The 268,443-nt window shown below is 36.3% G+C and overlaps 6 protein-coding genes and 2 long non-coding RNA genes across 15 annotated transcripts; 4 read left to right on the top strand and 4 right to left on the bottom strand.

Annotated features, from left to right (window-relative positions):
- Positions 1–8,115: 8,115 nt before the first annotated feature.
- Positions 8,116–178,618, bottom strand: LOC126757930 (uncharacterized). Its single transcript, XR_007666801.1, has 3 exons — positions 177,529–178,618; positions 34,444–34,517; positions 8,116–8,532 (listed from the first exon to the last, which is right to left on the bottom strand). It is a non-coding gene; the product is annotated as an uncharacterized LOC126757930 (long non-coding RNA).
- Positions 17,009–180,903, top strand: LOC126757910 (voltage-gated potassium channel subunit beta-2). Of its 2 annotated transcripts, XM_050471835.1 has the most exons (10): positions 17,009–17,990; positions 27,593–27,690; positions 27,976–28,359; positions 28,707–28,927; positions 171,919–171,989; positions 172,802–173,120; positions 179,605–179,732; positions 179,803–180,149; positions 180,231–180,449; positions 180,517–180,903. In XM_050471835.1, the coding sequence occupies exons 1-10, from the start codon at positions 17,822–17,824 to the stop codon at positions 180,616–180,618; spliced, it is 2,058 nt and encodes a 685-aa protein (XP_050327792.1). In that variant the 5' UTR covers positions 17,009–17,821; the 3' UTR covers positions 180,619–180,903. The 2 variants fall into 2 exon arrangements, with proteins under 2 accessions (XP_050327792.1, XP_050327793.1); XM_050471836.1 differs by lacking the exons at positions 17,009–17,990; positions 27,593–27,690; positions 27,976–28,359; positions 28,707–28,927 and adding exons at positions 63,523–63,741; positions 160,294–161,048; positions 163,395–164,743.
- LOC126757932 (uncharacterized) lies at positions 51,750–53,015 on the bottom strand. The gene is made up of 2 exons (XR_007666803.1): positions 52,054–53,015; positions 51,750–51,989 (listed from the first exon to the last, which is right to left on the bottom strand). It is a non-coding gene; the product is annotated as an uncharacterized LOC126757932 (long non-coding RNA).
- On the top strand, positions 180,834–190,986 carry LOC126757919 (transcription factor kayak-like). Its single transcript, XM_050471846.1, has one exon. The coding sequence runs from the start codon at positions 180,838–180,840 to the stop codon at positions 182,092–182,094; it is 1,257 nt and encodes a 418-aa protein (XP_050327803.1). The 5' UTR covers positions 180,834–180,837; the 3' UTR covers positions 182,095–190,986.
- LOC126757923 (uncharacterized) lies at positions 189,304–194,737 on the bottom strand. Of its 2 annotated transcripts, XM_050471851.1 has the most exons (5): positions 194,691–194,737; positions 194,560–194,634; positions 193,988–194,461; positions 189,480–189,550; positions 189,304–189,415 (listed from the first exon to the last, which is right to left on the bottom strand). In XM_050471851.1, exons 1-4 carry the CDS (start codon positions 194,694–194,696, stop codon positions 189,545–189,547), a joined length of 561 nt encoding a protein of 186 aa, XP_050327808.1. In that variant the 5' UTR covers positions 194,697–194,737; the 3' UTR covers positions 189,304–189,415; positions 189,480–189,544. The 2 variants fall into 2 exon arrangements, with proteins under 2 accessions (XP_050327808.1, XP_050327807.1); XM_050471850.1 differs by lacking the exons at positions 189,304–189,415; positions 189,480–189,550 and having other exon boundaries at positions 193,570–194,461.
- A 751-nt stretch (positions 194,738–195,488) lies between these two features.
- On the top strand, positions 195,489–201,204 carry LOC126757914 (RNA-binding protein RO60). 6 transcript variants are annotated; one of them, XR_007666796.1, is made up of 8 exons: positions 195,489–195,756; positions 195,823–196,062; positions 196,170–197,003; positions 197,064–197,196; positions 197,264–197,451; positions 197,519–197,697; positions 197,873–198,142; positions 198,555–201,204. XR_007666796.1 is itself a non-coding variant. In XM_050471841.1 (7 exons), exons 2-7 carry the CDS (start codon positions 195,859–195,861, stop codon positions 198,012–198,014), a joined length of 1,680 nt encoding a protein of 559 aa, XP_050327798.1. In that variant the 5' UTR covers positions 195,489–195,756; positions 195,820–195,858; the 3' UTR covers positions 198,015–201,204. The 6 variants fall into 6 exon arrangements, 2 of the variants coding, with proteins under 2 accessions (XP_050327798.1, XP_050327797.1); XR_007666797.1 differs by having other exon boundaries at positions 198,592–201,204; XR_007666795.1 differs by having other exon boundaries at positions 198,650–201,204.
- Positions 201,205–202,617: 1,413 nt separating this feature from the next.
- Positions 202,618–203,855, top strand: LOC126757922 (uncharacterized). Its single transcript, XM_050471849.1, has 3 exons — positions 202,618–202,866; positions 202,932–203,088; positions 203,156–203,855. Exons 1-3 carry the CDS (start codon positions 202,737–202,739, stop codon positions 203,670–203,672), a joined length of 804 nt encoding a protein of 267 aa, XP_050327806.1. The 5' UTR covers positions 202,618–202,736; the 3' UTR covers positions 203,673–203,855.
- A 2,120-nt stretch (positions 203,856–205,975) lies between these two features.
- On the bottom strand, positions 205,976–226,523 carry LOC126757917 (dynein regulatory complex subunit 4). Its single transcript, XM_050471843.1, has 5 exons — positions 226,225–226,523; positions 216,858–216,900; positions 209,360–209,524; positions 208,967–209,270; positions 205,976–207,118 (listed from the first exon to the last, which is right to left on the bottom strand). The coding sequence occupies exons 1-5, from the start codon at positions 226,225–226,227 to the stop codon at positions 206,200–206,202; spliced, it is 1,434 nt and encodes a 477-aa protein (XP_050327800.1). The 5' UTR covers positions 226,228–226,523; the 3' UTR covers positions 205,976–206,199.
- Between the last annotated feature and the right edge of the window lie 41,920 nt (positions 226,524–268,443).

Consider the following 268,443-nt stretch of genomic DNA (forward strand, 5'->3'; position numbering starts at 1 on the left):
ATATACCTTAAAGGGTTACATGGGTTTATGGGATTAAAAAAATCGAAATTTTTTATTGTCTTATTAAATTCTACAACAACTCTAGAATATTGTCCTAAATTTTCAAATTGATCACAGTAATAGTTTCGGAGATACAGCATTGAGAACTTGTGCGCTTGAGGCTAGTTAGGTTAAGTGCGCCGTCTTTAAAGGCGTTTTTCTCGAAACTGTGTTTTCGAAGTTGGTTGGCAAGATTTCTCGAGAACTACTCAACCCAACTTTGTGAAATTTTGCAAAAAAAAATTGTTGTAAGGTCTGTTTTCACTCGAGGAAACATACTTTATTCTTTAAACTGAAATTATTAAAGAGGAAACCTCAGTTCAACTTAAAATCGAAAAAAATCCTCATTTCCAATTAAAAATGTCCACCCCAAAATCTCAATTTTTTTTAAATCAGTCGCTATATCTGATACCTTTTTTTTGAAAATTTAACTATTATTGTTGATAAGAACTTTACATTTATAATATTTGTTTTATGAGAAAGCTTATTAAAAATTAAGCAAAAACTATCATAACCTCAAAATTTCTTAACTTCGCAGCTACGAAATAAGTTAGATGTTAATTAATATATGTGGCAAAGATAACCTAAGTTTAATTTTAGAGCGCATTAAAGGCTCTGAAAGTTGGATGGGAAACATTAAAGAACTTTTTAATTACGGCAAAGTCGGGCCTCATTTACCTATTTCTCGTAAATATAATTGAAATATAAGCTGCATGAAAAAATAGCTTTCAGTAACATTCATTCGCTTTTACCCATATATGAATTAACTATTATTTTCACAATTTGGTTAATGTTTTGGTTATGGAGCGTGTCCAGGCTGTGATAGCACAAACAACATGTTGTTTAAACACGTTGCCCATGATTTTGCACTCTAGGTAGACTAATTATTGTTTTTGTTTATTCATCGTAACTTGCAAATAAGTGTAGTTCTCCTAATTTTAATTTCCTGGAAGATGAGAAAACACGTACCAAGTGCTCATTGTGGGAGAAACAAGATCGTAGCTGGCATTTGTGCACCGACATGCAAATAATCGAAAGTACTTGAGAGTAAATAAAGTCAAAAGTAGGTCAATTGGTTTTAAACTACCAATGCCTATGTATATGTGTATGTGTGTGTGAGCCAAAAATAACTTATGTATTTAAACTGCAAACACATTAACGGCGTTATGCGTCAGTTGGTTTGAAGAGAGAGCGCCTGTATGAGTGAATTTATGCAGCAAATAAAATGCAATTTCATGCATATTAACTACACTCAAGGAGACTTAAGCTCAATTATTTCGATCTAATAATTTTCATTCAAGTTTTCATTCATTTGCTGGTGAAACTCAGTAAGAGAAGTCAGAGTATGAATATGTAGTGCATTCAGAAGTATTTGTATCGGTTTTAATGTGTAATAAAATATTGAGAGAAAAGCTTAAACTTTAATTTTTGTCGAAGTCAAGATTTGCTTTTTCTGGTTATCGTGTTTTTTAAAGATTAGTCGGATAGCTACGTACCGGATACTATATGTGACCTGGTCTACGAAAAGGGAGCTAACGTGCGAAAACTAGTTTTCTGGGAAACAGCTGTTACAAATAAACAACTCGTTTTTTCAGTTCGAATCAACTAAAAAGTGAAAATTGATTTTTTGACACCTAAGCCCCCTTTCCGTAGACCAGGTCACATATAAGTAATATTACCTTTACTAATATTTGCATAGGCTTTTGGTTTTATTTTTAAGGGTAGTATAACCAAGCTTTTGAGAAGTAAAGTCCTTTCTCGACGAACAAAACCCAAACTCTACAGGTTACTAATCATTCCCGTCCTGCTGTAGCAGCAATCTGTCCGGTTTGTCCGGAAAGTAATAGAACTGATTTTCTTGCGCCGCGACTGTACTTCGGAACGTGCCCGTACCAACTGGATTCGGTAGAGGGCGTTCCTAGTTAATGAACATGCGCCTAAAGAGTCAGAATAAACGCTTTCGTGCAAGCCGAAAATGCAGCTCACTGACGACCAGAAATTGCGGCGGGTGGAAGTGTGCCAAAAAAATTTGAACATGTGTGAAAGTTACCTTAAATTTTTTAATAACGTAATCACAGGCAACGAGTCATGGATCTTTGAGTATAATCCCGAGTCAAAGAGGCATTCTTCCGAGTGGCACACGCCGGCGTCTCCTAGCCAAAAAAAAGGGAAGATTGAGGAAATCCAAACTGAAAAGATATTCATTGTCTTTTTTGACATCATCCTGGAAAAACCGTGAACGCCAAGTTTTACGTGGAAGTCCTCAAGAGAGTCCAACGAAAGGTCAATCAGGTCCGACAAGACATCACAGCCGATTGGAAGTTGCACCACGGCAATGCCCCGGCTCACACCGCCTTTCTTGTGAACAGCTACCTAACCAAGGCCGGCATCCCAGATGTGGCCCAATCGGATTTTTTTGTTTCTTTGAATGAAAAGGCCGATGAAAGGCAATCATCTTGAGACGACAGAGGAGATCCAAGCAGCATTCATCTTGGTACTCAAGGCTATTCCGGAGAATGCCTTCCGTGACGCCTTTAATGCTTGGAAATCGCGCTGGCAGCGCTGCATAGACTCAGAAGGTGTCTAGTTTGAAAGTTTTTAAGTTGTTAAGTTTAAGTTAAGAATTATAACGATTGGCTTAATACATTTTTTTTTAATCGACTCAGTCCTATTAATTTCCGGACAAACCCCGTATATGGTGCAGAAGCATGGATGATGGCAACATCTGTTGAGTCGACGTTACGAATTTTCAGGAGAAAGGTCCTGGGGAAGATAGTCTATGGAACGATGAATTATATGAGATATACGACGACATTGACATAGCTCGGCGAATTAAAAGACAACGTCTAAGCTGACTGGGACATGTTTTCCGAATGGACGGAAACACTCCAGCTCTGAAAGTATTCGACGCAGTAACCGCCGGGAGAAGCAGAGGAAAAGAAAGACCTCCTAAAATATAGCAGACAGCGCTGAGAGTGTACTAGAAAACAGAGGAGACGCGATTCGGCGCCTTTCGCAGCAACTCGAACTAACGTATGGAACGACTTGGAGCAAGCCGAGATCTTAAATTGAAAGCATACAAAGTACAGTTTGCACAAGAACTGAAGCCGCTCGATCTTCTCAAGCGACATCGCTTCACTTTATGAGCTCTGGAAAAGTGCCAAGAAGAATGTTCTTTCGAATTGTAATAAAGATTTCCCCATAAATTTGAAATTTCTGTGTTTTTTCTTTAAAAAAAAATTAGGGAACTTCGAAATGGATCACCCTTTATATACATATATATGTATATACTTAATTATCTTATCATAAATATTATTTTGATTCAAAGCACTTTGCTGCCTTATGCTAGGTTTATCCTAACCAACTTTAAAAGCAATCCTTTCATTTGGTACTACTTTGAATGTTGAATGCATCATTCCAGGGTCATTTGCCATATTTCCACTTCTATTGACTTTTCTTAAAAGCTTCAATCCAACTGCAAGTTGTTGTTGTTTACGTAGTAAGTAAACGAATTAAAAACCAATGTCGACTGGATTTCAAGCATCTCGCAAAAAAGTCCAAGCCACTGCAAAGGTGACCGTTATAAATGCGAGTGGTTGTTTAAGTGTCGCTTTATGTGGCACAAATACAATTATTCATGCAACTTGCAAATGTATAAAACTAATGAAGGGGTGAAGGTGAAATCCGCAGCTTGCAAAGGGATTTTGTGATTAATGAAAACGACTGCATTTCAAAGAAATATCCGAAGGACAAAAGTGCTTACTATTAACTTTTGAAAACAGTTTCAAAGTGTATTAAATTACAACCGCAACTATGGTGCATAATAAAGTGCATTCTAGTTTGTTAGTTTCAAAATAATTGTAAGGGGATCGGGATTGAAATGAAGGTAAATAGTTGTGTATACTAGAATACTAGGGTCCCACCGATGCCTGTGACACCACTGTGATCAAATTGAAAGGTGAATTCTGTCCATTTCATCTCCTTCAAAGTAATCCCTTCCCGCTGCAGTACACTTATGCCAACAAATTTTCCAGTCATCACAGCACTTGGAAAAATCCTCCGTCATGATGGCCATCAGAGCCTTCTTCGATTCAACTTTTATATGCGCAATAGAGACAACACGGTGTCCTCGGTGTGGTCATTGGTCTTCGGTGTGGAATTTGCTGAATAGCCAGAAGTTACACGAAGGTAAATAACGCGAATGCAGTGGTTGCGGCACGATATTAATTGAAAGTGTGGTGAAATGATCACGAATGACCAATGCAGTATGAGATGCTGCATTATCGCACTTCTTAGCTTAATAAATTCAGACATAGTAAAAATCGAAGAAATCACTTACATATGTATTTTGACGTGAAGTTTAGCATAGATGTCATTAACAATACTACCAACCAAAGTATAAATTAAAAATTCAATTTGAGCACAGTATTAGTAGGAAGCGTTAACTTAATTTCCATTCAGGAATGAAATAAACAAATAATACAAAATGGCCACGTCTACGAGAAATACATAATAATTATTTACTTTTTCTGAATATGAAAAGACAGAGGAACGACTTTCTATATATGTTTAACCACTCTACTTCACATGGCTGAAAGTGTCGGTTCCAAAATCTTGATATTGCAAAGATATTTGAAACTAGAGACAGTAAGCCTTGCTGAGACCGAAGGTTCATTAGGCCTCTCATTATTTAAATTAATCCAGCAGAAATTGCGATTGCATAAATTCTGATAGTTGACTAAGCCTATATATGTTTCAACTATCCAGTAATACGGAACATAAGAAAACAGCGGAATTCCAACCTATTCCCTTGTTTACTCATAGTGAAGCTGAGGTTGCTTTCCCATAAATAATTCCACCACGACACAAGTCTTATCATGAAGAAACGTCGTGCTATTCTCGACATTGAGATCTCTTTGCTGTACAAACTTCTGCGGAGGGGTTTCCGGTCTAGTGGTCTTTCAGCTTGAAACCAGAATAGGTGGACAGTATTTTGAATTACACTCTTTTATCATCAAAAAAGCAATCTAGGTATCTTCAGGATTTTGAAAGTGATTCCTAGCCCGAGATTAGTGATCCATTAGCTAAAATAAAAGCCACCAGAAAACTGTGACTAATTTAGCAAGGTTTATAGAAAGCAGTTTTTACGATCTCTACAGGAGTTTGGAAAATTTAATCATTAAACTTCTTAGAGGGCGGGGTCACGGCCACTTTTTCCATAATTTTTTTCACCCAAAGGTTACAGTTTTATATCTTAATAACAAAGCACTAATGCTATGGCACTTAATCGGTTTTCGGTTAATGGCGTTTTGTGGACGTGGCAGTGGACCGATTACGCCCATCTACGCACTCGTAATTTTATTTGCACTAAGGAAACCTCGCACCGAGTTTCATCAAGATATCTTAATTTTTACTTAAGTCACAACGTGCACGGACGGACGGACAGACAGTCACCCGGATTTCAACTTTTCTTGTCATCATGATCATTTGCATATTTATATAACCTTATATCTATCTCGCTTAGTTTTAGGTGATACGTACAACCTTTAGGTGAAAAAAACTATTATACTCTGTAGCAACACGTTGCAATGGTATAAATATTAGTGATTTAACTAGGGGTATTATTGACCCGCTGTTATTTATTCTTGACATAACGATTTCTTATTACCAAAACATTAAGTCTTTAAATACATACTATACCTCTCACGGCTTATATCAATTTAAGGGGTTACATAGGTTTACGGGTTACAAAAAATCGAATTTTTTTAATGTGTTATTAAATTCTACAACACTTCTAGAATATTATCCTAAATAAATCCTTGAGAACTTGTCTACAACACCTCTAGAATATTATTCTATATTTGCCCTGAGAACTTGTGCGCTCGAGGGTAGCTAGGCTAAGTACGCCGTCTTTAAACGCGCTTTTCTCGAAACCGTGTTTTTGAAGTCAGTTGGCAACATTTCTCGAGAGCTACTCCACCGATCTTCATAAAATTTTACACAGGTCTTTGAGATACAATTCTTAAAACCTTGGGGGAAGGACTTTTTTCCGACTACAACTATTTGAGAAAAAATGTCGCGAAATTATTAATGTAATTTTCATTTTTTGTAAAAAGGTCTGTCAAAAATCCAATATTCAGTTTTTGTTCTCCTTCGACCAAGTTTTTTAGTTGAGGTTGTAACATATATTTTATTTTAGATGAAGACGCGTGCGCATCTTTTTTCCGAGGGGTCAACGGAAATGGAGTCGCAATGGCCCAGTTTAAAATATTTTTCCCCAAAATTCCAATTTTTTTTTGTTAATAGTGTATGTTTGTAACAATAAAACATTAAATTTTGTATATAAGAAAATAATTGTTGTAAAAAGGCTGCTTTTTATCCAAAGAAACCCATGCAACCCCTTTAAGGGGTTATATACCTTCTTTGTCGAAGAAAAAAAGGAAAGTTTGGATTTTTTTGTAGGTGTGTAGCAATTATTTTATTACACGAAGGTTTTTATTTTTTGATAGTAAGCTTTATTAATTAATAGCGGGATTCTGTAATCAGTCTCTAGTCTCTATTTGAGACATTTTGAGGTAATATCTCAATTTGTGACTAGTTACTATTCACTAAACAGTCTCTAGCGTTAGTCTCAAAATATTGACTCAAACTTGAGACCTGGTAATTAGCAGGTCACAAAACCAAAAAGAACTCTTATCTGCCATTTTGAATTACTGAATAGAGATCATCACAGATATTAATCGATTGTAGTTATTTTCTATTTTGTAAGCAACTCAAACACGAAAAGGTTAAAAATAAATCAATTTTACATAAATTTCGTAAATATTATGAAACAAAGTCAACGTATATTTTTACTTTTATTGATAATTATGTTTTTTGACTATTTTATAGAAAATTTAATATTTGTTATCGACATATTTATTTTCATTCAAGTTTAAAAACATCTCTGAATAATGAATTGTAATAGATTTTGTGACTGTCACTTACAGAATAGCAAAATCGTCTCAAGTCTCAAAAATTGTCTCTAACTCAAAATCTCAAATTTAGAGACTTGAGACAGTATCACAGTACAGAATCGCACGGTAACAATGTTTGTGCGAAATTTCGTGGAAAAATATCAAATAGTTTTTAAGGGGTGGCTGTTTCTCTTAGAGGCCTTTTTTTGGCAGAGCCCTGCGGTGACAATTCCCCAGGTCGAACAAGTCAACTTAAACCATAAAAGTAAACAAATTTCATTAGTTTGGTGTAATTCCTTGTGCTTGAACGATCGTTTTTATGATTTTTTTTCTTTTTGTGCACCCGGGAACGTTTTATGCAAAAAATTAACTTTTTGGTCACTAGAAATTTCACTAAAAAATTCATTTCGGCGAAAGAAAAGTTTGTACGTAAAAAGTCGATCGTTCGAGCACAGAAAAATTTCATTACGAACATTTAAAAAAAATTTGAAGAAAATCGGTTCAGTAGTTTTCCGTCAATTCATGTCACCGCAAAGTCGTTTTTCAAAAAACACCATTTCGAGATATTCGCGTTTAAAGTTTCAACGCTGGCCGCTCGGGTTTGGGGCCGCGACGAAGCGCGCGGTTAGAAGTGCTGTAACTTTTTTTTCTACTGCTCGAATCTTTATGAAAATTTGAGAAAATGTTCTCAAGGAGTTGTTCTTTAAGATAAAGCAATAAAAAAATTTCGATTTTTTGAAATTAAAAAAGGTATATAACCCCTTAAGCTCAATTAAATCACGCTGGCTCTCAAACTGTTGTTTTTGGAATTCCACTTTTCACACATACTTCACTGGGAATAGTTAAAATAGCGCAATGATAGCACGGAAGAATGGAAACCACAACAGCCTAACGGTATGTAGTGCTATTTATTACCACACACATTATTCCTGTCCTTGCTTACATTCTATTAATTTAACTACCAACAACAACAACAACAGGATTATGTGCTGAAATGGGCAACAATAAAGCGCTGCAGTCTGTCGCAATAGATTCCAACTGGCGCTCTTTATACGTTCTTTTGCTGCCATTTGTAAGTAATATGTAAATATAATAATTCTGTCAACGAACTTACCATACTGTGAGTTATGAATAAATTGCTCAATGAAAAGGTTAACAACTCCTTAACACACCTATTTCAGAGTATTTCGCGAGGTAACCTCTTGCACATACTTTTTACCGCGACGACACGAACGCATTTTATTTGATTCCTAAAAAACCGAGTGAAAAATGTCACAATTACTTTAATTTCACTTAATTACAAATTAATACTACCACTAACACTTGAATTTGCTCCAAAATTCAAAATTATACTAATATGTTTTAAGATTTTCACGATTTTCACGGATTTTAACCGACGCGGTGGAGAAATATTTTCAGAACTGCTTGAAACAGAAAAGTGGCGACGGAAAGTTTCCAATGCACAGAGCTGTATTGATTGTCAGTTTGTTTGACGTAGCATATTCAGTGAAGTGCCAAGATATTTATTTTTATAAATCTGAAATGACAGAAAATTTTAATTTGCAAATATTTTATATATTTAGATATGCAGATATGATTAAATGAATTATGATGAATTATTTCAATATCAAATAGGTAAAATTGCGTTTAAATATGTCCTTTTTCGACAAGAGTTACCTATTTAGGTAGTGATTTATTGTTGTAGTTACCAATGTTACCAGCAATTTTATTGTGTTACAAAATAACAAATCTTGAGACATGTCCCTAAAACAATTTTATAAGGGTTAGGCCTTTAAAGTGTGTAAGAGTCCAAAGAAACACGATCGAACCAGAAAATTTCTGCAAGGACAATAAGTAATGATTTTACTTTAGCGCCATCTAGTGAAACAAGATTGTTGAAGCTTTAACCCTTTGCTCATAATGATATACTTGTACATACATATATTTCGATATGAAGCCAAATAAAACCAAAAATAAATTTGTCGATTTAATTTGGTTTAGGCACCTTTTACAAGAATATTTTTTTAATTATTCTCGCAACTTTCCCCACAATTTATACTATAATTAACATATTGCTAGTCTTACCTAGCAAGCCTGTTATCGATTTAATTACCCAAGTAAGTGACTTAACAAGTTAGATACCCAACAGTGAGAGTCAGAGAATTCTGTTACAGTTTTTATGAGTTCCTTAAGTGCCAATTCGCAATTCTTACCGAAAAGCTATTGGTTAAGTAACCGTTTAATTAACTAACAGCGCTTTAGATATTCTGATGCTTTGGTGCCACTAGCGGAGATTGTTTTAAGGTTGGCTTGCTTTCACTGGGCATACACATATAACGAAAAGTGTTAATTTGATCGTGGTGTCGCTTGGTGAGGTAATTCTACAGAATCGTTAATAAAAGTTTTTCTCTCATACGTGTATAAAGAACTAAATATTTTTTTAGAATTTTTTATTGCTAAAAACATACATACAAACAACAAACATAACAAAAAAATTCTGAAATTTTTTAAAACATTAACTCAGAACTTGGACGAAAGAAAAAATTGAAAATTGGATTTTTGGCAGACATTTTTAGAATTTCACAAGATTTTTTTTTTAAACAGTTGTTATCGAAAAAAAAATCCTTCTTCCAAGTCTTTAAGAATTGTAGCTCAAAGACATGCGTAAAATTTCATGAAGATCGGTTTAGTAGTTCTCGAGAAATCTTGCCAACTGACTTCAAAAAGACAGTTTCGAGAAAAACGCGTTTAAAAGCGACGCACTTAGTCTAGCTAGCCTGGAGCGCACAAGTTCGCAATGTTGTATCTCCGAAACTACTACTCAGACAATATTCTAGAAGTGTTGTAGAGTTTAATAAGACATTAAAAAAAATGATTTTTCGAAACCCGTAAACCCGTGGCCTGATGGACGGCACTACCGAAGGCTCTATCTCTTTGAACTTTACTCGGATTGATTAGAAATTTTACAACAATATTTTAAACATATTGTAATACAACAAAAAATTAAATTTCAAACATAAGTACATAAATTTTCACAGCTTTAAGCTTAGACTAAATCCGCCGAGTTAGGAGATATATTTGTATACATATGTATATAAGATAAGATATAATGGGTTGTCAAAATAGTCTTGCGGTATTTTTATTGAATTTTTTTTTATTGAAATTGAAATGAATTTTTGATGACTCATGCCCAGCTCTTGACCGATGCTACGGCTGCTACTATGCCGGTCTCTTTCGACCAACTCAGCGATTTTATCGCAATTTTCGACGACAGGCCTTCCGGAGCGTGGCTCATCTTCGACCACCTCTACACCAGAACGAAAACGTTGAAACCATCGTTGTGCGGTGGAAATGGAAACTGTATCGGGTCCATAAGCTGCACAAATTTTATTGGCGGCTTGAGATGCATTTTTGCCTTTATCGTAGTAGTACTGTAAAATATGCCGTATTTTCTCTTTATTTTGCTCCATGTTTGCGACGCTATAACTCACGAACGACTTAAAAGAAACGACAATCAATCAAACACGTGTTAGCGCGTGAAATGAGCTTTCCAAAAAGGTATAGCATGACTCGATGCGACGAATAAAACTAGAACTACGCGCTTTCAGCGTCAACTAGCGAAAATACCGCAAGACTTTTTTGACAACCTAATATAAGAGCAAAAATTATCGATTTATTAAATGTTTAGACTAGAATGCTTTTTTTTAAATAAAAGGTGTTATTTTAAATGGCCTACATTATGTGTTTTGGGTTCGTAAATTTTAAATTTTTTTATTAGAAGCAAAAATGATTGCAACAAACATTTAAGAGCATGACATTGACATACGTATAAATATATACAGATATTAAGCGATTTTTAAAAATATTATTTTCCAAAATTTTCTGCGATCAATCAGCAGATAATGACAAAATAAAGCAATTTTGTTGTAGAAATCGTATGCTACAGGTACGATAAATATAATATGTAGGCTTTTTAATTTTATGAAATATTTCGTGTGTTAAAAAATAACGGAAATTTTTGTTTTTCATTGTCGCCTTAAAAATAGTCACCACTGGTCGAAACACTTCTAAAATTTTGCAGCGATTTTCATCTATCTTGTAAAACGGTGGCTTTATAAGGTTGTCTCTGTTTTTGGAAACAGCAAAAAGTCACACGTTGTCATTTCTGGCGAATATGGAGACTGTGGTATCGTTACGGTGCTGTTTTTGGCCGAGAATTACGAACAAATCTCTAAGCTCATAAAAACACTTTTCACCTTAGTGGCTGCTACAGACAAAATTCAAATTTTATCACACTTCAGCAGCATGTACATATGTATGTATATCAACACAACAAAAAAGAAATGTTGGCTACCTGGTTCTTCGAACCCTAAAAATTTTAAATTTTAATTCGCTTTGTTTTCTGAACACTATTAGAAGTGTTGGCTATAGTTCTGCCGACAGTTCATTGTTCGGCGTTCTACTTTCTGTGACTGCAATCGGAACCTGATGCATTTCTAGATTCTGAAGGGCGAATAAAGCACTTGGATTATTATTGAAAAACATTTTTTTTTTTGATTTCTACTCCATATTCTTCTAGTGTTTTTTTTGGTGTTACCCTTTTATGTGGAATATTTGAATACACCAAAAATGTGCATATCTTACATAAATTATTATTGTACAATATTATATGTCATTTCGTTTGCATTTTTTAGGAACAATTAGTAAATACCCCAGGCTAGTTTTTAAATTATGTCTTAGTTTTCAATTTCAATATTGTTTCGAGAATAAAATCCAAACTCGAAGGGCTAAATTCGGGTGCAACAGAACATTTTATACTTATGCAACTTGCAAGAATCAAAGCCAGGAAAATATACCAGAATCTATGCAATTTTTTATACATATGTATACAGATACTATAAATAACTCATTCACTGATCGACAAATTCGGTATAAGAATTTTTAGAAAAACAAAAATCATAACTAAGTATATACATACATACATACGTGCTCACCCTTACCTTTTATTGATTGGAGATCTTGAATTTCTTTTAATTAAATATACGTTGGATACTTCAAACGCTATGATCGAACAATAACAACAATTAAAATCATCAATATTGATAGATTTCTCACTAAACTTAGATTTTTTACTATATACTTTATTTAGTGCGTTCATAACGAGCAGTCGGGAATCTTCGCGAAAAAGCACATTTTTCACATGAACATGCGGCACATGTTTGCCAAAGCAACATATTGCGCCCTGCTTTGCTATATTGCATTTGCACACTTTCACTTCAATTAACACACACTTATCACTTTACGTTCACAAATTTAAATAACTATTAAATAATACTCAAAAAATTAAAATAAATAATTTATTACTTTTTCACAAACTTTAATCGCGATCAGGTACCGACGCGCACTTACAGGCCGACAAACGACTACCAAACAGAGAATGTTAACGAACATGAATGAAATTGTATTAACATTCGGTCATTTAGTTGTACTTCTTTTCTGCAGAGCTGCTCCATTACTTCGTGATGACGAAACAACAACACCATTTGTATGCCCAAATAATTAACATTCCTACACAGGTGTGCAAGCTGTAACGAAATTACAGTGGATCACTCGGCGGGTTTGCAGTAACATAAAACAAACAAATTACATATATTGCTTTCTTGTTTGCTTGGGATTATAACAGTGATTCCAAATAGTTTGTTAACATCAATGCTAATAAAGAATTGCTACAGATTTAATAGTTTTGTTCAGCTATGCCATATTACACAATTTTAAATTCCATTTGAATTTTCCAGTGCACAAAACAAATAAATATTTTATGACCACAAATTTGGCAAATGCTTCTATTTTTCAAATTCATATCCATAGAACATTTTCCGTATATGCAATTTTTTAGAAAGAAGATCAACCCTCTCTACTACGCATTATCACAAGAATTAGCTTGATGTTATTTCTAGTGAGGAGAGACCGACTATAAGCGAGCTTAAGGCCTGTATAGCAGCTCTGATTTCGGAGTGGATGCATACCTCTGTAAAAGAAACAGCACTTCGGTGAAGCTCATCTGCTGCTACCTTGCTGGCTGCCACTTCTGCTTTAAAGATACTACAGTAGTCTGGTTGATTAAGAGCTCCCGACTGTAGACTACCCCTTTCATCTGCCGTTTGGCTTCGCCCATCCATGAAAAAGCTCGCTACACCTCTTCTCCAGTGACTCAACCCTACGCACATATCATATATTTTGAATATCCACTTTTCAACAGAAATATTAATGAGTGCTTGATTCCTTTCCATATAATATTCGTCTAGTTAATTTATCAAAGTATATCAGACACTAATTGAAGTAATTTCCACACCAAGTGCAAACTCTTTGCTATAGATAGTTGTAGAAATGGTATTAAAGAGAAATAAAAGCGCCAAATTCCAACCAATTAAAAGTTCAATTCATGCAACAATGTTTCTCATTTGTAGTAAAGCTATCTCACTAAATATTTACTAGTCAGGTAGTAGCTAAAGCAGATAAAAATATATTTATTGTTCATAGAAAATTGTAATTTTTACAACCTGGCATGTGAAGTCTTACTCAGAAAATGCTTTGGCAGCTATATTTCTAAACTAATTTTTATGTCACACAATTCTGCATATCGAAAATCGATGCCAAATTATTACTTATGCACATTTCTGCTACCGGCCCAGCGCTCACATGTGTGATTGTAGACATCGCATTGTGAAACAGAAATATTTATTGATTTTACTCTAACATATTATGTGAGAACGGTAAAAATTTATTTGTTATTCATACTTATTTACAAATTCTAAAAGCCCCAACCACACACACAGCCCTGTCATAAGCTATTAACCTGTCACTGTCGTTTGAGTCTAAATTTGTAAATCGCTTGCGAAAGACACAAAAGGAAAGCAAATCCACATGTATGAATACTGTAACTAACATTGGCCGTATACATTTAACGGGAAAACGTGCATATATTTTTGTGTCATAAAAGTTATTATTTTTCGAATACATATATGTATGTGGGTAAGTTTGTGTATTAACCTGCCGCTAAATGAACTTGTATGTCTGCTTGTGTCATTTAGGTGTGTAAACATTTCAAAGCAGCGATTTGCGGGTGCAGCTAACTGTATATATATTTATACAGTTTTATTACATTTTATTTTTGTGTCCATAGCAGTGGCTACTGAGTGGTTGTTTCAACGATTTGCAAATGCTTTTTACACACATGTATGTATATCGTGTGCTCGGGCGTATACGCAACTTAAATGTTTGTGCTTTTATACTACGTGGAAATTGCTTGCTTTACTTTTCCACATTACTTAGCTCAAATGGTTATGGTTTTTGTGTAAAGATTGTTTATGGTATCGTGGCATACCTTTCTTAGTATCACCTTATTAGCTGTATTCGTGAGTTCTTCTACGAACAAGCCACGCCAAACCATTTTGACAGCTGCTGTCACAGATCTAACCTTGTTATTGTGCATTTCCGTATGTGAATATGACAAGAGCATATAGGAAATTGTTTTTGAGGGTATATATGTAGACAGTAGTGTACATTTAAAAGGGTTGTTGCTTGGTCCTGGACACCAACGTAGAAATAAAGAAGAGGTATACATATGTATAGGACCAGTAATGCTTTATAAGGCGTAGTAACAGTAGGCATCAGCTATATGCTATAGTGATCGAATATCGCCGATTCCGAATAATGAGTAACTTCTTGGGGAGAAATGAACGTGAGCAAAATTTCAGACCGATATCTCAAGAACTGAGAACTAGTTCGCGTATACACAGACAGACCGACAGGCAGACATACTGGAAGCCCTTTTACAAAGCCACATTAAGTGGACTTCTTAGTCCCTTACTTTTCTTTTGTAGTTAAATGAAGAACTGCTTTCTGGATATTCACTAAGCTGCTGTATGAAAAGACTACGAAAAGGCATGACTGCAAGACTATCATGTTATCGGTACCTACTTTTCATTATCTGTCTTCGATTCATCAAGCATTAGACAGAGAGAACAAGACAAAGTATATGAGCTATTGAATGAAACAGAAAGACAGATCAGTAATTAAAATACCGCTTAAGCGAAGTATTCCGTTTGTGTCGAATATTCGAGGTCTGAGTTAGAGCGGGCAGGAGGACAATTTATAGAAATTGTAAACACTTGGGACTGAGGTGTGGGGGTGGACACATCGATGGAAAAAACCGTGACAATGCTGCTTAAGGACAGATTGTTGCCGGTTCGTCCACCGATTATCCGGGTGAACGGGGTCAACATCAGGTATATAACGCGCTTACATACTTGGGGCTGACCATGAGTGAAAGAATGTGTTTAACTCCACATTTCACATGTGAAGAAGAATGCAGGCAACCACAGGCAAAGTACGACGCATTTTGCGGAAGGATTGGGGTCTCGGACGTCGAGCTATTCGCACCATATACCGTGGCTTGTATGTGGCATATGCCACTTATGGTGCTCTATGGTGGGAGGCAACCACGACAGTCTTGGGATGGCCAAAATTCTTCTCCATTCAACGTTATTTGATGCTTGCAAGTTTGCCTATATGTCGCACGGTCTCAACGGATGGTGGTTTTAGGTGTACACACTCTTGACTTGATTGTCATACAGCGTGCTGTTGCATTCAGGTTAAGAAGGGGCTTAATTGTGTCCGTGCGGAATGACTGGATTTCCGATGATGATGTGGGATGGGAGCGATATCTAGGGAGCAAGAGGCATCTAGATGATAGGGTCAAATGCAGGTCAGTGGCTTACGAGTACATCCGGGACATTAGATTTGTTGTGGCTAACTCAGACTTCAGATTCTGTCTGAGTCTGGGTTTTCGGCATACGTGGCATGACCTCTGAATGCATTTTTCGACCTATTTGATAGGTTGAGGTGTTTTTGTGTGGTGCGCGTCGAAGACCGGCTATATGTAATTGCAAAATACCCGATGTACTCCGACGTTAGAGATCTGGGTGGTATGTGGATTAGCTGGACTGATGGAGGTTTAGATGTTAGCGGTGTAATCTCCACTCATTGAAATGCCGAATAATTAGGGCCGTTTGCGCGTGAATTTTTCAAGCGGCGAAAGCGTTTAACTGGGAATTAGGGTTAGCTTCTTGTGTGAATGGTGTGTGCGTGTAATGTGCGTATGGAGTCCAACCCCTGGTCCCCACTCCAGAGCAGTGTGAAAGGTCAACTGGTACTAGTTTCGGCTACGAGGTCCGATCGGGGACTTAATTCTCGTACCACGGAGAGCAGGAGCCCTTGGAGTTCGCTCCAACCTGCTCATGCGGACTGACCCTTCGGGGACTATCGTGGTGGTTGTGTTTAAAGCGCGAATGCAGGAAGAACTGACACTATGTCAGTTGAATGTGGGGTTGTCGAACCCAAAGTATGGCAGAGGTTTTAGATGGGCCGCGGACCCAACTAAGGTGGTTGGTGTGTCCATTTTACACTACCAATTGGTATTGCCTAGCATTTTCAGGGCGCTTATGAACTCATTGATTTGATCCGTTGTGCTCTTGAGCGCCGTTCGGCAAGGCTGTCGTCAGCATACCGCATACCGGACGTTAAATAGAATATTGTGTGTTATTGCTTTTAGCTATGGATTTCTTGATAGCAGAGAGCAGTGGTCAAAGATAGGTAAGCGAGGAAAATGGCAAATCGATAACTTATATTGTAAAAACGCATTAGGTAGTAAGCACCTCTCTGGGAAAAAACTTGCACCGATTCACGGATAAATGTAAAATGCGGCGGATCGCATGCTTGGCGCTGGAATCTGTATACGACGTGCTAAGACATATCAGAAATTATAAGTTTTCCTCATTAAATCACAGAAATTGCACACTGTGCTTATATGAATATATGTTTATGCATTTGTTTTCTCACTACTCATTTATTTACGTGTGCATATACATATGTACAAACATCTAACGGTTGATAAAAATAGCGTGGCAAGAATACTCGGCATAGCTAATCAAACAGGTCAGCAAGTGACACATGTGCAGTCAAACACAGCACCGCGGCCAACACACATTGCCGCGGAATGCCGGCACATTCGCCAGCGCTAATCTAGCGAAAAAGCGTCACGACTGCCGAATCGGCGGTGGCTTGAACGTTTCGTTAAACGGTGTGCCAAAGCGGCTGCTAGCCAACCAAGCACATAACTAGACACACTGAGTGGGTCAAAAAGCCAGTATGTGACCGAGTGTTGCCCCACTATCTCACAGTGACAGTGGCGAATGCGCGTCGCCGTAGCGTGTTTTAGCCGCTTTATTTCGTTGCTGAGTCCGTGTGTGTGTCTGTGTGTCGGTTGGAAGCACGCGTTGCGCCAACTCGACAGCTGAGCGGTGACTCGGCGAGGGCAACACAAGAGCCGGCTGTGCTAACGGCTCATTATAGTTGCAATTGCATGTAACGGTGTTTATAATTACAGTTATTGCAGACAGTGGAATGCGAGAACAGAAGACGGACAGCGTTGTTGGTCACTTTGTTTGATTTCCTGCCGCGTAAAGGCTGCGTGCTGCCAGCAAACTATATATCGCTTTTATGCTGGCGTTTTGAATAACGGTTAAATATTGATGAAACAAAATGTGCATACAAAATGGTGCCGATAAAAATAAATATTTCGAGTGCGTGTTGGAGAGTGTGACATGCAAAATGCTTGTAAAAATATGAAAAAAAATATTTTTTTTCAACTCTCACATAGTGTTTCTAAAAATGAAAGTTTAATGTGACCACGAGCCTATTTTCACCAGTGTGTGTGTGTTTGATATTTCATATTTTTTGAAAATCTAAAAAATTGTACGTGCAACATGGTGCCACCACCGAACTTATCCAAGTATTTAATGAATGTGCGCTCGTCTCAACGTAAATTTCCGCAAGGCCCGCCGCAATCACCACCAAACCCGCAACAACAACAACAGCAACATAAATACCAAAAACCACAATCGGCGCAGAAACAACAACGCAATATATATGATTGTAAGTAAGCGCGGTCGATATGAGAACGCCTTAGGGAATTTATTAAGAAGTTGGTCTAATAAATTAGTCACAGCATAGGAGCGATAGAATGACCTTTCCGATATCATTTATTCTTCATTTATGGCATTATCTATTCTTCATTATTGAGCAATATTTCAAAAATTATGATAGCTTGGATGTTGATTTTTTGAGGGTAATCCGCTTAAATGATAAAGCGCATTTTCACCTTGGTAGGTTTGTTAATCGCCAAAATTGCCTTCATTAGGGTTCTAAGAATCCACATGCGATGGTCAAAAAACAAACGTATCCTGAACGTGTCACTGTTTGGTGTAGATGTTGTGCTGAAAGCTTAATTGGGCGAAACTGTTTTGAAAAAGAGGCCGGTCAAGCAGTGATTTGATTGGATGATTCTGATTTGGCCAATATATGCATAGTTATAGTATATAGCTATTCCGCCAATGAAACTACCAATTTATTGAAGGAAACTTTTCGTGAGCTCACTATCTCGCGTCATGGATCTGTGGTTTGGCGCCACTGCTGTAAAAAGTGTTCGAAAATGGGGCCAGTAGGCTTGAAATAATTTTCAAAACATATAATATTATTAAATTCTTGGCCATAACATTAAATTATATGCTTTTTATTTCATGTTGAAAACCATATGTCTAATATACACACTATATGCACAAAAAAATCTAAATTTGATTGATTTTGGTGTTAGTTACTGTTAATGCCCATCGAACTATATTAAAGACTTTAAAGTCTAATCGAAATTTGCGAAATCGCAAAATAGATACAGAATAAAAAGTCCGACAGATATGGTAAAGAAAACGCGTTTTAACTCAATACTCAAAACAAAGCGTTTTGAATTTTTTTTTGCATAAAATTAAATTAATAAAATTTAAAGTTCTTGATCTTGCACAAATATAGACAAAAGGGTACATTTCGCAAAAAAAAAAAAATGTTTAAGAAGCAAGCAACTTTTGCTGGGTGAAACGCTTGAAATATACTTGGTAGCCTTATAGAGAGAGATGTCAAGATTTATGGAGATTACACGCGTTCTGTGGAGTAGGGCAATTCTGTATATTGAAATCTAAACTTGGTAAGATATAATCTCATTCACTGAAGTTTTTTAAAATAGCTGGTTCAGCATGGCGTTGTGTTCATAAACAAGAGGACGTGAAAGCGATTTGTGGAAAGCAGAAGTCCACTTTTGAAAGTTCCTTTACATATGTATAATTGTGAGCTCATCCAAGAGAGAATGTTATATTAACTATTAAGAAACTTTGTATAGACGGCGGTTAAAAATTGCATATGGACGCTGATTTACCGCTAAAGAGCGTTGTTCAAAAAAACAGAAATTTCTTAGTAAGAGCTATCCTTCCTTCACTTTTTTAATATTTTCGTCAGTTAAAGAGAGCGACGGTCGTCCAGAACGAGACATGTCTTCAACAAGGCTTTCAAGGCTTTGCACCACTCGTAGGCTTGTGTGTTTGATAAAACTGAATCACCGTAAGCCTTTTCCTTCGCAATGATTTCGCTCAAGAAATTTGGTTAGAAAGAAAAATTAGAGATAAATGCTTTCTTCGATATTTTTATCCATCGCATCGCACAACTGAGTTGTATCGTAACAAACTGGTTGACAGACAGCTCATATTTGGCATATTAATTAAGGACAGTCCTACCAACTAAGCAAAATACATTTTTTTGAAATATCATTTACCCGGGAATTTAAATTACAATTTCCGGGTACTATTTTGTCACAATGTATGTACATGACAGTCTCTCTTCATTCAGTTGAATACATCGGAGAAAACAGCTGAGTGCTTTGAGTCGCTTGCCATTACCTTAAATAGTTTGCTACCAAAATCTTGTGCTCAATTTTCTATTAACTAATAGTGATTTCCGATACAATATTGCTTTTTAAACACTTTTTCAGATGTCTGGAAACACTTCTCATAACATTACGTCAGTATCTAATTTTCAATGATTAGTTCTCAACATGAGTACTTATACTTATAAATATACTAGCTTGTCAAATATCTCCCTTCCGCTTTTTTGCCTTTTGAATTTCGCGGCTATGTAAATTAGTAAAAATGATTTTTTTTACTTTCACAGCGATGTTACTCGCTTTATTCTTTATTGCTTAATGAATTCTAGCATTCCACTTCAACCTGACCTGACTTGCTTGTTTTGCTCCACGGAGAAACGGTTCTTTTTTGTTCTTTCGAGCTGCAGATCTTGGCGGGAAAACAGAGCTATGCGGGAGTTGTTGTTTATTGGTATGCTAGCCAGTCAGCGAACGCCACGCACATACCGCACATATTGAGAATTGAATGCAAGAATAGGTTGAGCTCAGATTATGGCATTAACCTTTGTGTCATTGTGTGATTTTATTAACCCTCGTGTTTGACAACAGGTGTATCTTAACTTGTATAAAGCGCTTCAGAGCTCGTATCTGGCAATACTATACATCTTTGAAAGGTCTTGACATAACTTACAAAACGACGCTATGCATGGTTAGCTTGGATATTGCGTTCAACAGTTATATGTAGACGTGTAAACATGGAGTTCACTAACGCCGAAATTCGCGAAATTTTAAAGTTTTCCTTCGTTAAATGCAAATCCGCTAGAGAAACGCTCCGTGAGATGAATGTTGTTTTGGGGGATGGTACTCTATCATTTCGAACTGCGTTGGAATGGTTTCGACGATTCAGAGCGAGTGAAAACGACACCATGGATAAGCCAGCCGGCGGAAGACCTGTGACGACGAATACCGATCAAATCATGGAAAACATCGAGTAAGACCGGCATGTGGCATCTCGTGACATCGCCCAGAAGATAGGAGTTAGTCACAAAACTATTTTAAACCATCTGCAGAAGGCTGGATACAGAAAAAAGCTTGATGTTTGGGTGCCTCATGATTTGACGCAAAAAAACCTTCTGGACCAAATCAACGCCTGCGATATGCTGCTGAAACGGAACGAACTCGACCCATTTTTGAAGCGTATGGTGACTGGCGACGATAAAAGGATCACATATGATAATATCAAACGAAAACGGTCGTGGTCGAAGGCCGGTGAATCGTCCCAAACAGTGGCCAAACCGGCATTGACGGCCAGGAAGGTTTTTCTGTGTGTTTGGTGGGATTGGAAGGGAATCATCCACTATGAGTTGCTCCCATATGACCAGACGCTTAATTCTATCATCTACTGCGAACAACTGGACCAGAAGCGTCCAGAATTGGCCAACAGGAAGGGTGTAGTGTTCCACCAGGACAACGAAAGACCATACACTTCGTTGGTGACTCGTCAGAAGCTACGGGAGCCCGGACATAGCGCCAAGTGATTACCACCTGCTCCTGTCTATAGCGAACGCCCTGGTGTGAAGTTAAACTCAAAAGAGGATTGTGAAAAGTGGCTGTCCGAGTTTTTCGCAAATATGGAGGGGGCTTCTACGAGAGGGATATTATGAAGTTGCCGTCTAGATGGAAACAGATTATCGAACGAAACGGCGCTTATTTGAACTAAATCCGATCACTGTAACATTTTCTATAAAGCATTGAATAAAGAGCAAAAAGCGGAAAGGAGATATTTGCCAACTTTATATTACAATTTTATGAGGCTCACACATTAATGCAGCCATTTTGACTAATGTGTATTATACGGCGCAAGTTTTGATTTCACTGCTTTTATTTTGTAATTGTGATAGTAATCCCTATTTAGGAATAAAACGGTCAGTAATAAATACAAGTATAAATGTAATATTTGTAGTGCCCATATGATCAGGTTTCAATGATTATCCATTAATTACGCAATTATTACATATATACTTTACTCATTTATTGTTAAGCTTATGAAAGCCTTAGGTTGCGTAGGTTGCAACTCATTGCAGTCACGTTCGATCGGCCACAAGAATGACATGCTTGCTCGCAAAATATAGGCGATATCTAGTGCTTACATACATATGTAAATATATATGTATGCACTTTTATGAATATCAAAACACATAAAATCAATTGCTATCCCATAGCGGCCAAACCAAACGCAATTAATTGTGCCGTCTCTGGGGTAACAGGAAATAATAGTGTGTGTGTGTGTGTACGTGTGCATAGTTTTTGCTTTTTGTACAGGCATATTTTATGAATGTCCAACTCTTGACATTTATTTCATATTTATTTGATTTAATTTTTAATCAGACGCTAATTGATTCTATCACCAAAGCAAAATTAATTATTTAGAGCGTATAGCGGTCAAAATGCAAATGCAGCATAATTTCCGTGTCAGCTCATGAGTGGATGTATTACACATGTATCTATATATACATAATAAAGATAGATATGATGTATTTGGGAATAAAATATTTGCACCTTTTTGAACTTCTCCTTTTAATATATTGAAACTAGTATTCATATGATTATTGTCATTAATATAAATTTGATCCCTTAGATTGCCAAATGGAATAATTTACGTTTTCATTTAAAGATGATTTATTTAATTCATAATGGTGAGGCTATAAATTGCTGATGCATCGTATATATAATATGTATATAGTCGAAAAAGTATTTTCGTATTTTGTCAATAGATGTCATTGCAGTCGTATATCTCCAGTGCTACCAATCACATTGTGTCATACTATATAGTCTTGGAAAGGCTTAAACAAATTTAAGCTACATTTAACAAACAAAAATTAAATTCGGGGAAGGTGACAAAAGTTGCAGCTGTTCAAAAATGAGTGAAAATAATGAAGAAATTCGCTATATTTTGAAATTTTTGTATAAAAAAGGCAAGAATGCCATGCAATTCACCAATGAAATTTGTGAAGCTAACGGAGACAATGCTGTATCAGTTCGTGTAGCACAACACTGGGTCGCTCGCTTCCGCTCTAAACATTTTGAAATTTCGATTTATACTGATGAAAGTTTTACACTAATGGAATCGACCAAAATGGTAAATATTTGTTTATTTACTTATTAGTATCAATATAAAAAAAATAAGTTGAAGTTTGATTAGAAATACGAAAGGACTTTTTCGACTACCGAATATATTGAGTTTGCCACGAAAGTCGTTACATCCAAAGCATCGGCGACCCTATGAAATATGTATATAAATTGGCAGCATGGTGAGCTGAGTTGATTTAGCCATATCTGTCAGTCTGTTTGTCTTTGTATGAACTAGTTACCCAGTTTTTAAACCATCGATTTGAAAATTTACGCACAACTTTTTCTCACAAGGTAGATGCTCATTTATCGTAACCGCCGAAGTCGAACAAGTATATCATATAGCTGCCATAAAAACTGAAGGATCAAACACATGTCCTTCATGACAAAGTCTCTTCACGAAATTTTGCATAGGTTATTATCCAAGGTAACACAATAATCTTCGAAAAAATTATTCAGATCGGAAAACTATAGCATATAGCGGCCATATTAAACTGACCAATCAAAATTAAGATAAAGATGGTAAATATCTTTTAATGCTCTTTTGTGCCCAAAAAATGCGAGCTGAAGTTGAATGGGTTTTCTTGTTTATATAAATTGAGGGGGGAGCACCTCCACCCGCCCATTTTTGTTTTTTGCTTAAATCTCTTTAAAAATAATCTAAGAATACGTCCCCAAAGGCTTAGATGGGAATTTGAAATATTTTCGAAGCTAGAAGGAAAATAGTGACCGAGCGTCTAGCAGATATATGAGCGATTAGGCAGAAAGAGAAAACTTTGACGGGCGATTTCTCGGTTTTCATTTTTGCGATTTTTCTTAATTGGCGGGCAGGATAGAAAGAAAACTAAACGACGTATGGAATTGGGGCAAAATTTATTATCTTTGGCATTCTATTTAAAGTAAAAAAAACTAAGAAAAGTCAAATTTGAACATATTTTTAAACAACATAAAGTAAACTTGTTTTGGTCAAAAACCACTTTTTTCAATTTTTAAAAAATTTGTAAAACTTTATAATTTTTTTTGGAATTTTTTTAGTTTAACTAGAGAATAAATTATTAAAAAATATGAATCTCTTTGAATTTTTTTTTCCGATAGAAATTGCGACCTGCATCCTGCCCGCCGTCCGACGAATGCACATGCGAGATGCATCAGGCAATTGCTTCCCAAAAGCAGAATATCAAAGATTTCGTATGCAAAAAATTTGTGAATGATGTTTAAGTATATAACTATAAACCCAAGAAATTTCGCTTTAATCACTTATTTCTTTCCGTCCCAAAAAATTCCTCAAAAAATGGATTTTTTGAAGCCTCTAAATTTGTAAAACCAAATTTATATGTATTTTATAAAAATTATGCCCACTTAGGCATTGTAATGTATCACTAATCTGATCCCACTCTGGATAAAATAAAATTAAGGGCCATTCCCATAAATACTTCAAGAAAAGGGCCCGCACTGAGGCTAGAGTCGAGAAAAATCTCTTAGCACTCTAACATACCCGTTATGTTTCTTGAGTTAGAAAGCTTTCATGACGCTTATATGTATTTTGCATATGTATATAGCTTATTCGTTTTCGTTGGAATAAAACATAATCACATCCTTGGTTTCTCAACATACCAGCACCAGTGCTTTAAAAGATGAAAATAAAATATTTGCATTCAAAATTAAAGAAAATTATTTTTACATTTGTGATGGATGACTTCAAAAGTTCCAAAAAATATTCGGCATTCGAATTCAGCTGTTTTAAAAGAGCGCCGTGTGAAGTCGAAGAAATTACATTTTTGTGTTGCTCAAACGCCACTGAATCTCAGAGGCTTAAAATCTTGGTAATTGGAAAAACAAAAATCCGAGCTACCTTAAAAGACTTTCAGTGTCTCAGCGAGTACAAAAGCTTAAAGTCCGCCTGGTTGAAGTCGGCTATATTCAAAGAACTGTTTCCCGAATCATTCGTTCTACAGGGACAGGTAATTTTGGATTTTGCCAAAACTTTTCAAAAAATTTGGTGTTTTTAAGGTGAAGTCATTTTTTTAAAGAGAAAAAATTGCCAATTAAAGGTCTTTTCTTAATTGTCAACGCTCTTTTACTTCCATATGAATCTGAACTGGCAGCAGAATATGGGAAAATCTTCGTAATGCCACCAAACGTGACTGCCCTCATTCAACCGATAGATCAAAATGCAATAAAAATAATGAAGGTGCATTAAGCTGTCTACCTAATGCTAGATACTCGTAATGCGAATGACGATATTGAATAAGAAAGACTTGAACTTTAAACAAATCGGTAGAGTGAGCTACTCATGAAGCTGTCGATAAAATGATTTAAATGTATTTGTGACCGTTAAGGGAGAAACAGAAATAACAAAAAAAAAATAACTGTTTATTAAGCGACAGCTTTCCCAAACTTACATTTTCTACCATATCTCTTCAGTACAAATTAATAAGTATATGAAACAGAAATAAAATGTCAATCTAAATGTGTAAAAATATATTACACAGTACAACAGCTAATCTGGGGGGTGGGAAATTCCAAGTCAGGGTGATGGTACTAGGTCAGTATAGTAAAACCCTCAAAGGGTTTGGCGTTCGTATGTGTCAGTTTTTTTTTATGACCTTTAAAATTTTTTCCTTATCTTGATGATTTTTCGCTTAGTTGTAACATTTTTTTTTTAATGCTTTGCGGTCTTCAAAGCGGCTACATAAAATAATGGGTTGTCAAAAAAGTTTTGCGGTATTTTTATTGAATTTTTTTTTATTGAAATTGAAATGAATTTTTGATGACTCATGCCCAACTCTTGACCGATGCTACGGCTGCTATTATGCCGGTCTCTTTCGACCAATTCAGCGATTTTATCGCAATTTTCGACGACAGGCCTTCCGGAGCGTGGCGCATCTTCGATCACCTCTACACCAGAACGAATACGTTGAAACCATCGTTGTGCGGTGGAAATGGAAACTGTATCGAGTCCATAAATTGCACAAATTTTATTGGCGGCTTGAGATGATTTTTGCCTTTATCGTAGTAGTACTGTAAAATATGCCGTATTTTCTTTTTATTTTGCTCCATGTTTGCGACGCTATAACTCACGAACGACTTAAAAGAAACGACAATCAATCAAACCCGTGTTAGCGCGTGAAATGAGCTTTCCAAAAAGGATAGCATGACCCGATGCGACGAATAAAACTAGAACTACGCGCTTTCAGCGCCAACCAGCGAAAATACCGCACGACTTTTTTGACAACCAAATATATGTGCTTTTTGTGCGATTGGGACACACGATTTTCCGGTGACCAATACGCTTGCCACGGATGGAAACTCAGAGAGCACAGCAGGTTACAAACGGCCAATATTATTCGTTAGCCTCTAGTGCCGAAGGAGAAGATATTGTTGCCTCCACTGCATATTAAACTTGGAATTGTTAAGAATTTTATAAAAAAAAACAAATACGCCGTTGTAAACTAAGCGAAAAAAGATCAAGATAAGGAAAAAATTTAAAAGGTCATAAAAAAACTGACACATACGAACGCCAAACCCTTTGAGGGTTTTACTATACTGACCTAGTACCATCACCCTGACTTGGAATTTCTCACCCCCCAGACAATAATCCCAAAAATGTTCCACAGTGTTACTTATACCTTCTGGGTATTCGAAAACGTGAACATTTCGCAAACGGCCTTGGTTTTAATTAGGTCATGTTTGCGAGCGTACGTTGTACTTACTTTCAAGAGGAGAGTTATGTCTGGCCTCAAGACATAATGACCGATATTTTATAGAATTATCGCTTGCACCATATAAAAAATTTTTACTGAATACATGTAGATTTCACTAAGGCAATCTCAGTTTAGTCATTTTAAAATCTACAAGTTTTATTTAAAGTTCAATTTACTGTACAAAATATGAGTGAATAATAAACGTGCTCTCTTTTCACATACTACAATATATAGAAGATGATATGTAAGTCGAAAACGATTGTGGAATTTTCAATAAGGATGAAACCAAGCTTTTCCCACTTTCGATTTACTTTTGCTTTTAAATATAAATTTTTTCGCGAAATAAAATGTAATCCATTCCGCACACGACATTAACAAGGGGTGGTATATGTAAACATATACAAATACACAAACATACATATACATATATGTATGTACATATTATTAATTTCGCCTATTAGCTTAAATATTCAAAGGTAGAACCTTTTAATACAAATATTTAATTATTTCGAATTTTTATTTTTTTTTTTAATAAATTTTATAGCCTAGATTATATTTCAGCGATAAATTTAGCATTCATTAATAGCTTGTATGTTGATAATTTTGTTAAATTAACATAAAATGCTAAAATTTTATTTTTTGAGAAAAAAAAATCATTAATAAACCTTTTGGTCGCACGATAAAATCTGTTTAATAATTAAAATTTTTTTATAAATCGACAACCCAGCTTTAACTATTTTGATGAACTTTTTTTAAAGTAAATTTTAGAGTAAAACGCATGCCGGACTTTCCAATCCTTTGTCTTGAAAGCATTTGCATGAACATTTTAGATAAAAGCAATTCGTTTTTTGCGTTTCCATTACTTGAATGATGTTTGCGAAAAGCAAGAAGTAAAAAATGCAATCTAGAAATTCGTTTAGTTAAATTTGATCGATACAAACTTGATTGTAATTGAATTGCAGACAGCAAAACATCGCAAACGGACGAGGAGAAGCAACGCGACCGACAGCGCAGCGAGCGAGAAGCGAAGAAAGAGGAGCAGGACGCCATCAATTACAAGGTGAGTAAAGCCTGCACACACAAACATATAAACATACACACACACATACACAAACAAACAGGCTCAGGCTCAGCACGTAAGACACAAAACCAAAATGAAAGAAAATATGTAAAAAGACACAGCGTCTGTCGCAATTTCCTTTTATTTTAAGTTTTTAATGAATGATTTATTTTCACCTGCAGCCAGAAAGACACAAGCCACACAAATCACAAATGCACTCACTCACTTACTAACCGATAGCTAAGAATTTACGAGTCTCCCTTCTCACTTGCCTGTGTTTTGCAGCGCGACAAGGAGGCACGTGAGGCGCGTTTACTCGATCTGGAAATACGCCGACAACAGAAGCGTGAGGAGCATAAGCAGCAGCATCAGTTGCACCAACAACAACAACAGCAGCAGCAGCAGTCAGAGTCCGGCACGAGCGAGAAGAGTCCACCCACAACATCGGGTCAGTCGCAACAACAACAGCAGCAGCAACAGCAACAGCAACAACAACAGCAACAGCACGTGACTGGCGCTGGCAGCAGCAGCAGCGGCCCGACCACAGCGCCCCGCATACAAACGCCACCAGATCGTTCGTGTCCGCCAGCGTTTCGCAGTCGATCCATCGAGCGCGAGCTACACTACGAGCGCAAAAGGTATTCGGCACCGGAAACAGCCGAAATCAAGGTAAGCAGACGTGCAGGGAAATGTGTGCGAGTATGTGTGTGTTGGTATGTGAACGTGATTGCAATTTCCGTTTGTTCAGCGCCCAATTTGGACAGCTCATTAAAGCGTCAACTGCGGTTTGCTTTGTTTTTGTTTTTTTTCCTTTGCGTGCGGCTTCCATCACGCCTCATCACAGTCGTTTATATTTTAATTCGTTTCGACAGCGCAGAAGATTGACTTCTCAGTTTAATTTCTTTTCCCTTCATCGTGTGTCCGTTGCCTTCGTTACTGCCACATCTTCATTAAGCCTATTTCCAGCTTTTGAAATATTTTTCTTATTATCCGTTTTGCACATGAATTTCTTGCAGGAGGGTGTAAGCACGACACCATCACCGCAGGCTATAACTGGACCGCCGCCAGCCACACATCATTCGGTGGTGGCGGGCCCTCCGGCAACAGCAGCAGCTGCTACAGCTGCTATAATACCCATATTACCGCTTGGAGTTGCCACCTTGCGTGATGACTCCACGGAATCCGAGCAATCCGTGACGTGTACGCAGGCCCAGCCAGATGCGTATCATCGCATTATGTAAGTGAAAAAAGAAATATTTTAAGTTAACTTTATTTACTATATATGTATGTATATCACTGCAAAGAATTTCAAGTGAATTTAATGCGGAAATTAAAAAAATTTATTATTTTAGCGGAAGTGGATAAAGACTGAAAAATATGCACGCGACCACAATGTAGAAAAATTATCATGTGAATATAATTGAAATAAATATGAAATTGTTAGTTCTTCTTAGAAGCATAATTCTCTTCATATGCTTGTACAATTTCCTTAACTATGCGACATTGACATTATGTACTGATTGTAGGCAGCCTCCAAAATTTTCATACCAGTTTTGTTTTTGTTTGTCCTTTGCTTCAAAATAGGCCTCAATGTTGATGATCGCCTCTTCACTGGACGAAAGTTTCTTCCTAGGGAGCATTTCCTTCTCTGCCCATTTACCGACGAGGGAGCTATGGGTGGGAAGAAGCTGTTGGAGTAGAGGGGCAGTCAGCTTCTTTACGGATGGGTCAAAAATGGAGGGATGTACTCTCGGGAGCTCCCTATCAACTCTAGTTTCAAACTTCCCGACTATTGCAGAGTCTTCCAAGCCGAGGTTGCAGCCATCAAGGTAGCAGTAGATTTGCTACTCCGGAGTGCGGCCTCTTTAGAGAAGTGACCATTCTCTCAGATAGTAGAGTGGCGATACTAGTCTTGAACTCATTGACAATGCGTTCAAGGCTGGTCGAGGAATGCCTAAAGCATCGAGTGTCTTTGCAGGAAATTGTAAAGCTGATGAGCTAGTAAGGAAAGACACCTTGGAATCGCTATCGATAGTATGAGAGAGGGTACGCAGTCGCAAAAGCTTTTTGAGAATCTAATGATCTCTTTGCCATTAGTAAGGTTAGCCTCTCCCTAGTTGAGGGTATTCGAGAGGAAAGGGAAGAAAACACTAACAAAAAAAGTAAGGAAGTGCTAGGTTTGGGTGTAATGAATATTTTAACTGACGCCACTTGCATGAATCACCAGGTGTTGGCAAAACTTTGTGTTAAATATGGAAAGTATCGAGTAACGTCTTGATTTCAACCATTTAAGCCAAAAGGATGCACTGTTATTAGAAAGAGACTCTTGAAATTGTTTTAAGATTTTCCAGATCGAAAATATTTAATAATAACGGCTCTATCAGTAAAATCGACGTGGTGTTAAACATTTTCTCACGACGGCCGGGTCTACAACTCCAAGGACTTTCAACTCCGTAGAATTCTGCCGCTAAAACAACAACAACGTGACGTTAAAAAGAAACACTCAAGTGGGTAAAAAGGAGTTCTGTTTTTTTCACCAGATATTTTTATGCTATTTGTGATTTGAACAAAATGTCGGTCAAATGGCGAACGCAGATCCATTTGTATATATCCACCCGTTTATGTCAATCTTTAATTACGCGGTGCAGCATTTCAGCTGGAATATCGGCTATAGTGTGCCCAATGTTGTCTTCAACTTCCTCGATCGTTGCTAGTTTACTGGTGTGAATCTGTGATTTAACATGTCCCCAGTAAAAATAATCTAAAGGCGTTTAATCACACGATCTTGGCGGCCATTTAGCTGATCCACGTTTCGAAATTAACGAGTCGTCCAACTTTGTGTGCAATGTGTCCATGTTTAGAAGTGAAACATGGGGCGACGCACCGTTTTGTTGGAATTTGAGATTGTCTGTGTCGCTTTCATTAAAGTCCGAGGAAAAAAGTTGATCAACAAGGTGTTATAACGCTCGCTATTGATGGTAACATTACTTCTTGCCACATTTCGAAAGACATAAGTCCGATGATGCCGCCATACCACAATCCGCACCAAACGGAAAAGTAGATAATTTGTCGATGAGCGTTTTTCATTGTTTTTCCGAATATTTAAATTTGCGAAATAATTTTAGAATTGCACTCACCACACTTTAATACACCACCTCAAAACTCACCACACTTGAATTCCCCACACATAAGTGAAGCAAGTAGAACTGACCACATACTAACTTACGATATAACCGATTATATTTTAGCCACTATAACGTAATAAAAGCAAATTCGTTTTTTTTTCCTGAAGAAAAACTGTCAAATAATAAATAATAATAATAATATTTTATTTTATCTCTCTATTATTAGATTACCGACTTAACTTTTGTATTTATAACTCACCATACTTTAGCTCACCACATTAAAACTCACCAGGCCGATGGTAGTCGATTCCACTTAATCAAATATTTTTTCTGAAAAATGTGAATTTGAGTAATCTTTTGGACAATTTAGTCCAATCATTATAGTAAGTTCACCTCGGAATCCGATAGGTATACCCTACCATATGTTGGTTTTGAGACAACTTTAGGGTGTCAATATACAAATATTTATAGACCTATAAATGGGTATATCGAATTCCGAGATTCTTACCTAATTTAGGCTTAAATGACTGGACTAATTTCCAAGCGTTGTACCAAAGTGAAACATAGCGTCCTGAAATGACCAACCTTACTGAACACACTGGCATAATTTTAAACAAAACTGTAAACAAACATGACAGCCCTGAGCTGTCAAAATCCCGTCATACCTATTGGTAGTCCCTGTACATACTTCATATGGTCTCTGAGATTTTTTTGTGTGTTACAAATATCGTAGTGAATTTATTATACTTTATGTCCTGGACAAAGTAGACCTAATGCTGTGTTGTCAAATGTGGAGACCATCTACCTTCAACTTGCTACTATTAGCAAAAAACAATAAGACTTAGCACATAATTTTAAAATCCTTGATTTATTCTTCTAAATCTACGTGTCATCATCAACATCAAGTACCATTTCAAACCTATAACAACATACAAAAATAAGTCCTTATGCCTGCATAGAAATGTAAGTATATAATTTTCCGAAACAAATACGTTCCACTCGTGCTTATTTGAGGTCAAAAAGGGAAGCATTTTGCAATTATCTGCTCACTGCTGCGTGAAGTGGCCACCAGTGGCCAACATTGCAGAACTAATGAAATAATCGATTCTTGATTTCGTGCAACACGCACCAACACACACGCACACGCGCACCAACAGCAGTGGCAGCAACATATCGATTTTGTGAATGAGTGTGTGTGTGTGCGTGCGGAAATTTCTATTTAATTTTTTATTTTTACCATTTCTCGCAATTATATGTTGGATTGGAGGGAAACTGGCGCTGTTTGGCCAAAACGAGTGGCAATGCGCAAAGTAGCAACAACTTACATGCATTTGTGTATGTGCGCCCGCATGCCCCAACGGCGAGTAGCAATGTGGCAAATGTAAATTGTATTGCATTTTAAATGCAATCAGGTTGCCAGAACGCCCTGTAGGGCGGGTCGACTTACGTGCGGACTGACGCTTGCTCGACTGCACGCGGCACCGTTGAGTGATTTTGGTGGCAGGGTTTGCTGGTATGACGCTACGCTTGCCTGCTTGGTTAGCCCTTTCGCTGTTACTGTAGTTCTTCTCGTTCATTTTGTTGTTGCTTTTGTGATTCCCTTCGTTACCCACACAAGCGCAGATAGGAATGAGCGCAACTTACAGGCGAAGCAAAAAAACACTTGAGCATTCGGGCTTTCACACATACAGACTCACACTTGCGAGAATATTTGTAAGCACACATATATACCTACATACATACATGCCCACAAACATACATTCACACATCCATACATATACATATGTATATGTGTTCGTATGAAAGCTATGCATTTGTTTGGTTTTCGCTTGAAGGCGCTTTCCCCCAACCGAGTGGTTTCCGCGTCGGAGTCTTATGTAAGTGCCAGTTACAAATGGCAAGTCGTTGGGCGGAAAGCGAAAAGCGTAAAGCGAAATAAGAATTGCATGTGCTCGTGCACTTTGCTGCCTCTCGCACTCGCTTAACTCAGTTTATTATTGTTGGCATATTTGCTTTTTACAGCTATGCCATTAATATACTGGCTGCCGGGTTGCTGGTTTGTGTGAAGGACAATGTCAAGAGCTCACACCTCGAACTCATTACAGAATTTGATTTAACGGTATATGCGGATTTTTGTTTTTCGATTCTGCTATGATTTTTATATTCTCGGTGACTTTGAGGAGAATAATATTATTGTCAATATTCAATTAGGGCACGAATGAGTTAACCTATACACACACACACATGCATTTTTATTAGTTTACAGTGACTTTTTACGAACAGGTCCTTGCAAAATTTAACTTTTCTGTTAAAAATTGTTGGTGAATTGTAAACTTGTTTATCGGTTAATTAAGAAAAACAAACAAGCATCAATCGTAAGCTCTCCCAAATGATTAATCAGTTGTCGCCCGCTGTATATTTCATACTTCAAAGCAAGCTAGAACTTTAACTGCGACTTCATCGAAGCTATAACCTATAACCTTCTTGCAGCATTAAAGGGCATAAATGGTCTTGACTTTAATTTTTATCGATCAGTTTGTATGACAGTTATATGCTATGGTAATCTCATCTGCACAATTTTTCCAAAAATTATAGCCTTGGACAGTAAACCGTGTCAAATTTCATGAAGATATCTCGTAAAATGAAAAGTTCATACAAGCACTTAATTCTGATCGTACAGTTTATATGGTAGCTACATGCTACATTGGCAGAGTTGCCCAGAAGTAAGAACTCCTTCTTAAGTTTCGGTTACTCTTTATAATCAACTTAAACCGTGCCTAAACCATTTAACATTTATAGTTAACAGTGGGTCTAGAAATTTAATAATGAATATATAGTTATCTAAAAATCCTTCAATAATTACATTGCCCACTAAAATTCAGGATTTTTAATTCATCATACTTGAATTCACCACACTTCAATTCACCATACTTGAATTCAACACACTTGAATTCATATATTTTATATGGGATTTTGAACTTTTGCAATGAAGTTTTTATATCCAAAGCAAATTAGTATAAAACTTGCAAAAACGTATGATATTCTAGTACAACATTTTTCGCTCCAAAAAAAAAGTTCTAAAAGTTTTTTTCACATGCTCTTGAAAAATGTATGCTGTAAAATTTTTGCATGCAATATACTGTAACACCTTCAGACTGCTTCCGACCATATACAAAGCAAGACTACGAATCCGATTATACTGAATTTTTACATGAGCTATGTATGATAATGTACTACTCGTAGACAGCTTTACTTTCGGTAAATTTTATGAGGATACCAATACCCTCCCAAAAATTTTGCACTCTTTTTCCTTTTTCACTTTATGCGATGATGAAGGAATTACACGCCGAAATTTAAAACTTGCTTTTACGAGCAATGACATAGGCTTTTAAAACAACTAACTAGATATAGTAAGAAAACATTGATATGTAAAAAGAAAATAGCACAGATAAAGGTAAAATAGAAGACCGTAATTATCAATGAGTCTATAAATTTAATAAACTAATATAGTTTGCTTAAAATCTCTCCATTATTAGACCGTTAACTAAAATTCGATATTTGTAATTTAACATACTAGAATTCACCACTTAAAAACTAACCACACATAAATAAAACAAGTAAAACTTACCACATAGTAATTCATCGTATACCCGATTCCAAGATACCTGGTTCCACGTAAACAAAGCGAACTCGTACTTTTTCCTGAAAATAATCGAGAAAAATAGTGTTAAAATATTTAATTTTTGCTTTCTAGCATTAGATTACTGACTTAAATTTTGTATTTATAATTCACCATACCTTAACTCACAGCATCGAAACTCACCACACCTGAATTAAACATGTATAGAATTCCACACACTTTTTTACCTTACAATAGGGCAAAAAAGAACCCGGAAATTGTAAATAATATCCCTAGGAAAAGGATATTTCAGAAAAATATATTTTGCTAAGTTTGTAGAACTGTCCTTAATTACTACCGACCCAACTTTTGTATTTATAATTCACCAAACTGAAGTGAGTATCAAAACTCACCACATCTAAATTTAACATGTATAGCTTACCTCATACTACAAATGTAATCATATACCCATTTCCACGGTAGCCACTTTTACTTCGTACTTTTTTTCTGAAAAATAGCTGTCAACTCTGCTCTAATCGACAAAAATAGTTTTGTAATATTTCATGTGGTCTCAACAACTATAATCACCATACAACACAATTTGAAAATATATAGGCGATATAATCAACTTAGCAGCTCCAATTTCAATGAATGAAGAAAAATTAAAAGTATTTAGAGAAAGGCTCGGTCAATCGTCGATTGCTTGGCGAAGTTAAAACTTATTATAACAGTTATTCAACTAAAATTTAACAAAAATAATTACTAGATTTTAACCAATATATTTATTAGTATAATTTTCGAACTTCATCGAACTTATATTCTTGGTGCTTATCGTTGCTTTTTGCTTATCCCGTTGGTGCCATTTTAGAGACTTAATTTGAGAATAAATTATTTTTTATTATTGAAAACCAATTCTCAATACAGAAAGCAGACCCAAAAAAATTGAGTATTTCTATGTTTTCATTTCATTTAAAACTTAACCAGATATTGCAAAGTTTGTTTTCTTATGCAAACAAGTGTTTTTCACAACAACAAATAACTTTGAATGCAAAAGTGTGGAAGCGTTGTTGTAAAAGGTTAATGGTTCGCATGTTGGGGCCAAACCTTATCAACTTTTACCTTGCTTTCATCGCTTTCACTGCCCTATGCATACCTGTTTTCCTTTTTTCGCACTGACAACAATAACAACACAGTAGTCTGAGACATAAATGAAAAACAACAAAGCTGCGGTAAACAAAAGCATTTGCAGTGTCACAAACTACGTCACAGCTCAGCAGCATAACGGTGGAATGCAATTTCAAGCACAAGCACGAACACATTTCAACATATACATACACTTGAATTGCAAACAGACGTAGCATACAGTTGTGCGCTGTCAACGAGTTTCGCTTTGTTTTCATTCACTTTTGCGGCTGCTGTCATTAAGCGCACACTACAAGTGCCCGCAACGCAAGCTATTCATAATAGAAATGAATGGAGTATGAAAAAATGCAAATGAAAAAGGGAAAAATATTTATAAAATGAATGAAAAGTTAAAGACAACGTAAAAAGTGTTGTCGATGCACAAAATAAAATCACAAAAATCAGTCTCACATCGAAGCATAAATTGCTGAAAGCTGACAGGTTTTAGTATTGTCAATTGCAACTCAATTGTCGCACATATTCGCATTGCACTCTTTCTCATATTGCTTTCTTGAGAAATTCTTGTGCTTGTTGACGCATAAACCGTTTGCCTGTTAATGCGGCTGTCAAGTTGCAACCTGCTGTGAAGTGGCTCGTTATCTGCACTGCCTGAGCTTTTTATGCGTCGCTGCTGCGCAAGCTGCGGTTTCGAAGTCTCTCACGTGCCTGTAGATTGGCGCTGTTCGACTTTCTCTCAGCACTGCGTATTAGCATCATTCAGAGAGAAATACGCGTAGAGAGCAGAATGCGGAGTACTGGCTAGTAGTAGTGAGAGTTTAAGAGATGAGGGAAAGGAGCAGGGAAACTTTGTATAAAAGCTTCAAGGAAGCTTTTAAAGAACCCTCTGTGGAACTGGTTATCAAATATTATCGAAATGTTTTAAGGATGACTGTTTTTTTTTAATTTAGAAAAAAAAAAATTACAGCAATAAATTTAAGATTTTATTTGGTTTATAAGACCAAATAATGACGAACTATACAATTTCATTTTACGTCTGGAGGGTGACTACAATTGATAAACACGTAAATATTTCCTTTTGATTTTTTCGTCATATTTCACGCCTTTAAAATTTTTTTCAAATTATTCAAATAAATAAATGAATATACATATATGTTTTTTGTTATACTAGAAGGAAGCCTTGAAAGCCGGAGTATGGAACTCTATTCCGCGTTAATTGGTATTTTATGTCTAGCGCATGTTTGCGATCAAAAAAACCGTTGGCTGGAACGCACACAGCCTCTATTTGCCATCATTTTAGATAAAGCACTATGGATTTTATTTGCTTTACATGTCGTATTTTCCAAGTGCTCATTGAATTTGAGTCTTGAGTTCACTATTACACCAAGGTACTTTAACTATGACTGTGAAGTAAACTCACATTCTCCTTTGGTGAGCGCTATCTTTTCTTCATTTTTCCTGGAGCTTATTAGCAAGACTTCTGTTTTCTGCTCATCCGGTAAGAAACCATCTACGCAAACTATTTATGCAGTGTTTATCCACGACTACCACTATGAGGTCGTTCACATTTTTTTATTGATGTATTCTTAGCACTCTCCATAAAAGCGAATCTAAAACCAATTTTTGCGTTACTCCGCAGGAGATAGTGCAGCTCTTAGTGTCCTCGTCTGTGTCGAATTACAACCTCCTATTTTGAAAATAGATCTTTATAATATTTATCAGATAATGAGGAGCGCGTATTTCGTATAGAGCTTTTACTATTTGTTCCCACTTTTCGGAGTTGAGTGCATTATTCAATAACTCTTCCTCTCCAATGTACAAAGCAAAAAGTAATTAATATAACGGAAGAAAAATATACGCCAATAAATCCTTTACAGAATGCCACCTTATGATCAAAAATTGTTCAAATCCAATCAAAACAGTTCAAGTCCATAGGTACCGGTTATTAGATCCCCCCAGCATCTATAATTGACCTTAGACCGAAAATATCGGTCACTGTATGAGATATACAATTGAAATTCAGAGATAATTATTTTCTGATAATAGCTACCTACTCGGAGGATGGAGTCATGTGTAGAAGTTCACGTAAGTGAGGAAAGTTCTCTGATCGCCATTCACTTGGGAGTGGCCAAAACGATTCTTTTACACATGGCTCAAGCAGCTCACTACTTCCGGTCTTTGACCAAGTATCCTCTGGGTAGCCTAAGAACATCCGTTCGAAGGCGAGCTAAAGTGAGAAGGCGAAACATTCCCTACAAGGGTTGTGCGCTGGGTTTGGGACCCGCCACGTAAAAAACACCCCCAGTGAAGAGCTACAACCAGCCTCGGATGAGAGACCCCCCTTTTGATGACGACCATGGCAAACGAAATAAGGACTACGAATTGAGGGCATGCACCTGGAATGTCCGGTCCCTTAATTGGGAAGGTGCCGCTGCCCAGCTGGTTGATGTCCTCGTAAAGACAAAGGCTGACATCACCGCCGTCCAAGAAATGCGATGGACGGGACAAGGACAGAGACGAGTAGGTCCTTGTGACATTTACTACAGTGGCCATATAAAGGAGCGCAAGTTTGGTGTAGGATTCGTGGTGGGAGAGAGACTCCGTCGCCGAGTACTATCATTCACTGCGGGGAATGAACGTCTAGCCACAATCCGCATCAAAGCGGGGTTCTTCAACATATCGCTGATTTGCGCCCACGCCCCGACGGAAGAGAAGGATGATGTGACCAAAGATGCCTTCTATGAGCGCTTGGAGCGCGCTTAGTATTGCCCCCGCCACGATGTCAGAATCGTGCTTGGCGACTTTAACGCCAGGGTGGGCAAAGAAGGTATATTTGGCACTACGGTCGGTAAATTCAGCCTCCACGACGAAACATCCCCAAATGGGTTGAGGCTGATTGACTTCGCCGGGGCCCGAAATATGGTTATCTGTAGCACTAGATTCCAGCATAAGAAGATTCATCAAGCTACCTGGCTGTCTCCGGATCGAAAAACTACCAACCAGATCGATCATGCTGTGATAGACGGAAGACACGTCTCCAGTGTTTTAGATGTGCGTGCGCTCCGAGGTCCTAACATCGACTCGGACCACTATCTTGTTGCAGCTAAGATTCGCACCCGCCTCTGTGCAGCAAAAAACGCGCGCCACCAAACACAAGGAAGGTTCGACGTCGAGAAGCTGCAATCACAACAGACAGCCGAACGATTTTCTACTCGGCTTGCACTCCTGCTCTCTGAGAGCACTCGTCAACAACTCGGTATAAGGGAACTGTGGGACGGCAAAACTCCTTACTACAGCTGCAACCGGTAACCATTGGTTTTCAGCTGGTTGGCTGCCGTGTCGCAGCGAGAAAACAGGCTGCCTACCTCGCAACGTTACGATCGACCACTACACGTGCGGGATGGGATAGATACCGAGAGTTGAAGAGGGAAGCGAGACGCATTTGTAGACAGAAGAAGCCCACTGAAATGCGGGAGTACGAAAGAGCTTGATAAGCTGGCCGACAGGGGTAATGCTCGAAAATTCTACGAAAAAATGCGGCGGCTTACGGAAGGTTTCAAGACCGGAGCGTATTCCTGTAGAACCCCCAAAGGTGATCTAGTCACTGATGCCCAGAGCATACTTAAATTATGGAGGGAACACTTCTCCAGCCTGCTGAATGGCAGTGAACGCACAACACCACGAGAAGGAGAACCCGATTCCCCAATCGATCGCAGACGTTTTGGACCATGAAGAAGTTCGATTGATTGGCAATTGCCCGCCTGAAGAACAACAAAGCGGTGGCCGACGGATTGCCCCCTACACGGCGGCGAAGAACTGATAAGGTGCATGCATCAGCTTTTTGTAAAATATCTGCACGATTGGAATTTAATATCATATAGCTATGTCATTAGCCAAACTCTATAAGGTTCTATCGAGCGTATTGTGTCAGATATTTCCAACAGTTCAAAAATTGGACCTTATCAGTATGGATAATAATCAACACGCCCATATTCACCTCCCTTACAAAGACCCGTGTTGAAAATCACTAAAACCTCTTCGTTAATCGACTAACGAAAAACGTCAGAAACAGTAAATTTTACGGAAGAAGTGGCAGAAGGAAGCTGCACCCAGGTTTTTTTTTTAATTGAAAATGGGCGTGGCGTCGCTCACTTATGGACCCAAAACCATATCTCAGGAACTACTAGACCGATTTCAATGAAACTCGGTATATAATATTTTCTTAACACCCTGATGACATGTACGAAATATGGGTGAAATCGGTTTACAACCACGCCTTCTTCCAATATAACGCTATTTTGAATTCCATCTGATGCCTTCTCTGTATAATACATTAGGAAATGAAAATACAATTCAATACTCAAAGTACACAAATTGATGTAATCTAGTTAATTTTACAGCAAAATAAGAAAATATCGAAAATGGGTTGAATATGTAAATGACATTCGGGTGATAATGAATATCGGTAAATATTTGAGTTATCAGCGTGTTTTATCATAACGAGATACTTTGTGTATAAAATAGATAAATTTGAGGAAAACTTGACCTAGCCCCCATATAACTATTAGCAGGATTTTCGAACATTAGGCTGGCTTTACTTCATATGATTGATGTTTGTAATTTAAAAAATGAAGCCCAGGGAACATTTTTAAGTATGTGACTTGATAATAGTTGATAAATAAAATCGGATCGGTACTACCGCAAATCCCTTATACTAACAAGTATATATAAAATTGCTTGGATTTCGATCCTCCGGTTTACATTTTATACCTTGAGGTATTTCCGTGGCTTTAGTTCTTGCAATTTGGAAGAGTATAAAAATTTGTTGGAACTGAACCAAAATTAAAGAAACGCCCATTTATCAAAAATGCTTAAGTTTGACTTTTCACCAAAAATATCGGTTAATCATTGTCTTGTCTTGTATTGAAATTCGAATATTATTTTTCCTGATGATAATATGCCTTTGTCTTCGGGTGAATGTTACCCTTTGCCCTCAAATGTCTAATATAGAGATTTTTAAACTTCTGAAAATCATAGAGCATCTTTTTCTGCTAATAATATAGTATGTCGTAATGCCACAAATGGATAAAATCGAATCAATGTTCCTCTAAGCCTCACATAGTATCTAATATACAACTTTCTAACTACTGGTTAGCTTTATACTCAATATATTGGTCATAGTGTGACTTGTCTTCATGAAATTGCATGGACACACATTCTGGAGTAATGCTGACACTATTGAATACATATTTGTTTGAAAATTTTACTTACGAAGTATTTATTCACGTGTTATTTAGAAAAACTTCGGATATAAATTGTAATGATAGTTTCTAGAGATACGTATGCACCACACAATACAAGAATTCTTTTTCAAATTAGGAAACATTTTTTAAATTTCTTTTAAGGAGCCATCAATGGAAAAGATATAACTATTTTTTTACACATAAAAAAATATAGAAAATGATTACATATTTTTTATTTACTTAATTTATTTTAAATATTTTTTTAAATGCAATCCTGAAAAATATATAAAAAGCTTAAGATGATTTTATTAAGCAAAATGCGATTATCCGCGCTCAGCAAAGTAGCTAAACCCAAAGCTGAGGATTACCAAACTTACAGTTCTACAGCTGTTTAACAGAAAGCTTTTTTTAACATAAAAACTAACATAACAGAAATTTTATTGCTGAGGGCTTCCTGCCATAACTGCAACTGACAAATGTAAAATGTTGAAAGCGGATAAGCGGATAAGCAATTGGAAAGCAAAGGGATAGCCTAAAAGACATCAACAGATAGCAAAAGCTTGAATGGAAAACAAATGGAGGGATTGTAGCAAGGACTAAACAATTATGACAACAAAGAAAAAAGATTTATAAACAGAAGTGTCGATCAGATTCTTATTAAATAATTCCAGTTCAGTTGCTGCACAACACACTTACATGTGCTGCCTTGAAAGTGCGCTACTTTTGTTTGAAAGCATTCAAGCTTGTCAATTCAATAAAAACAAATGAAGAGGATGCGCCAACGAATGTCAATTCAATGCGAAAACAAATAATAAAAATGCGAATGTGAAAACGAAAGCAAATTGCAATGAAAGCCAAACAAAAGTGCATGCACACAGACGCATGAGTAAACGAGTTTCATGTGATTGTGGGAGTGTGTGTGTGTGTGCTTGTGATGATTGCTCAATGTGTGCGTGTTGACGCTTTCGCAGCGTTTTCGTGTGTCTGACATTTGATAGTAACTTATGGTGTCTGTTGGCGGCTGACAGCACAACGCTTTACAACTACCAACCACACACACATGCACACAAATGCTCGTGAGTGTCTTGTACGCCTACACAGTTGTCGAGTTGTAGTATGTAGGACACACAGGCGCGTAGTAGGCAAAATGCACGTGTCCTTTTCAACTTTCGCCTTTACATTTTCGCTTTCTGCTTTCACTATTTTCCATTTCGCTGGCTGCACATCGAGCGCTTGGCGTTGATTTAGTTGCGTCGCCGCCATTTTCGGACGCATTTCGTTGGCGTGTAGACGCGCTGACAATTGCCGTTATTCAAATAGTGATAATATGTGGCTGTTTTGTGATAAATTTAACTTGAAGCAGACTCTGGCATTAGAGGTGGACAGCAAGTGAAGCAAAAACAAAAATAGTAAAGTTGAAAAAAATTAAAAAATTTTGAAAAAATAATAAATTTCGGTTCAAAGTGTATGCAAACAACAAAAATTTGGCAAAAAGAACCATTGTCACAGCATCAACGCTCGGCCGAAATTCAGAACTAAGAAAACTAAGCGTTTGTTTTGCATTTCGCTCTTCACGCTAATGACTTTATTGGATTTTCTTGCACCGCCTGCAGCTATAGCACACACACACAGCGGCTAGCTGTGCTGGGCCTTAAATGCAAGTTCAGCGCTCTTTAGCTTTATGCAACGCTTCGCAGCCAAAGGAAGATCTGCAGCGCAAACAACTTTCGGCGAATTTTTCTCGAAAAAATATTGAAGGTAATTTTTTTTTACTATTTCAGCAGTTCAGTCAGTTCAGCAGAGCATGTGCTCTCTGCGCGTTTGCAATTACATTTGCCATAATTTATATTTAAAAACCGCAAATTAAAAATTAAAAATGTATTACCTTCAAGTATGTGGTTCAAGTGCTGCTGCTGCGGCGGAGACGCTTTGTGCATCTCGTTTGCCAAAGTGACACAATGCTGGTGAAATACAATGCGGCGGCAGCGCTTTGTTGCCAGTTTCGCTTGTCAGTGGCTTTTGCGTTCAAGCAGCTTGCTATATATGTGTGTGTGTTTGTGTGCCTGTTGGCTTAAAGAGCCTGATTAACGAGCCGCTATGACAGCTTTGTGTATGTGCATGCCTAGAACTTGGCTTGGAATCTAGGCAAGTAAGAAATTTAATTCCAAAATAATTTAAATAAATAATTTTGAAGGAATTTTTGAATTTCCACGAAACTGATTTAGTCTGTGTATACTTCTAGGTGATCTCTGCTTAATTTTTAATTAGTTAGTTGGAAAGGGTGAAACAATATACAATATCATATTTTTCAGACAGTATTAACAGAAACATGATTAGTAGACTTAACGCAGATTTTATAGAAAAAAAGCTTTCGGCATACATTGAGCCAAAAAAGCACCAGAAAATTTTAATTAAATTCCCAGGGTAAATAATATTTAAAAAAAAAATTATTTGGGTAAGTTTATAGGACTGTCCTTAATTACTATGCCAAATATGAGCGCGATCTGTCAACCAGTTGGTTTAAAGCAGCTGCTTAAGTCAGTACACCTCAATAGTTCGCGGCGATTTTTACAATGGATGAAAATATAGAAGAAAGAATCTGTCTCAAATTTTGTATTAATAACCAAATTTCGTATGCGGAATCGTTACGAATGGTGGAAAAGGCTTATGGTGATTAAGTTTTATCAAAAACGGAAGCCTTGAAGTGGTACAAAGCCTGCAAAGCGGTTGAGAGATCGTTGAGAGCTCGATATCTCTCGCGAGTCCGTTCGAATGATTTTGGTGGATGTTTTGGGTATGAAAGGCGTTCTTGCTCGACTCGTTTTGATAAAGCTGATTTGTTTTTTCAAAAATAGTACAACTCTTACCGAATTTAAAGGCAAAAACGCAATGAATACCATTGATCAAACACCGAGGACTTGAAAAATCGTTGGTTGCTTGTATAGAAATTTATTTAATTTGAGGAGATATATAATAAATAAATTTGGCATGAGTTATTGGCCAAGTCAACGGTGTAATCTCTGATGCAATTGTTCAGTTTGGATTACTCTAGCTAGCATTTGCAAGGTTTCTGAGCTCATCTTAGCAAAATATTGACAAATCACATTTTCAGTTTTAGATCGCTTTATTTGACTTTTCAGTAGACTTTACCTGCAAAAGGCTCTTAATACGGAACCAATCAGGATTGTGTATAGATCATTGTAACAGTTTACTGTTTTTGGAAGAAAACCTCTATCTCCATAGCTTTGAAACATATAAATTTTCATTCTCTTGTTAATGTTGAAGTCTCTTTCAAAATATTTTTCATTATGAGTCAGCAATTTTTGAAAGTTTTAATTTCCCATGACGTGTTGTTATCGTCAAAGGACTTTTGATCAATTTGGATTTATATCTCAACATTCCAGATTCGATCAATTTCAGCGAATAACAAGAATAATAGAAGATGATATGAAAAAAAGCAAACTTGACGTTTTCTTGACGTCTCAAAGGCGTTCGATAGAGTATGGTACCATGGCTTACTTCATAAATTAAGATTTCCACAGTCTCTAACTAACAATCATATACAACGCCACAGTCAATAAAAACAGGTGTACCCCAAGCAAGTGTCTTGGGAGCACTCTTATACATTATGTTTACCAGCGACATGGCTAAGCCGCCAAACAGCAGAACCGCCACATTTGCAGATGATACCTTTACAACCGGCAAAAATGAAGCTGAGTTGTCGAACAGAATGCAATCTTCTATCAATCAAGTTGGATAATGAACGCATAAGTGGTACACTACTTTAAACGAGTTGAAGTCTACCCATATAAACTACACTTACATGAGTACATATACAGTAGCGAACAGTGAAATCCGGATAACTAAAAAATCATATATTTTCCTTATTATTTTAGTGGAATGTTTAAATTTTTTATTTTAAAACAATAATATATATTTAATACGTTAGTATTAAGCGTAAAAAAGGTCAGTGTAGTGGATTGCACTTATAATTTTTTTTTATTTATTTTAGATATTGTATAAATTTGGTAACTAGCAATATAAACAGTGATAATTTTTTTTTATTTACATTAGAGAAATGATTTTACAGTTTTAGTTAAAGGAAATATTAATCTATACAAAAGCACTCTTTTTAGTATTTTGTCAAACCTCCTTTGCTTTTTATAACGGCTTTTATACGCTCGGGCATTGAATTTATGAGGTTTTTTATTGTTACTGCTCCAATACCGTTATACCACGCTTCTTCGAGAATTCCATTCAGCTCTGCTAAATTCTTTGGTCTCTTCTGTGCTACGTGAGCCTTCATTATAAACCAAAGGTTCTCAATGGCATTGAGATCCGGAATGTTACCTGGCCCACAAAGTCGAGACCCTGATTTTTGATAAATAATTCTTCACCTTAAAGAAAGAAAAAAGGATAAGTATAAAATTTGTAATTAAAATTATAGCAATAAACTCCAGTTGTACAAAAAAAATGGATACTTACTATTTTGGCACAATGACAGGGCGCAAAGTCATCCTGAAAAATAAGGACATCCGCTCGTGAAAAGGGATTTTTCATTGAAGGTATTAAATTGGTTTCAAGTATCTCCTGATACTTATTCCTATTGGCGGTTCCTTCTATTAGGGCTAGTTGCCCAAGACCATAGTAGGAAAAGCAACCCTAGACCATTCGGCTGCCTCCCTGCTTAACAGGTTTTGAACACATTCGTCCTTGAACCGCTCACCAGTTCTCCTTCCCACGTAGGACATACCGTCGCTGCAAAAAATTTCACTAATCAAGTTGAGTCCAATTTCGATGTTCTTTTGCCCATCGTAAACGGGTTTGATGCATTTTTGAGGTTAAAAGTGGTTTTTTTGGCGGCCCAACGAGCGTTCAAATCAACCTCTTGAAGCCTTCGACGAACAGTTCTTGCGCTAACTTCCATACCGACATCTTCAAATAACTCCACTTTAATGTCCTCAGCAGTTTTGAAGTGATCCCTCAAGCTGATAGAACGTATCACCCGATCTTCCCTAGAACTTGTCTTCTTCTTTGCTCCAGAGCCAGTTTTTCTCTTAAGAGACCTGGTTTTATCGACATTTTTTAGAAATTCTCCGATGGAAGACTTGCTGAAGCCAACTCTCTTTCACTAATTTCCCGAATGGTCAGATTTTCTTTTCGGAAAATCAAAATAATGGTTTGTCAAAAAAGTCTTGCGGTATTTTTATTGATTTTTTTTTTTATTGAAATTTAAATGAATTTTTGATGACTCATGCCCAGCTCTTGATCGATGCTACAGCTGCTACTATGCCGGTCTCTTTCGACCAATTCAGCGATTATATCGCAATTTTCGACGACAGGCTCTCCGGAGCGTGGCGCATCTTCGACCAAACTAAGCTTTGAAGCTAATGAAAAATAAAACTAAAAGTTGTTATAAAACGTGTACAGAGCACTACTTTAAGTGAAAGAATAATCCTTTCCGCGAATAATACCTTTGGCGAAATAAATTGGTATGACGATGGCTGCAAAGCTGAAGTGGAAGGAGCATGTACAAAAGAAAGTTGTAGAGCTTCTTCTTATATTACAGCTTCATGTAGTTTGAGCAAAATAGGCAACAGTGAGATTGAGCAATATTACGAGGCCTCATGTGCGCTTTTGCCAGGTTTTTGTATCATTATGATTTCAGATACCTTCCATGACAATGGGACGTATCTGAGATTCAAACAAGCGTTTATTATCGATTTTAGCTTTGTTAATGCTTTTTGCGTTAGATTTTTTAGTACATCGGCAGTCACCAAGTCGAGGCCAGGAGCCGTTTTTGATTTGAATCTAGTTTTTGTATTTTTCATTTCTCAATTTGTTGCTAGTTGGCCCAGAATCCGTTTGGCTTTCTGGCTTATCGAAAATATTTGTTTCCTAATATTGTTTACAGCTTTCCAGAGGGAATAATTACAGTACTCACAGGATGTCAAAATGCATCGTAAAATCATAAAATCATAGATATTTACAAATTTTTAAGAAATTGTTGTTGGATTACATACAAAAATTAATATTTTTGTCGATCATAACTTTGAAATACTCCCAATCTGTATGTCTATTAGAAAGATCATGCCGATTTCTTTTAAATGGCCATTTAGGATTAGATACACTGGCGAGTGGTTCGAATTTCAGTCCAATTCATTTTCCATAGTAATGAAGGCATTGGCGGATAAAAAAGTCGATCAGGTCAGATAATTTTCTTGTGTCGGTAGGCCAGTAAGTGGGTCTGCCAGTAGGTATGAAGTCGTATCCAGTGGTCATAGCTGCTTTAAGGATCTTTCCCCCTTTCGGTGACGTAATCTTGATCCCCATTGTGAGTGTTTCGCGTTAAAGGTGTTACCCATGATGAGTTCGCCATGGTGTTTTAGATTAAGTTCTGTGTACAAATCCTGTTTGATATTGTGTCTAGGTTGGCTATATATTGCAGTAATAATTATTTGTCCGAAGCAAGAATCAACCGATTTAGTTGTAGTTTGGAATTCTGGGTCACATATATCATTATCTTCGTAGCGGTAACGATACTACTGCAGAGTTTTTCAAATGAAAAAAAAAGACAACGGCTTCCACAGCAGTTTGCTGTCCAAAACTACCCAAAGGTACTTGCTGTGGTCCTTGAGAGAGAGTTGTGTTTTATTTAACGAGGAAACATCCATAGAAGAATTTTGTGCTTTCTTGTGAACAGAAGCAGATTCGCTTTCTCCGGGTTCAACCCCAGATCTGCTTGCAATGTACAACTCTGAGCTATATTTAGAGTGGTGCTCATAATACTGTTAATGGTCCGTAGACACCTACTGGTTATTAAGGTGGCAATGACGTCCACATATGCCACTATCTTAGGGGATTTGCCGTGCAAGCTCTTAGCAGTTTATTCACCACTAATGTCCACAGAAGCGGAGATTGCACTCCAGACTTCTTTGGTAATTTTAGCGTCGTTCCAGTCTGTTCTTATCCATCTAGAGAACAAAAGAGTTCTGATCCAGCATTGTATAGCAGGATCAACACATATTGACTAGATACTATTCAGAATAGATTCCGCTGAGATGTTGTTGAACGCTTCGGGAATAGCCAAAAATGCTTCAAGAGCGTATTCCTTATATTCCAGAGTATGTGCTATAGTAGTTCGATCTGAAAAATTTTCTCGAAGATTATCTTGGAAAATAATGTATGCCAAATTTCGTACAGACAGACAGATAGGCAAGGCTAAATCGACTCTGATAGTTATGCTGATCGTTTATATGCATATGTGTATGCTTTATAGGGTCTCCGACTTTTCTTTTGGGCTGTTACAAACATCGGGATAAACTTAGTATACCCTCTACGTGGTACCAAAAAATGTTTTTTCATGTTCTACCATTTTGAACTAAAGTTCGCTCAGATCCATCATATTCAATAGTCCAGAGTAGTGGTCGGTTCCAGTTGTAAGATAAAGTTGTTGTTGATGACCAATAATTCTTTGGGCTTGTTGTGGAAACCTCAATTTTTGGTATTTTATATGGGTACATACATATGTATGTATATAGTTCGGATTAAGCTGAACATTTACTTTACTTTTGACATAAATATAAGTATATATATTCTCATTAGACGATTAAAATCAAAACTTAAAAGCAAGCCACGGCTGAATAATCGACTAAACTTACTCCCAATGAAAATACTAACTAGTTATTGCACTAAACGTCCTAGAATTGCATCAGTTCGCACATACTTGAACTCTCCACTTGGTTAGGCATGACATCGAAGGCGGGGTTTTTCGTTTAAATTCAATCATATTCGTAAATGTGATATCATTTACATGCAAATACAAGTATAGTGGTGCAGACGTGTATGTCTACTCACTCGTGGATGTCAACGATGTTTTATTATCGATACTCGAAACGTTTACGCTCCAATAAGTTTGCGCATAATACTTTTCTTGTTCCGCTGCTGCTAGACAAACACACACTTGTTGGCGTTGCGAGCGCACAGATCACAAACTCAATCAATTAAAAATTCATTGTATGTAAATACACGATGTTACGTATACGCCAGCGTGTGCCAAACGCAGATGACTACCACACTTACATGTACTGTACTTGTAGCTGCTTATGGGTTAGTGTGTGCAGCGTAGCAGTCAACCGACCGTGAAGTTAAGTGCCAAGAGCGAGTGAAAATGAAAAGCACGCGCCCGCGATCCGTCTCACCTATACAAGCAGGGAAACGCGGCAGACTGTCTATGTCGGCGCGAGCCGCTTTCGCTGCGCTTGCTGTCACTTACAGTGCCGTTGGAGGTTGGTTGCAGAAATTGCTGTGGAAATACCACAGAATTTTTATTTATTTGCATGCTGGAATCAATTTTAGCAATAACCTTTACCATGAAGCGGCAATCATTATCGTGTAACTGCACATTTGAATGCACACGCACACATGAAGAAATGTGTTGTTGCACAAAAAGTTACACTCACTTACCAATATATTGTTATCATGTGTATCGAGTGTGAATAACGAGCAATAGCTAACGAAAATAAACGAAATATACGCGAAATAAGCGCAAAAAGCGCAACGGAAGTTCAAGACCTCCGTACCGAGTAGCAATATCCGATTGCAAGTGTGTGCAAGGCGTTGGCCTCGTGTGTGTGACTTGAACTTTTTGGCAAAGTGCCTTTGAAATGTTTGCGCAATAACATCCATTTTGGTTGGAATTAGTTCTTCAGTAACTATTGAGCCTTATTGCTTGGCGCTTTAAAGTGAATTCGGTATAATTGTTGTTGTTTAGTTTATTTGCTGCTTTGGTATATCATCTGATATCTCTTCAAGCTATAACTGTAGCCAAATCATTGCTGGCTCTTTAAGGAAACTAAAAGCAACAAATTATACTCCCAAATACCCAACTGGATAAGACTTTGTTGATATTATAACATACATTTTTTTGATTTTTTTTTTAAATCTGTGTCATCTCCCTCAAAATAGTCGCTCTTGGTGCCAACGATTTTTCCAAAACCCGAAGTGTTGAGTCAACACGATTTCCCCGGAGCGGTAGTTTGAGTTTGCTGAATAGCCGGAAGTCACTTGGAGCTAAATCAGGCGAACACGGTAGTAATGGCACGATATTAGTGGAAAATTTGGCGAAAAACTCACGAAGAATCTATGCAGTATGTAACTGTGCATTTTCGTTGTGCAAAAACCAAGAGTTGTCGGTCCATAATTTCGACCTCTTTTTACGAACAGCTTCGCACAAACGGCGCATACTTAATACTCAAATAATATTTCTTGTTGTTAGTTTGGCCGGCGGGAAGGAATTCAGAGCGCAGCACACATCGATAATGAAATGAAACTGTCAACATAAACTTGATTTTTGGCCTGCTTTGACGTGGTGGTTTCGGTTCGGCCCACCTTTGCCACGATATTCGGCCGATTGATCGTCTGTTTCCGAGTCGTGTGCATAGATTCAAGACTCATCGCCAGTAATAATACGTTTCACGACATCCTAGCAGTCGGAAAGCTTTGTTCCACACACATTAACGCGACGTTGTTTTTCGAAAAAATTTAGTGATTTTGGAACCTTTTACTTCTTCTAGGCCAAAATGATCTCTCAAAAAGGTTTTCAGTGATCTTTCCGATATTCCAACGATGTCAGTAAGATCTCTGACTGTTAATTGTCGATTCTTAAGATTCTTATCTTCAGTTGATGTCGATAACCATCCAGGACGTGGTTCGTCGTCAACGCGTTCTTCACCCTATTTGAATAATTTGTGCCAATCAAAATCAAAAATACTTGTTCGCGACAAACAATTATCATCGAAATCATTTTCCAACAATCTGAACGTTTTGGCACCAGAAATTTGATTCCGCACACAAAATTTATTGGAACTTCTTTGTTGAATAATTTCACCCATCGTAAAAATAACTAAATGTTTTTGCCTATAATGTTATACGCTTACTAAAGGCTAATTATTATTTTGATGTGACATTTGTCACAGATATCACTGACAGTCATACAAACCTAGAAAAATATATTTCGTCGAAATTTAAATAATAAAGTCTTATTATATTTTGTCCACAGTTTATATCGTATTTCTACATTCATAAACGACAGCGTGGCGAGATGCATCGATTTACCCATGTCTGTCTCTCCATACGTCACCTTTGTTTATACGGGAACTAGTTCGTCATTTTTGGATATATTAATTTGAAATTATGCACACGTTCTTTGATTTCCAAAAAGCTGTACATTTGTCGAAACCGCCCATATCGGACTTCTATAGCGCAGAATTGCCATGAAGATTGATTGATCAAAATTAAGATCTGATTACGAAAACTTTTTTTGCTAAGGAATATTTATGAAATTTGACATAGCTTATTACTCAAAACAAGGTTATAATCGCCGAAATTTCTATTGGATTTGATATGCCCAATATAGAATACAGTTGCTGTACAAACTGAGCGATATCTAGTATTTTTATGGAACACGGTTTTATTTGAAAATACATCAGAACGAAATTTAACACAGATTTATGCTTAGAGTAACGGTACAATTTCCAAAGAAATTTTGTAGATCGAGCCACTATAGCATTCAAGCTGTCATACACAACGACCGTTCGAAATCCAGTTCTTATTTATTATATTATAGCTTCCGCTCACCTTTACTCTTGTTTCGTCTCATGTTATTAGTCTGGAAATCAGACTCTAATAATATTCACAACCCCATGTGTATATAGAGTATAGTTTATATAGAATAGTTTCAATCTGACTAGTGTTTGTCTTAGAAAAAAGTGAGTGAAGTCAATACATTTGAACCAACGACGCTTAAATTTCTTTAACCCGGCTAAAAAATATGTTTCTGGAGTTCTGCAGGGTAGTTATCCACAGCGGCAATTACCTCATATTCGACTGACTGTTGACTTTTTCAAGTTCAGAAACAAAAACAGAAAAATTAAAAAAAATTACTTTTTTTATTTATTAAAATTTTTTTCTAGTAGGGACGATAACAATTCACGTACTTTTTAAGAATAAATTGGGTTTTTGTGTTTCAGATGATTCAAACATGAGAAATCGTGTCCGCCAGTGAAAAAACGCCTCTCATGCACCGGGCCGGTTCTCTGACAGATGTCATCAAAAAATTCCGAAAAATTCTGTTTTTACACTCCACGATATATCTCATATGTGAAAAAAGTTCTATTGTAGAAAAAAAATTTCTATGAAAAAAAATGTCAAAAAAAAGCCAGATTACGCTACTGACCCCTTAATCATTCTTCTTTAAAGGCAAAGCACAAAAAAGTTCTATAATGCTAGGATATTGTCAAAAGGTGTCACTTCATCAGCGATGTAGGTATCACGGGCATCATAAAGTATATGAAATATTTTCTTATCAACAAATAAATTGCACAAATTCGCCGAGATAAATCATCTTCCAATTGTGCTTGCAGCGCCACCACTTTTCTAATTAACACAAAAATTCGGGCAACAGCTGTTGAAAATGAGGGCGGCAGTGACAGCATAGCTAGGCGTCTGCTTGAATGAATGCCAAATGCAGGGCAGTGCCGCACGCCGCGTCCCGCTCTCGCTCAACGCCTCGCAATGCCTGCTGTAAGCGCGGCTGTGCGCAGTTTGGCAGCGGCATTGCTTGCATTCCCGAATTTTACAGTTACGTAGTAGGCCGTGGGCGGGCTTTGTACCGCCTTTGTTGCCTTACCCAATAACCTTCGCTTGTCGCCCGCACTTTTGCTGCCTACAAACTATTTTGCAACACGACTGTGGCGTCAACCGCGACTGAGGATAGTTTTTTCAGCCACAGTTTGTAGTTCGTACCTCACATTTCCTTCATCGCTTTGTTTGCAACACCGTTACATTATGTTGCGTCTGTATGCGCGTGTGAAGTGAACACGGCGCGCTTGTTAACGAACTAAAACATAATTTCACCATTAAAAGAAGCGGAGCAGCGAAAAATGTTGCCACGGCAGCTTGTGGCTATAATGCCTTGTGCCTGTGTGCCTGTGTGCGTGTGTGTTCACTCATTTTTTTGCTAGCTTCATCTAACGCGCTCGGGTAAGCAACGCCGAACAAGGTTCTAACAAGTCTGCCAGCACAGATATCGCCAGTTGTGTTGCTTTGTTGTTGCAGCATGACACGGTGTGCGTCAACTTTTGTCTATTGCAGTTTTACGCAATAAAGAAATGCGGAAACTATGTCTCACAACCGCCGCTGGACATGCTCGAGAAGCAAAAGCAAAGCACATGTGAAGGCGCAGAAGCGCTGCAAAGCAAAATGCAATGCAAAACAAATTAAAAGCTATCAAGCAAAATCACAAACGACAATAAAACTGGGCGACAGCGCGTGTGATTTTCCGCAGCTGGCAACACAGTAACAATCACACGTCTGCAGAAATGCACCAGGATGTGGCTTACGAATGCGCTTGTCCACGTCAGCCATTGTTAGCATACTTCCAGGCGCAAATATATTCGTTTAGTTGTGTTCAGTTTGGGTTTTAGTAATATTTAGCGGCTAATTGTCTATTTGCGTGACAGTTCACTCTTTTTTTTTATTTTTACTATTCTATAACAATCATTTTAATTTATCTAAAATTTTTAATATAATGCCGAGGGAGACAAACAGGTAGCTGAGAGTGTTCATATTAAAATTATTAACACAATCAGTCATATTCTACTAATTAAAATCAAAAAATATGTGTTAAATTACGACGGATTGAAGTTTTTTATTTTTCACGGCCATATCAACCAAGTGTCTTCACTTTATGTGGTTAGGCCAGTATGGAGACCTCAGAAGAGGCCTTACTACGAAAATTTAGTCAGGAAGGAAAGAAAAAGAAATCGAATTTCAGTTATTTAAACTTTATTAAATATGTATATATTTGAGAGTATAAAAACATTCTAATAGTCACATTTTGATGCAATATGGGTTAATATTTGGAACTACTCTCTGCGAGAGCTTCTCTACTAGAAGAAAAGTTGAAGCTATTATATCCTTCACAAATTCAAAATATTGCTCACAAGAACTTGATTTTGATCGGTCAGTTGCATGCCAAATTTCATGAAGATATCTCAGCAAATTAAAAAGTTTTTTATATTGCGATTGTTCAGTTTGAGTGACAGCTATACGCTATATCGTTCCGATCTAAACAATTTCTTCAAGAATAATGCACCGCAAATGTCGTGAAGAAATTTCCTCAAATGAAACAGTTTTACACAGTTTTACAGTTTACAGTTAGATGTAGCGTTATGTATGTACATATGTATATAAATAATGACGAGACATAAAGCCATTAAACGAAAACGTATTTTGCTAAGAGGATTGAACAATGGGCACTTCTAAGCGAAAAATTTTGAAAAGGTGGTCGTGGCCCCGCCCTAAGTGGTCTAATGTACATATCTCCTAACGCACTTTAACTACAACCAACAATCAAATTCGCTGACGACAGCACCCCGTCACTGTAAGGATGGATGAAATTGGAAGATATCCCCGCCTACTCCCCACATAACGGTACTGTCAAAACCATTAAAAATGTGATAAACTAATGAATAAATATGCCAAAGACATACAATTTTACACCCAAGACGGTATAAGAAGGCTTGGGTAAGAATTGAACAATGGGCGTGGCACCATCGAGGTGAAATCAGATATCTCCTTATATTCCTAAGTCACCGTGCGAAAATTGATGAAATCGGACTACAACCACGCCACTACCGACATAACACAATTTATAACTCTATGTGAATATTACACTTTCCAGTACACAAATCAGGCAGAATTTAATATAAAGGAGTAAAACCATTCAGTATACCACCTTGTAAACAGAATTTGTCCAAAATCAACAAAAACTATTTAGGTCACCAAATATCGGAAATATGGACTCCAGTATCTGTAATTGGCTTTTGAAAGAAAATATCGGTCAATAAGTGAGATATATAACAGAAATTGAAAGGGAATCTCTTCCTGATAGTAGTATCCCTGTGCATCAAAATTGCGTTTAATCGGGTCAATGTTTCCCTGAGCGACCACATGCCTAATATAAAGATTTTCGAATTTCTGGGTGACTTTATACCGCACATATCGGCCAGTGTGAGACTTATCTCAATGGAAATGAAGGAGCTTGTGTTACTCATAGCAGTGTACATTTGTGCCTAAACTAGATAAAATTGGGCAAAAACATAACCTAGCCCTCATATAACTAATATCTGAACTTTCGAACATTCGGCTGACTTTACTCCATGTGATTGCTGATGGTATGTGAAGTAGTTTAGAAAACCCAGGAAACATTTTTGAGTATGACTATCCCAACTGCCATATATTAACTATATACATATGTATATGTATAATAATTTTCGTTTTTCTCACAAACCTTATGTTGAATATGTCAATTAGTTTATGGGTTATATATAGTATAAGTGTATATAAAATTGCTTGAATTCTGATCCTCTGGTTGACATTTCACACCTTTAAGTATTTCCCTAGCCTCGATTCCAGTAAGTGGTAAGAGTATAAAATTTTAGGTTGCACTCAAACTTAGTCCTTTCTTACTTGTATATGTATACAAGCACTTGATTCTGATAAGTGAATTTTATTTAAAACACATTCTTGAGAAATTCTGCAATACAGTGCTATACTTTAGAAAAAACTGAGAGAAAAGTAAAATTTAATTCAAAAGTTTGAGCTCTCAAAAGCTATTATTTGGGAAAGAAAATAAATAATTGAAAAATACAACGCAAACGCTATTCAGTATATTAGTATGTTAAGCAAGCTACTTTAGTCTTTAGATGAACCTACATATAATAGCTTTTCTGGGTTCAGTTACTTCATCCGAGTTATCAAAGTCGGCTTTCCTCATACTTCATTGGCCCTGTGAAGGCAGTCTAACTAGATAATGAATTCTTTAATAATTTTGTATTTTAAGAAAACTCAGCTTAAAGCTAGTACTTTCATTAATACCAATATTTATCTTATACCACAAGCGTTTGGTAGGGCGTATGAGCAACGTAGGTTAGTGCGAAACACAAATTTAAAAGTGCCGTGGCGTTTGAGTAACAATATTCATAATAGGTTGTCAAAAAAGTCTAGCGGTATATGTGGACGTAATGTTTTTGGAAAAGTGTGCGTGGCCCCGCCCCCTACTAAGTTTTTTATACATATCTCGGAAACTACTATAGCTATGTCAACCAAACTCTATAGAGTCGTTTCCTTCAGGCATTTCCATATACAGTTCAAAAATAGAAGAAATCGGATAATAACCACGCCCACCTACCATACAAAGGTTATGTTGAAAATCACTAAAAGTGCGTTAACCGACTAACAAAAAACGTCAGAAACACGAAATTTTACGGAAGAAATGACAGAAGGAAGCTGCACCCAGGCTTTTTTTAAATTGAAAATGGGCGTGGCGTCGCCCACTTATGGACCAAAAACCATATCTCAGGAACTACTTTTTCGAAGAAATACACGCTTCTTAATTAACGCTATTTTGAATTCTGATGCCTTCTCTATATAATATATGCATTAGGAACCAATGATGATAGCGGAATAAAACTTTACACAAATACGGAATTTGAAAAATATGTAAATGACGGATAATGAAACCTCGATTATCACTTTATCATGCGAGAGTATAAAATGTTCGGTGACACCCGAATTAGCCCTTCCTTACTTGTTTTTCATACTGTTTCTGCATATCAAAAGCGAAAAGTTAGCCAATATTTCTACGTCAAACATAATTTATTTATAAATCTTTATATTAAAGTCATTTATTTATATATCAATTTAATGTTTTAACTCACTTTTTGTTGTTCAACTTAGGCAATTTTTCCACCTCAATGAGCAGAGCTGCGACTAAGAAATTTGCCCGCTTTTATCCGCTCAAATCAATGTAGATAACTAGACAACTCAAACTTAATACTTTAACGAGGTGAAATGATTATTCTAACGGCATTAAAGACTAAAAATTTATAATTGAAAATTACAAGGAAAATGTTAAGATATTTAATTAATAAATTAATTCAACAATAAATAGTTACATAAGTAATATTTTAGCGCAAAACTTCTTTACCTTCTTATAAAATAAAATTTCTAATTGTTTTTAAATTTTGTTCCACCTGCCGGCAGCGAATTTAGACCGCTAAAATTATTATTTTGACTGCAAAAGTTGCAGCTCTCTGTACGGCAATTGTGCACTGAGCTTTTATCTACTGCAAAAGTTCAGAAAACGCATCTGCAGTTGCATCATTTTGGCATTAAATACAGTTGCAGCATCCCAAAAGCTGCTGTTGCATTACAGAAAGCTCAATAAAGTTCGCCAACTAAAATGCAGTTCACTGTTGGCAATCATAAACAAAAGTTCGAAGAAGTACGAAAACAATTGAGCAGCATACGAATATAGTCTTGCGTGTTAGTTTAGAAAAGCTGCATTTAAGGAAAAGCTTTGATGGCGAAAATTTGCATTTTTTAAACGAATTATTAAAAACTAACTTAAAATTTGTTTAGAATATTTGAGTAAGGCCTTCGTAACGATGCTTTTTGAAGTGATTTAGTGAATATATTACAACAAATATAAAATATTGTCCTCAAAGACGTGAGCGCATGCGAGCTGTTAATAGGTTAGTTTAAGTTAATTTGGTAGACCAATAACCACGCACAGACCAGTTATAGTTCTTTTCGATACCAGATGAAGTTCAATTACTGGGTGAGAGAGGAGTAGTCATCCTTCGAGATGCATGTGCTTGGCTCGAATTTGAACAGACTCTGTGACCGCATTAATCGATACCTCCTCCAGTGTATCATACCGTGGGGTCTCCAGATGCTTACAGCGTAGTCTTGTCAATGCAAGACAAGTTCACAAGAGCTGCTCCATTGTTTCCGTGGTGCCCAAGTCTAGATATTTCCTGCCATCTTCTTGAGCTGTCAATACCATTCTGTGGGCGTGTATTGCCACTAGACAGTGACCAGTTAATATTCCGAACATGTTCCTACATTTTCTTCTATCGAGTGCCAATAGGAACCTTGTGTACTTTCGTTCTACCGTTTTGCATATGACTTTTGCAAACTTTTGATTTTTTGACCATGCTTATGTCTAGTCTTATAGACAATACATGGGTTTTCCAATGTTGATCACGTTTTTTTGGCAATCTCGTCCACAATTTGACTGCTTTTGAGACCTTTGTGGCCTGGCACAGGTAGAAGTGAAGTACATTTACGCCAACCATCTTTTTATATGTTACCTTGAGTGGAGTGAGATCATGTAATCGGTGTTTGCCCAACCGTAACTACCCGCGGAGCTATGCCCGTAGGTTCTATATATAAATTCTCCTGCAGCCAGCAGTCGTCCCTCCGATTTTGCTGCGCAATTTTCAGCGCAGAGGTCTATAGGTGGCAGGATTAGTACCAATTCAAAGCCGCCGTTGAAATTGTTCTTAAAGCTCTCATTTTGCACAGCACAGCAAGTGTATGAACCCTTTACATTGGCTTCCGCTAGGTGTATTTCCGTACACCCGTTCACATTACTATTGCACCGTGGAGTGGAATTGGTCTCACAATAGCTGTGTAACACCATTGCATGAGAGAGGGAGAAAGCCCCCAGGTTGTCGAGTTTAATAAGTTGTTGTAAATTTTCTGTATTTATTTTAATTCTTTAGATACTCAATTCGAAATATTTATCTGTAAATTGTAAAATTCTAAACAACTTGTACATATATGTATCAGCATTTATCAGAAAGTAAATTTCTTTTTCCGAGGCTTGTTGCGTCTTTTCATTGGGGTGTTTTTTTACGTGGCGGGTCCCAAACCCTATGTAGGGGATGTATCGGCCTCTCACTTTAGCTCGCCTTCAAACGGATGTTCTTAGGCTATCCAGAGGATATTGGGTCAACGACCAGAAGTTGTGAGCTGCTTGAGCCATATGTAAAAGAATCGTTTCTGGCCACTCCCAAGTGAATGGCGATCAAAGAACTTTCCTCACTTGCGTTAACTTCTACATATGACTCCATCCTCAATCAGCGGTGTCTACGCCAATTAAGAAGAAGAAATTTCTTTTTATAAAAGTTTATGCAAATCAAAAAAGATGATAGGTTAGACAAGTGCAGAGATAAATCCTCTTTCAGCTTTCAATTCTTTTAATAGCTATTTGAGTTTTTCAACTTGAAAATCGCACTTACATATATTTATTTCGTAATCATCCAAATTCAAAATATGATTTCATCAGCTCCGACATTTATATTTGAAGCTTAAACATGTCATTTTTACACTGAAATCAAATTATATGAAAATGGACAATTAGAAAAAATAAAAACTAGGACGAAACCTATTAGAAGACAAATATAAAACCTTAGAAATTAAAGGATAAATAGAAAAAATATAAAAAAAAATTTCCTCCAACGAAATTTCGTGCTGCTTTTTACCTTATGTTCTACACACACAGTATTTTCTTAATCAATATTAAATTAAATAACGTTTTTCCTTATTTGGACATAATGTCTAAGCAAAACTGTGAGTTTCAATCAAAAATACTCATGCCAAAATATCACTATATATGTATATTCGCTATTTATTATACCTCTGTGGAAATATTTATATCAATTGAACAGATTATAAAAAATATATATAAAAGATCACCATGGTGAGCTGAGTCGATTTTTTCAGGTCGGTTTGACCGTCTGCCCGTAAGCCGATATACAAGGTGCTTTCCAAAGTAAACAGGACTTTTTTAATCTAGCGCCCCCTGGTGGCGCCATCTATATGTCGACTGGTGCGTCAGAATCTGCTATCTTTATCAATTGTCCAGTGGGAATTTCATGACATTTCATTGATTGGAAGTGAAGTTATTGTGTTTTAAGTGTCAGTATGTTTTTGTTATCGGTGCGAAAATGAGCTTCGAACAAAGAGCCAACATTGAATTTTGTTTTAAAATTGGTAAAACTTTTACCGAAACGTTTCAATTGATGAAACAAGTTTATGGTGATGATTGCCTATCCCGTAGCAGAGTGCGCGAGTGGTTTCAATATTTTCAAAGTGGTCGTGAGGACATAAATGACGATCAACATAAAGGCCAATCAAAATCCGTGATCACCTGAAATTCATCATTGAAATTCATGGAAGTGGAATTGAACATCTCCAAAACATCGATTTATCGCATTTTGATCGAACATTTGGGCTTACGAAAGGTGTGTGCACGGTTTGTTCCGCACAAATTGACTGACGACCAAAAATTGCTCAGAATCAAACATTCGAAGGACATTATTAAAGAGGTAAAAAAAAATAAAATTCACATTTTAACCATTAACCACTCCTCGTATTCACCTGATATGGCACCGTTCGACTTCTTATTATGAAGACATAGAGGCCATTCAAAAGGCTTGCACCGGCATACTGGCGGCCATACCGGCCAACGAGCTAAAACACTCGTTCGACATGCTTTTGGACCGTGCAAAAAGCTGTATTGAAGCAGAAGGAGGCTATTTTGAATAAAATAAATTGATTTTGCCGAAAAAAAAAACATTTGTTCTGTTTTTTTTTTAAATCCTGTTTACTTTGGAACGCACCTTGTATACGCAAACTAGTCTCTAGTTTTCGAAGTATCGAACTTTGCACATGTTCTTTTCCCCTGAAGGAGCTGCTCATTTATTGGAACCGTCGGCATCGGACCATATATATGCATATAGATGCCATACAAACTGAAAGAGCAGAAGCACCTAGTATTGTAAATTTTTTTCCAGTTGACGAGATATTTTCAAGAGATTTGATAGAAATTATTCTCTAGAACAATGGTGCAATCTCCGACGGAATTGTTCAGATCGGATTACTATAGCATATGGTTGCCATACAAACTGACCCATCAAAATCGAGTACTTGCAATGAATCTTTTGTATTTATGAAGGGTATTATAACTGCTGTGCAAGCATTTTTATACCCTGAACAGAACGAACTAGTCCCTCAGTTTTTAAGATATCGTTTTGAAATTTTGCAAACGTCATTTTCTCTTCAAGAAGCTGCTCATTTGTCGGAACGGCCGATATCGGACCACTATAACATATAGCTGTCATACAAACTGAACGATCGGAATCAATTGTTTGTATGGAAAACTTTCACATTTGACCAGATATATTCACGAAATTTGGTATAAGTCATTTTCTATAGCAACAATGTAATCTCCGAAGAAATTGATCAGATCGGTTAACTATAGCATATAGCTTCCATACAAACTGAACACATAGTTACTAACAGAAATGCACATGTGAAGGGTATTTTGCTTCGGTGCAACCGAAGTTAACGTTTTTTCTTGTTTTCTTTTTTTTATACAAATGACTATAGCGGTTGAAACCAGGGGTTAAAATAATGTATGTATACATTGTTTATGTTTATGGAATATATATATATCGTCACCTAAAATGGAAAATAACTTAATATCACTTTTCATAAGTTTGCAGGCGAGGGAAAAACGATATAATAGCCACTCATTTTGAAACAAGATTTGAGTTTTGACTATAAAATAACCATATATATATTGGTTATATTTGACAGCAGAAGCTGAATACACATATGTAATCAATTTCGTAATTTTTAATGATACGTTAATTTGAATTCTACGTCACGATATACAAATAGAAGCAGCGAGTTTGGCGAAATATGTAGGTTTGACCTTTATAATCATTGAAAAAATTGAACACTTTTAAAGCGATTTATATACAATTTAAACAGCTAAAATAGAGACTGCAAAATAAAGCTCTGATCCAAAACAACATAAACTGAATTTCAATGTATTTTTGAGATATAAGTTATTCTGCATACAATTGTGGAGTTCATTTACATATTCCCATCGTCTATAGTTTCATAACATACATTCATTTCTTTAATAATTTAGAAAAAAATAGTTCTTAACTAATTAGAATATCTGCTAACCGTATGAACTGCGGCTTCGCACACATTCAACATAGCGAACACCACTGCGTATGAGCAACATACAATTTGTATAACTTCAATGTGAATGCCCGCAGGAATTGCCCAACTAATCAGTGAATTGAGCAAACATTCATAGCGAAAAAATATATCTCTTATTCAATTTTGAATATGCATATATTAATATTCAAAGCTGCCATATATCTATATTTTATCTACCATATATCTTTTATATGCTATATGCTATATATACTTGTACAACTATGTCTCAGTGACTTAATGTGCAGTGTAATAAGCAAACTCATAATCAAGGTTTAACTTACAGCTCACGGCATTAAACCCTTTTTGTTCTTACTCGCCCATTCATTATGGCATTTGTCGCTACTCCAACCCGCCAGTGTTGCCGCGACGTCAGCATGTGTTAGCGAATGGTTGTAAATCACAATAAAATACACATGCGAGAATATTTTATATTTATATATATGCACATATGTGGCATGCTTTAGTTGTTATTTTATTATTCCGGCATACAGACGACATGTAAGCCGATTCCCACGTGGCGGAATGCGCCAAAAACAACCGACATGTATATGTGGACAAATCTGTAATGCAGCAATGCTGGTTGTCACTGCCTTCCCACCCGCTCTTCTTGTTGCTGCCACTTCCTTAGTGCTAATAATAATAAAAGTTACAAAAGGCTTTTTAACAGTCAGCGATATACCACATAACATACAGCGGAAATTCACCACAGTTGCTGAGCAGACTCTACAAATATTCTTTCATGCTTTGCTGTGGTGAATTTTAAATGCCTTTGCTTGCTATTTCAACACTCTACACAGTGACATTTGTGTCAAGTCGTTACTGGCGGCTGTGGCTCTCCACATAGCATTTGCTCGCCGTTTTCGCTCAGTTTTCTCGCTTTTTCCGTCTTTCCGCTTTCACTTTTAATTTCGCCCGAATTTTTTTGTTGTAGCATGACTTTTGTTCACATTCTCTCTCTGCTATTTCGCCCGCTCTCTGTTGTTTTGGCGTGCGCGCGCGCAATTCGTAAGACAACAACAACAATAAGCTGCAAAAACACGTGCACGCCGTTGCACCCAACACTACTAACCTGACTGAGGGCTGTGGAGCCAACTTGGCCGCCTTTCGTGCGACCGCCTGACTTGCGTTGCGCGTGTATTGGTGGCCGTGTGACCGACTGCCGCCGCTACGCCAACTTGTGTGCGTGTGTGTGTGTGTTGGCGCGTGCCACCATGCGGTTTGCTGTGTTGTGTTTTGTTGTTCGCCGTTTGCTGTTTTCCAATTTCGCTTTCGCGCCGTCCTTTCTCGCCCGTCTGTTTGTGTTGCCCTTCCGCGGCTGCTCTGCTCTGTCTCTGCAGAGACTGTTTGGCGGACTGGCCCGAGCCAACTGTGCCTGCCTTGTTCGCTGGCTCATTGCGGTGTTACGTGTTTTGTGTGTCAGACGTAGTGGCGGCGTCGTGCAGCAGCAACAAAAACAGTGTTTTTCTTTCTGATTTAATTAAATATAAATTGTTATTAACTATAAGTAAAGCGCACTCTGTGATCTGAGCGTTAAACTAGCTAATCAAAGTGTGAATTGTGACTATAATATTTATAGAAAATACAACAAAAGTGCTACAGTGCTTAGAGAATACTAAAAAAAAATAGAAAATAATATAAATATTTATTAACAAAAAATTAAAATAATTATAAAAAATTTAAAAAAATTAAACGAGTTAAAAAAAATTGTAATTATTATAAAAATTAAAACAATTACAAAAAAATTAAAAAAAATAATAATTTTAAAAAATTAAAAAATTAGAATAATTAAAAAAAAAAATTAAAATAATTATAAGTCATACTTTCTAATGCCACGCTTTTCTACAAAACTCGCTTTAAACTTCAGAAATAAAATTAGTAAATTACAAAAACAAATACAAAAATTTGTTTCGACATAATTATAGCAACAAAAACGTCAGTCGGTGTCAAACAAGCGCCGTTCAACGCATGGGAAAATCGTTAAAATAACAAAAAAGTAAAAAAATCAACAAAAAATGCAAATATATGGCACTTGAAGTGTCTACAGTGGCTCCATGTGCTTGCTCTGCCATTTTCCAGCGTGTTTGCTCATCAGAAAAAAGAAGAAAAAAATATCTCACCGAAAAGTTGTTGGTTCCATATTACATGCACTTATTTGTATGAGATTTCAGATTGCGTTACGATTTTTATGATTTTTGTTTTATTTTTTACAGTTATTCTCACACACGAAACACGCACGCTAAGTGTGACTCACTTGACTGCCAAGTGCTGCAGCATTATACGGCAGTTATTGCATTTGTTTTTGCGCTACGTGTGTGAGTTCGCCAACGGAGCCAAGTGAGCAAGTAAAACAAAGCAAAAAATTAACGAGAAAAACGGAAAAATCGAAAATCAATTCAAATCGTCATGGCAAACAAAATGCGTTGCATGATTTTAGGCGTCTGCCAGCGGCAGGCATAATGTGTTTGCAAGCCAAACACTTATTTGTTGTTATATATGTCGTGCATTTAAACACACATACAAAGTGTGTCAATATGTCACTGTGTCTTTGTAGCATTTCATTTGTATTTTAAAAAAAAAATTAATTTTAAATTTTATTTTTTTTTTACATTTCGGTGTGTGTGCTTAGGCCATTGAGAGGTCACAGCCGCATGTAAAAACTCGCTGAAAGTTTTATGGTGGCCGACAACAACAAATTGCACAAGCCTTGGCTTGCTCATAGCCAAATATACCATATATGACAACAACAAATACACACATTCACATGTTTGGGATTTCGTGTGTGTTGGTGCCTTTGCGTGTCCTTTGTGTGTCACACGCTTTGTTGGTCGCCGCATTGCCGTGTTTTAAATCACACAAAAACAGCAACAACAACTGCCATTTTTCGATCTCCTTTCCTCGCACGTTTTGTTTTGCAAATTTATGTGCCTAACACAAGGCAAGCGCCGACCCCTGCTAAACTGTATGTGGCAGGCAGCGTGGCGTAACCAGCCGTTGATACGCCACACATTGTTGAGATCGACAAGAACAACAAAATAGCAAAAAAACAACGCAAAAAAGCATATTAACGAAGCTTTTATGAACAAATTTGCGTTTCAAGCGCCGTGGCATTATGCAAAAAGGTTACATTGTCATGCATAATCAATGGCGTTTATTGCTTTTGTTGCTGCTGTTTCTGTTATTATTTTTGCATAAAATATTGTATTAAGTTGTACTTTTTTATTTTGCCGACGATTGCGTAATCGAAGATGTTCTTTTTCTAAATTCGCACCATATGAAATCAAAATATTAAATTTTCGGTGATTTTTCGAGATAAACATCAACGAACTCTTCTTAAAACAAGAAAAATGTTAACTTCGCTATACCGAAGCTGTAATTTCGTTCACAAGTTTTTTTTTTAGCATAACAGGGTATAAAAAGATCTTTATTCTTTGATCTTTGATTGGTCAGTTTGAATGCAGTTATAAGCTTTAGTGGTCCGATCTGAACAATATGTGCGGAAATTATAGCGATGTCTTAGATATTAATCTATGCCGAATTTCATGAAGATTTCTTGTCAACTAAAAAAGTTTTCCATACGAAAACTTCAGTTTGATTGCTCTGTTGTATAACAGCTATATGCTATGGTTGTCCGATCTGAAAATTTCTTTAGAAAATTGTAGCGATGTCTGAGATAATAAACCATGCCAAATTTTGTGAAGATATCGTGACAAACAAAAGAGTTTTCCGTTCTGATGGGTCAGTTTGTATGACAAACTTAGTGCCTGCGATATTGGCAGTTCCGACAAATGAGCTGGTTCTTGGCGAGATAAAGACGTGTGCAAATTTTCAGACCGACATCTTAAAAACCGAAGAACTAGTTCGCGTATATACAGACGGACCTGCACAAATCGGTTCAGATCGTCAGGCTGATCATTTAGTCTTACGAACATCGTATACTTAGTAGTGTGATTGATATATGTGACATGATATGTATAGGTATAAGATCTAGTAAACAGAAAATCTATTATTTTTGCAAAAAATTTTATTTATTATGATAACTTGTCAGCATTATGGAGTTAAGTACTTTCATGATATTACGCTTATAGAAAGACAAAACACTGGAGCAGTTTATTTTCAAAAGTTTCCCTTGAGCCGAAGGGTTTAGCTGTAGCGGAGCAACTCATAGTAAAAAATCCCCTGCCTATTCCACCCAACAGAGAGCAAATCCTTTTCGACAATGACTCCTGCTTGGTCACCGTTTGCGCCGACTAATCGCGATTCGACCACGACCATTTTCGACTAACATTGTCATAAGTGACCTACTTTTCAACAGCATTACATCCTTTCAGAAATTGATCCGAGTTGTTGCGTTATTCGCAGATCGAGCTGCTTTTATATTCAACCTTATTTAAACGATACCAAATGGGTTTTTGTGCAATGTCTAGTTCCTACGAAATCGAAACAGCGCTTATGTCACGGTTCAAGCTGACGGTTTCTATTTTTATACCCAGAACAGGGTATATTAAGTTTACCACGAAGTTTTTAACAAGCTGCCCAAAAAGCTGCTCATTTAATGGAATCACTGATATACACTATAGCATATATATATAGCCGTCATACAAGCTGCCCGATCAAAAGTTATTCTAAGAAATTATATTCTTCTATTATATCTTCGGTGCAACCGAAATTAACGTTTTGTATTGTTTTACTGATATTTTCGACAACTGTACCAGGACCATAAAAAATTTTTACATGATCACTATCGATGAAAAACTCTAAATTATGGCATATTTTCTCTTTACAAGCATATGTCTTGCAATCACAAATATTTCTGCGTTGTTTTTCTATTACAAAATCTTGTCTTTCTCAGGCCGTATTACATAATCCAAGCGCTTGTGACTACCCCAGTTGACATACATACATATTCAGTTCTGCAATTAATTTTTTATTCAGACTATTTTTTAATTGAGTCAATTAGCAATTACTGCTGACTAAATTAAGAAGATGTCTTAAACATTGGTTGTAAAAACTATTGAAATTTTTCACTGCAAAGTTCGCCAAACATAATCGTACTCCCTTCTTATTTATAATTCAGTAGCATTTAAAATAACAATTAAGATTTAACAATAATTTACAATATAAATTAATACGTACCAATTTTGACTTATTTTACGTTGAAGCAGGTCAATAAAACGAAGCAATTGAGGCATAAAATAGCTCAAACAAGCCTAACTGAGCATCTTTAACCATCAATAAAATACCTGAGATAATAATTACTGATGATCTGGCAATTCCACAAAGCTGGTGCGGATTTGGTTTTCTTGCTCATTCGTTCGATAACGTTTCGTTTTCTAACTAAACAACCGATTTCTTCGCTTAATACCATGAACAGGGTATATGAAGTTTGCCAAGAAGTTTGTAAAAGCCCGAAGAAAATATCGGATACCCTATAAAACATGTACATAAATGCTGTTTTCGAGATATCAGTCTGAAATTTTGCGCTCGTCCTTTTCTCCCCAAGAAGCTGCTTATTTGTCGAATCATTATACCATATAGCAGTCAAACAAACTGAACAATCGAATTCAAGTTTTTGTAAAGTAGCTATTGTGTTTTTGTTCTTAAAATACTCCAGAATTGAATGGCGAGTTTACGTAACGAATTCATTGTCAATTAGGCGTTAATTAGAATACTTGCTAATTAGCTCTATGTGTTGATAAATTGAGCATAATTAGTGATTAAAGTGCTGAAGTTAACTTGATTGCACAAATATAGTGTATTTCGAGAGTGAATATCCATTATAATGCATTGTAATTTTACAGAAGGTGTTATATCCACTTGGGAATTTCATAAACACAAATTTTTTCCCATATATCGACTATTTTGCATATCGAAAGTCCACACATATCATAACCTAAAATATAAAATAACGTAACATCACTTTTCATAAGTTTCCCGCGAAGGAAAATTGATATAATAGAAACATCTCATATTGAAAAATAAATTGAGTCTTGGTTATAAAATGGTTATATATGGGTTATATATTGGTTATGTCTAACAGCGGAAGCTGAAAATTGTATGCTACATATGTATACTATATGTAAAATAATGTAATGAAACAATGTTCGAAGAAAAAATATATTTTTTTATATTTTTTTTTGTCACAAAAAAACTACAATTTTTTGAGAATCGAACATTTTGTTAAAAACCAAAACTTTGACTAGTCTTTCATTATCTCTATTCATATATCTTGATAATATATTTTTTGTGATACTTGTTTAAAAGAATTTTAAGAACAAAAATATTCCTCACCGCCAGATCAATGCAAAATTTTAAAATCACCTATTATTCAAGTATATTAAATTTTCTAAATTAAGATTATTTTTGTTTTTTTCTTAAGTGAAATTCCTCTTCAAACACACAAAAAATCAACAAGTAAGATTCAGCGCAAAGTTTGTCGGCTCTGCTAATAATTGTATATACAACTTATATAATCAAATAGCAGTTTTTAATTTAAAACTTGTTCCATTATTTACATAAATACACAAGTATATATTTTAAATAATATTTTAAGAAAAACATTCTTTACTATTCAGTATTTTATTTATTTTAAGAAAATTCTTTGATTTTACAAGATTTATATTCAATGCTGTTGCCTTCAGCGATTTATCGGTTACAATTGCTTTCTGCTTTCTTAAGATCTGCATTGAACAGTACAATATATACACAATTATTGCGAGTATCTGTTTGTGCAATATCTATACTTGTATTATATGTTTTGTATATTGCTGTTGACTGCCCTCGTTGCCCTTTAAGCTATGTGATAAATGCCTTGCACTGAACCCAGGCGACATTGATCTATCGCTTAGATATGCAGATGGGGCAAAATATATTGTCAATCTTGAGAAAATAAATAAGCAGCTAAGTAATGTACAGTTAGCTCAATATTTATATATGAATATGTGCAGCGACATAATGTTGCAGTGAATGTTTGCTCTCATACATATGTGTCTACCATTTGTGTTTACTTTAAACCATGGGGAAACACGAGTTTTATGGAAGCTTAAGTTGAGCATCAGTAAAGACACATTCTTTTTTCAAAAATTAGGTATAATAATATAATTTACTATAATAAAATCAATTCTAAAATGTTTGGATTATGCTCAAGTGAAATAAATTAAGTCGGTTTTTTATTACAAAAAGAAAATTTTTTTGCAAATATTACGGTATTGATCGATATTCGGATAGTCGAGCAGAACTTGCTGAATCTGTACTAATTATAGATTCTTTGTTCATTATAAAATTAATAAATTTAGAGAAATGACCACAGCTGGATCCGCCAAACCATATTATGTGATTGAAGGAACATATTTGGTTCTTTATTGGCATGAAAATTTATGCGATTGAGTCACCCTTTAATTTTGCAAGGCAATCAAAGTGCTTCTATTTGAGTTCACAGCATATCTTTACATATAAAAATTACGTGTCACGTTGTTTATCCGTGTTGGACTCCTAAAACTACTGAAACGATTTTAGCAAAACTCAGCATACTGTGTCCAGTTCGAACCAACTTAGAAGATAGGATTGTAAGAACAATTCATAAATAAAAAAGGTACAGTGAAAGCTTTATTAAATTGACGCTCTATTAAGCGGTCATTACCCATGCTCATTGGCCGGTCTCACAATTTGTTGATGTTTATTAAATCCAATCTATTAAGCGGACAACTCTATTTATTGGTATTTATTGGACAGAAAGGCTGGTACCCAAACATTGAGAAAGCAGCCTTGAATTCGTTATTTTTTCCAATGACATTTATTTGTTTGAACATACTCAAAATTAAATCTCAAATACAATCCCTTGGATTCTTATACAGACAAAAACGTTTTCACCTTTATTCGTAAATACAATTTTCACTGTATTCAATAGTTTATTATATGAATAATAATACAAAATAAATACCACCAGTATGACTGTATAAAGTCAGTGAAATAAATACCCGTATAGATATTTGGGAAACTTATTGAAATCGACACCTCTAGAATTGCTGTTAAATATATATTCAAGGACTGTAAGTAAGATAAATTTGGACTTAAATTCCCAAGAGCGCTAAATATTTTCGATTTTTATATACTAATGGCGGTGACATGGATCAAAAGGACCAATTAGTTTAGCTTATGTAGAATGCGTTTAATGGAGAAGGTGCTTTCCAAAGTAAACAGGACTTTTTGAATCTAGCGCCCCTTGGTGGCGCCATCTATATGTCGACTGGTGCGTTAGAATCTGCTATCTTTATCGATTGTCCAGTGGGAATTTCATGACATTTCATTTATTGAAAGTGAAGTTATTGTGTTTTAAGTGTCAGTATGTTTGTGTTATCGGTGCGAAAAAGAGCTTCGAACAAAGAGCCAACATTGAATTTTGTTTTAAAATTGGTAAAACTTTTACCGAAACTTTTCAATTGATGAAACAAGTTTATGGCGATGATTGCCTATTCCGTAGCAGAGTGCACAAGTGGTTTCAACGTTTTCAAAGTGGTCATGAGGACAGAAATAACGATCGACATGTGGGCCAATCAAAATACGTGATCATCGGAAATTCCATCGAAACTGTGCGTGAATTCATCAAAAATCAGCCGAAATCATCATTGAAATTCATGGAAGTGGAATTAAGCACCTCCAAAACATCGATTTATTGCATTATGACCGAACATTTGGTCTTAAGAAAGGTGTGTGCATGGTTTGTTCCACACAAATTGACTGACGACCAAAAATTGCTCAGAATCCAACATTCGAAGGACATCATTAAATAGGTTTATTTGATCAAAAATCACATTTTAACCATTAACCACATCCCATATTCACCTGATATGGCACCGTGCAACTTTTACTTTTCGCAAAAATGCATTTGCCTATGAAAGGAAAACGTTATGCAGATATAAAGGCCATTCAAAAGGCTTGCACCGGCATACTGGCGGCCATACCGGCCAACGAGCTAAAACACTAGTTCGACATGCTTTTGGACCGTGCAAAAAGCTGTATTGAAGCAGAAGGAGACTATTTTGAATAAAATAGATTGATTTTGTCGAAAAAACCATTTGCTCTGTTTTTTTTTTTCCTGTATCACGCTTATTCTAAAATAGGCAGTTCAACTGCTCCGTCGCCCTTAACTTTCCAAAACGCCTAGATCACCACTTTTTCCAATTTGTTTTTTTATGGATTGTTAACAAACAACCCAATTCGACAGGACGAGGAGCCAAAATAGAAGCTTACATATTTTGGAAGAAACGTGTTATGCATTGCTCAACAAGCCAACAATTCACGCTTTCGCCATATCATTAATTGCCTTTCTTTTATTCTCAACTCAAGTCACAGCTTAGTTTTTGTGGTAGTTTCCATATATCAGTTTTATCAGTTGTGATGTCAAAATTCATAAAAATGAAATTCAAACTATAGAAACTATCGCATAAACGTCTAGTGCAACGAGCTTTCTAACTGACAGATCGTTCCGGGAGACGCAAGACCACTGTGGTGTCTTTCAAGTAGAAATGATAGCCATCAAAGTAGCAGCAGATGTACTTTTTTACGAAGTGCGGTTTCTTTTAGTGAGTTTTATACACTTCGATAGCTTGAGATAGATATATTGAGTTACTACTAAACTGATATAAAGGCTTTGAACTCGCTAAGAGACTTTGAGTAGTTGTATCAATCTATCTCCATATTAAACTTTTCTGCGAGTCTGGCCACGTTGGAAATTGGAGCTTGTGGGAGCTTAGAAAGCATTGGTCAGCAAGCTTTCTGACCCAGAGTGAAACAAAAAAGTCCATTGAACTGCTATCTTTTAGAAAGGCTCATATCAACGCAATGATAGGCGTCCTAAATGAGTACTGTCCGTTCCAGATTTTAGAGGACGCATCTCATCAATTTTGCAATGAGGAAGTGGAAACATCTAAACATTTTCTCCTTCACTGTGCAGCTTTCGCCAGACTAAAGTTGATACCTCTTAGGTACCATACGTTTTACGAACACAGCGAATTGATTGGAATTGACATGGTTCCAAGCGTTTTGTCGATAAGCGATGGTTCTTTCGATCCATAACTAGAAGTTTTAGGCATTATAAGGGACAAGCTTCCCTTGCTGTCCAAATGAGATATTTCGTGACCTCAGGAGAAATTAGCATTTTTACCACCCTACCTATCTAAACGTACAGCACACATAATGAAACAGATGAGGCCACTAATTTCAATACAAAATAGATGTTTTGGTTGAGTAAAAACGTAAATTCCAAGGTGTTCTAAACTAGGAAGATTATTCACACCATTTTGCAGAAAACTTCAACACTAAATATTATGTAAAATGTTTAGGCTTTCTACCACTACAACACGTCGTAGGGATGCTCGAACTACGCTGAGTACAAGAAGTTGCTTAATTTCTTACGATTCACTGCCACAATGGGTAGTCCACATTAGACGGACGCTCTGAGCAGGAAGAAAAGGATTCGCTTGTTTTCAATTTTCAGTTTCTCAGTTATATAATAAGTAATATCCTCACAACTTATAGACTTTCAATCGACACTTCAAATCCTTGTGTTATTACTTGAGAATTAAGTGGTTGAACTCAATTACATAATGAATGAAGAGGTCAGGAGGTCAAGACAAGATATAAAGCTGTCCATTATTTACTTGCCATTCGATCAAAGTAAACTACTGAACATAAAAGTAAATCACGTATCCGCAAACAAAGCAAAGCAGAAATATGCGATAAAAGAAAAATGGATAGAATAAACAAACTTTATACGAGAGTGCTAACCTGCAGTAAGATGCATGGGAAAATAGCTGAAGGCAGGCTTGAGAAGCGGTGCTGTGAACCGAACAGGCTGGTGTCAGCTAACCGCAGTCACGTGCCAAGCAATGAATTTGTATGTAAAGTAATATAAATATAGCACACAAGAAAGTGTACGCGTGTGAGTGCTGTGAAGCGAAGCTGTTCGTATTTGTTGTTGTAACGGTAATGGCAACCTTAGCGGTAATGACAACGGATGTGGCTGCAATGCGCCATATGCAGGCTACTTAAATACAACAGCATGTGTATTTATATATGTATATGCGAATGTATGTATGTATGTGTGAGTGTATGCGTATGTGTGTTCAGCCCATATTTACATTGTTAAGGATATGTGTGTTTGTTACCAATGCGTGCAAAAGTTTGCTTTTCCTATATCAAGTGCCACATTATAGGCGCACTCGTATCTGTGCCTCCGCGTGCGCTGCTGCCGCTGCTGGTAAGTAGAGCAATGAAGGCGAACAATGCACATGACAAATGGCAAACTTTTATGTCCGCAATCTCGCGACATTTCGAGCAATTTGTGCGGAGCACTGCAAGCTCACGACTCGGCAAGCCAAAGGACATGCGAATAATAAGAGCATCACCGAAACAATAGTTTGCTTGCTGGCCACACCTGCTAACAATTAAAGCGCCTAAAATGCGAATAGCACCGTTTTTTTCGTGGCATTGTTTGTTGTGCTTTTGACATAGCACAACGTTTTCGTGTCGCTCATTACTTCGGCTATTGTGCGCTGCTGAGTGCGCCACAGTGCGCTTTATTCTTAATTAAATTTTGACTTTCGACGTCAGGCAGCCGCTGGAGCAGGTGCGCACAGGCGGTCAGCGGGAGATCAAAAGCACGATAGGCACAGGAACAATTACTATAGTATATATTTGTTTTGTTGCTGACATTTTTTTAGTGTACTTGACCATGTCACGCAACAATTATTTCAAGCGCTTGTAATATTTCATATTTTCAAAGCACACTAAATGAAAAATAAAACATTGAAATTAAATGAAGTAAAATAAAAGATTGAGAGACGAAGAAGAAGAAGAGACTAAAATGAAGAAGTTTTCGTGAAGATATCCTCTTGAATGAAAAAGTTTTTCATACTTTCTCTTGGTTCCGATCATTCTGTTTAGTATATGGCAGCTATGTATATACCATAACGGTTTCATCTGGAAAATTTCTTCGGATATTTAAACCTTGCTTTGAGAGATAATCCATGTCGAATTTCGTAAAAATATCTCGTCAAATAAAAAAGTTTTTCTTACAAATACTTAATTTTGATCATTCAGTTTCTATGGCAGCTACGTGCTATAGTACGCCGATACGGACAATTCCCATAAATAAGCAGCCTCTTGAAGAGAAAAGGACGTGTGCAGAATTTCAGACCGATTTCTCAAAAACTAAGAAGCTTGTTCACATATTTACAGACAGAAGGACATGACTAAATTGATTCAATAGTCAAGCTGATCATTTATATATAAATTTTGTAGGGTCTTCTACCTTTCGCGTGAGTTCCAGTTTTAAATTATAATAATGTGATATATTTAGGGTATAACAAGAGCAGTGTATAAACAATAAAGCTAAAAAAAAACTCCATGAAAAGCTCATACAGGGATCGAAAATCTGATCATATGATTAATATGTCAATGATTACATAATCTATATACTAATTGAAAAATTTTACAAAAAAGAAACAGAGGTCTCGTTTCATCAGCGTTTACTCTATATTATATGCATCTACTTTTTGAACTTTTGCATATACTATACATATGTATATCTCTAATATTGAAGTCGATTTGACAAATATTATCTTCATTGTTGATGATATTGAGAAAGATTATAATGGGGATGCCATACTTTTTAATCACAGAAATTACTAGAAAAGGTTAAATGAGTTGCCACACATTTTTACTAAAAAATTTGAAAGAACATATCCATGAAAACAAGTGTTGCTACTAAAACAGTGTCGCCACCTTTTTTAAAATTTGATTAAATAGGCATTCGTTTAAAATCTCAAGTATAAAATTTAATTTTTTTCGAAACATTTAGACTAAATTTGCAAACAAATTGATACAAGGATGCCACCTTAACATATTGTTCACTAAAAAATAACACAAAGAAAATATATAAAGATATATAAGTGCGATTTGAAGAAATATAACTACTTAAAGTAGCGTTGCCACTAAAACAGTGTCGCCACCTTTTTTAAAATTTGATTAAATAGGCATTCGTTTAAAATCTCAAGTATAAAATTTAATTTTTTTCGAAACATTTAGACTAAATTTACAAACAAATTGATACAATGATGCCACCTTAACATATTGTTCACTAAAAAATAACACAAAGAAAATATATATGTAAATATATATAAGTGCGAACACATAACTACCTAAATCAGTGTTGCCACTTGACAAAAATTTAAAAGTTGTATCATATTTGTATTATAATATTAATAATATAAAATATTATAATTTTAATAATATAACTATGGTTAAAGTTGGTCATAAAAGTGTTCCGTCTTTCAAATCTCTATTATTAACACAATACCGAAAAATACAGACAATTTAAAATACGAGGTGTGTTCAAAAAGTATCGCGAATTTTGTGTTTTTTCAAAAATTATTTATTTATTCATAAATATCTATTTTGTCCCATTCAAAGTAATCCCCATGAGATATTATATACTTGTGCCAACGGTTTTTCCAATCTTAGAAGCACTTCAAAAAATCATTTTTTTTTTTATCTTCTTCAGCTCCTCCTTCGATGCCGTCTTTATCTCGTCAAGAGAAGCGTATCGTCGTCCTTTCATAGGCCTCTTTAGTTTAGGGAACAAGAAAAAGTCACAGGGGGCCAGATCTGGGGAATACGGTGGCTGCGGCATCATTAGTGTGTTGTTTTTGGCCAAAAAGTCGCGCACAAGCAACGATGTGTGAGCAGGGGCGTTATTGTGGTGCAAAATCGAATTTCGCGGCGAACCGTCTCATGCCCAAATCATTAATAAAAATCGAAAGGCACGAGCCAATCGATAAGTTTAGGTCCTCAGCAACTTCTCTAACGGTAATACGACGATTGCCCAATACCATTTTCTCCACTTCATTAATTTTTTCGTCTGTTGTTGAAGTGCTCGGGCGTCCGGCACGCTCTTCGTCGTTCACATCTTCTCGGCCTTCTGGGAACATTTTGTACCACCGATAAACGTTGCTTCGGTTCAAGGTAGCTTCTCCGTATACCACAGTCAACATTCGGAATGCATCCGCGCATTTAATTTCGTTTTTCACACAAAATTTGATACAGATTCTTTGATCCATTTTTTTTTGAATAGGTAAAAATCGAAGGCAATCCAAAACACATGCAAGCAAAGCAAAACAACAACTAAATGAACAAAAAATTCAAAATGGCCGAGCAAATTGTCGGCTTGTTAATTAAAAATTTAAAAAATTTAAGTATTTGAGTTTTGTTTATAAAAATATAAGCCAACTCTTCTTTTTTTGAGAAATATCAGACTTTTGAAGCATAATGTAAAGTCTTACGGTTACATAACGAGTATACTCAAGCTAGTCGCCTTACATAATAGGATTAATGGAACGCTTGAAAAACGCATTTTTACATAAAAATATATTTTTTACGAATACATGAAATTCGCAAAACTAATATACAAAACTAGTAAGACTTTGTGAAAATTCAATTCCCTTTGGAAAGTTCTTAAAGTAAATTTCAGAGGCCACTTTTTGGTGAAAAACGTCAAATAAAAATAGGTGGACAAACACAAATTATTACTTGTTAATTAAAAATTTAAAAAACGTTTTGACATCCTGTCAGTATTGTTTTAGGACGAAAACGCGAGTTTTGAAAAATTTTTATAAAAATATTCAAAATGGTTTTTTGACACTTCCGGCATTTTAACGATGCCAGTAAGATCCCTGACAGTTAATCGACGATTTTTATGAAACTTAAATTAAAAAGTCTTACTATTTTTTGCCCACAGTTGTGCATGGTTCACTTATGTATATTTTAAGCAACTTGATGAATCGAGGTTTGCTTTTAAGAATAGTATTAAACTAAAAACCACAGTGAATTGTATGGTGAATTCAATTGATATGGGGTCAGATACAAGAAAGCTAAAATTTATTATGCAAAACCTTTCATAATCGATTTTGCCGTTTGACAAACAAGTTGTACAGAACTTCTCACTTCACCTCCCTCACTGTAAAATCAAATTACAGCAACATTAGAGTTTGAGTACAAATGACGTCTTTCTGTTGTAAACAATATAAAAATCTTTTATAACGGTTTAATGTAGCTCGTTAAATGGTTGTAAAGGAAATTTATTGCCGATATTGCAGTAAAATATTTTATTGAATTGATGAAAACACGCTGCCACTTCAGTCTTCGCAAACAGAACATTTCGTTACAGCCAAATAAAGCACAGAGCGTCGTGTGAGGTGATGGTCAACAGCAATGGGCGCAAAGCAAGCGGCACAAAAGCAGTAAAGAGCGCAAAATTTACAGAAAAAAATCGATAAACATGCATGCCACAGTGCCCTTTACATACACACACACATAGACGAACACGAAAATACAGTGGGTAACAAAGCTGTATAAATTTTTAACTGAAAGCGCTTACATAAGTATGTGGCTGTTTGTATGTGAGAATGTGTCTCTATATATGTATGTGTGGAAGAGTGTGTCTATATGTACATATATAATTATGTGTTTCTTTGTATAAAAGTACGTGTATTCATATATGTAAGTATGTGTTTGTATGCATGTATGTAATTAAGTATGCACGTATATTTAGCAACACGAAAGGCCACAATTCTGCCAACAACTGCCACTTCCACAAACACAGCACAACTACACACAACAACAACAACGACAACAAGAATTTTGTGCTTTAACGATTTTCTTTGGCCTTTTCACATGTTCAGGGCTGCAATCGACACCGTCAGCTTTGGCACGTCACAATTCGTCATATTTGAAGGAAGCAAATAAATAATTAAAGCTTGGCTATGCTTGAACGAAAGCAAATATTTATTAAAAACTTCACAGTTGCCGCGTTAAGACATTGATTAGCCGCCATGGCGGGCGCGCAGAAGGGTTATGGGCGTAAACTCCGCACGCCGACAGCTGTGAAAAATTGCCGTAATTTCGCACACGCCGCACAGCAGGTGCAAAAGCAACTGAGCAGCCGAAGATCGATTGCTTGAATCATGCACGACATATATGAGGCTTATAAATCTTCTTTGTTTTTGTGGCGCTGCAATTACTTGCAGCTGTTGGCCTGCTTTCCGCAGCGTAATTGAATAATTAATTTAGCGCATTGTCTTGCTTTAAGTATTTTATATATGTATGTATGTGCAAATAAATATATTTTTTTCGCAAGATGTGTTTTATTTTCTGCACAATGAATGTCTTTGGATGACAAGACGAGCAGCGAAAGCACATTTTCAGCCGCTTTTTGTGTACATTGTCGTTGATTTTAGGCGACATCATAAATTTACTGCAGTGATTAAGTTCATTGCATTCGCGTGTTAGCGTTCATTTACTAAATGTGCGTTGGAAAATGTTAAGTGGCACGGGAAATATTAGCTCATCAAGTAATAAAAGCTACTGTAACTTGTGATGGGGATGTCGTTACGTATACGCAACATTAATTGTGGCACGCAGAACGACTATAAAATAAGAAAAAATGCTAACTTTGGCTGCACGGAAGATTTTATACCCTTCACAGTTGCATTTTGCGTAGCATGAATGTATAAAAAGATCTTCATCTTAAGTTTGAGCGGCAGTTTGTATGGCAGCTAGATGCATAGTTATCCGATCTCAACAATTTCTTCGGAGATTGTAGTGATATCTTGCATAATTATCTATGCCAAATTTCGGGCTGATAGCTTTTCAAATTAAAAAGTTTTCTATACAAGTATGGGATCATTCAGTTTGTAGGTCAGTATGTCAGATATATATGTATGTATATGGTTGGCAAAACACGTACGCAAAATTTACTATGTTAAGCTTAAAAATTTCTTTCAAGTAATCCTAAAAAGAATATAATAACCTTTTTTATTTTTAAATTTGAGCATACTGATTGAGTTTTCGAACGGAAGCTCCGCTTAAGGATATCATAAATTGTTCTGTTCTTTAACAACAAGTTTAATCGCTGATAAAATGAGAGAAAATATCTGCTAAGAACCCTTTCATAGCTGCTTTTATTACAAAGAAAAAAAAATTTCCCTTTTTTATTTTTTATACTTTCATACTTTCACTGTCTATTTTCACATTTCCACTAAGCAAACTAAAAGTATTCATGTAAACTTTAAAATATTAATTATAAAAAAAATAAAGCAGCAATTCGTCAAAAGATGCATTTGTGTAAAATTGCTAAAATTTACATTCTTCACTAAATAAGAAATGCAGCTGTGTTTGCAACACTTCAATGTCTCATAAGCACAAGTGGCGCCCCGCTGCGTATACGTAACATTTGTTGGCACAGCAATGAGGAGAAGCTAAATTCGCACAATGAAATATCACATATGTATATAATATATATATATGTATATATTTGCACATTTGAAATGCAAAACAAAGCGGCATATACATATATATGTATACATATGTATGTGCTATACGCTAGATGTGAAACTACAGCAATTCTCTCTCTCTTTCCCAACGACGTATTTCTGCGTCACTTTTCTTTCTGCATTGTTACTTTTCTTTTAATTGTTATAGTCTCGTTTTGTGCTTATCTTTTGTCTTGCCATGCAGTCATTTGAATGTGCTTTAGTTCCTTCCACTGCCATAGTATTTATTTTTGCTCATATGCGTTAGCGGAAGGACATATTTCTATTTTAAGCAGCCAGCGAAGGAGCAGTTGGTATATAGCAGAGAGTATAGTAAAGTGCGGAAGTGGGGTTTTAAGTACAACGACGTTAGTTAGCTTCTGTTTTTTTGGCTTTTAGAGCGCTCTGAGTGGATATAGTCAGTTTATATGGACTAAAATGTGAAGTCTTTGGTGTTCACACATACGAATAGAAATGATCATTTGAAAGAGTTTAGAGAAGATTTTAGATATCAGATTTGTATTCTAAACGCAGTTTGGTATAAATTAGTTTACTTTCTCAACGCTTTCTGTATATTTCGGGATATACTGATCTCTAATTCTGAACGGTGAATGGAAAATGACACTGAGATTTCCGAAGGTACTATCATATTCAAGTGAAATCAAGTCGGTTATCATATAAAGTGACTTGTTTTTTAATTTTAGATTGTCTCAAAATCTGTATATTTACGTATAAATGAAAAGTTTTTGGTAATAACAAGTAAGGAAGGGCTAAGTTCGGGTGTCACCGAACATTTTATACTCTCGCATGATAAAGTGATAATCGAGATTTCATTATACGTCATTTACATATTTTTCAAATACCGTATTTTTGTAAAGTTTTATTCCGCTATCATCATTGGTTCCTAATGTATGTACTCGTATTATACAGAAAAGGCATCAGATGGAATTCAAAATAGCGTTATATTGGAAGAAGGCGTGGTTGTGAACCGATTTCACCTATATTTTGTACATGTCATCAGGGTGTTAAGAAAATATTATATACCGAATTTCATTGAAATCGGTCTAGTAGTTCCTGAGATATGGTTTTTGGTCCATAAGTGGGCGACGCCACGCCCATTTTCAATTTTTAATAAAAGCCTGAATGCAACTTCCTTCTGGCATTTCTTCCGTAAAATTTAGTGTTTCTGACGTTTTTTGTTAGTCCGTTAACGCACTTTTAGTGATTTTCAACATAACCTTTGTATGGGAGGTGAGCGTGGTTATTATCCGATTTCTTCCATTTTTGAACTGTATATGGAAATGCCTGAAGAAAACGACTCTGTAGAGTTTGGTTGACATAGCTATAGTAGTTTCCGAGATATGTACAAAAAACTTAGTAGGGGGCGGGGCCACGCCCACTTTTCCAAAAAAAATACGTCCAAATATGTCCCTTCCTAATGTGATCTTTTGTGCCAAATTTTACTTTAATATCTTTATTTATGGCTTAGTTATGACACTTTATAGGTTTTCGGTTTCCGCCATTTTGTGGGCGTGGCAGTTGGCCGATTTTGCCCATCTTCGAACTTAACCTTCTTATGGAGCCAAGAAATACGTGTACCAAGTTTCATCAAGATATCTCAATTTTTACTCAAGTTACAGCTTGCACGGACGGACAGACGGACGGACGGACAGACAGACATCCGGATTTCAACTCTACTCGTCACCCTGATCACTTTGGTATATATAACCCTATATCTGACTCTTTTAGTTTTAGGACTTACAAACAACCGTTATGTGAACAAAACTATAATACTCTCCTTAGCAACTTTGTTGCGAGAGTATAAAAAGGTAAATGAAGCAGCTGATGAAGTAGAAAATGTTGAATTCGACCAATTAAGATAGACAATGCTGAAACTGACTATTTTTTGGTTTGTGTCTATGTTAAATAGTTGTTTAGTTAAGCAGTACTTGCGAAGCAGCATTTATACATACAAAACCCTTAGCGCCGTCGCTTATAACCGGCAATTCTGCCTACACAGCCGTCATTAGGCATTTCGTTATATCAAGCTTCAGCCGATTGGCCTTACGCCCATCTCTTTTTGGTTGTAATAATAGACTGAACAGGTCAAGTTTACCACGATGTTTGTAACACCCAAAGAAAAACGTCAGAGACACTATTAAATGATCCGCACAACAAAATGAGAGGATTTAATGTCCGCCTGTCTGTCAGTCCGTCTGTAAATATACGAACTAGTCCCTCAATTTTTGAGATATCGATCTGAAGTTCTGCACCCGTCTTTTTCTCATTAAGAAGCTGCTCATTTGTCAGAACGGCTGATGTCGAACCACAATAGCAAACTTGCAACGAATCTTTTTTATTTGTGACGGCTATTATAGCTTCAGTACAACCGAAATTAACGTTTTTCTTGTTGTTGTTGTAGCAGCAGAAAATATTCCTCACATAATTTTGAAAAATTTTCTCAAGTTCATAGATAGTCTTTTCTTGGATAAAAATACGGCTACGTTCCTATTACCTACACCTAACTGTCGGTTCCCGACTTTCGATCTTCTCCTTCTTCCACATCGGTCTCTCTCTTTGCGTAAGCATTTATTTCTTTTTTACCCTTTTAGAACTGGTGCAGTCCATTCTCTAATACGCTTTCACACATGTTAAGATCAGGTCTCGTGAGAAATTAACCCTTTCGGGGCTTCTTTTTTGTTTTTGGTTTTAAAAATATATTTTTTAGTTTTTTTATATACTTAAGCCCACTTTATGAATAATCAAAGCTAATTTTTTAACATTTTTTCTGCAAAAGTGGTTTTTGGACACTATGCCATATGGCATTGAATCTATTTAAAGAAAAAAAAAAAAATAATATATATAAGTTTTTAATTCTGTTTTAAAATTGTGGTTTTTATTGGATTAAAATTATTATTTTTAAACTTAAACATAAGCAAACGCAAAAAACTATAAAAAATAAGAGTTCATTGTAACTAAAACTATAAACAATAGGAATTCATTGTCAATTTCTGGTTCAAGAGTACTTCTGCATCTGTATAGTTCTCTGAAAAAAAAGAAATAATATAAAACAAATTCAAATAAAGAAAAAAATCTATAACTTACATCACTTTTCATGGTATAGTCTAAAGCAATTTCTGGTCACGTTTGGAATGCAGAGATGAACGTTACATTTTGCACACAAGTATCTGGAATATCCTTTGCATCCTGGTACTTTACATATACGTTTTACAGGTGTATACTCAGGCCAATGTTGAATACCATCGAAACGAATCGAACCTGAAGGTGTCCTTTCATATGAAGGTCTTAATTTCGAAGTTGATGGAGTGCTAGAAGGGTCTAAGTCCTCCGATTGCTTGGGTCTTCCCCTTTTTCGTGCGACACTTTGAACTGTCGCCAATGCCAGCAATCCATCAGCTACATCATTCCGGAACGCTAATAAATCCATTTGATCTTTTTTTTATGTTATTACTTTCACAATCGTTGCGATATTCTAACCAAGAGTTGCATACTGCTAAGTCCAGAAAATGGTCGAAAACTCTAAGGGTCCACTTTTTTGTCCGAATAGAAATTCGATACAAAGATAGCAAAAAGTCCATCTTGTCGACTCCTCCCATATATTTATTATACACAGCTATAACGTTAGGCTGTGATACAACGATCTTTTTCTTTTGCTCAGAACAAAATCTGGTGACCTCTTTTGTGTCTTTATCACCATAAATGGACGAAGCCAATTGAACACAGCCATTTCAAAACGATAATGGTTTGGTTTCTTTCAATGCAATAGTCATAGCTACCTCTTCCTAACTTTTTAAATCCTTTTCTGGTTTTAGGGAAGCTTTTCCAATTCTGTTTCCTCGTATGGTGCCTGTTACCCATATTCCCTTTCCTCGCAAATATATTAATAAGTTTATAGTGGTAAAATAGTTATCAAAAAATATCTTGTGGTTTTTATTTTCCGGAATAGTTTTACATTAATGAATAACAATATCCGAACAAAAACCTAACTTTGAGTCTCCAGCAATTGTGTTTTTTCCCTGGTATATTTCCAGATCATAAACAGTTCCATTTGAGCTACATAGGCAAAATATTTTTATTCCCCATTTAATGGGCTTTTTAGGCATATACTGCTTCAATCCAGTTTTCGATTTGCATGGAATCATCATTTCATCACAGCAGCAGTTTTCATCTTTTGGAATATCATAAGATCTTTTCGGAAATGTATTTATAAGTGGACGAACTTTAAAAATTTTGTCGGTTGAGTTCCTCTCTATGCAAAACTTTAGACAAGTGCGTATTATATGAAACCGTTTTTTTGGCATGTGTTTACGAAAGGCTGGTATTTCAGTAGCACCAGCCCAGTACTTTTGTAATCGAGGATATCCGATTGTCCTAATAATGATTTCCAACCCCATTAATGTCAGAATCTCTTCTTTTTCATCATTAACAGCAGTTCCACTCTTCATAAGTGAGGCTTGATTTGTTGCCTGAACAATAGTGACAATAAAATCATATGGAAAGTACTTTAGAAAATATAAAACAGGAGTTTTTACATCTTGCTTTGGAAAACTTTCTGAAAATCCTGAGATTGGAGTATTCCATTCTGCCTTTGCCCATCTATATGAAATAATTTTTTTGAATGGTGGATCCGAGGCATCTTCCAAATCCATCAAATCATATCCTACATCCAAATTTTTCTCAAATTGATCAGTATTCCCATTTTTTTATTAGTTAACTCTTCGATCAAGAAGGCATTGTTATTTCTATCATTTAAAGTTTGCAATAGTGACTCCAAAACACTATTTTCTTCTTCTTTCTCATCATCAAAATCAGATATATCTGAGTTATCAAAACTAATTAAAATATTTTCAAATATTTTCAACACGTCTAGTCAATATGAACTTATACAACAAAGTAAAAAATTTCCTTTGTGAAAAATCTATGTCATATGGCTTGGTATGAAATAAAAAAAAAATCGGGCAGCTCTATTGAACTATATTTCGGATCTAATTTATTCCTAAATTACTAAGGCAATGTTTATCTACTAAATTAATTACAAAAATCTAACAAATTAACAATTTTATTTAACAAAATATTTAAAAGTATAACATGTTCTTTTTTTGCAAATTGTGAATCTCACGAGGAACGCTTGCTCTCTGAAACATAACAATGTGTGGGGTCCATCAATCAACTTTTTTTTTTAAATTTAATTATACTTAACACTTCAAAGAAAAATACAAAATTAATAAAAAAGTATACCCACACGCATTATGACCTAAAATGGGCTTCAAAAAGTGGCTATGCCATATGGCATAGAATCACTGAAAGGGTTAATAAGGAAAGGAGTGAGCAGCTCTTCTAAGTTCCTTTAGTTCCGCTATTTCTTTGTTGATACTCTAACACGAGAAGAACATGGACCACGTTCATTTGCAGAGAAAGTGAGTCGCATCGTCATATTCATATTTGTAATGCTGTTCTCTAAAGCAGTTATGTCCGGTTAGAGATCGGGTCAAATAATAATCGGTTTTATCACGCTTCCCCTCTACACACTCTTCTACTTTTCGTCACCTCACCATTTTCCATAATGCCACTACCATTTTCCATAATATTTTAGAGGTTATCTACATAAAATCAATCAGTAAACCAAAACATCCAAGTGCGAAAGCAACTCATAAAACGTTCTCAACGTCCCTTTAGTCTCTTTAATTCATGTAAAACAAAATAAATTAATATGTATACATATGTATGAGTATGTATATGTATATATATATTTATTAATGTATATATTTTTGCGCTTTTGCTGACACAGCATACATCCGTACAAAAGCAGTGGCACAGAAACCGACGAAAGGCACCATTTCCGGTTCGTTGGCGTCAGCTAGTGTTGATGGTCAGTCGCCTTTGATATTTTCACTTTTTTACAATTTTTTCCAGCATTCAACGCTTCATATAACTGCTCCACATCCGAGCGTTCATTTCAGTTCAGTATTTAGCGGTTGTGTTGTGATTTTTTCGCTTATGCGCGATTTTAACACTTTTGTAAATACACACACAAACACATGCACACAACCGCGCACGCTTGCCTATGGCTGCAAATAAATATCATATATACATGCCTACATACATACATACACATGTGTGCTTTGTATATTTCGGAAACTTCATGACCGTTTGCGTGCATGGATTTTAATTTTGTTGACCTCAATGTCACAGCTTGAGCCGTGCGCAGAGTGCTGAGTGTCGCGCGCTGTCATAAGCCGCTTGCAGCCGCCACCAATACACTCACAGAACACACCGCACTATCGACCGCAAATGCTGCTCAAAGCGCTTTCCAACGCCGCCAAGTGCTTTCAGCCTGCCCTTTCTCATGAGCCATAAGCCATACATTTCATTTCTCCATTGCCATTCCGCTATGTTGCGATTTCTACTCATACGATTGCTGCGGCTGCCTGTCAGCATTGCTGGATCTTAGCCGTATTCGCATTTCGCTTGGCAAAACGCTGTTATGAGCTGAGTGAAGATATTGTCATGCCGTTTTGTCAGCGGCTTTCCTCTCATTTCATTCTAAGCATGCTAGCTATTGTTAGACTTTGTGCGTCGACATGATGTTTAGAAAACGAAAATTTCAATGCGGACGCTTGAAAGTTCATAGAGGACATGTTTATCACGAGGAATTAGTTAAGCGCAATAATAAATATTTTAATAAAATTTCTGTCATAAAATGATACTTAGAGTGTAACAAAAAACATTTACCCCAAAAATGGACTCAAATTTTTTTTAATTACATTGTAAAAAAAAATCGTTTGACTTCATATTTAATAATAAGACTTTTTCGAATGACCTTTCATCTCCTTTAGCAATCTGGTAGTACTACTCTAATGGAAAATTTGTTATTTCCAAAAGCCTTTTTCTGTTTGTTCTTACGATTTTGTTCGTGCAGAGTTTTTTTTTTAGAAACACTGGTAGATCGTGTTGTGTTCAAAGTGTTTCAAAAGTTCAGAAATACGTTCAAAAGTTTTCTCCCTGGTGGCGCTGTTGTTAAAGTGTTTCAAAAGTTCATAAATACTTTTAAATTTCTCCCTCGAAGTGAAAAATACCGAAATAATATTTAAGTTCCTATTTATATACCGATTTGAGAGGAATTTTGACTAAAGACCTACATATGTGGGTTTCTTTATTGATACATCAGCTATTATTCGTGCAGATTTTTTTTTCAGAATCACTGGTTGGTGGCGCTGTATTCATGGTGTTTCAAAAGTTCATAAATACCTTTACATAAATCTTCCTGGAAGAAGAAAAACTAACAGCGAAATTCTTATTTATATACCGATTTGAAACGAAGTTTGACTAACGATCTGTACGGTCTTTTTATTGATTCATCAGCTATTGTTCGTTCAGAGTTTTTTATTGAACAACACTCGCAGGTGGCGCTGTGTTCAAGGCGTTTCCAAAAATTCAAAAATACTTACTAAAATAAGGGGAAAATCCGAGCTACTTGTCAAACTCATTTTTATTTATGTTGCGCTTGTTTGATAATTATAATATGTAGAAAAAATACACGACTGCGGTATACTTCCTGTTCTTCGGGTATAGTCCTATTTTTTGTAAAAAAGGGAGGTATGATTTTAGATTAAGCTGTTCGCAATAAGACAAACTACAATGGTGATTATTTCTATATAAGTTTTCTATGTTATACCAATGTGAGCATATAAAGCTGTAGAGCGAAGGTCTTAACCAGTGTCCTAGTCAGAGTATAGATTAACATCTTTAAGCCTCATTTTCATAACAGAACATAACTAATTTACAAAACTTAAAGCAATATGAATGCTCCCAGATTTCATCAAATGTAAATGGCAAAGCATTCACAAAGTCTCCCATAGAATGTGCGCAGCTGAGGTCACGCTACAAACGCATATACGATATTTAAGACATATTCAAATATTTCAAAAGTTTAATGCAGCTGCTACTTATGCTCAGTTTCAATTCATGTGCTGCTGCAGTTGTGGTTCACAACTAAATTATGTATATGTATACGCAACTCGTAGAAATCTTTTCCATAACTCGTTTGCTTTGCTAGCAAAGGAAAGAGCCTTGCATTAAAGGCAAACTGAAACATTTGTATGTGTGTTTGTATAATTTAAATCAGCAAGCGGAAACTGTCAACTATGCCACTGCTGATATACATTTGAAATATGAAACGCCGAGATTGAGAAATAGATGACTGTGCGTTGGACGCAGCAGCTGCCGCTTTTCAAGCGCACAGACACACACCAATATGGTTGAAGCACTAAGCAGAAATGTGAGCTATGCGTGCTAGCTGCTGCTGCTCATTATTTAAGAAATGTATTCATTTGGAATTTATTCAACTGATGGCAGGGTTATCCTGACAGTGCATGAAGTAAATAAGAGCCGTTTTACGGCAAATAAATTGTGCTGCTTAAATGCCGGTTATTTATTTGAATGTAAATATGTATTCACTTAAGTATGTGTGCACTTATGTTGAGAGCGCATTTGTGTATGAAATAGCTGCCATTTTGCATATGATCAACAAGCAGAAATCTGTTTGAAATATTTTCCCCAAAAAAATTATAGTTTTTAAATAAATTGCTGAGAGCCAGCTACTTCTTTGACATTTCTAATTGGTTATTAGTTGGGATAAGATTTTCTTTTCAAGCACCATATTAACATTTTGGAAAGATAAATTCTTTTCAAATATCATATTTACATTTCAGAAAGATTAATTGACGGAAAGTCTCAAAATTGTTAACCAAAATCTCGTGCAAAATTTCAAGTGTGTTTGTGTGGTAGCACTTAAAATTTCTAAAATAAAATTTTTTTAGAGAAATTTATACACACCTATTTTGTTCAAAACGACAAAAAAGAACTGAAAACCACAAAAACCCAAATCGCGTGAAAATCGAATTTGGTTACGTATACGCCTCAGTGCACCGATCGAATTAGTATGTTACACTGGTTTCACTGGTTAGCGTCGGCAATAGCAGCGCATATATTTGAAAAAAAAAAACGCGCGAAAGTGTTAGCGAATCGAGCGTTGCGATGCTGAGTGCAGCGATAACGTGCCACAAATAGAGGCGCCACAAACAAAAAGTGATCCAAAAGGCCAGTGGCAATAACACGTTTTGTAGCTGTCAAAAGTTTAGGCAACATGAGCAAAAAAATTAAAGTTTGTGAAAGGTAACATTTGTTAGAAACATGCTTTCAAAACATATTTTACCGATTTTTGTGGAACTACGGCGATATGATCTGTAAATAGGCAGAAGTATGATGGTGAATCGATTTTTCATGGATTTTGTGAAAAGTTGTTCAAATACGTGAGGTGTATTATACGTACTAGGAGACCCAACCAAAAGTATTTTGATACTTGAAGAGCTGTGAGTCTTTACTTATTCAGGATATTTTCATTCATAAGGAAAGTAACATTTTCTGCTAAAAGAATTAAGCAGTTTGTTGAATGAGAAAAGTTATGGACATATATGTTCTGTACTAGCTCAAAAGAAATCTAAATAAATCAGACTATATTATCCCAAGCTGGGATTGCAATAGTTACTTCACGGTGAGAATACCATCCAGACGAGAATGACGAAAAGTTACAGTAAGGGAGGAATCTATACCCTCTTGACGTGGATGGCAAAAAGATACAGTGCTCCCACTGACCACAAGAGGATACCAGCACAATCTGAACCGAGATGCCAAAAAATGGTTTGCCGAATAGAAACGAGGGTGCATTCTAAGCGTCTCAACATCTCCCTAACTTTCCGTCTTACAAGTGAAAACACTAGTATAGAGCAGGTGTATGGAGCTAGCCTTGTCGTTCACCGAGATTAATTTCAATACAATCAACATATGCACATTATCAGGCCAACTCCACTTGTACATAAACTGTGTTCACGGTCGCAGAAACATGTTTGGTCACGAAAGAGTAGACGAGTTAGTCAAATCAGATAGTGTTTCTAGACAAATCCTAGGTAAAGATAACACTATGCCTGTCAGGAAGTATCAAGAGTTTAATAGAGAATATTAACAAATCGCTGAGAGCAGATGCAAATCTATATGCATTATAGTGAAGCAGATATGACCATAATATGACAAGGCAAGAACTATGAACTTATTAAATAGTTTCAGGAAAAGTATGAAGATACTAACAACTGTCGTAAAGGAGCATTGAACATTTGGAGAACATGCGTTAAATTGCGTATGTTTTATAACAATATTTGCCACAGCTCCATACTCGAAGTGAGTAAGGACTCCATACTTCATCAGTGAGTGTCCAAATCTATCAGAAACCGGACATCGTACTCTTGGAATCCATCATGTATTGAAACTTGTATGTCTATCTATAGAAACACAACGGCAAAAATTAGTTTCATTGAGGGCACAAAAAGAAACAAAACCATAAAATGGGATAGCATTATTTTAAGGTCTTACAAAAGTGTATCAAAATTGTGTATCTAGCAGCTAATTGATACACAAGAGCTTACACTCTTACCTAACTACCTAAAATAACACATTATGTTCGGTTAGGTTATTCCGGTAAGCCAACGAGCTACGCATAGACCAGTTTGGTCCTTTGCGATACCAGATGGAGTTCATGCCTGCGCTTGAGGCGAATTTAGCAAACTCTGTGGCATCACTATTAATACCTTCTCCAGTGTTTCATACCGTACAGATCCAATTACTTACAACGTATTCTTGCCAATGCGGAACAAGTACGCAAGAGATGCTTCATGCCTGCAAAAACTAGGGTTAGCTTAGAAAAAAGAAAACTGTATAACATGAGATTTCTGACCGATATAGTACACCTACTAGGCACACAACAGAGAAAAATGAGTAAAAGATACTGCTACTGATAAAGTAAGCGTAGCCTGATTAATGGAAGGGGGTTATACTTGACTTGAAACAAAAAACGTACTGGACTCAAGCTCTATAACTCAGTTTATGTTGGTGATTATAAGATCATCCTCCACATAGTTAAAGAACTAAAATCAACGGAAACCGGAACACTGAAGATAATGAGAGGTTAAAGCAGCACCTCTGCAAATACCAACTTATTACAATATTTCCCACTGTATCATGTTCCACAGCATCGAATCGAAGCATTTGTTTTTATTTATTTCGTTTTTTGTATGCACATCACATTGTTAACTAAATAACAAAAGAATTGATTTGGAATTAGTTCTCTCCCATACTTTTCCTACTCACACACTGCAAACGCTACAACTATCATATATGTTGGTCTAAATTGAAAGCGTGCAAATTCTCTTTACTCAGAGTCGATTAAAAATAACACAAAGAAGCAACATTTCGAAGCAAATATACGCGCTTGGTAGCGCCAACGGAGCGGCAGCCCCCACTGACAGGCGTTCAATTAACAGCTTCTGGTTGAGATAACCAAACAGCCAAACAACATACACAGTGAAGGCAAACAACAACACGATGGTGAAGCGGTGAAGTGGTTAACACGAGGGCGGTTTGATTGTTAGTTTATTTTTGATAACAAAGACTGCTGAGAGACTAACAACATTGATTTTCTCAAGCTACACTTGTTTGGTTCTAAAATTTTCATCGAATCGAAACTCTGTGTTTTGAGAGAGGTTATGTTTGATTATTCTAGTCGACTGACCCGCTATATATAGACCTACTGGTCCTTAGTAAAGCCAGTTGAAGGTTCAGTTCAATTTGAGCTGAAGTATTGATCATACAGGACATCAACGCTTTTTGCAATATCAACTCGATATCTAATTTTCATACTTCAACTAGGAACTTGAATTGCAAAGTTTTCAGATATGTAAAACGAGTTCTACATAGTGCCGGACAGAAGCATAGGGGGAGTGCCAGCGATCCTTTAATGCCTTCTTTTCGAAATTTCTGCGTGTGACTTCGTTTCTTAGCCCCAGCCTGCTCATATGTGCTGCCAGTAGGTTGGGACCTTTCAAGAGACCAACAGCCCTCCGGGAGTCCTTTCGAGACCGCGAGAGTAAGAAGGAAACGAGTTTTCTGAAGGGACTCTTATACATGGTCTTGTCCATCCGGTATGCACTTAAGGCATTCTATCTCGCCCTAATCCACCTGTCATTGAATATGCTTTTTAGCGACTTTCGTATTTTTTGAAGATGTTCGGTATCAAAGCGGATAGCACTTTTAACAATCTCATCAGCTATTTCGTTTCACGGAACTCCTTTGTGGCCTGGAACCCAGTATATGCGAAACTGCTTTCTGGGAGTCGCTACCTCTACTACCTCGCTGCTTTTAAGGACATTCTTTGACGTAGTGCGATATGAGATTTTTGCCTTAATTGCTATATATTGATCTTCTATATGTTGTGTTTTTTCATTGTTAGTTAGTTGTTTCCTGAGCACCGAGACTTCGGCCTAAAAGATACTGCAGTATTCTGGAAGCTTTGAGGATCACCTAAAAATCAGATTTCAGATTCCAGCTCCCACTCCAATAGCCAGCTCTGATCCGTCTGTATAGTGTTGTAGTCCCACCTTCTTTAAGTGTGAATTGCTTCGAGACAGCTCGAGGTGAGAGACTGGAGACTTTCTGAGATGAAATGGGACAATCATCACCGTAGTTTTTTTCATTAAATCGTATGTTCCGCTGGTGAGTCGCATTTCTTTCGCCATCCACCTTCTTTAAGTGTGAACCTGGAAGATACCGGAGTATTCCGGAACCATTAAAGATCACCTGAGATCCGCTCTGAGCAATAGATTTCAGCTCCCATAAGCCGTCTGTATAATGTTTGATCCGTCTGTATGATGTTGTAAGTTCCGCTGGTGCGAATCGCATCTCTAGCGCCGTACACCTTCTTCGAGTGTGAACCGCTTTGCGGCAGCGCTCTGTTAAGACTTTCTGAGATGAGCTCGAACAATCATCACCATACAGTTTTTTCATTAAATCTTGTATCTCAAGGGTCTTTCCTCCGACTTACGTGCAGTTAAGTGCTTTTGAAAGCGGACGATGCATATTTTTAATGCTTTCTTCATTTTCATAATGTTCCACAATCTACCAACCTAACAAAATGCCCTCGTACCAAGTCATGGAGATAGCCGTCCCTGTTGCTGGTCGTCACTGCCCAAACCATGATTTCTCTGTGTGTATTTTTAGCCCGCCAACCCTTTGGATAAGCAAGCAAATTGAATACATTTTCATTTACTTTTTCGCTTATTTTTGTGCACGAAACAGGAGCGACTTGAATACAAAGTGTACCAACCGAATATTGGTTTAACAATATTGGCAGCAAATAAAAATGTGAAGTGAAAATGAAAATGAAAAAGATAAAGAAATCAGGCAGAAGTGCTGGTCAGCCATTGAATGCGTTACGCTTTCTCCGCACACGTGTTCTCAACGCCCTTACAGCAATTCATCTTGTCAAACCGACTTGATGCTGCTTCCGACTCGTACGCTACGGTTGCGCATATCCGTGCCGTAGCTTGGAGCTTCTGATTCAATACAATTTTTAGCGCTTGCCAAATCTTTTTCCTACTCGTTTCACTTCAAATTTTGCGCCACTTGCGGCACACACACGCACACACACACACACTTTCAAGTTATGTTGAAATGTTGAAATTTCGCATTTTTATCATAAGCTCGCGTGTAAGTGTGTTGCATTAGTAGGTTTTTGTTGCGTTTTACCGTTAAAACAGACATTATAACCAACAACGCTCACAATATCTACGGTAGCAGGCACTCTGCATCTCAGTGTGAGCTTATGCATGCGTGTGGCAGCTATCAATGCAACCGATTCGTTGCGGAAAAAGATAAATTTGCTCCACTTCGTGCTGCGCATATGAATTGCTGAAACTGTGCCAGGCAAACGGCTGCAAAGCATCCGGCCTGCGAACTATACACCAGTTGGGGTATATCCGCAGGCAGTGCATACAAAAAGCATTTTCAACAATAACCACAACAACAGCAAAAAATACATAGTTCCGTTAAACATTTATAGTAATTTAATGTGCGGCTTACAGCAATTAAGGGCAGAGATTTTAATTTTTTACTCTACTTCATCAATTTACTTTCGTACTCGTGCATTAGCGCAAAGCTTCGTGCGCATCCATCTTCTTTTTGTTCGCTGAAGTTTTTGCTGCTTATATTTTGGCTTAATTAGGGTGCAGCTCTTTTCAGGTTTTTAGAGAATTTTATTATAACATTGCTTTTATGAAAAATTTTATATCGTCACACAATTTTTCGTAAGTTCGCAGGCGAAAAAAAACGATATAAAAGGAACCACTCATATTGAGGGAAATTTCAGTTCTGGTTATAAAATGGTTATGTATTGGTTATAAAATGGTTATATATTGGTTATAAAATGGCAATATATTGGTTATAAAATGGTTATATATTGGTTATAAAATGGTTAGACCTGACAGCGGAAGCTGAAAATTTAATGCTACATGTATGCAATATGATGTAGTGAATCGTAAGCAATAAAAAACTCATTTTCGATTTTTTTGATGATACGTTGTTTTGCATTTTAGGTGATGATACATCTTTTTTTGGGCGAAATGGATGAATTTCATATTCCACTTGAGCGCTATTGTAGTGATGTGATCCCTACTCGGTTATATAGGTCCAAGGGCATTGATTCTGCGCCTACAGACAGTGGTTTGATACTCAAGAGGTTTGGGCATCATGCCGCAAAACCATGCTGAACAGCTGTTTCTAGAGCCTGTCATGCTCAAAATAAAATGTTACGAATGACCAGAAAATATCTCTATCTATCTACAATACTCGATATATTCAGCAGTAGCATAGAAGGAGAGGCAGAAATCCTCTTAGGACTAGAACAAGATCTGAACTGACTTCATACTCATTTAAGTCTTTGAAAATTATGTCGCCTTAATCTCATAGAATATTACGCATAGTTACTGATTGGAACGGTATAAAGTCAATCGAAAGTTCGGAAATCATTAATTTTGGTATATGCAAAAGAAGATAAGTACTGAATGAATTATTAGGAAAAGACGCTCGATTCATTTCGGTAAGATGCCACAATTTCGTGCAATTCCGGATGAGAATTAGAACCCGCTTCAGCCACTATTTGTGCAAAGTTTTATTCCGATATATTTACCTAATTTCGATATTGCAGTCTTAACAAATTTGATATGATGTAAGTTGATGTAACAAGGAATGTTGGCGTGGCTGTAGTTCGCTTTAGTTCATGTTCAAACTGGACTATAAGAAAAGTTATATTAATTTCATTTTTAACAATTTCGACGTGAGGTTAAGAAGTTGAAATCGGAGATGTCATCTAAAAGACAGGCGATATCGCGCATATTCTCCAATCGAACCTTGTAAACCATCTTCACACAGTTATCATACTTTTAGTATGTTTCAACATAATCGTTATTTGATGGGCTTAGTTATTAGCTACCCAACTTTATTACCAAAACTTTAACAATTTGTGGTATAAATATATACAGAAAATGTTCGTTGGATTTCTTCTTTTCTCTATTTGGTGCAAATTAAAGATGCCAAGTGCCCCCAGGTCCTTCTCCACCTTATCCCTTCAACGGAGTGGAGGTCTTCCTCTTCTTCTGCTCCCACCGTCGGGTACTGAATCGAATAGCTTCAAAGCTGGAGTGTTTTGATCCATTCGGACGACATGACCTAGCTAACTCAGCTGCTAAATATTAATTTACTCAATGACATCGTATATCTCGCACAACTCATCGGACCAGCGACTGCGGTACTCGCCGTTGCCAATGCGCAAAGAATCATTAATCATCCACAAGTCTTTTCTGTCGAAAACTCCTAAGTCCGACTCAACAGATGAGGTCATTGTCCATGCCTTTGCGCCATATAGCAGGATGGGAATGATGAGCGACTTGCAAAGTTTGGTCCTTGTAAGCCAAACATATTCTCCCTTCCGTGACTAGGCATAGTAAATTTAGTTGCAAAAGTATTCTGACATTTTTTAACAAAAACTTTAATCTGAAGATTATTTTACACGTATCTACTCTCTATGTATGTAGTGGACTTGAAATTATGGACTTTCATTGGAAGCATGCTCTCAATATCATGCTAGAATGTTTTTCCCACGAATACGATCACTTACGACGATTCTCTTCACATATTTATGATTCAGAGATGGCCAAAACTTATTTCTTATTGACATTTTGTTCAATGAAGCCAAGAAACCAGACAAGCATCATCGCGAGTTTTGACTGACTTTTACTTTCGGTATTGGTTAACTTTTGGTACATCAATCGGTAGTTTGTTGAACAGTTTTGACGTCATATCCATAATCCCACATTTTGTCACCAGCAACAGTACGTCTGATGAAAGATTTCGATCTTCTGGTACGAATCTAGCATTGACACACTTCATACCCAAAACTTTAACCACAATATTCAAGTCGATTTAAAAGAGCAGTCGATATTCGCTGCTATCTCGCTGCTGTCAACACTATGATTTTCCAGCACTGAAATTCAAATGAGTGTCAAAAAAATATTTATGGATCCGGTTTGCAGGAGCAGTTTAAATAGACCAGTCCGGGTCAAATTTGATCAGCTGTTACACCTATTGAAAACTGAAGCTTCTGTATAACAAAAAAAGACCAGTCCTGGTCAAATTTGATCAGCAGGTATAACTATTGAAAACTGAAGCTCCTGTATAACAAATTTAAGCTTCAAACATGCCAATATATTTACTCAAACTCAGAAAATGTAATTTTGAGAATGGGAACTTTAGTAAGATTTTTAACAAACAAATTTTATGAGGTTTTGACTTGGGAAATCACACAGTAGTGATAAAAACTCGTCCAAAACATAAACAAACACACGAATCATTTTCTGACTCCGAATTTCGTAAAGTGCTACGAAGCAAGTAACCAAAAGAAATGAGGTTATGTCACAATTTCAGTCGAACTTCAACTTTATGAATCAATAAATGCTTCGGAAGCCTTGCCGTAAATATTTACTTTACTTACATGCTGCATAATAAAAGCTTTGTTGTTGTTTCGCTTTTATAAAGAACAACTTTTGAAAGGAATTGCTTTTATACAGAAACTCCCAGTTGCAGGTTTGTGGAATATTTAAGATATTTTGTAAAATATCGATATGGACAATATGACTTGTCGACCATGGGGAATGCATGTACACCACAGACGCACACACAGTCATACATACATGCAGATGCAACAACATGCATGCATATTGCAAGTACTACATGCCTTACATGCCACGCGCACCACAGTAAGATTGCCGGACAACAAACGAAAGCAAGAAAGCAACCAAAAGTGAAGGGGTGACCTGCTTCGGTGCTGTTATTCAAGAAAATATGTTGTGTTTTCGGTTTTAGTGGCTGCCAAGTGGCCGCCCAGGGAAAGCACAATGTGAAAAAGCAACAAACACACACATGCTTACATATATATGTAAATATATGTATGAATGTATAGACATTTGACTTTTGAGTGCATACAGGGTGGTATATGCATGCCGACAATTCGAAATTGGTTTAAAAGCAATTACTTTCCTCTCTCTGTGGCAGCGAGTGAAAGCGTTCATGTGTGTGTGTGTTTCAACTTTTCGTTAAAATACTCATACGAGCACACACACACACACATAAGAGCTTATGACAAGTGCGGCACGTGCAGGCGCTCGAAGCTTAGCGATAGGCTGACAAACTACGCTGTCATACCAGAAGTCACATATACACGCATACACTTAAAGATAACTATTCGCAGCGTTGCATACTTTTCGGAGTCAACAGACAAGTTCGCCAGCCAAGCAGCCAGGCAGCCAGCAAATGCAGTGACTCGTTTCGACCCAGACTCAAAGCGCATTGTACTAAAAATAGATTCAATCGGGGCTAGGAGGGTAAGGGAGAATAAAGGAGGGAGGCAAGCAGCAGGTTCTACGAATTTGGTAAAATTTGCAGCTTGTAAGTAATGTGCTCAAGTTGCTGAACATTGCAGAACTATTTGAAGACAAGCGAATTCTCTGCTATCCTTTGCCATTGTTCCTATTGTCCTTATCGTTGTTATTGTTGTATGTTGCCTTTCTGTCACCGCATCCGCAATGTTATTGTTTGCTTACGTTTAGCACTTTCAATTTATTACAGAGCGCAAACGAGCGCTGGCATGCTCTGCGGTATTTGCCCACGTATTTCAGCATTAATTTGCACGTACATTTGTATGAAGGTATATGTGCGTGTGTGTGTTTGTGCAAATACATATACAACAACCGCTTACTAATGGCGAAAGTGCAAAGATAAAACAATAACAATAAAAGCTGAGAATATCCAGCGCATTGATGATTTTAATAACAATGGAGATGAAATCTTGCTCTCGCCATAATTCTGTACGCTACAGAAGACCATTGTAGAAGACTTTAGGAAGCGGGTTCTGTTGTCAATATATCTGTTTTGCAATTCAATGTGCAAATAATGGAAGAAAGTTGTGCGAATAGCTGTTGGTAAATAGCAAATCACACACCGTTACATTTTACAAGTATTCCTTAGAGTTGTAATTGTTGAAATGATAAAAAAAAAAACATAGTAGAGACTGTATGCTAGAAATACTTTTTTGTAAAACTCGCATCTGGCAATATTTTTATCTAGAAATGAACCTTTGTTAATATATTAAACCGGATGTAAGAATTTGGACCAGAGTAGATAACTTTGAAAGAAAAATAATCATAGTAAAACAATTTTTAATTCTATTTGATTATTTCACTTCCCAGAATAGAAGTCAAGAAGCAATTATATATAATATAATAAATCCAGCAAAAACTGTTCAAGCCCCTAGGTACCGCATATGTGGACCCCAGAATTAATAGATGACTTTTGATCGTAAATATCAAAAACGTGTGAGATATACAATTGAAATTCAGACACAAACCTGAATAAAATCGGATGAAAACTCGCCTTAGGCACTATCACCAACAAGCTTTATGTCCCTGAAGATACTTCCTTGGCTTTAATACTACATACATAGCATGTTGCAAGAGTATGAAATGTTCGGTTATAAACGAACTTAACTTCACCTTAATATTATTGAATAAATAAAAAATAAAAAAAAACATTATGATTTAAGTTTTACACTGAAAGATAATAAAACTGGTCTATATTTTTTTTTGTTGCCCTAGACAAAATATCGATTTTTTATATACATAATTGTGCTCACCGTTTATGAAACCTTTAATGGTTTCAAAAGATTTGCTCTCGTTTATTTTGAGATCTTTATTTTCAGTTTGCATTACAAAAATCAGAAAACATGAGACAACATAACAAAAATCTTTGTACTGTCAGTTTTATTTTGGAAAATAAGGAGGCATCGAAACAAATGTCGAAAACACAGATTATATTTGAATAAAACACCTTTTATGAGCTTTTCTTTCATACTTTTTAGGAGATCTAAGAACTAACAGTAATTTCCCAACATGTTACAGTCGTACAACATTCATACATTTCTTCTACCGCTTTAAGATCTTCGTTGAATCTTTCTCCCTGTTTCTCACTATAATTTCCTAAATTATCCAAAAATTTATTCCGTTTATTAGGAAAATAGCGAAACTTGATACTCCAATTAGCTTCCTGAGTCTGATTATTTGTCAGCCTATTCTACGCAATCTAAACCCTTTTGTTGGAACATATGGTCGTCCATAACAACATCCTCCAATCCTTTTGGTTAATGTAACGGCGCCTCAACAATGCGCTAGTGTTTTGTTTATTAACGTACCCATTAAACCAAAGCTGAACTTCGTTTAAAAATAAAGTTTTCTGTGACAATCGGGATCGGTGGTCAGCTTATTTTGGGTTGACCGTGGGAGGCACTTGATGGCCGTTCGGCATTAACCCTACCAATAGTTGGATTTTCTAAGATCGCAAATCAAAATCCTTCGGCTCGCCAGTGACAAAAGCGTCTTCGGTGTGTTGTACGGAATATTTCAATCGCATTATCCACTAAGGTAAAGGTAGTACGAAACTGACCCCTACATAGTTGCTTGGCTATCATGTAGACCGAACCGGTATTTTGGTAATAAATTTGCATGATTTTTTGTCATAGCTGTCAAAAAGACCAACTCCGAAAAAAGTATGGCCTCATCGAAAACCACGCGTCTGAAAAATTACCTTTTATCATTGTCTGCGGGTTACAAAAATTTGTTGTTTTCTATACTTATAATTCAGAGCCGTATCAGATAAAATAACTCGAGCAGGATGCTATGTAAATTGAAAGACGATACATTGAGAAATTGTCACCGGCAATGCCTGCAGATTTCTGTTGGTCGATTATGGATATTGATAGCCAAAAATTCCTAGGCAACCACTAAGTACCAAGTTGTGAAGAAATCGATGTGCGAAAATAGGGCCTACCGGCTGAAATTTATTTTAGACAGCCACGGCAGTCACTTGTCCAAAATAATTTTAAAAACATAGTAGAAAACCTTTATTTTTATCAAAAAGCTAAATTTTCGATAATTTTACTAAACTATATGCTTCTTATATCGTCCTAAAAACCACAGTTGAAAAAAAACTTTTATATGTATTAGTTACAGTGGCCTTATTTAGTATTCAATTTATATCAATCATGGATACTAAATATTTGCGATGGAAATAAACTTTATTCCATTTAATTTTGTTTAAAAATATATTGTCCTTGCTAAGCTTTACCAATAACTCTGCTTACAGTTAATCCTTAAACATGATAACTTTGTTTTTCCCTTCCGATTTATATTTGTGTAATTAAAAAATCACCCCAAGTGACATGGTTTCCGTATCTGTGCTGAATGACTACACACATATACACATATACATGTATTCTTATATACATAATTTACCCACTTGTGTGACTAAGAACGTTAAATATTCATGCGAAAGTTATTCTTGCCAGCATAATCTTCCGCATATATTCCAATCAATGTTCACAAGAGCACGCATGTACTGTTATTCTACATATCCAAGGAAAAATGCTCCAGTTGATAACAATAGATGTGAGTATTCAAAAGCTTTCGGGGTAAATGTAAATGAAGTTATAGTTAGACAACAGTGAATGAAAAGATGGCAGATGTACAATTGATAAACATACATCTATTGCTTCATCTGCCCTTAAACAAAGAAAAGTGTGCAGTTTTTGGTTTTATTTTAAAATATACAGATTTAAGAGGTTTACATTTTCAAGGTTTTTAGGAGTAAAACCTGTAAATTCAGCTATTCAATTTAACACATGTGTTTAGCAACCCAAAATTAGCAAGAAATATGCTCTAATATCTACTTCTTCTTCTTCTTTACCGACGTAGACATCGCTTACACGGTTATAGCCGAGTTTACAACAACCTCACATCACAGTCGCAAAAATTAACTGACCGTAAACTAAGAAGTCGAAAGCTATAGTGTGTAAAGTGTGAAAGATGCTCCAGGTTAACAACCTAGAAGGTTTCCGACTTTTTGATTGCCCATATCAATATTAATTGTCGAAGTACTAAATTGATCCTGACAGTTAGTTAAACAAGGCATACAGCACAATGTTGATTTACCAGCTACAACTGAGTGTACAGCAACCAATTCTCTATATTGTTGCGAGATTAGGTTGACTATACTTAATATTAGACAGAAAGCCCGGTCTTTGTATGTCGCAAACGATGTCCGATCTCCTTTTCAAACTCTAAATGTTACAAAATTTGCGAATCAAGCCCTAATACTTGTTATTATTGCTCCACAGATTTAAAGCGATTATTACTTTGCACTTGAAAGGAGGCAAAAGTATATTGAAATAATGCGCTGTCATACAAATAGCGTAGAAAATTTCCGCAACCAAAATCGATATATCGTCCTCTATACGAAATATCTGATGCTCTGATCTGATCAGACTGATGGTTAGTTGAAGCAATAGCAGGTCGTAAGAAGAAATGCTAAAACTTGTACTATTCTTCAAACCGTGGAAGAAAAAGTACAGCAAGTTTCATTTCCTCGTGTTCCAACCATTCACCTCTGGGAATGAGGATACGTACTTGTCCAGTAGTATCGAATAGCCATTAGACTGTGCTATGCACAAAGTGTGTTTTAGTTGCAACAGTTATTTTCAGTCCAGTAAGACAAATTCTCTGCGTTCAAAGCTGATTAGATTTTTTTAATTATCACTGGAAGATTCCCTTATTTTTGTAAATTGTGTTTTTTTTTTTTAGACATAAAGTTTATGTGATTTTCAGAAATAAATAAAATTCATATGATTCAATATTATGACCAAGGAGTTTTTATTATAAAAACAGAGGTTCGCCATTATGTTTTCGGGCAAGTGATCGCCTGGCTCGAATAAATATCTTCCGAGAGGATCCATTTTCTACCAATTTTTTCTGCAATAAGGTGCCGTATGTCATTAGTAACACGCCGAATATTTTCTTCTAAGGTGTCAGTAGCCTTGGACTTTCCTGCCTCGACAAGCGATTTCACATAAATCCACAAAAAATAATCTAGCGGTGTTATATCGCACGATCGTGATGGCCATGCCACATCTCCATAACGCGAGATAATGCACTCACCAAAAGTGTCCTTCAATACCTAAATGAAATGTTTCGTGTGACATATAGCGACGTATTGATTCCCTCCGCCCGTACAGCACACCAATCAGCGATTTTTTGAGTATAAATCGGCGTTTCAATAATGGCTTGTGAATTATCGCCACTCCAAACGAGAAATTTTTTTATTAACGTACCCATTCAACTAAAATTAAGCATCATCGTTGAGAAAATTTCTTGAGAAAATCGGAGCCGGTGGCCATCTCGTCTTGCGATCATTCACCGAACATATGACGTGCTTGATAGTTGTTGGGCTTCGATTCTTGCACGAGTTGGGTTCTGTAAGCCCGTCAACCAAGATCCCTCAGCAAAATCATCCATTTAGTGAATGATAACAGCATCAATTGCTGCGCAGGATGGCGGATGAACACACTCGCGTTTTTGATACTCTGCTCCACAGCGGCAATAACGTCTGTGTGTGTACTGTACAACGTCTCTGAAAATGCGCATCATCCACTAAAATAAACGTGGCGCGAAGCCGATCCATGGTTGCTCGAATTACCGACTTTGTCAGCGAATACGTTGACCGAGTATAGGACGAATCGCGGATACAGAGTTGCAAGCGTTGTTCACTATTCAATGGCAAATCAAATTGAGTATAAACAAACCAAATGGAATGAAAACTACACGTCTAAAAGTCTCATTCGTTACAATATCAGTAGCAATATTCGGCCTCTCTGCAGTTTAGCATTCGTTTCTTCTCTTCCCTTGGCAAGATACAGATTTAGAAAATTTTAAACATTTCTATACCCTGAACAGGTTATATTAAGTTTGTCACGAAGTTTGTAACTGTATGTCTGTATACATACTGAACTAGATCGGAATCAGTTTTTAAAATATCATTTGAAATTTCACGAAATTCGTATGAGTTATTGTTCAAGAAATAATGCTAATCTGTCGAAGAAATTGTCGATATCGAACCACTGTAACATATAGCTGCCATACAAACTGAATGATCGGAATCAAGTTCTTGTATGGAAAACTTTTGCATTTGACAAGATATATTCACTAAATTTGGTATAGATTATTTTCTAAGGCAACAATGTAATCTCCGAAAACGTAGACCCGACTATCGTTGGAACGGGTGCTTTTTGTCACATCTTACTTTCCTTAGTTTTTCGACTTTTACTACCCCAGAAGGCTGTGAAGCATCAACACATACTTTTTTATTACTCACATATCGTCTTTGTGTTTTAACAGCGCGTTAAGGGGATATACCAGTGTGACGCATGAAAAATTAGGCGATTTTCGTAAATTTTTTTAAAAGAAAATACGCGATTGAATATTTCGAACTTTTTCGTACGTAATAGGGTATATTTTCAGCTATATTTAAAGATTTGTTTTTAACAAAAATATTGAAAAATAACGGAGTTATGTGCTGTCTGCGGAAGTGCCGAAAAAAAAGTGCCTCAACTGCTGGCATGATTCCGGTCGAATGAGTAGCTGAAACAAAAAGATTCAAAATGTTTATTAAACCTAAATATATTTTCTATACAATGAACTACGATCTTTGAAAAATATCAAAAATTATTTTGTTTTTTTTTAAAAAAAAAATTTTTTATGTATGACAATTTTAACCTCCGATGTTTTATTTGAAAAAATGCCATCCAAAAACTATTCAAGATATGACCTTGCCGATTTCACAAGATATTTTTGGAAATATAAACTATCGAAAATAGAAATACAAAAAAAAATAAAATTTTTTTTTTTTTGAAAGTGTTTGGTATAGCTCCTATAAACTCGGGTTTGATCGAAGGATTTTTTTTTTTCAAAAATTAACAAAATGGCGGCTTTAGAAAATTATTGTCTAAATTTTAAAAAAAAAAATCAAAGTTTAGTTGTTTGTTTATTTTTGACAACCAAAGTCTTTCGATTCACGAGTTTATTATGTTTTCTAAAAGATAAACTCGGGTGATAAATTTTTTAAAATTACAAAAGCAGTTTTCGAGTTACAGTTGTTACCAGAAAAAAAAAACATAGTTTTGAAAAAAAATGAAAGTCTTCAATACTAGCGCTTTGAATCTTCCGAGCTCTCTTTGTTATTTTTGAATTTAATTATAGGATCAATTTATTTATCCAACCAAGAGAATATTTCGAAAAATATTACACAAAGAAATATTTAAAAATACGGCAATGGCAGCAATTGTCCGGACGGGTCTCGAAAATAATTGAATTGCGGTGCCCCCATGACTCGTTGCTGGATCATTCGAAATCAAAAAATTAAAGTTCATTCGTTAGATAATAGTTTTCCCCAAGTAACGCTGTAAGGGTTTTTTTGAAATTCCAAGTTTTGAATTTTTTCGAAGACTTTGGAGTGAAAAACATAATTTTTTGGGAAAAAATCGGCTAATTTGTTATTGCGAAATCAAAATTATGAACAAAAAAAAAAACAAAAACTCTCCAGCGTTACCTCGTAAAATATGTACAGAAATAGTGTTTAAAATTTCAAAAGGATCGGTGCAGTAGTTTCGAAGTTATGAGGGGCACCGACTTTGAAAACGTGAGTTGTGGGAAAAACGCTTTAAAGTTTCACAGACGCTCACAATCAAATCGGAGGGCGGAGACTTGTGTATATCGCCGTCAATTTTGCTTTAATTGCTCTCAAATTTTCACAGAATAATCTTAAGATATTGTACATTAATATAAAATAAATAAAATGCAAAAAAAAAAAAAAAATACCTTACTCCCCCCTTAACGAAAATGCAAAATTATTTTTTTGAAAATTCTGAGGGGTTAGGGGTAGACCCCTTAAGTGTCCTTCTGTTCCGATAGAATTCCGCAAATGAAAAACGATTTTAATGAAATTAAAAACAATAGCAAATAGACCGAACGCTGGTTAGACTTTCTTGATTGCCGATTATTGCGTTGAGTCAGGCAATATTTGACACCAACTATATATGGATTTACGACACTTTCAATAATTACCGTTAAGAGAGTGTACACTTCGTTTATTGTCACAATGAAACGGTTATTTGCTATTTCAAGCCTTTTATGCGCGCCAACTTAATTTATTTGTGGTCAACGTTATGCAATTTTTATGATTATTTGCCATTTGCCACACTCATGCGGCAATGGACCTTGTGTCAATATTTCAATACTGACAACTCAAACGACGACGAAAGCAGGGCAATAAATAGCTGCGGTGAGAGCCCGCATTGTCTCACCAACACACACGCATACATGCATGCATTATAGCTGAGCCAACTAGTCGCAAGTGTGCACTGTATGTGTGTGAGTGTGTGTATGAGCAAAAATGCTTTATTTGCCTTTCATTGTTTGCTTTGGTGGTCTGTTGACAATGAGCAGGACAATAACGAATGACCGACACGCTAACTGAGCGCGCAACTTTTGTTTGGAGCATTCAAATTACCATTTACCTTAAACATATGTACATACATACATATATGCATAAGTGTGTGTGTTTGGCATTCAAGCGTTTGCCAGCAAGGCAATTGCGAAAGCACGGCGCGCCGTTTGTGGCTGTCGGCATGACCATAAAATCCAGCGCTCTCAATGCAGCGTTTGTATGTGTGCGTGTAAAAGTGTAAACATAAATATGCTCGCTTACAAATATTGAATTGGAAGCATAATGTATTTGCATAAGCCACTCAATGCAAAGTGTGTGATGAAGGTGCATTGTTTATGGTATATCTACCGGTTATATGTATATATGTAACTACATAAATACACAAGTGATGTACATATATGCATGTATACATATGTTCGTGTACATATGTGAGCGTACTTTATGCGCGTTTATTTTGATCTTTAATGCTGTGGCTTATGGCCGCAACATCCATTTTTATATATTTTTGCATATTGCACGAGTTGCTGTTTATGGCTTTTGGTTCCTTTTTCCTCGCCGCAATCGTTTTTTACATAACACATTGAAAAGCGCATAAATCGCGCTTGTCAATAACATTCAGCTGCTGTAAAGTGCATAAAATGAAATGATAATAATTCAATTTCCGCTCCATGAAATGCGATGGTGTTGCATAAACGCATACATTCATATGCACATAACACACATATGTATATGAGGGTTTCCGTTATTTTAGTCGAAACGATTCCTGAAGCTATACATAGTATTTGCCTTAAAAAAGTAGAATCTAACTTAAAACAGCTATTTATCGTCAACTTAAATCTACTTGAATCATACACTAGTACACCATATCGTATGAGCAACACATAATGTACACTAAATCACTTGTATAAATGCTCAGGTCATTTAATATATGATTTTAACTGCATATAACTTTCAAAATAATGTTATTATAAAAACATTATTCAGACCTTTTTTGAAGAGCGGAACATTTTCTACTAGAATTTCATAATTTCAAAGTTTTAGGTTTACTTCTTTAAAGCAAAAAATCAGTAGGGAAGGTTAGGCTAAGTTACGTTAATCTGGTACGCCAATAAGCCACTCATAGACCAGTTTGGTTCCTTGCGATACCAGATGGAGTTCAGTTGCTATAAAAATTCAAAAAATCTCATGCTTAAAACATAGGGAAAGACAATTTGATTAGGCGCGGTCTAAATTGAAAATTTGTTGGCTTTAAAACAGAAGCTTCAGAAACGTTTGTTAAAAAACAAGCAACTTGGTAAATAACGGTCACCCTAATATGTTTATAAAAATATATATACCAATACATGCAAACCGTTTCACTTTAAAATGAACCATAAACAGACGCTTAAACAGCTATTTGTTAACAACTCTTTGCAATGTCCCATAAATAAATGGAAATAAATTAGCGCTGAATTTCGCTGTTCGATTGATCTGAAGTTTTAAGGTTATGTTTGCATTTTATTTGAACATTTAAGTCGCAAGTTAATAACAATTTTCAGCGCATACATTTTCAAATTATCAATATTTTATTTTCCTAAATATGAGCTATAACTCGGCCATAACTACGCAAGCAGTGTATACGCCAGTAAGGAAGAAGAAGAAAATATGAGCTATTAAATTCCGTGGTAATCACAAGTATTTCTATCGACCGAAGCTGAAATCTCTTATTCCGGCAAAACGTTTGGTATGTTGCGGACTTTCAAGAAGGTATATTTTGCCATGAATTTCCGATGGGATTTTAAGCCTATGGAGTGATCTATCGGCCACAACTGAGTTCAATATCCAGGAAAGTCTTTCCATTGTTTCGGTCTCGTTCGAAGGAATTTTTGAATACTTATGCGTAATTTTTCAATGAGATTTCCAGATTTTTGATTTATAAATAATTTCCACCGATTGGAAGCGAGTTAGATCTTTGGACTTCCAGTGAGCTCAGCAAGCGCTGGTCAACAGCCAGAACTTATGCCACTGCGAGTTCCTTCTGGCCCAAAGTGAACAGTAAGAGCTTCTCCGAACTGGTGGTTTTGTTCAATAGGCTTACACGTGGTGCGACTAAAGATTCTGTCGGTCACTTTGCCACTTTTGCTTCATGGAGGAAGGCGATGTGAAATCATCTTGTTACTTTATCCTCCGTTGCAGTTTTACCAGATAGAGATTAAAATATACCGGTAGACACAGCTTAAGATTGGTATTAATCGCCTTCATAAATTTGAGGTAAGCTCAAAACGCTTTGTCGATCTATGAGGATGTAGTGATCCACTTTTAAAAGTTTATGGGTAGCACTAAAGGCGAACAAGACGAAAGTGAGATCCATCGACTTTGGATCAACTCTACGTTCTAACCTAAGCTAACCTATCCCTTACTGTATACTAACTAGAGCAGTTAGGCTTATGTGAATCTATAATGCATTCCCCTGAAAATTTAGTTTCTTAAAAAAAAGTAGGGAACCTCGAAATGTATTACCCATTACTTTATTACTTCGTTAAAGTAATATCTGAGATACTTCAGGAAGAAATCAAGAAACCTCAAGTAATTATTCTGTTAATTGGTTAAATGCGGTGCCTTTTACGTCAAAGTGAAGGGATGCGGTTAGATAATCTTCCTTAGTTACAAAAGCACTTTGTTTGTATACAAGCACTTTGGTAAAATTCAAACATTACTTATTACAAAATTTATATAAATATTCAATATATGAGAAAAAAGAGTTTGTTAAGAAAAAATATTTTTTAAAAATGACTCTTTTTAATGTCTTGGCTACTAAATGTTAAGCTCAACTGGCAAGCACATAATGCTTTTCTCTATTTGATAAAATACAATTATGAGGGCAGCTTTGCAATTAGTGTTAAGTGTGTCCGGAACAACCATCAAATGAGAGTCATAATAAGTTTAGGGCTTGTTTATTCAGTTGTAAGGGTCAAAAGTGTAAGACAATGGCCAAACGGCCACAATTTAGTGCGCAACAAAAATAATTGCGGCAATGTGTGTTTACGAGTATTTATATTTGTGGCAGTGAGATATGATTGTGAGATAAAATGTAATGAAGGGTAAATTGCTTTAGATCAGTACGAGCTGGCTTAACATGTGGGCTGTCTCTTGTTGACAAACAATATTTGTTTACAACTAGATATTAAAACAATGTTAATGCGTGCGATGGAAATATTATTTTAAGTATCGAAAGTTAACACACTTTTGGGTATTGACTTTTAGTGTGAGAATAATTAATGAGGAATTTTTCTTTACAAATGTGAGTTTATTTCTGAATGGCAATAAAAGAGTATATTTGAAGATACATATATAAGAGTATATCCATTATGCTTCTGGAATTTTAGTACCGAACGACAGATAAATCATTAATAAATCTATAATTTATTATATTGGGTAGTCGAAAAAGTATTTTCGTATTTCTAATCAAACTTCAACTTATTTTTTTTATATTTATAATGAACTATAATGAATCAAATATGTACCATTTTGGTCGACTACTTTACTCCGCTAGAGACATTATTCCATCAGTGTAAAACTTTTCTGGTTTCTAGACGAAAAACTGACGCAAGTAATTTTCACAGGCTTCTCTTGAATTTTACTCCATTAAGGGAGGTCCGCATTGACCGAAACAAATGGTAGTCCGATAGTGCAAGGTCCGGGCTATATAGTGGATGCACCAAAACTTCCCAGCCAAGCTCTCCCAGTTTTTGTCGAGTCATCAAAGATGTGTATGGTCTAGCGTTGTCCTAATGGAAGACGAAGCTCTTTCTGTTGATCAGTTCTGGTCGTTTTTTTCGATTGATAGCTTCAACCTCATCAGTTGTTGACAGTAAAATGTATAATCAATCGTTCGACCACTGAATGATTCCTTTCCAATGCCACCAAACACTCAGCATAACCTTTTGAGGCGTCAATCCTAGCTTTGCGACGATTTGTTGGGCTTCATCACGCTTGGGCCATGATCTTTTTCGCACATTATTGTCGAAATTGATCCACTTTTCGTTTTCTGTTACCTTTCGCTTCAGAAGTGATCCAATTTCATTTCGTTTCAGCAAAACATCGCAGATGTTAATTCGGTCCATCAAATTTTTCACAGACAATTCATGTGGTACCCAAACATGGAGCTTCTTTTTATAGCCAACATTTTTTAAATGGTTCAAAACCGTTTGATGATGAATGTTAAGTTCCTTACCGATGTCATGGATGCTTATGTGACGGTCCTGGTCAATCTTTTCCTTTTTTCTTTGAAGCTTAAAATCTCACTTTTCGAACACTTCGATTGTGTTGTACAATGTGATAGGTGGCACTGGAGATATGCGATTGCAACGACATCTATTGACAAAATACGAAAAGACTTTTTCGACTATTAACCACATTTGGTCAATAGACCCATGGCGCATTCCCCTAGGTGGATTTCTCTCATAAAAAGTTCGTCACAATTGTGTTGGGCAGTCTTTCGCTAGGACTCTAGACGCTTCATATTTAAAACATTAACCAAAATGGCTGAAGGGAATGGTTGTAGTTCTCTGCTCTATATCTGCTGTTAACATGACTATATCAAGAACTAAATGTTGATTCATTTCCAGGTTCTATTCAGAACTTCGCGTTGACTTTTTTGAGTTAATTACGCTGTGATTACTGAATACTTAAAAGTTTTTCGGAAAATCTTTAAGCTATTGTATGTATTGATATTAATTACTTTGAATATATTTTGCTCTTCTACCCTTATTCCTTTAAAATCCATTTACGCGAAGCACCGCTTCGGAATAGGTTACTGCCACATCGTCGCACTGATAAGTATCACTAAGTACCCCGCCACATTCCTTCACATGACTTCTACTAATTACCGTAATTACAATTAATAAAAGTGAGCATACGTGCAACATTAACAATAAACACACATTATGTACCGTTTTTATTAACACGCCGTAGCACCTCTACGTACGCGCATTATAACTGTGCATTCCAACAGCGATAAAGTGTGCTTAGCCCAGTTCCGCCAGTTGAGCGCTTCATTTGCCCACCAATGCACCACCCACATATCGTTATGTACGCATGCGATGTGTGCGACTTTTTGTTGTAGCTTTTCCATGTGTGATGTGCTTGTTGTTTGTCGAGCACAACATAATTGATACTTTGCTGGCAGATGAACCACTTACTGCCGGCGTTAGATCTCTAAGCGGCTAGTGGATTGTTTCCAGCAGCGTCAACGGCAACAACCACAGCAACAACACCAATAATATGTAAGCTGTGTAGGGTGTAGTCACCTCCATATCAGCTTTGTGCAACATCCCATTAATATATACTTGTACAATGTATGTACCCTAGATATGCCACTTGTACACGCATAATATCGCAAGTGCTGAGTGTAGATGTGTGTGCGTACTGCTCTTCCATTATCAAAGTGTTTCCACAGTCATTTGCTTGCTAACAACTGTTGCTGCTTGCTGCTGTCAGTGCTGGTGTTGTGTTAATGCATGATTTATTAGTTTACGGTTTGACTTGTCAATGTTGGCCGCGCCTAAGTGCTCGCTGTGGCATAAGCAGCTGAAACATGTCAAACGCCCGTGTATTATGCATAAGATAGCAGAGAAGGCAAGTACTGTATTTCACTTGCATGACTTCCTAATTTATGCATATTCCATTTGCTGCTTCGCTTGAAAATTATGCGTAGACCACGCAATGCTTCTCCGTTTCGTTTGAAATTTTGGCATATTAAATTATGCAAGCAGCCTCTGTGGTGGAGCTACTTACATACATATTGCCATAAGTCGAAAATCATTTCATCAGTTTAATGTATTCATTAATTTGAAAATATTAAATATGTTTACTCCTTATGAGTAGCGGTAAGCACATTAAGCGTGTCAACTTTCATATTCTAAAAAAACAGTTATTGAAATGTTCTGAGGATCATATTTATACCCTGGACAGGGTATATTATTGAAATTTATTGGGTATGTTAAATTTGCCACGATGTTTGTAAAACCAAAGAGGAGGGTAGGAGATTCAGAAAATCAATATGACGTGCAATGTCCGTACACTAGTCAATCACTTTTTGAGATATCGATGTGAAATTTTGCACATGCTTTTCTTTCCAAAAGAAGCTGCTTGTATGCCAGAACCGCCGATATCATACGACTACAGCATATAGCTGTCATACAAACTGAGCGATCGGAAGAAAGTACTTGTATGGAAAACTATTTTAATTGATAAAATATCTACACAAAATTTGGCATAGATTAGTTTTTAAAGCAGCGGTACAATCTCCGAAGAAATTGTTCAGATCGGCTTACTATAGCATATAGCTGCCACACAAAGTTACCGATCATAATTATGCTCTTAAAATTAATATTTTGTATTTGTGAACGTGTATTTGTGTAGTCCAACCGAAATTAACGCTTTTTCTTGTTCTTATATAATTTAAGAGTTCTTTTCGTTGCTACTGAAATTAAAATATTTTTACTTCCTTCGGTCTGGTCCATCAAACAAAATCTGCTTTCGTTGCTGTTTGATTAGACAGCTATAACAAGCAGTATTCTTATTTCCGCCAGGAATGTCATCCTATAACCAATTTTCTGCTTTAAAATAAAAGAATTATGCCGAGCAATTGTTTGCTCAAAATCAGGTCTTACCTACAGAAGTTATGTTTCATTGACGCATAGTAAAATGTATTACAATATCTTTTGTGCTAAAATAAATAAAATAGCACAAACTATCTATATTTTCTTAATTTTTGACATTTTTGGCGTTTTTACTCTTACTTCCACTAACTGATGTAGGCATTTGCAAATACGCATCAGTTACGTATACGCCCTGTAGAAACAGTATATACAGTAGTAGTAAGTACAGCAGTATTGGCTTGGCAGAAGCACATTTAATGGCTTGTCAAAAAAGTCTTGCGTTATAAACCATTTGAAGAAGCTTGGAGTCACTAAGAAGCTCGATGTATGGGTGCCACACGAATTGACGCAAAAAAACATCTTTGACCGTATCGACGTATGCGAATCGCTTCTGAATCGCAACAAAATCGACCCGTTTTTGAAGCGTATGGTGACTGGCGATGAAAAGTGGGTCACTTACGATAACGTAAGGTGCAAACGATCGTGGTCGAAAAGCGGTGAAGCGGCCCAGACGATGGCCAAGCCTAGATTGACGGCCAGGAAGGTTCTTCTGTGTGTTTGGTGGAATTGGCAGGGAATAATCCACTATGAGCTGCTCCCCTATGGCCAAAGGCTCAATTCGAACTTGTACTACCAACAACTGGACCGCTTGAAGGCAGCACTCATGCAGAAGAGGCCATCTTTGATCAACAGAGGCCGAATTGTCTTCCATCAGGACAACGCCACGCCACACACATCTTTAGTGACGCGCCAGAAGCTCCGGGAGCTCGGATGGGAGGTTCTTTTGCATCCACCGTATAGTCCGAATCTCGCACCAAGTGATTATCACCTGTTTCTGTCCATGGCGAACGCGCTTGGTAGTCTGAAGTTGGCCACAAGAGAGTCCTGTGAAAATTGACTCTCCCAGTTTTTTGCCAATAGGGAAGCGAGCTTCTATGAGAGGGCCATTATGAAGTTGGCATCTCGTTGGGAACGCGTCATCGAACAAAACGGCGCAAGACTTTTTTGACAACCATATTTTTCTCTCTCTCTCTCTCTTTATCTCAAACTATCGGAGTGACTCACTTAAAGAAGCCGCACCTCGTAGAAGTACATCAAGCCTTGATGGCTGCCGTTTCTGCTTGAAAAACACCATAGTGGTCTGCCGCCTGTTTGTCGCGCAATGGATAACATGCTCTTTCGAAAATATGAAAACTGCTATTTATACTCCTCGTCCTGTCAAATTGGGTTCCTTGTTAAGAATAAGAAATTGCAAAAAGTGGTAATCTACACGTAAGGCATTGTAAAAAGTTATGAGTGGTAAAGCAGTTGTAACGGAATATTGATGATCGATGATGACTGATAATCGCATTCTATATAAGCTAAAAAATTGGTCCTTTTGATCCACAATATTATTGCATTCCACACATTTTCGGTTACATATAGGCTGTTATGCTATTGTAGTCACAAGTTTGTAAGAAGAAGTTCGAAACATTTCAGAAATTAAGAAATTATTTTTTTTATGAAAAAGTCGTTGTCTACTTTATATCCGAAACGTTTAAACATGTTTCTTACAAGCGGTAGTTTGATTGGGCCTTTTCGACTATACCAGCGTTTCAACAGGTAAATAGCTCGTTACAAAAATTGTTTCTTTTGTTGAAATTTCCAACTGAATAATTATTTATTATATCCAACTAAATAACTAAAGAAATAAAAAGAGTGTTAAGTGAATTTTTTTTTAGTTAAGGGTATTTCTTTTAAACATGTGGTTTTCGAGAAACGCTTTATAAAGATAATATAATGCCATCATGTTTTAAAATTGATTTCGGGCAAGAGACCACCTCGGCTGGCTCGAACAAATTCCAGCCGAGAGACCCTTTTCAAACACTTTTTGCAGCAATTGGGGCCGTATATCGGCAATAACGCGTCTAATATGCTCTTCCAATGATTGAATCAGATTTATATGCGTAGACAAGCAACTTCACACAACCTCACAAAAAATAGTTTGGCGGGTTAAGTCGCACGATCTTGGAAGCCGCTCCACAGGCCTACGAAGAGAGATAATGCACTCAGTAAAAGTTTACTTCAATAGTATGATAACTTCGACGGCTGATGGAAATATAGCGTCACACATTACCGACTCTTGTTGGAATCAAAGTTCATACACATCAAGAACCTCCAATTCACGCACGAACAAGTCATTAATTATTTATTAATTATGGCTCTAAAACGTTCTCGTACTATTCGATAGAAGATTCTTTGCCATTTATTTTTTGAAGATTGTCCTTTTTCAAATGATGGCCGCGACCACGTCTCAGATAAACCCTCCGTTCAGTCCAATTTTCGATAACTCGTTCGAGCATTTCCACTGGTAACTGGCGAATGACACGTGTGATGTTTTTTTCCAAGGCCTGAATCGAAATGAGATTGTCCGCATAGACTTTTGAATAACCCCACGAAAAGGTCTAATGATATCATAGTTCTCTCAATAAAGATTGCCATCTCCGCATAGACTTTTGTTCTCACCGTCATGGTTTTTGAAGAAATATGAACCGATGATTCCACCGGTCCACAAACCAAACCAAACCGTTGTTTTTTCTGGATCAAATGGCAATTCTCTTCAGGTTGCTCTTCGTCCCAAATGCCGCAAATTTGCTTGTTTCACCCGTTAACAAATAATATGATCGAAAACGTCGGATCTTTTGGCTGAAGAACGAAGCTTCACTGCGTGCTGGACTTGTGTTCGTAAGTCTTGCCATGATGTGAACAAAAATAAATGAAACACTCACTCGTGTTCTGTCAAAAACAAGACCTCTACTTTGATCACCCGTTATGGCATTTTTACTGGTCGCTATAGTCAAGTTAGCTAACATTTTATCATTAAATTTGGCAAAAATAAAACCATGCTTAAAACGCGTTTCATGGAATTAGCATTGCAGTTTTGTTCCAGCGTAAATTCGAAAACAATAAAACAGTTATAAAACTAAAGTAAATACACTGCGAACAGTTTACCTATTTAATACAAATTTTAAAATATGATAATTTTTCGGGATAAATCTGTATAGTATACAAAAGAAATTTAAATATTATGCGCACACCGCTACAATTTAGAATCATATTTTTAACATACAATTGTACGAAATATACATATGTGTGTGAATGAACTGCGCTCGCTGCAGTGACCTCGTTAGTGCAACACCGCTTAGTCCGCAAACTCTTTATGCTTTAATGCATACAATTCAATAATTCAGATAAGAATATCTAATTAAAAATTTGTGCATTACTGAAACATTCATGAAATTGTTATATTTACCATGCATACACATCTATATCTATATAGTACAGCAGTATACGATGCTAGTGAACCGAACACCATTCACCCGACTAGCTCGTGTAGTGGCACTAATTAAACGCAACACTTGAAACGAACTTATCGCTGCGGATTTTATTTTATTGCATTATCTCCACAGTAATTTGTATAAAACCATTACAACTACAACTGCGTACATATATATACAGTTGCAAATTATTTAAATGTGGCTGCGAGAAATCAGCGCCATTCACTCGTGTTTTAGAGCGTGACGGAAAATAATTCAATCCAACAAATTCAAATGTCAAAAACAAAACCGTAAATATGATTTATGCGCTATTCACTGAGTCTGCGCGCGGGTGTGTGGCAATCATTTGCTTTCAACGGATCACAAGCGTCGAGCTATGAACTCCTCTTGTCTACTGTGATGTAGTCGTGTGAGGCTGTCACGCATATGTGTGTGTCATGATGCACACTACGCATGAAAACGCAAGGGATCTTATGCAAATGCATATGAATAAGTATGGACGGATAGATACTGTATGGAATATAAATTTTTTATATGCATGGGATAGAAGCGAGCATTCGCTGCTGTTTTTATGCTGCCAACAATGAGTTAAGTATAATGTCATTGTACTGCTTCACTGTTTTCACCCAGTGAGCAGAAAATGCGGAACACGCATGAAGTTTCTAGAGGTAATGTGGATTTAAGCGCTTATATAAGTATAAGAGGTGACAAAGGGAGCAGCAAATTGCTTTTCTTTATTCCATTACTGTTAACAAAGAGTTTTGTAGTTTATATATTATATTTAGTCGTTCATGTTCAATGGTGGCTGTTTAGAGAAAATTCTCCCAAACACACCCTGCACATCCGGATCTTAAGGTATCAATTGATTCTGTGGAAAGATTCCCACAGTAAAAAAGCTATAATTTGCTCCTAATGTGAGCTAATTTTTTGTTATTAAGTTACACTTCAAATACATTGTATATTCTACATCACTACTCACTGAAGTACCGCAAAGGAATATTTTAAATACTTTAAATTCTATTCTGAACTTTGTTATTATTTTACAAGTTTCTAATAACTTACTTTCTCTTTTTTCCTCTTACTCACTCTCTCTCTTATTCATTCTCAATATCTATATCCCTCTTTCATTTTGAAACTTCTACTCAATCAAGAAAGCATTGGAAGCAAGAAGAAGGCATTATTAACTATTGTTAGATTCATTGATGAGAGATTTGAAAAAGCTTTATTTCTTTATTTGGTGGAGGGATTTACTGTCAGGAGTTCTCTATTTAGTCCATCTTCAGTCTTCCTGACTATTGCAGTGTATTCCAAGCTAGGCTTGAAGCCATTAAGGTCGCAGCAGATCAACTGCTCAAGGAAAGGCATCCTGGAACCACTCTCGATAGAACGGGAGCAAGTCGTAGCTCCGTATCCTCTTGTGTTCTACTACTAGAAAGCTGGCCAGCGCTGGGCTACCATCGGTACACGCCTAAGATCGATCGCAACAGATCTAGTGATCTCTTTGCCCTTTTTAAAGCTAGTTGTGGGGCTTTTAATAGGCTGGTTCGCTATTGACGTCCATTCTATAAGGTTCGGAATCCTACCAGGCGCCATCTGCAGAAGCTGTATGGAGGAAGGTAAGATGGAAACAACTCAACACTTCCTACTTGACTGTCCCGCGTTTTGGAGGTCAAGACTTAAGCACCTGAGTGCCCATATCTTCAGATATCCAACCGAACTGGCGGGAGTGGAAATTCAACACTTGTACAAATTTGTATTCGCCACTAAGCGTTTCGCTAATTTATAAGTTCGAACACAGGAGTTCTTCTTTTCTATGACTTCACAAACGACTATATGCAGCAGTCCACGAGCGATCGTTGATCAGCCATTTAACCTAACATAACCTAAGTGCGGTTACTCTGGTAGCACCTTAGAGAGCAACATAGTTCATGAAAAGTAGTCATCCTTCAGGTTTCTAGCGCTTAACGCGAAATTCAATAGGTTCTGCGGCTTCACTATCCATACCTCCTCCAGCATCTCATGTCGTGGGACTCATAAAATTGGTATACCAATGTGAGTTACGTTATCGGATGACAGCCGTACACCATTCTTGGCAATTCCGTGTAGTATCTATTTGCATACGATGCTTTTGTTACTTGACACCCAGTATAAGTGAAGTCACTTGTTCCCGGCGGCACTCTCCACATCATTCTTATTATTTATTATTAAATTTTTTCTCAAAGTTTCAACATGGATTTATGAAAAACTAGTATAACAGTATTACTAACAGTATCCCATCAGAAGCCAAAACATTTCCCATCCTTCAGGCAGTTCGTGGATCCCATTCCAAAAGAAATGCGCCGGCTTGACGGTCAAGAATGAATCAAACCAATTTTGTTCACCATGTTCTGTAGTGTACCGTATTCCAATGAGTGCATGCTGCAGTGTTAATGAGAAACGAGAATGTCTGGACTATACACAGGTGATGTAAAACCTCCCGGGCGCTGTTTTTCAAATAGTTTTTAACGCGTGTTGCAACAGGAGGCCGAGCGTTGTCATCTTAAGAAGCTTATAACCTCGTGTCTAATCGCAAATTCCGGGTGTTTTTCGGTAAACGTTCGCTCCAATTTGATAAGGGTTTGTCGGCAGTATTCTCCTTTAATCGTTTCGTACGGGCTTAGAAACTTATAAGACAGCACAACCTTCCGACCCCACCAAATACAGAGCATTACCCTGCCGTCATAGAGATTTGGCTTGTTGGCCCGGTCCCACATATGAGTTTTGAGTTTAGGGTTATTGTAATGTACACGTTTTTCATCACCAGTCACAATCTGATGCGAAAAAATACTATGTTTGTAATTTTCAAGCAGTATTTTTGAGATAAATCCAAAAATCGTCCACCAAGGTCTCTGGACTTCAGTTCATACCACAGCCAATTTCGTTACTTTTAAAATTATCCGACTGCTTTTAACCATTTTGAAATGGCTGTTTGAGTGAGCCCCAGAGATTCTGTAACTCTTCTTACCTTTGAGCGCAATCTTCAAAGATTAATACATCTAGTTCCTTATCTTCAAATTTCAAACAATAATCCCAAATAGCAAAAAAATGTTTTCTTCAACATTTTGCTCGCTGGGCTTACTCTCATCAAAGTGTGAGTGCCACTGACGTTTTCACTTTGAAATTTGTCTCTTCGCAGCTTTGTTCAATTTATGAGCGTATTTATGTTGACTTTCGCAACTTGAAAATGTGTAGTGCATCGTAAATATAACTTTGCTTATTGATGTGTGCAACATTGTGCGATTTAGATATGCGATTCGCAACACACATGTTAGCGTGTAAATGTGTATGTGTGACAACATTAACTCAACCGTAAACATAAAATTTTGCACACAAAGTGTTTTCCATTCAATGGCTAAACTTTCACATCTCCATGTGTGTGTGTGTATTGTGTATATGCGTGTGTGCGTGCGCAAAGTATCAAGGAAGTTTCACTTACTTATAATCTCGACCGACAGCAGCAAACATTATCTGTGAGCACATACTCGTAAGGAAGTACAGTCTCATATGTGGGTGTGTATTTGTAGTTGGATGTGCAGTGCAAAGTTGCTGGCTGGCTTCTGAGGTTGGATTACTGCGTCGTGAATTGCAGTCATTGAAATAATACACTTTTGAGCACATTTAACACTTGAGCGTTATGAGCATTATGTGACGGGAAGAAAACTTTTCGATATGCACAGTTTTATATGCATGAATGAAGGAGGAATATAAAATACTTTTTAATAAATATAATATAAACACTTATATAATATGTGCAGCAAGTTGTCCGTATTTAAACTTTTCTTCGATGGTCATTTCAGTTTGAAGGTACATTGAGTTGGAAGCGATGTTTTAGTTTTAGCTTTTAATTTTAATATAATATAATATAATTTTAATATAATATTAATTTAATTTCATATATTTTCATAAGAGATATTTCACCAGATTTCCCAGAAAATCTGCTTATTTTACAAGAAGTTATAGCATAGTTTATGAGTTGGGTAATGAGGACATTGGCATCGCAGTATATTATCTTTAAGGTAACGCCGTTACTTAAATTTATTGAGATACCTTACTTGGTATTGAAAACATTTTCCTACAAATCCAGCCAACTATCTGTTGGATATTGCCGTTTAGCAAAAGAGGAGGAGCTTTGGACCGATATACAATTTTTGTTTGGTTATATTTATATTTAAATTCCTCTCTAAAATGTATGGTATAAAGGCACTCAGAGGTTTAGAATCAATATATTAATTAAATGAGTTAAAGACAGGCTTTAGGAACTGAACTCCATTCGGTATCAGGATCTGAACCAAACTGGTCTATGCGTTGCTTATTAGTTTACCAGTTTTACCTAACCCAACCTAAAGATAGATTTAGTCCGACTTATTATTGGCACAAAACTACATTTTGATAAAAAACAGTTACCACATAAATGGGCTCATAAAAGATCTACTGAAAAGTCTACGTCCTACCATAGTAAACACATTCTTCTTGAAAAATTCGTTTTTTTTTTATTCAACATAATTCCATTCAAGGTTGATTATAGCGACTCTCAAAATTTTCGATACCATTTTTGTAGCACGTTTGTCCTTTGCTTCAAACTAAGTCTCAGTTTCGGCGATCACCACTTCCTTCGACGAAAAATTCTTTCCATCAAGCATACCTTTGAGATTTAATAAGGACAGAAAATAGTTGCTAGCGACCAGACCTGGGAAATACGGTGGATGCCGTACTTCAATTCACAGCTTTCGGCCATCGTTTTCAATGATTTGTGACACAATGCATTGACTTGGTGAAACAAATCATTATTTTTCTTCAAATGCGGCCATTTTTCGGCGATTTCGTGCTTCACACGGTTCCATAAGCACGTAAATTAACACTATGTTGAGATATTTTCTCCTTTTTCAAGGTAGTCAAATTATTTCTTACTCATACTTTAATACAGACACCATAATCTTGTCAACCGACAGTTGTGTGTTTCCACGCTTTGGAGCGGGTTCATCGTGTGCATGCCACTCGGATGACTGTCGATTGGATTTTGGAGTGCAAAAATGGAGCCATGTTGCACCCATTGTCACATATAGATGCAAAAGCTCGGGTTTATTACGCTTGAACATCTCAGTGCTCCGAATCATCAACTTGTCGTTGTTTTCTGCCAAAAGAGAGTCCGCGCCGTACCCATTTTGCACAGAGCTTTCCTATACCCAAATATTCGTGAATTATGTGATGTATGTATGCATTCTGTTGATGTCTTAAGAATGCCTGCTATCTCGAACAGCTTCAATTTACGGTGATACAAAACAACACAACCTTCTTTGTGAGTCTACTGCGTTCACCATCTTCGAAGCTCATTTCACTAGGTTTAAACTTAACATATCAATCTTGGTGGTTGATTTTCCTGAGGCAATGTCTACGTTCAAGTCCACGTCCAAGCCACGTTTTTGCTTCAACTGTATTTTTCCTCTTCAAAAAGTGATATTTTATCAACCCGCGAAATTTCTTTTTATCCATTTTTTTTACAATAAAAAAGTTGTTTGACTATTGATCCTCAAGCTGTCAAATTTAAACACGCTTTTTTTGCAGGTTAGGTAAGCTAATTTGAAATCATATGCATTTAAATATTAATTAGTAGTGTGATTTATAAGTCAGACCGGTGCCTTTGCCATTGATATACATACATATGGTATGGAATGAGTAGAAAAGACGAAAGTATTCACATTTCATACATGTACAAGAACGGGAGTAATGAGGGACATATAGAGTGGGGTCTTTGTTCGTCAAGTGAGGACCTTAGGCTGCGAAGATAACGAACGATTGTAACTTGTTTTTGTTAAAAATGAAAAAAAGGGCATGGTTGAGTGATAAAAATCGCCAGACAAACCTTTCGCGTCGCAACATCTGTCAAACAAACACAATATTAACTGACACAAACTTAAAGAAAGGTTGTACGAATCAAGGTTTTTTTATAGATTTAATTTATGCGCTGTTTATATGGATTAGTTCGGGTCAAATTTGTTCTTGAGTGTATAACCTTACTACTTACTCTTTCGATCTTTCAGGCTGTTAGTTGGACAAAGCAAACATGTTGCTAAGGCGATTCTATTTGTATCTTCTTCGAGCTGTACAGTGAGCCCTAAAGACCTGTCTAAACAAATTTAATGCTAGGTTGCTCAATAATCAAATTCTACTATAGTAAAGAGTGATCCATTTCCAGACTCTCTACTTTTTGAACGAAAAAATAAAGAAACTTCAAATCTGATAGTGAATGTCGAATATCATTTGAAAGAACATTCTTATTTATTTTTTTGAAGATTATCTCTTTCAAATGTTGAAAGCGGATACGTCTCAGATGGTTAATCTGTTGAGTCCAATTTTCGAAGTCTCGTTCGAGCATTTCGACTGCCCAATGATACGCGTGATGTTTCCCAAGGCCTGAGTCAAAGCAAGATTGTCCACTTAGAATTTAGACTTTACATATACTCACAAGAAAAAGTTTAACGGTGTGATATCACACGACCTTAGTGTCCAATGACCCGTCCCAAAACGTGAAATTATCCGTTCTCTCAATAAATCTATGGACTGATGCGAGCTGAGGGAAGTGGCGCTGTTTTGTTGAAACCAAATGTCGCCGAGATCACGTGCTTCAATTTCAGGCATCAAATAGTCGATTAGCATGGCGATATAACGGTCGCCATTGACGATTACGTGCTCTTGAATCTGTTCAGGTTGTTCTCCGCAGTAAATGCGGCAATTTTACTTGTTTACATAACCATTGAACCAGAAATAGCCTCGAAAACGAAACTTTTCAAGAGTTCTCAGCTACGGCTGCTATATTTTCGTCACTGCGAGCTGGGCGTGGTCTATTCGGTCGAATATTATCTAATAATGAATGCTGGGTCTCACAATTCCACAATTCACTGTTGTTGGAAATATTTGGTGTCACATTTACATACCTAACTTTTCCTTCCATTCCATTATTCGTGTTATCAATTCCAATTTAAATTTCCATTAAATTGCACCAAAGCAACACACACCGCTCTTACGCATGAATAGATGCGTATGTATGTATATGCTTGAAGTAGATTAACGATTTGAATTTCAATCGCACACTCCCGTTCGAAATTTAATACCATCAAATTTAATAACAAAGCCGTTAAATATTTTGCCAAGAGCCAAAGGATATTCATGTATTTAATTGGCAATATAAATAAAATTTATGCGATCAAAATCGATTAGTACACAAACAAATGCGCCGCAAACTGATTTGCAGCTACAGCTGCCATAATACCGACGGCGGCCCATTAGTCACATTTGCTATCAGATCCAAAAGAGAAACACTAAACACAACAACAAAAACAACAACGATAACAGAAATCAGTAATAAAGCAAATATGTGCAGAGGCGAAAGGCACAGATAAACAAGCAAACAAGCAGATTTGAGTAAATAGTTGTATGGAACAACGGCAGTTGGCGGTGGCAAATTAAAACGCCATCAAAACATAAACACAACGTACACGGACACACACGCAGCTACACGTTTGTGTGTCGTATGGCTTAGCGCCCGAATGTATGCTTGTGACATTTATATACTAAACACCTGCATGTGTAGGTGTGTGTGGGTGCGTGTGGGCATTTACAGCGCTACAAGGGTGGTCGTCATCAGTGAAGGTGACGTGCGCTCTACGCCCAGCGATTAAACGCATTCTTCTGTGAGCTTGAGTGTGTGTGTGCGTTTAATCGATTGTGCGCTTTGCTACTGTGTAGGATAGCATGGACTCTTTGTTGCTTTTTTGACTATCGCTTACATAAGCAATTACATCAGAGTGAGCACATTTATCGATGACATGCGAATGAAACATAAGAGGATTTTGCGAAAAACTTTTGCACATTAAAAAGCACCGTGTCTGTTTCGCTTAGGAGACGCTCAATGCGCCAAATTATATAATAAATTAGTAATTGATTCTTTCGAGCGATTCGAACATAGCTGCAGCTGGTGAGTGACTAAAGGTCTCTTCAACGGTATTAAATTTTTCTCACTTTGGTGTCTCTGCGCTGAAGCAAATTGAGCCTTTACGTGTCCTCTTTCATGCTTTATGCTACAGTGGTCCGATCTGCACAATATATACGGAGATTGCAGCGATGTCTGACATGCATCCATCCATCTAAATACCGTTCCCACGACAGTCGGGTCTTAGTAACCGGAACGGACCCGGATTTTTATCTGGCCAAGGACTGTCACCTCGGTACCGTGTCCCTAAATCACTTGAGGAATGTTTTTGCCGCTACAACAACAACATAATAATAATAATCCATGCCTAATTTCCTGACGATACCTTGTCAATAATCTCCATAGATGGACTTGAGTTGTATCGGCCGATTTGTATGGGGGCTATACGCCCAAGTTGTTCGAAATCGACGGTTCCGATAAATGAGCAGCTTCTGAATGAGAAAATGATGTGTATGAAATTTGAGGACGATATCTCAAAAACTGGCGGACTAGTTCGCATATATACAGATAGGCATGGCTAAGCCGATTCAGCTTAAATTTTTTCCGCTTTTCTGACATTTATCTACAGTAAGTTTTGCCATTTCATCATTGAAAGATATACGATCCAACAATGAGTTGAAATTATTAAAATTTACTATCGAAATTCGGAGTCAGTGGCCTCATTTTTAGGAGTGCTTCGTCCAAGTTATGGTCGTCAAAATCGTCCAGTCAGATCAACAATTGAGCTAGTGGCAACATTTCAATCCACAGGCACAGAACAAAATGTTCCCGTATCAGTGAGAGTGCCCGTAGAGTCGAGAATCTTGCTGCCTCTAGCGCATCAATTGAGGAAGATCCAAATCAGTCTCTCACACGTCGTTCTCAATAGTGACGTTGTTGTGTCTGTGACGTCGTTGTGGCGAATTTTACGAAAAGATCTTGGCCTACATCTTTACAAGATCAAATTGACGCAAGAACTGAAACTGCTTGACCACCAGAATTGTCATATTTTCGTGAACTGGGCTGAGCAGCAACTTGAAAATGATCCGGACTTTCATCGAAAAATCATCTTCAGCGATGAGGCTCATTTCTGGCTGAATGGCTTCATCAATAAGCAAAATATGCGTTTTTGGTCAGGCAGCAATCCACACGTACTCCATGAGTCACCATTGCATCTCAAACAAATTACGGTTTGGTGCGGTTAAAGGGCCGGCGGCGTCATTTGTCCGTAATTCTTCTTTGATGAATAGTAATCGCTACCGCTCAGTGATAACCGAATATTTTTGGCCCGATTTTGATGATACGGACTTAGGCAATACGTAGTTCCAACAGAATGGCCCCACAAACCACACAGCGAATGTCACAATCGATTTATTGAAAACCAAGTTTGATGACCGTGTGATCTCATTAAATGGTCCGGTCAATTGGCTGCGATTTGACGCCGTTAGAATATTTCCTGTCAAGTCTATGCGACGATTGGTGAAGTTCGTAGGAATATCGAACGTGAAATTACAGCAGTATCGGCAGATTTATGCTTGAAAACCGTCGAAAATTGGGTTCAGTGTCTGGACTACTTCGAGCGTGCCCATAGTGGCAGAAGAAATTGAGTTCAATATAGTATAATGACACAGAATGTACTTCCAGAGGTATTTTTGTAGCGCTTTTTTTGAAAAACCCGGTATATGCTTCAAGGGTCTGCAGTGTTTCCTTTTAGGTGTTACAAACATCGTGGCATTAAAGTTATAGAAACGTAGATGAATCATAACACTTAAAAATATTCGGTTAAGTTGCTGCCTTCAAATCTTAGACAGTTGCGAATCGAATAAATAACTGCCAAAAATATTGTAGACAGGCATAAGATATATAATAAAATATGGTATGATGTAATATCACTTTAATGGAGCATTCAGTATTCTCTCCTAACTAGTTCAACAGGATAATTATGCTTGACAAGATAAGATTATGTTAGCAAGTATAGAAGTGGCGAATCGAACACGGCTATTGCTTATAATTTTGTTTATAGTTTTTGCAAATTTCATATTGTTCTAATAATTTTGTTATACCTATTAAAAATCACACACTTTTCCATACACATTTTTATGTAATGTTTGTATTGGTCACTAATATTCTTTAACAGATGTGAACATTGTATTGAAACAACATCTAAAGATCTAAAGGTAAATTTGTAACACTTTGGATATACTTAAGTCATACATTTTGGAAAAATGCTCTCCTGAAACATAATTTATATCTACATATATATAAAATATATATTTATTCTTCACTTCAACGAATTTTACCACTTTTTTGATTTCAACAACTTTTTGTGTACTTTAAGACCAGTCTATAGCGCTTTCGCATTATTGAGGTCGCTGTCATTTATTTTGTGGCATTTTCATTTATTGAAGTAACTTCAGCATTTTCATGCTCTTTCAATATTCGTAATGTGTCGGAGCGTGTTAAACCCAAACTCAACGAAATGTTGCATGTTAAGACCAGCTGTTTGTTTGTCCGTCGATTGATTTGAGTTTTATTGCTGTTTCATTGTCTGGCTGTAATTCGATAGCATAACAATGAAGTGTTGAATTAATCAAACCCTTTAGATTTGTGGCATTTCGAAGAATAAATATTTATATTCCCCTATTTCGATTACTGAAGTGGATACTTTGGGTATAATTAGTTTTGGTAATAAATATATAGTTCAGCATGTTGAAGCATAACCGTGTTTGTATATATAATTGAGAAAGACTCGAAGTAAGCAATTGTAAATAGGCAATTAGGATAAATTGAAGGGATATTAAAACTGGACAAACTCAAAAATTTCTGTAACAATGACTAAGTGGGGTAAAAAGAAAATATAGGGGTCCTCAATTGATGAAATAAACATCATCAAGGATTGGAAATTCTTTGAAAATACCACGAAGGATTGTTCATTCCCATTTTCTTTTAAAGCCAAATTTCGCTGCTACAAAGAAGGATTTTTTTTTCTAAAATAGACAACATATGCTCAACACAGTTCAAGTTTGTTAAACTCTAAGAATGGAACGAAAACGAACTGGAGACATTAATATTTAATGTACCAGTCAAAACGTAGTGCAAGTAGATAATATCTCGTCAATGCAACCAGCTAAAAATGTACTTCTAGCGATCAAAAGGGGGTATATGGGTAAAAATCTACCAGGAATCTTTGACCTGACATATCCAAAAGCGGCCAGTCGCTAATAGAAAGACCTTAAAATTTTTATAAAAGCCTTATGGAAACAATGATGACTCAGCAAATCTCTCCTGAACTAGCTCGTTTGATATTTGAGAAATCAAAAAAAAAAAACAGAAGAGCTAGTCACAAACAAAGATGAAAGCATCGGAACATCCACTAAATTCACTAAATACTAAATCTACAACCTAAATCTGTCCTTGATGGCAAAAACGTTAAGCCATAAAGTCGAATATCTAATTCAATGAAAAAAACATTGATATTTTCAACGTCGAAATATATGAAATTATTAGTCTGAACAAAAGAGTTTATTAACCTAAACCTTTCTGGAAGTTTTCACTTTGAATAAAGGTGTACATAATTCATTTATAGTATACTTATATCTCAGAACTCACTTTAGCAACTGCACTGTAATGGCAGTTGTCTGCATAACTGGTTATTAAAATCGGTGTCATGACACTCATTGTAAGTATTTCGCTTCTCTTCTCAAAGTAGACACACTGACTATACCAGCTAATATTAATTTCGAATAAATCGATGGAAGTATAAACATTGCAAGTACATAAGCAAACAAACTGTAAGTTGGCAGCAAGCAGTTAACAGCTATGCACTATCATCAATCATTCTTGAACAGCACTCAGTTGTGGTAGTCAACATTTATGAAGCATTTCATGGCAGAAAATCATTAATATCCACTTCTTTCTTCAAAAGAAAAATCGTTTACACCACTTGGCTTATATTAATATTCGGCAAAGTTAATTTTTCATAGACCATATTAATAGACCAGTTTGACTTACTTATTTTCTACAATGCTTACAATGTTTTGCTTTGTTGTTTTTTTTTTTTACTTTCACTAGTAAGCGTTGAATCGGGTGAATATACATATATATATATATATAATTAAGAGTTACTATAACAGCGTTCTACTCTGGGGCGAAATGAGTGCACGGGGGGCCATTGGTTCAGTGCTAGAACGCTAGAGGTCAAAGGAGATTCAATTCGGTTCCATTCCGATGTGAGCGGGGTAGGACAAACTCTCCTCGCCTAGCACGGCTGTCGGAGTGAATGCTCACCTCCCTGATAAAAGCTGCACTTCATATCAGTACGTCTACCGCTACCTTAATAGAAGTCATTTCTGCTTTAAAAACCCTACAGTCATCCGGTAACCTAAAGCTAGGATTGACGGAGAGCTACAACAGAAAACTCCTTCTGCAACCTTCCCTCTTGGCTTCGACCCATCCGTGAAAAAGCACACTGCGTATCTGCTCCAGCGACTTCTACCCATCCTCTTATCCCTCATCGGTATGTGAGCAGAGAAAACGCCCCCACGAGTAGCCACTGCGACGCAGTGATCTAAGTTTCCAGGAATGCAGCTGAAGAAGCAGAGAATTGCAACGTGTCCTTGTTCGGTTCCCTTAATGTTCCCAGCTTCCCTGAGCTTTAGAGCATACTTCGGGTGCTATGTTATGAAGTGCCATTGTTGGTGTAGTTCGTAGTGCACCTGAGATGCCGCTGATTGCCGCTTTTTAGACACGCTCAAGCTTTTCAGCAAGTGCAGCTTTTTCGAGCACCTTCCACCAGACGAATACACCGAAGAATAATATTGACTTGACTACGGTTTTGTAGAGCCAAAAATACCAACTTCGGAAGAATCTCCTCCTTTTCCCCATAGCTGCTCTACAGCAATATAAGGCAACCGATGCCTTTCAAAATCTCTCCTTAATATTTGGCGTCTATGAAAGTTTCTATCAACGACACCCTAGGTATTTCACTTTGTCAACAGGATGAAGACGTGAATTTTATACGTGGACCTAGTAAATAAAACCATTTAAATTTTACTTGGGGTGACGGCTAAACCGCTTGGATACCACATTGATTTACCCTTTGGTTAGCTTGTAAACGGTATTTAGGATGTTTCATTAGCCTATCGACCGATAGCCTCGTTTCACGAAATCTTTAAGTAGGTCGTTAACCACTACTCCACTTTCCGGGTTCCCTCATTAACATTTCGGGATATCTTTGCACTGTCTCACTCTGGTACGATCGTTCTGTCACAAAGAAGACTACGCCATATACTCAATCTTACAGAGGGCTTTAACCACCGCCTTCGGCCGCAAATTTTTGAAGGCTCTCTCCATTTCGGAGATAAAATCCTTGTACATAAGTGCACAGATCGATGAGCCTATCTAACGTTTTCCACAGATACGAGGATAAGCTAATTTGCCTAAAATTCTTGACACTGATGTCAGAGCTCTTCCAGGCTTTCGGTATAAACGCAACCTTAACCAGTCTCCAGGCCTTCGGCACATGACATTATGTCACGCAGTTCGCGTAAATGGGGTTAGTCAGCCATATAATATTCCAACTGTTCTCTGCTGTTACGCCGGTATGATTCAAGCTTTGAAAGAATTCAGCGCCCACGTAAGATGCCGTTCATCCAAAAGGCTTAAGAAGGCTGTAAAGCCTTCTTGACAATCTCCCAGTGTCGCTTGTTCAGCAGAATGGTTAAAGGGAAAGTGAATATCCAATAGTAGTTCCAACAACTATTCGCTTCTCGCGGTCTAACCGCTGTCCGCATTACTCGGATACCCTAGAGGAAGTGGAGGAGTAGGACTTTCCGACAGAATACGCTTAAAGCGTGCATACTCCTCACAACTTCTCCAACTTCTATGAGCAATAATGGCTACAGCACGGAAATCACAGTAAGCCGTAAATTTTTTTGAGAAGCATGGGACCCTGCAGAGTCTCCTCTGGAATGTCGTCGGACTTCAAATATGAATTTTTTGCTTCTCTATCTATCCGTTGTTTCCCACCGTCGAAAATGATTTCAAGATAAAAATTTAACTTTTTTCTTTGCATTTCAAAAACTCTTTACATTTGAAAAATACTCTATAAATACAGGGTGTTTACACCGAAGTACAACACGATTATTAGTAAAATGGAATCAAATTGAAAATAATTTTTCTTTGTCTAAATAGATTTGCATTTTTATGAAAATATAATTATTGGAGCCACAAAATGACAAAATATAGCCAGTAAAATACACACATTTTATATCCAAACGTGATATACATACAAAACTCCATACAAACATATTTTCATAACCATATCTCCTCAACCACATTTGCCATTTTACCCAAAACCTAGCTCGCTTTAATATGACCTAATAAGATTACAACAGATTAACCATGTTTTTCTATGACCTTGAGGTGTAGTGATCTGAAACGTTTTGTTTAGTGCCTGAATGGCTTAATTGTACGAAGTGTGTGCTTTCTATTCACAATATTTATTAACCGGTTGGGAATGAGTAGCGAATCGAGCCGTACGTTCCTTCGCAACACACACACAGCTTGCTAACGCTTTATTTTTATCAACACTGCATTTATGTTGGCCAACCATATTTAGGCCACTGAAGTCAAACATTTTTAGGCGAAAAGGTTCCGATATCCTTGCTTTGACTGCGGTTGTTGGTTATAATTTACGCTGACGCCGCATATTCATAGCTTTCATAACGCTTGAATCCATACTTGCTAGCACACAACTAATCATGTCATTGTAGTCATACTCGTATTTGTTATTGTAATCACGTGAAGTTGTAGATAAAAATACGAAACAATGCTTTTGTTATTATTTGCTCAACACGCTTGGCATTGTTGCATGCCATTGCCAAAATTTCAGCATTTTTGCTTCGATTTTCCTCGTCTTTTCTCTTGTAGTCATTTTCCTACGCTTTTATTATTTTATTTGGGTTCTGGTGGTGGTGGTGGTGGTTAAAGTCAAAGTCAATGTTGTTTGGCGAAAGTGGCAAATTACATGGTCTACATTTCCTTTCGTACACCGTGCCAATTGGAGCGTTATTGACGAAATTTCTTGCTAGTTTTTTGTGCTTTAGTGTTTGTAAGTGTATTTGTGAATATCGAGCTGACATTGCCGCCACCGCGATTTTGACTTTTATATTCGCTTTGTCGGCATTGACATGCAACGTTCTATGCGCCAAATATTCTTTTGTTCTCTCTTTCTTATTTGGTATATATTATTTGCTCAATCGCAGCTGAGCCAAGGAATAAGCTTTTGGCTTTGTGTGAAATCAATTTTTATCGCTACATAAGTTATTTAATATACAGTTTACGTGTTCGCTGAATAATCTTACATTTTATGGAGTAGAGTGGCTAGTACTTAGTTTTACAATAGTATTTTTTTTTCCAATTTAGTTCTGAAAGTCTATCTTATATGATACAGATAGGACATGAAAAAACTAAATTTGTTTACTTTATGGTTTGGCAATATGAGAAATCGGACTAAAACCACGCCTACATTCCGTTTAACATTGTTCAGGTATCGTCTCTGCTCTCAAAATAGTAAAAATCAATGTACGTATACATTTTTACGCCCGCCGAAACCGAATACGAAGATCTCAATGAAGTTAACTGAGGATATTTCGAAAATATAGACCAGTCTGCAATATTATTGTATGTAGTACCAAATATATATATAAATAGATAAAATCGGTTAAGAATGTACGCTAACCCTCTTATTGGGTAGTCGAATTTTGTTTTTCGTATTTTTTCAATAGATGACGTTGCAGTCGTATATCTCCAATGCTATCAATCACATTGTGTCATACCATATAGTGTTGGAAAGGAACACCAAAAAAAATTAAATTCGGATGTAAAAAGAAGCTCGATGCTTTGGTACCACATGAATTGTCTGTCAAAAATTTGATGGACTGAATTAAAATCTGCGATGCTTTGCTGAAACGAAATGAAATCGGATCATTTCTGAAGCGAAAGGTAACAGGAGACGAAAAGTGGATCAATTACGACAATAATGTGCGAAAGAGATCATGGTCCAAGTGTGGTGAAGCCCAACAAATCGTCGCAAAGCTAGGATTGACGCCTTGAAAGGTTATGCTGAGTGTTTGGTGGGATTGGAAAGGAATCATCCCATCCTGATCGAACGTTTGATTCTACATTTTACTGTCAACAGCTGATGAGATTGAAGCAATCAATCGAAAAAAACGACCAAAACTGACCAACAGAAAGAGCTTCGTCTTCTATTAGGACAACGCTAGACCACACACATCTTTGATGACTCGGCAAAAACTGGGAGAGCTTGGCTGGGAAGTTTTGATGCATGCACTATATAGCTCTGACCTTGCACCATCGGACTACTATTTGTTTCGGTCAATGCAGAACTCTCTTAATGGAGTAAAATTGGCTTCAAGAGAAGCCTGTGAAAATTACTTGTCGCAGTGTTTCGCCGAGAAACCAGAAAAGTTTTACACTGATGGAATAATGATTCTATCGGAAAAATAGGAAATGGTCGACCAAAATGGTACATATTTGGTTCATTATAAGTATGAAAAAATAAGTTGAAGTTTAATTAGAAATACGAAAAGACTTTTTCGACTACCCAATATATAAAAATTTATAAAATCGGTTAAATACGTTACGCTAACCCTCATACATATATAAATATTGTTATTCTGACCTTTTATCGTATATAAAGATTAATATGATAGACATTTTAAAGGCATAAAATAACGGAACAGCCGATATCAGACCACTATAACATGTAGCTGCCACACAAACTGAACGATCAGAGTCAAGTGCTTGTACGTAAAACTCTTTTATTTGGCGAGGTATCTTCAAGATACTTGGCATGGATACTTATCTAAGGCAATATTATATTCTTCAAAAAAATTGATCAGATAAAATCACTATAACATATAGCTGCCATGCAAAGTGACCAATCAAAAACAATCTAGTTTATTATATTATAAAAATTCCATACTTTGTCCTTTTTTATTTTTTTTTTGTATACAATTTTTTTGTGTTTCAATCAGCAGCTTTCTTATGTCATTGCCACTTGGCATTTTTATTTGTTTGCAACAATTCCAGGCATCATTTCCTTTATTGACTTTTCTGCTCACCTGCAGTCGGTTAACTACAAAAAATTAAGCAAAACAAACATGAAAAAAGAAAGCAGCTGAAACTCGTTTCGAAATGCTCAACAGTATACATATACACCAACACCGAAAACGCCAAAAACACCCAAAGCGTTTGCCGCAATGCTCGTGTAGAGTCTAAAACCGCTTGTGGCGGTTATAGGCTCACTACACTCGTTTCCTTGACATGCAAATTTATTTTGCGTTTTTGCGATTTATTTTGCGTTTTTTTTTTATTTGTTGCAACTACTAGATTTCACTGTTGAAGTTGTTGGAAGTTGGCAAAACAATACAACCTTAAACTTTATTTAAGGCTATGAAATGCCACATGCAAAGTGCCCGGTGAAGGTTTACATTTCACTCAAATCGATTTTAGCAATTTAACTTTTGTTGTGCAGACTGAAAAAATACACGATTGTGTATATAAAGTGCGTTTGTGTGAAAAGAAATTGCTTGTCGAAAATGAGGTAGTATTCGTGTCTTCCATGAATATATGTATGTATGCATATGTATATGTGGATTTTTGCATAGGCCATATATACCGTAGTTTGTTGCAGGAGCATTATTTATGTCAGCTTGCTCTAAGCTCATTCAGGTTTCTTTGTACATTTGGCCTACGTTTTTTGTGGTTAAAATTCGATTTTTATTCGTTTAGCCAATATATCCATTCTACTCAATCGTAAATCTCGAGCATCGACTTTTGCTCAAGTTTTTAAAGCAACAAAACAGTTTTATAACTCTGGTTATTATTAAAAAAAAACATAAAAAAATATTAACAAAATTGGTAATAACTACATAATAATTAAATATTGGTGAAATACTAAGTAATGATTAATTAATTAACTATTTTTTCTCGCATATTAACTTAATAAGTAGACATTAAAATAAATGTAATGAAATTTTTTAATGATTACTTAATAGTAATGAAATACGTAGTAATGATTACCAAACTCATTATTCGTCGCGCTTATTTACTTATTAAATGAACATTACTTAGTCCATTATTTTTTCACGCCTATTTACTTATAAAAAAAGCATTAAAATAAATCTAAAGAACGAAATTTGTAATGGTTACAGAATCGTAATGAAATCCTTAGTAATGATTACTTAACTCATTATTTTGTCACGTCTGTTTACTTATTAAATAATCAATACAATAAATCCAAATAACGAAATTTGTAATGATTACATAATCGTAATGAAATACTTAGTAATGATTACTTAACTATAAATAGTAGACTTCTCTTCTTCTTAATTGGTGTAGACACCGCTTACGCGATTATAGCCGAGTTAACAACAGCGCGCTAGTCGTTTCTTCTTTTCGCTACGTGGCGCCAATTGGATATTCCAAGCGAAGCCAGGTCCTTCTCCACTTGTTCCTTCCAACGGAGTGGAGGTCTTCCTCTTCCTCTGCTTCCCCCGGCGGGTACTGCGTCGAATACTTTCAGAGTTGGAGTGTTTTCGTCCATTCGGACGACATGACCTAGCCAGCGTAGCCGCTGTCTTTTAATTCGCTGAACTACGTCAATGTCGTCGTATATCTCGTACAGCTCATCGTTCCATCGAATGCGGCATTCGCCGTGGCCAATGCGCAAAGGACCATAAATCTTTCGCAGAACTTTTCTCTCGAAAACTTGTAACGTCGACTCATCGGTTGCTGTCATCGTCCAAGCCTCTCTCATCCGAGGCTTGTTGCTTCCTTTCATTGGGGGTGTTTTTTTTTTACGTGGCGCACAACCCTATGTAGGGGATATTTCGCCCAGAGGATACTTGGTCAAAGACCGGAAGTCGTGAGCTGCTTGAGTCATATGTAAAATAATCGTTTCTGGCCACTCCCAAGTGAATGGCGATCAGAAAACTTTCCTCACTTGCGTGAACTTCTACACATGACTTCATCCTCCTAGACTTTAAACAATGTTAATTGACAATTATCAGTAATTTTAAATTTTTGAGTTTCCCTCAATTCTTTTAGAAGGTAATTTTATTACGCAAATACATTCGTGTGACAGTAGAAACGAAGAATGCGAAAATATTAAAGAAAAAAATGAAAATTGCGTGTCTACTTTTAAGACTGTGCTTTAGAAACTGCTTCATTAAATTCAAAAAAAAGTTTGACCTTATTGTGAATATTTTAGTATTCTCTGGAGTCGAGCTTCAGAGGGTACTCTAAAGGCGCTCTCATATTATAAATGTAATAGTACATAGCGACAACTAGTGATTTTAGTTCTCTTTTGATACTTGTGCCGCAGTCACTAAATAGTCATATGTATGTAGATTAAACGGAAGTAATTAACTGTTGTTTTAGAAAACTGCCACTTTTTTATAAAGTTTTTTTTTTTTAATTTCAATTGATAAAACAAATCAAATGACCAGATACGTATCAAAGTACAGCGACTTAACTAGCTTTTTCTTTTTGGGAAAAGTTATTCAAATCAATATTTTACATATCATTTGCATATTGTTTTCGAAATTTGTAAATAAAGCAGATATTTTAGAAGCGTTATGCTTATTTAAAACAGGAAAAATGTTAAATTTTACAGCACCAAAGCTGTAATACCCCTTATTAGTGTATCTTTTACAGCACAGAAGGATACAAAAATATTTTTATCTCGATATATTTTATTGACATTTTGATGAATAAATTTTGATGTATTTCTTTCAACAATACTTCATGCCAAATTTTGTTAAGATATCTTATCAAATGAAAATGTTCTCCATACAACAACTGTATTTTGCTCGTTCAGTTTGTATGCCAGCTATATGCTATAGTACTTCGATCTGAACAATTTATCAATAACTCGTGAATTTATTAATAACTCGTGCTTAATTGCATGAAGATATCTTGTCACATAAAAGAGTTTTCCATACAAATACATATATTTCATCCTTCAGTTTGTATGGCAGCTATATGCTATAGTGCTTCGATATCAGTGGTTCTGAGAAATGAGCAGCTTCTTAGGCAGAAACAGACGTGTGTGAAATTTCAGAACGATATCTCAAAAACTGAGGTACTACTTCCCGCGTATGCAGCTATACAGATACAGTCCAGTACACCATGTCGTATGAGCAACACAGCATTTACACATAATTCACTTGTATGAATGCTCAGTACACTTGATGCAACTTCAACTGCGTATAACTTTGATAACTTTGAAAACAATCAAAATTAATAAGATTTGTTTTTGAACGGAAAATTTTGTATTAAAATATCATTTTTTTTTAATTTTAAATTTACTTGCTTAATGTAAAATATCAAACAAAGCTTATGTTATACTATTGTGGACAAAAAATACGAAAATGCAATCGTCAAAATATTTTTTTTCTAGGTTGTTATGACTGCCAGCGACATCTGTGCCAAATGTCTTTTTACATTTGATAATTTTTTCCGGTGGCGTTTGCAGAAAAAAACTTCAACGTGAACACCTAAGTGTAATATATGTACATATTTAATATTAAACACAGATAGTGTCATTAAAATACTATAGTATTTATTTCAAAATTGCACCTATTCAAAAGCACCATGGTTTGAATGCGACAAAGCTATTTAAGTGCTATTATTATATAACTATTTCCGGGAAAAGTGGAAAATTGCTGACGTCGCGTCCTGGAAATCGAAACTTGCACTTCTGTTATCAATCACAAATTAAATAACTCTTAGAATTCCAATATTGAAATTTTTTTCATCTAAATAGTTTATTGTCAAAAAAATTTCATTGCAAAATTTCCAAATTTTTTGCATCTTCCTATTGCATTTAATGTTCACGGTACAAACAGCAAAGTTTCACTGCTGTTCGCGTTGGACTTTTAATTTTCATTTCTGCCGAAAACTAAGCGCATTTTTAATATCTTGCTTTCATTTACACTTTTTCAGCTGTTTGTAGGTAGTGCAATGGCCCATAAACCCTAAATTTTTTCACCGAAAGTTGTAAATAAAATACGAGTACTTGCTAAGTAGTTTTTCAGTATAGATATTTATTGCAATTTGAATTTTTAATTAGATATGAAGTGAAGCATATCGTCACCTAAAATGCAAAATAACGTAACATCACTTTTCATAAGTTTTACGATATAATAGAAACCACTCATATTGAGACAAAATTTGTGTTTTGGTTATATATTGCTTATACATTGGTTATATATTGGTTATACGTTGGTTATATATTGGTTATACGTTGTTATGTATTGGTTACAACTGACAGCGGAAGCTGAAAACTTTATACTACATATATGAAATATGATGTAATGAATCGTAAGCAATAAAAAACTGAATTTGGATTTTTTTGATGAAGAGTTGTTTTGCATTTTAGGTGACAATGTGTAAAATGAACTCATTATAGCTTTTGTTGCTTGCAAGCGTAAATGTTTGCCACCATTTGAATGAAATGTATAGTAAGTGTGGAAAAATGCGAAATATTGCTTGTGTCGTTTGGTGCCTTACTTTTCAGACATTCAAAACATTAATTTCATGGAACTCAATTCCACCTCATTCCCTTCAAAGCAAAAGTTCACACAAAAATATGTCTTCTAAAAAAGAAATACGACAACCAAGTTAATATCTTCGCACTAGTTCCACAAGATTTGACAACTTACGTCTACCACCTGTTCTCATATCCCACCTTGCTTGAGTTGTCGCTAAATAAATGCAAATGCATGCAATATGAAAAGTCAGTAACTGTCAGTTACAACATTAAAGTGCTGCCAGCACGACGGCAGAGTTTTGAAAATGTGTGAAAACCAGATCTAAGAAACCGATTAGAGCAGCGCTCAAGCATAAGGTGTGCAATGTCAAGCCCCCAACAACAATGCTGCATAGTTAATTGCCGCCTGTCACCGCCAAAAATTATGCTGCAGACGTACAACTAACTTGAAAATTTCAATTACCAATGCTAATTACTTTCCCACAGTTGCTACTGCCGCTGCTGATCGGACTGATGAATGTGTTTGCTGATTGCCTAATTGGCGCGGTTGGCTGCGGTTTGCCGGACTCATTTTCATATTTCACAATTGTTCACTCCACTTTTGGTATGACAGCTCACTACTGTTGATTATAGACATTATAATAAACGGTATATTTGTATTTTAATTACTTTAATTTAATTCAACGTAATTAATTACTTATGAGCAAGTATGCTATAGAATAGTTAGTGGAGAGAATATGAGAAAGTTGCGCTGAGTAGTGTTAGCGTGTATCATGCTAAAAATTACTCGGTACTAAAGTATAATATATATTTTTACGTATATACATTAGGGTGAACATTTCTTCACAACTTGATTGTTACACCCTCAACAGGGTACATTAAGTTCGCCACGATATTTGTAACACCTAGAGGGTAACGTCAGAGACGCTATAAAAGATTTATGTAAATTACCTGCATGAAGAGCTAACCGATTTAGCCATGTTCGCCTGTTGGTCCGTCTATATATCTACGAATCGATCTGAAACTTGGCACATATCGTTTCCTGCCAAAGAAACTGCTTATTTGTCGAAACCACCGATATCGGACCATTATAGCATATAGCTGCCATATAAACTGAACGATCGAACGCAAGAAAACTTCAACCTGCGAAGGGTGTTAAAACTTTGGTGCACCTGAATAACGGGTTTTCCTGTTTTTTTGTGTTTTTGCTAACTGCTGCTGAAGTTTCCCTGACCATTAAAAATTTTGTGTAACTCATACAACATGGTGTACTGTTCTGTATGGATCCAGTAGACCTTTATTCATAACCTTTCGTACTTATAACTTTTAAAAGGAAGTTTTGGGATATAACAAGCTCCCTAATATACAAACATACACTCCACCGCCTCGCCCACAAACGCCGATTAATATCAACCAAAGTATTTCGGTTACACGCAGATGCAAAGTGTTTGCCCTGCGAAGCAAACACACGCTCTGGAACATATCGAGGTTGCAACGCGAAAACATATAATGCACATGTACATAAATACAACCATATAACCCATACAACCTTACAACCCTACACATTTACATCGCAAAGTCATTTGCATTCAGCGCCTTTTCGCCACACTTCCGCACCATTCGCTCGCTTTTCGCAGTAAATTTGCAGCAAATTGGTAATCATTACCGCGCATTGGTATTTGTGGCATACGTCCAGCGGGAACCGCACAGCCATATGTTCCGTTTCTGATTTCATGCATGCAACGCGCGTCCGCCAATGTGTTGCTGGTTTTGCCACAGCAACGTTTGCTTATATTAATGATTGGGAGTGCACACGCGGGTAGCAGAGCTTTGCAAAACTTTTTCAGCACATTCAACGTGCAATGAGTCTCAGTGGATTTGATATGGCAATCTACTGGCGCAATTTATTAAGAAAGGAACAGTTACACTCATCGGTCGGTTTCAGCAAGCAATAAAAGAAGTGCATTTAAACGCCAGTAGATAAGTAAATGAGAATTTACCCGCGATCTAGGGTCTATTATACCCGTAAAAAATATGAATTTCTATGAAGATCACGGTACAGAAAATACTCTGGGAATTCTAGAGCCAACTTGCTGTTTCTTAAAAGAAACTGACAGCATTTAATGTCATAATGGAGAAGAAGGTCAAAATTTTGATAAGAATAAAAGTATTACAAAATCAAATTTAGAAAACTTTTTGTTGATAATATTTCCTTAGGAAAGCTGCAAAGACTAAACACTATATGCACTTGATGGCCCATCAGCCTCTCCTTGTTCTTACTAAAAACTCTGGAGATGCTGAAGGACTGGTACATAACGAGGCGCTATCTATCAGGAGTGTAACATGCTTATTGTAAAGGCAAGTCAGTGGATACTACCCTGCATACAATCGTGAGGGAAAGTGAGCTTCTTTACTGAAGGGTCAAAGCTTGAGTGTATTGCAGTGTCTTCCGAGTTGAGGTTGCAGCCATTATTGTTGCAGTATATGTACTGCTCCAGAGTGCAGTCTCCTTCATTCAGATAGCAGAGCGGGAACACTAGCCTTGTACTCACTAACACTGCATTCACGGTTGGTCAAGGAGTGCGTAACCTCACTATGAATAGCACCGAGAGTATTTGTGATAAGACTGGTATGGCCATAGCGGAATCGCAGCAAATTTCATAGCTGATGAGCTAGCAAAGAAAGAGATCTTAGAACCGCTATCAGTAGAATGGAGGCGGGTCGGTGCTCACGTATCCTCTTGTGTTTTACTACTAACTGGGCTTGGCCAACGCTAGCCCACCATCGGTACATGCGCTGTCACAAAGGCCTTTTGACTCAAGATCGATCGCCGTCTGTAAGTCTAAGAGAAGTCAAGACTTAAACACTTGGGAGAGCATACCTTCAGACATCCCACCGAACTGGCGGGAATGGAAATTACGCCTGTGTAGAGTTCTTATTTTTTATAGCTTCACAAAGGACTATATAGAGTAGTCTACGTGCGATCGTTGATCAGACATCTGAATAAATGCACTTAAGGGATTATATTCACTTAATATTTAAAAGGTGTTTGATTTAAAAAAATAAAAATAAATTTAAGAGTTATATATATACAAACGATCAGGTTAACGAGACGAAATCCAAGTGACTGTATGTCCGTCGGTCCGCGCAAAATCGAGAAGTTGCATATAGTTTGAGAAATTTCGATGAAATTTGCTGCATATATTGCTTGCCAAAAGAGGAGGGTATCAGAAATAGGCGTTATCGGACCACTTCCGCACCCACAAAACATATAAAATTTATAACGAAGCACTTACTTAAGATACAAAACAAATTTGGCACAAAGGATCACAGTAGCGAGAGACACCTGTGGTCCAAAAATTAGTTAAAAGCGTGATTTCACCTTCTAAAGGGTTTAGTGCACATATCCTCCAAACCGCTTAATTTAACCGCAAATTTGCTAAGAAGAAGGCACTTCTTCAAATTCTGTGAAAATGGGTAAAATCGGAAAATAACCACGCCCACTTCCCATATAACGGTTATGTTGAGAACTACTGCTACTAACTACTAAAAGTGCGATAACTCATGTGCCACAAGCATTAGATTTCAAAACCAAGATAGCAGCTCTATAGGAGCAAATGTGAAAAATGGACAAGGGGCGTGTCAGCGCCCACTTTTAGGTGAAATCTTATTACTCAAGCACTACTTGACTACTTGCAACTAAATTTAGTGCGTGAGGTTATCCACACATTCCTATCATACGCTGTGAGGACGAGTGAATTCAGATTACAGCCACGCCTACTTCCAAAATAACACAATTTTAAATTTCTTTCTCATTCTTTACCTTTTTGTTACAAATCAAATGTCAATGCAATTGTCATAATACAACTATGCGGAAATACTGCCTTCAAGTTGTTTTATCTTTGTCCAAAAACTGTCGAAATCGGACTACAACTTTTCACGAGCCCAGACTCTAAATATGTGGGCCCGTGTTCATATGACTGATTTTAAGATATCTCTCACTCTAAAAGATAACTCTGTTAGGTCTAGTTAAAAATTCGGGGAAAATATGTTTGTGTTGTTTAAAATCAGGTCAAAACTTGCCTTCGCTCACATATAGCTAATATAAATACTTTCGAAGTTATGTTTGGCTCCGTTTTCGGTTGGTTAAATGTTTGGGATTCAAATTAAGAATTATATAAAAACAAATTATAAAAACTTACCTTGATTTTTCTTGGGTTGAAATGAGAGGTTTCACAGAAAAAAAATGTCAGCGGAAGCGGAAAATTTAATGCTACATACATATACATATGTAATATGATGTAGTGAAGCGTAAGTAATAAATAACACAATTTCGATTTCGATGTATATCCAATATAAAAGTCACAATCGGTTAGATTGCTAATAAAATATATATTCGAAACACAATCTTATTCGAATATTTGTATGTAAGCTATATCACATAACCTCAAAAGCCACTTAAGTCATCAAGCTGCGACTATCACCCATTTAAGCCCTTGAGGAAATTGCCAGCCACTTCAAAATATTATCTCAATATCTTAGTCGCTTATCTCAAAGTAGCAACAACAATAAAATGAAATATGGCTGCACTTTGGTTCAAAGCACTTGATCAAGTAGCTGCTACGGTAACATAATATTAGCACGTTAATCGCAACAACAAAAATAATAAAAATAAATAGTAAACCAACATTGGGGAGCGGTAATCTAAGATGAAAATTCTGAACTTTCAAAATTACAAGTGTAATTATTTTTGGCGGCTGCGACCTTCAGCGACCCACGACAGCTACGCATTGCGCCAGCAACACTTACAAAGTAACGGCATTGCAATTATAACGGAAAATAATAATAATTTCAAGTACACTTGGCAAAGCAGAAATATATGTGTCTGTGTGTAGTTAGTAATGCAAAGCACATTAGGGAGGAGGTTGTGCGCGGACGAAAAAGTTTAACAAATCTCAGGAAGATGTAGACAAGAAGTGTGAAAGAAAGCGGGACAGTGCTGCCGAAGTAACGGCTTAAAAAACATACGACAACAAAAATGTACGTCTGTGCAAACAACCAGCAAACACTTTGCATACTTTTCCTGCACACACACACACTCACGCGCGAACATATGTCGGTAGTAAGCTCATTGTGAAAAATGCCTACATGACGAAGCTGGCGGGCAAGAGAGATGTGCAAAGCGACAGCAGTGACAGGATAAACGCTCATGCATAAACTAACATGCACGCCCAACGCCACAAGCACCTTGTAAAACACATGCAAATCACATGTGACACATACGCTTACTATACATATGTATAAGCTTGAGACTCTTGTGCTACCTGTACGTTGTGTCTAAGCTATGAATAATCATACATATGCCTGAGCATACCTTTCTAGCGTTATTATGTGAACTTTTCTAGTTTCTTTTGCCGTATTTTGGTTATATAAATGTGCGCCGTAAAGGTGTGTGTGTCAACAGCCACTTCACGGTCACTATGTTTGTAGGTATTTGTGTCAGCATCCGGCGCCAGTAAGTCCTCTCGCCTAAACTTTTCATTTAGCGCACACACACACAAAACCAAGCAAGTTTGTAGATTTGTGCGGGGCATTGGTATATACATATATATTCTATATATACTGTATATTTGTAAGTGGGGTCATCTTTCGCTCACAGCCACTTATACACTTTGACCTTCAAAACGTGCAATTGGTTGAAATAGCGGCAGCGGTGGCGAGGCGAGCCAAATAGCTGAGACAGCAGGATCTGCTTTACATTGCTGAGGTTTTTGGTGTTTTGATTAAAGCTTGTCACATTATACTATATAAATAGAAATATGTATATATTTATTATATATACATATAATGACGATGACGTTACGCGATTACGTAGTATACGTGATTTTAATAACATTTTGTCTTTGTGGTGTTATGTTACTTGCTGATGTCAACAAAACAAAAGCGTGGGAATTTTTCTTAATTTTAACCTCACGATAGAAGTTTTGGCAAAATGCCGCTATTATAAGCAACATTAAATATCAGCTCTTCCGCTATTCTATTGTTTATTGTGCAAATAAATAAGTTATTCACATCACTAAGCAGTTATGTCATAAGGCGGCTATATTGGCTTGGCCGGCAACTTGGCGTATACGTAACTTCCGCTTTTAAGTTGTGACTTCTCTTCGAATTTCTTTGCCAATGCTGCGCTTTAGTTATTTTAGAGCTAAAAGAAGAAAACCGTTTACTTTGTCTGCACCAGGAATGTAATACCCTTCACAGGTGTACAGCAAAAATCATCTAATATTGATTTTAAGCGGTCAGTTTGTATCACAGCTATATGCTATAGTGGCCCGATCAGAAAAATATTTTTGAAGATTGTACACAACTGTCTTCAACCATGATACATGCCAAATTGGCAATATATCTTGACAAATAAAAAAGTTATCCATACAAGGACTTTGTTTTGATCGGCTAGTTTGTATGACAGCTATATGCTATAGTGGCCCGATCAGAATAAAACTTTTGGAGATTATAAAGCTGTCTGTAAAAATAATACATGCAAAATTTTGGGAGTATATCTTGTCAAATAAAAGAGTTCTCCATTCAACGACTGGATTTTGATCGGCCAGTTTGTATGAGAGCTATATGCTATAGTGGTCCGACATCGGCAATTCTGACAAATAAGTAGCTTCTGCTGAAGAAAAGATCGTTTGCAAAACTTGAGATCGAACGAACATAGCTAAATCGGCTCAGCTCGTCACGATAAACATTTATAAATAATCTTTATAGGGTCTCCGACGTTTCCTCAGGGTGTTAGAAGTTTCGTGGAAAACTTAATATACCTTGTTAAAAATGCGAATCATAAGAAAAAGTATGCATGGCACTTAATTTAAAAAAGGCATATACATATAAGAATTTTCATGTCGTCCACAACCGGATTAGCAGAAGTTGTATACAATAGCACCACAAAAAAGCTGTTAAACGATAAGAACTCGACTTAAATTTGTGGACACGTTCATAACACCGAAATAAAAAATTTCAACTGAAGTGAAGTTGAGTTTTAAAAAATTTTAACTGAAGTGGAGTTGAGTTGTAAACGGTAATAGTGAATTAAGAAATATATTTTAAAAATTGGAAATGAAAAATATGAGTTTTGGTGCATGTCAATTGTGTCGGAACAAACTGGTCGAGTTAAAAATGTTGTTTCAATCATTTAAATGTCTTAATGATCAAGATGAGAATCCAAAACCTTCCTCTAAACGTAAACGTATGTCTGATGAAGAGACCATCTTGCATCTTCCTTAAAAATAAATGCTCCCACCCAACATTGACCTCATGAATCTTTCCTACCCTTGTCTTCAAGGAGAGAAGGTATCGTTTGAATACAGAGAAAGCTGTAGCTGAACATGGTAAGCGAAGAACTTCTCAGGATCCGCCCCTAAATGACTATAAGTTAGGTAATAAAAATTTAGTTATAATACCGCAAAAAAAGGCCATTTTCATCTAAAGACTTGCTGCGGACACCAGAGACTATGAGGTTTGCTCACATATGGTAATATGCAGTATCTTACAACTCGATACCCACTGGCAATTGCCGCACTCGCTTACAGGAATTTGAACACTTGATTACTAATAATATTACTTCAAGATTTCTCCCTGAATATCAATAACTTTTTCTTGAGGATTGAGAAAACGCCATCCTGAAAAATTTATCACAAAAAAGTTGCTTAAAAAACTAAGCTTCGGTCAGAAGTACTCAACCCTTCTGCATTGATTTCATTTTGATTCTTTAAGCTGCTTCACATTTGGTGAATACTGTTTACAATCTTTACTTTTAGTGTTGATTTGAGAATAAACTCCTGACAGGAACTAGCTCCACGAAAGCGATGATCTTCACCACCGCAAGCTTAATTTTTACACAGCTTCTTATAATGTCCTCCTTAAAATTTTTTACTTTTTTACGAAATCACTTCGCAATTGTCATCTCAAATCAATTCCTGCTTAATTTTTTCCAATTCCTTTCGCTGTTTTTTTGTAGTTTTCACCCATCTAGATACTTCCCCAAAACAAGAAAACACAAAGGCGAAATATGCTGTACCACGCTCACTTATGTATATACAGTACAAATAGATATGTATGTGTAGCACTGAGCACTCAATTTATATGCTGACATGTCACGTTATCTCGTAAATACACGAAGTTGAAAAGAAAAAACGAAAGACGGAATTCTAAAAGAAAAAAGAAATGCGAAGTACGTGAAAAGGAACACTTCGAGGAATTTTAATTTCATTACATATTTAAGCTCCTGCTTATTACCATGTGTGGAAGGTATTAATACATATATGCATATATGTATACATACACACATACATCCATTCCTACATACCTACATACATATAAAAAATACGTATAAAAATGTTTATACCAACACTTGTATACTATAAGCCTACATCGATGCCTTAAATCGCCCTTGGCTGATTTTTCTCAACATTATAGCCGCGGCGTCTCTTCGCTCCAATATCTTTGCCCTCTTCTGAGTAGGCAACGAAATTTATGCCACAATGTCATTTCGACAGACAACCTAGTAAATATACAAGTCGCAGGCAACGGTGCTGCCTTTGCTGGGATTTTATATTTGCTATTTTCACTTATCGAAGCAGGTGCAGACAGCGGCTCGTAAATTTCTATGCTAGTTTTCTTGCCGATTGAGATCTTGACAAAAAAAAAATTATAAAAAGATTTTCGCAAAGTCAAATTGAAGGATTTCCTGAGAAGAAATTGCTTGGATAGAGCAAATTAAAATTTTTAAGAATTTAATTATTGCTTATATCTCTAGCTGACTTACGTCTTACCTCGTAGATAAGGAAATTTTAGATGTAAGAGAAGGATTTTTGTAAGAATTATTGGGCGATAGTATGAAGAGAAAATTCTTAAGATAAGGTAATAGCATAATTTCGCGTAAAAGACTTTCGTTACGTTCTCAATACACTATACTGGAGCCATTTTCATAATTTACAACGTTGTGTAATTTTAAGATAACATAAGGGATTTAAAGAAATATAAACTCAAGAAGTTTCAGGCAAGATTATAGGTTATAGATTATATATTATAAGTTCTATGTTATAGGTTATGAATTAAAGATTATAGATTATGGATTTAAGATTATAGGTTATAGATTATAAATTACACATTATAGATTATGAATTATTTATTTTAGTTATAAATAATAAACTATAGATTATAGATCATAAATTATGGATTGTAGATTATTGGTTATAGATTACGGATTATAGGTTATAGGTTATGGATTAGAGATTATAGGTTATAAATTATAGAATATAAGTTATAGATTATAAATTATACATTATAGATTATGGATTATAGATTATAAGGTATAGATTTTAGTATATAAATTGTAGATTATAGGTTATAGATTATGGATTAGAGATTATAGGTTATAGATTATATATTATAAATTATAGATTATAAATTAAAGTTATAGATTATAGGTTATAGATTATATTATGATAAGAAATTATAGATTATAGATTATAAAATATAGATTATAGATTATGGATTAGAGATTATAGATTATAGATTATGAATTAGAGATTATAGGGTATAGATTATAAATTATAGAATATGGATTATAGAATATAAGTTATAGATTATAAATTATACATTATAGATTATGGATTATAAAATATCTTCAAAGCTATTTAATATGAGTAATGAAACCTTAAAACCAGTGAGCTTACTCTAACATAATTGCAATAAATTGTATTTATAGAAAACGACCGAAAATCGAAGAAATCAAAAATAATATTAAAACGAATTTGCCTTTAATCTACTTCTTTAAGGTTATTCATTTCAAAATGAACCGAATGTGGCGTATTTCCAACACTTTCTTCGTACTCAACCATATGAAATAGTAAAATCAAAGCATCATGACAAATAAGAAGAAATGGTCTACACAGTATTTTAATTTCGTGGAAATAAGAAAATATTTTTTTTCGTGCTTATCTCTGTAAGTATCTTCGTTAGAGCAATAATATTTCTACTGTCTATGCCACTCAATGCCTTCCTTTGCAAGCAGAGACCCAGTTTTGCCTTTTCCTGCGCCGTCGACGCTGTTTCCTGTCATTGCCAATGCAACAGTGGCATTTATTGGTGAACTTCCAGCGAACGAGCAGTTGGCTTAGCGCCAAACTGACTTTTTGCCAGCAATTTTTTTGCATCACTTGCAGAAAAAAACCACCCAGGTCTCATACTGCTCGTGTATACATATATATATTTGTATATGTACGTATAGCTTTGTGTATGTATTGATATTTCGCATGCTGCAAGTGTGTTGCAAGTGGAAAATTGCGCCATCGGAATCACTTTGCTCACCAAGCAGCTCAAGTCAAATTTGCCGGATTATATAAATTCGCGCTATATGTATGGGGAGGGATGAGAATGAGCGTTTCATACATAAGTGGAAAAAGTCGATTAGTTCGCAAGCGTGAATTCGTGCGGCTGCTGCGGCTGCCTCTTCTTCGGTGACTGCTGATGTCAACGTGTTAGTGAAGATGCGACAGCAGTGGCTCGTTAATAAAAGTTCGCAGCTTTTTATTACAATTGGCGTTGTTTGTAGTTGTTGTTGTTGTTATTTTTTTATTTTGTTTTTTTGTGTTTTTGCATGGCTGCTGCTGCTGTGCGACGCGCAAATTTGCTTGCAATTTTCCGGTGCTTGAAATGGGCACTCATACGCTTTTAGCTGGCTGTGGCAAGCACTTACGTGTAAAGACGCAGCTTTAGAATGCAAGCGTCGGGTGATTTGGAGAAAAAATTTGCATTAAAGCCAGCAACAAGATCACGAGAAAAACAGAATAGAAATAAATTCTGTGCAATACGCTCCTAGTTGAATGCACGCCAGCAGCTGTGAAGGACGCTAAAGTTGGCGCTGCGGCGCGCTGATCACTCAACCTACTACAACAACAATCCGCGCGTGTAAATGACTGAAATCGTTAGGAGCAAAATGTAAATTTACGGCTGAATTTCGGATAGCAAGCGAGGGGGGATGGCAGCAGCGTAAAAAGCTCGAGTGACAACAGCTGCCAACAGTAATATTGTTTGTTGTTCTTGTTGTTGCAGTGCAGCTGCATTGCAAATGAGTTGCAATTCAAGCAGCTATACAATCTGTCACACCTACACACATACACACAGGCACACAAGTGAAGCCACTGTACGCGTGTGCTGGTGGCGCCAACTTATACAGTTAACTGGCATAGAAAATGTAAGCTAAGCGAATGAGTGCCAAAGCTCTGGGCGCACCAAAAAATCTAAAAACGATGGCATGCACGAATAAGCGCAAAACCGAAAGTAAAGCGTATAAAAATACGCTCGCGGCGCGTTTAGTGGGCGCACCATGCCACTCCAAGCCTTAGCGTTGCTGCGCGGGCCGCAGTCGGCGCTCGACATTTGCCGCAAGTTTAGCTTAAGTGCACGGGTTTTTCACTTTGCTATTTTACAACACGTTTTATAGTTTGCTGCAATCTGAATGGCATATGGCCCTTACTGTTGCTGCTGGCACCGGCAGCATGGTTGGCAACGCAGCCATGATGAACGAGCGTAGTGAGCACATATTTTATTAAACCATTAGGTGTTGAAAGCAAAAGTCAGAAAGCAAGATCGTATTTATAAATGCACAAGATATCGATTTTCAGGGGTTAAAAATATTATATTATATATATTGTATATGTTTTTGTCCATAAAATAAAAGCATTCCTTATTTTTTCAAATGGATCGTTGCTAAAAAGGATTATTTAGAAATCGTAACTTCAACGTTTTTTCACTCAGTTATCGATTGCAGTTTACGACCAAACAAATTTTAAAAATATATTCATGATATCTGAAATAGTCAAGCTATGAATTTCATAATGCAATTTTTAAAAAAATCGGGGTACACGTTTGGATATTTTTTGTCTATTCAAAGAAGTTGTCACCATAGCATTATGTATAATGAAAATAATTTTTGTTGGTAACCGATTTTCAAAGCAGGCTTAGACAGAAAGAATATATATAATTAGAAGGAATTAATATAAACATATTAATATTTGTAAAGACCGACAACGTAGCTTGTGAAATATTAATTTCTATGCAAAAGTTCGTAATGCTACCACTTTAGTCTGAAGACGTGCATTCGGTTGTTGAGGCCAATGATATTAATAGCATCGACCTACGCCAGCAGCTATACACTATTATAGATGAATGTCCTTCTCTATTCGGCTGTACAGCTCGAGTTATTCTCTCCAGGAGTAGATTGAAGAAGTCACTATTGTAGGAGTCGTCTTGTATGAAACCTCATTTGGTATCGAACGGCTTGAGGAAGTCCTTCTTGATCCTGACGGAGCTCTTGGTATTACTCAACGTCAGTTGACACAGCCGTATTAGTTTTACGAGGATACCAAATTCAAACATAGTGGCATAAATGCAGCTCATTTTCGTGCTGTCAAAAGCAGTTTTAAATCGACGAAGAAGTGGTGTGTGTCGATCCTCTTTTCACGGGTATTTTCCAAGATGTGGTGCATGGTAAATATCTGGTCAGTTGATAAGGTCCAGTTAGTTTGTTGACCGTGGGTTTTAATTTTTCACACAGTACGCTCGATAGAACCTTATATGTGATGTTGAGAAGGCTTATCCCACGGTAGTTGGCGCAGATTGTGGAGGCTCCCTTTTTGTGGATTGGGCAGAGCAATAAATCTGAATTCAAATCGGACCACTGTATCATATAGCTGCCATACAAATTGAGCTATAAAAATTAATTTATTTTATGGAAACTTTTTGGGTATGCATCGATATTTATACCCTGAACAGGGTATATAAAGTTTGTCGCAAAGTTTGTAACACCCAGAAGGAAGCGTCGGAAACCCTATAAAGTATATACATACAATATATATATGTATATAAATGATCAGTATGTTCAGCTGAGTCGATTTAGCCTTGTCCCTCCGTCCGTCCGTCTGTCTGTATATATACGAACTGGTCCCTCAGTTTTTAAGATACTGGTTTTTTCAAGATAATTATGTAATCTCCGAAGAAATTGTTCAGATCTGCGCGCAACTAGTTCTCAAACTTTAAACTCGTTTTTCTCATAACTTCTTTTCTAGAAACGGTGAGCATGATATCTCAAGTTCTACTCAACCGATTCACATGAAATTTTACACAGAGCTTTCTTATACATTATAGTATCGCACTACGCAGAGCTTTCGAAATATTGTTTTTTTTTTTTTTAATTCCGAACCACAAAAAACAGGAAAAAAACGAAACTTTTTTTTCAAACCTCCACCATTCTGTAAAAAATTTTTTTTTTTTTTCAAAACGTTTTAGGTCACGGAAAGGATTTATATCCTGCACACCAGGACAAGCCATTGTTTCATTAGTCTCTATTTCGCCGACATGTAGTTTTTTTTTAAATTTAATTTTTTTTCTTATTTTATTTATGTTTCGTATTCTTAGAATATCAATAAAAAGCATGTAAAAAATGGATAGTCAAAATAATTTTTGATTCTTTTATCGCGTCAAAAAAAATACCTAAAACTCGGGCTCTAAACCAGAATACCCCCTTAAGGAAATATAACTTAGAATTTCACTGCTTCGCTGGTCACTGATCTGTATATAAATAAATAGTTTTCGAAGCAATGGGAAAATTTCAAAAATTTTGATAAGTGTATTAGGGTATGACGGGTAGGGTCTCTCTATAGAGTTGGAAAAATCAACTCAATTTAGTAATGTCATTAAGAAGGTCATCAACGTATAAGTAAAAAATGGAAAAGAAAACAAAGATATGGCATTAAGAAACAATTAATAGCAAGGACCTTATTTTTAAAATTTTTTAAAACAAACAAAAAAGTAGCAAAAGTTTAAGTTCGAAATATAGAATACCTAAGCGTTTGCATATAAGCACCATAACTACCAGAAAGATTCCAACCAAAACTCCATATATTATTTTGTAAATACAAACAATCTGATAACCAGCTGAAAATGCTGATTTGGTGATTGAAGCAGCAACTAAAAAACTCATTTAATTTAGTTATTTTTATTTATTAGTATTCTTCGAAATATGTCAATAGTTTTTGACAACATCATTATTTCTATTTCCCTATATAAAAGTTATAGATGTCAACCGTTATGCATCACTGAACACACCAAATTACAACCTCGCTCGTAAAATTGAACTTTTATGAAGGCGCCAGCTATGTTTGACCGATTCGAGGTTAAATAACTGCATGTGATAAATGCTTGACACCCCACACTTTTTATCCTTAATTGCCACTTTTTTAGCAGGCACTCATCTCTCTCTGCTACTGCTGTCACTTTGTTTTATTGTTGCATGCAGTTGTCAAGTAAATTTATGAGTCAATCGGTCAGCAGGGTAATCACTACATGTACGCCCTTGCCGCTGCCTCGCTTACGAAAGCCACCATTTTTGTATTCTTCTTTTTATTATCTTTCCACTACGTGTACATATGTGTGTGTGTGTATGTTCACTATTCAAAAGCGAATATGTTTTCGGGCGGCCCAACTGGCTGTCATACTTTTGTGAACTTTTTCGAAAGCAACTTCTTTTGTCCTGGCAATGCTTCAGCGACAGCGGGGCGGGAGGGGAGGCCAGCGCTTTTTGACTTTTTCTGCATTCGCAGCGAATTACAAATTGTCACTGCTTGGTCGCGTTTCCACGGCAGCCAAGTATTTGTTGTCTGGTGTGCTGCCAACTGCGCTGGCAATGGCGCCGCTGCGTTTGCTGCTGATGTGATGTGCAACTTTCGTGTATGTATTTGCAACAAAATGTTGACTTTGCTCTACAATGCAGTTGACTTACGGAAAGCGCATCGGCATCTGTGTATGAGTGTGTATACAAACTTTCTTTTTGATCTCAGCTTGGTTTGGCTGGCTACCAGATTGTTGTACCGTCACATAGGCGGCGTGTGTCGCTGACAGTTGACGCGTACAAAATTCAGTGATTTTATGCAACATTCACTCTCCAGCAACTACAAGTTTGCTGTCGTTTTCATTTCGTTTGCCGCCATTGTTGGGAGTTCAGTCATTTTGCGAAAACTTACGTTGACTCGCATGCAACGCTGCAGCTTCACATATATACGCGACCTTTTTTCGGTTTTTCCAAGTCTGTTTGAATGAATCGGGTACTTAGCTAAGCATTTCATTTTCATTTGCGCTCTATTCATCAGCTTTCCTTCCGCTTCAACGGTGTTTCTGCGCTGTGTTGCCTTTCTCTTTGCTCATTTTTACACCATTCTGCTATGAGGCATTTTCGTGCAGGTTTTTCCAGCTTTCACTACAACTTTGCTATTTTAATCTCTGTATTACGCAACATGCATTGCTGTATGGGCACATTCGTATATTTTTGGACCAGAGCATAAGTCTTGCAAAGGTCCGTCGATTAGCTCGGTTTGGCCAATTTGCTGAGGACTGTCTGCTTATTGAAATTAGTACACATTTTGTAAGGTGTTTTCACTTCTTCTTCTTTATTGATGTAGATTAAGCGGTTACAGCCGAGTTAAAACCAGTGCACCAGTCGGTTTTTCTTTTCGCAGGGTGGCGCCACGTCTAGATTCGAAGCGAAGCCATGTCCTTCTCCACCTGGTTTCCTAACGGAGTCTAGGTCTTCCTCTTCCTCTGCTTCCCCCGGCGGGTTGTGCGTCGAATACTTTCAGTGCTGGATGAAAACATTATCCATTCGGACAATACGACCTAGCCAGTGTAGCTGCTGTCTTTTAATTCGCTGAACTATGTCAATGTCGTCGTATATCTCATACAGCTCAACGTTCCATCGACTGCGGCACAGAACTTTTATCTCGAAAACTCGTAACTTCGACTCCTCAAATGATGTCATTGTCCATGCCTCCGCACCATATGGCAAGACGGGGATAATAAGTGACTTTTACAATGTGATCTTTGTTTGTCGAGATATAACTTTACCTCTCAATTGTCTGCTCAGTTCGAAGTAGCGCCTGTGGGCAAGAGTTATTCTTCGTTGAATTTCGATGCCGACGTAGTTGTTGGTGTTAATGCTAGCTCCAAGATAGACGAAATTATCTACGAATCGCAATTATGACTGTCAACGGCGCCGTGTGGCCAAGTGGCGAATGTAACGACTGTTTATTCGATTACAGGATATATTTCGTCTTGTCGTCGTTCATTAACTTCGCTTCTTTATCCATCCTAAAGAATGCAGAACTAACTGCGGGGTTGTTATGGCCAATGATGTCAACATCATCTGAGTACGCCAGTAGTTGTAGACTCTTATAGAAAATGGTACCTTCTCTGTTTAGTTCAAATAGATTGAAAAGTCATACGATTTGCGGGGGTACCAAATTCAGACGTCGCGGCATAAAGGCAGCTTCTTTTCCTGCTGTCAAAAGCAGCTTTGAAATCGACGAAGAGGTGGTGTGTGTCGATCCTCTTTTCACGGGTATTTTCCCGACTAAAGCCATACCGATAAAGTCCAATCTGTTTGATGACAGTGGGCCTTAATCTTTCACACAGATATTAACACGATATTAAGGTTTTATCGAGTGTACTGTGTGATGCGATGTAGAGGAGGCTTATCCCACGGTAGTTGGCGCAGATTGTGGGGTCTTCCTTTTTGTGTAATGGGCAGAGCACACTTGAATTTCAATTGTCGTGCATAATTTTGTCCGACCATAGTCTACAAAGAAGCTGGTACATGCTCTTTATCAGTTCGCCGTTTTGGAATAGCTCGGTCGGCAATCCATCGGCCCCCGCCGCTTTGTTGCTCTTCAGACAGGTAATTGCTATTTGAACTTCTTCTTGGTCGCGCAATGGAACGTCTGCTCCCTTGCCAAGCGGAAAAGTAAAAAAGATACAAAGTTTTGACTTGAAATAAGAATATAGCCGATTCACTAGTTTTGTATTCGTTGGGCTTCAACTTATAAATAGTAGTTCAAACTTCTTAATTTGGCTGCTGGTATATATTATGTTTTTTCTTTGAAAAAAAAAGTAGGGATCCTCGAATAGGAGTCCTTGAGGGAACGTCCTTCATAAATATACTATTATGTACATAAAAGAGTAACATACACCGAATTTCCGTTCGAATATTAGTTTCTAGCTCTATCTTAATGATAATGAATTCAAGGGATTGTCTTAAAGAATCACCCTGTAAAAGAATAAGATCCCAGTGGCATTGCATTTGCTGACATTCCATAAAAGAAAAACTGCAAGCACTTTTACCGAGGAGTTACACAGCATTAAGCTGAAATGAAAAATAGTAAAATCAAAAGCATTTTGGTGCAAGCAAAACATCTATTTAAAGCGCTGCCCACACGACGCTTGTTTCGCGTTTCCTTTTGCGCATTCTTTCGAGTTTTTCCACCTCTTATTTCCACATTTTCTTAAAGCGCGCATTCCAAAAACTTAAATTAATTTGCAGTTTTTGCTACTTAGCCAAAGCATGTGTCGGGTGCGCATTGTGCTCAGCTCGCCACTCAACTGCGATTAGCATTTTTTGCGCTGCTCTCGCTGTAGTGGTTTTGTACTTTAGATTTGGAAACTTTTAAGTGCGTGTTGGCATGAGACCGCATTTCGCCTGACTGCCTCTTGTTTCGCACAATTTTATATTAAGTGCTAGTTTGCAAGTTGGCGAGTTGGTCAGCCAAAGTTTCGCTTTGTGACCGCACTGATTGGCAGAAGCTGCTTAAAGCCTTTCCCACGTGCTTAATAAAATATAAAAACCAAAAAATATATATGAAAACTCCAACGAAATGGTAGAGTTTTGCAAGGTTTAGATGCTGTTAATTTGCTTAAAATAATTAAGCACACATAAACAAATTTAGCTCTAAGTCTAACTTTGGCTTATAAAAATATGACTTTAGCCAACCACGAAGGTACGGTAAATTTCACCAAAATTCCAACTTTAGTTTAACTCAATTTCGCACATATTTAAGCCATTACAAGTACAGCGCAAACACATGTAAGAAAACGTCATCCACGTGTCAAACTGTCAGCACAACGTCACGGTTACTCATACGCCATGTTCAACCAATTGGCTTTGTAAACCAATGCAGTTGTAAGCGCTTTGCTGTTCAAATCATGAAAGCACTTCCAAAGTCAGCATTTGTAAACATATTTATATAGGAAAATATAATCAAGCAGTTAGTTTATAGTATCAGTAGTAATTTACAGCTACATAAACAAACGTATATTCATACATTTATTGTTCGGTTATTGTATGGCTATTGCCAGGTATAAAAGATAATTTATATTTCCATTAAAATTTAACGTACATGTGCTTTCATTAAATTTTTATTGACGTGCTAAAAGCTAATTTTAAATCTAGTTCAATACAATTGCATAGCAAATGTGGCAGAAGCTGCAAATGTTTAATTTTTGAACGAAGTATGCTAATATAAGGACAGGTTAAAGCTTTAATTAAAAATCAAATGAAATAGTATAGTACTATATATACGTATACAGTGACAACAATTAACAATTTTTAACAGCCTTTTATATGCAATCTGTTATCATTCAGTAACAATACCATATATGGTACAAATACCACATGTGTGACCAAATACTAGCAAAATTATGAGCAATGTAGTATGGTAACAATATTACGAATTTGTATAAACACAGCTCAAAAAAGGTAACAAACTTTGCTAAAAAGTTCGAAATATTCTGTCAAATTGACTTAAAAAATTAATTATTGAAATGGAAAACAAAACATTTTTCACAATTTTTCTTCCGGAAAAGCAGGAAATGCCTCATTTTATGTGAGGACTTTACAGAAACATTAACCAAATCGCTTTTTTGCGGTGAAAATAGATTAACTTTACAGTATTTGAAATAATTATACTTATTTCTCCATAACACACATCTACATATTTATTGTTTACAATTTTTTTGAAATATTTAATGCCTATGAAACAAAGCTAGTATTTAGTTTACTACATTATGTGTGTCACCAACGTAGTAAACAATACCATGATACCAATTACTACATGTCTGTCTCAGGTATAAAGAATTTTTAATAGCCTTTTATATGCAATCTGTTATCATTCAGTAAAAGTGATTCACTTATTATAAATAACAGTATAGAAAATATTATGTATATTATTTCATTAACAATTCAATTCCACGTAAGTCATCGGTAAAGATATATTTCAATGCATTTAATTGAATTTTTTTAAGAAACGGGAGTGACATTTTTATAAAATGTCAAGTATTCTAGTCAGTATCCACTTTCGCATTCAATTTTTTCATCCATATTTCTATTCTCTTCAGTTCAGGTTGAATAAGTGAATTAGAACCAGATGGGATTTCGGCCACTGTAATTAAGGGGGAGCCTGCTTTAGAGGCTTCAAAAATCGAGTTTTTTTTAGAGAATTTTTTTAGGAATGAAAGAAATAATTGATTAAAGCAAAATTTCTAGGGTTTATAGTTATATATTTAAACATCATTCACAAATTTTTTGGAAACGAAATCTTTGATATTCTGCCTTTGGGAAGGCATCTCGCATGTGCATTTGTCGGACGGCGGGCAGGATGCAGGTCGCAATTTCTATCGAAATCAAAATTCAAAGAGATTCATATTTTTAAATAAATTATCTTCTAGTTAAACTAAAAAAAATATCCGAAAAAAAGTGTAAAATTTTCGAAATTTTTTAAAAATTGAAAAAAGTGGTTTTTGACCAAAAAATTGTACCTTATGTTGTTTAAAATTTTGTTCAAACTTGACCTTTTTTAGTTTAAATAGAAAATATTTTAATGCCAAAGATAATAAAATTTGCCCCAATTCCATACGACGTTTAGTTTTTTTTCTATCCTGCCAGCCAATTAACATGGTGACATATTCTTAGATTATTTTTAAAGAGACTTAAGCAAAAAAAAAATCGATTTTTTAAAGCCTCTAAATCAGACTCCCTGCTTAAAGCAGTGTCATCTGCAAATGTCGCAATCAGAACCCCTCCGGTTGTTAGAAAATCAGAGGTGAATATTGTATAGAGGACAGGTTCATTGCTAGAGGACAGGCAGATGCAATGGAATGACTATATTAGTAGTCACTCGTGTGCAGTACTTTTCATTTTCTGGCCCGTAAATTTTAATGTTGACAACTCGACGACATCGCTCAATAGTTCCGAGGTTTTTTCTAAACCCAAATTGGTGCTCAAGTATGACTTTGTTTATTTCAATAACTGATAGCATGCTTCTCAGAACTATTCTATTAAATAATTTTGAGAATGCCACCAGCAAACTAATTGGTCTTTATGACTTAATATCATTTTTTGATTTATGAGGCTTCAATATCATTATTACCTCCGTACATTTTTACAGCGTTGAAAAGTGAGAAAGTCAAAGAATTGTGTTGAATAATAACGTTAAATATTGCATGTATTTGCTCTGTTCGTTTTTGCATCGATAATATCATATACTGGTGCTTTTGATCCGTGTGTCTGTTGCGTGTTTGAAAATCTATTTTAGGTATTCACAAAATTTTTGGGCTTTCTGACACAAGTCAGATTTACACCATGAACCATTAGAGTTTCTTACAACAACATTTGTTCTTCTTGGACATTTTAAATAGTTCATGGTTCATAAGCTGTAGTCTTTGTTTTTATCAACATCAACATTTTTGAGAAATTCTGATACTGTCTTGTTTTTATCGATTTGAGCTACTTTCAGATTTCTGGTGGCTTGATTATATTTATTTTTACCGATTGAACAATTAAGATTTGTATTTTTAAGTGCATTGCTTAAAAACTGTTAACAGCAAAATTCAAAATACCAGAACTAAAACTTTTTATCTTCTAAGTGATGGTTATTTTCATAAGAAATTTATGGAATTTTTTTCTTTTTATGAAAGGCTGATATTAGGTTTGTCTCCGAAGTTCAGTTCAGTTTGTATGGCAGTTCCGACAAATGAGCAGCTTTTTGAGAACGTGTGTAAAATTGCAAATCATCGAAATGTCAAAAACTGAGGAATTAGTTTGTGCATATACATACAGACAGACAGACGGATGATATTACAAATTCCATGCCAAATTTTTAACATAGGTTAATAAACAGTTTAAGTATTATCCAGCAACTCAGTGGATTTGGCAGAAACCTAATTGCTTTCACTCCAGCTACCGAATGTATATTAAGTCGCATTGAGAGCAATGGAATTTGTTCCGTCTCTTCCGGCTGACGGCTAGTCGTTCGCGCAGATAATGTTCCAACGTCTCATCATCTGGCGATCGAGGAAGCTATAGCTTGACGTCTAGTTGATTGAATTGACTGAATTCAGGTTTGCAAAACATGTCTAACAAACTCAAGTGGTGGTTGAATGTCAAAGAATGAATGTCGATCAGAAACATGACGCACCCTGTAAACACATATGCACATTGCGCACTCACAAATATGTAATCAACGAATGTTTTGACAGGCATAGTAAATATTTTGCAATTGAAATGTGAAACCACACATAGGCAAGACGAAAGAAAATATTCAGAGCTAATCCACAGTAACCTTACACTAAGCAAATGAACGCAAGTAAACAAGCGAAATATGCAAATAATACATAAAGACCGAATATGCCAGCCATTCATTCAATTAAATAACGTTGCAAGCATTTAAAATATTTTCAATCTCAATATTTAAGGGTCTAATCCAAAATATGTGACACAGCACATACAAATCATATGATGTCAGTTGTTTAGGAATAAAATACAACTGATATTTAGCATATACTACACATTCTTCGGCTATCTATTATATTTATTCTACTTATATATTTATGGCACTTGCAGCCAACAAAAACCTTGACAAAAATTTCAAATTTTATGAAATGCACCCCACAGAATTGTGCCTGGCAAATACCAAAACATACGTTGTACATATGTACATACATATATAAGTATGGGTATCGGCTTTAACTGCTGGTGTCGTTTTCACTGCAATTCCCTACAGCGGCTGAGCTCGGAGTGGGTGTGCCGAGTTGTGCGGTAACGGGCCAACGTTAGTTAGGTCAGTAAGGCCAACAACAAAAGCGCACACACAAATTGCGGCCCAAAGCTCAACTGCCAGCATCGATTGCTTTATTTATTTTTATCTCTTTTTGCTTTTAGATCTCATATTTTTGCAGCGAGCTGCCTTTTGGGGAATTTTTCTGTCTCTTGTATGTTTTCCAACTATTTTTATACAATGCCTGTATGCATTTTTGGCTAACCAATGCCTCAATTAATCTGCTCAGTGAGGAGTAACAGTGCTAAGTGGCTGCCATATGGAATTTGTAATTAAAAATTGATAGCATAGTGATTTACAGAATTTAGGCTTTTATCAAAATGAAAAGCAAAGACATTATCTTATTTTGTGGTTCGTGCTATTTTTGGAACAGTATATAGAGTTTAAAAAAAGTTTTTCTATAGCCGATGCTCGATTAAGTGCTTTTCTTTCTATTGGAGCTTTAAGTGCATAAGCTGTTTCAGCTAAGGCCACAAAGCACACTTAAGTTTTCATACGCACACTGCTAAATCCGATAATTTTTGAGATTCTCCAAAACGATCTCTTCCGACTTTTTGGATGGTCTCCATATCTATCGGTAACACTCTTGCTCCTTTCGAAATTCTTTCAAGTTTGACCTTAATGTTCACGTTTGAGCTTCTTGATTGTTAAAAATTGCTAATAGTTTTTTTTTTATTTTAGATCAATTAGACCTCTAAAAACACAAGTCTAATACATTTGTTCAAAAAATATTTTTCAGATCATTTCATTCAAATGTTAGCCACGATACATGAGTCATGTTCTGAATAGCAAATAAACTTTTTACAAAAGTAAAGTTAAAAACTAGAAATAATTATCGATTTCGGTATTAGTTTCCGCAATTAATCGATAAATATTATCGTAAACTTATAACTCGTTTATAAAAGTGCAAATAATTATCGATTTCAATAACCCTTTATGCAATTTATCGATATGTATTATTGCAAACTGTGAATAAATGTATCGATTTAAAAGCTACAAAGAGTTATCGATTTCAGTTTTGGTTTGTGTAATTTATCGATAAATGTTATCGTAAAATTTTTATAACTGTACAAAAATGATCGATTTCATAAAAGGACCTGTACCTGAATTTCGATTTCTAAATTTGACTGTAGATCCGGTTGTTTTTCAATAAAATTTCTAATAATATTGTAATTGTCAACAAGTTTTGTCACGGTGAAATGCCTTTTCATAGAATCTAAATATCATTTTATTTCAAAACTAAATTCTATACCAACTCTAATTTCAAGAGACTATGATAATTGAGGATGAAAATGCTTCATACATTTTAGCATTTTGTTCAAGTTCTTAAAAGATCTGGCAAATAAAAAACAACAATTTCTTTATAAAGTTATTATGACGAAACTTTGAACTTCTCTTACCTAAGTCGCGGGTATATTTAAAGGTATTTGTACAATTAAGCGCTTAGCAAGCCAACTTCGAAGCAAGCTCCTAAGCCCTACACTGGCGAAACGTCGAAACCACTGCGGCGAGTAATAAAAATGCGCACTAAACTGCTTGCAACATAGTACATAAATTACATTTTCTCATTTCCCAGCGATTTCCCAGTCATAACCAACAACTTGGTAAGCAACGAAGAGCAAATAAAAGTACACAAAACAAAATAAGAGTGTAGCACCGATATACAGTAGCAATGGCATAGAAAGCACAGCAGCAAAAATCATAAACCTTGCAAAGCTTAATGTTGAAAGAAAAGCGGCAAACAGACTGCTTGCTTTGAAAGTCACACTAAGCCAACCACTTCTACTTCTCTTGCAGGAGCGTAAGACGTGCAGGCAAAACCAAAAGCAAAGTTCAACTGTTATATACACACACACATACAATATATACATATGTATATATGTGTACATCGCATAAGGAAATCAGAAATATAATAAGGAAATAATTAAGAGATTAAAATCAAGCGAAACTGCCTTAAAATTTGCAACAAACTTTTTAGACATTTAATGCTAACTAAGTAATCGTCGTAGTATTCTATTAAAGTACAACAACAACGAGTAGCGAAATAATGTTAATTTCAAGTATCTATTTAAACGTGACTAATTAGAGGAATTATGAAAATATTTGAGTATCAAAGCAGCAAAGCAGCATAAATATTTGCGGTTAAACAGTTTCAAAGCAAACAAGTGATCAAATAGTAATTAAATTCAACTAAAATTAAAACTATAAATATACGTAAATACATACATACTATACATATGAATGGTTTTCTAGTAAAAAACGTTAAAAAGGTAAATAAAATTAATATTTGAGCAATTCAATACTCTTAATGACTGAAACACGATGCGGGAGCAAAAATTATGGCAAAACCGCTTTGAATATGAATGCAGTTTCAAATGAAAGTGTATATAAAAAAATTAAAATAAATGCTATAAAATAAACTAAAATGACAGGAAAATAAAATAAAATAAAATAAAATAAAATAAAATAAAATAAAGCAATTAAATGAATTGAAATAATGAAAAGTAAACTTTATTAAAATAAAGTGAAAATGGGATATTAATATAAATGAGGTAAAATATTAAATAATCTAGGGCAATTTTGCTTTTCATACAAAATTATAGAAACGCTTTTTTCACTTGATAACTTGTACTACTATATGAAATAATATAAGTAAATAATAATAAAGACATTTTTCATAATTTTAAAATTTTCTATTTATTCTTCAAATTCGATGTCGCCACCCTCAAATTAATCGCACTTGGCTCCAATACACTTGTGCCAACGTTATTTTCCAATCCTCGAAACAGTTCTTAAAATCAATTTCCGGAATAGCCTTCAAAGCGCGTATCGATTCACGCTTAGTCTCTTCAATTGACTCACAACGGTTTTCCCGGAGCAATCGTTTGAGTTTGCTGAATAGCCAGAATACGGTAGTTGCGGGACGATATTGGTTGAGAATTCGGCGAAAAACTCACGAAGAATCAAAGCAGTATGCGACGTTGCATTATCGTAGCACAACACCCAGGAGTTGTCGACCCATAATTCTGGATAGTACTTAATAGTATTCCTTATTGACTGTTTAGCTGGTCGAAAGGAATAGAGAGTACACCACATCTCGATAATCGAAGAAAACTGCCAACGTTACCTTGATTTTTGAGCTGCTTTGTCGTGGTTTTTTCGGCTGCGACACCTTTTGCTACGATATTCGGTCGATTGATCGACTATATCCGGGTCTTTACCATTAATAATAAGTTTCATGACATCCTAGTATTTGGAAAGCATTGTTTCACAGACGTTAAAGCGACGCTGTTTTCCGAAAAAATTTAATGATTTTAGAAGATATCATTCTTTCACTTGTCTTAGGCTCAAATGATCTTTCAAAATGGTTTTCACTGATCCTTCCGATATTCCAACGCTGACAGTAAGATCTGTGACTGTTAATCGTCGATTCTCAAGCACAAATTTCTTCATTTTATTGACGTGTTGATCATCAGTTGATGTTGATGACCGTCGCGTTTTCGAACCTCTTTGAATAATTTTTACCAATCAAAAACACTTACTCCACGTCCAAAAAATCAAAAATTTAAGGCTTGAAAATCGCTCGCTAATAGTGTTGCATTTCATTCGGCTCAGCCCAAGCCATTTGTTTCTGAAACACATCAAGTCTCGATTGGTGCCAAAATCACGATTATACATCATCTCATACTGCATTGGTTCTTCGCGTATTCTTTGCCAAAAACTGCCGGCGTATTCACCTGATTTGACTCTATGCGACTCCTTGGCTTTTCGGCAAATACTAAAACACAATTCAGACACGATTAAGGAGATAAAAACCGAATCGAAGAAGGTCATGAAGCCTACAAACGTTAGCTCGTCAGTTGCCTCCGGGGACCTGGAGAGTCAGGACAATCATTTTCGCGCGACGCGTTTCTGTGAATGGTGCAACCCGAAGGTGCAGCGTTCGTTAGAGCAGAGGTACGCAATTAAATTCTGTGTGAAACTCGGTAAATCTGCGAAAGAGACGTTTGATATGATCAAGCAGGCTTACCCCGATGTTGTTGGAGGGCCGGGAAGAGATCGCTGATGAAGACCGTGCTAGGAGACCTGCGACTTCGACAAACACCGACAATGTGTCTCATGGCATCGTCCGCTATGAATTTGTTCCTCCTGGACATACCGTCAACGCCAAGTTTTACGTGGAAATCTTCAAGATACTCATACAAAACATCGCAGTCGATTGGAAGTTGCATCACGACAACGTCCCGGCTCACACCGTCTGAACAGCTACCTAGCCAAGGCCGGCATCCCAACGCTTCCGCAGCCCTACATCCTAGATGATTTTTGTTTCAATGAAAAAACCCAATTTTTCAAGGCTATTCTGGAGTATGCTTTGCGTGACGCCTTCAAGGCTTGGAAATCGCGCTGGCACCGCTGCATCAACGCAGAAGGAGCATATTTTGAAAGTTTTTAAAGAATTGTAACGATTGGTTCAATAAATTTTTTTAAATCGACTCAATCCTATTATGAGTACTTCCTGGACAAACCCTATATACCGAAAAAGGCTATTCCGACGGTTTCGAGACCTGGAAAAGCGTTGGCAAAAGCGCGTGTTATCGGACGAAGATTACTTTGAAGGGGATTAAATAAAGTTGGAAGAATAAATAAGGAATTTACATGCTATAAACAAATTCGCATTACTTTTTGAACACAGTAGTATAAAAAATTATAAAAAGAGTTGAATATCACCCCAAAAACTTGGCTCGGTTTTGGATTGAACTGAGTAAAGCTTTTGTTCTTCATTAATAGTTAAATTTGGGAATGCTTTTAGCTACACAATAGCTACAAGTTATGATAGTGAAAATATTTTTACAATTTTACTGGAAATAAAATAATAAATAAAATACATAAATAAATAGTCCATAAATAGTCCGCAAACAATAAACTTCTACCAATAAGTGTTAATAAAAACAAGTTTACATTTAAATGGCATAAACAAATATTGCATAAATATGTTGATTTACAGTTATAACCAGTGAAAAAGTGAAGCAACAAATTTTCAAACAAACATCTTTACAATTTTATTCAAGCGCTTTATGGTTTTTTACGCAGGAAATCGAGTGTAAAAATATGATGACCCAAAAACACAATAAAGCAAATATAAATAATTTAATTGAAAACTGAATTTATTCAGCTAACGAAACAGTTTTTTAACCTACGCACCGCGCAAAACACCGCTCACATACAAAACTAACAAATACAACAATACGCCAAACGAACGCGAGCAATTTCGCCAGCAGTCAAGCTTATAAAATTCATTGGCTGTGCCTGCGCGTAAACAATGGCCGAATAAAGACGACAAAAACACGAGTGAAGCTACAATAAAAAAAAAAAAAACACACACACACCCACGAGCACACAAAAATAGCAAATAGGATTAAAAGGAAACATTAAAACCAATTTCGAATTGAGCGTAAACAAAATAACGGAAAGCAATAAAACGGCCGAAGTCACAAACAGCAGGCAACAGGGAACGCACACCCCCTTCCCCCCTTCACAACGCGGCATTCCGTAAAATGCCAATAGCAACCAAAACCGCCACAAAACAAAACTCGCAACAACAGCAACAATCAGCCAACAACACCATGACCATGCACGATGACAACACTGCAGCAACGCATGCCAGCAGCAGCAGCCACAACACGACCACAACAGCAACAGCAACAGCCAATAATTCACACGCCGTCGCCGCCACCAACCTCAACAATAGCAGCGCTGCCAATTTAAGTGGCGGCATTTCATCGCTACCGCCACTACAACCGCCACCACCTCCACCGCCCGCGCTGAGCAGCGGCAACCTGAGCATACTAAACGGTAGCATTGGCATTGCCAGCGCTCACGCTCACGCTCACTCGTCGCATGCGACGTACGGCCATGCACCGAGCGCTGTCATGGCCAGCGCCACCGCCGCCGCCGCCGCTGCCGCCAATGCGAACAACTACAGCATGCCTACCTACGCCAATATTACCGTTATTCCCTCGAACATAGCTGCCGTCGCTGCGTCGAACATTCAAGCCGCGAATGCCGTCAATGCCAATCCGCCCATAGCCGTTTTCATGGGTGGGCTGGCTGGTGGCGCGGTGGCGGCAGCAACGGGCACCGGTAGAGGTGGTGCTGGTGGTGGTGCCATTGGTGTGGGCAATACCAATGACAACAACAACAATATGGATAATACAAGCGAAGAATCGAATGCTGTGACAATTTACAGGTAAACATGCAAGCAAAAACAAAAGCAACGCCGCCACTATTTGTAATTGCTGGGGGGTATAAAAAAGCATACGTAGCGGTCATTAAGCGTAAGGGTTTTTGGGGTAATTGAAAGCAACAATTTTCTGTTCCAATTGAATTTTATTGCATGTAATTGCGGTCTCGAAATAATTGAAAAGTTAACAAACTCTTATCCTTTCAATAGCCTCTTGTAATATGTAGTAAGCTTGACATACACAGTACTTAAACGCTGCAGTACTTAAAAGTGGATTTGTTTCAGCTTGCATCCGAGGTGATAACCAATTTTGAAACGAGCTGAATCCCCTTAGAAAGAACAGCTCAAAATATGGTTCCAACCGATGAGTCGCCTCTAGAAGTCTGAGGACAAAAAAGAGTCGTCAACGACTAGGGTCGCAGAATACAACAAGTGTGGAAACAATTCGAAGTTCCACACGATGCATCGGTTCATTGTGAACTCGTGCAGCATTTCTTCGAATTTCCTTTTCACAAAGAATCAGACTTTCACCAGTCCAAACGGTATAGATAGAAAATAATTGAGGTTTTGCAATGCGACCTATGGTCTATTGTGCCCTCTTTATACCCCTCTCTTATACCATAATAATTCCTGGAGTTTACAGCGCGACTGAGGTGATGTGATCCCTGTCCAAGTAAATGGATCCTAAGATCTTGAGCCTGCTTCTACAAATTGCTGGGTATTCTAGAATCAGCTGTTCTGGAGTTTCCTGTTCCACGTCGCAAAACCACTAATCTGTGCATGAGACTATGCCCATGTCGGACAAGTGTTTCTTGAGCCTACAGTTCCCTGTATAGATCGCGACAAAGAGACGGAATTTATCTCGCGGGAGGTTGATCATATCTCTAAACTTTGTTAGGTTGTAAGCTCTCAGTAGTAACTTAGCGTGGCGTATTCCTGTTGTCCTTTCTCGTCCGGGCGGAACAACTCCTTTATGGTTTGGGACCCCACCGCAATGCAATGTTCTGGCCCCATCATCCTGGAAGCCGCCGCAGAACTGGCTATTTCGGCGGTCAGCTCATTGCCGGCTACCCCTTTATGCCCCGGCACCTAGGTCAGGTGAACATGGTTGACTGATAGGCGGTTCAGCCTCCTATGCACTCCTCCACCAATAGCGATTTGACTTCATAAGCTGAGATCGCTTTTAGTGCAGCTTGACTATCACTGAGTATAGCGATACACTGAATACGATAGTTACGATGAAGATTGATTTCTAAACACTGACTTATGGCAAAGACTTCTGCCTGATAAATGTTCGGAACACATCCCTTTGGTATTGATAGTTTGATTTGCGGTACCGCGGTCAGTGTACCACTGGATAGTGCTGCCCCTCAGTAGTAGGTCGAGCGTGGAATCACTCCAATCCGCCTTACTGCTGAAAGTAACTCTAAAATTTTTTGTGAAGTTTACCCTCTTCCTAGCCTCGTCTCTTGGAAGAACGGTCAGTGGTGTGTCTTCCCCTAAAGTCTTCCTTTGTTGAGACGACATTATACCATATGATGCCATGAGCAGCATGATATGTTTCGCTGCCTGTTTGATCGTTAGATGCAGCCGTTTGAGCTCCAGCTTATCTGCAAATGTTGCGGTTAGACAAGTGCGCATTGCCCCTGCGCAGACGCAGGGGAGTCTTTGCAGGTTCGATAGTTAAAGGCTTACCGAAAACTGCGTTGCCATCGAGGTCCTAGCCATTCCATAAATGACAATAGGCCTTACGATCATGATATAATACCTGGTTTGTCGCCCCAGGATCTTCCGGTTAATTCCATGTGCCTATTCCACCGTTAGGTAGAGTAATGTGACCTCTTTGGACACCTTCAACTCCCTACAACCAAATTTTAGTGGACTCAAGCCCGGAAGAGATCTTCGCTTTGTAAAATGGACAACGGTTGCTTTTTAGGGGTTGATATTTAACCCTACCGTATTGTTCCATCTTTTTGCTAGACTTGAGGCACTTTGGACTGTGTCGCAGAGAATGTTCTCAAATTTACCTCGTGCTATTATGACAGTCATGGGCGTACCCTTGGCACCGAGCAACTCAAGGAGCTCATCTACTACTAGGCTGCAAAGTAAAGGGGATAGAACTCCAACTTGTGGGCAGCCCCTTGTAGTAGCAAGACGAATCTTACTCCAAACAGTATATTCATTACCTCCGACAAGGAAATCACCATCACAGTCTAAAATAACCTAAAATAAATTTTCTCTTCATCATTTTTACCGTAAGCGTTATCAGATATGAAACCTTAGTTAAGTGGTGTTTCAAAGTTGGTTTGGACTTTGTCGCAATAAGCACCATTCCAGTTTATTAAAGAACTATGAAATAATTATTTCAAAGTATTTAATATTACATCGACTAGCTTAAGGAAAGTATACTTTTTTATTAACATTTACTGTTTTAAGGGGTTACATGAGTTTTCCTCGCGTTTTCTCATACAAAAATTAAATATTTTTTTAGCATTTTTTTATTGTTACACTACACACTATTAAAAAAGAAATTACGAAATTTGTGGAAAAAATATTTTAAACTCGGCCATTGCGACTCCATTTCCGGTGACCACTCGGGGAAAAAGATGCGCCCGCATTGGCAGGATAACTCCTTACAAGATCATCTAAAGTTAAAAAAATGCTTGTTTTAGTTAAAACCTTAACCTAAAAATAAACTTAAAATTGATTTTTTGGCAGACATTTTTACAAAAAAATCAAAATTTCACTGAACTTTTTTTTCAAATAGTTGTAATCAATAAAAAATCTTTCGTGCAAATCTTTAAAGATTGTATCTCAAAGACCTGTGTAAAATTTTATGAAGATCGGTTAAGCAGTTTTCGAGAAATCTTCTTAACTGACTTCAAAAACACAGTTTCAAAAAAAGCGCGTTTAAAGACGGCGCACTTAGCCTAGCTTGACTCGAACGCACAAGTTCTTAAGGCTGCAACTCCGAAACTATTACTCGGATCAACTTGAAAATGTGGGATAATATTCTAGAGGTCTTATAGAATTCTTGTAGAATTAATAAAACAATAAAAAACTCGATTTTTTGAAACCCGTTAACCCATGTAACCTCTTAAGAACAACGCATTCGTGCTGTGTACATGAAAACTTAAGCGCTCTTGTGAACTATTAAAACTTTAACAAACTCAAGAAGAAAAAAATAATAAAAATGAGCAACTTTTTGCGCTGTTGGCAGAACTCAAAAAACTCACAAGATAATAATTGCGAACACGTAGCCACATTGCACGAATGCCACCCACTAGGCCTGCTGCGACTTTAATTTAAAATGTAAATTAAAACGATGCCATCACGGCCACCGCTGTTACAGTTATGAGATCCGCAACTACATTTGCTGACAGCAGAAAAACTTGCCTACAGATTAACACGGATCTGTTGCAGGGCCAATAGCCGCCAGTGTTGCCACCGTAACCACGTAGCAACTTACGTACGATACGCTTACAGTTCACCGCCGCTAATGAAGTTGTAAAGAGCAACATTGACTGGCGCTGTAAGTGCGCGCTATTGTACCGTTATTGCAACATTCGTACAAACAGCAGCAGAACTAGTGACAGTTGCAGAAAATCGCAGGAAACCAACAAATTGCAACAACAACTCGCTTTGGCTGCACACACATATACACAAATAGCATATCCACTGCTATTAAGTGCATGTTTGTGTTTGCGTGCAATTAAACCAAGTGCAATTAGCCACATAACAATAATTGCCTTTGAAACAGGACATGCTGTAGGCAAAATTGTTGCAGCAGCCAAGCAAAAAAGAAATGCCGCTTAACAACAATAATAACAATAACAGTAGCAATCGTTTAAAGTACACACGCAAACTCGCTTATCCAGCACAGGCGCACGCACACATGTGTACATGTGACATACATATGCATGTATATAATCGGCGCTTTAAAGTTGCAAGCTGCCACATGCTGCTGCCTTGCATTTAAAGTACTTAAATTATTTAAAAATCAGCTTTAGCCACAGAAACCATTTTAATGCTTCGTTAAATCACCAACACAGAAGCCTTGCGCATAAGAACCTATGCTCGTGTGTGTGCGTGTGCACGTTTGCTATAAATTGGGGCAGCAGCGAGGTTGCAAATATGCACTCAGCACCGCCCGAGCGTTAGTTTAGCAAAACACGCACATCAACCCACACATGCTCACGACTACAAGCGCATATTTACCACAAAATTGTCAAATTATTTAGTGTTCGTTTTTTGTGCAAGCAGCTAGCGCTTGGATTATTTATGTTTGTGGAAATTAGAGTCATGTGATGCATGAATAGGGGCAAATTAAAGCTAAAACGATTAAGTGAAAGTTACTTTAGACAACACGACATTTAGCAGAAATGAAAACGTTTAAGGCAGCATTAAATTCGCTGCAATTTTTCGAGGTAAGCTTTGACGAATTTGCCAGGTGTTTCTCCACCTGCTCTTTCCAATTGAGTGGAGAGGTTCCTCTTCCTCCGCAAGAGCTATTCTGCGTTGGATTCCGAGTATGACGTTGTTGTTGATGTCTTGCTCTCGTTCTCTACCAGATCCATTTGCTTCGCTACCTTATCCAGTCTGGAGAAAGCAGAGCGAACGGAGCGGAGTTTGATCATAGGCCTCAATCAATCAATATCATCAGGGTACAACAGTAGTTGTACACTCTTATAAACGTTTGTACCTTCTCTGTTCAGCTCTGCAGCTCGAATTATTTTCTCCAGAAGCAGATTGAAGAAGTCGCATGAAAGGGAGTAGCCTTGTCTGAAACCTCGTTTGGTATTGAGTGGCTCAGAGAGGTCCTTCCCGATCCTGATGGATCGTTGCTCAACGTCAGTTTACGGCATAAAGTAGTTAGTGGCATAAAGGCAGTTCCTTTTCGTGCTGTCAAAAGCAGCTTTAAATCGACGAAGAAGTGGTGTGTGTCGATCCTCTTTTCACGGGTATTTTCTAAGATGTGGTGCATGGTAAATATCTGGTCAGTTGTTGATTCCAAGACTGTGGTCCTATAAACGATGTTTTTAGAGTTCTAAACAAGGCGACGAAGCCAATTTTAGATAGTTTACTGAACTCCGTCCAAAGCCACAAAATCATGTTCTGCATCCATCTTTTGCTTAAGCCTAAAGATATTACTCGGAGGACCTAATTTTAATCGAAAAGTCCGAGGTTAAGTTTAGTTAGGTTATACTGACCGGCCATAGACCTACTGGTCTTTGGTAATGCCAGATGGAGATTCAGTTTAATTTCAGCTGAAGAATTCGCCACATCAGGTTTTGGACATCAACGCTTTTTGCGAACTTTAAGAGTGACTTGATATCCAATCTAGTCTCTTAAACAGCGAATATTCTACATAATGCTCGACAGAAGCATAGGAGGTGATCCTGCATCTCTCTTATGCCTACTTCCCTGCACTTTCTGCATGTATGGTCGTCACTCAGGCTCTTCCATTACGTTGTGACCTGTCATTATGCTATCATCCGTCCTGCAGTCCCTTCGAGACCGAAGAATGCGTGCTATTCCAAAGGGGTCTTGCAAATGATCATGGTGATTCTGCATGTCCTTAAGGAATTCTATCTCGTACTGATCCGTCTATCAGCGCTCTCGGAAGTTTCACTGTATATCGTTTATAGTTCCCGTATTTTCTGAACTGCTTCGGTAGCCGATGGATAGCACTTTTTTTAATATCATCAACTGTTTCATATACATATATCTATACTGATCTTCTGTATCTTGTGTCCTGCGTTTTTAACTATCTAACCGCAAAAGCTTCTGCCTGGAAGAAGCAGTCTGAGCTCGAGCTCCGAACAATAAAATTCGGTCATATAAAGCTCAAGGCCGACTTTGATTAAAGAAAGCCGATAAAAATTGGTATGATTGGTGTATGTCTACCTATATTCATTCTTCATTCAATAGTCTGTGAAGAAACTTCTTCCAAGGTATAACATTTTTTTTAAATGTTAGCATTTCAACAATATAATTTGCAAATTATTTATTGAGCTTCCTAAAAATATTATGGTCAAAAATATAGAAAATAGATAGGAACAAGAGATTAAGTAACCCATGAAAACATCTTTTCAATCGAGGGCTGGTAGTTAATTAAAAGTTCTGATTGATCTGTAGACAAGTAAAAAGTTGACAAAAGTTTCATTTGTGAAAGATCTCAGTCAAGTTACACTGCGTGAAGAAAGTAGATGAAAGCTTCATGTGTGAAAGCGCTCAGTCTAACTTAACTGAGTGTCAAGCTGTTGTAGAAGCTTTGATCCCAAGTGGACAGGTAGAAAGTGGACGAAAGGTTCATTTGTAAAAGCTCTCAATCTAACTTGACTGAGTGTCTTGACTGAGAGCTTTCACAAACAAAGCTTTTGTCGTGTCTACTAATTGTCTACTTGTGGTCAAAGCTTTCACGATTACTATTTCTTTTGTACCAGAGGATACACAATTTTACAAAAGCATTATTAACTGTAAAAATCACTGTACATAAAAAGTGTTTTATTATTTTGAGTACGAGAATTCAGTACCGATTAATATGACTGCACAACAACAAGTATTAACTCAATGCCAATCAACTGAGCAGAGTGTCAAGCCACCGGCCAGTGTGTCAGTTTAAGCCTGTATGAACAGTCCAGTCAATAATACCATTAAATATTAAGTAAGCAAGGGAAAATTATATTTGCAAACCACTTAAGTGCGAGCGTAAAAAGTCATTCGAAGGATTACACTGTTAAGCCGCGCAACGGGAGCCCCTCCCACAAACCCACCAGCTCTCAAGCGGTGCAAGTAAACGAAAGTGTGGCAATGCGAAGGCCAAATGGAGTGGCGGCCAGCGTCAAGAGTTGAAAAATAAAAAATTATGATTGCTATTAAACAGTAAAACAGAGACGTCAATCTGTATGGCAAGCAGACATAACGGACAGCCGTTGGATAGGCAAGGAGGTCAACAGCGCCTGATGCGTGCTGTCAATATGACACAAGGGACCGATTGGTGGTCAACTATTGGGTATTGCACGCTGTTGGTCTATCCACTTCCGCAAATATGTATAAATAAATAAATATATATATATAATATACATATATACATATATATATTCATAACAATTGAAGGAATAACAAAAATATTTTTAATATTTTTTATTAATCTTTTCAAAAAATTTGTTTACTTGCAGGTGCCGGGCCCCAATAGCGTCACTCGACTGCATGGAGGAGTTCAGTGGTACGGGAGGTCATCTTGATTTCGGTATCAAATTTCTCACTACCAATTTCTGCCGCTTGTACTCGTGTTCTAATGATTAGTGTTCTCATTTCTTTCTCATGTTTTCGTGTGTACTCGTGTTTGTTCCAAGTATTTCAAGAGCTCAAAAATAATATTTCATTATTTATGTTACTGTTTTGTAGACAACAAAAACGTTATTTGAACAAATTTTGCCTTTAATTTTTTGTGTGTTTTTGAAAATTTTTTACGTTTGTGTCTACATAATAACAGTTACTTTAGTAAATTCATTCATTAATCACATTAATCCATTCGTGCATCTATTAATCAGTATTGTTGTTGTTCAAATAGATAGTACATAGCGCCAAAGTAGGTAAAGTTGTCCGGTAATAATGTAATTAATATGAAATATTTGACTTGTAAATTGAGGTTATAATTTTTATTTCACCATCATCCGGCTCAACACGCACATGGCAATGTCACTATGGCCACTCAAATTAAATTTACTATCGCGACTGAGCGCCATTTTTTGTAATCAACTAATTATAATTTGCTTACACACAAACTATGGTCAACAAAAGTCCACCACCAAGTCCAATATTTCGTGCACACGATTCTTCTACACCATATATTTCTTATTTTTGTATTTTTTGTGATGAACTCAAAATTAATATTTGCACGCCACTGTACACGCTGCTCGTAGTAATTGGTCGCTAACTCATACGTTTGCACGTCAATATCGCTTAGTTGCATCAAATTAGCTGTTCATGGCTTTAGCTGAGCCAATTTACCGACTAATGTTCTCTTCTCTTTGTGTCTGCTCTGCACGCGTTGTGAAGGCCGTTCGATAAGTTTGGGTTCGAATCCGGCACTACCGTTACGCCATGGCTCCACCCCGACGCCCGGTTTGCGCTACAAGAATCTTGGCAAGAGCGGCTTGCGCGTCTCCAATGTCGGCTTGGGCACGTGGCCCGTTTTTTCGCCCGGCGTTAGTGACGAACAAGCCGAAGCCATATTGCGTTTGGCCATCGAGAGTGGCATTAATTTGTTCGATATCTCTGAGGCGCATTCGGAGACGGAAATCGGAAAGATTTTGCAGCGCACCGGCTGGAAGCGTACAGCATATGTGATTACAACAAAGGTCTACTGGAGCACCAAGTAAGTAATAAACAAGTTATTCAATACATAAGTAACATAAGGGGTACACATGTACATATGAGTTCTTCGATGAGAAAGTTTTTGGAACGAAGTTCCTTACGGCAGGCTTGGAGAAGATAGGGATTTTGCTGCGGGACCTAACTGAAAAAAGTGATAGCAAAACCGTAAGAAAAAACCCGTAAGAAATAACCCGTAAGAAAAAGACTGTAAGATCGCTAGTTATAGCCTACCTTTAGGTTTTGCAAAATAATTAGGCATGAAAATCTATAACATTATTGTGTATGCAAATTAGTTTTGATTGAAGTGCGGAACACATAGAGCGCGACAGACTGCAAATTACATCTGTCAAATATTAATATTTTTTTTATAGTTGTTATTTCAGTTTAATGTTTTCCGGCAAAATGCGGCCTACTCATAGTAACTACTCGTGTTTTGTTTTTTTCTTTGAGGCTGTTTTTTATATGGCGTGTTCCAAACCCAGCGCACATTCCCTGGGGTGGGGATGTGTCGCCTTCAATCGGATATTTTTTGGCCACCCAGAGGATACATGTTCTAAGGCCGGAAGTCGTGAGCTGCTTAAGCCATATGTAAAATAATTAAATAATGGCGAACAGAGAACTTTCCTAACTCGCGTGAACTCCTACACATGACTCCATCCCGGTGCTTTGCGCATTGGCAACGGCGAATATCGCATTCGCTAGTTCGGATGGAGCTGTACGAGTTATACGACGACATTGGCATAGTTCAGTGAATTAAAAGACAGCGGCTACGCTGCCTAGGTCATATAGTCCGAATGGATGAAAACGCTCCAGCTCTGAAAGTATAAAGTATTCGAAGCAGTACCCGACGGGGGAAACAGAGGAAGTCCTTCAATCCGTTTGAGAGATCGGATGGAGAAGGGCCTGGCAGCTCTTGGTATTTCGAATTGGCGCCAAATTACGAAAAGAAGAAAGGAGTAACGCTTTGTAACTAGTTTTTAAACTCGGCTCCTAAGTGTGTCTCAACTACAGGCAGAGAGATTGATTGAAATTTGAGGAATACACTGCGAGCCATGGTCTACTGTGCTCTCTCCTGTTATCACAACAGTTAGTTAAATCCAATCAAACCAAAGATGATTAGTAAGTAAAGCCCCTGAGATAATGGTTGTAATCAATTCTGTAACCAGATTTATTTGCTCGGTAGCCTAACTCCTTCTACTTGCGATTGAGGGGTAATCAAGCAATATGTGCTCTGACACAACGCACAAGCTATCCTAATTTGTTTTTGGTGTAAGCGATTAGCTTTTTAAACCATTGTATTGAACTCTTCCAGAAACAGCCTCTTCTATTGAAGTGCAGACACTTGTCGACAGTGGCATTTTCTACAGGCACTTTTCTCTTTCCGCAGTTCCTGATGTAAAGTGTGGGGGCTCACAGAAAAGAAGGGTTCCGGTCTCATTGGACTAGTTGCCGTGGCTTCTTTCACCAGGATATCAGCTAACTCCTATCCATTGACGCCTCTTTGCCCAGCGATTAATGCTCGTAAGATGTTTTTAGGATTACCCTGGATGAAATTGCCTGAGGTGCTTCTTGACTATATCTGAGAATGACTATTTGTTCCCCGTGTTAGCTTTTCTCTATAATTATATCTACACATCTGCTAATGACACAGACTCCAGCTTGAAAAATGCTCGCAAACCTGCCCATGAGTACTGGCAGTTTGGTACGCTGGTATAGCTCCAATTCCATTTACCGTATACCATTTCATTGTGATCCTACCAAGGTACTCCTGGAGGGGGGAGTCCTTCCATTCACTTTTACTCTCCAGTGAGACTTTGAATGCTCTCCAAAGAAAACTTTCTTAGTAATTTTTCATTACACTCGTTTTGGTGGTTTTCCAAGAGCAGAGGTGTCCTTCTAATATCCACAGCTTGAATCAACTTTTAAAGGAACTTATAAGAATTAATTCACCAGCTGCTCAAGACCGCACCAACTTTTTTGCTTGGACATTTCTGGTTAAAATGTGGATAACCAGATCCAGACTCAAACCAAATTTCCTTGTATTATTTGTATGCGTCGTAGTTTCGAGCGAACCAAGATTTGTGGCTAATGACAATGTGAAATAGTGGCTCTTTTTGGGTAGAAACTACAATCGGATTTTAAACTGACAGACCATTGTAAGACATTCACGTCTGAGAAAGAATATATTAAGTATGGAAAGACCTGCTCCTCTTTAAAGAAATCTCTGTTAAAGCATTAAGCTTTATTCCTATTGTAAAGTAGCTTTTATTAGGACCTTTCTGTCGATCTATTGCCTTCAGCATACTGAAGAGCTGTATATGGTAGATTTAAGTAAAAAAATTTAACTCTCTAATGTAGGAATAATTATGAAGATTTCTTATTTTGAATGGAGTCTCAATATTATGTTAGTTGTATGTTGTGGAAGACGATGGAGTAGAAATGTTACACCATCAGAATTTGCGGTACTGATATTTCCGGAAAAAGCCAATGATTAGACCAATTACATATAACAAGGCCTTATGCACCGAGTAATATGTTAATCCAAAGTCAATAGCTTGAAGTTAATAAGGGTCAAATATTTGTTCAAAACGAATGTAATAAAAAAGAAGGGCGAAAAACCTTTATCGACTACCCAATATATAACCATATATCTATCTGGCTTAGGTTTAGGTGATACAGATACTGAAGCAAGAGGGTTGCAAGAGTATAAAAAGGGACACAAGTCCCTTTGCAAAAAAAATATGAATATATGCTTTAATATATATAAATATGTATGTATGTACATAAGCATGTGAACGACATACATATATACAACAAGAACTAAATGAATTAAAATAACGGTAATCCATGTTACAGTCTCTCTGTAATTGAGAAAATTATTTTGAATCATACGCTGATCTCCATATGTTAACTGCTAATACAATTGACTGGAGGTATGTATGTATGTATATGGAAGGATGACGTAGGAGTAAGGAAAGCCAAGAAAAAATGTTAACATCGGTTGCATCGGAGCTATAATATCGTTGAAATTCTAGATTTTACACAAAAACTTGATTTTGATTAGTCAATTTGTATGGCAGCTACATATGTATGTATGTATATTAGGGTGTTTAAAAAAAAAAAATTTTCGTTTGGTACTCTGAAAACTAGGTTCGTAGACACCTCTAAGAAAGCCTCTCCAAAAACCTATGAGTTTCATCATTCATAATGATTTTTTCATTGAGTTATAAAATTCATAAATAAAAAATTTTCCCAAAAATAATCAAACTATGCTACTAATATCTTTCAAACGGTTGGGTTTACGAAAAAATTATGGAGACCTTCTTTGTAGAACATTCAATTTCCTACAAAATCTAAGGAACAAGATATTTTTTCAAGTAGTTGGAAGCGAGATATAAATTTTTCTAATGTACATATGTACATACATACATACAGATATGCTCAAATGGTTCGATTTGAAACATTTCTCTGTGATTCATCATCCGTTGCTCATTATTGTACAGATTGCGTGGTCAAATAAATTAATTTCCCATACAAGAACCGGCTGCCGATCGGTCAGTTCGTATGGCAGCTATATGTTATAGTAACTCCATCTGAAAAATTTCTACAGAAGTTCAACCGTTGGTTTCGCTATTAATCCGTGCCGAATTTCGTTAAGATACCTCGTCAAAGAAAAGTTTCCCATATAAGGACTTAATTCAGATCATTCAGCATGTATGCCATTTATATGTATTTTCAGGAAATTTCTATCCACTTCAGCTTCAGACTTCCTGACTATTGCAACCATTTAAAGGACGAAATCGACAAAAAACGGCCTGTGATTCCGTCAAGTGAGCAGCTATTTAGAGAGATAAATACGTTTGTTGAATTTCTGGAGGACTTAAAAACTCAGTTACTAGTTTGCGTATCTACAGACAGACGGACGAACAGACATGGCTAAGTCGACTCAGCGCGCCAAGCTCATCATTTAAATATATATTTTATAGCGTTTCTGGCGCTTCCTTCTGTATTTAACAAACGGCTAACTTGATACATTTCCATATACAAATAGTATAACTATTTAAAAAAAATATATATGTATGTATTTATCTATTAGTTGAGCGACATATGTACAAATTTTGGTATTACGTTTAATTTTTAACTTTTAAGTTTGAATAGCTTTAGAAGCGTGTTTTTTAGTTTAATTTTAAATTAAAGTATGCTTATTTTACTTTCAAGTGGATATACGCCTTTAAAACATAAATGAATATAACTTTTCCTAAATTTATAAAATCAGTTAAAAATTTATTTTATGACCCTTTCCAAATCATATGTCAAAAAAATTTTTTATAATTATTTCAAGTAAAATTTTCAATTTTATTTTAATTTTCTCATCAAATTTTAGAAATATGCAAATAATGAAGTCTTACAGCAGACAAATTATTGCTCTCCTTGACTGATGTTATTTGTTTGTTTGTTATACGAACAACGTTGTTGGTTATTTAGAAAACGACGATCGACGACCACCGAAAAAACGAACGCAGCGACTTCACATTTTATAAAATATATTTAAATGGCAATTATTTCACTAATTCACTAAAGCACTATTTATGAATGATATACAATATTCGATTTCTCACTTTGCTATTAACACCATTAACAAACATAAACATATCATAGAAAACAGAATTACAAACTATACACACTATTCTATTTCACTTTACGCACATTTTTTGCTTTTACTAGAACACTTACAACTTTTCACACTTAAGTTAACTTGTCACTATATTTATTTAACTTTTAATTTAATTTGCACAACACTGACTTAGATTTTAAATTGAACAAAATAATTAAAAAGCACTTTTGCTATAAATTTCTTAAGAGTTTATTACTATTTTTCCCGCAACACGAACCGACGCGCAATTTGACCGCTGACCGATCGCGATTGAAGAATTCCAATTGTGCAGAGTTCCCCACGACAGCGCTGATGATGTTGTGATTGTCGTATGTGGTGAAGGTGTGCATTGTTTGTGTTCATTCTCCTTTCCCTGCGATGTGCTACGCAGCACAGAGAAGGGGTTATGCACTCGCTACATGCCTACTACATTACAGTAGTTGTTGCTTCTCCTTGAAATGTTGTTTGTGAATTAGCAACAATTTGGCGATTGAGGTGTCAAATAAAAGATCTCGCATGCGATTTTACTATATAATCTGAAAATATTTTAAAATGCTTAATGAATATAAAATATAATATTTAGTTACATATGTATATAATATGTAGGTGCTTTGAAAAAAGATTATATTAAACAATAATTATTAAATGAACATTTTGTTCTAAAAGTATAATATAACAAGAGGCATTTGCATTTCAATTATATATCTAACACATTGAACGATATTTTCGATCAAAAGATAATGGGGTCCAAATATTCGCACCTAGGTCTTAAACAGTTTCTGTTGGATTTGAACAGTTTTTGCTTGTACGGTAACACACCCTAAAGGAATTACTAGTGTAAAGTTTTATTCCGTTATACTAATTACTTCTTGATTTGTACCTAGAAAGTGAAAGAATCTAGTGGAATTTAAAATTGTGTTATATGAGAAGTAGTCCGATTTCGCCCAGTTTCATACTGTAATATAGGAAAATGGAAGGATGCTGCGTGCTAAATTTAGTCGAAATCGGTCGGACGGTTGCCGAGATATGGAATTTCACTAAAAAGAGGGCGATGCCACGTCCATTGTCCAATTTTCCGGAAGGTAAAATTTAAAAAAAGGTATAATTGAATGTGCCTGGCGTAATTAGTTACTGATTTATTGCGTTTTTAATAGTTTTAAACAGTACCGTTATATGGTGAGTGAGCGGGGTTATATTCCAATTCAAATCGGAGCAAATTTTTTTTTGTAGTTTCAGCAGTTTAGGGGATATGTAATTAAACTTATTAGAGGCTGGGGTCACGCCCACTTTTTCAACACAGGTGCGCCCTCCTACTGCGATCCCCTGTGCCGAATAACAGTTTTATGTCTTAAGTTAGTCCTTACTTTTGGCTTTTTATAAACGCTTTGTGGGCGTGGCAGTGGTCCGATTACAGTTTTTTCATTAAGAAACCTGAATACTTAAATATTTAAATTTTTACTCAAGTTACTGCTTGCACGGACGGACGGACACGCAGACAGTCACTCGGATTCCAACTTTTCTCGTCCTGATCATTTATATATATGTATATAACCCTATATCTATCTCGCTTAGTTTTAGGTGATACGTACAACCGTTAGGTGAACAAAACTATTATACACTGTAGCAACGACCAACCACTTAAAATACTTAAAATTTAGCATCCATAAAGACCAATTTAAAAATCGGCATTACTTGAGGTAGAGTCCCTATTCAAAACCATTATAGTTGAAGTATATGGTCCATTATACTATCACTGTTAGTGAGGAAAAATCGCTTTATATTCTTACAATCTTGTATACATTTCATAACATCTTTTATTCTCCGTCTGCAGATCCGAAGAACGTGGCCTTTCACGCAAGCACATCATCGAGTGTGTCAAAGCCAGTTTACAACGTTTGCAATTGCAATATATAGACATTGTGATTATACACAAGGCGGACGCTATGTGCCCCATGGAAGGTGAGTAATGTTAACAGTTTTCAGTTTCAATTTCAATGGCTTCCTAATTCCTGTCCACTCTTTCGCACAGAAGTTGTACGTGCCATGAACTATGTCATTCAGCAGGGTTGGGCTATGTACTGGGGCACCGCACGTTGGTCACATGTCGAGATTATGGAAGCCTACACTAACTGCCGACAGTTCAATTGCATTACACCAATAGTCGAACAATCAGAGTACCATATGTTTTGTCGCGAGAAGTGCGAGCTCTATTTGCCAGAAATGTACAATAAGATTGGTGTGGGCCTAATGGCTTGGGGACCGCTTTCAATGGCATTGGCCGATACGCAAAATGGCGAAAAACTATTTCTGCCAAAGGGTTCATTCAAGACGAAAAGTCAAAGTTATTCATGGACAGAGGATGAAATTAACCGAAATGTAAGTTTGTGGTGAAATTAAGAAAATAATTCCTTCCGCGTTCACTGTATTTTTGTTTTATGGACTATCTTTGTCTTTCAGGCGGCCTTATCGCCACAAGGCAGCTGGGGTAAAGATCGTGTGGACGAGGGGCGTCGGCATTGTGATCGCTTGCGCGATTTGGCAGCACTGGCCGAGAAATTGGGTTGCAGTCCAACGCAACTCTCAATTGCTTGGTCACTCAAGCATGAACCGGTGCAATGTCTGCTTCTAGGTGCAACTTCGGCGGAACAATTGCATCAGAGTTTGCAATCCTTGCAGGTTAGCCGGCTTTATTAAGCTTTAATTGTTTGTTTTCTAGAATGGCGAAAATTTTTTGTGCTTGCAGTTACTGCCACGCCTCTCAACCAGCGTCTTGATGGAGTTGGAGCGCATATTAGAGAATAAACCGGTGCGGCCGCCAATGATATCGACACTCGCACTTCGGTGACAATCAGCCTGCCCTCAGGGGCCGCCTAGCCTCAGTGGCGGCGGCCCTTGTGGGGCAGAGTCACCGAAAAATGAGGAAGAGGCGTTCTGCGAGGAGGCCGATGCGAAGGATGCGTCAAAGCAGGGTTTCTGTGTTATTCAGTGACAAAAGGGGTCCTTAGATAACGATAATAAATTTTTGAAAGCGATTAGTAGTAAAACTAGTTTAAGTAGTACAACAATGACAACAACAATAAGTAAACATGACTTACAACTACAACAGCAACAACAACAACAACAGCAACAATTGTTACTACTACATCAGCCGGAGCATGCGCAGCAACCGCTACATGTGCATTACACAGACCAACAACAACAACAACAACAAGCAATTTTACAAAAACAGCACCATTCTTCACACTTATTAAAATCTACAACCAATAAAAGTTTGTTAATTAATAATACCGTTAGTAGTTTAGTCGACAACACCACAAATATTTACGATTTAGACGCTGCGACCGCAACGCTGACAGCAGCAACTGCAACTGCTGCAACACCGTCGGCTAGCATCACAACAACAACCACAACAACTACAACACGCTTAGATAGTTCAACCGCGATTATACAAATAGATTCATTAAACAACAACAACACAACTAGTTTAAGTGCCACAACCAACGCCATCACAACCGCCACCACACCGACCAACAATAACGGCTGCGTGTTGATACCAACCAGCGATGCCAGCGCCGAGACGGAACCGAAAGCTCAAAAGCGTCGCTCATTGCTCAACTTCAAATCGTTCGATTTTCACATCAAATCTCTATATTCGGGCTTGCGTAACGGCAACAAACATTCGCACTCCCAATCGTCTTCGCTGGGCGGTTGCGGTGGTGGCAGCAAAAGCGGCGGCGGCGGCGGCGGTAGCGCTGGCGAGGGAGATGGTAGAACCGATAATGCGAATGGTAGCGGTTTACTGGACGCCGCCACGCCGTTGGGGAGCCGTGGCGGCACAGCCATCAACAATCGTATGCCGCCCTATCTGAAGATCGAATCGGTCGATGCTGAGGAAGCGGAGAATCTACTGCTCGATTATCCGCAATCACCGTACTCGTCGCGTCGCAATAGCTCACACGAAGACGACAATCATTCCAGTTCGCAGCTGTTGCACATCAATCGTTACGACATGTGTTCGCGTTCGCAGGCCAGTTCGCCCTCGCCGTACTACCTGTCGCCGTATGCCATCGATTCGGGCAATATACGACGCTCCTCTACGTCGGACATTATGTCGTGCAAGCGCAGCGGTACATCCAGCGCGAGTGATAGCCGTCGGCCGAGCACGAGCGATCTGTTGCGGAAGGCGCGTGAACGGCGCGGTAGCGAGGCGCGAATGGGCCGCAGCGTTTCGCATAGTGGACTGCCGCGTGGTGGATCCCGTATGGGTGCGGGTGGCGGCGGCGGCGGCGGCGGTGGACGGCGTACGAGTATGGCATTTTAAATAATATTATGCAACAATAAAGTGTGTTAAAATAAAAGGTAAAAGGTAGTCGAGTATTTCTATGCGTTCGCAAGCGCAGTGGACTTTGTCGAGTCATGTGTATTCTTGATGCTCTTGTACATCGTTATGCAATTAAGTGCTTATGAATTTTTAAAATTTAATTAGAAAAAATTTAAAATTATCGTAACATATAACTAGTCAAGTATTTATAATTATAAAATAGCTTAACCATTTATTAAATAATAATTAAAGCTTAAATTATAACAATAAATTATTCAGAAATAAACATTAATGCGAAAATTTAATACAATAAAAATAACTAAAATTTAATAATAATATCAATACATAAACACACACATTTCAAACACACTCGCTGACAAATAAATTTACATAACAACACTTTTTCTCACCAAAAAAAATTTTCACAATGGTAAAGTAGCCAAATCTCTACAATAAAAAGCACCGTCACTTATTAATTTACCTATTATCGGAGACACATTACCTACTGCAATCTTTTAACCGATTTTATGTATAAGTTATCCTAAAATAGTCAACTTATCAATAGTTATTTTGCTTTTCAGAAAAGTGGAAAATATGGTTCCAAAGGTTTGCTTCGTACCTAGAAACTCTTCTCAGTGAGAAACATGTGAGCTCAGTAAATACATCATGTTACTTTTTTCTCTATATTTTCCGGTGATCAGTGATCAATTTGACCCTAAATTCCTTACGTTTATATGGAAGTTGTCTTAGTCAATAACTTTATGTTTCATAACCTCTGATCTATATAGCCTGCGGCGTTACAGGATAGCACAGGTTTACTGATTTCAAGCACAATCGGTACCATGATAAAAACTTGATAGTTACATTTTCAATGCTACCTGTACATTTCAAGATATGCCAAGGGTCATCAAAGTACCAACTTTTAGACCCCTACTACGGATTTCAAGCCGACTGCATTCAGCTCGATCAATCAAATGTCGGTTGAAGTGCTGTCAAACCTCAACTTTTTTTTGGTATACGGTTTACAAATCTGTAACAAAAACATTAATTAATATTTTTTTACAAGAATATACAATTTTTGCAGCCTTTTGCTTCTCTTCAGTTACCAATCATCAAATTTAAAAGCTTTTTGCTGTTTAATTATCGCTCAAGTCTTAATTTTTCACGTTGGCAACATCAATCAAACTTGGACCGAAAACAGTTGGAAATCGTAGTACCAACAAATAGTTGGACTGATATGTACTGGAATTGCCTCAACTTCAATTCAATCGAGTGAAGTGGAAAACCGTAATAGTAATATCTCTATCCCTTTCATTACCTTACTTTTGAAACTTTCTTGAAAGAGGCATAAACTATGGACCAGTTTTACCTAATGCCTTTACATTTTTGTTACGCAAGTCCCAATTTGATGTGCAACCAAAGACGAGTTTATTGGTAATAATATGCTTTCAAAATATGTGACCTGGTCTCCGAAAAGGGGGCTTAGGTGTCAAAAAAAAGGAGAACAATTAATGAGATAACGAGAAACTGACGATTATTTTTAACAGCTTTTCCCAGAAAACTAGTTTTCGCACGTTAGCCCCCTTTTCGTAGACCAGGTCACATATGATGTTTTTTTACAATGGGCACTCTGTCTTGATGCCCAGACTATTGGGTTTGCTCAGCTGTCTCATAAATAGATAAAGCATGGCTATTGTGTTTACCTACGTAGTAGGCCAATTTTAAATGTTCATTACCTATATATATGTAGTAAAACACATTTTAAACTTTGCAAAAAAACTGTCTATAAATATATTCATGACGTCGCATTACCTCTTGGAAACTAATTAACCAAATCATGGGCATCGGGCAACCAGACAATTTGTATACCATAAGGAGGGTTAAGGTTGCCACGAAGCTTGTAATACGAACGAAATGTCAGGGAGCCTATAAAATAAATGCATAAATGATCAGCAAGGCGAGTTCAGTCGATCTTTCTCTCTTCTATAGTATACAGCTGCATTACGAACTGAACGATCTGAATAAAGGGCTTGTATGGGAAGCTTTGGATTTGAAGAGAAATCTTAAAGAAATTCGGTATGGGCTATTACCCAAAGCAATAGCTGTTGTACAAACTGAACTATCGAAATCAAGTGGTTGTATGGAAAAATTATCCATTATCTTCTTGTAAGCTAAAATAAGTCTCTGTGAGGGGTTTTATGGCTTCGGTGCAATCGAAGTTAACGTTTTTTATTGTTTTGTTTGTAGATCTGTGTACTTGTTTTGGTTTGAGTTCGCTTTTAACTTTTCTTTCGAAATATGAACATTTATAGTCAATCCATCTTAAGAGATTATAAACAGTTAGAAAGCCAAAAAAAAGCAAGTTTTCGAGAACTTGTTCTGAGAAAACTTTTAAACTTATGGATCCAAATTTTTTTATTTTTTATCCTCTAAGACTTAGTATTAGTATTAGCTGATCTCCGGGAGCTACTCTTAAAAAGACGTTTTGGGGTGACCACTATAACTCTGAACTTAATCCTCTGAAATAAAGAAACCAATGATATTAAGGATGGAATTAAAGAAAATAAAATCTTTTTTCCTACGTGACGAGAAAATAGTGGCAGAAACTGAGCAAAACATTACACAAAGGAAGCAAATATACATAGTGTGTCTGTGATTATTCTGTGGTTAGGTAGTGACAATATTGAGAACTTTTTGATGAATATAATTATATGTATATAAATTGTTTGAATAAACAAATGGCAGTTTGTAAAAAAAATTGAGTTTTGACCAACATTTCAGGCTTAAATTGTTAAAAAAAATACTTAACGCTGAGAAATAATCTCCAATTAATTACTAAAAAAATATATCTGAAAGCCCGTGTTAAAATATGAGACTAATCGGTTTAGCCGTTTTCGAATAATGTTGGTCACCGACTTTTGAAACTTCAAAAATATTCCCCGGGACGATATGAAATTTTCTGTGTGTATTCTGAAATATATGCACATTATGAAAATAAAACTCCTCAACCCTTTCTTTCGAAATAAGCACATTTATATGCCATATTGCTTCAAAAACTCCTTGAATATAATTAAAGTGTTAAGATTTTGTTCAATAAAGTATACAATTACCGGAATAAGCTTTATTTCTCAAGAACCTATAGACGCTAAAGGTAAGAGCTGAGTGAGTTTGTCATCAGATTACTTGATGTTTTTATGTTTTTAACTTTAAATCACCGACTTTTAAGTTCACGCAACAAAAGACGATTTTTTTCCTATTCCTATAAACATACATTTACAACTGCTTCGAAGACAATATAATAACAAATACCGGTAAATAGCAGCTGCAACCGTTTGGTAAATATTGCGCATGAAATGGAACTAAAACATGAATACTTACAGTTATATATTTATTAAAACATATTGAACAAACACTAAAATTAAATTTCGCCATAAAATACAACAACTGAAAACACTCGCAAACGAAATCAAGCCAAATATTTAATGCTAACTATTAATAAAAAAATTAATTAAAACATAACGTAAAACCTACAAACTAAATGCGGTTAGACGCCAAACCCAACACATTTCGCTGTTTCTTTGAACATTCAGACATTTTTGTTAACCTTCAAACAGAGTATGTAAAGGAACAATTCCAATATTTTTGTTTCTAACCTCACCTTAAGAATCTCTGCTTTCGAACCCGTTTCCAACTATTAAAAAATAAAATTAAAAAATAAATCACAATTTCAAAATTTTATAAGGGAAAATTCTTTGTTCTAAGAACAGTCTAAATAGAGATATAAATAAATAGAAAATAAAAAAAACTGTAAATTAAAAAATAAAAATTTTAAAACGTTGTGACGACATTATAAGCAAGCAAATTCTCGAAGTACACAAAATTCTACATAAAAAAAATTAAATTACGAATAAATGCCTAATTTACGAAACACATAGCATTTCAATAGCATGAAAACATACACACAACGTAACGGCATAAAAATTAAGAGCAAATTAATTTTTTCATTTAAATTGTTAACACTAAAAATATAGCAAAACCAACAAGGATATTAAACAATTAAATGCTTAAAAAAAATTAAAAAAAAATATAGATAAGGATTTAATTAAAGCTATGCATAAACATTTACACGTTCTTTCTCACATACGGACTGTGATTTCAAGTAAAATAATAACAGTTGATTATTAGCGCCTACACTAACCAAAACAAATACGAAAACCGATTAATAAATAAAAAATAATAACAAATTATAATTAATAAAAAAATTATAATTATAATTATAAATAATAAAAAAAATAAAAATTATAATTATAATTAATAAAAAAAATAGCAAATTATAATTATAATTAAAAAACAAAAATTATATACGAATAATATTTGAAAAAAAATAAGGAACAGAAAAATTTGTTTTAAAAAAAAAAAAATAATTTCATTAAGCTACGTAAGCACAGTGTGTAAGAAAAGTGAAATATTGACACACAATATTTTTGGCTAATAAAACGGAGCGCCTAACTCATTTGCTCTAGCGTTAAAATTGTTATTAACAAAAAAACTTTAACATTAGTTTTAGTAAAAAAAATTGTCGTCAAGTAAGCGCATGATATCAGCTAACGTTAAAGCAGTCAAGAAAGTTGTTCAATTAACGAAATTCATGAAAACATATTATTAATATTAATAAACAAATATTTTAGTTGCGTTTGCCTTATACTTAACAAATGTAGTGATTATTAAAAATATGAAAAATTCAAAATAAAAGCAAATAAATTAAAAAATATAAGCGAAATCAAAATCTCTCATGAATCATACAAAAAATATAGAAAAAACTTCACTTTCTTGTGAAGTGTTGATTTGTTATTGGGAAAACTCCGTCCTGAGGCGTCAAGCGTATGAAACTTATAAATACGAACGTTTGCTTAATGATTTTTAGTAATTAATTACAATTGGGTTTGATTCGTTTTACATTTAATAATTCAGTTTTCGTTGTTGTTGTGACATAAAATATTGCTTAAATAGTTTTGGGAAATGTTGCTGAGAGTTTGGTGGAGATGACTCTACCATTGAACTTTTTGCTACAAATGTGTTAGTATTTAACTTATAACTGCAGTACGAGGGTGGCAACTCTTCGCAAAAAAATTTCTACTAAAAATTTTCCCAAACTTCTTTAGTTCGAGAGCTACATATATTGTAAGGAATTGTATGGTATATAATATTCGTTTACTAATTTTTTAAACAGGTGAAACTCTGAACACGGTATATTTCTCAACAAGTCACGGCTACTGAAACACTGAAATATTGGAAGAATTTATCATAAGGTCTTTATGTAAGAAAGGAATGAACCATCACACGTACACAAGACTTTCGGTTAGAGTCACCAATTTGGTGTCAAGAAACTCATAGAAAGTTTAACAGCAATGTTGTTGTAGCGACAGAATTATGCCGAGTTAATAGTCCTTGACGGGATAAAAAATCCGGGTCCGTTCCGGTTACGTAGACCCAACTGTCGTGGGAACGGCTTTAATAAAATCCATACTTTAACACCAATCTCAGGTAGCACATTTGGTTAATTAACCGGTGATTTCATAGAAACTTTAACCGAAATCTCAGGTAGCGATATTGGGTAACTAAACGGTAACTTAACCGATATGTCGCTTGCTTGGGATTCAACTAAAATTCTTTGTGATCTCTTTAGTTCGATAACAATATTTACGTGATTAAGCATTCAATAACTTTATTCCTACTTTAATTTTTTTACATTATACTGAATTAATTTGAAACCTCATTTGGAACCAGCTAGCCTTCTAATCCGATTGAATCTTGGGGAATATGGTTAAGTGACTTTGACGATCTAGTCTACCTTCCACTTACGGATAATCGTTAACACCTATTTTCCTATAGTTCAGAATGTTTCTACTTAAAATATTCCATAACTTTATCTGTTAAGTTCCTACCGTGTTCGAGTGGCGAGAAAATAGTAAAAGCAACTGAGTCAAACATTGAGCAAAGAAAGCAAATACATATGTCTGTGATTCATCTGTGGTTAGGTAGCGACAATTGTGAGAACTTGAATCAAATTATATGTATGTAAAGTGTTTGAATAAACATTTTTCGTTTCAAATTATATTTTTGGTGTATTGGTTCAATAATACAGGCATATTTATAGGTTCATTATTCCCCCCCAAGTTAATTATTTTTTTGTAAAACGATCCCTGAAGTTTCACTTTTTGTCATAAAAAATGGTTTCAACGTAGACAAATAGTTTATTCTCAATTTAGGCCGTGTCGAAATAATTTTAACTTTCCCATAAATTTTATATGGGACTTTTGAAAATATGCAATAACGTTTTTTTTTTTTTTCAAAAGCAAATTTATCTACAAATTTAAGACATTTTAGTACACAATTTTTCGCTCTACAAAAAAGTACAAATGGTATGATGATGAAGTTATACGCAGTTAAATTTATGAATTGAATGTACTGTATTCGTATGGTACACCATGTCGTATGAGCAACACTTAGCAATGTACAAATCACTTGTATGACTGCTCAGTTCATTTGACCTAAAACTTTAATTTTCATATTTTTTATTTTAAAAGGAAATTATTTGATTAGAAATAATCCTTTTTGTGGAGCGAGAAATCTTATACTAGAACTACAATTTTCACAAAGTTTCAGATTTACTTGTTTAATGCAAATTATCAAAAAATCGCATATTATAAATTTCATGCCAGTTGTTGTTGTGTTTATAGCAGAAAAAATTCGTATAGTAATTTCGAGGAATAATGCCGAAATGACAGTCATTGGCCCGATAAAAATCCGTATCGATTCCGGTTAATTGGACCCGATTGTCGTGAGAACGACGTGCTAGTATTTAGGTACGGTGTTTTGAGGGCACAATAGACCTTAAGTCGCGGTGCAAACCTCATTTACTTCTTTAATCTAATGCAGGTACGGTTTTATTTGAAAACAAAGCGTTTGTTTACGTTAAATTCTTTTATTTTTGGGATAAAAATTGAGACTTCAGGAAGCGTTTGCAAAAACACAATCAACTTTGGAAATGAGCACTCATATATGTATATCTGCTTATTACACGCTAGTTGCTTACCTTCTTATGTATGTGACTGCATATTTTTAGTTTATTGATTTATGCACCATTGCCAACATTGAATTTTATTTATTATTCTTTATTTCACTTCACATCACCAATTTTTGTGCAAATTTTTATTTTTGTTTATTCGTTAATTACTTTTTAATAATTTTGAAGTATGCGTGTATATAAAATATTTAAATATTTTACTAGATTTTCGTATTGTACAATACACTTCGACATCTATAAAGATAAAATAATAAAAAATATAATTAAAGAAATTAAGTACTATAACTTATGTACAAACCTTTACAGAAGTTTTGTTTTGCTTATTTTATCAAGAATATGGGAAAAAGATGGTACTCAAAGTTTCTAGACCTGCAATTATAAAAACAAAAATATTAAATCAATTAAAAACAAAAAAATAAATATAAAAACATTTAAATTATTATTACTATTAAAATTATTACCATAAATTATTATTATTGTTACAATTATTACCGAATAACGTATAAAATGAAATTAAATGAGAATAATATAAAAATTTCGAATTATATTTTATATTATACTGCCTTATGCAAGTTATTTATATAGAAAAAATTAAACTTTTTTTTTATAATTTGCCTCAAGGTCTTCATAGAAAAATATCGAACTAATTATATTATATAGCAACATTATAACAATAGAAAAGAAAATGTAGTTGACTAAATTAAGAAATTTAATTATTAAAATGAAAAATTATAAATTTAATTATTTTATAATAAAATTAAAAAAAAATAGAAATTTTGATTATTGAAATTACTATTATTAAAATTATTACAATTAAAATTATAAATTTAATTATTTTATAAAAAAAAATAAAAATTTCCGAAAATGTAAATTGCTTTTGCTCTATAATTTAACGCAGATAATACGAGAGTGCTGCTTAACCCACGCATAAACGCTTTTTTCTTTACTAACGCTTAAGTTTTGGAAAAACATTGTAACATTGACAAAATACGCGTATACATATGTACATAAACATAAAGTTACAACACGAAAAAAATTGTCAAACCGAGAAACGGCGAAGAAATGTAAATAACACAGACATCTAACAACAATTGAGGCAATATTGAACAATAAATAACACATTTTCGAATCCATTTTGCATTCTAACGCATACATACATATATAGATATATTCACATTTCTAGTTTCGCCAAGACGAAGCCGTAAAGCCATATTTAAGAAAGCGCTAAAGCAAAAACGTAGCAAAACGAAAAAAAAACTAAAAAATTATCAAATTAAAAGCAATTTTTCAACTTACACTTCACTAATACATATAAACTTGCAATTTAAATAATAAATATGCAATTAAACTACATAAAATTGAGAACTAGAAAACCGAATGCAAAGCATTACATTTTACTTTATAATCTAAGTGCAATAAGAAGCTTAAGTCTTTGAATTAATAGTAAAAAGTAGTGTATTTAAAATTTAATTAAGTGCAACACTTAAATAATAAGCTGGTTAAGCGATGAAATTTGAAATTATGCAAGTGCCACATGTTACATGAGCGAAAACATAATAGAAAACAAAAACTAAATAAATAAAAATCTAAAGCAAAATGCTTGCGTCATTAAATATTTGCTTATTCGACAAAAACAAAAAACACAAAACTGAACTGTTAAATTTGAGCGGAGTGCGTTATCGCAGATAATAACAGTAGGAATATATGCCAGTTTTAAAATTATTCATAAAATTGTTTAGCCGCGTATAAGATTAATATAATTAATAATAAAATAAAATCACAAAACAACAACAACAACAAAATAATATTTTTCTTTTTACTGCGGTGCAATAAAAATAGTTATAGACCGTAAAATACGAAAAATGCAGAGAGACGAACAATTAAGGGCATGAAATTTTCGAAAAATCGATTTTTTTGTTGTATTATCGGATAGTATACATCGCAATAAACATTTTCTCAAATTTCGAAATCGAAATTCTAATTATTAAGGCCACTACAGCGTTTCTTGTCGAAAAGGAACAGAGTGGGGAACATTGAGACTCCAATCTCTAAAAGCGTTTTTCTCAGAATGGTGGTTTTCAAAACGGTTTCCACTCTCAAAAGGAAGAGTTTTGAAGGTTTGGAGAGAACGTTTTAACGCCTTTCTCTAACGCGCTATGGAAGTTTTTTTTTTATTTTGAAATCTTCCTATTTTTTCTAAGAAAAACTCTCGAAAAAAGGGCCAAATTCGATAGTTTTTGTTCAAACCGCCCTTTCCTTTTCTTACACATTAATAATATTTTTGAAATTTTTGTTTTAGATAAATTTTTTTTACGTGTCATTTCAACAATTATGCACTCAATAAATAACCGTAAAAATTTTATTTTGAATTCGTAAACAAGATCGTGTAAAAAAAATCGCGAAAATCAGTGATTTTTCGGAGGGTCCCACTGAGACGATCCCTTAAGTTTGGCACGAATTGTGTATCACCCCAAAGGAAATGGTGGTCTTCCTACTCTTGTATATATATTTTTTTGTTTATTTTTTATCGGTTTTAGTTAACAGCTTAATTTACTATTGTGAAAGGAATTTCAGCATAAGCAACATAATGTAGATAACAATTCGCCGTTCCCACGACAGTCGGGTCTACGTAACCGGAACGGAACCGAACCCGGATTTTTATCCGGCCAAGGACTGTCAAGTTAGCATAATTCAGTCGCTACAACAAGACAAAAATTCTGAATGTTATACACAACAAGAAAAAACGTTACCTTCGGTTGCACCGAAGCTAAATACCCTTCACAGGTGCATTTCTGTTAGTAACTATGTGTTCAGTTTGTTTGGAAGCTATATGCGATAGTTAACCGATCTGAACAATTTCTTCGGAGACTACATTGTCGCCTTAGAAAATAACATATACCAAATTTCGTTATTATATCTTGTCAAATGTGAAAGTTGTCCATACAAGAACTTGATTCCGATCGTTCAGTTTGTATTGCAGCTATATGCTATAGTTAATCGATCGTTGAACAATTTCTTGAAGAGAAAATTCGTTTGCAAAGTTTAGAAACGATATCTTAACATATAGTTCGTATATCGGGTGATTTTTTCTTGTTAATTATATCTTGTCGGTTCTTTATTTGAAAGTTGGTTCCATTTACAAGATAATTTCATTTGATTGACCCGATCGTTCAGTTTGTATGGAAAGTATTTGTTATAGCCGGGAATTTCTTCGGAAATGTTGTCTTCCAAAGCTGGAATATATGACGTAGCCCCACAAAAAATAGTCTAAAGGCGCCGTTCCGACAGATGAATTGAGCAAGTTTTCCTCAAAATGGCCATAGAATCGCGAGCTGTGTGGCATGTAGCGCCATCTTGTTGAAACCACATGTCAACCAAAGTTCTTCCATTTTTGCAAAAGTTTGTTTCAAAACGATATCTTGAAAAAAACAATGATTGAGGGAACTAGTTCGTATATATACAGACAGACAGACGGACATTCCAGCTTTAAATCGACTCAGCTCGACATGCTGATGATTTATATACTTATGTATATATCTTTAAATGGGGTCTCGATGAGATTTTGCAAATTTATGCGTTTTTTTAGCTCTTAAAAAATCACGATATATACAGACAGACAGACGGACATAGCTAAATCGACTCAGCTCGACATGCTGATCATTTATATACATATGTATATACTTTATGGGGTCTCCGACGATTCCTTCTGGGTGTTACAAACTTCGTGACAAACTTAATATACCCTGTTCAGGGTATAAATACATATATATAATTTAAGTACTTATAATGAATACATGAGAAAATAATACCAATAATACCACAATAGTTCAAAATTAATAATAAAAATATTATCTTTCACTTCAAAATCAATATTTATTAATTACTTTAATTATTATTAAAACTATACAATAACATTTGGTGTATTATTCAGGTATTACTGTTTACAATTTTGTGCTATTTTCTCGGTAATTCCGACGAAAGTTGTCAATGTATTTCTAGTTCTTAAACATCATAGTTTAATTAAAACTGAGTTGTTTCGGAAAAAACTAACTTTCAATTCCAATTTTTGCATTTTTTAATTTTAATCCAGAAATTTTGAATTAAAAAATCTCAACACTGTTTTCAACCAACATATTTATACTCGAACAAATTATTTAGTTCGTCCATAAACATAAAATTTCTTTAAACGATTTCTATTTCTCCAGATCAACACTGCTTCCGAACAAAATCCTTATATTCTAAAAACGTATTTAGTTTGTCTGCTCTTTAACCGATTTTTATTTTGCCAGACTAACACAAATCCATAAGTAGAAACTAAATTTATATTATATACATACGTTTGTGTAAATATGTACAAAAAAGTTTAAATTTATTTCTTGCTGCTTTGCAAATAATATCAATTCTATATACACATGTTTGTAACTTTTTCAATTTGCGTTAGTTAATATTTATACAAAAAAATGTTGTACAAAAGTCAAAATTTTTCACTGGGCTAACACATTTGTTTACTTTAAAACCAAAACTAAAACAATCAGTTCAATTATTAATCATAAAATACTTTTAAGTATTTTCGTCCACTGGTATTTTTTTCGTCACTGCTTCTAAACCCTGTCTATGTATAGGGTTTGTCGTCTTAAATCATTGCTTTTAAAACTTGCTTTAGTGCTTCGTCTTCCTATGACGCACGAAAGTGCCTCTAGCAGGGTACTGCTTTGGGCAATCTTCACAACGATATGGGAAAAAACCCATATGTATATTAAGATGAGATTTTAGTGTGCCGAAAGAGCACAGTTTTTTCTCACACACCTCACATTTAAAATGCCACTTTGTTTTGGTGGTTTTACCGCCGCGTGGTATTTTTAACCACAACACATCCTGATAACTACGATAGAAACGTGTATACCACATCGTGCCTTCGTCATAGAATCTTACGACCACATTGATGCGCGTATATTGATCGGTCGGTGTGTTAATCAATTTAATTTTTAATGCATCCAAAATCTGTTGTTTCAACAGATCGTCATCAACACAAGCTAGTGTTTGACGACGCTGTTGTATAGGCGATTGCTTGACCGCAGTGTCAGGACAAATCTTGTTGAGATTGTTTTTAGCGGACAATAAAGCATGTTGTAATATTTCGGCATTACTTGTAATTACAGAATTGTGTCGCAATCTAGTACGTGTAGCTTGAGTAACGGTTTGTATAGATTTTACATCTTGTATAGCCTTTGATGTCATTCTCTTATGTCGAATTTGCGTTTTATCGTGAAGTGCAGTCAGCTAAGGACAAACATATTTATGCATGTGCAGAAGAGATAATATTAAGGTTGTAAAATTACGGCACTAGTTGTAAATTATTAAGTAGCTTAGGTACTTACCGTTGAAGTTTTAGTCGCAGTTGTGTCATCAAGGCTGTGTCCGGCCTTCAATTTCAAGTATTGTGAGCGTAAAATCTAGGGGAAGATCTCATTTCATTGGATTTTAAACTTACATGTATGCAAGTACTTACGCGCATATTATTTTAATTAAAGAAATATATGCAACTTGTTAAGAAATTGTTAACAGGGAACTCTTTAGATCGAAGCACAAAAACTAGTTTTACTTGTAAAATTTACAAATACACTACTTGAATAAAATATTTCCGTAACGGTTTACACAAGCGACGCACAAGTGCTACCAAATTTAAGTACTTTTGTACAGTGGTTTCCAAACTACCTTATAACATTTGGAGAGGCCTGTTTACAGAAAATGAGTTTATATTTGATAATAAGTCTGCATGTTTTCTATTACTATTAATTAATTGAATATAACGAAGGCTTTTAGGAATTCTGTATAGTTACAAAGTCATTCAATCTTGATATTATTCTTCATAACGAATTCTAGCAATCAAGATTTCTATATTTATATTTTCCGTTATTTGTTTTCATAGGCTCTTTCTTAGCTTCGTTTTGTATAATTTTCTTTGTCATCTGTTTCTGATTGGAAATGTGTAAAGAGCGACAAATTTATTTCTCAAAGTCGAAAATCGATAGCAAATTAATGAGTAATGTACTACTGCAAGAGATACGAAATCATTACAACATAAGTATGTACGTCATATTCGGAATATGTTCTTTATTGTTGATGTTTTAGCTGCAGAATTCTACCGAGTTAAAGTTTTTAATATTGCTGCAAATATCTTAGTTCTTCGAAATTTTAAGCTACATTTAATACAAGCTTATGCCAAAACACAATTATCGAAATTTACTTTCCCTTCCCTTTTCGTTTATCGATGAGTTCTACCGAACCTTTGTCATCCCAAGATAAAGTAGAGCTATTGCAATTTGCATTTCACTACGTTTTGTGCTGTTTGCACATTTCTTCATTTCATTCTTGAGTTTGACCATTTTTACATTTTAAAATCTTAAACAAGCACGATAATATTTACGACAAAGGCTATAACGAGTGATTAGGTTCGCTTTGAGGCAAGAATTGGTTTTGCGTGCCTCAATTTGGGCTGTGGCCGTAGACTTTAGGAGAGCAAAAAGAATACAGTGAAAGCGGACGGTGACGATAACTTTAAAGACTTTGGCGTTGTAAGTAGCTGCATGTATGGTTAACAAATTTTTAATAATATTTGATTTTTCGTCATCACAAAGCAGCTGGGTGTAAAATACGGCTTATTGAAAAGCTAACCGATGGAATTGGATGCAAAAGATAAGCTACGGCGCTTCTGCTATCTTGGCAGGTTTGAACCCGTATATATACATCTGCGAGGCTCAATCAATGTTGGGCAATACTGGCCGCAATTAGAGGTTCTCTGCAAATCACTGGATGACGTAGCAATGCTTCTAATTTTGCGACAAGCACTGCAGGAAACTACACTCGTGCGACGAGATGAGGTGAATATTAAACATTTCTTTGTCATGTACTTGCTGAGTAAATTAAAAAATGCCGCTGTTCTCAACATTTACCAATTTTTTGTTTGTTTTTATGTTCTCTCAAATAGCCGCTTCTCGTATATGCCGCTTATTTGGCTAGTGATGTTGACATGAAATGGAAAACATCAGTGCGTAAAGCCTTTCCGGCGTTAATACTAAATGATGAAGATCTTTTCATGTTTTGCAAATATGCTATGCTCATCCAGCGTGAATTGAAACATAAAGGCTTCACAAATACGACACGGAAAGCCATCACAGCTTGGTATGAAGATCAATCACCCGAAGAGTTACGTCAAATGTGGCTAACGCATCGCGGTGCACATGGGTTTACGCACAAAGCGCTTATTAAGTTATGTCATATTAACGACGAAACCATCGGTGCTGTGGGTACTGTTACACCATTTTTCAAAACATGTACTGAATTACTTAAATCATCTGAATCAAGTGAGGAAGCTACAACTATTGAAAATCATGCAGACGCTAAGCCACAAGTGGAGGAAACACAGCAAATTGCAAAGACAGCCACCACAGATCTAGAAAAAACACAAAGTAACACGGAATTGTCACCGTCCGTTATCTTGTCCGTCAGCAAACTACGTACAACCAAGAATAAGACAGAGGCATTGAAAATTATACGCAAATTCAAATTACGTTACAGTCAAGTGCCCAATCATTTACTGCGTTTCGGCCCTATTATGGAGGCGTTAATACCAACTATGTCATATTTGCAACTGTTAAAGAGTTGGCGCAATTTGGCACGTTATCATTTTGATAACCCAAAAATAATGAAATTGTGCCAGACACTGTTCGAAAATAAGAAACTACTGCGCAAGGACAATATTCATCCGATTGTGTTCCTGATGCAAATGCGTGACTTGGGTATGCGAGATGACATAGCAAAAGTAAGTATAACGGTAAAGGTGCGATTTAAAGTACAAAAATAATTATATCGAATTAACTAGTTGGCACCCAAACGAGTTGAAGCGCTGAAAATGCCGTTATTTAAGCAGCTTTACCAGCAGTCCTTTGGCAACAATCAAAGCACAGGCTTGCGTATGCACATCACAATAAATATACAAAAAAATTACAGGAAAAGTGAGTGTTTTGTTGTTTATATACATGTGTGCGGGTAAAATTACCCAAATTTATTGCATATTTTTAGAAACTCTAAAGAATCACAAAAAATTGGGATTTCTCGAAGCTGCAATAGCTTTGGCTTTCGGTTACTTTAAAAGAGAGAAGGAAGTCGATGTATTCTACTGGATCGATGACAAGCTTACTTTGGGTCAGATGCCCTGGGAGGCTGGTATAACTGTAGAAGATGCGATTGACTATTGTGATTTGTTGGATGTAAGTTACTAGGCACTGGAATTGCTTTTATTTTCCGAAAGTTTCCTTTTATATTATTTGACCGTAGATTACAAAAACCAGCCAACGTCTCATAACGCCCGTTTTGCGTGCTATGGAACGTAAGCAGGTGTATGATGTATTTCTCGTCATTGTACCAACAGCTGGGCGCGGTAATCCAAAAAATAATTCCGACTTTCTGTGCAAATTTTTAGACAAATATCGCGAAAAGAAAAACTCAAAAGCAAAGTAAGTACCGCATATTTTTTAATTTGTAGGAAAAGTATTTGAATTTAATTTCATTGTAATGTTTATATATTTTTAATTGCAAAATTTATTGTAAATTTTAACTGACGCATACTTTTCCACAATCCGCCAATTAACGTAAGTATATATAACTAATGTAAATTTTTTTATTTCATAGGTTCGTTATATTGGACTTGTTGAAATTTCGCAAGTCGATGCGTTATTCAGAAACGCGTAACGAAAACGTGCTTGAAATTTGCGGTTTAGACGAGCACACTACAAATTTGGTAAACAATTTCGCTTTGAATCGTTTTGGTTAAAGTCAAGCGCCGAACTTATTTTCGACAGCAGAACGCAGCAAATTGGAAAGGGTATTCGCGTTAGGCATAATGAAAAAAAGGTGTGCGTGAAGTGTACTAAACATACTTTTTTCGCTTTCTGTTTAGCGGTAAGCGTAATAATTGATTTCACTTCATAAATTGGGTGGTAGTGAACGTGATTTGAATCTACACATACACACACAAAAGTTATATTACAAGTGCGTTATAAGTAATCCAGTTGCTTAGTGCAAACATAATACATACTTACACTAACGATAACTTTTAAATGTTCTATTTACATGCAATACGCCATGTATAACTAATTACGTAATTAATATCATAGCTTGTAGTACGCATAAATATGAAAGATAATAGTAGTGAATTTTCTTTCTTTTTACTAGTGTTTAGAGTAAGTGTTCTTATTTGTTCATGTATAAATTTGCATACTAATTTTTCTGTTTATTTCATTTTTTAATTAATGCTGTTAATTTTCGTTCTACAAACACACACATACCACCTCTCTGCGATAACATTATTAAGCGTTACGCTTTTTTTATTATTATCAATAATTACAAAGTAATTAAAATGTATGCTTGTCTCAATTATTTAAATGAATTTCTGTTAAATAATACTAGTTAATGTGCAACCGTTCAAAACGTGCTTTAAAGTAATAATGTTTAAAATAAAACCAAACGAGCAAACAAAAGAAAAGAAACCATGCAATTGAAAATTTTGAACACAATACCATTGAATGGATACAATCAATCAAAATTGAACGAAATCATAGACGTAACGTACCAATATGGATGCTAAACTGAAATGCCTTAAACTGCAAAATCGCAAACAATTCGAAATGCAAACTACCAATTAAGTTAAACCTAATTAAACTAAATTATTGTAAATTTAATTATACTTTGTATGAAATGAGGAGCATTATACTAATGGTATTTTAAGACAAGCGTGTATTATTGGCACACATGCATGCAAGACACATAATCACACATACATAAAATGTATGTATATATATTTACAAAAATATGTTTGTATGAAATTCAAATGTTTAACGGAAACAAATACGCGTAAAAATCTGATATTGAAACTGAACTGATTCGAAATAGTAAACTGTACTGAGAAACTCGAAATTTGTTTAATATTTGCAAGTGATTATAAATTATTTCGATAAAATATTTAATTAGAGCATACAATTTTATTCATGCTAACATAACATCTTCACACACTTAAAAACACAAAAAAGCACTTTAAGGACATGAAAAATTCGCGACACAGAATCAACGGCATAAAGAATATGAATTATAAGAAATTCCTTTGGAACTCATTTGTAATTAAGTTTTTTTTTGTCGTTATAATTACCTTAGCCTTAATGTAAATTGTAAACTACTTTATGTTGAATTCCAATTTGTTACATTTAAAAAAAAACAAAGAAAAAGTGAAGAATCTCATATATTTATTTTAAACTTGAATATATAAGAAATTTGAAATGAAAAAATACAAATTTATATCAGAAATAATGCTGCCAAATTCCAATTGTAACCTGCAATATATAGACCAGACACACAGACTACACAGCCACACACTGCAAGTGCATTGGAAAGTTAGTACTCTGTATTAGTCGAAAGCATTTTCGTAACGTACACAACTGCAACTGGAGTAACAATAAACTAAATAAATTTAATTATCTGATAAAATAGTGAAATTTTTGTATTGACAAGCAACTGAATCTTTGACTGCCTTTAAACAAAAACTGGTATATAGCAACATAATAGAAAGTATATAGAATCAGTTATTCGATAAATCAAATAGTACATGCATAAGCGAAATTTTTTGGAGGTAACGTGCCATTTGAGAAATAAAACTTGCCGAACAAAATTTGCATATAAAAATCAGACTCTGTAGTAATAACAAAACGATTAAAAACTGTTCGACTAAAATAAGCAAAACGATAAGTTGTATTGTTGTAAATTAATTAGTAAAAAAGCAACAAAGAACAATAAAACTAAAGTAATATTAATATTTCAACCTAACCTATAATTTATTATAACTAACAAACAGTTGCTACCGAACTAGTTATTTGAAGAAAATGGTATTGCTAATTATAGTTAAAAATTGTAAACACCACATATATTTATATGTATATGACTTTAGTTATATTGATTTAAGTAAACATAGAAATTTGCAAAATTTCCAAAAAATAAAACACTCATCTGTGAAACAAACCGTTGTGATCGCTAAGAAATTTAAAGCAAAAATTAAACGTTTAACGAATGATATAGCAGTAAATTTAAAAGTATTAAAACGAAACTAAATAGAATTTAAACCAAAACGAACGAGCAAAACAAAAATAAAACTGAAATAAATAGCTGGCAAGCAAAAAAATAAGGCAAACTTGTATTACCGAATCGAATGAATTTGCAATAACAATAATATAAGAAATTACATGGAAATAAAACAATTGAAAGCAAAAATATTCAACATTAGGCAAAAGTGTTAACAAATCAAGCGCAACCGAAAAGTACCTTTCAAAAATCCGATAGATCCTCAAAATTTACGCAAAGCACATAAACGAAAAAATATAAATACAACAATAAACAAGTGAAATAGCAGTTTAAAAAAATTAAGAACAAATTTTTAAAATCGTATTTTGCTTTCATTTACCACTAAATTACATACGAAAATAAATAAAAAGTAATAATTTTCTGTTATTATTGTTTTATAACCTGAAGCAAACAATAAAATTGTTACACACGAAAAAGTGATTAATTGTTGCAACAGACAGACACTATACACATAAAAGCAGATATAATGTGACTAAAAAGTCATCACACCCACAGTTATGCGCAAAAGGAACATATTAAAAAATAGAACCGTTGAATCGTTGAAAACTGATGTGATATTTTTCAAAAACATTGTAAGAGTATTAAAAATGAATTAAGTAAAAAATAGCAAAGGCAAATATCAAACTGTAAACCAGATAACAATTTAAATTTGTAATATAATTTAATTTAAATAATGTTTATGAATGAAAAGATGTTTAGTATAACGTTATAATGCCGAAAGTGATTTTATTACAAGAAAAAATAGTTTTTATCATTATATTAGCAACTTTAAAAACGAATGTTTTGTTAGATATTTAATTTTGCGACTTTGAAAACTCTTTATATTCACACTAAAAACTTTATTATGTATGCTCGTACATACATATATACATACTATATAGTGAAAGTGTGAGGAATTAATATTTTCGCATAGCCGCAAAAGCGAGAGTATTTAGTTTAGAATCAAAGTTTAAAAGTGATTAATTTATAAGGCTACATCATAAATACATATATAAGTATATATTAGAATTCTCGATGTAAAAATAAGAAACAAATTACTAAGCGATTAAATCGATTTACAAAAACAAAAAAAAAACTACGTTAAAATACGTTCAAATACGAAAAGGACTTTGCTAATTGTAAAGCATCAAATATTCTTAAAGTTAAAAATATTCTATCTGCATAGATATTAGCATTTAAACAAAACGAAATTAATGAACACTTAAGAAAGAGAAATTTACAATTAAACGTAAAACGAAAGCCAAAACTCATACATACATACATGACATGAATTTTCTCGAGGAAAACAAAAAAACAGCCTGAATAATTTTATATACAAAAATTCGAGTTGTATTAACTTTTTTGATATATAAGTTTATATTTTTTGTTGTAAATTATAAATCCTATTTATGTTTAATATGTGCACAAAAGTGATTTATTTGCTGGAAATTATTTAAAAAGTACGAATTTATTTTTTTTACACGGCAAATAAGTTTGTGAAGTTACCAGAATATATTATTTTCACAAAACAAAATTTTTTACTGCTAATATAGTGCGTTCATCAAGAAAAGTTAACTTTATATAATTTGAATGATTTAATTTTCAATCCAACATTGTTTAAATATTGTTAAAGAAATTTAATAAATCCGTCTTAAAAAATCCACATCTGAACAGCTGAAAAGCAAAAACCAAAATTTGTTTTAATTATTGCTTCAACGTTCTTCTCGCAAAAAAAATTGACGTAAGGATGTGAATATGTTTCAATTTTGCATCGGTATGGATTTTTATTCAAAAAAATAAGCATTCGTCAAAACATTAGTAATACGGGAAACAACTAGTTTGTGGATTGTAGACACCTAAGGCGCAACCTCCTTTACTTTTTAGGGGATATAAAAGTGTACAATATAAGTGAAAAAGGCATTATAAATCGATATATTCCATACTTTAAGTTTAATATCTCAAAAACTATAAGTCTCATAACCATTTCATATACTTATTTTCTAGCTAGTTTGTCCAATATCTTGGAGTTTCGGTAATCGTGATTTACTGGGATATATCCGCACGTACCCCACAGTTTCGGTTAGATTTTTAAAACTACTAGAAACTTTTGCACAAATTTCTGTTAGCACTCTTGACTAGTTCACCAGTTACTTAACCGATAGTTGTCTACTGGGTACGCCTTCACCTGAGTGTGTTCGCACAAAAAGTTTTCGACACGAAGCAAAGCAAAGCAAAGCGAAACAAAACTAAAAGTTGGGCAGCCCCGATCTTTTTATGCGTTTACAATCAGCTGGTGTTTTTACATATTTATTTTGATTCGTACCGCACAAAACAAGAAAAGCAAATAAAGTAAACTAACAATAAATTTTATATACAAAAGTTTTTAATAATGGAGGAGAAGTTAATCGAAGCTGTTAGATTGCACCCTTGTCTTTTTGATAAAAGTTCGCTTCTATTTCGGGACAAAATGTTGAAGGAGAAAGCATGGAAGGCAGCATCAATTGCAACGGAAGCTTCAGGTTAGCATTCATTATTATTAAAGTTCCCAGCGAAAAAAAATTATATTATTTTATTCTTTCAATAGTTGAACAGTGTAAGCAGCGCTGGAAGTCACTACGCGACCGATTTGTGCGGGAGGTGGTTTTGCAGCAATCGAAGACAGATGATGCTGCGGAAGAGAAGAATGAGTGGTGCTATTTCGAGTTAATGCGCTTTTTAACGAAACACGTCAATCCTAGAAAGTAAGTTACAAATTCATATATGTATTTGTTATTAAACTTCATTAATAACATCAATTATTATTTATAGAACGAAATTTAACCCACAATGGTCCATCGACGACCAGCCAGACTACAGTAATTCAGCTGGTTCACCACAGAGTGACTCGTATCAAACCACTGAATGCCTCTGGGTAGAATCGCTGCAGGACGAAAGTGAACTAAATGAAAGCCAAACCAGCATCGAAGCACCCAAACCCAAAAAGGCGTCAAAACGTAAACGTCTGAGCGTGGAGGCACCCGAACGTTCGAGTAATCCTTGCAGCAATGGTGAGACGGTGTTCTCTAATAAAGAGGAGCACAAAAATAAGGCAATTTTAGCCATGCTGGACGAACTTTTACAGAAAAAATCGGAGGAAGTGCAAGAAAGTGGTGCACACGAAAGTTTCATTCGTCTTTGTGGTATTATTGAGAGAGTAATCTCTCCTAAAGAGGAGTCTAAAAATAAGGCATTTTTAACATTTTTAGACGAACTTCTGCAAAAGAAACCAGAGGAAATGCAGGAAAGTTTGAAAATGGAAATTTTAAATCATGTTCATAATTCTTAAAATTTCAATAATTCTTATTTTTTGTATATCGGTGGAATAATAATTATTTTTTAAGAGGATATGAATTGTTATTATATAGGATAGCCATATATGTACATACATATGTACAGTTTGTTTTCATTGCTATAAAGACATTATATTTCTGTGAAATATTAAAAAATGCGTTCCCGTTACAAAAACAAATGATGTTATTTCTATGGTAAGTCTAATAATTCTACAAAAACAATTTTCTTCATAACGGTACTTTTCCTTTTGTAGTAGGTAGTAAGCAGAATACACTAAAAAATGTGTTTTCCCTTTGTCAAATGTTAACTCCCATTTTTGGCTGAGAAATTTCACGCTTCAATGTATGTATGTATTTATGGAAAGAGCAAAGAAGGCATCGGCTCTCCTGTATTTCTGCAGGGAAGCCATTGCAAAAGGTGGGGACTGTCACCAAAGGTAGTTATTTGTCTGTATGAATCAATAGTTAAGCCTATAATGTTCTACGGAATTCTTGTTTGCACTACAAACCGCACCAGCTGTTGAATGTATCGCTACCTATTTCAACGGATGATATAACCGCAAGGTCCATGTCTGTGAAAGCTGCCCTCAGACTCAGAGATTCTGGGTACTTAGGTGACTGCGAGTCTAGGCACCCGGAAACCCTAACACATTTGGACTTTATTCCAAAATACTTGGATTGCCAGGTCATCGAGCCTAGCCCTGGCTGTCACTTCTCTGCTTACATATACTCGTCGAAGAAATGGGAGAGAAGAACCCGCTGGAGCAAAGCGATGGTAAGCTTTTTTATGGATGGATCAAAGCTTGCGGAAAGAATTGGTGAAGGGAACTTTTCATCAGCTCATTCACTGTTATAAAAATAGCTGTAGATTTACTGCTTCGGTGTGCAGCCTCCTTTGGAGTGGTTACTGTCCACTCTCATAGTAGGGTAGCGATATTAGCCTTGAGTTCGCTGACTGTGCGCTCAAGACTAGTGAAAGGATGAACGATCCTTAGCATCGAGCTATTTTACTATTAGACTGGTTTAGGTGTAAGACCATAGCGGTATTGTGGGAAACTGTAAGGCTGATTAGCTTGCTATTGTATATTCCAGTCTAAATAATTTCGGAGGGAGCTTCGTTGGCTTCATTATTGAACTGTTCATTGTTGAAATGTTGGTCAACTATCAACAACTGTACAGTCCCAAGATCCTTCTAGGGTAAATCCCAAAATGTCTAGGCAACTCTTCGCTCTCAGCAAGGGCCACCTTTCAAACAGCGTATCAATCAATGGATTTATTGAGCGAACATTTAGGTGAGCAGATAATTTCACGTTTTGGCCGGTCGATTGATCAAGTGATATAAAACCGTTAGACTTTTTCCTATGGGAATAGTCTAAAGTCTATGCGGACAATCCCGCTTCCATTCAGGACTTAGACTAAAACATCACGCGTGTCATTCTTCATTAAATTTAAAGTTTCTGTGCTTTTTCTTTAAAAAAGTAAGAAACCACGAAATGGCTCAGCTTTTAGTTAGGATTAGTTCAATTATAGTCTGATTATTACTCACAAATCGAAGTCAGTTGGGTCTTTCTCAAGCTAATATTATGGGGAATGGACCAAAGACAACATTAGTAAAGTGGAGAATCTAGAAATTTGATCTTAGAATCGTTGTTTCGTTACGTAAACATCTTTCTTTTACTGACTGTGTGAAACCGAGTGGAAAAACCTCACAAAAGCCTTTGCTGCAAAACATAAAAGACTTAAAGCTTACGATAATTTGTACCCTCAGTTTCTTAGGCAACTAAAATAGTCCACCTGAAGAATTATTTTTCGAATCCTCCTCATCCTACTAAACACACCTTCTTATCTTTTCACTCACCTTAAAATTTATCATGCCACTGCTGTGTCATTTTCAAGTTCAACTGCCGTTACTGCTGGCGCAAGAGCGCTTATTTGCTCAGTGCACTCCACTGCACCGTATTCTTGGCCAATGGCCAAGATCTGCTGCAGCCAAAACACCGTTAACGTCAACACCATTACCACATCCCGAACATAGCGGAATTTTTGAATAATGTACTTGCTGGCATGCAATTGACGACGACATGCCACCGCACCACCCGCCACCCGCCAACGACCCGACATGCTATCAGTATTGTTGCAGTACAACAACAACGAGTATGCCTGCAGCCGCATCAGTGTGCCAGTAAATCATCGCACATAAAGCGAAAGTTCCATTCAAGCATTGAACAGAGGCAGCAAACAAAATGTGAAAAAAATCACGAACATATACAATAACGTAACACACAACTACGCACACAGGCTCGTATCTAGGTATGTATATTTTAAAAAATATGCTTGTGGTTGTTGTATGTTTCAGAAGTTAAAAAAATACTACCCTCCATTCAGTCCATTAGCCTCTCGCGTTAATGCCAGCTTAAAGCGTATACAAAAGTGCACGAACAAAACCAAAAAAAAAGAACGAAAATAAGAAACATGCCAAACCGATAAGCGTGTCTGCATCATTGACATATTGGCAGGAGTTCTTCATTGATTTTTGGTCACCAGGCCAGCTGGGCCGCATAAATAACGATGCTTCTCGGACAGGCGCAGCGGTTCGAAGCCCAATTCATCCTGCGGTATGCCGAACTGCGTCAATTTGGATTCGTATGTGGCGAGCAGATCGTCGTGCGCTTTGATGACGCGCACCAGTTCGTAGCGCAGCTCGTCAATCAATTTATTCTTCTCATCCAGCGACGATGCGATTTGCTTCTGCATATTTTGTGTAACATCGCCGGAAGCGCCGCAGATCATCTGTGTCTGTTTGAGCAATAAATCGCGTTTCTCACCCTCACGCTCCATCATGGATATCTTGCGTTCGAGCAGCACATTCTTTAAGCCCGTCTTCTGTTGCAGCTCCATAACGACATCGTCAAATTTCAATTTGAGTTCTTCGCGCTCCTTTTTGAGTGTGTCGTTTCGCAATAACAGCGTTTCGGTTTCCCATGTGAGCGCCTTCAATTGCTTCTCTATATAAGTGTTGCGTGCTTTGAGACGCGCCAGTTGATTGCGATCGCGCTCGAAATGTTCCATCTTGCGCCGCAAATCGGCAAGCTCGGCTTGTGCTGCTTCGAGCGGTTCTTTTAGTTTGCGATTTTCAGCCATCATTTCGGCGGCTGTGCGGTCGCTGCGTTCGGACTGCTTACGCAACGCTTCGAGTTGTTCCTTCAAACTGCTGATTAGACCCAAATTGTTCAGTGTGATGTCGTTGTAGTAGTTCTTCATGTCATTGAAGGCGGTGTCGTGACTTTCAATCAAACGTTGTATTTGTGTGTTCTTACGTTCCTCCACCTCGAACATTTGCATGCGGTACACCAGTTCGACTTCATTTTTCAGCGCCTTCATTTTCTCTTCATGCAGCAGTTCCATATCTTTGGCTTCGCGTTGGAATTGTATGCGCGCTTCGCTGGAAGCGGAAAGCAATGATATCAATTTTGTCAGTTTACATTATAAGTATAAAGATACTGTGAGAAGATTTAATCAGTTTAACTAGCTCCATATAATATGATCAAATTTGACCCGGACTGTCAAAAAAAATTTCCCACAGTTAAATTTCTTTTTCAAAATATCTTTTTTTTAACACCTTCAAAATGGGGGTTCTAAGCCAATACAAGTATGCCAAAAGTTAATCCTAATTCTCTTAATTCCTTCCATACACTCTAACAATTTTCCGGTTACGGCTACAAACTCAAGGCTCTTCACTAATTATGATGCGTTTGAAAAATATGGGGCCCTCAGTTACATTATCCAACATATCCTTAGCGACTTCTATTCAGCGCCTTTTTTTACTTTAGATCTTTTGGTACGAGTCTGGCACTGACAGATTAGATTAGATAAATAAATGAGGGTTGCCCCGTGATCTAAGGTGTATTGTGCCTTCTCGTAAGTCACAACGACTCACTTAGCCTCAGCATATTGATAAATTCCAATATATTGCTAGATGCTATTGATGTAATCCAAATTTGGAAACATGGATCTAAAGGCTTTTATCCTGCATCTACCGACTGCTGTGTTGTCAATTAGAAGGTGTTAAGAAGTTCCGACTTCATCTGGCAGAGCCGGAAATTCGCACAAAAGGTTCTTGTTATATAAGTGCTTCTTGAGCCTGCAATGGCCAGGCTAGAAGGCGACAAGTAGCCTGAGTTTGTCCCTTGTGATGTTGATTACATATTTAAGCCTTTTAAGGTTGTAACCACCCATTAGTCACTTTTGGCGCAAGACTTGGAGTTGTTGCCAATACCCCTCCCAGCCCATTCCTTACGGAGCAGCTCCTTTAAGGAACGGAGACTGAAAGAAATAAACCCGACACGCAGATGCAGGCGAGTCGTTGCAGCTTGGGCCGATACCACCGCTCTATATATGATAATCGGTCGCACGATCATGACGTACAACCACTTGACAATCCTTGACTTGGAGCCCCAGGATTTATCAGCTAGCCGATTACAAACCATAAGTGCTTTAGTAGCTTTGTCAGATCAACATGCTGCTACAACCGCAGAGTGGAATCCAGCATGAAAGCAAAGTGTTTGATCATATTTGTCATCTCCATCTCTCTGTCCCAAGGGTTAGGTTCCTGAGGCCAGGCAGGGACCTGCGTCTCGTAATCGGGACGATGGTCGTCTTCGATGGATTGATGATAAGTCCAACTGCACCATCCTTTGGCTACGCCTAGTCCCCTTTGTATGATATCGCTGAGAGTGTCCTCAAATTTTCCTCTAGCCATGATAACAATGTCGTCCACATATCCTTAAAAACGGACTCCATTGTTAGTTAGCAAAAGAGCAGTTCGTCCACAACCTCTATCCAACTGCGCACCGGCACTTACAGTCAATCCATAAGAGATTTTGAGATCACCTGTTATCTCTCTGAGCACTGCAACTTTTTCGATCTTATCGTCATTAACAGAGGTGGAAGGACAACTCGCATGAGGCAAGTTTTCGAGGACTTCACGACTTTGACTGAATTCTTTGGGTCACTCAAATACTTTTGTTCAAATACTTATGTTTGTGATAAAGTAGACCCCATAATGCAGAATCTCCGCGATGCCATTAGACATACAAAAACTTGTCTCATGGTTAAAGTCCGTACCCAATCTCATATGGAGACCAAACTTCGCACGAACATAAAAAAGATTGTACCAATGTAGGAAAATGGTATTGATTTAAGAATGGACCGGTCCGAGTCAAATACCCTTTAATGATCAGCCTGACACGCTGGAGTTTAAAGAGTAAAAATTGTTAAAATAACTACTCACGCCATCTCATCATTGTGTTTCATCTTCAGCTGCTGAATTTGCAGTTCATGCGTTTCGTCGTGCTCCCGCAACAGACGTCGCAAATCGCGCTTATCCTTCAGCAATTCCTGCTCCTGCGCCACATGATCCTCTTGCGCCAGCTTCAGCTGTGTCATGGCCTCGGCGCGTATTTCCCCAATTTTATTTTGGTTCTCATACTGTAAATGCTTCATCTGTTGCATAATGTGTTTGGTGTCGACATCGGCCAGCTCTTGTGCCATCTCCACTTCGTGATCCTTGTGACGAACCTCATAGCGGGTTTCCTCTATATTAAATTACATCAAATAATAGCAATTAAAACCAGTTAGAAAGCGTATAAATCATCCCTGTTAATTGCCATGAGTGAGGACATACCCAACTGTCCTCTGGTGATCTCCCAGAATGTGCGTATTTTGTCGCGCTCCAATTGAAAGAAGTTACGCTCTTCACGTTCACGCTCCATCTCCTCCTTCAGTTTCAACGCGAACTGCTCCAGCTGGTCGCGCGTCATGGTGGACGTGTCCACGCCATCAATTAACACTGAAAGCATAGAAAGTGAACTCAATTGCAGCTAATCGAAATCGAATCGCGATGATTTCAAATTCATTTAAGCTTGTCGAATTAGGTTAAGTGTGTGTTGAAGTTGTTCTTGGGTTTGTGAGCATCATACCATTTCGTGCTGCGACTAATTTCGCAGCAGGACAAGAAATAAGTGTGTAAGTATGTGTGTGGCACTATAAGTGAGAGTAAGCGCTGTTGGTGGTAGCATATGAGAGCTAATAAGTAAAGTCGTTATAAATCATGACTTTATTACTGGCATTCAAAGTAAGTGGTGTCACTTAATAATTACCAATAATTGAGTTTTAATTGAAACGGTCGTTGTTGTTACATTCTACTTAGTGTTTTTATATTGTCTTGGCCTTGATAATGAGTAAAGAGGATGTCGAAAGTAAAATGTCACTGAACAACACTAGCAGGGAAGGTTGGTGGAGGGGTTTACCCTTAGGAGCTCTCTATCAACCACAGATTCAGACTTCCTGACTACTGTAGTGTTTTCCAAGTCAAGGCCATTAAGATAGCACTAGATTTACTGAACCGGAGTGCAGCCTCCTTCAGAGAAGTAACCTTCATCAGATAGCAGAGCGGCTTTAACTCATTAACAGTGCTTTCAGGGCTGGTCAAAGAGTGGCTAACCTCGCTATCAATAGCATCGAGTGTCTTTGTGATATGACTGGTATGGGTGTCATGCCACAGCGGAATCGCAGGAAATTGTAAAGCTGATGAGCTAGCAAGAAAAGGCACCCTAGAACCGCTTTAGGTAGAATGGGAGCGGGTCGATGCTCCCTTATTCTCTTGTGTTCTACTACTAGATAGCTGGGCTTCGCGGAAGCTTAGCCACCGCTGGGCCACCATCAGTACATGTGTTGGCGCAAAAGCCGTTTGGCCCAAGATCGACCGCAAGGATTCCAGTTATATCTTTGTCCTCAGTAAGGCTAGCCTCTACCTGGTTGTAGAGTATTTAGGAGGCCATTGCCTGTGCTTAATGCCTTCACTGCGTGGGAAAAGCTATACTGACAAGCTTCCCTTGGGGTCTTAATATAGTGTACTTATCCAAAATCGGTTAGAAGGTTATAAAGTAATCACGAAGCACATACCATTTTCCGAAATAAGACTAGTTTTTTGAGGATATATTAAATTTGAAGATGGAGCTATGTGTAAAAGTTCACGCAAGTGAGGAAAGTCCTCTGAGAGCCATTCACTTGGTAGTGGCCAGAAATGATTATTTTACATATGGTTCAAGCAGTTTTCGACTTCTGGTCTTAGATCAAGTATCCTATGGGTGGCCAAAAAATATCCGATTGAAGGCGAACTAAAGTGAGAAGGCGAAACATCCCCTCTCCAGGGTTGTGTAAAAAACCACCCCAATGAAGACAAGAATAGAACAGCCTGGGATGAGTGACCTCCTTTTGATGACGACCACTGCAGACGAACTAACGATTACGATTTAAAGGCATGCACCTGCAATGTTCGGTCCCTTAAATGGGAAGGTGCCGCTGCACAGCTGGTTGATGTCCTCGTTAGAGTAAAGGCAATTCAGTGAGGGATTCGCGATGGGAGAGAGACTCCGTTGCCGAGTACTGGCATTTACCCCGGTGGAAGAACGTATAGCCAAAATTCGCATCAAAGGGAAGTTCTTCAACATACTCGTATCTCTGATTTGCGCCCACGTCCTGACGGAAGAGAAGGACGATGTGCCTAAATATGTATTATATAAGCGCTTGGAGCGCACCTATGAGAGCTGCTCCCGCCGAGATGTAAAAATCATGTTTGGCGACTTTAAGGCCAGGGTAGACAAAGAAGAATTTAGCCTCCATAAGGAAACATTCTCAAATGGGTTGAAGCTGATCGACTTCGCCAGAGCCCGAAATATGGTTATCTGTAGTATTAGATTCCAGCATAGAAAAATTCATTACTACCTGGCTCTCTTTGGATCGAAAAGCGACCAACCAGATCGTTCATGTTGTGTTAGACGAAAGAAAGTCTTCGGTATTTTAGACGTGCGTACGTTCCGAGGTCCTAGCATTGACTCGAACCACTATCTTGTTGCAGCGAAGAAAGGAACACGCTTCTGTGCAGCAAAAAACGCACGTTAACAAACACAAGGAAGATTCGACGTCGAGAAGCTGCAAACACAACAGACAGCCGAACGTTTCGCTAATCGACTTGCACTTCTGCTATCTGAGAGCACTCATCAACAACTCGGTATAAGAGCATTGTGGGACGGGATTTCAAGCTCTCAATCTAGTTCTTTTAAACATGAGGATGTTTTGGTCCAAAAGACCTATGTTTCAATTACATGTAGGCATCCCGTAATAAAAATCTTGAAAATAGACCCGAAACCGAACACTAACCTAACTTAACAGTTAAAAATTCGTTTACGCTTTAATTACTTCTGTATAGTTACCCCAAAATAGTCTAAACGATACAATTTCTATAAATAAAAGATCGCCTTACGTGTAGCTTTATAATTGTCACTCATGGTATAATTAATTTCTCGACATAGCGCTGCAATTGGCCTTGGTCTGTTTGTTGCCTGTGCCGAAAGTGGCTGAACAATCGCTGAACGCGATGCACTTGTTGTGGCTTACACCAGCGGCGGCAATGATTTCATGTGGTTCTCTATTTGCGCAATTATTTTCTACTTTAATTTTTGCTTTTCTCCAGTTTGCTAAGTTTTCCTTTTTTGTGTTGTTGCTGCTCTTTTCACATATGAGTTGGCGCGCCATTATTGCGCAGGGTACCCTCGAGAGACGGTATTTAGTAACTAAGTTGCTAATGTATCGTATGGCTGGGTGGTATAGCTTTTGCGGTGCGGAACGTCAGCTGTAGTTGACCAGCAAGCACTTACATACATACAGGCATGTATGTATGTATATACCTTACTGGCGGAGACGGCACCGCAAAGTGGAGTTGAGTGCGTCCCGTCGCGAAATGTGCATTTGGGCAATTATGCCGCTTGTGGCGCAGCGGAGGTCATGTGGCACGGACGAGTATTTACGAAATTGAGGAAGTTGACGAAACATTTAGTTGCCCAGTTAGCAATAGCGAAAATGTATAACTATTTATTGTCTGGTTGTCTGGGAGTATAATGACAGTAAATGGATGTTAGATGAATGTAATTTCAATTCAACACTTAGCCTTAGATTATAGTTTTGAATATTGAAGAATCCACGCTATATTCCATCCTGCCCAACAATGATAAGATTTGAAGGTTACGACAGTTTCGTCGGGTTAATTATTGTGAAGTTCGTTTCACAAAAACTATATTCGTTCGTGACGTCATGAACGAAAGAAGATAAATGTTTTGCAGTTACTAGGATTGTTTGATTGTTCATTTCGCTCATGATGACAATTCCTCTCTAACTTTTTTGGCTTCTAATGGGCAGTAAGCAAATTTTTGCAAGATCTTTAGGCTGACGTGGCGTATGAGTGACCAAGTATCCGACTGCGCCGAGTCGCTTGTGGTAAAAGCAATTATCCGCTCGGTTGTGAAAATTAAGTAAGGAGACAACAGCTGCACTGCAACCGCACTTGACTCGCGACTCTAAGTGCAGGGCATTAGTACAAACAAATAAATAAGATCCCGTTAAAGCCTATGTACATATTCGAGTACATATGCACATGCACATGTGCGCAAGTAAATCTAGAAACGTCTAAGTATAGAATTCTTTCTCTTATACTGACGGAAATTTTCATGACCTTAGTTAATTGCCTAAAGAATATGATTGCCTTATATATATTTTTAACACACGCATGTGTTAGTTAGGGTATCCATTATTCCAAGTTGGTTATCTGGTCTCTATTTTTTCGAGCCATACCTGACAAAATGTTGGCTCTAAAATCAGAGAAATGTACTGGTGGTAAATTGTCGAAGGAAAGACTTACATTATGTTTTGTGTCAATATGGTTGGACAGAAAGAAAAGCTATTAGTCATTGGAAAAGCGGCCCGAAATCACACAAAAAGGCGTGGACACAAAAATGAATATTCTTTTATTTTTAGATAATGCTGCCTCTCATCCCAGAGATATCTGCTTGACAAACATAACTTTAGAGTTTCTACCGCCTAATACAACATCCATATGCCAGCCCTTAGATCAGGGCATAATTCAAAATTGTAAAGCCATGTACAGAAACTTCATTATAAAAGATATGCTATCGAATATGGATACAGCTAAATCCGCATCATAATTATCAAAAAAATAAATATACTTCATGCTCTGTGTTTTGCCAAAGCTTCTTGGGAGAAAATTGAAGCGTCAAACGTAGAAAACTGTTTCCGAAAATCTGGATTTATACAAAATTCGAATGTCGAACTGTTTGAGCTTGATGATGATATTCCATTAGCAACACTCTTTAATTTAAATGAAATTGCACAACTTAGTGGCATTATATTAGAGGATTATTTAAATATTGATAACTTTGCATACACAGAAAATGACAATATTGAAATTGTTTATGAAGGCGTTACTAATACTGGGGAGGATTTAAGTGATTCTGATGAGGAGGTAGCTCATTGAAGACTTGGATCTAATTAATATTTATCATGAAGTATTCAAACAAATTTCTCGCTTGAAAACGTTTTCTAAACGTGATGTTGTTGCTTATCAACAACTAATAACTTTAGATATTCGTCTTGTGGAAAATGAGAAAAATGGAAGCAAACAAACCTAAAGCAATCAACAATCCGTCAATTTCTCCAGCAATAAAACTAATTTTTAAATTTTGCATATGTTCTAATACCTAATCCTAATTTCATTTATGTTTATGATTTATGAATCTGAATTTCTTATACATATGTATGTACACGAATATTTTACTATAATAATAAAAATTTATTATAAAATGTTTTGAAATGTATTAACATATTTATTTCCTTAGTGGAGGGAACATTCCACATATTTGGTTTTTTTTTTATTTTCCTTAAAACTCTCTATTGGACGGACATCTCCCTTAGACGGACAAAATCGCTGCGGACGTCAGTGTTCGCTTAAGAGAGCTTTGACTGTATATATTTGTAGGGTGGATGGAGCAATGTGTAGAAGTTAATACAAATGAGCAAAGTTCTCTAGGCGCCATTAATTTTACATATGGCTCAGCAGCTCACGACTTTCGGTCTGAGACCAAGTATCCTCTGGGTAGCTAAATAACTTTCATTTGAAGGTGGATGCCATGGACGGGACAAAGACTGAGATGAGTAGGTCCTTGGGTGAGCTTGGAGCTCACCTATGAGAGCTGCCTCCGCTACGATGTCAAAATAGTGCTTGGCGACTTTAACACCAAGTTGGGCAAAGAAGGTATCTTTGACACAACGGTCTGTAAATTCAGCCTCCATGATGAAACATTCCCAATGACCGTGATCCCGATTCTCCAATCCATAACGATGGAGCAGACGTTCCATTATCCGATCAGGAAGAGCTTCGAATATCAATTACCCGTCTGCAAAATAACAAAGCGGTGAGGGCCGATGGGTTGCCAGTCGAGCTATTCAAATACGGTGGCGAAGAACTGATAAGGAGCGTCTATTCGTACGGTATACCACGTCGTATGAGCAACAGAGAATATGATTTTATCTGCATATAACTTTTACAAGAATGTCTTACTAAACAATTTATTTGGAACTTTTTTGTAGAACAGACAATTTTGTAATAGAATATAATTTTTTTTCAAGATTATAGATTTTCTTTCCTAATGAAAAATATCAAAAGACGGTATGTATATACCATAGATGGGGAGAGAAATATGATTTAAGCATGATTTAAATTGAGAATAAAGAGTTTGCTTACGTTGAAACCTTTTTCAAGGCAACAACTGAAAATTCAAGGAGTGTGTGTAAATAGAAATAAGCTTAGGTAATAATGTTTCACCCTGATGTTTATAAATATATACTTATATATATGTACAGATCTATGTATATGTACCAGTCCTCAACTGGCCAGTAGTTAATGGCTTACGACAGTGACCAACAATTAAGTAATATCAGCGACAGTCATAACTTCGTGTGTGCTTTAATTTTCATAGCGACCATGTTGCATGCAACATTTGCTACAACACAGCGATACACACAGGTTTAAATAAATATAAATATGAATACATGGGCATGCATGTATCAGTGGTATCTGTTCAGTGCCGCACTGCGTTTAATTGGCAGGCAAAATGACCGGCAAGCATACTGCATGGCAAGGGCTTATGTCTGCTTGACTACAAACCTATATAACGCATGAGAATTTCTTTTATTGCCCAGCATGACATTGCGAGTGCAGCAATTGTAGCAATATGTGCCACTACATAAATACGCGTAAGTTGCAGCACTTTGTTGCGCGGTTAATGTACACACATTGTCGGCAATTCAAAATGTTGCACGAAGTACATGCCACTGCATGGTGGCATCAATGCCCGCCAAAATAACGCAACAGCGAATTTATTCTTTATGCATGATGAATGTGCAACTTTTTTGGTGAAACGAATTGTTGTCGCTCGATTGCATAAAAATCGCAAAAATCCGCCGATCCGCATTAAGGCTTATCAGCCATTGACATTTTTCCACTAAAAGCGTCAATAAGCCATTGTCGCCGCTATTGTTTTCGTGGCGGCCATGCGACGCTCTAAGCGCGTCTAAAACGCACACAATTGACTTCTTCGTCAGCCGGAAGCGTATTTCATTTGGCGCGCACTAAAATAACCAAAACTGCGGATTTTGCTCGTGTCGTGGCGCCTCAAAATATGCTCGTAAATTACACGCAACCATTGTGTGCTTTTGATAGCGCACTTTTAGGCGCACTGCAATTGTGCGAAAAGTCGACGCTTTGGCAAGCCTAGTGACACCAGTTTCGGCATATCCTACGTAGCGTGTTTGTATTGCCATATTACTGCATTCGCCATTTTAAGCAGCGCACTCGAAGTAATTTTATTTCTTGCATATTTATGCATTTAAGCGCCGAAAAGCATGCAGCATTATTTGTGCCTGTCCCCTTCATGTCCATTTCCAGCTTTGAGTGTCAATGCCGTCGTTGCTGCAATGCCATTGCTGCATGGCAGACAGCGCTGTTTTAGCTATAAAGCAATTTTTTTCACATTTCCTTCAACATTTAATTTATTATGCAAAAGGGATGCATTGCAAGCGCTTGTCGCCTGAGTCGAGGTTATCCCTTTGCTATTGAGTGCTGTGTGCATGAGTTTCTTGTGCGATTTAAAGCTTAAAGAGGGTGACACATGCATGTAAAAACTAACAGACTTTCTTAAAATAAATTGAATATTCCGTTAAGCGCTAATCGACACGAATTTGAAGCATATGTGAGTAGCAAAGGTACTTACTTGGCGCCTTCTTGCCCTTCTTTCCTTTAGCCTTTTTTGGCGGCTGAAATTAAACAAAAGAAAAATTATGTATTACCAAGCGTTCAATGTGATTTTCTATATAGATTGTGTTCAACATAAATATAATATGTACTATAGTAAAACACACTTCACCCATTTCCGGCCGCACTTAGATCCACTGCTTTGATTTTATTCAAACTTTTTGAGATTTTTACATTAAGCCGTTTAGCCCCGGGAATGTGGTCGAAAATTCGACCATCAGCCGAAAACGATACTTACTAAAGTGAAACAGTATTTTATTAGAGTTTGTCATTCAAAACGTTTATTTTGTTCAATTTTTCAATTTCACATTACATTTTATTTACAATAAAAGATAGATACACGTCGTAAGTTTTGAAAAACTTTTCTTGAATGTTCAATATCTTATACTACATCGCATTTTGTGCATTTATATGACGAATGTTTGTGACAATTTTGACAACGACGAGGCTTCTCTAATTTGTTAATGCCATGCCCAACTTTGTCTTTACGAACACTCTCCAGAGCGGCATCTTTGGATTTTCGAACAGCTGTTGACTGTGAAGTCAACGTCTCCGAAGACGAAATCGACGATATTGCCATTCGAAGCAAACATTCTGCAACGTAAATACGGAACTGTAAATGATACAACGGTTCTATATTCGTGCAATATATCTTTCGGTGGTGCGTGACATTCCCTTTTCATATTTGATGAGAGCACAATGAATTTTCCAAGCGTTCACCATTGCAGCATCAAATCCATTTGCTATCAGTGAAAAATATCACTTTTTTCCTCGAACGCGAATTCGATAATTATTCATGGCATTATCGAAGAGATCAACATTCGATTATTGTATGCTCTTACGATGTGTGGCATATTTGGAGGTCACACGCGAATATGAACTCAATTCAAATTCAGTAGAATGTTCCTCGGTCTCGTCACAATCGGCTAACGCATTCGGATTGTTTTCATTGTACGCTCAAGATAGCCCAATGTTTCCAGCTATTACGTGAGGCACAAACGCACTTCCATCGTTGAGTATTTGCTCCTCTTCATCGATATTTTCCGTGTCACTTACTGCATCTATAGTGTCCGGAGGCAAGACTACTAAGTCGACCGTATCTGCATGGAGAATGCGATTTGCGATTTCATGATCGGCGTGCCCTATAATCTTCTCAATCTCTCTTTGACTAAGGTATCTTTTGCGAAACATTTTCAAGAGAAAACTCATTCAAAATCTTATTATACTCTCGCAACAAAGTTGCTAAGGAGAGTATTATAGTTTTGTTCACATAACGGTTGTTTGTAAGTCTTAAAACTAAAAGAGTCAGATATAGGGTTATATATACCAAAGTGATCAAGGTTGCGAGTAGAGTTGAAATCCGGATGTCTGTGTCTGTCCGTCCGTCCGTGCAAGTTGTAACTTGAGTAAAAATTGAGATATCATGATGAAACTTGGTACACGTACTTCTTGGCTCCATAAGAAGGTTAAGTTCGAAGATGGGCAAAATCGGCCTACTGCCACGCCCACAAAATGGCGAAAACCGAAAACCTGTAAAGTGTCATAACTAAGCCATAAATAAAGATATTAAAATGAAATTTGGCACAAAGGATCGCATTAGGGAGGGGCATATTTGAACGTAATTTTTTTTGGAAAAGTGGGCGTGGCCTCGCCCCTACTAAGTTTTTTGTACATATCTCGGAAATTACTATAGATATGTCAACCAAACTTTCAAGAGTCATTTCTTTCAGGCATTTCCATATACGGTTTAAAAATGGAAGAAATCGGATAATAACCACGCCCACCTCCCATACAAAGGTTATGTTGAAAATCACTAAAAGTGCGTTAACCGACTAACAAAACACGTCAGAAACACTAAATTTTACGGAAGAAATGGCAGAAGGAAGCTGCACCCAGGCTTGTTTTAAAAATTGAAAATGGGCGTGGCCCTCGCCCACTTATGGACCAAAAACCATATCTCAGAAACTACTCTACCGATTTCAATAAAACTCGGTATATAATATTTTCTTAACACCCTGATGACGTGTACGAAATATGGGTGAAATCGGTTCACAACCACGCCTTCGTCCAATATAACGCTATTTTGAATTCCATCTGATGCCTTCTCTGTATAATATATACATACATTAGGAACCAATGATGATAGCGGAATAAAACTTTACGGTATTTGAAAAATATGTAAATGACGGATAATGAAATCTCGATTATCACTTTATCATGCGAGAGTATAAAATGTTCGGTGACACCCGAACTTTGCCCTTCCTTACTTGTTTTCTTTTTTAATTATCTCTATTTTTTCCGGCTTGTTTTTTTAATGTGGAAAAATGGGTCTCCGAAGATCCGATGAAATTTAAAAAAAAAAATAAATTAATTAATAAAAGAAAATTTTTGTCAAAATCAGAGAGATGCAAGATGACATACAATTATTGGATTCAAAACATATATCGTTAATTTTCGACACAGCAATTTTTAAAAGATTATATATATATATAGATTATATATATATATAGATAAGATCCAAATCGATTTATTGAAAACCAAGTTTGGTGAACGTGTTACCTCACGAAATGGACCAGTCAATTGCGGTGGTGGGGGTCGTGCAATTTAACGCCGTTAGATTATTTCCTGTGAAGTCCAACAAACCAGCGACAATTGATGAACTTCGTACGAAAATCGAACGTGAAATTGCAGCAGTATCGGCCGATTTATGAAGAGATGAGCTCGGCTAAGTTGGCAAAAGTGCTGCCAAACTAGAAAATTTTGCCTTCAAAGTAGTCTTCTTATAAAGAAGCCTTCTGGTAATATACCAAAAATTCTCTTTAAACAGAAAATTTTATAAAATTATTAAATATTGACCATTTCTTTTAACACCCTTTATTTAGATAAATATATATACATACATGTGGCACATATGTACATAAAAAAATAATTGCTACTTCTTCAATTGATGTCTGCATAATAAATTAATAATAGTATGAATATAAAATATAGACTTCAAAGTTAAGAAAATTTCATTTTAATATACACTTATACATAACACGTCTACAAGCTGGTACGTTTTTCAATTTATTGAGGCAAATAGCGCGAACAGCGAAGCAACAAGGGATCGAGTTAATTATTATGGTTGTTCTTATTCACAAATTTGTTGTTTTTGTTTTCGAAATCAGCCACGACAAACTTAATATTTTCTGCTCTCACAAACATATGTACATATGTGCAAACAAGCGGGCGTACAAACATAATTAACATACATATGTACATGCATCCATACATCCATTTCATACTCGATGGCACTACAACGAATGACAATCCTTGCAGCGGCAATTCCATAATGACACAACAAGACATTTAACGGCGTATACACACATACACACACATGTAAAAAGGCGCAAGTGAGTATGGAATGGAAACTTTCACCAGCCATCGATTATAAAAATATAATAATTGAAATGCAAGGCGAACCGCTAAAGCAGCTTGGCGTTCGCATTCGCGTTTTCGTTTATCAAGTGCATTGAACTGACAGGATTTCTGAGAAGAACACCGACTCGTACTTACAAACATGCGTGTACATTTGTATTTATATTTGCACGTCTTATAAATCATATGCATTTACGAGTAAATACACGGAAGAGTTGTGCAAAGCATTAAGCGACTGGCGATGTGAAGAGAAATTGACGAAAGCGCGGTAAACGAAAAGGTAAATATGTATGTAAGTAGATTTAAGCTGTTAAGTAGAAAAGTTGACGAGAAGACTATGGAAAAGACAACTCTGAATTGTTTAATATTTATTAAAGCGTCTTAAGGAACGACCTGTTGACCTTCTTTGTCTTTCAGAACACCGAATAAGGCAGAATGATGCTCGTGAAATATCACATATACGGACAAGGCAACGATTTTCCAAGAGTTAATAATATTTTGTTCGATAGAAGTATGTATAGTTGAAAACGATTCCACTTTAGGCTTAACTTAAAGCCGAATGCTTGGTATTGCAGACAAGAGTTAAAAAAGCAAAGCTTCAGACGAAGGCTTGACTGTCAAGACGTAAAAATCATTATAACGGAATATAGCGAGGTTTGCACTAACTTTATTTTGACAACAGACCAATTGCCGTCATTTAATTAAAAAAAAATATCATTCACATTGACCGACGGCGTAAAGTCAACCAGTTGAATGAAAATCAATATCTCGAATGAGAGCTTCCGACTGATCGATCCAATTCGATCTTGACGTTCGACAGCCTATGCTCCTTCACTCCTCACACGACCGCGATTATTGCCAAAGTACAGAAAATCATGAAGTCACTATCCGGCAGCTCATGGGAGAAAGACAGAGAAACGTTGTTGGTAATATACAAGGCAATCGGCCAGCCGGTCCTTAACTACGCCGCACAAATATGGTTTCCTGGATGCAGTGAAATACAGACGAGAAAGATACAAACATGTCAGAACAGTCCGGACTATAACAGGATGCCTCTTGATGTCTCCCATCAAACACCTGCACAGTGAGGACCGTATCCTCCCAGTTAAGGAGCAAAATGAACTCTCTCTTTCAAGTAGTTTCTGCTGGGGAGCTTTCGCAGAAATCATCCCTGCAGTCACTTGCTTAGAGCGGAACCTCCTAGGAATACCAAGAGGTCCTTCCTCAACTACGCCGACGACATAAAACAATACACCGACCAGAGTTCGAACGCATCAAACAACAGACGTGCACTGACCGCCTTCACCGACTCTCTCTCAGTGAATGCCGCACTTGGAGCCAAACCACCACCAATTGCAAACGAAGAGCTCGAGTTGACGTGAGAATCGAGAGTGAGCCTTGCGCAGCTTCGTTCTGGATGCTGTAGCAGTTTAAACTCTCACCTATACAGATTGGACCCTGACATATCTAACATAAAAGGTGCTTTCCAAAGTAAGCAGGACTTTTTGAATCTAGCGCCTCCTGGTGGCGCCATATATTTGTCGACTGGTGCGTTAGAAGTGCTATCTTTATCGATTTTCCAGTGAGAATTTCATGACATTTCACCACGATTGGAAGTGAAGTTATTGCGTTTTAAGTGTCAGTATGTTTGTGTTATCGGTGCGAAAATGAGTTTCGAACAACACAACAGAAGAGCCAACATTAAATTTTGTTATAAAATTGGTAAAACTTTTACCAAAACGTTTCAATTGATGAAACAAGTTTATGGCGATGATTGCCTATCCCGTAGCAGAGTGCACGAGTGGTTTCAACGTTTTCAAAGTGGTCGTGAGGACATACTTAAATGACAATCAACATGTGGGCTAATCAAAATCCGTGATCACCGGAAATTCCATCGAAACTGTGCGTGATTCATCAAAAATCAGCAGAAATCATCATTGAAATTCATGTAAATGGAATTGAACACCTCCAAAACATCGATTTATTGTATTTTGACCGCACATTTGGGCTTACGAAAGGTGTGTGCACGGTTTTTTCCGCACAAATTGACTGACGACCAAAAAATCTCATCGATCGACGCTGGTGACCGATTATTTGACCAAAAATCACATTTTAACCATTAACCACTCCCCGTATTCACCTGATATGGCAACGGGCGACTTTTTACTTTTGGGAAAAATGCATTTGCCCATGAAAGGAAAACGTTATGCAGATATAGAGGCCATTCAAAAGGCTTGCACCGGCATACTGGCGGCCATACCGGCCAAAGAGCTAAAACACTCGTTCGACATGCTTTTGGACCGTGCAATAAGCTGTAAGAAGCAGAAGGAGCCTATTTTGAATAAAATAAATTGATTTTGCCGTTGAAACAGCTCGCTTCCTGGGCCTACCGTTGGATGATCTCGATGATAACTTATCCAATCCTTACTATCATAATGGAGATGTTGTTACAACAACAACAATAGAGCTTCCGACTTTTGACAGCTGCCGACAGCTGCCGAAATTTTCGTTTCATCGGTTCTGTTTTGAAATCGTTTAAATAAGACTGGATAGAAAAAGAATCTCAATGCATGGACGTCACGTGATTTAACACAAACAAACACTTGGACCATATTTCCACCTACGAATCGCTATTGAATTTGAACAAAACAATCCATTCCTGAAGCGGATCAGTAATGGTGTTGAAAAGTGGGTCGTTTACAATAACATCCAAAATGGTCGTGCTCAAATCACGGTGAGCCGGTGGCCAAGCCAAGGTTGATGTTTAGCAAGGCTTTGCCAAGTATTTGGTGGTATAGACAGGGAATCATCTACTATGAGCTGCGCGCCAACGGCTGTTTCCAAACTCTTAATGTGTACTAGTACTGTCAACGATTGGATCGTTTAAAGGAAACAATCGACAAGAAATGGCCGGCTTTGATGACTAAGAGAGGAATTGTGTCTCATAGGGAGAACGCCAGGCCATATAACGATAGATACTAATACGGCTGTTAAGTAATACCCCGTCAGGATTGGGAAGGACCTTGTTCGATACCAAATCGTGCGAGTTCTTCAATCTACTGCTGGAAAAAATAGTGCGAGCTGCAGAGCTGAATCGAGAAGGCACAATCTTTTATAAGTGTGTACAGCTGCGACGTACGCCGATGATATTGACATCATTGACCTCAGCAACCGCGCCGCAAGTTCTGCTTTCACCAGACTGGATACGGAAGCGAAGCAAATGGGTCTGGTAGTGAACGATGGCAAGACGAAATATCTCATGTCATCAATAAACAGTTGTCGCAATCGCTACTTGGCTCCCACATCACTATTGACAGTAATAACTTTCAAGTGGTAGCTAATTTCGTCTATCTTGGAACCAGAATTAACACCAACTACCACGTCAGCCTCGAAATCGAATGCAACAGGTGCTTCTTCGGACTGATTCGGCAATTAAGAATTAAAGTCCTCTCTCGACGAACTAAGACCAAACTCTACAAGTCACTCCTCCTCCCCGTTCTTCTACATGGTGCGGAGGCATGAACAATGACATTATCTGATGAGTCGGCGTTACGAGTTTTCGAGAGAAAGGTTCTGTGGAAGATTTATGGTCCTTTGCATATATGTAGCTCATGACATCCGAATGGATAAAAACACTCCAGCTCTGAGAGTATTCGACGAAGTACCCACCTGGGGAAGCAGATGAAGAGGAGACATACAATCCGTTGGAAAGACCAGGTGGAGAACAACCTAGTTACATTTGGAATCTCCAGTTGGTGCTAAACAGCAAAAAGGAAGAATGACTGGCGCGAAGAATAATATTTTACTTTCAATATTTTCAATACAATTTTTGAAGGCTATTCTGTTCGAAGAAGAATAGAGAAAGTTGCGTTTTTAATGCAGAGTATAGAAGGCTTTCTTTGAACTGATCTGGGTCACGCTGCACTTCCATAACAATGTTGTATTTGTAAGTAGTTTTAAATTCAATTTAAAGCTGAAAAGTAAGCAAAACTTCAACCAAATAAGTATAAGTATCCGTGAAATTGGGTTTTTTCTGCGCTTTTTGCGTTCGCTTGCAGCCAGTGTTTAAATAATATGATGACGCGGCTTTCAAAACAATATCACAACAGCTGTTGGCTTATTGCATATTTTATGAATGCAAATTATTCAAAAACCCGCGTCCGAGCGCCACACTGACTTGCGCCAGCAGGCCCCTTATCCCTACAATCCTTTCCTTTTCACAAAGCTGTGAGTATGCCACTAGCGGGCGAGCTGTTTCCGATAGTTGGTGAGAATAACGGCGAAAGCAGTGAAAATTTCATAAATAAAATAACAACAAATCCATAATGACAACAACGCCACCAAGGCGTTGGGCTGTGCTTGCACTTGTTGGCTTGATTTCATAAATATTTCCATATTTTTGGTTATAAATTTTGTTGTTGTCGCCGTTGTTGTGACGCATTCGTTGCATGCAACGTCGGCCATGCTTCGGCGTCAATTTCGCTTAAGTTGTTGTACGCGGATTCATATTTACGAACTCATACATACACACACACACACAGAAATGCTTGTGCATTTAGCAGCGAAGGCGGCTGCTGTTGAGAAATCGCTACAATTGCTGGGGAGCGCCTTGTGCAGCGCGGCAGGACGCAGCCGGATGATAAACTGAAGACCGTTATATCGCCGCATTGCCGCGTTGCATGTTGCTCATTGTCGAACTCCCGGTTTCACGCGTGCACCATCTTTTTGTGAATTGTTGCTGTTGTTGTTGTGGTTGATGTGCACTAATGATGCATTGTTGTTGCAGATAATCGCATTTAAATATTTACTCAACGTATGGTAATCCACAGACGCTTACACCCGGCTGGAAAGTAGTGCTTTGCTGGGGAAGGAGGAGGCTTGGGTGACACTAAGAAGTCATATTTGTGCAAAAAAGAAGTACCATTATAAAATAGTTGCGCTGTACTAGTGGGCAGTCTGAACTCTCCATGAAATCTTGCGAATGTGGCTCAAAGCCTGTAGATTTGAAGCAGGCTTATAAAGAGTAAAAAATCTGGTCTAAGTAGCCTGACAAGCTTAGTGCCATTAACCTTGATAATAAAGGTATTCGCTTGTACGAAATTGGAATGTACTCAGACACAATTTTTAAAAAATTTGGAGATGAAAAACTGGAAAAATGACTGTATGAAGATTGATGCAAAACGAAAGAAAGGCTCACAGAAGCTTTCGGAGTCACTCTAGCAGCCATTGCAAAATGTTTAAATGTAGCCGGATATAATCAAAGGAGTTCAATTTGGTGTCGTGATGAATGAAAGATGATTTCGCATATCTATTTTTGCATTGGATTGTGATTGGTGATGAAAGGGATTAATGGATCTTTGTGACAATTCAAAATACCATATTTGAGAGTTGGCCAGCCAATCAAATCATCGGGAAAGGTGAATATCCATAACCATCCTCGAGTTATAATGCTGGCCATTGATGATAACGGCATTTCCTTTCTCATTTCAAAAGAAATAAGGCCGATGATGCCGTTATACCACAATCCGCACAATTTTTAGGGATGCAAATGGGTTTCCTGAACCATATGAGAATTTGATTCACCCCAATATACCAATTTTTTTTTTTGTCGCCGAAGCCATAAAGCCAGAAATGAGCCTCATCTATAGGATGATTTTTCGGTAAACCTGAAGTCTTAAAAGATTTCCAAGCGTTGTACCAAAAAGAAACACGGGAAGACCCAAAAGTAATGTGATAAATAGTAAGTCTGCTTAGTTTGCTGAATACTTTACTTTTTATAGACCGATATTTGAATAATCCAATATTCAATAGTTAATGAATTTCACAGGCCAATTTTAAGCATTATTAGATTACCAATAGTCCGATTGCGACATACACATATACAAAATTACACACAAATATTTACTTACCATTTTGTAAAAGCTTCTTCTGACTCGTGTTCTTGCTGTTAATGCCTTTACTTTATCTTATCTCTGTGGGTCGTGCTTTCGCTCTATCTTCGTTTAACGGTTGATGTCTTTTCACAAATTGTTTTAAATTTTAGATTGCTAATTTAGTTGTCAAATTTTTTCGCAAATATCTTTCTTAAATCAGTTATTTCTGCTTTTTATCTATCAATAACTTATCATATTTTTATGAATTTTTTCGAGGCTTCAAAAATGTTTTTCAATACAAAAATTAATCTAGCTGACATTTATTGAATTGTTTGTGGAAGTTGAAAAGGAGTAAACAAAATTGGTAACCAAGAAGTTGTCTAGTTTTTCAGTAAACAAAAACAGCTGTTCGACGCAAAGTGACAGTTATTTATTTGTGGATTGCATTGAATGTTTGATCGATCAGGCAGTGCAGGTAACTAAGCTTAGTTTACAGGGTGACAATGTTAACTGTTATTTCATATTGAAATTGTCATTGTGTGACTTTTTCATTATATGTTATAGGCGAATTTTGTGCTTGAAAATGTGTTGTTGTGGGGAGTTCTTCTTCACTACTTTAATATGAAGGACACCTCAGCCGAATGTTATCGTATTTTGGTGGAAGCTTATGATGGACATTCTAGTTGAGCGAATGCTTTAAAAGTAGTTTACAGGACTAAGAAGTAGTGTTTTTGGCTCGGAAGACAGAGAAAATCGTAATCAGCCAAAAAATTTCAAAGATTAGGAACTGGAAGCATTACTAGTTGAAAGCAGTTTCAAAACATTTTAAAGGAGCCAGATACATTCAAAAACAAGGAAATCGGATGCCTATGAATTGAAGCAAAGAGATGTTGAATAACGATTTTAAATTTCAGGAATTCTGCTTGAACACTGCAAAACGAAGTAATTTTTGCATTCGCTTGCGACTGGTAATTGAAAACGGATTCATGACGACAACTCTAAAAGCAAAATGTCATATGTGAAGCTTGGTTAATCAGTGAAATAAACGGTAAAACTGAATATCCGCAACGCCGAGGAGGGCTCAGAAGCGCGTGATATGTTATGGGCGAGTAAAATGTGTCAACGCTCGGTCTTATATTGAAAGGGCGGTTATACATAACGACGGTTTTCGTGTACACTCTTAACTACGACTGCTATATTGTCTTTACGTGATCGATTCCGTCGACTATCATTCAATAGTGAATACTGGGTCTCCAGATGGGTGATGGTGTTCCGATTAGTACGTTCAGCAGGCCGATTATGTAGACCATATGTTGAGCGAAGCGTGCAAAACTCATTCTTTACAGAACCTGAATTGTCATAATAAAGTTGAACGATTTGCAAGAGTTGTTCAAGCGGACTCTTTTCATGAGGAAATTCTAAAAAATACTGAACAACAATGACATGACAGCTTGACACGACTTAAGTGCGACCTGTCAAAAATAGGCCTTTGAAAAAGTATATCTTCGTGGATCGCCCTTTATAAACATAATCAAGTGAAAATTATAGGGAAATTGTAAAATTAACGTTGATGTTTTTATACCCTTGCAACCTGTTGCTACAGAGTATTGTAGTTTTGTTTACCTAACGGTTGTGCGTATCGCCTAAAACTAAGCGAGATATACATATGTATATAGGGTTATACATACATATATAAATGATCAGAATGACGAGAAAAGTTGAAATCCGGGTGATTGTTTGTCTGTCCGTCCATCCGTGCAAGCTGTAACTTAAGTGAAAATTGAGATATCTCGATGAAACTTGGTATGCGAGTTCAACCGACAGTTTGAAAATGGATGAAATCGGTAAATAATCCCTCACTCTTCATATAACATAACTGTTTAAAGAGCAATATATCAATAATTAAATAAGGTCTGAAGAACTTTATGAGAGACGTTGTGAAAAATGAACGATGGGCGTGGCACCGCCATTTTTTTGTGAAATCCCATATCTCGGGACCCGATCGATCGATTTCTATCACATTTATTACCCAGCATTTTTCTCATATTCCTATGTAACAGAGCGAAAGTGGGAGAAATCGTACTACAACCACGCCTACTTCCCATATAGCGCAATTTTAAATTTCAATAAAGCAATTAATGTAACGGACTACAATTTCGCACTAATAATTCCATTAAAGTATGTCACCTTATGACCAAAAATTGCTCAAATCCAACAAAAACTGTTCAAGCTCCTAGGTACCGAATATTTGGACCCCAGTATCTATAGTTGATGTTTGATCGAAAATGTAGGTCAATGTGTGATATATATAACTGAAACTCAGGTATAACCCTTCTCTGATAATGGTTTGTGCGTATGTCAAAAATGGGTTAATTCGGACCAATACTTCCCTTAGCACCCATATATCCAATATCGAGATTTTCGAACTTTCGGGTGACTTTATACCGTATACATTATGGCCAATATGTGAGGTATCTCAACGAAAATGAGAGAGCGTGTTTTACTCATAACAGTGTATCGTTGTGCTTAAAGAAGATAAATTTGAGCGAAAACTTGACATAGCCCCTAAATAATTAATATCAGGAGTCGGTCAGTGTATGAGTAATATAGAGTATATGTACATATGTATAAAATTGCTTGAATTTCGATCCTCTGCTTAACGTTTTACGCCTTACGCCAGGGATATACCGGCATTGATTCTTGCAAGTTGCAAGAGTATAAAATGTTCGGTTGCACCCGTATTTATCCCTTATTTTTATATTATGCTGTTAAAATCAAATGTTTATTTAGTAAATATTGTTTGATATAGTCCTTTTTCAAAGCACCTACATACATATATATATATTTGATTTTATATTCATGAAACATTTTAAAATAATTCCCGAGTATGTAAAAAATCGCATGCGAGTTCTTTTATTTGACACCTCAATCGCCAAATTGCTGTTAATTCACAAACAACATTTCAAGGAGAAGCAACAACTACTGTAATGTAGTAGGCATGTAACGAGTGCATTACCCCTTCGCTATGCTGCGATGTGCTACCTTAAAGGAGAAACAAACAATGCAAATTGGCAATTTCAATCGCGATCGGTCAACGGTCAGATTGCCCGTTAGTTCGTGTTGCGGGAAAAATAGTAATAAACGCGTAGATGCTTTTAAATTATTTTGTTTAATTGAAAATCTGAAGTGCTTAAGTGAAAAGTTGAAAGTTTTCTAGTAAAAGCAAGAAATGTGCGTGAAATGAAATAAAATAGTGTGCAGAGGTAATTTTATTTTCTATGATATGTTTGTGTTTGTTAATGGTGTTAATAGCGAAGTGAGTGGAAATGTAATATTGTATACACTCATGAATAGTGCTGTAGTGAGTGAAATAATTTTTATTTAAATATATTTCGTCAAATATTAAGCCAAGCGTTCGTTCTTTCGCTGTTCGTCTATCGTCGCTTTCTAATTAACCAACAACGTCGTTCGTATAACAAACAAACAATATCAGTGCAGGAGAGTCATAAATTTTTTGCTGTATGACTTAAAGGTGAGTACAGGGTGTTTGTATAGAAATTACTTTCTATTTTTTAAGGAAATTAAATATATTTCAAGAATTCATTATTTGTATATTTTTAATAGTTCAATTTTTATATCAAAATTTACTGAGAAAATTAGAATAATATTGAAAATATTACTTGAAATAATAAAATAAATTTTATACTGACTTTATAAATTTAGAAAAAATTATATTCATTTATGCTTTAAGGGGTTATATGTACTTGAAAGTAAAATAAGTATACTTTAGTTAAACAAAAAACAGGCGATGCATATAAAAGGTTAAAAATAAATCTTAGTAGCAAAATTTGTACAGATGTCACTCAACTAAAATATAAATATATATTTCTTAAATAGTTATACTAATTGTATATAAAATTGTATCAAGGTTAGCATGACGAACTGAGTCCACTTAGCCATGTCTGTCTGTCTATATATTGAGATATCGACCAGATGTTTGACAAACGGACTTTGCTCTCTAAAAAGCTGTCACTTGACGGAATCACAGGTATGAGATCATTATATAATGTAAATGCCATACAAGCTGAATGATCTGAATCAAGTCCTTATATGGGAAACTAATCGGGATAGATATAGGGTTATATGAATGATCAGGATGATGAGAAAAGTTTAAATCCGGGCGGTTGTCTATCTGTCCGTCCTTCCGTTCGTGCAAGTTGTAACCTGAGTAAAAATTGAGATTTCTTTATGAAACTTGGCATGCTGAAAAAATCAATGAAGGGTGCAATCGGTTCATTGCCACGCCCACAAATCGCCATTAACCGAAAATCAAGACATAAAAGTTTAATTTGGTACAGAGGATCGCAGAGGCAAGTGGCATCTGTGAAAAAAGTAAGCGTGGCCCGGTTTGGGAAGATCAAACGGCTTCAGATCTTTCACAAACGAACGGGGCCGAATCGGCTCTTCATAGTCTTCTTGTACACTCTCAGTTACGGCTGTTATATTTTCTTCACTGCTTGCTAGACGCGGTCTATTTGGTCAAATGTTATCCATTAATGACTTTTCGGTCTCAGAATGGGTGAAGAAAAACATTCTTTACATGACGTGAATTTTCGTAATAAAGTTGAACAATTTGTAAACGTTGAACAGGCGTAAGTCTTTCTATGATGAACAAAAACAACATGACGCCTTGACACGACTCACGTGTGATCTGTCAAAAAAGGCTATTGAAAGAAGTACCTCCAATTGGATCACCCGTTATAATCTTCAGTATTGGGTGCCTTAGTTGCGAAGGAATGACCAAATCGAGAAGCCTTTGTTGCCTTAATAAAACATCTTATTTCAAATGATCTCTCAATAAACAAATAAAGAAAATACTCGTCTAATGAATTTATGTGGTTCCGGCACTAAGTGTTGACATGAACGGGAAACCATGTTTAATAAAATTCGTTAGTGAAAATAATTATGTGTACATACATATAAAGCAACCAAAACCAAAATATACAAATATTTTGTTATATCGCGCTTTCTTGTCTTGGTCGTGCATTTGCCAGTTGTTTATGCTTACGAGTAAGTATTTTATTTCATTTTTTTCCAACAAATGTCTGACTGTGCCGACTTAAAGTTGCTCCTTTGCCAATGCCATTGCCGCTACTGGGCCCTTCGGTTGTCCTGGGCGAATGTGGCATGTAAACAGATTTTGCTTTCGTGCCTGACTGCAAATTTCCATTTGCTGCGGTTTGTGAAGGCAAAACAGATAACCAAGCAGAAGTGGTGCATCGTTTTGTTCGAGTTAAAGTAAGATTGTTCTTAAAACACAACAACAGTAACAGGAAATGACAACAGCAGTTGATATTGCAGGCGTGTCTTGTTCTTTTTAAGGATTCCTTAGATTTTCTATTTAATAATATTCCTTTCTGAGATGAGACAATATGAAACTTCCCTATAATGTTGATTAAAAGACTAATATAAAAATTGGAAAGGGTTGTTCCATTATTTTCATTGGTTAAATATAAGTTTAGAATCCTTTCAGTAGGGTGAGTATTCACTCCGTTAGCAGAGCGACAACAAACTCCTTCATTATTAGACACGTTTGGGTGCCTGGTGATAAAGAAATTGCTGGAAACTGCAAAGCCGATGAGCTATCAAGACAGGCATCCTTCCTCGCTCACAACGTATTTGTAACGAGTGGGGTGTCCGTTGATTTTTTTGCGATCTAGCGTTGAATTATGGATCTTGAGTTTGCTTTACAAGCGTTGGTCGACGATCAGCCCTTATGCGACTTCAAGATCCTTCTAGTCTAGTCTAGAACGTAGGAGATCTACTGCGCTATTAGTCCTTACTTGATCTTAGCAAAGTTTATCTTGCCTCAATCGTAGGGTTCCTGCTTAAAATTGTCCAATAGACATTCTTGCCGTAACGTTAAAGTCTATTCGGACACAATTTGCTATAGCTTTATGGAAGAAGGTGAAGTGGAAACAAATAGGCACCTTCTCCCTCTTTTCTCAGCTTTTGGCTAACTGAGGTTTAAACATCTCTGCAGTCAACCCTTGCGCGAACTAGGAGACCTAACCGAAACTGATATTAGCCGGTCACAACAAATTTATAATAGGCTCAAAGCGCTTCGTCGATTCATAACATGATTCAGAAATATCTGTCTTATCTATCTGGTAAATTTTTCGTACGATAAAGTTCCAATTTCGTTTCCTTCGAGCACTTCTTGTGAACATTCTGCTAAGTACGATGGACTGTAATTTAAACTTTTGCTACTCTTTGAAGTTGGGGTTAAATTGTATGGTTTTTTTTCAAAAGTATCAAACTCATGGGTTTACGGGTTTCAAAAAATTGAGTTTTCTTATTATCTTATTAAATTCTACAATACCTCTCGAATATTGTTCTAAATTTTCAAGTTGATCCGAATGATAGTTTCGGAAATACAGCCTTGAGAACTTGTGCCCTCGAGACTAGCTAGGCTAAGTGCGCCGTTCTTAAACTCGTTTATCTCGAAACTATGTTTTTGAAGTAGGTTAAGAAATCGAAGGATTCTCTTTCGATTACAACTTTTTGGAAGAAAATGTCGCGAAATTGCTAAAAACCCAATTTTCAGTTGTTTTTTCATTCGTCCAAGTTCTAAGTTAAGATTTTAACTAAAACACGTTATTCACTTTAGATGATCCTGTAAGGAATTATCCTGCCAACGTGGGCGCATCTTTTGGCAGAGCTTAAAATATTTTTTTCCAAAAATTTTAGAATTTCTCTGTAAATAGTATTATATATGTCTGTAACAATAAAAAATTCTAATAAAATATTTAATTTTTTATATGAAAAACTATTGTTGAAAAAAGACTTTTTTACCCGCGAAACCCCTTAAATGAAATCAAAATTAGTTTCTAATTTCCTAAACAACTTATTAACACTTTCAAATTGCTCACACAGCAATAGTTTAGTCCAATTTACTTTATAATCTATTAACAAAGTGAATGCAGCGCTAATTCACCAACCCAAACCACCCATTAAGACTAGAATAGTTCTTGGCCACCAAAATGTGAGTTATCAAAGCGAAAATTAAGCGAGTATTTCTGGCAAATTTCCGAGTTTGCTTGTTTTATCATATTTCATAATAATTTCGACAATGCACCGCAGCTCCCTTATCGTCCATGGGTGAAACTTCAAAAATTACTCCGCTTCATAATCTCTTCCGCTAACTTGGCGACTCCCAGCGAAGGTGCTTGTGAAGAGACGCGGGCAGATGAAACGTGTGCAGTATCTCCATTGGAATGCCAGCTATTTCTTGGCACTATATTTTGCTTTTATTATTTTTTTAACACTGCTGCGTTAAAATTTTATTTTATTTTGCATTTTACAGCTTAATAAATGAATCAACCTGCAGCAGATTTAATTAACTTCATTTAGCGACGCTGGCGCTTTGGCTGCTGGCTGACTGCTTGGCTAGTTGACTGGCTGGCTGGCTTGGCTTGGTCAATGTTAGTCGTTAAGCTTTAAATGCCTGGAATGCCGTTCGTTGTTGGCCGCGTGCCACCAGAGCAGATATGCCGTTGTGTGCCGGAGTGGGTCAGTAGGCGTGCCATTGGCTCGAATTATGCTGCAGTTAATTGACGCTTTGTGCTGGCGCTTAAATTGCACGCAGCGTTCGCTAGGCATGAACCTAGGCAATTTCAAAATTCACATTAAATTCTTAAAATTAAATTTTTGAACTAATTTTGAGGCAATTAAAAACTGCTTAGCTGAAATCGAGCGTTCAGAATTTAATCAAAATTCATAAATAAAATTAACAAAATGCAAATACAATAGGCAGCGCTGGCAAATACAAAGATAAACAATAGCGGCGCTGTCTTTTTGTGGATCAAGCGCGCAATTGTAGTGAAAGTGTTGAATTGACCCGTCGAAAAATCTGAAATTTTGAAACATTTAATGAAATGCGTAACGGCTGGCTGCTCACAACCTTATGTTGCTGTTGGCTTTTACCACCCTTCCGCTTACAACAACGCATAGTCTCCGCTACAAGGGAGTGATGGAAAATTGCCCATAGTGAGCGGCACTAAGGCTTCTTAATATACGTTAATTTATGCCAAGTAAAGCTATTGAAGCGCTAGAAGCGGGAATTGATGCGTTTAATGCGTAATTTATACAACGCAAAATCAAAATAGATTTCATTTATGAAACCTGACGGTGAAAGTAATAAGCTGGACTTCAACATATAGATTCATTTAATAAAATATAGTTGTTAAACCTTTTCAGTTAATTAAAAAATGAGAGTATACAGGCGCATTTACTGAAATAAGAGCCTAACTTGAGCAATTTATAAATAATTATGTGAAATTCAATACAATTTTGAAAAAATTTTGGACCAAAAAGAAAACTTTTTTTTGTAAAAGGATACTCGATGAAATTATTTTCTGTCAAAAAAATATTACTCTCTTGGATCACTCGATAATTTTGAGGAATTTAAATGTGTTTGAAGTTATGGATAGTGAATTCCCTCAAACGTTCCAAAAACTTTAACCGAAACATTTAAATTTCCCAAAACTAAATTTATAACGGGTTCAAGTAGAGGTACTTTTTTCAAAAGCCTGTTTTTGACAGATGACGCGTAAGTTGTGCATTTCATCATGGAAAAACGTATGCATGAACAACGTTCACAAATCGTTCAACTTTATAACGAAAATCGACGCTCTGTAAAGAATGTTTTTGTTCTATTTATGGTCTACATAATCGGCCTACAAAGCGTACTATTTCCAACACCATAACCCATCTTGACTTGAATATTCGACCGAATAGACCACGTTCAGCACGCAGTGAAGAAAATAATGGGTTAACAAAAAAGTCTTGCGGTATTTTTATTGATTTTTTTTTTTATGGAAATTGAAATGAATTTTTGATGACTCTCCGGTCTCTTCCGACCAATTCAGAGATTTTATCGCAATTTTCGACGACAACCCTTCCGGAGCGTGACGCATCTTCGACCACCTCTACACCAGAACGAAAACGTTGAAACCATCGTTGTGCGGTGGAAATGGAAACTGTATCGGGTCCATTAACTGCACAAATTTTATTGGCGGCTTGAGATGCATTTTTGGCTTTCGTCGTAGTAGTACTGTAAAATATGCCGTATTTTCTCTTTATTTTGCTCCTTGTTTGCGACGCTATAACTGAGGAACGACTTAAAAGAAACGACAATCAATCAAACAATCAAACACGTGTTAGCGCGTGAAATAAGCTTTCCAAAAAGGTATAGCATGACCCGATGCGACGAATAAAACTAGAACTACGCGCTTTCAGCGCCAACTAGCGAAAATACCGCAAGACTTTTTTGACAACTTATTATATCAGCCGTAGCTAAGAGTTTACATGAAGACTATGAAGAGTCGATTCGGTCACGTTTGCAGCAATTGAGACTGACGTCAAGATCTTATATTGAAAGCGTACAAAATACGGCTTGTGCAAGAACTGAAGCCGCTCGACCTTCGCAAACGACATCGCTTCGCTTTATGGGCTCTTAAAAAGTTCCAAGAAGTTCCGAAGTTTTCGAGCCAAATTTTGTTCAGCGAGGAGACCCATTTGTGGCCTATGTATATAAGCAAAATTGCCGCATTTGCGAAGAAGAGCAACCTGAAGAGATTTAAGGGCCATTTCCTCCAGAAAAAACAAGGGTTTGGTGTGGTTTGTAGGCCGGTGGAATCATCGGTTCATATTTATTCAAAACGGATGCCGGTGAGAACTTATTCGTCAATGGCGACCATTGTCGCGCCATGGTAACCGACTATTTGATACCTAAAATTTAAGCTCGTGATCTCGGCGACATTTGGTTTTAACAAGATGGCGCCACTTCCCACACATCGCATCAACCAATGGATTTATTTTGTGAACACTTTGGTGAGCAGATAAAGTCACGTTTTGGACCGGTCAATTGGCCTCCAATATTACACCGTTAGACTTTTTCTGTGGGGATATGTATAGTCTAAAGTCTGTGCGGATAATTCCGCTTCGATTCAGACCTTGGACCAGATTATCGAAAGAGTCATCGAAAATTGGACTCAACGGATGGATAATCAGAGACGCTACCGCTAACATTTGAAAGAGATAATCTTAACAAAATAAATATATAATATTTTTTTGAATGGTTATAAACATTCCCCATTAAGTTTGAAATTTAAAAAAGTAGAGAACCTAGAAATCAATCACCCTTTTCAATAAAAAATTTCGTTTGGAATTTCAAATCTGTGTAAAATCTGTAAATAAAATTTGGTATATTGAAAAAATCACTTTATTAGGGGATTCGCATTGAACTTTTTACATTCGCCAACTTTGTTTGGGCTTTCTAGATAGCTAACTGAGAAAAGGTGAATCGATGATGACTAATAAATGGTGTTTTTTTAGACGTGTGGTTTTCAAGAAGAAGTAAAACGCATGTAACTTAATATCATGGCCAATATTTTAACTTTATGATAAAGATAAGGTATAGCCATTATATTTTAAATATGATTTTCAACAAGCCGATGGCCGAGGTTGGCTTGAAAAACTCGAGCTAATATGCTCAATTATCGACCAATGTCAGCAAAATGCGACAAATATTCTCTTCCAAGGCATCAATAGCCTCGAGGTTTTCCGCGTAGACAAGCGATGCAACATAACGACACAAAAATAGGCCGGCGATGCCAAATCGCACAACTTTAGAGGCCCCACTATAGGCTCACGACACGAGATATTGAGCTCACCAAAAGTTTCTTTTAATAAATTGAATTTTTCATTGGCTGTGTGACCTGTAGCGCCATAGTTGTGGTATCAAACAGCGCCATCATCAACATCTCCCCATTGACTTTAACTTTACGGACGGTTTCATTTTTGAAGAAATATGGGCCAATTATGAGGTCTTCTGGGGAACGCACCTTATCCACTGGATTAAAAGTGTGCGAAACCGATCCAAGAGCGACTCTCTTTGGCGATTATATCAATCAATCATTGGACCCGATTTCTAGCCCGAACCGAACCATTATTTCAGTAACATATTCACGATTTGCCCTCGTTGTTTAAGAGTAAGTGTATTCATTAGGGCTAATGGCAAAACAAACTGAGTATAAATCAAGTATTAGCTGTCAACAAAACCAACTCCGAAAAAATTATGGCCCCATTGCAAACCTCACGTCTCAAAAAACACGCTTTATAACTCAGCACAGCCAGCTTAAAAGGTTATCCTCTCAACTAGCCTGAATAGCCGCTAACCACTTCCCGCAATATGTCAGTCCGCGAAATCTCTTCAGTTCGTCAATCAACTATCCTTATCTACAGATATACTGACTGACACAGATACTCGGGCATACATACCTTCCTTCGCCACCCGATGAAACAGTTATTTAGCGGCCGGAGTTGGAAAGCAGCACGAACAGTTGGCTTGTAGTTGTTGCCATCGGTTTGCGGTTGAAATTGTTGGGGTTTCTCCGCTATTTGCGTGTCTACGGTTGGGGAAGGTCGTTAAGTGCGTTATGTGGCTGGTTAACTGCTTTAATTGAAATTAATAACGCGGCGTTGAAAATGTTTGAGAATCACTTCAATTAAGCAGCAAATTTCGCTTCAACCACCAATAGGCAACACTATTTTCATTGCATTAATTGTGAATATTTAATGTTTTCAATGTTTTGTTTGTGTGCATTTTTTTCATAAAATAAGCAGTTGGAAAAAGTTTTCACTTATTGAGGGTTTAGCTGGAAATAGAATAGAAATATTGTATATCGAAGATTAAAATTACTGATACATCGTATCATAAAGTAATGTAAATTATGGAACAGCAATTGGCCGCTGTGAATATCGTTGCCTCCAAAATATTCTTCATTATGGTCAATTATGTCGAATCACTTTTGCTATTCTGATTGAAGTACCTCCAAAATATGCATTCTGAAGGCTTCAATAGCATCTTCCGATGTCAAAAACGTTAGCCATTCACTTTATTCTTTACTTAGGGGAATAAAAAGATGCCATACGGTTCCATGTTCCATTTAATGAAAGTCAATTGGCAAATGGTTGTGCATCACTAAGATCTTACTTTTTTACGTTGTTCCAGTGGCATGGTGGCGACATGTTCAGTTTTTCCAAAAGAAGGTGAACCACTTGTTTGGAAGTGCCTCGTGCGCGAAGAACTTTTGTTGGATCTTGAAACACCCATACAGTTGACCGCTGTTTTCTTTTGGATTCATACGCCTAAGTTCACGATACATCACTTGTCACCATATGTCATAGACGTGTTTCGAAGCATCGCTATCGTATATTTTCACATTTCTCTCGACCGAACCGACACAAGCTCTTTTTCGAGCGATTAACAATCAAAAGTGAAAAAATGTTTTTCAGTCAAATGGTCACGCAATATTGAATGTATGCTGGTCCGACTAATGCCTATAGTTGTCTGAATCTCATGCTAGGTCACATTATGATCTTACAAATATCAGTAGGCTTCTTTCGACTCAACAGTTTTTCGTCTCTACTGAAAATGTTCAAATTTTGAGTTGTTACACTTTAACGTAACAAGTGCGATATGTATTTGCACAGAAATATTTGAGAATTAATTAAATTTTTTGGTGGAGATGAATATTTCAAGTTACTGTAAGCAACACAAATAGCGGTCGTGTCTCAAAACGTTCTTAGTATGTATGACATAAAATATATCAATCTTTATGATAAAACTGTGTGTTGCCAGACTACACTAGGGTTGCCAAATTCTGCAATATGTGCAAAAGGAAATCAATGTACGACTTAGATTCTATAAAATTTCTATACTCCGTGCCACTTTCATAACCCAGTCTGCTTTAGCCTTAACTATATTTTCATCCATTGCACCTCGCTTCATTACGTATGTATATAAGCAGCGTCAAAACGTGCGCTTACCTGTATTTATTCAAATTTAAATAAACATGGAAATCTACCATAACTTGAAGTATTGAGATGAAATTCAAGCCTGATGATATAATACAAATTTGGTACCGCATGTTTAATCTGGAGGAACTGATATCATGATACGGAGATGCAACAAAAATTGATGCTTAATACGCTCTGTCAAATTCTGTACAAATTTGGAAGAAATCTTACTTAACGATATTGCAGTGTCGACTTACCGTATGTCGTCTTTGATCTTATGCTGGAGCAAGCTTGTGTAGTGAAATTAAGTAGTATAGCAAAAATAACATAGTCAGGGGTGTTGTGGAATCCAAGACAGAATTGCTTAGCTGTCAGAATTGCAAACCAATTCTGATTTGCAATGGTGTCACAGAATCTGATTGCATTTTCGTCTTTTCGAACATACGCAAAAACAATATTCGAAACATCTAATATGACAAAACTTGCAAATTAAAACATTTGGAAGCATTCCTATTAAAGTTTTTAATAAGTTCCCAATTAAAGGAAGTTTTTAAGAGATAACATTTATGGAATGAATAAAGACGCATTTGGGTGTTAAATTACTTTTATTACGTTTTGTAAATCTAATATTTTTAAATATCCGGAGCGACTATCTTCTCGCTTTGTTTCTGATAGCAAAACCGATAAAATTGGTTTCCGTGACACCCAAAACCGATACAAATTCTGTTTCGAATATCACATTAATCTGAATTCATGACATCTACTACTTTTTTTGATCGGTTTCAATTCTGATTCCGTTAACTATCAGATTCCACAACACCCCTGAGTATTTTATAAGAACCGCATCATTTGTTACACTATCCCTGTCTTGGATGAAGGAATAAAGTGAACAGTTCTGACATTCGAAAGACCATTCATTGGCATTTATTTTTTGAAGATTATCTTTTTCAAATGTTGGCCGTGGCTACGCCTCAGATGGTCCATGCGTTAAGTCCGATTTTCGATGACTCGTTCGAGCATTTTGACTGATAACTGGCGAATGACACGCGTAATATTTTGCTCCAAAGCCTGAATCGTAGCGAGATTGTCCGCATAAAGTTTAGAATTTACAAAACCATTGGAAAAATCCAATGGGCTGATATCTTAGCGGCCGAACAACCGTCATTAAATGTGAAATTATCTATTCACCGAAGTGTTCTCTTAATAAATCGATTGATTGAAGCGATGTGTGGGAAGTGTCGTGCCGTCTTGTTGAAACCAGATATCGCCGATAGCACGAACTTCAATTTTAGGCATCAAAAAGTCGGTTATCATGGCACGATAACGATCGCCATTGACGACTACGTTCTCATCGTCATTATTTTTGAAGAAATATGGACCGATGATTCTACCAGCCCACAAACCACATCACACCGTTGCTTTTCTGGATAAAATGACAGGTCTTGAATCTATTCAGGTTGCTTTTTGTCCCAAATGTGACAATTTTGCTTCTTTACATACCCATTGAGCCAGAGATGGTTCTAATCGCTGAACAAAATCTGGCTTGAAAACGTCGGATCTTCTTCGAACTTTTCAAGAGCCCGGAGAGCGAAGGGATTTCGCTAGGGAAGGTCGACCGGCTTCAGTTCTTGCACAAGCTTTTAATTTAAGATCTCTAAGTAAAATGCGCCAAACCGTTTCCTACATCATTTCGAGTTGTTGCGAACGGGGCCGAATCAGATACGGTTGCGTACGGTTGACTGCATGCTGGACATGGTCTATTCGGTCGAATATTATCGAACAATGAATGCTGAGCTTTTATTCTTAGTTTAACAAAATATTAAAGACATTTGGGATTTTCAAAAACCTACCTTAAATATCCTTTTGATTCTCGCTCTTAATTCACTTGCCTGTTGTTTTCGCATTCCTAAAATTTCTCTTCAATTAATTTGTTGCTTCAGTACGTTACTTACATGGCATTTAGTGTTAAATATATTTAAATAACCATATAGTTTGTTTTTTAATATTATCCTTTATTTGTATCATTATTTATATGTTTATTAAATATATATTTCGAACAGTATATAATATTATACTGATTCAAATGCTTTTATATATATTTTATTGTTTTGTATATATATTTTTTTAATATATAAAGTTCGTTTTAGTCATATATGCTTACTCATTTATATATAATATAGTTTATAATAGTATATAACATATGGTTTATGAACTAAAGGGGGTCCCTTTATTCACTCTATTGTACTGAAAATAATTAATTTGTTTTTTTTTAAGATAAATAAGGTTCAAGGTTATAAATCACTAAAAAGTGACAGAAGTTTGTAGAACAAAATGTTCGAACTCTAATTAGTTGCTGTTGAATAAACAATAAAGAATAGAAATGTTAAACAAAATATGAAAACATCAGTGATGCAGGGTGACCTTACCTTGATTATGGCATAATAAATCTGGAATTATCTAAATGGTATTGTGATAAAAAATATGAAAATTTAGCAATTTTTCAAAGTTTTAAACTCGTTCGTAATAATTTACTATTTAAAAAAAATTTGTGTTTGGAAATCAAGTTGCAATAAAAATAAAATGTCAATGAAATATGATGGTACTCGGTATACGTTACTCTTACTTTTATTTGCTTATGATATTATTTTTATGTACATATATATATATATCTAATCTATTCTTATTTATTTAACATTTTTGATTTATTTTTTGAAAACATTGACTTGAACACAAATTTTTTCAATTAAAATATTACACAACAAAATTAAGTATATACAATCTGAGGCCGGAAATACAATTTACTTTGTGACGTTACAGGGTGCGCCATTTTTTATATGGGTTGATAAACACTAAATAACTTTGAAAATATACCCTTTTTAAACATATTTGACATAATTTTATTTATTTTGGCATGGCGTGGCGTTTTATAGACGCCTGTAAGCGTCAATAACTTTTACATGACTTTGATGATGGTCATAAGGACCATGAATGAAGAGCCTCTTCCCTAAGTGTGGAAATTTCGCATATTAACGGCATCAGACCAAATGAAATTGGTATCTTTGCTTATCAAATATATTTCTTACTTTTGTGCAAAAAAAATCTTCCTCTCCGCCAGACTAATTTTTTCCAAAATTTATTAAAATGAATAATTCGATTCATTCAACTTCTTTAGAGTATATGAAATTCTAAAACTTATTCAAATTAGTTTAAATCTCCGAACAGCCCTTGACCGTATAAAGCCGGGTCAATTCCGGTAACGCGGAAACGGCTGTTATGGGAAATGCGGACTAAATGGAGAGATCACTTGAAAAAGTTTTGGACTACTGTCAAAGCTTCGTCCAATCCGAAGAGACATGATGACCAAGTTGAAATCCGATTAAAAGGCCATGTCACTTCAGACCCGAAGAAGTGCGCGATTTATGTTAGCCGAAAATTTACACTGCACCCCTTAGTAGACAAAGCCAATCGATGTATTTCCCGACGGCTGCGCAAAATGCCAAAAGACTGCGCAGCACTTATGTATTTTCACCGATAAGGAGGTTCATTCATTGATCCTGATGAAATTAGCATGCTCAAACTAAAGCTCCTACGCTCGACGGGAGTAAGCTTCCTCACCAAGGTTCTCAACCTGTCGCTGACCATTCTTCACTCTCGATGTTTGAAAAATCGGAAGAGTGGTCCTACTACTTATACCTGGGAAACCCGCCAGCAAAGTGGAATCATATCGTCCGATAAATCTATCTCCCCAGTAATGAAGACAATTGAAGCCTTCTACTCCCGTCCCTCACGCACCATCTGAGTCTAGCAAACCACCAGCATGGTAGCACGTAGCGTTGGATATGTCAAAATCCTTTGATACAGTCAATCACACAACGCCACCTGAGGACAGCGAAAAATCTACGCTATCTTCAGGGCTGAAGAGGTGGACTATGAACTACCTGAGCGATCAATAATCATCCATATTATTTTGAGGTAAAAACTCTAAATTGAGAAGAATTAAACAGGGGGTTCCGCAGGGTGGTCTCTGCTCTCCGTTGCTATTTAACTTCTACATTTCGAAGCTCCCTCAATCACCCGAAGTAATTTTTATTATCTCGCCAAACGTAAATGGCGATCTCTCCGATCTTTCTCGCTTCTTCGTTGCACGGAACCTAACACTCCCCCCGACTATATTCTCAGCGAACATATTTACTAACTGTACGAAAGAGTACATACTTGACCTTAATTTTTCTGTTTATAACGTTAAAATTCAGACTCTCAATAAACCTAAAATTTCATCAGTAACATTCGACACGCTGTGCTCCTTCACTCCTCACACGTCGGTGTTTATTGCCAAAGTACAGAGCCACAACAAAATGCTCAAGTCGTTAGCCGGTAGCACATGGAGAAAAGACAAAGAAACATTGTTGGCAAAATACAAGGCAATCGACCGGGCTACAACGGGATGCCTCTTGATGTCTCCTATCGAACTTGTGCACAGTGAGGTCGATATCCTCTCATAATGAATTTCTCCCCCCGTAGTTTCTGCTGCGGGACTTTCGAAGAAATCATCCTTGCAGTCTTTGTAGCAGAACCTACCGCAGGGTGACCTTGATGACAATTTATCAAATCCTTACCATCCAAACGGGGACTAGATAATCGTAACAACGACAACAACAACAGTACATTCAATTCCCTAAACATGATTTTGTTTATTTATCATAAATGAATATAACCCCTTAAGAGATGGCGCACACTGCAATTGTGAAAACATTTCAGACAATAATAAATAAATGCAATAGATAACAGTTTCTTTATGTTTACCGCTGTTAGTCACACCAAAAGTCATATAGTTTTGGGGTTTATAAAGAAAACCAAAATTTATTATAAATCGAAAAATAATAAATTAATTTCAAAACTAACTGCCCTAAATCTATTACATACATACATATTTTCTTTTTATACGAATTTTTATTTTTATTTTAGGTTTTGCTTATTTTTCAGGTTTCCATTGACATTTGTTTCCGTTATAAACATGTTAACAAACTTTTGTCCAAATTACCATAATTTACATGTTACATACATATGTTTTTATTCTTATTTTTATTTTGTTAATATTTTCATTTTTATTTTCTATTTTTTCATATAAGTATTTTAGAATATGTATGCATTTGGTAAAATTCATCATATTCAACGATTGACAATGTTTTATTGTTTATATTTTGCTTGACTGCATCGCTCTGCATCGCACTGCTTTGCTGTATGCCTTTATTTGTAAGATGAGATGCACTAACATCTCTGTACTAATATTTATCTGCACTATAATTGCTTTGAATCTTTTGTTATGTCTTCATTTATTTCTATGTATGCATTATATATTTATGTAGCAATTTGATTTTTCTAATAATGGCACATATTTTTATTGTATTCCAACATTTCTTTAGTTTGTCCGTTTTTGTATGCAACTTACCTAGATATACAAGTAACTTTAATTAGGAAAAAATAATAACAGATACCTTTATACATTATAAACACAAAAACAAATAGAACTTAAGAAGCTTGAAATGTAAGGTTCTTGGCTACCATAATTTATCTCAGCTCTATATTCTAAAAGCAGAAACCATAACTTTCAGCTAAAATGACTCAAATATTGCCATGTACATAGATTGGTATTAAACTAATTTGGAGCATAACATTGAATGAAGAATGAAGAAGGCCTTAAAGTGTGGCTTAATATTCAAAAGATCGTTGGTAAAAGCTGGAGCTTTAAACCAAATTATACTGCTCTTCCTATACATTATTAATGTAGTATGTACCTTTCGTAGAGTTATTGGTTATTTAGAGCAGTAGCCGGATATATCATAGGTTATCAGAACCATTTCTATAGACTCGTAGATATTCATATTTGCCAAGCATCAGTAGGTTTAGCAATTATAATAAAGGATTTGAGATTTTGGAATCAGAAGCAATTGTTGCCATTTCAAATAAGTTTCTAGTCCTGATTTTGTTCAATTGACCTTAGTATATATTTTTATGTGTGCTGAGACTTCAGCAGTTGCTGTTGGGCTAGATTTTCCTCTAGATCTAGATCAGAAATACAAAGAATTGCTAATGTCACTCGATATAAGGAACTATAGAAAAAAGGTCGGATTACTAATTGGTTACTGTTTGGTGGCGACACACAACCTCAGATTGGGGCTGACAGATTGAGAAGACTGCAGTAAATGTCTAGGGCAAGGCACCAGTGAAACAATAGTGCATCTCTTGTGCAATTGTTCCGCATTAGCAAGACAACGCTGGCCGCAGAGCCCATTAAAATTCGCGTCAAGCGCAGGCATCCTAAAGGATGACTACTCCTTACGGACCTAGCAACTGAACTCCATCTGCTATCGCAAAGGACCAAAACTGGTTTATGCGTGGCTTATTGGCCTATCTGATTAACCTATCTTAACTAACCCTCTAAAGGTGATGGAGTGGATGGAGGAAAGATACTGAAAGGAAGAAATACATTATCTCAATACACTTTATATTAAAGTTTTTAAAATGATCTGTGATCTGAATCAGTGGATATACTCCTTCTATTATTAGTTTACTCAAAACAGCAAACACCAGTCAAGTATATGGCATGCGAAGGGCTAGGACTAGAAGGCAATAAGGTACTTTTACAAAAGTTTACAGTTAATAATAACTACAAGAAGGTGTTAAACCGTGTAACCGCAAAACTCTGGGGCTTCATGTCTAAATGGGTTTTGGTACTACGTTTATCTAATGGATAATGCGTATCCTAAGAAAGGTTGTGCAGTACGAACCGAAGACGTCGTTGCTGCGGTTGAGCAGAGTTTCAATGAAGCAACAATTGGAGCTGTACCCATACACTTTATGGAAGATTTTGCGGAAAAATATTGGTTTACAGATAGATATTGATCCAACTCGTACAATAATTGAAGCCGTACGACCATCAAGCACACCGCACATTCGTTTAATGGACCCAAAAGCGGATGGTCACAGATCCTGATTTTCACCATACAATTTTGTTCAGCAATGAAGCTCACTTTTGGTTTAAGAGGTGATGATAGTGCTCAAGCCATTGTCTCAACAATAGCCATTACATTCTCAAAAAGTCATAGTTTAGTGGGCTCTGTGGGCAGAGGGAATGATTGGTATTTGATACAATCTGGTTAAATGCCTTTTTCGTGTCGGAATTGGAGGATGTTGATGTAGGCAATCTTTGGTTGCAACAAGACGGTCCTACATACCTTACATCCATCGAAAAAATTAATTTATTGAAGGATTATCGTGGACTTGTGGCGTGGCCTTCAAGGTTCTTTTTATTTAGCACCGCTAGACTAGTTTTCGTGGGGTTATTTGAAGTCGCTTGTCTACAAAGATAAGCCCGAGACGATTGAAATGTTGGAAGAGAATATTCGGCGTGTTATTGATGACATATGGTCTCATTTGTTACAAAAACTAGTAGAAAATTGGAATTTTCGGCTGGAATGAACTAAAAACTTCTGAAACCCGAATTTTTTGAACCCTTTTGACTCCATTTTCTGTTGTAAATGCCACTTGCACCCAACTTAATTTTGTAATTTTGTACAACCAGAGAGATAAAGCGCTCCGGAAATTTTGAAATAAAATAAAAACATCAACTACAATTATATAATACTCACTCAAAACAAATTGTCAGCCATACAAAAGACGGAGTAAAAATAAAAATTGTTAAATTACAAAAATAACATGTACAAATTATAGCAGGATAAAGTGCTTAAAAGGATAAGAAATGCCTTAATGCCACACAAGCGAGCTGAAAGGCAAATGAAGAGCAAATTAAAATAAGGCGAAGTGAGATGAAATGCATGATTGTATGGACAACATGTAAATTCAAAGCAATTCTGTAAGGATTAAGTATGTATTTACAACTACAACAAGTTGAATGTAAAAGCGAAATGAATAAGTGCATATCAATTTGAATTAAATGCATTCACTCTTGCTCGTCGCATTGAAGGCGACGGTGAAAACGTGTTGACAGCGACTGAAAGTGCGGGAAAATGCGTGAGTGTAGTGACTAGAGTTGCCATAAGACTAAAGATGTGAAGTTGAAGAGTATTCAAATGATACTTTATATTGAGCATTATCATTTGCCGTTCGGATGAAAATAATAAAATAAAACGAAGACCGTGGAGAGACGATTCGGCGCCGTTTGCAGCAACTGGAACGACTGGGCGCATTTAACGTCGAGATCTTAAATTGAATGCATAAAAAATGCAGCTTTTGCAAAAACTGAAGCCGATATTTCTTAAAAAATTATGCCTTTAAAAGTTGAGAGCGCAAACGTTCAGCGATGAGACCATTTTGCGCCATGTATGGCCGAAAATTTGATTTGTCCTGAAATTGAAAAGATTCGTCATTATCAGAAAAAGAAGAGTGGTTTTGGCCCATTGGAATCATCGGTGATATTTCTTAAAAAATTATGGCGGTGAGAGCGCAAACGTTTGCACACATCGCATCAGTCAATGGATTTATTGAGAGAACACTTCCGTGAGCAGATAATTTCTCGTTTTGGGCCGGTCGATTGGACACTAACATCGTGCAATATCACACCGTAAGACTTTTTTGTGGGAATATGTAAAATCTAAAGCCTCTCCGGACAATCCCGCTTCGATTCAGGTTTTTGAGCAAAATACCTCGCGTGTCATTCGGGAGTTACCAGTCGAATTGCTCGAACAAGTGATCTAAAATTGGACTCAACGGATGGAACATCTGCGACGGAGCGACGAGAAGAATGTTCTTTCGATTTATAATAAAAACTCCCCAATAAAATTGAAGTTTCTGAGTTTTTTCTTTAAAAAAAAGTAAGGAACCTCGAAATGGATCATCTTTGCGTGATAACCAATTTTCCATATAATTTTAAGGGCCAGAGGATAGAGGATGCACTAAAAATCTAGATGTCAATATACCATTTTCGGGCCTTAGCAGCTTCTTCTTATTCTCAGACTGATCCCTGGAAAGAACTTTAACCAGATTGAAGAAATAATCACTGAAACTGAGTACAATTTTGAAACGAAGTTTTATTACAAACATATTATTGCCAATTGGAGGATTGTCGTTTTCGATGTATTGAGCTCGACGGCGACTATATTTGATAGTAAAATCAAATTTTGATTAAAAAAACTAGTTGTTTAAAATATATGAAACTATAAAATATATAAACCGAATCTCCAATATATTGGAAGCATTAATGCGGAAACTAACACATACCCTCCATGAAACTCATAAGGCCTTTGCGTAAGAAAGAGCTGAACGATCACATACATACTCAAGGGTTTCATTTAGGGTTGTCAATTGTGCCTTAAGAAACTCATAGAAACTTTAACAAATGTATCTAGTAGCGCTGTTAGGTAGGTAACCGGTAATTTAACTGATAGCTATTTTGCGGGTATTTTTCTTCTTCAATAGAAAGGGACGACCGATCATATATAAACATGAGTTTTGGTGAGAATTGTCAATTGGGCCTTCAGAAGCTCATAAAAACTTTAACAGAAATCTCTGGCAGCACTACTCGGTAATTAACCGGTGACTTAACCGATAGCTGGCTTACACAGTATGTATTCAACTAACAACAATAAAAGCGTATGTAAATATTTTAACTTCTTTCAATTTCAATGAAATGGCAACTCTGCAGCATGCTCCTTCGCTTGCTGCACAAATGTACAATATTATTGCTTCAATTCGAAATATTTGTACTTCAATACGAGTATGTCTTTGTGTGTGTATTACGTTTTGCAATTAAACTCATTATTTGAATACAACATGAAAACGGATACAAGAAATTACGCGACAACAATACTAATGGACAGGCGATAACGAGAGCAACAACTGCACCATAACAACAACAACAACAACAACAAATAGTTGCAGTAGTTTTGTGATTGATGATAGATTAAACAATTGCACATTTCGCACACATTTAAAATCAAGCACGAGATCCATTGAAAACTTCATCACGACATTGTCTTTGCAGTTCCTGGATAGCGCAGGGTTGCAACCATGCATTTGCGTGCAGCTGAAGAAGGACGATATTTAATTTTGACAGTTGTGAAGCGAGTGATGCGTGTCGCTCTATAAAATTAATTTGTGGTCATTTATGTGGTGATTTAATTTGATTTGATTTACTGTTATATCATGGAATTAGAAATAGGTTAAATGGTAAATTGGATATTTTACATCTTGCAGGTGAGCGACCCAAATGTGCGGCAGCAACGAAATTGCTTTATTGCTGTCTTTAAACAAATACAAGAATTGAATAGTATTTTAAAGCTACAAAAATGTCATGAAATTAAATGATGACATAAATGCCGTTGACATATTTCGAAGAAAACCTATTTAGCTTTCATAAAAGCCAACTAAAATAATAAATAAATTTGATGCATGCTGTACGATTTTGAGCATCGATGCAATTAAAGATACAATGAATTTGAATTAATAAAAAATATGAAAATAATATTTGATAGACACTCTTAATTTATTTCTCAAAATCAATGTCGTACCCTCAAAGTACCCTCGGCCCCAATACACTAGTGCCAACGTTTTTCGCAATCCTCAAAACAGTTGTTACAGACAATTTCCGGAATAGCTCAATAAGAATTGCGATTCATTAGTTTGTTGTGCCATTAGTTTGTGAATTATCTCATTCTGTGTGAAGCAACTATTGTTATTTTGAAAAAAGGGGTAAAAGGAATTTCGCGTGTTGATAAAATATTGAAGGGAAAAAATACGGTTCAAGCGAAAATTTGGCTTGTTGGCGAGTTTGTGGACGCTGACCCAAGAAAATCAACCATCAAGGATTGGTGTGCTAGGTTTAGACCTGGTGAAATGAGCATCGAGGACGAAGCCCGCAGTGGAGGCTCAAAAGAGCTTCAGCGGCGAAACATAAAAAAAGTTCACAAAATTGTTTTGGATGACCGTAAATTGCAGTTTTTCGAAAAAGCAGACACTCTGAAGATATTAATGTGTACATAACATTATTCATGAATATTTGGGTATGAGAAAGTTCTGTGCAAAGTGGGTGCCGCCCAAGCTGACTTTTGACCAAAAGTAACGACGTGTTGATGATTCGCTGTGATGACTTTGCAGTGTTTGGTGATATTCAGGCATAATAAACCTGAGATTTTGCATCGATATGTGACAATGGATGAAACATGTCTCCAATCACTCACAATCGACAGTCATTCGAGTGGACTGCACAAGATGAATTCGTTCCAAAGCGTAGAAATCGCAACAGTCGGCTGACAAGGTTGTGGCGTCTGTATTTTGAGATGCGCGAGGAATAATTTTTATTGACTACATTGAAAAAGCAAGGATAATCAATAGTGACTATAACATAGCATTATTGAAACGTTTGAAGTGCGAAATAGTCGAAAGATGGCCGCATTTGAAGAAAAAGAAAGCGCTGTTTCCCCAAGGCGATGCACCGTGGCACAAGTCAGTAAAACGTTGGCGAAAACTGATGAATTGAGATTTGAATTGCTTCTGCATCCACCGTATGCTCTAGATCTGGCACCAGCGAATAATTCCTGATCTCAGACCTCAAGATAATGGTCGCTTGGAAGAAATTTTCGTCATGTAAAGAGATGATCGTCGAAATTGAGACAACTGCCTTGTTATTGTATTATTCTTATTCTCAACTGAAAATGTCACTTTTTGAGCCGAATTCTCGACATTTGCGGGAAATTTTGCTTTTCTTTTTTAATTCCAAGAAAAGTGCGGCTGAGCACCCGTCCACTCTTTACTGAGGCTGACACATACATAGATAATACTATTACTCTACTACTACCATCTATATGATTTCTATTAGGTATGAAAAAAATGTAGAATTTTTGTAAAACAACTTGTGATAGTTTACAAAAAAATTGATCATAAAGCATTTCGTGTGTTAATTAAGCATTGCTTTTTGAAGGAATAAAGAAAAACACTTTTGGACCGTTTTTATACAGTAAAGCCTTAAATTTACAAAAAAACGGCAAAGTTGTAGACCTTATATATTAAATCGAACGGCTGAAGAAGCATAATATCGGAGAGATCACAGATGAACCTTTGATATTCCAAAAAGCTATACAAGAAACTGTACGAAAGTATGTAACTATTTACCATACTAAACACGAAAATTTGTAAATTTAACTTCTTCCAAACATTTCCGCTACCCGCATTTCCGTACCACCACAAAAACAACAATTTAAACAACCAATTGAATCCAATTGCCTTGCATAAGTACTGAAGCGCAATTGCCGCCTTGCCTTGTGGCGATAAAGCAAACATGTTGCCGCACAACACCAACAGCAACAGCAACACCGAATTTAAATTGAAACAAGTTTCACCACAGACGTTGGCAAATACTCAGCTTACTTTGAAACATTTGCCACAAACATGCTCAAATACGAGTATCTACGCACTACAGCCAGCCGGGGGAACTACTCATACCCAGGCACGAAAAACTTCTTACGCGCAACATAAAAAATCTACGGATATTTACAGTAACATCAACAGCTGCTGAAAAGTAGGAAGTAGGCAATTCTGCGTCGCAATGAGGAACTTTAATGTTGCCAGAGATTCTGCGAAGTGCAAGCGTTGGGCAACACGAACATACCTGTAAATGTGGCATGTGTTTTGTCTACTTTTATATGTGCAACACAGGTTCAAAAATGATGCCTCGCAAAGGGGCCTGCAGAAAATCTGGCATATTTTTCATTTAATAGATATGTCTACATAATTACTCGCCTGCCACTTGTTTAATTTACTTGTTACTCCTCAAGTATGAAACTTGGCGTATACACATACATATACATATGCACACGTCTAACGGTGTATGTAAAATTTACCTCCGGTGGCATGTAATCGTGTGTTTTGCACTTTAAACGGGAAAGTGGCACAAAACAATTACGGCGCTAACAACAACCGCAATTATTATGACAACAACAACAATAACAAAAGCAAGTGTAAGTTTAATAACAACAATGCCAATAACAATAACCATAATAATTACAGGATACCCAATTGAAATGAGCCGTTAAACGAAACGAATAACGAGCGCCTACTTAAGTGCACACATACACATATACATATATATATGTATGTACGCGAGTGTACTGGCAGCTGCAATGTGTTTCAGAAAGTTTCTCATATTTTGGAAAAGAGCATGAGAAGTTGTACTTCTGCTGTGGGGTTATTCAACAATATCTTTCAATATCTTACATACATTAGGGTGTCTGATTTTAATCAAATTGACTTTGTTTGCAAACACTCCTGAATTTTAAATTCTTTCTTTACAAAAAGCTGCTTATTTTCAATTTAAACCCTAATTAAATCACCTTACGTTTCCATATATTGGGTAGTCGAAAAACTCTTTTCGTATTTTGTCAATGTTCGTCGTTTGCAGTCGTACATATATCTCCAGGTAATACTTTAAGCTTCATTTAACCAAAAAAAAAAAACAAGAAAAAACGTTAACTTCGGTTGCACCGAAGCTAAATACCCTTCACAGGTGCATTTCTGTTAGTAACTATGTGCTCAGTTTGTATGGAAGCTATATGCTATAGTAATCCGTTCTAAACAAGTTTTTTAGAGATTACATTGTTGCCTTAAAAAATAACATATACCAAATTTCGTGAGTATATCTTGTCAAATGTGAAAGTTGTCCATACAAGAACTTGATTCCGATCATTCAGTTTGTATGGCAGCTATATGCTATAGTTAACCGATCTGAACAATTTCTTCGGAGATTATATTGTTGCCCTAGGAAAATAATATATACCGAATTGCGTGAATATATATTGTCAAATGTGAAAGTTCTCCATACAAGCATTTGATTCCGATCATTCAGTTTGTATGGCAGCTATATGTTATAGTGGCCCGATATCGGCCGTTCCGACAAATGAGCAGTTTCTTGAAGAGAAAATGACGTTTGCAAAATTTCAAAAAGATATCTTAAAAACTGAGAGGCTAGTTCGTATATATACAGACAGACAGACGGACAGACAGACGGACATGGCTAAATCGATTCAGCTCGACATACTGATCATTTATATATATACTTTATTGGGTCTCCGACGATTCCTTCTGGGTGTTACAAACTTCGTGACAAACTTAGTATACCCTGTTCAGGGTATAATAAATTCGGGGAAGTTGAAAAAAGTTACAGCTGTTCAAAAGTGAATGAAAATAGTGAAGAAATTCGCTATATTTTGAAATTTTTTTTATAAAAAAGGAAGAAGACCACGCAAGCCACCAATGAAATTTGTGAAGTTTACGGAGACGATGCTGTATCAGTTCGTGTGGCACAACAATGGTTCGTTCGCTTCATTAAAATGGCAAAGTGTGGTCGACCAAAATCGTACATATTTGTTTATTTATTTTTTATTATAAACTAGCAGACCCCGCAGCCGTTGTCCTGTGTGAAATTATGTGTTTTGAATTGTAAAGAAAATTAAATTTATCATTTCATTTTTTGTTTTTTTTTTCAATGTAACGCAGCTTGATAAACAACATTTTTGGTTTCTGTTCCGATATAGAGAAAAGATGGTTTTCCAACTCGTGTGCACGCCACGGCCGTGTGAAAAACATAGCATTTCCAAATTTATGCCTCACAAAACTGCAATATTAAACATTGATATGAGTTTTGAATGTGAATTAGACAATAATGGTGAATATAGTACGATCCATGTGTTGACAACTTCGATATTAACACTTGTAAGTTGATTGCTGAATGTTCTGTTATCTGGTGAGCGACGCCGATAGAGTGGATATCCATCATTTCCAGTTTGTATTTCCGCACATGGATAGTGTTTCGTGCATTTATTGTCAGACATACAAACCGAAGTGGGATTGTAGCGTCCGCAAGGTCCATGAACTATTCCACTTCGTATAATACTGGCTCTTTCTCTACATCAGGAATTTCCGCAGAAATGATTTCAATTTGATCTGGTGTAACCATCAACAAAAGAAGAATGCGGAAAACCTCTCTTTTGCCACTCAACAAAGTACATCTAGCATCTAACAGCACCACATATACGTTGCTTCAAGATAAAGTCAATCAAACATCGTAACTGTTGTTTGAAAAGTCATGCTGTGACATCGTGACGATCGCTTGCTGATTGACCGCGATCCATAATTCCGCACGTTTGTCACCGCATCCTGGAAGTACTTCTTGCCTTGCCTTGGGCTGCCATACGTTGATGGCAAAAAGAACGCCGACCGATATTAGGGCGACCTCTTCGTGGCTTTGTAACAAAGTTCAATCTGCAATTGACCTCTTTGTGTGAAACACACGTAAAGTTTTCGCTGAATAATTTTCAATAATTTTTCTTATGAACAGCCGGAATAAAAAATCAAGCGACCGAAATTGAACGATTCAAATAATTTGCAAATCAAAATATTGAAAAACAAAACAAACAAAAATTGAAAAAAAAATTGTACTTTTTGGAATTATCCAATTTTCCGACTTTTCTTCATGAAAAGTATAAGGTATTTTTATTTCAAAACCTTCCTTGTTGTTCCACAACGAACAACCTCTGAAAATTTCATCAAGATTGGTTCAGCTGTTCTCTTAGCGTTACTAACAAACAAACATTCATTCGTTTGTATGGGAGAAAGAAAAGGGCTGTTCTTAGGGGTTTTCCGGCAATTATTCGAATTTTTCTCTCCGTAAAAATCATCCTTGAACCTCACCGAACATTTAAAAAAAAAATTATCAAATTTGTTTCAGTCGTATGAAAGTTATGAACGCGTACATACAGTTTGGCGATTCATTTTTATTTATACATACATATGTATATACATAGATATAAAAAAAATAACTTGAAGTATGATTAGAAATACGAAAAGACTTTTTTGACGACCATAATATGCATTGGGGTGTCTGATTTTAACCAAATTAACCCTTTCTGCAAATATAATGAATTTTCAATTCTTCCTCTAAAAAAACTGCTTATTTTCAATTGAAATTACTTTACTTTTCGACATATTTTACATGTGATTTTTGAGGCTTTTTAATAAGGTTTTTACTCCAAAATGAAAATTAATTAACAACTTTGAAAAAATTATATTCGAAAAAAAAAATTTTTCGCTATACAAAAACGGTCTTAAAGATTTTCTTACAAGCATTCCTTCAAAAGTTATACGCCGTTAAAGTTATGCATCAAATATACTCTCTTCATATGGTACACCACTTATGAGCAACACAGAGTGTATAAATAACTATTCATACAAGTTAGGTCATTTGATAGATAGCTTAACCCACGTTCTTTAAAAGTACGTAACTTTAAAAATAATATTTTTTCTGAAAAAAAGTATTCAGTCGCCTGCAAAGAAAGTTGTAATTTTATAGCATAAAAGAATCGTATCTTGATTTTGATCGGTCAGTTTGTATGGCAGCTATATGCTATTGTTCAGTCTGAACAATTTCTTTGGAGATATTAGCGCTGATTTGAATAATTTACGTCAAACTTCGGAAATACATCGTTTCAAATAAATAAGTTATCCATACAGCTTATGGAAACTATATCCTATAGTGGTCTGATATTGGCGATTTCGATAATTAAGGAGTCTCTTGAGAAGAAAATGATGTTTGCAAAATTTCAGGTGGATATCTCAGAAACTGAGGAACTAGTTTGGGAATACACAGACTGCCGTACAGACAGCCGGACATGGTCGCATTCGCGGACGACCTTACAGTGGTAGCAGTAGCTGAACAACTTGATGACCTCTAAAATAATTGTAACGAATGCATAAATGGTCTGCGCCAATGGTTTTCTCCATGAGTTTGGAACTGGCTGAACACAAAACAGAATTATTGCTAATAAGCACCAGGAAAATTGTGGAAAACTCTCTCTATAGCAGAGTGTGCGATTAATACACAGCCACAGTTAAAGTATTTAGGGGTAATATTGGACTCCAAACTGATACTCATAGAGCACTTGGTGTACACATCAAATAAAGCAAATAAGATATACAATACCTTACATTAAAACGTATGCCAGCCCAATAAATGCGTGTGTATAGACTCAGAGCAATAAGAGTAACAAGTGCTTTACGAACTATACCCAGCGAAGCAGCTGAAGTACTAGCTAGTATGCCGCCCATAGACATCCAGGGAGACGAGTTCACGAGGAAAGAAAGAAGAGCATAATTATATGACAGCAAAGCTTGGAAAACTTCAACCCAAGGATAGTGGACCCACAGACTTATATCTGGTATTCATACGTTGAATGCTTCAGGGGCTATCTAAACAAATTTCAAAATGACATCAGTCCGTATTGTTCGCTGTGTACGGAGTTCATAGCAAACTCTGAACACGTCTTTTTCCATTGTCCGCGGTTTCTAAACATTAGAGAAAAGTTAGAAACTGCATTAGTTGGTAGTTTAACGTTGGAAAATTTGATTGCACTTATGTGTCAGTCCTCTGATAAGTGGACAGCTGTTCGCAAAGCGGCAACTTCCATCATAACTACATTAAGACAATTACAGCAGAATAGACGTCAGTCCGTCCGTGCTATAGAGGAGACGTGAAATATCATGTCAATCCACGAAGTAATACCTTATCTGATATTTCCATGGGAGAGTCCTGAGTTGGGAGTATGTTAGGTTTAGTTTATTAAAGCTGCGCACTCCTACTTTCGGTGCTTCCCCCTACTATAAAAAAGAACAGCCGGACATCGCTAAATCGGCCAAGCTAAATGGTATATAAAAATTATATTAGCAGCATTGGATTCATTAAAGACACTCTATTAAGTGGAAAGGTCTATTAACCGGACAGAAAGGCAGGAAGTAAGGCTGAAAGATTTCACTGCATATCGAAAGTTGTATAAAAAAATCGAGCAAAAATGTTTCCGATTTAATTTCATTTTTTGGCCGAAATTAATATTTTAAGTTAATTTATTGTAAACAAAACAAATTGCGGTCGTATGTCAAAACATTCTGAATATGGATAACCGCGGAGCTAGCCTCTAATGCATCTTTAGGTAATCAAGGCCGTAACTTAGAAGTACACAAAATTCCTATTGACACTCGATAGAAGAGACTGTAGGAACTTGATGGGAATACTAATTAGTCACTGTCCGGTGGCGATACACGCCCGCAGAATGGGGTTGATAGATCGAGAAGACTGCAACAAATTTCTAGAGCAAGGCACCAGGGAAACAGTGAGGCATCCCTTGTGATAAGACTATGCTGTAAGCATCTGGAGTCCCCACGGTATGATATACTGGAGAAGGTATCGATAAAGAGGCCACAGAATCTGTTAAAATTCGCGTCAAGCGCAGGCATCATAAAGGATGACTACTCCTCATGTAACTATTAATTGAACTCCAACTGGAATCGCAAAGGATCAAAACTGGTCTACGCGTGGCTTATTGACCTACCAGATTAATTTAACCTTGCCTAATTGCACTCATCTCATATATAGTAGAGAACACTCCTCTCTATCGCCTCAGTTTTTCATTAACATTGAAGTAACCCCACTAAAGTAAGACTAACTTGATAATAATAGTTCAATAGTTAAGATTTCAAGGTCTATATAAGCACACGCCAACTGGCCTGGGAAAATCACACTTAAAAATCTAAAGAGGCAGCAGATAGGACTAATGGTGCTAATTAATGGCCGTGGCAGGGTAGAGACTCACAAAGTACCACTTCTTATAAGAACAACCTTGCATGAGAAGCAATGCGGTGGAAATATTTTATCAATTAATAGAACTTCCGGCTTGGAACATATTTAATTTGCACAATAAAAATAATATCCCAATTCTAAATTTTCTTAAATTGATTTGAAAAAGCTCAGAAGTCTTTGGGTTTTCTGAAAATATAAAAAAACTTAGAGTCGGCATTTTGCTCTATCTTCAATTGGAGCACTCGAAATTCTAGCCGAATCTATTTTAATACTATCAGTGCAAGCAATTGTCCAACATTTATGAAAAAACTGCCCTAAACTCATGAATCTTGCACAAATTTTAAAACTGTCTTTCACGAGCGTATTACTCTTTGAACAACTTCTATGTCTTCAAGAAGTTTGTCAGAGAAATAAGCAAGTCGTCTTTGGAAGGAATGCTAAAAAGCGAAAAGGAAGCGGTAGCAAATACTTACACATGCGGCACGTGCTCGCATACCGTCGGAAGGCGTATATTGCGGAGCTTGTGAGAAACTCGTTTGCTAAACATATGTGCCTGTGTATGTAAAACAGCGAAGCACACTTTGCGGCGCAACAATGGCCATGTTGTAATTGAAAACACTTGTAACGTTGTAGTTGTTGTTGCTTTTATGCACTATACGTTTTTTGTTGTACTATAGTAATTTGTAATTTGTACTTGTTATCGGTCGCAGTTTGAATGAGTCGCCAAGTACATATTGACACACATACAAACACCTATGCAGGCATATCTTGATTTGTGAATATTTTTGGGTAATTTTGTCTATTGTTCAACATATTTCATCGTTACTTGTTTTATGCTTCTGCTGTGGAAGCTGCATACGTTCTTCCATGGACATGGACTCCACTGTCATCAGCATCATTATCAGCGTTGCCTTTTCATCATCATTATGCGGCATCTTGTTGGTTGTTTTACTTATGCTATGCTTTGTTCGAAATTTTTGTGGGCGTGTGTCGTCAATTTGGTGTTTTCGGTGAGGATGTAGTGCCACTACATGCATATGGTAAGTTTGCTTTTTTACGTGTGTAAGTACACATGTGTACGGCAGCATTACAACTTCGTTGACGCTGCTGTTATTAGTGGAGTTTTAAGAGTATTATCTTGTTTTTGTAGTTGTAATTTATTTTGTTTCCTTGCCGAAATTTATATGGTTCAAGGCATTAAGTTTTTGTTTTCTTTTATAATTTTTAGTGTAGTTGTAATCCCGCTGTATTCATTGCCCTAATTATTTTATGTTACTTTTGGATTTCGTTTTTGCTTCTCTGTCTTTTTATAACCAACTTAAAAAAACTTCGGAAAAATTTTAAATTTTAATAAATTTTGAGTTTCATGTTTCGCAGTTTCTTTAGCGTGTTTAAGAAGATAAGACTCTAAGATAAAAGGATTGATGTTTATACCAAAGTGTGTATGTTGCACACAAGAAAATTGGGATTTTTTATTGCGATACCCCGATTATAAACCCATTTATAAAGAACGTTGGCCTACTCAAATATAGACACAGGTACTATTGTCTTCGGTGCTCGGAAACCTACCTTCAATATTTTTCAAAATATACTCCAGTAGGGGAACCCACAATCTGCCCCAATTATCGTGAGATAAAGCCTCCTTAATATCGCATATAAGGTCTTATCGAGCTTGGTGTGTAAAATACGGAAGTCCACCGTTAACAAACTATCAGTGTGGCTTTAGGCCTAAAAAATCGACTATTAACCAGATTTTCACCATGCACCAAATATTGGAAGATCAATACACATCACCTCTTTGTCGATTTTAAAGCCGCCTTCGACTGCATGAAAAGGAACTGCCTCTATGCCACTAAATCTGAACTTTGTAACGTTGAGAAACACCAAAAGCTCCATGAGGATCAAGAAGGACCTCTCTGAGCTTTTCGATACCAAGCAAGGTAAAGATAAGATAAAGTATTTTTTCTTATCTTAAGGGAGTTTTCAGACAAGAATAGAAAAGAGAAAATAAAACTCTAAAATAGTGGATATCTGTCTCAATAACCGCGCGGTTAGTTCGGCTTTCTCCAGAATGGATAAGGCAGCGAAGCAAATGTGTCTGGTGGTGAATTAAGGCAAGACGAAATATCTCCAGTCATCAAATAAACAGTCATCGACTCGAAGTCCAATGCAGAATAACTTTTGCCAACAGGTGCTACTTCGAACTGAGTAGACAATTGAGAAGTAAAGTCTTCTCTCGACGAACAAAAACCAAACTCCATAAATCACGCATGAACGATAACGACATCTAATGAGTCGGCCTTAGGAATGTTCGAGAGAAAGGTTTTGCGGAAGATTTATGGTCCCATGCGCATTGACAACGGCGAATACCTCAGTTGATGGAACAATGAGCTGGATGAGATATACAGGGATATTGAGAGAGTTCAGCGAATAACAGAAAACACTCCATATGAAGGCTTTCGATTTAGTATCCGCCGGTGGAAGCAAATGAAGAGGAAGACCTACCCTTCATAGGAGATCAGGTCCTTCACCAGGCTGCACTTCGTATCTCAAATTGGCGCCAAATATCTAGTAAAAAGAAGAACCGGCTGGCCCGCTGTTGTTAACTCGGCTATAAGGGCGTAAGCGTTGTCTAAGCCAGTAAAGAAGAAAATTAACTAACTTTTAATAATATATTTTCGAAAGCTGTTCATGAAGTAAGCAACATGCCTCGGAACACGAGAAATATGCAAAACTGGTGCACAACTTACTTGAAACTCCGCGAAGGGTTGGAATAAGTCTGAAGATTACTATTGATACCCAGCGGGATAATGGTTCACCGCTTACATTTTTCTTTGAAGAATGCTCAATTTTCAATTTTTCTCTCTCTGTCAATAATTATACTCTATTAATAATTGAAAATTTTAATTTTTGCGAGTTTCGAGACAAATTTCGTTTCCCTCACTTTGGATATGTGTAGAAATAAACTCATTAGAGTTGTATTTAAAGTCTGCAGTCGACCTAAATTGCACCAAAAACAACAAGGGCGGTTCAAAAAGAGTAAGTTATTCACAAAACAACAAGAAATATACAGACACTGCGCGCAGTTGATTAAGAGAATAAAGTTTCGTTTGAGTAGATTAGCAGCACTTCATTCGTAACTTGAACCGACAGTCCCCCACAGTCACTTCGCTTCATACGAGTTGCACTCAGGATATTTATCATTTAGTTAAATATTTAAGCATATACAAACATACACATGTTTGTATGGTATATCTATGAGATTGTATTATTATCATTACAAAATAATTAGTTTCATGCTGTGAGTTAATTTCCTAACTGAGGGGATATGTATGGGGGATACATTTAGAGAGATAGAGTTATGAAAATATAAAATGCTTGTCTGAGAACTTTATTTTTCTTATACAATTTCGAAAAATGTTGCTACAATTTAAAAGATATAAGATATTAAGTGCTGCCAAGCCACTTTTATAGCGTTAAAATTTCAATGTAGCGTCGAGTATAGTACTGAGTAAGAAATAAGTGTTGGTTCAAAGTATCAGTAAATAATCTATCATTCAGAGAGATATCTTAGTGAAACTTGGTAAACGTATTCCTTGTCAAAAACCCCTCATAGATTTCAACCAAATTAGGTGTGTGACGTTCCTTTGATATTTATATAACAAAGTGCAAAAATGAACGAAATCGGACTACAACCACGCCTACTTCCCATATATCACAACTTTAAATTCCACTTAATTTTTTCACTTTCCAATACACAAATCAAGAAGCAATTAAAATGACCGGATAAAACTTTGCACGAATAATGCCCCTAGTGTATACCACCTTATGACCAAAAATGTTTCAAATCCAACAAAAACTGTTCAAGCCCCTAGGTACAGAGTATTTGAAACTCAGTACCTATAGTTGACTTTTGATCGAAAATATCGGTCAATGGGTGAGATATACATATATAATTGAAAGTTAGGGATAATCTTTTCTGACAATAGTATGTCTGTAAGTCAAAAATCGAAAAGTAATCGGTTGCACCCGGACTTAGCCCTTCCTTACTTGTTGTATATAAAACACTATATATTTTTCATCTTGTTTTATTAATTTTTTTAATTTAAAGTTTTATTTATTTTTAATTGTTTTTTGTTTTTTTTTTAGTTTCCTAATATCATGGTCACTACTATTTTGTCCTGTAAGCAAATAGTCTCATTGCCAGAAGTGTTAATGGACAATGCTAAGCACAATAGTCTAACAGAAAATGTTAATCAACAGTGACAGAAAATGAAAATAGCAGAAAATGTTAATCAACAGTGATAGAAAATGAAAATAACAGAAAAAGTTAATAATGTTAATAGTAACAGCAACAATATGACTGCGCAGCTTTAAAAATGTGCAGGCGCTCTCAGAGAGAATATGCTGCATACTATCTGCTAATGCAATTTCCATCTACGCGAACGCTTAGCTAAAAGGACCTATAAACAATGGCGGCGGATATAGGAGAAAGCTATTGCTGATATTATACCATGTTCAGACCGAAAATTTAAAAGATTAGATTATATTTAAGCATTTCATAACCCAACAGTGTTCTCACTGCCGTTAGAAAGATCAAAAAAAAAGCTGTTATTGTCATTCAAGAATTCACATCGCTTAATATTTATCAAAAGAAAAGATTGTCATATAGTATTTTGAAATAAAAAGACGGCTTTTTTTTAATATTTTCCATATAATAGAAATAATGGATGCATTTTTTCATTTGTTAAGTCGATTTTCAGATGAAATTAGATTCATTGCTTTAAAAAAATTTGTTTTTTTACATTTTTTTCCCTTTGTTGTGTCTAAATCAGCTGTAATAATGTAACAGATTTCCAGTGCTGACAAGTAGATTGCGCAAAATCAGAGTCGCACAGAGAGATTTAGCGTATTTCATTGAAATGATTTGAAACTGTCATTTTTGTATGGCGAAATCTTGATCAATTTTTAAGATTAGTGGGATAATCCATTCAACAGCCGAAATCGTGTGATTAAGTGTCGGTCTGAACATGGTATTAGCTCTAAATTCCAACGACATCTATTGGCAGCTAGAAGGATCTAACACCGATGCAGTGGCCACTAAACTTGTTCGTTAATTTTATACACAAATATATACATATGTATAGTACATATATGTATGTATAAGTACATTATGTACATGTACATATACAAGATGTACGCACATATCGAGGATGAGCACTAATGATATTTAAAAATAAGAATATGGACATATCTGTTGACTTTTAGTATATTTTAACAGAACTTACCTCACTTAATGCTATAAAGCTTACTCTCCTCCTCAAATTGGTGTCCCTAACTACATCTAAACACATTTTATATTCATATTCCGGCAGTCCGTCGATTGCTCCTACTGCCTCAAATCACTATATACACATATAATGTACAACTAATAACGCCCGATCACACTTTTCACATTTAAGCGATTAAAATCCCGAACTGCGCTAACTTAATTTTACTAAAAACTCTGTAAATTGCAGCTTTAATAACTAAAATAATTGCACTTTTCACCGAGCTGCAGCGAGTTCTACCGACGCAAGCGAGAAACTAGGAAATGTATATTTGAAATAGCGTCGGAAATTAAGAACGAACAATGACAACCAGCTGTTAAAAACGAAAGCGACGTCTGAAGTAACTAGCACAGGATAGCATAAGTTTTCAAAGTTCTTCTAAAAATATGGATATGTTAAATAAATACAATTTTAAGTGGTTTTCGTACGCTTGGCTAGTTGTTTAGATTTAATGAAGCTAATAGCAATCACACTTATAATCTTTCCTGTATAATGGCTAGATACCGTTCAATATGCAGACGGCACTACACTCTATAAAAAGTCACCCTCTGTTGGTAGTCTCATTAACGAAACATCATCACAAATCAGCTATCAGTTAAATTAACGGTTAATTACCCATGAACGCTATCGGTTATTTCTCTTAATGTTTTTAGGAGTTTTCTAAAACCGAATTTCTATTTCCAACCGAAACTCTTGTATACCAGTATGTGATCGATGAAGCTTATAGCAACTCCTCTTTTTTATGAATTTTCCAGCCTGGTAGCTAATATACTGTCCAATATATCAATCAGATTGAAGAAAGATCACCACGAACCAGCTAACTGTTAAATTAACTGTTAGCTGACCAATATCGCTTCCAGATACTTCTATTAAAGACTAAACTTACTTCAGGCGAGGTTTCCAATTCTAACCGAAATTTTTGTTTACCAATAAATGCCTTTATCTTGTAGAAGAAAGATGCTCTCAAACCACTTATCAGTTAAATTACCGGCTCACTACCTAATAGAAATAGATACATCTTTTAAAGTGCCAAATAAAAGTTTATGTATTTAAAATTGTAATTAAATAATTAAAAATCATTTTGGTCAGCAAAATATAATCCAATTTTGAATGTTTCGCTCCTAATAAGCAAATATTATAACATCTGTGCATTATATAATTTCAAATTTCAAGTATTTGCGCCATCTATTGGTCACGTTCATGATCATGACATCCACTAATGTTTGCAGCCAATGCACAGAAGGATATAATTAATTCAGTTTAAAACAATATACTCAACACAGACAAATTTAAAAGGCAGTATTTTTATAAGATTCAAAGTTTTGGCATATAATTTTAAAACAAATATCTCTGTACTTCAAAAAAATTGGTGAACCCTGTAAAACTACTAGGCGATCTACTACATTATCTACAGAGGCCACTCGTTCTTAATATCCGCCATTTCGAACATTCGTTTCCTTATACCGCGTTCGTGTAAGAGCAGCACGGTGAAAAGTGAAATTAGTATAGGAATTAAAGCTGCAATTAAGGAGTTTTTAGTAGAATTTGGTTGACATTCGGCAATTTAATCGTTTTAAAGTAAAAAAAGTAGTCGGGCGTTGTTATTTCTGTAGTAAAAGTGAAAGCGAAAATTAGTGAATACAAAGGCCGAGCGCTGAGCATCAACGCCAGCAGAGCTCTGCCAGTGGTTGTGCATAAATTGTTATGATAATGTTAATTACATATGTTAATGTTAATTATGTTGTGTTAATGTAAGTAGAGTGTTAGAAGTATGGCAAAGAGTTTAGAGTAGGGAAGTGTACCAATCTATTGCAGAAAATGCGAAACGAAGTAAAATTAAGTGCGGTAAGTGCTTATAAAATATTAAAATAATTGTTAAAATGTGTGCACATCTATTTTAAATTAAAGCTGAATTTTTATCTTTAATATACATACATACATTGTATATAAATATACATATGTATGTATATGCATATGTGTATTTATAAGCTTTCTAAAGCATGTATACATTTTAAAGGATTTAATTGCCACAGTAACAATCAAGATCCTTCTAGCTGCCAACAGTTGGCGTAGTAATTTTTAACACTGAATATCTTTGAATGCCTCTTCCAATTTCTTTCTTCATTGCGTCTAGTTCCTCTGTACTCTTGTGCACAGTCGAGCGTAAATTCTGAAATGTGTACATCATTTGCGCAGTTACATACTTCTCTTGTTCCTTGTTTCTGTTATCAACATTCAATTTATTCTGTAATTAACATGGAGAGTTTACATTCAATGTTATATACATAGTATTTCTTAACAGAACTTGTATGCATTTCATGATTGATAAACAGATATGCATTATTAGCTTCATAATAAATGAACCGTAATTTAAAAAATGTTCTAATTTGGATAAAAAAAATATAAAATAAATAATAATTTTAAACTAATTAAAAAAATAAATATAAATTAAATAATATTTTAGTTATATAAAAATTGTAAAATAATAAGAAAAATATTTATGAATTGCCTTTATATGTATATATGTATATATTTGTGCCTAAAATAGATACATTTGAGCGAAAACTTGACCTACCCCCTTAACAAATACAATAACTAAAGCTCGGAAAAAGAGAAAAACAAAGAACACAAAAATTACTTTAGCAACAAAAAAAATGGTAGAAACAAATATTTGATTTTGGTTGCAAATGTTTTGACCACCACTGTATGTATATGTACATAACTAATATCAGGATTTTCGAACATCCTACTGAGTTTACTCTATATGATTGGTTTTTTAGTATGTAGCATGTTATAGCATGTGAAAATAGCTAAAATCAAAACGATACTATCCGAACTCCAATATATTATATATAATGATTTTCGTTTTTCTAACCAACCTTATGTGTCTATCAGTGTATGAGTACGTGATTGACGTTTTACATTTTAAAGTATTTCCCTGGCTTTGATTCTTGCAAGTTGCCTCTTCCTTACTTGTTTGAGTAAGATTGATCAGTAACATTAATGTTTTGGCAAAAACGACTAACTTCGTCTTTTTACCAATTCCCTCTTATTTGTTATCTGATAAACAAAAATTAAGAGAGAAAGATAAACAAGTAGAGACATCATGTTATTGCTGAAAGCCAGTGAGAACCAATTGAGCTACGTGTTGAGCAGTTCAAGTCGATAATTTTGAAGTTTTTACTATAAATCATTTTTAGTTTTAAATAAAATTTCGATTAAGTTTTTTATCCTAGAAACATCGATCTCTTGATAGATATGATGCAAGATGGTGCTCAGCGGTGGGAAGCTTGTTTAACAAGTCGGAGATAATATAGCTATACATTGCTAGCTATAATTCTATAGAAGTCAGCGAAAGGTCGGCAGAGCTCCAGCGTTAGAACCCGTAATATGTTACTATTTTTTGTATATATGGGGCTTATATCTCTCCAAGTGTTGAGCAGCCTAAAAGAACCTCCAAAAATGAAGTGTAAACTCCTCGACATGATTATTTTGGTGCTTCATAAAGTATAGATTTGGCTAAAATTCAATTCAAAGAAATTATTATTCATAATATAATATCCTAAAGCTTAAGATACTGCCCAAGCAATTCCTCAAATAATTCTGACCACTGTTACACAACTTGTATTTATTTGCATTTGTGCTGTCAGCATAGCCACTGAGTGTGTTCTTACCCTTATAATTGTTGCTGTTATTGTTGTTGTTTTCGTGAGAATATGATGAAGTGCATCCTTAAGTTTTTAACCTTTTTGGTTGTGCAAGGAAGAAGTTTTATCAGCACCGCTTGTTGTGCCACACGCTTGAGTAAAAACATTTGCAGCGCACAGTCTTATGTAGATCTTACTTACTTAGAGTATCCTTCAGCATGTTGTCATGTTGCATGAAAAATGCGCAACTTGAGCGACTGGCAGTCTTGCCGTAAATGGTGGCGCACAATACACTGGAACATACACGATTACAAATCTTTGTGCGTATGTGGGTCTATATGAAGTGTTATGGAGTTCTGTGGCGGCACAACTGTGCGTAAGTGTGCGGGTAAAGTTGTTGTGCATTGAAATGTCAAGTTGAATGACAAGTGTGCTCCACACAGTAGTAAATAAGTATTTACATACATATGTATATACGCGAATTAAGCCACATATCCGCATATACATATGTATGTGTTTCTGTCTGCATGTGTGTAAACGCATTGCATGTTATAGTATTAGTGCGCAACATTTAATTTGCATAAATTATAAATTTTTTGACATTTCGTCGTATTTTTGACAGCTGCGCTTACTTGCGCTTTGCTCGTGGCAGCGCTTTGGCAACAAGGCAGGCAGGAGGAGGAGGAGCCTGGCAACAACTGTCGAAGTAATTTAAATTACTTACTAAAAGTTACTCGAATATATTCTTCTTGGTTGCAAAACACAAAAAGTTGCTCAATAAAGTTGCAATTGGTGGGAGCAAAATTGACTTTAGTTTTTAATTACTGCAAGGTATATAATAAAGGTCTGTAGGGTGGAAAGACAAACAGTCAAAAACTTTAAATAAATTTCAGCAATCAAGGGTCACCAAAAAATTACACAAAATATAAAAAAATAAACTAATTTACATAAAAAAAGAATTTTCTATAATTGACAACGAATTAAAAAAGTCTGTATAATCGAAAAGTTTTTATTTGATGAAGTGGCTGAGAACACAGAGAAAAGGTGCAAGGATACAAATTACAAATTCAGCAAACAAATGATACATTTCTGCGCTCAGGCGTTAATAACAATCGTATAACCTCATTAACCCATTTCAAAAGTAACAAAAACGCCAAACGCCAAACCGGCAAGGCGCAAACAAAAATGATTATTAATCAAAGTTCGAAAGATACATTTCATGCTAAAAATTAAAAGAGAAAAGAAACACAAAAAACCAAAAACAACACAAAAAAGCTACAGAAATCTAAAAATATTTTTAATAGGAAAAAAGCGAAATTTCCTGTGTGTCTGTCACTAAATTTCATTAATTTCATTTGAATTATTTTTACCTTCTAACCCCAGCCATTGATTCGAAATTGTGATCCCTCATCAATTGGCTTTGTGTTCATTTTTTTATTGTGCGTTTTGACACGCCAACAAATAAGTGGGGTTGCGCTTTGTTTCGGAAAAGAATGTGGCTACTTATTCGTGGAAAAAACCACAAACATATATAGAAAAATTATATAGTAAAATTAGTAAACTTTTTTTTCGCACAAATTATTTTTTCCCAAATAGCTATGAGCAACAAATAGTAAGACTTTGTTCATAATTTTAAAATTCTTAAATTAAATTCTTAAAATTCCCTTTCGCCAGTAACCCCCTTGGCCACAATTCACTTGTTCCAACGCTTTTCCAATCCTCGAAATAATTATCAAAGTCAATTTCCGGAATAGCCTTCAATGCGCGTAGCGATTCA

This window comes from Bactrocera neohumeralis, chromosome 5, assembly GCF_024586455.1.
Source record: "Bactrocera neohumeralis isolate Rockhampton chromosome 5, APGP_CSIRO_Bneo_wtdbg2-racon-allhic-juicebox.fasta_v2, whole genome shotgun sequence".
Taxonomy (NCBI): Eukaryota; Metazoa; Arthropoda; class Insecta; order Diptera; family Tephritidae; genus Bactrocera; species Bactrocera neohumeralis.

Coding starts and splice junctions, on each gene's coding strand:
- LOC126757910 (XM_050471835.1), top strand. CDS start 17,822: ATGGTGCCACCACCGAACTTATCCAAGTATTTAATGAATGTGCGCTCG. Junction 27,691..27,975: donor AGGACGCCATCAATTACAAG/GTGAGTAAAGCC, acceptor TGTGTTTTGCAG/CGCGACAAGGAGGCACGTGA. Junction 180,450..180,516: donor AGAGTTTGCAATCCTTGCAG/GTTAGCCGGCTT, acceptor TTGTGCTTGCAG/TTACTGCCACGCCTCTCAAC.
- LOC126757919 (XM_050471846.1), top strand. CDS start 180,838: ATGACAACAACAATAAGTAAACATGACTTACAACTACAACAGCAACAA.
- LOC126757923 (XM_050471850.1), bottom strand. Junction 194,462..194,559: donor CTGCGACTAAAACTTCAACG/GTAAGTACCTAA, acceptor GTTTGTCCTTAG/CTGACTGCACTTCACGATAA.
- LOC126757914 (XM_050471841.1), top strand. CDS start 195,859: ATGGAATTGGATGCAAAAGATAAGCTACGGCGCTTCTGCTATCTTGGC. Junction 196,063..196,169: donor CACTCGTGCGACGAGATGAG/GTGAATATTAAA, acceptor TCTCTCAAATAG/CCGCTTCTCGTATATGCCGC. Junction 197,452..197,518: donor ACTATTGTGATTTGTTGGAT/GTAAGTTACTAG, acceptor ATTTGACCGTAG/ATTACAAAAACCAGCCAACG.
- LOC126757922 (XM_050471849.1), top strand. CDS start 202,737: ATGGAGGAGAAGTTAATCGAAGCTGTTAGATTGCACCCTTGTCTTTTT. Junction 202,867..202,931: donor AATTGCAACGGAAGCTTCAG/GTTAGCATTCAT, acceptor TTCTTTCAATAG/TTGAACAGTGTAAGCAGCGC. Junction 203,089..203,155: donor AAACACGTCAATCCTAGAAA/GTAAGTTACAAA, acceptor TATTATTTATAG/AACGAAATTTAACCCACAAT.
- LOC126757917 (XM_050471843.1), bottom strand. Junction 209,271..209,359: donor GATCACCAGAGGACAGTTGG/GTATGTCCTCAC, acceptor AATTTAATATAG/AGGAAACCCGCTATGAGGTT. Junction 207,119..208,966: donor AAACACAATGATGAGATGGC/GTGAGTAGTTAT, acceptor TTCCGCTTCCAG/CGAAGCGCGCATACAATTCC.